This window comes from Carassius auratus, chromosome 33 (assembly GCF_003368295.1).
Source record: "Carassius auratus strain Wakin chromosome 33, ASM336829v1, whole genome shotgun sequence".
In the NCBI taxonomy this organism is placed as follows: Eukaryota; Metazoa; Chordata; class Actinopteri; order Cypriniformes; family Cyprinidae; genus Carassius; species Carassius auratus.
The window spans coordinates 2,386,323-2,674,680 of NC_039275.1; the positions used below are offsets into that span (position 1 = coordinate 2,386,323).

At 36.0% G+C, this 288,358-nt stretch overlaps 17 protein-coding genes and 1 long non-coding RNA gene across 26 annotated transcripts in view; 11 read left to right on the forward strand and 7 right to left on the reverse strand.

Moving 5' to 3' along the window:
* Window positions 1-1,255: 1,255 nt before the first annotated feature.
* Window positions 1,256-4,255, forward strand: LOC113052707 (transmembrane protein 230-like). Its single transcript, XM_026217117.1, has 4 exons — window positions 1,256-1,433; window positions 1,634-1,735; window positions 2,486-2,611; window positions 3,803-4,255. The coding sequence occupies exons 2-4, from the start codon at window positions 1,655-1,657 to the stop codon at window positions 3,941-3,943; spliced, it is 348 nt and encodes a 115-aa protein (XP_026072902.1). The 5' UTR covers window positions 1,256-1,433; window positions 1,634-1,654; the 3' UTR covers window positions 3,944-4,255.
* Window positions 4,256-5,275: 1,020 nt separating this feature from the next.
* On the forward strand, window positions 5,276-39,963 carry LOC113052708 (uncharacterized). 3 transcript variants are annotated; one of them, XM_026217119.1, is made up of 20 exons: window positions 5,276-5,573; window positions 5,667-5,735; window positions 15,520-15,614; window positions 17,761-17,967; window positions 29,840-29,986; window positions 31,299-31,450; window positions 31,831-31,948; window positions 32,632-32,773; window positions 32,918-33,063; window positions 33,212-33,354; window positions 33,439-33,579; window positions 33,742-33,858; window positions 34,041-34,191; window positions 34,301-34,412; window positions 34,551-34,726; window positions 35,244-35,482; window positions 35,585-35,669; window positions 35,875-36,045; window positions 36,445-36,481; window positions 36,634-39,963. In XM_026217119.1, exons 3-20 carry the CDS (start codon window positions 15,554-15,556, stop codon window positions 39,812-39,814), a joined length of 5,526 nt encoding a protein of 1,841 aa, XP_026072904.1. In that variant the 5' UTR covers window positions 5,276-5,573; window positions 5,667-5,735; window positions 15,520-15,553; the 3' UTR covers window positions 39,815-39,963. The 3 variants fall into 3 exon arrangements, with proteins under 3 accessions (XP_026072904.1, XP_026072903.1, XP_026072905.1); XM_026217118.1 differs by having other exon boundaries at window positions 5,276-5,735; XM_026217120.1 differs by having other exon boundaries at window positions 5,276-5,735; window positions 35,896-36,045.
* A 2,770-nt stretch (window positions 39,964-42,733) lies between these two features.
* On the reverse strand, window positions 42,734-45,845 carry LOC113052710 (glutamine amidotransferase-like class 1 domain-containing protein 3A, mitochondrial). The gene is made up of 7 exons (XM_026217122.1): window positions 45,726-45,845; window positions 45,523-45,575; window positions 44,723-44,836; window positions 44,343-44,474; window positions 43,730-43,822; window positions 43,079-43,244; window positions 42,734-42,983 (listed from the first exon to the last, which is right to left on the reverse strand). Exons 1-7 carry the CDS (start codon window positions 45,843-45,845, stop codon window positions 42,849-42,851), a joined length of 813 nt encoding a protein of 270 aa, XP_026072907.1. The 3' UTR covers window positions 42,734-42,848.
* Window positions 45,846-46,653: 808 nt separating this feature from the next.
* On the reverse strand, window positions 46,654-50,864 carry LOC113052711 (coiled-coil domain-containing protein 74A-like). Of its 2 annotated transcripts, none has more exons than XM_026217124.1 (9): window positions 50,660-50,864; window positions 50,165-50,451; window positions 49,707-49,751; window positions 48,957-49,038; window positions 48,698-48,860; window positions 48,528-48,628; window positions 47,752-47,808; window positions 47,473-47,663; window positions 46,654-47,363 (listed from the first exon to the last, which is right to left on the reverse strand). In XM_026217124.1, the coding sequence occupies exons 1-8, from the start codon at window positions 50,695-50,697 to the stop codon at window positions 47,525-47,527; spliced, it is 912 nt and encodes a 303-aa protein (XP_026072909.1). In that variant the 5' UTR covers window positions 50,698-50,864; the 3' UTR covers window positions 46,654-47,363; window positions 47,473-47,524. The 2 variants fall into 2 exon arrangements, with proteins under 2 accessions (XP_026072909.1, XP_026072908.1); XM_026217123.1 differs by having other exon boundaries at window positions 50,165-50,454; window positions 50,660-50,862.
* Window positions 50,865-51,026: 162 nt separating this feature from the next.
* On the reverse strand, window positions 51,027-55,617 carry LOC113052712 (transmembrane protein 127-like). 2 transcript variants are annotated; one of them, XM_026217126.1, is made up of 4 exons: window positions 55,336-55,617; window positions 54,207-54,466; window positions 53,690-53,854; window positions 51,027-52,399 (listed from the first exon to the last, which is right to left on the reverse strand). In XM_026217126.1, the coding sequence occupies exons 2-4, from the start codon at window positions 54,448-54,450 to the stop codon at window positions 52,089-52,091; spliced, it is 720 nt and encodes a 239-aa protein (XP_026072911.1). In that variant the 5' UTR covers window positions 54,451-54,466; window positions 55,336-55,617; the 3' UTR covers window positions 51,027-52,088. The 2 variants fall into 2 exon arrangements, with proteins under 2 accessions (XP_026072911.1, XP_026072910.1); XM_026217125.1 differs by having other exon boundaries at window positions 54,207-54,543; window positions 55,336-55,616.
* Window positions 55,618-56,173: 556 nt separating this feature from the next.
* LOC113052713 (probable cytosolic iron-sulfur protein assembly protein ciao1) lies at window positions 56,174-60,363 on the forward strand. The gene is made up of 7 exons (XM_026217127.1): window positions 56,174-56,540; window positions 57,207-57,355; window positions 57,445-57,556; window positions 57,702-57,790; window positions 57,895-58,090; window positions 58,176-58,251; window positions 58,654-60,363. Exons 1-7 carry the CDS (start codon window positions 56,402-56,404, stop codon window positions 58,886-58,888), a joined length of 996 nt encoding a protein of 331 aa, XP_026072912.1. The 5' UTR covers window positions 56,174-56,401; the 3' UTR covers window positions 58,889-60,363.
* Window positions 60,364-60,365: 2 nt separating this feature from the next.
* Window positions 60,366-63,770, reverse strand: ufd1l (ubiquitin recognition factor in ER associated degradation 1). The gene is made up of 12 exons (XM_026217128.1): window positions 63,607-63,770; window positions 63,028-63,160; window positions 62,865-62,897; window positions 62,660-62,781; window positions 62,444-62,574; window positions 62,253-62,325; window positions 62,104-62,172; window positions 61,394-61,462; window positions 61,238-61,285; window positions 61,021-61,109; window positions 60,853-60,934; window positions 60,366-60,737 (listed from the first exon to the last, which is right to left on the reverse strand). Exons 1-12 carry the CDS (start codon window positions 63,607-63,609, stop codon window positions 60,663-60,665), a joined length of 927 nt encoding a protein of 308 aa, XP_026072913.1. The 5' UTR covers window positions 63,610-63,770; the 3' UTR covers window positions 60,366-60,662.
* A 287-nt stretch (window positions 63,771-64,057) lies between these two features.
* On the forward strand, window positions 64,058-74,245 carry LOC113052715 (cell division control protein 45 homolog). Its single transcript, XM_026217129.1, has 18 exons — window positions 64,058-64,250; window positions 64,543-64,602; window positions 65,244-65,336; window positions 65,486-65,623; window positions 65,700-65,858; window positions 65,950-66,008; window positions 66,095-66,143; window positions 67,766-67,827; window positions 68,090-68,140; window positions 68,244-68,363; window positions 68,663-68,794; window positions 69,888-69,986; window positions 70,074-70,235; window positions 70,346-70,484; window positions 72,167-72,250; window positions 72,367-72,485; window positions 72,563-72,639; window positions 73,804-74,245. The coding sequence occupies exons 1-18, from the start codon at window positions 64,200-64,202 to the stop codon at window positions 73,866-73,868; spliced, it is 1,719 nt and encodes a 572-aa protein (XP_026072914.1). The 5' UTR covers window positions 64,058-64,199; the 3' UTR covers window positions 73,869-74,245.
* Window positions 74,246-81,378: 7,133 nt separating this feature from the next.
* On the reverse strand, window positions 81,379-83,550 carry LOC113052719 (claudin-4-like). The gene has a single exon (XM_026217135.1). The coding sequence runs from the start codon at window positions 83,238-83,240 to the stop codon at window positions 82,593-82,595; it is 648 nt and encodes a 215-aa protein (XP_026072920.1). The 5' UTR covers window positions 83,241-83,550; the 3' UTR covers window positions 81,379-82,592.
* Window positions 83,551-84,021: 471 nt separating this feature from the next.
* On the forward strand, window positions 84,022-114,884 carry LOC113052718 (septin-2-like). Of its 2 annotated transcripts, none has more exons than XM_026217132.1 (12): window positions 84,022-84,170; window positions 88,786-88,832; window positions 89,155-89,254; window positions 89,334-89,420; window positions 90,833-90,956; window positions 95,512-95,646; window positions 96,486-96,603; window positions 110,273-110,374; window positions 110,468-110,613; window positions 111,917-112,000; window positions 112,107-112,164; window positions 113,340-114,884. In XM_026217132.1, the coding sequence occupies exons 2-12, from the start codon at window positions 88,809-88,811 to the stop codon at window positions 113,406-113,408; spliced, it is 1,047 nt and encodes a 348-aa protein (XP_026072917.1). In that variant the 5' UTR covers window positions 84,022-84,170; window positions 88,786-88,808; the 3' UTR covers window positions 113,409-114,884. The 2 variants fall into 2 exon arrangements, with proteins under 2 accessions (XP_026072917.1, XP_026072919.1); XM_026217134.1 differs by having other exon boundaries at window positions 84,031-84,123.
* A 1,717-nt stretch (window positions 114,885-116,601) lies between these two features.
* LOC113052717 (septin-5-like) lies at window positions 116,602-133,412 on the forward strand. Of its 2 annotated transcripts, XM_026217131.1 has the most exons (12): window positions 116,602-116,788; window positions 116,929-116,939; window positions 127,218-127,308; window positions 127,394-127,480; window positions 128,091-128,214; window positions 128,627-128,761; window positions 129,834-129,951; window positions 130,126-130,227; window positions 130,425-130,521; window positions 131,353-131,488; window positions 131,581-131,683; window positions 132,728-133,412. In XM_026217131.1, exons 1-12 carry the CDS (start codon window positions 116,746-116,748, stop codon window positions 132,788-132,790), a joined length of 1,110 nt encoding a protein of 369 aa, XP_026072916.1. In that variant the 5' UTR covers window positions 116,602-116,745; the 3' UTR covers window positions 132,791-133,412. The 2 variants fall into 2 exon arrangements, with proteins under 2 accessions (XP_026072916.1, XP_026072915.1); XM_026217130.1 differs by lacking the exons at window positions 116,602-116,788; window positions 116,929-116,939 and adding an exon at window positions 125,689-125,944.
* Window positions 133,413-135,203: 1,791 nt separating this feature from the next.
* Window positions 135,204-139,863, forward strand: LOC113052720 (platelet glycoprotein Ib beta chain-like). The gene is made up of 3 exons (XM_026217136.1): window positions 135,204-135,360; window positions 136,578-136,933; window positions 139,538-139,863. The coding sequence occupies exons 2-3, from the start codon at window positions 136,593-136,595 to the stop codon at window positions 139,833-139,835; spliced, it is 639 nt and encodes a 212-aa protein (XP_026072921.1). The 5' UTR covers window positions 135,204-135,360; window positions 136,578-136,592; the 3' UTR covers window positions 139,836-139,863.
* A 1,938-nt stretch (window positions 139,864-141,801) lies between these two features.
* On the forward strand, window positions 141,802-143,471 carry LOC113052845 (uncharacterized). Its single transcript, XR_003277119.1, has 2 exons — window positions 141,802-142,467; window positions 143,410-143,471. It is a non-coding gene; the product is annotated as an uncharacterized LOC113052845 (long non-coding RNA).
* An 89-nt stretch (window positions 143,472-143,560) lies between these two features.
* On the forward strand, window positions 143,561-162,661 carry LOC113052815 (DEAH (Asp-Glu-Ala-His) box polypeptide 37). Its single transcript, XM_026217270.1, has 20 exons — window positions 143,561-143,686; window positions 143,756-143,857; window positions 144,822-144,940; window positions 145,053-145,147; window positions 145,313-145,371; window positions 145,899-146,043; window positions 151,632-151,708; window positions 152,842-153,074; window positions 153,168-153,279; window positions 153,352-153,458; window positions 156,721-156,909; window positions 157,011-157,135; window positions 157,340-157,456; window positions 157,535-157,707; window positions 157,795-157,909; window positions 158,279-158,416; window positions 158,545-158,639; window positions 160,417-160,490; window positions 160,572-160,669; window positions 162,342-162,661. Exons 1-20 carry the CDS (start codon window positions 143,561-143,563, stop codon window positions 162,416-162,418), a joined length of 2,376 nt encoding a protein of 791 aa, XP_026073055.1. The 3' UTR covers window positions 162,419-162,661.
* Window positions 162,662-165,007: 2,346 nt separating this feature from the next.
* On the forward strand, window positions 165,008-182,591 carry LOC113052721 (clustered mitochondria protein homolog). 2 transcript variants are annotated; one of them, XM_026217138.1, is made up of 26 exons: window positions 165,008-165,284; window positions 167,413-167,522; window positions 167,703-167,874; window positions 169,657-169,788; window positions 170,735-170,886; window positions 170,961-171,115; window positions 171,949-172,071; window positions 172,169-172,301; window positions 173,358-173,450; window positions 173,544-174,232; window positions 175,357-175,430; window positions 175,518-175,622; window positions 175,887-175,987; window positions 176,400-176,552; window positions 176,635-176,697; window positions 176,789-177,024; window positions 177,112-177,196; window positions 178,118-178,271; window positions 178,346-178,485; window positions 179,283-179,363; window positions 179,455-179,580; window positions 179,659-179,768; window positions 180,746-180,839; window positions 180,919-181,044; window positions 181,128-181,201; window positions 181,942-182,591. In XM_026217138.1, the coding sequence occupies exons 1-26, from the start codon at window positions 165,239-165,241 to the stop codon at window positions 182,348-182,350; spliced, it is 3,936 nt and encodes a 1,311-aa protein (XP_026072923.1). In that variant the 5' UTR covers window positions 165,008-165,238; the 3' UTR covers window positions 182,351-182,591. The 2 variants fall into 2 exon arrangements, with proteins under 2 accessions (XP_026072923.1, XP_026072922.1); XM_026217137.1 differs by having other exon boundaries at window positions 165,009-165,284; window positions 170,732-170,886.
* An 8,536-nt stretch (window positions 182,592-191,127) lies between these two features.
* Window positions 191,128-199,974, reverse strand: LOC113052722 (protein phosphatase PTC7 homolog). The gene is made up of 6 exons (XM_026217139.1): window positions 199,457-199,974; window positions 197,073-197,252; window positions 194,976-195,174; window positions 193,471-193,594; window positions 193,250-193,379; window positions 191,128-192,391 (listed from the first exon to the last, which is right to left on the reverse strand). The coding sequence occupies exons 1-6, from the start codon at window positions 199,656-199,658 to the stop codon at window positions 192,333-192,335; spliced, it is 894 nt and encodes a 297-aa protein (XP_026072924.1). The 5' UTR covers window positions 199,659-199,974; the 3' UTR covers window positions 191,128-192,332.
* Window positions 199,975-244,164: 44,190 nt separating this feature from the next.
* LOC113052724 (myosin regulatory light chain 2, ventricular/cardiac muscle isoform-like) lies at window positions 244,165-255,164 on the reverse strand. Of its 2 annotated transcripts, none has more exons than XM_026217142.1 (7): window positions 255,141-255,164; window positions 248,520-248,609; window positions 246,539-246,614; window positions 246,340-246,444; window positions 245,319-245,397; window positions 244,683-244,731; window positions 244,165-244,461 (listed from the first exon to the last, which is right to left on the reverse strand). In XM_026217142.1, exons 2-7 carry the CDS (start codon window positions 248,553-248,555, stop codon window positions 244,357-244,359), a joined length of 450 nt encoding a protein of 149 aa, XP_026072927.1. In that variant the 5' UTR covers window positions 248,556-248,609; window positions 255,141-255,164; the 3' UTR covers window positions 244,165-244,356. The 2 variants fall into 2 exon arrangements, with proteins under 2 accessions (XP_026072927.1, XP_026072926.1); XM_026217141.1 differs by lacking the exon at window positions 255,141-255,164 and adding an exon at window positions 250,540-250,612.
* Window positions 254,000-288,358, forward strand: part of LOC113052723 (homeobox protein cut-like 2) — a 144,743-nt gene continuing 110,384 nt past the window's right edge. Inside the window, 1 exon segment of the mRNA XM_026217140.1 lies at window positions 254,000-254,301. Within this exon segment, the coding sequence (XP_026072925.1) occupies window positions 254,239-254,301 (63 nt within the window). The 5' untranslated portion in view covers window positions 254,000-254,238.

Below are 288,358 nucleotides of genomic sequence, written 5' to 3' on the forward strand. Positions count from 1 at the left end.
TTTGTTTTTGTTTTTTTTTTTTTTTTTTGCTGATGAACAATCAAACAACACATACAAATAAAATTGAACAATTACAACAATGAAATGACAGTGGATGACAGTAAAAAAAAAAAAAAAAAAAAACGAAGGAAGACAATAAATATATTAAATATTGAAAACAATGAAAGGGGGGGGGGTATTACATCAAATTACATTTCACTCAACAAAACATCATACAGTTTCAAAAGTTTTACACTTTTTTTGTTTTTAATTATTTTCAGAGTCTTAATTAAGTAGTTGAAGTCACATAGAAAATTATTTAATTTGGGTTCTCTTAGAGCAAACTTACATTTATGAATAAAGTATTTTGCCAATAGAATAAATATGTTTCCAATATATTCTATTTTATGATTACAGTGAGAAAAATAACAAATTACATCTCTCATTTCAAAATCAATATCTAATTTTAGTTTTGAAACAAGGAATTTTGACAATTCCATCCAAAATTGATTAACAAGGGAACAATTAAAGAAAAGATGATCAATTGACTCAGTATTGCTTTTACAGAAATTACATTTCAAATTAACATTACCAAATTTAGATGTGATTTCATTAGTGGGATATATATTATGCAAAATTCTTAAGTGTAGTTCTTTCACCTTGTTGGGGATACAAAATTTGTAAGGCAAGAGCCATGCTTTTTTCCAATTAATATTTTCTATCAGAGAATTCCAAAAAATTTCCCCCTCGGGGTAATTCGTTTTCTTGACTGAAACACATTTCTTATAATTTTATTACTACATTTTGGGTCGTAAATACTCTTGTCTTCAATCAGAAATTTCTGTTCACTCTTTACAATCTCTTCAAATGATAAATGACATTTCATTAGATGAACAAGACCATTTGGTATAGCTTTTACCATTGTAAGAAATTCCTTATGAATGACAGGGAAATTATGTTTAGACATGAAATCATTATAAGAATAAAAATCCCCTTGTGGGTCTAACAAATCACAAAGATAATCAATTCCCTTTTCATGCCAATTATTAAAAAAAATTGACTTGTTCTTTGCAAGAATAGTTTCATTATTCCATAGCTTTACTTTATGTGGGGAAAAATTGTGGACGAAGCAAAGTTTCCATGCCAACAGTGCCTGTTCGTGGAATTTAGAAAGTTTTATAGGGAGCTTAGAAGGAAATGTTTTCAATGGTGCAGCTCCCTCGTGCGGTTTTCTGTCGTCACCGTGTTCATGCGCATGCGTGCTTTCACTCCCGGAAGCACCAGGTTTATAAACAGAATCTAATGTGCGACTGTCACAAGCTGACCCATAATGACGTTTTTAATAAATACCAGCTTAAAATTACTTAACTGCGTTAAAAACCTGTTCTTATTGTGACTTGTCCTTCAGGAAAATCGTCGTCAGACTATTCTGAGGCTGCAGTTTCAAGTTCAAGGTAAGCAATTTAAACAAGTTCATGATGTTTATATTGACAATTAAACATTTTAATATGTGTTCCACATGCAATACTGCATTGCTATTATTGAATGTTCGAACTGATATAGTAGTTCATTAAAAGATAACATCACCATGATTAAATATTGTTTCATTCGTGTGTTTATGATGAAGTGTTCAATGATTGTGCTTTTGAATCAGACTGAAGAACCTGAAGAGAAGATGCCAGCTAGAAACACTTTAAACAGTGAGGTCAGATACTCCAAACTAGCCAGGGATGATGATGGATATATTGATCTCCAGGTGAGAATTAAAAGGCTTTTAACGCTCTTAAAAGCATGAATCAGTGTTGCTCACTTTAACTTTGAAGTTATGGGTGAGAAGGGGTTTTAAAAAGATTTATTTTTCCTCCTTTACCTCAAAATGTGTGCCGTTTAATTGTATTTTTATCTGAACAAAAAAGAATAACTCATGATATATTTTTCCTACGACTTTCAGAAGACACTCACTAAAATGTCTTTTTGTGTAACAATAGTTAATGTAACAAAAAAATATTTTCAGGCATATTTACAACAAGAATCATTAGATGACATATTATATAGATGATTATATATATATATATATATATATATATATATATATATATATATATATATATATATAAAACGTAAGTACAGGTCAGAATAAATAAATATGTTGTTTCATTTTTGCATAAATGTATCAATGATGTTACATTATTTCTCAGATATCTTGACATTCTATTTTCACAAAAAATATTTGAAAGATAAAAGTACACCCTTTACTTGCATTTAACATGCTTTCTGTGTATAAAATCACTTTTGTAAATAGAATTTAATGTGCAAACCAAAATGCGATGTTGCGTCTTTGACCTGTTTATAAATATAAAATATCTCACAAATCATAATACAACACAGAAATAAACACAGAAATTCATCTTTCAGTGCATTTGCTAATGTTTTGCAGTAATCAAAACCCATTTAGTTCTTTAGACAGAAATTCTGCATGAATGCATGATGTTCTTTCTCTTCTCAGTTTAAGAAAAGTCCTCCCAAAGTCCCTTATAAAGCGATCGCCCTGGCAACAGTTCTCTTCCTCATCGGCTCCGTTCTGATCATCGTCGGATCCCTCCTGTTAGCAGGATACTTTGAAGTTAATGATGTGAGTGCAATTATTATATTACAGCTCCATGCTTTGCTTTCATGCACTGCCTTCCAGATTATTCCATTATTAGCTTCTCATTCAGATTTCTAGACACGTTCCTCATGCATTTGTATAGTGTGCATTAATTTGATTTCTTTGGTCAAAATGTGAGAAGGACAGTTCCTCTAGTCTGAATGCATTACCATCATATTCAGTCAGTCAGTTTAGCATCCTGCATTGAACGTGTGGAGGATGTGATGAGATTACTCTACATCTCTGCTGTGCAGCACCTGATGTGGAGGTTAATCCTCCACCAAGATGTTCAGATTTAGAAACGGAGCACTTATGAAACCCCTCCACCTGCGGCCTGCCCTGTTTCTTCACCTAGTCCAGCTCGTGACGCTTGATCAGTGCGCTAGATCACAGAAATCCAGAACAGAGCTTCCTCCTAAAAACAAAAACAGCCGAACGAACCAGGCAAACATTTTCATTCAGTCTTGCAGTATTTATTATTTTCCTACTACATTTACACAGCAGGAGAATTTGTTCTTATTGACACGCTGTTAGTGCTTAAATACAAATACATGAATATATATATATATATATATATATATATATATATATATATAATACACACACACACACACACACATTTTTTTTTTTTGTGACATTTTTTAAATGTCACTGATATCAGTGATTTTTTTTTTTTTTTCTTTTTTTTTTTTTACAGCCAGGTTGGAATTTGTGATTTTTGTTTTTCAACTTGACATATTTCATATTTGCGCACAATAAAGAATTTATTAAAATTACAAAGAATTAATGCAAAAATACTCAGAAATTTGTCATATTCAAAGGGCCACATGAACACAAATGTATTTATTTATTTAGCCTATTTATTTAGTTACGTTTTTGAACGGTTTGAATAGTCAGGTTGGAATTCATGTGATTTTTTTTTTCGTAATTGTGCACAAAAAAAAAAAACATTAAAATTAATCAATTGATGCATTAAGAAATGGTCTGAAATAGGTCACAGAAAATGTGTATTTGTGCAGAAAATGAAAATACAAAACGCTTTATAGATTGATCAGTAGACGACAGACTTTGAGGTCCTCAGAAAACAGATATTTCTGACGGTTATTAATGACCAGCGCACACGTTTGACCCGGCGAGCTCTTGCAGTCAACATCTCTGTGTTTCTGTCCCTCACAGCACCATGATCGCAGCATCCCAGTCCTGATTATTGGAATCCTAGTCTTTCTTCCGGGGTTTTACCACCTGCGCATCGCCTGTTACGCCTTCAAGGGTTACCGCGGTTATTCCTATGATGACATCCCTGATTTTGATGACTGAGCGGCGGGGATGGGATGATCTGACAGCACTTTGAACCTGGTTTAACAGAAATGCACCATCGCTGATGTCTGCCACGTCAAAATGACTTGAAAGACTCATTTTTTTACATTTCAAAGAAATTTGAATTCATGAACTAGTATGATTACTTAGGTTTCATGTAAGGAAAATACATTTATCATGAATTTAATGCCATTATTTGTAATGCAAACAGATCTCAGTTCAGTTATGTTAGTATGCTGTACTGACTTACAAGTTGTTGCAGCAAGCAAAGCCTGAGGCAAGAAACACTACTCAAAACATGCCACATGCTGTTTTTTATTTTACAGCTCATTTGATGGATTGCACTAGGGTTTAATTTAAATCTATCATGAATTATGTGATTTCTCTTATTTTTTTTTTTTTTGTGGAACACATAATATTAGTTTAAATCCGTTTTTGAAATTAAAAACCAAAGTGTGTCATTTTAAACTGAAATGCATTTGTGTATGATGTGAATGAAGCACCATTGCAAAGTTTTGATCTTTGATGTCATGCAACTGATTATTTTCATTGATGTGATTTTTTTGCCATTAGAGAGAATGCTTTATAAATAAAGAACTTGTTTTCAAAATGAAGACTGACGGTTATCATGATTGCACTCAGAAAGGCTCTAAGGTAGTTGTAATCTTAAGTAAATTAGGAAAGAAGGGGAACCCTGATCATAAAACTAGTTTTTGATGCTCAACTTGCGCCCCCGTGTGGAACGAACTTGCTCTCAAAATTAACAGCAATGCTCGCTCTCTCTCTCTCTCTCTCTCTCTCTCTCTCTCTCTCTCTCTATATATATATATTCACACACGCACATATATGTGAATATAAAATGAATCAAATACTATATATATATATATATATATATATATATATATATATATATATATATATATAATTGAAGTCTAATTATTATGTTATGTCCAAATCACTTATGTACAATAATTGAAATTGGTTCGTAAAAATCTGCTGTAATTCCAATATTACAATAAACAAAAACATTACACTGTTGCAAAAATAATCATTTTGATTACTTTTGAAGTACGTTGAATTTTGGTTTACACATCAAATTTCATTACAAAAGTGATTTATTATTATTATTTTTTACATAGCGTGTAATTATAATTATAATTATAATTATAATTATTGTTGTTGTTTTCCAAAAACAATATATTTTTTATTGTGTTCCAAAACCAATGGCAAAACTTTTTTCCTCTTACAATGAGGAGAGGGAGAGAGAGAGAGAGAGAGAGTGTGTGTGTGTGTGTGTGTGTGTGTGTTCGTCGTGTTTCACACTGTCGGTGTTTGTAACGCGAGGCAGTCGTGTGTGTAACCTCACAGTCTCCTCTGGACTGAGTCTGAGCGAGTGAAGAGACGCGGGAATCTGTACCTTCCCCTCAGTCTGGAGCAGGATCTGAATGGACGTCAAACAGACTTGTCTGAATGGCACAGTTTAACGCAGTCGACAGGTTTTCACGTGCGAACAAACCCACGGGACGCACGGTTTCCGCGCTGGGATCAAACCTGCCGTTCTGACCGTCAGAGCACGGGAAGTTTTAAAGAGACGCTGGACGCACAGTAGCATTGACTAATCGGGCTCCGGGTTTGTTATTAAACCTTTCAAGCGATTTCTAAAGTACTTTTAAGAATAGTTTAAGTGTTTTTGAGGGGGATATATCTTGTATCTTTTTTTAAGTGGATGAAATACCTTAAAGCCATCGATGAAGTGACACCTTCATGTTATCACGAGTCAAGCCTCTAACAGGTAAGAGACACATTCATATGTTCAAGTCTTCTCTTTGAATCATGATGTCTGTTGCGCGTTTTGCATGCAACATCTGAAGATGCTGTTCAGTTGCGTGTTTTGTTCTACATGGCTTTATTTCTGTTTAAAAGTGTGTTTTCTGGGGTGCACGTGAGGTCCAGTGCTTCTCATGAGAACAATGACCAGCACACAGTCTCTGACCAGAGCTGGACATGCTGGATATCAGCCCTGTTCACTACTGGGCACATTCAGAGTACTTTATATCTACTGCATTGGACAAATAATTTTTTTGTTATTTTATTGTATGCTATTAGTAGTAATACTACAACATTTAAAAGGGTACTTTGGCTTTTTAAGTGGCTTATACAGAATAAATATAGAATACTGTGTAAATATTTATAGAAGTAAAGATAAATTATTAGGGTGAAAGGTAGTTCTAATATCTAAAAACGTGTCTTATTTATTTATTTATTAGGCTCTTGGTTTCACTGGTTGTCAACATCTAAAACATCAAAACTATAATCTGTATTATATATATATATATTTAATATCAATGTATTATATATGTAATATCAACAATATTGTTTGTTTTTATTTAAGATATCTATTTATTGAACTCTTGGTTTTATGTGGTTGTCAACATCTAAAACAAATACAATATATTCAAAAATTGTATTTAATATAAATGTACATGTATTATATATATTTTATATCTAAAAATATGTGTCTAGTTATTTTTATTTATTCATTTATTAAGCAAACTTCTGGTTTCACCTGAAAAATACAAATCTCTGAATTAGTAAAATAAATATTTAGTATAAACATACAGAGATGCATACTAATATATATATATATATATATATATATATATATATATATATATATATATATATATATATATATATATGTTACACATATATATATGTTAGAGTGTGTATATATAATATGAATATGTATGTGTGCATATACTGTGTGTGTAAAAGTTAATGTTAAATGTTTTTAGTATTTGAATTAAAGTTACACTTTATTTCATGCTTTGTTTTTATTTTAACCCTATTATTATTTGAAGCATATTGTGATGTTGGCTGATATTTTGTTCAGCATTTAGCATTTATACACCATTACCTCATATAACCTATATACTGTATTATTTAACACCTGTATGTATTTGAGCTGTGTGGCCTTCTAGTCTAATATTGATGCATTGGACATGCTTTAATGACCTTGATTGCAATCTTATCATGTTTTGTCACGGTTTCTACACTTGATTGGCCATATGTGTGTCAAAAGATAAGAGAGCTGTATTTCAGAGAGAGAAACGAACCTGAGCTGTGTGAATATAAATATTGTTAAAGTTACTGTTTGCCAAATATACTAGCAGAAGCTAACTAAAGCTGTTTAACCAGTTGCGCTTGGATTAGTTTGTGGTATACTTTGGTCACTGGGTCTTGCCTAACAATGACCAAATGCACATCTTAACCTGAACTAGAGTGAGCGGTGAGGGTCACACGTCATGAGCTGAACCGACTCACCTTCTGCTCGTGATCTCATGCTTTACACTGTTTAAGCAGATATTATTTACCCACATTAGACATAGTGTTGTGATGATACACACAGCTGCTGGAAGAGCAAAGGTCACAGTGATAACAAATGTCATCATGGTTATCTTGATACCTTTAAGCATTTTATTGTTCTCTTTCTGTCTGACTTGCTCCCATTAATCAGTGCTAGTGCAGCAAACCACCTGCTTCTCGAGATAATAACAATTATCACTATGGAGTGCAACATTGTGCTGCTACTTTTTCATCATCTTTCTTATGGAAGTATTTTTCCTATAGGGAACACCCCCCCCCCCCCCAACCCCCAAAAAAGGGCATCCAAGATTTAGATGAGTTTGTTTCTTCATTAAAAAATATTTGGTGAAATGTAGCATTCCATCACTTGCTCATCAATGGATGCTCTGCAGTGAATGGGTGCCGTCAGAATGAGAGTCCAAACAGCTGATAAAAACATCATAGTAATACACAAAAGTAATCCACAGCACTCCAGTCCATCAGTTAATGTGTTTAGAAGTGAAAGGTTGCTTGGTTGTAAGAAACAAATCTAAGATTAAGACGTTTTTACTTCAAACCATCGTTTCCTGGTTTAAATCCAAATAATGCTTTATCCAGTAGAAAAAGTCACATGTGTTATATTTGTTATATATCTCAACCTATCTGTTTAGATCTGGGACTGTTACTGTTACATGTACTGTTTACCTGTAAACAGTGTTTTATCTGTGCATATTTCTGATCTCCTGATTCAGACAAGATGGATAAAAATATGGTAAAAAGCAACGTTATGAATAGAGGACTTAGCATATTAAAAAAGCCTTATTGAGGATTTTTGGGAGATTGCATAATTTCATTACCTCAGTTCAGTGTGTATTATGGATGTGGGTGGCACAAATTTCTTGTCCTATTCACTGATTGGTTGATATTTCTCAGCAGAATCATGGGTAATGTAGTTTTTCACCAGGAGTCCTGCTGTTAAACACAATTATTGAAAAGAATTACCGGTACTCAAAAAAGTGCGGGTTTATGGCTTCGACAAAAGCGAGTAGTAATCTCATATCTTATAGTGATTCTGTCCTTGATGGTTTATAACATTTAAAATCAATTCCCTTATGGAGAAAATGAATGGGATTTTTATTATAGATCTTCTATTGCTGTGGCTCATACTTAGGGACTTGGGCAACAACCTTGCAACCACAAAGTAACATTCAATCAATTTTAACAAGTGCATCGAAACCAAGATTAACGGCCAAACACTACTATATGATTGCATTACATAATGTATTCCTTTTAGATTTTCTAGCTCATAGTTTTCGAATTTTACAATGAATATGTCCTTTAAATTTAGTCTGCTTATCAATGTTTGTTACTTTCACTCTTTCTTTGTCTTTTCTTTCTGAATTAATTTTTTTCAGTGTTAATCTTGCAGTGTTAATTCTTTATAGAAGCCCATTTCTGCCATGGGATAAAAAGAAAAGTAAAATAAAAAAAAGTGTAACTGAGTTTTCTTTCTAACATTTGTGACTTTTTATCTCACAATCCTGACTTTTCTCAGAAATGTGAGATATAAACTTGCAATTGAGAGTAATAAAATCCAGTTCTGAAGAAAAAAAAAAAATCAGTTTTGACATTTTCTTACAATTGAAAGTTTATATCTCACAAATCTGAGAAAAAAATATGTAAACTCGCATTTGCAAGAAAAAACTGATTAAAAAGTCACAGTTACCTATTTGTCTTTTATTCAGTCTTGGAAACAAGCTTCCATATTTCTTTAATATTTTCATCAGCAGTATGTTTTCTAAACTTGCATGATGCATGGTCAATGGTCAATGGACTGCATTTATATAGCGCTTTCAACAGACCACATGGCCATCCAAAGCGCTTTACAATTTGCCTCACATTCACCCATTCACACACACATTCACACACCGACGGCGGTGTCTGCCATACAAGGCGCCATCCAGCTCGTCGGGAGCACCTGGGGTTAGGTGTCTTGCTCAAGGACACCTCGGCACTTGGTCAGGTGGAGCCGGGGATCGAACCACCAACCTTTCGGTTTGTAGACAACCTACATGAACCACTGAGCCACTGCCGCCCCATGCATGCTTTACATCAAGATGTCTTCATAATAATTGAACTTTAATTAGTTTACTTTTAGTTTGTACTTTATCAGACCATGCATTTGGAGCTAAAAGCTAAATCATGAATTTGAAGGAGATTATGTTTGTTAGTGCTTATGCAATCTATAAATGGAGTTATTGTATATGGGCTCAGGGTAATACAAATCATGTCTTGTTCATGCATGGCAAAGTCACAAGACCAAGTTTAAAGGTTTTACCTCACAGATCTAGCTGGGTGGTGGTAGTTTCAATGCATTTTAGCATCAGTGATCTGCACTGGAGAGAAATCAAAGCCACTTGAGCAGTATTTGGCAGCAGGGCTCCTATGGGTGTTTATAGACACATCGTGTCATCAAGTGATATTTCCTGACTTATTTTGAGCCAGGTTTTTGCTAAGATGCTACTTAAGATTTCCTGTGATCCCAGATGTTGTGCTTCACTGCCATCGGCTGGTCTGCACATGTGGACATCATCATTGCTGTTCGGTCTGGTTTCTGTGATAATAATAAGTGGTATATGAGTATCTCATTGGGAGTACAGTGCAGGATGAACCTTCCCTAAGGACTGCTAATGTGAGAAATGTTGTACAAATGGGAAAATGATCTAATGAGCCCTTATTAACTGATGAGAAAGTGGTGTTTATGAAAGCAGGAATCTCAATGGAGCCTGATATTGTGGCCTAAAGGAAGTCATATAATTCGAGAGAAACTCCAATGTATGCCATTTTGAAATTATCAGCGGTATTGCAAAGTCTACTTTTTAATACATTTTATAGTGATTTCTGAGTAAATGTTATGTTCTGAAGAAAATATATTTGGTTTACATATGTGTTATTGTCAGCTAAAACTAAAGCTATATAAATTCTTAATTGAAATAAAGCTGAAATTAAAAAAAATGTAAATAAAAAAAATTGAAAATGAACATTGTACTACTTATTCACTGAAATGAAGAAAATATATAGCTATTAGATGAAATTGAATGAAAATTTTAAGAAAATCGAAGTGTTGCAAAAGTTATAGAAACAAACTAAGCTGAAGTAATGCTCAAAAACTGCTCAAACTGAAATAAAAATAAATGAAAAGTAAACAGAACTAATAATACAACTAAATGAAACCAATAAAAAGTACAAAACCACATAACAAAATTACTAAAAAAATAGTAATATTCCAAATTGTAATAAATGAGCTGCTGCAATAGTATTAATAATAAATAGTAATAAAACAGCACTGTTACCCATTGAAAAGTTGCCTGCATGAGATTTGTTTGGGGCTTGCTAAAGTGTTGCTAGGGTATTTTGCATGGTTGTTAGGTGGTTACTTGCTCGCCTACATTAAAAGTATAGTCCCTCTTTCAATGTAAGCTAAGTCTGTATGGGATTTATTTTGGGTCTTATATTTGTTGATTTATGGTCGGCTTTTCATGTGTGTCTCCTTAGATTGGAGACATGCAGTATTGGCCATATTTCTCTCTTGCTTCATCTATTGAAAAATCACGTCAGTCTATCACTAGTTTCATTTATTGTTGATTTAAATGAAATGAAACGTGTTAAATCCCATGGCATGGGATATTTCCACCATCAACAGTCACCCACCCCTAGAGGTGCCATCATAATGCCACAGGATGACTGCTGGCTTACTGCTCTTCCTCTGACCTGGGTCATTCAGCTTGGCCTGTGCTGGAGCCCTGTGGATCATCCTGGATTAGCTTCAGCATAATACAGCTGCTAATCAGGCTGTGTCTGTGGCGCACTGTCCACGCTGTTCACTGCAGCAAAGAGCAGGTGTCCACTGATGTACCTTTCATCTGCCTGTACTCCAGAGCTCACGGGAGCTGCTTTCACATGGGTCTCAGTGACGTTTGCATGATTCCCACGCAGAAGCTTTCAGAAAGAACCTCTTTTTTTAATAAACAAAATTGAAAACAGTTTGTTTATGTGGCACTTGCGTATGAGAAAAAGGAGAAAAAGTAAATAACAATTAATAAACATCTGATTTTAAAATTATTAGAAAGACAGTTTAGAAAAAAAAAGTAAATAAATAAATGAAACAACACAATATTAAAGTGCAATTAAAGGATTACACTATATTCTGTTACTTCATCTCAGAATTTTTTTTTTTAATATGCACTGCTTTTAATCTGTTAGAATTATTTGCATAACATTAATATATTTTGATTATCATTTTCATTTGTAATAATCTGATTTGTTATGCTTTTGTCATTTTTTTCTAAATAGATTTGATTTATTTTTATTTCAATTTAAGCTTTATTTCTGTTACTACTTTTAGTGCTTCAAACTTCCACCTATTTCAGGTTGTTGTAAAGGAAACATTTTAATATTTCAACACTATAAGCTTTAGCTGGAGGTGCATGTGTGCTTCTTAATGCACCTGTGTACTGAACAGGTGTTATCCTCATCGGATGAGTAAACCACCTCATTTGACATTTGATTCCTGAGAAGTAGATTCAAACTTCTGCTTTCTGATGACATGTTGACCCTTTAATACTCTTAACCTGCATCACCTGCAGAAATATACACCCGCCACAAACACCTTCGTCAGAGTACCTTGTGGTGAGAATAACTTGAACACATTGCTCCTAATGCGATGGAAGTGGCAAGTTGCCCAGCAAACAGCTTGAACTGGAGTACTTACATCTCCTGTGTTACTGGTAATTAAACTGAAGACATGGCAGATTGATCACGTCAAAGAAGTAGATCATAGAGCTCTTACCAGCATGTGAAATGAAACATCAGTGGTATATTTATATTGCATGGAGATATATTAATGGCTTCTAACTGTATCACTTGCATATTACTTGATTCATTTATTCAATTGAGTCTGTGAACTATCAAAGCAGATCAGCCTGAAACGTGTGCCAACTAGATTGTCTGTTATCAGCTAAAGCCATCCCAGTGGACACACTTAGGTCAATAACAGATGGTGCATGTCTTAGCATGTCTCAACGAAACTTCAAGTGGCAATGTAGTTGTTTTGGCTTTGGATGGTGTGCTGAAGACATTTTTTTAAGCGTCTATGCCAGTCAAGACCAGGATCAAAGATCAGACGGTTTGCAGAGCATGTCCCATCATGCCTTGGGACAGTCTAGAGCATATCTTCACTATCTTAAACATCTGTTTTGGGGGCTTCACCTCTTGAAGATGTCATAAGGTTGAGTTCATGGGGTGTGTGCATGTCACTCAGATCAGAGTGTATCGGTTGGTTTATCATTTGGATTTATTTATTTTTAAAGATATTATTGCTTTTATTCAGTGAGGATGCAGTAAAGTGATCAAAAGTGACAGTATGACATCTATGTTACAAAAGATGGCTGATGGATATTCTAAAGTTTGGGGCGGTTTTAAAAGAACTTGCATTCATTTGATCAAAAAAACAGTAAAATCAGTCAAATGTTGTTAGAGTTTGAAATAACTGTTTTATATATGAACATATTTTTTAATAAAATGTATTTCTGCGATTAAAGCAGAATTTTCAGCATCATTACTCCAGTCTTCAGAGTCACATGATCCTTCAGAAATCATTGCTGCTCAAGAAACATTTCTGATTATTATTATTAATGTCGTGGTGGTCAACTATAATGGGTGTTTAAATTATTTATTGTTAAATAAATACCCCCAGTCTCACCACAGAGCACAGATTCTTGACTTTTGTTGCGTAGTTTAGTACTTTTGGCTGGAGTCAGACACACCTGGAGTCTCGTAGGGCAGAAAGCTTTGCTCTCCGTCTGTCTTTCACTGCTTGCACTCCTCTCTCTGAAAGACACTTTCACAAGGAGGCCTTGTTGAACAGCTTGACTGGTAAGAGACTCCACGCAGAGGCACACAATGCCCAGCCCTCATCTGGCACCTCTAAAGGCGTCTTCAAATAAAGCACTGACTCCAGAACAGAGGCATTATAACCTCAGCTGATATGACTCTACCCATGGGATTGTGACTTTTGGATCTCTTAAAAATGAAGGATTCAAAGAGGTTTTTTTGCATCTAATGTCATAGAAGAACCATTTTTGGTCCCCAGAAAAACTTTCAGTGAACTGTTCAGTGTGAAGAAGATTTAAGTGTGTTCATACAACTTTAGCAAAGCTGTGCCTTGTATAAACTAAACAATTTTTGCTAGTCATTTTCAAACCGTTTATTTACAGTATGACTTCACTTATGCAGTATTTCCTACACCAATTATGTTAATAAGTACTGTTGTTACCGTATGATAGGAAAGAATATTTTGGTAGTAACACAATATACACTTGCTTTTTTGAAAAGGATATTTTTTCTTGACACCAAAGGCATTTTCCAAGTGGAGGATGTTGATGTGGAAACAGCAGAAGTGTATGGTTTATTTCATACCTGCGGTTGTTCAGCCAATTTCTTTCCATTGTGTTGTGGAACTCTGTCTTGTGATTTGGGCTGGAAAGAATGAAAATGAGATTTATAGTCCCCTGGCGAAATTTGACTTGTTTGATGTGCCAGAGCGAATGTAACCACGATATCTGGTACCTTTACCATTATGTACTTCTGATTTTTGTTGCGTTCTCTTTCATAGATTTGTGCAGAAAGACAAACCAAGCAAAATGCGTTCGGATGCTTTGCGCATGGCTTCTAAAAATATCCTCCCCCTCCAACTCGGGCTTTAATTAACTTAAAGTAATAAGCTGGTATTAGTGGCTTTGAATGGTGGGAGATGGGTTGCTGGGGGGATTTTGCTGCTCTCAGGTGCTCAATCATACGAGTGGATGCTTGCCAGCGCTGTATTAAACAACTTCTGCTTTCATTTCCAGGCACTTTGTTGGGAAACTCCTCCACAATACTGGAGAGAAATATTAAACAGAGCGGAGAGTTATTGTAAACTGCGGGGTGTGTTCACTTTCTGGGTCACTGTCGGGTGATGTTTGAGATAACAGGGAGGTTTCCTGATGTTGAACCACTGTATTTTAGTAGGTAAAATGTTTTTAGCTTAAAAAAAAAAAAAAAAAACACAATTACTATTTCTCATGCACAAATTTTTTTTTTTTAAATAAAAAAATCATGATTTTCTTGTTTTCTTTGTATTTATTTATTTATTAATTTCTATTGCTCATGCACCATGAAGTATTGCATTAATGTGGATAATTGTTTTGCATGGACAAACAGCACTCACATTTTCAATAGAGAAGGAGCAGGTCAACCAATCATGGGAAGTTAAGATCAAGGTCATTATAGTTAACTAAAACTAAAATAAAAACATTTAAAAAAATGCATTTCTTTAAATAAAATAAACATGAATGAAAAAATGCATTTATACATGTGATTTATATATAATATAATAAAAAGTATATTTAAAATGCATTTTATCTTTAGCTGTTTGCAGCATTTCTCATTTTCATTTGTTTAACTTGACTAATAACTAAAACTTGACTTTATAACTAAAACTTAAACGGAAGTAAAAGTTTATATACACATTTTGAAACGCTAATAAAAATTACAGAAAATAAAAAAATATATTTTTATTTATTTATGTTTCATTACACTTACCAAAACAACAAAGGCAGTCAAATGTTTCTGCAGAGGAGAAATTAATTAAAATTAAATAATTAAAATTAGGCATAAAATAATATCATTCATGTGTATTTCAGCTGAAGTCAAGTTGGTAACCTGACTCAAAGGAAGACACGAAGCAGGCCTTTGTACAGTTTTTCTGTAATTAAGAGATCATACAAGACTTCTTTACCTTAAATATGTTTGTCAAAATCAAAAGTGTTACGAAATGCACCATATTTTGGGAGAATGCTTTTGGAGGCATTATTATTGCAATCAGCACCCCAAAATTTGCAACACGAATTGGATTTCATTCAGCAAACATGATGCAGGCCAGAGTTATCTGATTTGTGAATAAATCGTTCTTTTTCATGATTGTGGTGAAATATGACCTAGACATATTGTTTAAAGTCTCAATATTTTTCTAATAAGGAAATGTGCAAGTATTAAATGATAACGTGAGATGGGTGTAATGGATTACGTCTGTAAAGAACATAACACTCTGAGCCGGGAAATATTCCTCATGTTGTCTTATCTTAGACCGAGAGTCCTCAGAACTGACTTATGTGTGTGTCTCTGTGTTTCAGGTGGGGTGTGTGTGATGGTATATGAGTGTTTACCATGGTACAGAAGAAACTCTGGCTTCTGAATGTCACCGTCGCGGCCGCCCTCTCTTTACTGCGTAAGTATTTCTGTGGCTTATGCTACACAATCTATACAAGCGAGAGCATTTGTGATATTTAAGATGGTATTAAGGAGCAAAGACCCCAAACATTTGGGGGAAAAGGGATCAAATCCTTCCTGTAAAAAATGAAATCAGCAAATCCAGATTTAGATCGGTCTGGGATTTAGATTTCCCTTCTCTCGAGCCACGGGGTGTGAGTCTTGGGGGAGGCTGGCCATGTGTGCACCTCAGGGGGTCTCGGTACGGGGGGGTTGTGGTTCTGTCAGCGGGCATCACTTTTGAGAGATTACCCTTTAATCGCAGACTAGATGAGGTGCATGGGGCCGCTATGGCACAAGAGGTGCAAAACTGCCCCGATGGGTTTGAAACTTGTGAGTTTGAGAGTCTACAGACTGACTCCGCTTAGTCTGGAATCTCACAAACATTAAACTCATTCTCTTTTCTGTAAATTGAAAAATATATATAATAGTTGTATTTAAGTTTAATGAACAAGATCATTTATTACTGAATTAAGGTAATACAAATTAGATTTTGTCATTTATTTTCTTCTGAAAAATTATTTTAAAATATTATATATATAATATATTATACAATATATATATTTATTTATATTTTAAGGGTAAATTATTTTAAAATATTATTTATATAATATATTATACAATATAAAATTGTATATATATGAATAAAAATATATATTGTATAATATATTATATAAATAATATTTTAAAATAATTTAACCTTGAAATGTTTAATTTACCCATAAAAATGTTTATATATATATATATATATATATATATATATATATATATATATATATATAATTTTTTTTTTTGTGTGTGTGTAACAACATCCTTTTTTTTTTTTTGATTGACCCTGACGAGGCTCCTTTTGTCTGTCCTGTTGAGGACTGCTGAAAGAGAAAGTGTCACAGACTGAGGCCTCCATCATATTAACATGCTCTATGTTAATTTACATGCATGTCATCTCTTTGGCACCCTACCCCTCTTAATCAGGATTTGCATGCGCCCCCATTTAGTGTGTGTTTTTGTGACATCACCCTCCTATTTCTCTTTTGTGTCTTGTTTTTCTCAGTCACACTCTCATTTTCCATCTCACATTCTCCTCTGGCTCTCGTTCCTGTATGTATCCTATCATTCCTCTTTTACTTTCTCCAGGACATCAGAACTGCTGGTTGTATCATTAAGTACACAGTGTAAAGGAAGTACTTGCCTCCATTGACAAATATTGGTCTTTTACACCCTGTGAATTTGATCTACACACTGTGAGTGCGAACAGAACTCATGCAGGGTGTTTGTTATCTGTTCCTCGTGATGTATAGTTCTTCTGATGACTATTTTGAGAACTAAATGAATTAACCTTCTAAATTGCATTACTTTGTCAAAATAAGTGCCTTGTCACATGACTAGCACATCTCTCCATGCTGAAAAAAGTCTAGGTCAGCAATAACCAGCAGAAATCCATCTTATACAAAACTAAATCAAAAAAAATACATCTTGATCAACTCAACTAGACCAGCAATAACCAGCAGAAATCCATCTGGACCAATTCTAAACCAGGATAAATTTGCTTGGACATATCTAAACCATCACTGACAAGCGTAAAACAGCCTAGACCAGCACTAACCTGCATACATCCATCTGGACTAGCTCTAAACTACAGTAATATAATCTTTTGAAACAACCAGCATAAATCAGTCTAGACCAGAACTAACCAGAAATGTATCTGGACCAGGTCTAAACCAGAATAAATCAGTCTGGAAAAGCTAAAAACCACTGCAAACCAGCATTTATTAGTCTGAAGCAGCTCAAAACCACTACTTACATGCATAAAAAAGTCTAGACAAGTATATATCCATCTGAAGTCGCTCTAACCCGACATAGATTAGTCTGGAACAGCCCAACCAGGGCTATCATGCATAAATACATCTGAAACCAGAATAAATCGGTCTAGACCAGCACATGAATCAGCACACAACTACATAAATAAGCATAGACCTGCCTTAAACATTTCTTAATCTAGAGCATGGAAGCTTGGAAATGCATGCTGGTTTATGATGGTCTTTCCAGCAAGGAAGAGTCCAATCAGTTTTTCCAGATGACATGTGGATGCTTGTGTTCCTCAGGACTTTCTCTGAGCGCTGAGACGGTGGTCCGGGGAAGAGTCGGGGGTTTTGCTGAGCTGGGCTGCAGTCTGACACCTCCATCAGAAGGGGACACCACTCCCAATCTGTTTCCCTTGCATGTGGTGGAGTGGGTCCGGCTGGGGTACAACGTCCCCATCCTCATCAAATTCGGCAACTACACCCCACGAGTGCATCCAAACTACAGAGGTGAGCGTCACCGCAGACAGAAATCAGTTTCCCATTAGTCCTGCAGGAGACACAGAGGAACTGGTGTAGCTTTTAGACTTTTATGTGCTTTGAATTGTATGTGCTAATGTAATGTAATGTATCGTAGCGTTCCTGTAGCTCAATTGGTAGAGCATTGCACTGTCAAGCGCAAGGTTGTGGGTTCGATTCCCCGGGAACACATGATAGGTAAAAATGTATAGCCTGAATACATTGTAAGTCGCTTTGGATAAAAGCATCTGCTAAATGCATACATTTAATTTTTTTTTTTATGTTTATAATTACATTACACTAATGTCAAATAGCACTTTATCTCACAAATAAAATATATGAATTATAATGTTATAAAAAAAGCTTCAATATTGGAAAATTAATTTTTATTTTGTATGACTATGACAATATGAATATGTAATAGTAATAATGAATTTAATCAAATAGTAGTGCTACTACTACTACTATTATTAATAATAATAAAATAGTAATAATATGTCTTGGTTAGACTTCTTTAGACTTCATCAACTCAGTAATAATAATAATAATAATAGTAATTATTATTATCATACTAATTAATATTATTGAAAATAATCTTGCTGTTAATAGTACAATTTTATTTTTGACGTTTATTATTAAGACTATACATGTGTATACATATGTATACATATATATATATGTATATCTTTGGAGATTTAAGAATTACAAAAAAAAAACATTAGACTGAAAGATTGACGACAAAATTTCAGATTTACATGAATTGTATAGTTTTATATATGAGGCACTTGCTGAAAAATCTTCTCAGATGCAGCTGGATTTTTAACGCTTGGGTTGCTGAAAGCTGTCTAAAGGTTTATTGCTATTGTTAAGGGAGACCGTAGGGTGCTTTAAATGCAGTCCTGAGTTTTACAATCACTTGTTTAGACCCAAAGAGGCCATATACTTCATCCACTCAGTAGCCCCCGATAGTTCCTGTTGTTGTTTCTCCAAAAGATGCCGACACACGGCCTGCAAAAGGCTGATTTCCCGGGCAATTCACCAAGAGTTTCCTTAAAACAACTTTCAATGCTGTTTGAGTGCTTACTTGTTTCCAGAGAGGTGCTTGTGGTGTAAATACAGCCGTTTGCCCCGGTGCAGATGAGGGAGGGGCCGTGCTCTGGAATTTATTGAAGGGGGAGGGGCATTGTGTTGTTAAACGAATATCCCCAAATGACCCACCCAAACAAGAGCCCTGTAATCATGTAGCGTTTGTGTTTAGTGGAGATGCTGACGGGAGAAGAGAGAAGGGGCACAGGCAGTAATGAATGCAGATAGAGAGGGGGCGGATGGGGAGGAGGGGTGCGCAGACGTTATGGCCCATGGGGGTCGTGGGTATTGAGTGGGACCCTGGATTAAGAGCACTGGGGTTAAACTGCAGCGGGCCGCGTGTCTCTGCACGGATCCAGTGGGTTTGACCCAGTAAGAGAGAAAATAGTTTTTCAGCAGGACTGCATAAAGAACGAACAGAAGGTGTGGGAATAATAGATTTATAAAGGTCACTATCACATCATTGTGTCAGCATGCAAAATACATTAAGTGACTTCACTCCCAGTCTCTTGTAATAATTTAAAAAATCCATATTTGTCTCTTTTTTTTTTTTTTTTTTTGGACATACACAATTTTATCTTTTGATGTAGAGATGGACAGATAATGGGTTTGATCAATATTTTCCACACTTTTATATCTATTGTATTATTGATTATTCCTCTTACTTGTGTGTGCATGAATCTTATTCAAAATATGATTCTCATTATTATATTTTATATAATAACATAATAAAAATCTTATTATTTTTATTATGATTAATATTATTTTATATAATATAATGTAGAATTCTATTGTAGAATTCTATTATTTGTCCTTTAATTGTAATATTAGAATTTCTTATATATATATATATATATATATATACACACACACACACACACACACACACACATATATATATATATATATATATATATATATATATACTTTATAATTAATCATTTTCATAATTTTATATAGATTATTATAACTATATCTAAATATTTTGTCATTCTTTAAATAGTTTAAATATATAAAAACAATAAAATTTCTATTTTTAACTAAAACATTTTATTATTATCTTAAGTTTCTTAATGTTCTATATTTTCTTGATGTAGTATAATGATTAGTTATTATTGTTAGTTATTATCTGCTTATTGTTTATTGTTATTATGGGTCACAATAAACATTATCAAGTCTCTTCTTTAAAATACCATGTTCTCCAAGTGTTCGGATAAATATTGAGGCTTATTTATCTGATAGCATCTTTGTACCATGCTTTCACCAAAGTACAACTACGGTCTTTTTGTAAGAGCAGCCCTCAGGTCTCATTGACATCAGCTCTGGTGTGGTCCACGTTTGTTTCACTTGAACAGGTTTTGATTGGAGACCAAATGGAAATGTCCATGTTTTCCCAATGGGCTGTGGTGTGCATGTGTTTCTCAGATGAGCCCCTCTGTGTCTTGACCTGATACTGTGGTGTCTGTCAGCACCCTGGAGGAAACCAATGCAAAATCACTTAAGATTTGTTCTGTGGTGAGTCACGGGTTACAGAAAGATCTGGGCAAAAGAAGAAATTGTGGAAAAAAGCAGACTTCCTGATAAAACAAACATTGACAAATCATGAATAAGAAATAAGGTCAGTGAAAGGAAGAAATCGCCTCTTCATTTCTCTCTCTCTCTCTCTCTCTAAGCTGCATCTGTGTTTCATTTTACTCCTATGTCTGGCAACAGATGAAGCCTCTTACGGTTTTGAATCTGATGTACTTCCCCTCTCAAATTAAAGACTGAAGGAAGTAACGTTCCCAGACCGCACCGCTAAACCTCACACCACGACAGGAACGACAAGATAAAACCTGACCTGCTCACATTTTCAAATAGAGCTACAAAATGAATCAAATGGATCATGCTTTTATCAGAACTACACTGGAAAAAATATTGTAGAAACATTTTTTGCTCAGAAAGTTTCACAAACAATTAACATCATTTATTATCATTAACTTACATCATAATGCCACTTTAGGGTTTTTAAAATATTTAAAGTCCCTTAAAGGGATAATTCACCCAAAAATGAAAATATTCTGTCATTAATTACTAACCCTTATGTTGTTCCAAACCTGTAAGACCTCCGTTCATCTTCAGAACACAAATTAAGATATATTTGATGAAATCTGAGAGCTTTCTGACCATACATAATTGAATACTATTGTTGCACATAAGAAAACAAATTTTTTTTATTCAATATTCAATAATTTCTTCTCTATCGTGTCATGGGGCAGTCACACTGCACTTTTCTCTCCATTGACTTCCATTCATACGCATGCGAATGCATCAGACCGGAAACGCAAGCTTATGCGAAAAATTTCGCATTTCGCTGCATTCCAAAGTTCAAGTTTGGTGAACTCTGACCTGCGAATTCGCATCACGTGAAGATGTGGAACCAGTAGAAGATCGATACGTCACTGCATGACCTCTCTGTACAGAAATTCAAAAATGAAGGAAGCGCTATATAACTTTAGCTGTAGAGCAGCGTCCTATTTTATATAAAATATATATATATATATATATATAAAAGAAGCTGTATGTCAACAGGAAACAGGAACAGATGATACATTTTAATGAGGACGTTTTATAATTTTTTATTGCTTAGGGTATCTTGCTCCCAACCCATATTCGCAGCGGCGTCCGAAATATTTTCGCACGTTTAAAGTCTAGTGTGACCGCGCCTTCAGTCAGACATTTTATTTGTACTTTAGGCCCCGTCCACACAGAGACGGAGCTTACCCCAATCCGATCTTTTTTTTCCTCGTCTCAAGAAATATCCACGTCCACACGAAACCGCAAAATGATGTAGTATACATGCCAGACCAGTATGTGGCGTTGTAATTCTGCCACAGAGATACACTAAAAACAGAGAAGAAGACTTGGACTATGCTCATAAACCTTGCGCGTGGTACACAAACGAACATGGAACAATACATTTATTAATCAGTGTTAATGTTAGTTAATAAAAAGACAATCGTTCAGTGTTTGTTCGTGTTTTTGTTGCTGTTACGTGACGCAGAGGTGGGAGACGTGGGCTGATGACGTCATCGTTTCAGATCACGGATTAGCCGTCCAGACGAAAACGCAAAGACGGCGTTTTCAAATTTATCCACTCTGGGACCCGGTTTCAAAAAATAGCGGTTTCACCTTTCGAAAACGTCGGATCCGTGTGGACGAAACGCCTATCCGATAAAAAATTTGTGCGTATTCACAGAAACGCGTCTCCGTGTGGACGGGGCCTTAGTCAGTGTCTTTGTACATCGCATCCATTGCCGCTGACACCAAATCCAAGCCAAGAAGGGCCATGTTGAAGTTTCCAAACGGCGGATAAGATATACACTGAATTTCAGATTAGCGTGGGAGCTAATTGCATTCTTGGGTGGTTAGACCACTTTGATCAGGTCTGGGTTTGGCTCAGATGGGCTGGGAAGGCCACATGCTGACAGCTGTGGCACACTGCCCACAAAAGCCTCATGGAGTGAAGGAAGACCATCCTGGTTTTATTTTAGCTCTTTTCCCATCCCCGTCTGATTTAGTCGAGGCACGTGAGAAGAATCAGTCAATGTTTCCATGACAGGGAATTTAATCATGCAATAATGTTGTCATAATGTTTCAACAATGTTTTGATTTTGCATTAAATTATCCCTGACTCTAAATCTCATATAAATCTTCAAATCAAAAGCAGTTTCATTCCCCGTATCTAAACACGACATGCAGTCTCCTCATTCAGCACATCTCCTCCCCCAACTCATCAGCTATTCACCGATTAACTCTTTCATCACCAGATCTATTCAAAGGCAAAGTCGCGTTACCTTTGCTTGACCTTTGGTTTACACTGGTTTTGGTTTCGCATTTCTTACATTCCTCAACTTAAGTCTAGGTAACTTCAAGTGTTTAATCAGCAGCATGAAACAATGGTAAAAAAAATGTAGACTGAAGACTTTGAGTTTACCCTGAAACCTGTCTTTCTGCTCCGACTGAACAGGTGTAGTCTTCCTGCAAAAAAAAGAGCAAAGAAACTAGGGATATCATGTTCCCAGAGTCCAAGAAGAAGAAGAACTGCATCAAACAAAGACATGGGTTTAATCTGGGGCATCAAGAAACCAGATCAGACCAATTTTACGCCGCGGGTCTGTGGTATTGGGATCACCATGCTTGGCTTCTCCTCCACTGGGAGATTTTATACATGCTTTTAACTCCTGAAACTACAAACGGGTAACCGGAGGTGGACATCATGCATTAAAAATACAGAATAAAACTATTAACTAAAGCTAATCATAGAAAAATTTATTGGCTGGAGTCATAAATTGCTATGCATTGCTAGGCCAAAGCCTGTTTGTAATATCTTTTGATTCTTTTGAATTACATATTAAGTTTTTTTTTTTACTAATCATAATATCATATACAATGTACACTACTATTCAAAAGTTTGGGGTCAGTAATTTTGGCTGCTGGTGTCCAAATTCAGAAAGGATGTGTTGAATTGATCAAAAACGACATGAAAGACATTTATGATGTTACAAAAGATTTATATTTCAAATGCTTTCTGTTTATCAAAGAATCCTGAAACAAATACATCATGGTTTCCAGCGCCACTTTTTTCAGTCAGAAATGAAATGTGAGCAGTATATTTTCATGATTTCTGAAGTTCATGTGACACTGAAGACTGGAGGAATGATGCTGAAAACTCGGCTTTGACTCACTGGAATAATAACGATTTTAAAATAAATTACAGTAATGCTAATCAAATAAATGCAACCTTAGTGAGAAAAAGAGTCTTAAAAAATAATGAAAAAAAACATATGTTTGCACCTGAGACACTTTTGTTTGAACTTTTACATGGATTTTTCTCTAGCCAATCATTTACTAGCACATGCACATTAAGACATTCCAAAGCTCTGAATCTGCATTATATGTTACTAACTGACATCTAGAGCCATTTAAAGGGTTTCCCAATAATCCGTGCTGGTCGTTTAGCAATGGCTGGTTGAAACAGGTGGCAGTACAATGTTTGCTCTATCGATCTGTGCCTTCGGGGCACAAGCATTAGCCCCTGTGTCTGTACCTCAGTCGGATCTGTGGGATGAGGGCTAAAGCCTGCCAGACGGAGACCAACAAGGACAGCGTTAACTGTAATCTATCCCACGACAAAGAGCTATTCATAGAGGCTTCGAGAGATTATAGTGGCTGAAGGGGGGGCAGCAAAAGGGGGTTAGAAGCTGATAGGGCAGGGGATCCGTTCACCCCCTAAATCTAGACGTGTGATTGTATTCAAATCTAAACACATCCCATAATGCAGCAGGGCCCTGTCATCCACCAACTCACACAAAAAAAACAAGTTCAATGCCTTTCTCAACACAATCTGTGGTTCTCCATAGGAGCCATGTGTTTTTTTGTGACACATTCAGACTGAACGTGACGGCGAGGGTCGCAGGGCTTTCCGTTGGCCACAGACAATAGAGAGGTTATCCCTTCAATTTAGCAGAGAGGGATGGAAAAGATCAGCATGAACAAGACAAAACGGGACAGATAGAGTAGGCTAAACTAAACTGAACGCTCCGTGTTTGCTTTCCACAGCCGGACAGCGGAAGAGGCCACCCGCAGTGAGCACTTTTTTAGGGGATGGCCAGATGGGGACAGTGATAATCTCAGGATGCCACCAAAAGGTTCACAGTTTGGCTGGTGATAGATGTTATAAATACACTGTGAAAGCAAACAGCAATTTCCTCTATTTACAGACATTCAAAAGTAAACACGTTTTAGAAAATAATTCGCCAGTTATACATTTTATTTCATTATTTTATTTTATTATTATCTATTTAATTTTCTATTTATTTTTTATATATTTTATAGTTTTTATCTAATATTATGATATATAGATAATCTATATAATAATATGTTTTATTTAAATATGATGTAATATTTAAAATGTTAATTTGACACTATTTATATTTTATTTTAAATATTAAATTGTTCATTTAAATGTATTAATGTTATTTGTTTATCATTTAAAAATGTTGTTAATATTTCAAATGTTAATATTTATGTAATTTAATAATGACATCAGTAATTATTAATAATATAAAAAATCATAATAAATATTCATGATTAAACATTTTTTTTTAAATCAGAGTTATTATAGCTTATTATAGTTATTATATTATAACTAAAACTAAAACGGTAAAACATTTTTTGTTACTTAAAATAAAATCAACCTTAACTTGAAAAGAAAAATCTTATTTAAGCTAGTTGGTCATATTTTTCTGTTTCATTTAGTTTAGCTAATAACTAAAACTGAAATAAAAAAAATAATGAAAAATACCGGTATATGGACATTTACAAAAAAAAAAAAAAAAAATTACAAAAGTGCAACACAATTGCTAAAACTTAAATTAAAATTAAAAACAGAAAAAGATATTTAAAATATTAATAAAAACTATAGTTGCATCTTAGTGAAACTAAAGTTACACCAATTACATAATGATGATATATTTATTTGTTTTTATTTTTTTTTTTATTTTTTTTTATTATTATTATTGTTCGTTACTAGCAAAGGATTTGCAACCATGTTTGTTCTTGTAGTTTAAATCGGCCAACCAGTGTTATCTTTGTTATTTTCCTGCAAATATGGCTCACAATACATACCATTAAAAAATGTTTTAAAGTAAAATCATTGTTTTTCATTGATAGGGTTTGAGGGATCTCTACAATCTAAACAAACACATACTTGTCGCTCTTTGAAATTTTATAGTAAAGTGTTCTGATAGTATGTGTGGACACTGAATTATTATTCTAATTTAAACAAAAAATCGTGGTTGTTTTAGTTCAGTGGGGTGGCCCATGATTTTCCCTTGGAGCTGCTTTATGTTCATAGCAGCACATTCTCTCTTGTCGTTGAAAAATGACTCGTCCAACAGTTTTCAAAGGAGACGAAACATGTCCCACAGTACCCTGGGGTGAAGTGAGGAGGAGAGTTTCAGTGCTGTATGCCGAGGGAGTTCAGGGCCAGGGGCTTTTGAAAAGCCCATGTCAGAATCCCAGAACCACGTGGAGAAGATCTTTTGGCTGGCTCATGTACCACCCACAAGCAGAGAACCTGACTGCTGCTCATATGAGCTGCGTATTACCCTCCAGTGAACATCAGCTAGACTCAGTAACGTGTGATTACAGAGCAGTGGGAAAACATTTGAACAAAGCAGTACGCCAATCAAGGCCATGCATTATTATGATCTCTACAGCAGTGTAATAAAGCACACAGACACACAAAAGTGTGTGCATATTGGCTTATCCAATCAGATTATTGCGAAAAAAAAAAAAAAACTTTTGGAATCCGCAGACTCTGATTAGTCGCTGGGGTCCTTCTGGCCGACCATCATCTAAGTATTGACCCGTGTGCAATCGTGGACATGTCTGGAGGTAAATCTTTGGAGGTTTGAGGAGTTCAAGGGTCACCGACTGCTGTTGAGGGTTCATCATTGATCCAGAACGACCTTCTTTGGAATTCACGTTATGCACTTGTGACAGTAATTAAATTTTTGTTCATCAATAACTTGCCCTGTGGGAGCATTAAGAGCCCATTCCTGTAGAGATGTCTAATATTTGTCAAAATAATCAAGAGATTATATCATGACAGTGAGTTTAATTGCATTAGATGTTGTGCACTTACTGTTTCCGTCACGTGTTTTGTATTTTTAAGGCCTGCGGGTACAAAGCAAGGCAGCCTTGCACATTTCAACCCAAACAGACCCGCATCTGTCACTCAAAGTCATTGTCTCAGTTCAAATAAAAACACACTTTCTTCTCTCTCTCTCTCTCTCTCTCTAACTCTCTGTAATTCACTCTCACGCGTTTCTCGACCCTTTCATCCACTTAAATCAAAACACGCTTTTCTTTTTTCCCCACGTGTAATCTTTTAAAATCACCAGCACAAACGTTTCCCCGTGACCCGCCCCTCCCTCCCTCCCTCCCTCACTGTGTTTTTGCCCCATTGGGTTTCTACAGCAACTGAATTCAAATCCAAACTCCCACCCCAAGGTTCCATCGCTATGGAAACCTGAGAGAATTAAAAGGGTGGAGGGGGTGTTCCATTCTGTTCTCATTGATGGGCAAACATTCCGTGGCGGGAAAGAATTCAGTGTCCAATAACCATGAGTGTTGGTTGACAACCGCACAGTCACTGTGTGTGCTTTCCCGCATATGTGTGTGTGTGTGCATATAAATTTGTTTAATGTTTAATTGACTGTATGCAAGTCCATTTAGTGCTTTTCTATGCCCTAAAGCATCAGGCAAAGCAACTGGACATTGCAGGAATAGAAAGGAGAGAGACAGCAGCATAAATTTGTGGAATATCCACCACACCTGGCCTGTTTTAGCTTCTCTCCTGCATTAATAAGCACCCTCGCTCTCTGACTCGGATCAGAGGAACCTTTTAATGACAGTAAACACACACCGGCTGCCGCTCTATAAAAAAAAGAATGCTTCTGAAGGATGAGGTCAGACAATTACTATATATGCAAAATCACTTCCACAGCTTCAGCTCTGAGATTAGACCGGGCTTAGTTGTTACTCGTAGTTAGTCATTTTATATTGGATGGCGCGGGTTTGAAAAATAAGCCCTCAGGTTGTGACTTTTGCTCGATTGATTGTTATTCGGTTCCTGTTCAATGCAGCAGTCACCTGCTGGGGAAATGAGTCTATGTGTAGCAGTCAGGATTGCTATTTTGGTGTTGCTAAGAGGTTGCTATTTTTGGATTTATGGTTACAGTTACACTACTGTTCAAAATAAATATACACTTTTATTCAGCAAAGATGTATTATGTATCATTTATAGCACTACAAAAGATTTCGGTTTCAAATAAATTCTGTTCTTTTGAACGGTCTGTTGATCAAGAAACCGAAAAATTGGGAACAAACAAAATATAAAACAGCACAGCTGTTTTGACAACAGCATTAATAATAATCAGAAATATTAGAATGATTTCTGAATGATCGTTTGACACTGAAGACTGGAGGAATAATGCTGAAAATACAGCTGCGCATCACAGATCATATTTCACTGTTACTATTTTTATTGGATTTTTAATCAAATAAATGCAGCCTTAGTAAGAATGCGAAACTTATAAATAATAATAATAATAAAAAATAAAAGTTTACCCAGAATTATATAGCAGCACTGTTTTCAACTTTGTTTATAAGATTTTATTTATTTTTTACAGCAAATTACAATATTAAAATCAGCACATTAATTGCTGTTGTCTATTCATCTTTGCATCACAAAAATAAATTACATTTTAAAATATATTTAAATAGAAAACAGTAATATATTTCACTGCTTAATTTGTAGTATTGATTTAGTAAATGCAGCTTTGGTGAGCAGAAGAGACTTCTTTATCTCAGATGTTTCTCCTAAAATTAATTCTATTTGTGTGTTTTTATTTAATTTGTGTCTATTTGATTACTTGTTTTGTTTTAGGTACATAGTTATCCTTCAGTAACCGCTATAAAAGTGAACGTGGATAACAGCTCAGATCATTTGATAAGAATTGTTTGAGTTCAGAATGAGAAGATCTCTGACTTTTGATTGCAGACTTTGGCTGTTGAATCCCAGTATTGTCTGAAAACAACTGAGATATCAAAATAGATCTCATCTGTGGGGTTTCTCTCCTAAAGGCACTCTAGATGTGATGCCAAGCAAACATTTGATAAAAGATAAAGGATAGGATATGTCTGGATAGGCCATCAGTTCTTCAGTAAATTGTCCTGGTATGGTTTTCATACTCTACATGGGGAGCTTGGCTTCCTTTCAAACTTCAACCACTGTTTCCAGCAAAGAGGAAACACACTCACAGCCGCCTTCCACTGCGTTGTCAGTGTGTCATCGTTTACAACCCTGGAATTCAGAGAAAAAAAAAAAAAAAAAAGCTGAATAAAAGTAGAGGGAGAGATCGAGGTTGAAAAACCAGACTCCCGTAACCAGACAACACACATATCATGTTTCAAAGAGTTGCTAGTATTAGATGAAACTGCTTCTAGGGCTTTGAAACTGATTATTGTGTCTGTGTGCTCCATTCATATCATATTTCAATAACCATTGCAGGTTTGTGGGATTGTTTTTGCTTGGAGGAAAACAGCTGACCATGAGATGTTCAGATTTGTGCGGAGCTGATATTTTCTTTGTCTCTATGATCTACTGAATTGTGCATTGCATTAATTAATTATATTGCATGAATATATCTGGTAATTTATGTAAAATAGTAATCAAGCATACAAATTTTACTTGGTGGTCAAAAGAATTGGTGAATTTGTTTTTTTGGGGTTTTTTTTAGGCCATAACGATGTTCTGTTTTAAACACTGGGTTCTGAATAACTTTGAATTCCAGACACTCATCTGTATTAATTTCGGGGATAATACATGAAATACTTCATTGGCTTGTGAAGTAACAGGGCTGCAATAATCTCATTTGGAGTTGCATTGGTGGTTTCAGGTATGCATGTGGTTTTTGGAATACAAAGGGCAGCAGTTTTAAATTTATGTTTTATGCATTTGGCAGATGCTTTTATTCCCCCCAAAAAACATACATTGCATTTAAGGTACACATTTTTATTAAGTTCACATATTTCCTGGGAATCAAAACCCATGAGGTGCTAGCATTTGCTCTAATGTTTGAGCTGCCGTTTTGTGTGCTTTCTTTTTCTTTATCTCATTTCTGAAAATACTTCTGAATAACTCTTGTCTCTCTGATTTCCGGGGCAGGTCGTGTGTCCCTGAGCCGTGGCGCGTCTCTTCTGGTGGATGAGTTGACTCTGGAGGATGAGGGCTGGTTTGAGTGTCGGATTCTCCTGCTGGATAGAACCACAGATGAGTTTCAGAACGGCACCTGGAACTTCCTGTCCATCTCAGGTGGGATAAGACAATTATTTCTTTTTATCCAGTTGTTTAAGGGGTGTGTTTAATGGCTTTGCATGTCAAAACCTTAAAGTTTCATAACATTTTACTGCTTTCAGTCATTTTACATGCTTTTACACTAAATGTCAATTTGATTTTCAGTGTATGTGTATGTCCATCAAGTTCCAAATATAATTTTTACTCCAATATTTAACCATTTTTTGTTAAATTTCCTGCAACATTAATTGTACTGTTACACAGCATACAGGTCAATTATAGTTAGATAAAACTAGAACCATAAAACCATAAAAATGTTACTTGAAATGACTGAAATTAAACTGAAATTACATGTATAGAAAAACTTTAACTTATTTTATTTCCGCTAGTTTGCATGGCAATATTTCTCATTTTCATTTTGTTTAACTTGATGTACTAAAATAACTAAAACTGAAGTAAAAATGAATTAAACCTTAAGCAAAATACAATAAAAATGACAAAATACATAACACAAATACTTAAACTAACTAAAATTAACATTAAAGTAGAAAAAATGCTATTACAATCTAATTCAAAATCCTAAAATCTATAATTATAACACTGATGTCTGGATGTAAATGCTGATATCACTGATATAAATGCACCCAAAACCAACCATATGTTATATTCCAGTTGTGTTACTTAATCTTTAAAATGAATCTTGTGTCAATTAAGTTCCATAGAAATTGGGAGCATGCATTTTTTTAAGAGAATGTATATTTTATGATGGTGCTTTTATGTTTCATGTTCATGTTACTGGCATCCTAATGCATTGTGTTACTCCTACAAAAAGGATTAAACTTTTGACTAAAGCAGCATCTGGAGCTCATGTGAAAGCTTTGTTGCAGTGAATAAGTGAGAATTGCATAATCCTGTCTCGTTTTTCATGACACATATGTCAATGTCTGATGCAGATGATGTTTGTTCTGATATCAGCAGAACTCATGCAATAGGCTTTAAGAATCAGCCTCTCTCCAGACTGGCTTTTAGCATCTGATGGTGTTTCTGTAGAATGGACAGAAACTCACACTCGCAGAAATCTCTCCTTTCGCCCATTATATGCACAGTGTCAGCTTACAGTGGTTCTTTGTTTATGAGTGTGCATGTGTTGACAGTGTTATGGGGACATATGTTTTTTTTTGTTGTGTTTAGAGATTTTTCAGCACTTGCAAATTATCACTTATTTTAAGTGTTTATTTCTGTATATATTTATTTCTGTATTTTTTTTTTGTTTTATTTTAATATTTTGATGAACTTGGATGTTTTTTTATGGTTTTTATGTCTGTTGTAGCTCCTCCGATGTTCATAAAGACTCCTCCTGCCTTTCTGGAGGTCATGTTGGGTGAATCTCTCACCCTCCACTGTGTTGCTCATGGAAACCCCAAACCCACCATCATCTGGAGAAAAGATGATAGTGATGCTGAAAAACAAGAAGCAATTCAGGTACACAGAGCTTGTTAGTTGATAGGTCATTAATAAAGATCATTGAATGTCAGCATGAAGTCCAAAACGACCCTGTTTGCTTTCTTAATACATGTTTTAAGTCTTATTGTGAATGATGCATAAATCCCTCCCCCTGCAACTAGCTATGTGCATTTTGATATATAACAAGCTTTGCATTGTTCAGTTTTTTATAAAATCCAATCTAGATTCTTTTCCACATTGATTATCCTGTTTTACTCCGAAATACATTGTGTTACGGAAGCACAATCACTTGTTAATCTTGTTTCATGCTGACTTGTGTGTAGAGTTCACTTTGGGCTGTTCACATTTTCCTTATTCCTCATCTCGTTTACCACCTAAACATTAATTTCCCCCACCAGGTACTCAATGAAACCTTGTCTTTAAGCACGGTTACCAGGGAAACGACAGGACTATATAAGTGTCACGTATCCAACTCAGAAGGGAACCTAACCCACACCACCCAGCTGCAGGTCAAAGGTCAGTTAAACACCACGTCTTTCTCCACGTGGGTGAGGAAACTCAGCAGCATTAAATCAAAATAGGCTTGCAGGGTATTAACGTTTAAGCAGTGTTGGGTATGAGAACACTGGTATCTTAGGTGGACTTGGATTTGTGTGTAAATTGAATAACCTTAATCTTGAGTTCATATGGTTTGCAACTGGCTTGGTTCACATTGAGAACTGTTGCAGCTTCCAGATCAGACAGTTAGAACTTTTCAGCTGTGCAACTGTCACTTTAAATCAGAGCATTTCGCTGTAAATGTGTATATGATGTGCACTGAGAAAGATGTGCACTTTAAGAAAATAAAATGAAGAACAATGTTTGCTGCAAAGTGGATGCATTGCCATTTAGTTTTTTCATCTGTCATCTTCTGAACAGCAACAGAATGCGGTGTATGTTTGAAGTCTGCAAAAAATAAATATCTCGCATATGTCTTATACACAGCATAAGTAGAATAACTAACTATTCTGGCAAACTGTCAACAAGCAAACACTGCCCTCTTTTGGTGGTAGAGCTTTAGCACAATGCAAATTGACACTTAAGCCTAAATCTCATTCGTGAATAAAGAACCTCCTTGGATCTGAATGCCTGTCAAAGCTGGCTTGCATGCATGCTTTTACACTTCCATCTCACATGCATGGTCTCTTGCATTCAACCAGGTCCACCAATTATCATCATTCCCCCTGAGGACGCCACCATGAACATGTCCCAGGATGCAATTCTGCAATGCCAAGCAGAAGCGTATCCTTCTAACCTCACGTATGAGTGGTGGAAACAAGGACAAAATGTGTATCACATGGAGTAAGTGACCGGAATACTAACTTGAAATGTATAACAATATCATGTGGCTCACTTGAATACTTGATTCTGATTGGTCAACCGCAGTGTCTGGTATTTTTGCAATTTTTGTTTGCCCCTCAGTTGAATACATATTAATGTTCACAGAATTCTGAAATCACGGGTGAAAATACTTGTGGATGGGACCCTCCTCATTTCGGGTCTAATCCCTGAGGACTCTGGGAATTATACCTGCACACCCACCAATGGTCTAATGACTCCGCCCTCTGCGTCCGCCTACCTCAAAGTTAAACGTGAGTGCTTTGCAAATTGCTGGTTCTAGATTCTTTATATTTTTTTAATAATCAAATCATGTAAACTATGTAAAAAGGCTAGAGAAGTTTAAAGGTTCAAATTATACCAAATACCAAATGAAAGATTAAAAACCTGACTCTGCTAAAGATCCAGCACGAGTGGTACGAATGCCCCGTGAGACTTATCTGCCCTCGGGAAAGGGTGGAAAGATCACATGCCCAGTTCAAGCCGAGCCCCCTGTGCTGTATGTTAATTGGACCAAAGATGGAGCGTCCTTGGATCTGGAGCAGGTACATTATTGAATGTTTACAACATCAAACATCTCACTGTGACCCATATAAGAACATTTTATATACTTCTTCTTGATTGCTTAGTATCCAGGATGGATGGTCAACTCTGAAGGCTCAGTGTTCATAACCGCAGCCAATGATGATGCAGTGGGCATGTACACCTGTACAGCCTATAACAGTTACGGGACCATGGGCCAATCAGAACCTACCAAAGTTATCCTGAAGGTGAGCACCATATATCAAAAATGGAAAATACTTTGGCACATGTTTATATAGGTTGCCATTTACTCATAAATGTCACCACATATTGAAATGCATTATTAATGAATGACCTGACACTGAATGCTGACACCATTTCTCTTGTTTGCAATCTGGTGATGTGCACAGGACCCCCCTTCTTTCCGTGTCTTGCCTCGTGCCGAGTACCTACAAGAAGTAGGCAGGGAGCTGGTGATACCCTGTCAGTCTCAGGGAGATCCCACCCCTAACATCACATGGAATAAGGTAAGGTTAACAAAATATTTAAAAATCCAATAGCTTTCAGTGTGTTTCAGCTCGGTGATGTATGAAATGTGTGTATATCAGCTAAATAAGAAAAAAGCATATACTGTATGTATTTACAGGCATTGACTAAACGCCTCGGATGCTGGTTCAGTCTCTTTTTGATTCTTTATCATCTACTCTAGGTTGGTCCATCCCCTCGCTCTCCATTTACAGTCTTATCCAATGGCTCTTTGGCCCTGCGTCCGCTTAGTAAGGACCACCAGGGGACATGGGAGTGTCTTGCCTCCAACCATGTGGCCACTGTCAGTGCTTCAACAACAATTTTAGTGCTAGGTGAGAGGAACAGTGAATAGATGCCCGTCAATAAAAAAGAACCCTCATGTACCTATAGAAAATCAAATGAGACCGACATTAAATGTAGTATCTGCTTTGTCTTCTTCAGGCACAAGTCCCCATGCTGTTACCTCCTTGTCTGTGGATCCAGGGTTTACTCAGGCCAATGTGTCCTGGGAGCCGGGCTTTGATGGAGGATACACACAGAAATTTACTGTTTGGTTAGCCACTTAAAATTGAATGCATCTGCAGCATTAGATAAATTGTTTTGTACATTGTACTAAAGATGTCATGAGTAACAGTGCCCCTTCAGTGCATGGGACTGACTCAGTTCAATATTTGATCTCTCTCCATATCAGGGTAAAGCCCACTGTAAGAGGCAAGCATGCATGGGCTTCAGTTCCTGTGCCAACATCCAAAACCTCCTTGCTGGTGACGGGTCTGCAAGCTGCGACTAGTTACCAGTTCAGCGTTCTTGCTCAAAACAAGTTGGGCTCTGGCCCCTTCAGTGAGATTGTCACCATCAGGACACTGGGTCAGTATTTTTTGTACATTATTTACAAACTATGCACTTTATGAGGTCATCCACCTCATAGCACAAACCCAGATCAAACTTTTTATAGTAATTTTCAATTAGAGTTGGCACTAAAATCTGCATGACAATGACCCTCCTGGCCAGCATTTGAGGATCTCTCTTATACATGGGAAAGATTAGCCTATATGTCCCCCTTCCTCAAATCTTGCCCTGGAGGTCCAATGCACTGCAGAGTTTAGCTCCAGCCCTGCGATTTTCGAATGATCCCAAAGACATTGACTGGCATTGATTAGCATGCTCAGGTGTGCTTGATTAGGGTTAGAGCTAAACTCTGCAGGAAAGTGGATCTCGAGGTCCAGATTTGAGGATCTCTGCTATATGTAGTTCTTTTTCAGATCTTTATTCTTTTTTGATTAAAAACATTCCCTGGTTGGCTTTAACGTTATTCTAAACCTTTGGGCCAAGATGTATGATTTAGCATGCTGAGGTAAAACCTTGTGTTTTTTTTACAATGCAGCACCTCCAACAGAAGCTCCCACGGTGGTAACCACCATTACTGTGTTGTCCCCTCCTACCTTGCTATCAGCCAATCGTACATCACTGGGTGTGTTGTTGCAATGGTTGCCACCTCTAGAAGAGTCTCCTCCATTAACTTCATTTGTACTTCAAGCAAAGCGGGGAAAGGGAGAGTGGATCACTATAGACAGAGAGATTGCTGTCAATGTGACTGAACTGATTGTACATGGACTTGCGAAGGTAAAATGTGTGAAATATTGCAGCTTGATGTTGAATGAACCTATTCTTTGCCATTTGTATTCACTTGATGGGTGATTTACTTTTTTTTGTGTGTTTCCACAGTACTCAAACTATGAGCTGCGCCTTTTGTCTTGTAGAGACAAACAAGTCAGTGTGCCCAGTGACTCAGTTGTCATCTCTACTGAAGGTGAGGTGAACTCTTATTTTTATTTTGATATAATATTAACATTTTCTCAGGCCCCATGAAGCTGGTGAAAACTACAGATTTAATGAATAATGTGGACTTTTTAATATGTTTTAGTGATAAATTAAGAGTTCAAGAAATCAGTAGTATAATATGTTTATTGATTTAATATATTATTAATAGATAACATTTCATGTGTGACCTTAAGGTATGGATATGTATCCATCAGCGCCTAGTATCCTGGCCTTTGTTCCTGAGCCCCTGTTGGCTGGTGTGATTGGAGGCATGTGTTTCCTGTTTGTTGCCATCATCCTCTCTTTGGTGACAGCTTGTGTTATGAACAGTAGAAGGAGACAACGGAGAAGGAAAAAGAGAGATGGTAAAAGCAGTGATAAAATGTACAGGGTCATTGTTATGGTATTGAAAATGATTATTTTGTTCAACTGAAATTACAGCACTACAAACACATTTTGAAGCTTTTTGCATGCTCAAAGTTATTTTGAGCTGCAGCATTCAGATACATGGGTTATGTAATTAAACAAATGTTTATGTACAGTTAGCAATGATTTGACGCCATTTCATATCAATTGCTGTGACATTCAGTGCCTCAGAGACTGATACATGACATATTTTAATTAATGTATTTGTTCTCAGACGTCAGTGGTGTAGTTATCCATTGCATCTGTTTATGTTGAGGGTGTTTTTGTTTTTGTCACTTCATCTTATGACTCATTATTTGTGGCATGATATGAACTTTACACCCTCCCCACCATTTCAGATATCCCCTCTGCCATCCAGAAGAGTTCATCTCCACAGTAAGTGTCCATCTTTTCAACGCATGTATCAATCCTAAGCTTCTTCATCTTTGTCACTGTACAGCAATTGGCTTTTGAAATGGCAACCTGAAGGGATGAAGTCTTCCTGTCTTCCTTCCTTAAATGTTCTCTTGTATTTTTTTTCTCCTAAGAGTTCACTCGCCTTCTGACAGTCCCAACAGTGTGCTGAAGTTAAAGCTATGCCCTCCCTTAAACTTCTTCCCAAATTCATCCTCTTATGATCGTACAGACGGTTCCTCTTTTGATAAAGGCAGCCGCACTGAGTACCAGGATCAGAGAAAACAGCTTCTGTCCTCATCCTCTCCACCTCCACACTACACCCAGTTTGAGAGCCACTTTGGGGGATCTCCATCAACCACATCTGCTATTGAGTCCATTTCGAGAAGTCCTGATGGACGCTTTGTTATCCAACCAGTCCTAGAAATCCCCACACCAACCCACGTAAAAAAAAAACTCAAAAAGGAGAACAATGGATCGTTTAAAGAGTCCAACCAGTCAAAACCTGTTAGATCAGAGAGGGATAGACGGGGAAAGTTCCCTTCAGCATTGACAGTGGACTCTCCAGGTCCAGAAAGACCTCCTCACTCCCCAGGCAGAGTGAAGGCAATGGCCAGGAACTTCTCCCGTCATGGCTGTTTCTACTCTGATGATGAGCAGGGTTGCTCTGATGCATTGTTGGAAAGGGCCAGCTTTTATTCTGACTGTAGTGAAAAAAGGACAAGTGACTCACTAAAAAAATACCGGAGTGCCAGTCATAGGGAGGACATCCTTCCAAGCAGGAGAGATCAAGCTTTGGAGAGAGAGAGGCTGCTCCATCAGGAACATTACCACCCCATCAATGGAGACAGCCAGCTGACAGAGCCCAGCAATATGATTACTCAACTGGATGGTGAAAGAGAAAGGGACAACTTAGGCAAATGTTTAAAGTTAGTGAAGGAACGGGAGCAAATGGAGAGGCAGTTAGAACACTACACGTCCAGCAGAAGGGCACAGGCACATGAGCGAGAACAGAGGCGGGCAAACTCTGCAAGTCCTTTACGAAAATCGACAGGTGTTGAGTCTGAAGACCCTATTTGGAAGCCCCAAGACATCCATTTAAGGCAAAAAACTCGGCCCAGCAGCCTGGCCCAGCGTGTATCGGACTATAGAAGGGGCTGTTATTTCGGCAACACCAGCAGTCCCATGGACAGACTTCCCTCTTTATCTTCCACATACATCCAGTGGGACATAAGCCCGGTGACGTCCCCCACCAGCCAGGTGCCCGTGCAGAGCCTGTCTGAAGGGAACACACCTCGCTCACTCTACCCTAATACACTTCAACAAGGCAGTGCCAATGTAGAAGATTCAGTGGCAGCAGATGTTTCTCATTCACCAGCAACACAATATACCTCTCTCTCAATTTTCTCTCCTACCAGGGACATACCCTCTCACAGTAGAACAGACCTCAGTGGGCCACACTCTAGACACCTGGAGAGTCACCTGGAAGAGGAGCAGGAGCTGCCCAACAGTACTTTAGTTGAGGAAGGATGGTTGCAAGAAAGAAAATTTGAAAAAGAGGCTCCAGCATTTAGATCAGTATCCTCTGCTCACTTGAGTCCTCAACCATCTGAGCTGCACCAAGTGGTGGCAGGAGAAGATATAGAGACTGGTCCTGACCAACATTACTTTGATCCCAGTAGTCAAAGTGTTACAGACATGGAGGAAGTAAGGGCTGTTCAAAAAGACAGACTGAGTCGTAATCCATCAGGCTGTTCTACATTGCCCTATGATCATCAGAAAGTAGGAGCAAAGGGAAAAGTCATAGTAAATGATGATTTCAGTTCCATATTGCCTAACAGCGAACAAGAGAAAGAGATTATCAGGGCTCGATCCAGAAAGAGTGACAAATGTGTCTTCAGTGAAAGCCCTAGTCGGATATCACCCCTGACCTTGTTGGAAAATGAGGCAGAAAGTGATCAGTCAAATTTCTCAGAATCAATTAAATATAAGCTTGCTCCTCAACCAGCCCGGATGTCCCCACTGCAGACAAGCACTATCCTGGAATACCTAAGTCTTCCGGGTTTCATTGAAATGAGTGTAGATGATCCTGTAGAAGTAACTGAGTCTTTGGAATCTGCTGAACCAACTGTCGAGGCAGAAACTGGGATACTGTTAAGAGATAAGCCTGACGTTGTGCCCAAAAGTTGGGAAAAACATGGTCAGGACCACTCTGAGACCAATATTAGTCAGCACAATGGGGCTGTTCATGAGCCTTGCACCCTCAACATTCCTGTAGAACATGATAAACCTGGAAGTATTCCAGTTTCTGAACCATGTTCACAATTAGAGGCAAGAGATACCTGTGATAAATCAGGTACCTCAGACACAAGCAATAAAGGTTTCTCACCATCTAAACAACAGGAAAAGAGTTCTCATCCTTTGCTTTCTCAGAGTTCAGGGTCTCAAAAACAAGAATTTTATCAACGTGCCACAGCACAGACTTTATTTAACACAGCTAAAAGCATTGCAGCAATAGTTTCCAAATGTCCAGACTCTACATCTGAACAATATCAAAGGGCTCAGAATCAGGGTGACCAAACAAACATGATATCCTCAAGGATCTATCAGGCTCCTGTGCCTTTCATGAAGAAATCAGTCAGCATTGGTCCCTGTAGGACCCTTTCTGGAGTTGGGCAACCACATCCTTTCCTAAAAAAGTCCATTAGTTTAGGTTCTAGAGGGGAACATTTAGAGAATCCTAGAACTTATGTCTCTGAGACCTGCTACAAAGACGAATTTCCCCATCCAGACATAAGGCTCAAATCATACAGTCTGGGTCGTACTCCTGCACATTACTATCCCATGTCCGGTTCATCATGGCGAGGGACAGTGCACTTTCAGCCTCTTACCAACTACAGTCTAGAGAGACGTCAGCATTTTGATAGAGCTGACATGCAGCCCCTCTACCACATACCTGGTCCCTCAGCCCCAGATCCATCACAACACATGGAATCATCCCTTCCTTCCAGGAGGAAATCAGATCCACGTCGACAGGGAACGGTTTTTCCAGATTCCTCTAGTTGGCCTCTGTCTTGTCAGGAAACACTCAGGTCAGTTCAGCATAAGTATGTCCCACAAGACCCCTCAAGACATTTTGGCCCTACCAGGCCAGTGGCCAGGGTGGACTACCTGTATCCTGCAGAACCAAGAATGGGTCCCCCAAGGCCTTTCCTACCCAGAGGTTACAGCTGGCCCTCACCATATCTTACATCCTTCCCCCCGACGAGAGCAAGACTTTCCGAGACAGGTGGACAAAGGGATGGGTGCAACTAGGGGTTTCACAGAGACAGAAGGCCGAGATATAAGAGGTGATGGGGGCAGAGCCAGTTACGCTAGCCAGAGCAGTGGAAGGGGTAGTGTGGGACCGTATGGACACCTACGGCAGTCTCTCTCTATCACCCCAACCTTACTCAGCTCGCCAGAGACTACCGAGGAGAGTGAGATGCACAGGGCCGACAAAGATGTGAGAGAACAGAGGTCCAAAAGGTGAAGCTGACACACAAATGCATGAGGCTGTTACCCATTTCTTGTTTTGTTTTGTACAATTTAACATCACTGTCCTCTTGTACGTCTCACTGTGTATTGTTGCATATGTGTGTGTCTAGAAGAAATACCTCAGTAGATGAGAGTTACGAGTGGGATGCTGTCGAATGCTCTGTGGATCCCGACACACTGGAGGCCATGAAGATGGAGCGGCCCCATGCAGGTTTTGGTCGAGGCAGAGAGTTCAGGCAAGATCACCCCCGCTCCACTACTGGCCTCCAGGACTTCCAGAGTAAACGTAAGAACTTCATCCTTCACCTCTTTGAGCATGTTTGGTCATTCCCCACACCAAATGTAATGCCAAATGAAGTTTCCCTTGAACTGAACCAGTTTAACTTTACCCATCCTGCTCAATTTATCTTCCTTATCCTCCTCCTGCTCCTTTCCTCTACTCTCAGGCCTGTACTCCGTAAGCCCTCCCTTAGTATCCCACCCTCCTCGGCACCGGTACAGTCATTCCCTTAGTGAGGCCCGCTTCAATGCCCTGAGACAGGAGTTCCAGGAGTACCGCAGAGCCCAGCAATTCTGCTCCCAAGACTCCTGCATCCCCCCTGACCCAGACTCTGACTCCAGCTCCGCTCTTCTTTGAGAACCTTACCTTGGTCCGTTACCTCCCTTTAATTTCTTTGATCTATAATATCCATATTGATCTTTAACTTGTTTTAACTTAGGCTATCTGCATAATACTTCACTTTGTAGGCACTATAAAAACTTAATTTTTGATTTGTAATAGCATCGCTTAGAACTTCATTTGAACAACTTTAAAGGCAATTTTCTCAGTATTTAGATTTTTTTTGCACCCTCGGATTCCAGATATTCAAATAGTTGTATCTCGACCAAATATTGTCCTATCCTAACAAATCATACATCAATGGAAAGCTCATTTATTTATCTTTCAGATGATGTGTACATCTCAATTTTGAGAAATTGACCCTTATGACTGGTTTTGTGGTCCATAGTCACACACACACACACACACACACACACATGTTGGTATATGTGGTTTATGGGGACTCTCCATAGGTGTAATGGGTTTTATTCTGTACAAACTGTATTTTCTATTGCCCTACCCCAACCCTACACCTAAACCTAATCCTCACAGGAAACTTTGTGCATTTTTGGATTTTCAAAATAACTAATTCTGTATGATTTATAAGCGTTTTGAATTACGGGGACACTAAAAATGTCCTCATAAACCACCTCCTCATTGTAATACCTGTGTCATACCCATGTCATTATACAAATTTGTGTCCTCATTAACCACACACACACACACATACACACACACACACACACACACACACACACACACACACACATATATATAACATATAAGATTCTGAAAGGGATATATTCACATTGTGTTAGCAGACATGTATAAAATGGCTTGCTTATTCCCATGGTAAATTCAATGCAAACCCAATGTTTATTTGTTGTATCTCTTGTAGGTAACTAACTACAATCCCTGTGTTTATATTTCCAGCGCATCCCAAGAAAGAAGACAAATTGGTTGCAAACCAAACAAATCATGAGAAAGCAAAGGATTCAGACTTGAATATCCTTGAGTAGCTTTGACATATACATCCTGTAGTAAAATAAAAAGCATTGCCATTATGCTGTAAAGGTGCATTCAGTTTCTAATGGTTTTTCTAAATCTGTCTGGACTAAAAGATAAGGATACAGAAGTACAGTTTTCAAAACTAATTAGAAGAGTTTTGGTACAGATTTTCTATCTGAAATAAATATCCATTGTGGATAATGCACATGCTGGAAAAGAACTGTACTTCCAAAGGGTTTTATTACATTCTCCAATCAGCAGAACCAAAACAACAGTATAGCATGAAGTCTGCTTTGACAATCAGATACTGCAGCTAAGGAAACCTATTTTAAGCAACTGAAATATATAATGTTATATTTTACATATACATGAGTGCATGTATATCTGAATATAATGTTGCTGTTGCATATTTGTTTGCTCCATTGAGCTACAACCCTTTGTCATTTTCATTTTGGTCAAGTCCCAAATTCTGTTATAACTTAAATAGAAAATTCAGTGCCAATTTTGAGTAAAGAAGCTTAGACTCTTTTATACTCAGACTGTCCTCACAATTTATTTTTACTCTTTACTTTTTTTACTAACTTTCCAAAAAAGAAAAATATTTGCAGCCAGTTTTCTTCTATAATTCTTCTATAGCTGTTTCACTTGAATACAAAGAACTCTGAATGACATTGAAATGGATATTTAAAATGGCTGAATCAAAAAAATCCATATCTGACTCTTTGTCAGTCTGTGCTTAGAGTTGTAAATAGTTTAACTTTTCGTTTTTCATTTTGTACAACTGTTAATGGATGTTTCGACAACATGAACCTGTCTTATATTTAAGATACTGCTGTATATTTTCGTAATGCATTTAAAGGTTTCTTGACATTTTTGAAAATGATTTTAAAGTTTTGTTTAAAAAATAGTGTTTTATATATTCTCATGTATATATACATATATTTTAATAAATGTTTTCACTCATTTTTGTATGTTTGTGAAATAAAATGTCCCACTAAAATGTCGTTAGATTTTCAGTTATTTACTATCATCTATTCATGTAGAGTGGGAGAAAAGGTCTATGCTAAATTATACATAGTACAACACAGGAGTTGCATTATATGCTTTTATTTATTTGCTCTCTGTATGTCCACATAATAGCGGATTCGGGTCAACCTAAAGTTAAGTGTGAAAGCTTTCTGGTGTCTTTCTTGCACCTCACGGAGATCACTTGGCAGTCATGCGCATGACGTGCTTGACCATGTTCCCGATGCCATCAAAGATGTAATGGTAGTGATAGTCAGTCTCCCACATGAAGGTTGGAGTGCTGATCACCTTGTTCTTCTCATCCACATAGGCCTCGTGAAATGGGCGGTTAAGGGAAAAATCATGTTTTACACCTTAAAAAATGAATAATACGTAAAAAAAAATTGTAAAAAATGAAAGTGAAAGGATATGTAAGGTTCACGGGTGTTGTGACGGGCCCCCATGCTCTTGACCGCCTGCACCATGGTGGTGTTGGGCCAGCGGCCCCAGCGGCTGCTCTCGTCACGTTCGTAACCCATCGTTACTTCCAGATTGGGCAGCACTCGGCACGCCAAGAGAGGAGCCATGCTGGACAGACTGAGCCAAAGACACAGCAGGATTCAGGTCAGTTGAAAAACATTTAAACAATTGAACTGAATCCTACAAGTGAAAATGCTTCTATTTTCCATTTTCCTGATTTAAAGCAACTGTGTGTAGCTTGTAAATTTTTTTAACTTTGGAGCCCCCTACAATTAAGTGAGTGGAATTCAAGGTTGTAATTACAGAAGATGATAGGTAAAGCGATAGGTTTTTTTTGTATACCCGCAAACTTAGTCCAAGAAAAGACATGTGGTGCATTTGTCATTACTAGAATATATATATTATAGGATTTATAAAAATTTAGGTGAAGCAAGAACATTTGTCCCTCTATACCCAACAGTGATCAGTGTCACTAATTTGATTAGTGACCTAGAAATGGTGCAGAGTCTTACATAGTTGTCATCGCCCCAATTGTATGTAATATAAAACAGGATTAAATTCAGATCTTATATTCACAGTTTTAATATTTTAGAGTCATATACCCAATGGGCTTGCGAGCGCGGTGGAAGTCCTTCATGATTCTTTCCACATCATTATTCAGCTTGCAGTCTTTCCCATCTTTGCTGAAGGTGGACCTGTTCATGAAATAAAAAGTAAGCAAAAAATTTGTATAATTATTGTACATTTAAACATGACGTGAGAAAGAGAAATGAAGAATGAAAAATACATTTTTCTTCCCCCGAATCAACCCTACACTTCTTGAAACCTTGGTACTTTCTCACTTCAGATCTTCATCTTCTAAAGGTGCTGAAGTGTAATTAGGCTCTCTGAAACCGGATTGGGCTCAGACGCGGATTAGTCTCATCCTTTATTCCCACTTAGCCTTAACCAATTGTTTGCTAATAGTGAAACATGATAAGAGGATTTTCACTCCAGGAATAGAGATAGATCTGGGGTGACTGATAGTCAAAAGGCCAATCCGCACATAATCTGAGGGTCATCAAACTTTAAGTATGTTTAGATGGACTCCATAGTGACTCTTGATGGTCTATATTAATATCTCGCCTGTCAATGCACTTCTGTTGGCATGGATTTCTTTTCAATAACACTTATATTTGCATTAGCATTCATCAGCTAAAAGACTGTCTCTCTCACAGGTTCTTGACTATCCCGTGGCCTCCAGGGAAGATGACGGCGTCAAAGCTGCTGACGTCCAGTTTGGACAGATCGTTCATCTGCATCGTGCCCTGACCATGGCTGAATCTTGCAGACTCCATCATCATGTTCCTGTGGAGAGAGAACTGTTTGGTATCAGATGGTACTTTAAAATATACTTTAATAGGAACGATCACTACAATCATGTAATGCTCTTGCAAAAAATCCCATGCAGCACATGCAAAAAGCAATGACATGATGTTTCCTTGGTACTTTTATTTGTTATAGTTACACAAGATGAGTGAAGTGCGCAGAATGGGAATATGAAAGGTTGTGTAAATCGTATATTTAATGTTATATTTCATTTTAATGATGTCTACCTGTTGTCACTTGATGAGGGCTGCATCTTCATGTGGTCCATGACGTGCATTTGCTGCTGGTTTGGGGCAAAGATCTGAAAACGGGCTCCATTACGGCTCAAATGGTACATGGTGCTTCAAAGAGATAGGGCGTTATTTATTAATGATATTTTCAAGGATACTTGCTTCGGATTAGTCAATTAAAGCATTTAACAGTCAAAATATTGTAAACTCAGGCATTGAAATAAACCAGGTAACCAAGATAATTAATTTCAGGCAAAAAATATTTTTATAAGGTTATTTTATAACCTCATTTGCAAATTGTATTTTCTTGATTTAGTCAGAAATATGACAAAATGACTGATTCATTCTGTTTTTTTTTCTGTTTTTTTTTTTTTTTTTTTTTTTTTTTTTTTTTGGTTTAACACAAATATATTTCTCAAAGGGGAACCAAAACTAAATGTAATCTCAGTCTTATCTGACACAGCTGGCTTGGAAAGTAAATGTGGCAACACTACAATAAGGTTTCATTTGTAAACATTAGTTAACATGAACTAAGAATTAACCATACTTTTATTGCACTTATTATTCTTAGTTAATGTTAATCTCATCATTTACTACTGCATTATTACAGTAACTTAATGCACTGGACTAACATGAATATTTGTAACTAATATTATTAAATGTTGTAAAATTGATTGCTCATTGTTAGTTTATGTTAAGACCTTATTGTAAAGGGAGCTTGTTTTAAGGATTCTTCTATTTTATTGATAATTGCTAAAAATAATGATCTTTTGAAGTGCACACTGGTGAATACTTACTATGCAGCCTCATGGATGTCAGTCCCGTCCCACCAACCACAGCCCGAGAAAACCTTCAAAAGCAAATCCAGTTACAAATTCAGAACCAATCAGAGACTATATCTTTCAGCGAACAATTAAATCAAGCCTGAATGCTTCCATTTTTGAATGCATCTTTATTTTAATGCACCAGTTTATTTGTTTGGAGCATCTGATGTTCTTACCACAGCGACGTTGGTGTTGCCCCAGTTGCCCCAGTCTCCCCCATGATGCATCAGGCAGGCGGGTTGGCGCACCAGCATGGCTGCGGCCTGCTTGGCGAGGTGTGCCCGTGAAGCCAACATGATCACACTGCTGAGTTTACAACACAGAGATCAACCGCTAGAGAGCTGTGCAGACTGAACTCAGTGTGCCCAATCCTGCAGCAGATGAAGCTCAGCTCTTTTATACTAATGTTGAATGTGAGACGTCACTCTGTAAGCTATGCTTCTGAGAAGATAAGATACTTTGTCTGAACACCCTTTTCCTTTCTTCATTGCTTATCTAATAATACCTTCCTCAATTATCTTATTACCTTAAGTCATTTGGTCAACAGCCATCCGTTGATGCTTTGCTGGGGCAGCGGTCATTTTTACCTGCATTTACCTCTTTAAACAGTCTGTTTGTCTGACCCGTCTGACCTTTGACCCGTCTGACCTTTGGCCTCACTCGCAGTTCCACAGTTGTTTAGTTGCTTGATTTAATGTTGATAAATTGTGTAGTTGCCTAAACTCTTGAACAGTTATAATAATAATAAAAAATGCATTTATAAGTAATATATACAATATTATTATTTATTTATTTAAATGCATAAGATTTTAGGCAACTTCACAATTTATTATATATAATATAATATATATATAAATTATTATTTAGGGTCCACACTGACAAACTTTTTAAAGTTTTTATTAAAATAAGAACTGGTGCCTTGGCAATAAGTTACAATAAACATGTTTTATCTTGATTTTATTTCAATCTTTTATATATATATATATATATATATATATATATATATAGTTTTAGTTAACTAAAATAACCCTTTGTTGAATTGCCTAAAAACTGTCTTATGCAACACTGTAAAATAAAAAAATAATGACTGACATTATTCTGTACTGATTTATTTATCAAATAAACAATTCAAACTTTACAAGCAATGTGTTACTGAAATGTTTTCTTGTGTAAAGTGAATTAGAGAAACGTGTTGTTTGAGGCATCTTGAGCATCTGATTGAATTGAACTGAATGAGATAGTGCCCTGTAAAACCCATTACTTAATAAGGCTCTTAAACACAGTAATACTATGTGGTGTCTGCTGAAGGCCTGGGCATGGATCCAGTTGCTGGAACTCATCAGTTAGAGATCCTACAGGACACTATAAGACCTTCTCAATGGCCATATTACACTAGTGCACTACAGAGGAAACATACTCGGCCTTAGTGAAGAAATGAACACTTACAGGTCCCTGCATGAGTCCAGGACTCACAACAGAAACAAGAGCTCTACAGAAATAATAACACAAAATAAAATGTTGCTGTTGCATTTATTTAAAGAGAGTTAAATTAGAATTTAGACCGCATTGTCAAGCTCAAATCAGCTTTCTGAAACCTCAAGGGAAACGCACATTTTAGTGTATCTCATCAAAACCAGGTTTTATAAGATTTGATTGTATATATTGTGTCTGTCTCTAGAGATCTTCCTGTTGAAGGACGGCCAGCTTAGCTCTCGTCTCGTCTTTGACATTTGGCTGCTTCTCTGGAAAGAGTCTTATTTAGTTCATTAGGGAATCAAACGTGATCAACAGCCATTCACTCATTCCTCGCGTCTCTGTGGTGAAGAAAAAATACATATTTTTGGTCTTCCTTCAGCTCATAGACAGACCGAATGAAAAGTTTAAGGCTTTTTATAGGGTAAATAAAAGACAGAAGCGTAAGACCTTCTAATCAGTAAACAATAAGACCCAATGACAGAAGCACTGCAGAGGAGGGTTAAGAGTTCAGCGCTCTCCTGAGACGCAGTCTGTGCACGTCCTGCGCTCTCCTCTGCCGCTCGGACATGCTGCTGCTGAGACTGTGCTTGATGGCTGGGAGAAGCACAGGTTCTCCTTTACCCGACCGATCCAGAATCCTGGGGGGAAAAAATCAGAGCTAGGGACTGTCTGTGGTATTCTGTGATGATGATGATGATGATGATGATGATAGAAAAGCCAGCCTACTGTTTCTTTGGGAGTGGTTTGAGAGGTAGTTTTGGAAGATGCTCGAAAACCTCACCCCTAAAAAAGAATCATGTGTTTAAATGTGCAACTAATGTGCCAATCATTTTACAGATGAGGCAAATAGAATTATATTATGCTATAATTAAATAACAGGGAAAGTAGGTGAACCTCACAAAAAAAAAATACGTCCAGGTCACATTTCACCCAAAAATCTAAAGAAAAAAGAAATTATATTGTATCAACTCAATAAAGCCTGTTTTAAGAGCATTACATTTTGTTGTACTCTGTTCAAGTGTTGTTATTATAATTATTATTATTATAGTATGCAATGTAGTTCCATTTGTGCTTTACAATTTTAGTATAAAAAATTTTGTGTTTACATCTAATGTAAAATATAAGTTTATTTCTTTATTTTTTAAATGATAAAAATGATAATTGTAATATAATTGTAATTAATATTATTTAAAAACATAGTCTGCATTATGTATACTCCCATAAATACTTCTAAAAACTATAAAAAATATATTACAATTATATTAAAAATGATGCGCATATATAAATAATATAATTAAAGATAAATGTACATAAATATAATATAGTAATATAAAAGTATTTACTATATATATATATATATATATATATAAAATAATTTTATATTAATAAAAAATAAAGAGATTTATTTCTATTGGGATTTTAATTAGATTTAATAAGATATTTCTATAGATTGTGGTGTAAAATATGAGCGTTTTCGTGAGATTCACTCTGAATAACTGCACCTGCTGTTGTCACAGAGCGAGGCTCTTGCGAGAGAGAAAGCTTCAGCAGCTGATCTGTTCTTGGAGGTGATTTCTCTGAGGACCGTCTTGATCCGCAGCAGCTGAGTGAGGAACAAGAGTGTGAAGCATGGATATACGAATCACGACAGACGTGATGAAGCGCTGCTGACCTCCTGATTCTGCGCGGTGTTGGTGTGATGGAGCTGGCGGATGAGGAGCTCACACTCTTTCAGCGTCGGGGTGTGGGGCTGCTGGGACGGGCTGCAGGTGATCCTGAGAGGCAGCAGAGACGTGACTGCGCCTCCTCCTGCCGCCTCACATGCCTCCTCCGAGCTGGAGCGGGTCACAGGAGAAGGACCAGTGATTTAGATGACAAAGTGAGGTCAGTTAATCAGAGATGCTTACTCAAAGGTTAAAGAGATTCAGCACCTGATGAATCCACACTGGGAATTCTTCTCCACTGAACCATCACTGCTGGATTTGGAGGAATTACTGTTGGACCATATGCACTCTGTGTGGGGCACACATTAGAGTCTACTAGAACTACAGTCAGAACTATAAAGAACAATCTGTTAGCAGAAATAAAATAAACATTATCTGAAATAAATATATATATTTATATAAATATATTAAATTTACAGATTTCACAAAATAAAATGTATATGATTTTCTTTTATTATGTTTTAAATATATTTAATTTCAGCTAGTTGCCAAGTCAACATCAAACTGAAACAAAAAGAAATTAAAATTATATCAGTATGTTTCAAAACTAATAAAAATGGCAGAAACACACAACAAAATGATGAAGATTTTTTATTTTTATTTTTAAATATGAAAATGAAAAAACTAAAATATTAATAAAAACTGCTGAAAAGAATCATAAAATGGCAAAACGGCAAAATTACTAAAACATTTTAATTCAAATAAAAAAAAATCTAAAAATAAAACTAATTAAAAGTGTTAACAAGTACAAAAGTACTAAAATTACACTGAGTGTCAGTTTACAGTAAACAACAAAACTAGAAAAAACAAGAAGAAATAAGATCTTTCCTCTGAACAAGTTAAGTCTTTAAGGGTCTTTCTAAAGCAAACTTCATTGCTTCATTACTCATGCCTCATTGCATGAGTATATTATGAATATATTTCTGAAAGAAGAGGCTTGATTAAACCAAAGCTTACCTTTTGGAGAATTTTCATGTTCCATAATCAGCTTATACTGTAATTCTGTAAAAGAAAAAGTGAATATGCAAATGTGCACCTTAAAACACTTTTAAGTGTTCGCTTTAGAATGCCAGCCAATTTGCATCTTCATTAATTGATATATTTGTTTTTTAAAATATATTAAAAAAAAAAATAGATTTGGCATTTGAAATTGAAATAAAAATATCATGTCGATATTACATTTAATATAACTTTTTTGTTCCTCAATCAGGTTTCCGCTCTTCCTTACATCATGTTTGAGGAAGTGACATCATCAGCAGCCTTATGATCTCATGCATCAAACAGAAGTAAGTTTGTTTTACAGCCTTTATCAGTATTTCATTGCGTCTGGCCTCAATATTTCAAGCAGTTTAGCTAGCTTCTCTGTTAAAATGCCAGTGTTTCTTAAGAAGGACTGCAGTGCAGCAGCAGCACACCTTTATTAACACGCTTCAGATCTTCAATCTCTGCGTGCAGTCTCTCCAGCGTGTCTTTATGCTGTTGTTGGAGGAACAGAACATCCTTCTCCAGGGAGGTGATGCTCGTGCTGGGTGCATGTGTCCTGGGCTCAGCAGCTGACTTCTGGCTCGTGAAGCCCACAGCTGGAGATCTGACCATACAGTCACTGGACAGCAGTCTGGGGTATCTGACACGGTCCAGATCTCGAACCCTGGTCCAGCTGGGCAGATTTCGCAGGGGTGGCAGATTACTGGAGGACATGGTGCTACTGAGATGATGAATAGGCTATTATTAGATTAATACTTCATGGATCTTTCTGTTAATAAACGCAATGTGGACCTTACATGAGACAAAGATCAATCCATAAGCACATTTTAACGCTGAAAACTGTTCATTTTATCAAAACATATGCTATATATTTTCTAAAATGTAGCTGTATAATACGGCTCTGGCTTTATTTACATACAACCTACCTCATTTGCATAATCGATGCTCGAGCTGATTTCGTCATCCATTACTTCCCAGCCAATATTTACTGAACATTCGATCAAACGAAGCCTATTTATATGAATAATGAATCAATCTGAGGACATTTAAACGGACATTTCTTCAAAAGAATGTCATTTATCGTCTTTTTTCTTTCAGATGGAATGCCGGTGTCGCTTCCTGGGTGAATCAAACGTTGCTATGGCTACCGCGCGCATTGATTACGACGTGCACGCGCATTGAGGAAACACGCACGCACACAATATTTGGACTCCATTATTTTATTTATATATTTTTTTTCATTTATTTTCCATGTCAGTAAACGTATTTCAAATGAAACACAGAAAGGAAATGTAAAATAATCTATATATTTAAAAAAAACACCAGATTACTAGATAAACAACCAAAACTATATGTAAAAGTGAACAGCATGTGTAAAATCTCAACAATTACAGTCCATTTATGCAACACATGTCATGCAGTGATTTTATCAAAAATAAACAGACCAGAGCAAAAGCTAGACGAGCAAATCGTGGATACAATCATGACAAATATGTTAAGACTCGTTGATCGCTCACAACATTACTATCAAAACACAGCAAACACAATTTCAATAAAATAAAATAAATCTAATGAATATAGAAAACACTCACAATGTGAGGTCGGCAAACCTGAACGCCTCCAAATCACTGGTAATTACAATTTTTGCTTTCTAGTTTCTTTGAGAGTCTACTTCTTCCAGATAATAAATCATTTTTCCATCCATCTGAGTTAAAGTAACATTACAAAAACTGATTACAATTTTTTTTATGCAATGGGATACATCCAAAAGTGTGCATATACGGACTATTGATGAATTAAAATAAATTAAAGGATCCTTTGATACCTAGCATGATTTTAAAAAGTCAAAAGTGCAGCTCAACATTTAAAATGGAAAACGTGATAAACCTGTGATGAAGCAAAAAAAATTAAAAAAGACAAATCTTTAGAAAAAAATAAAATGAAATCCCCACAGTTTAGTGTGCCAAAGAGGCTCCTGGGAAATGCATCTTCAACAAGCATTATGCTGAGATGCTGTACATATTTCAAGTCTTTATTTAATAATAAAGCATGGCGAAAAAGCACAAATCTGTGGGGTTTTATCGCCAGATACATGCAAAAAACTGCAAGATGTATTCGAATGGAATCCTACAAGCAATGGCATAATTATTCTCTTTGTTTTATTCCATGCACGCAAGCTCTATCTGCCAAAGTAAGACGCTCATTTAAATGTGTGCATGGATTTGGGCATTGGGCATGATCTGGAATACTGAATATATAGTAGTTTTAATGGCACACCTAAAATCTGAAAATCATTTCTCTACATGAAGGCCAAAGGATGGCGTAGGGGATGCGTGGGTCGACAGTGGCTGGAAATCAGGGTGTATATGCCGGCGGAGGCTGGAATTGGTTGGCAATGTCATAGTCAGCTGGGTACGTTTCACTGCTCTCCTCCATCTCTGAGAGGAGCTCCAGGGCCTGCTCCTCCTCCTCGGTGGGGTAATGACGGAGCAGGTTGGCCGCCGTGGCTAAAATGGAGGCTCCGCCTGCACCGGCCACCAGGTAGAAGCTGATGGCAAAAGTGACGTAGATGAGTGAGCCGTGGTATTTCTTGTGCTGCTGCTGCAGGGACAGAATCAGTTCAGAAGCCCAGTAGCAGAAGCCGATGACTGTAGCACACTGGAGCACTGCAATACAGAGATTCATGACAACATAAAGGGACAGTTCTCCAGTTAAATGAAAAGGTAATTTAACCCTTGAAAATCCTTTACCTAATTTGGTGTTCCCATTAAAAATTGCTTGTGTGTCTCTCATTATGCTATGTTTTCATTAGATCTTGGTCTTCTTTCAATTAACCTCATGAACAGTTAAATGTTCCCCACTTAGGCAATAAAAACGTGCAATATCCTTATATTTATTTTATTAAAAATGTGCAATATCCTTATATTTATTTTATTAAAAATGTGTAATATCCTTATATTTATTTGTTATCCCTCCATCCTAGTACATCCCTGCATCTCACTCTATTCTATTCCATTATCATCTATAGCACAACTATTTATACAAATTATTTATAAGCCTTTTTTTTTTTTGTCTGTGTGTTATTTTTTCCGTGCACTGGAAGCTTATGACACTAAAACAAATTTCTTGTATGCGCAAGCATACTTGGCAATAAAGCTCTTTCTGATTCTGAATTAGAATTCTTTTTAAATCTCTTATGAGGACTGATTGGTTGTACAGTAGGTCTCACTGAACTGAGCATACAGCTCAGAATTTGAGTGAAAAAGCATTATTCATGCATAACTTTTGCAATGTTCACTCAAAAACTGAGGTCCATGTGCTCAGAACAATCAGGCCTATGATTAAACAGTTTCAAAAAGAAATATAAAACATATTAATCATTTAAAGTAATTCAAAGAAAACAAGCTGACAAAAAGAGATTTAGTTATAATATAGCATTATGAGAGATTTATATGCCATTTTTTGTAGGCTCTTCAATTTTGATGATCGGGAACACCACAAGTGTCACAAGATTGGGGGGAATCCTAATAAATTATAAAGTTGTTATACCCTGTGTGAGCAAAGTCAGCAAGTTTCAGTCCAATGAAATATTAACTAGGATTTTAGGGAAAAAGAAAATCCATCCTCCATGTGATGTGCTTTAGGTATGTGTGTCGATTATTAATTCCAAAATTGAATCCGTTTAACACATAAAGTAACTGTATCTCTCCACAAGACTTGTATTAAACCACTCAATACATTATGGATGCATTTATGATTCCTTTTTTGGTGTCAGGGACTTTCAATGGAGGAACAGAAACCCCTCAGGATTTATTAACAATAGTCTAACAGTTTTGGAACTACATTAAGGGTGAGTAAATGATGACAGCATTTTCATTTTTGAATAAACTATACATGTAATACTACAAAAAATAACTATATTCATACTAAGACCTAAATCCGTCATGAATTCGTACCTGTGAGGATGTGAGCGAAAGCGTATCTGCGTGTGATCTTGAGGGCTGGATGTTTGGGTCCAAAGACATCCAACAGAAACGCCGTGAGGCTGCACAAAATGCCCAAGAAACAGAAAGCAGCAATGACCCGCATGAGCAGGATGGACTGAGAGTTGATACAGTAATCTGAGAGAGAATGAACAAAACAGTTGATCATTAAAACTGCAAGTACAAGAACTCAATTTTTGCCTTCAAAAAAAATTGCTGTTTCCAGCATTATTGATAATGATAATAAGTTTCTTGAGCAGAAAATCTGAATTTCAGAATGATTTCTGAAGGATCATGTGACACTGAAGACTGTAGTAATGATCACAGCAAGAAACTACAGTTTAAAATAGATTTAAATCCATACAGTTGTTTACACTGTAATAACATTTCACAATTATTTTTGATCAAATAAATAACGCCTTGGTGAGCAGAAGAGACTTTTTCGAAAATGTAAGGTAGTGTAAGGAAGTAAGTTTTTTCTGATACCAACCCTTGATGAGTTTGTCATCTACATATCCCAGGACATCTGCGACACCGAGCTCTTGTCTGGGACAGTTTCCACCATGGACACGGAGCCAGGCTGGTTCTGCCAGGGCCGTACAGAGTGCAGTGATTGAAAGCGCTCCGGGTAGCGCCGAGGCTAAACTCCGCTCAGGATGTTTAGGTAGAGCTGTTCCAGCTCTCCTCCTCCGGTTTCCTGGCGCAGCTGTTCCCGGGGGTGCGTACATGCTCATAAACCCTTTGAAAAGCCTGGATTAAAAAAATAAAACTCAAATATACTGGAGTGAGTGTGGACAGATCTCGGGTTTCTTGACCTCTGCCGGGGACTACAGACAAAAAAGAAAATCAAAACAAAAATCATGTTACAGTAATCTGGAGCCAAACTTGAGACTAAGAGTGTTTTAAAACCTGTTAACTGTCACCCCGTCCTGAATACGGGATGCCTACGTTTACTTCACTATATTACAATTAAATCCTAATCTAATCATAACAAACTATATATCGTTGGAAAGGTCTAAGACTCCTAAATAGATATTTTACCAATCCTTTTTTGTTAAAAATTATGTAGGAAAAGTAATAGATTAATTTATGGCAAGAGTGCACCTCAAAAACCAACATCATAACAGGAGTTCTGACCTTTGTCAAAAAAAAAGTCTTCTTTGTTGCCTTTTTCTCTATCACACTTTAGAAATCATCAGAAATGATATATCACTTGAAAACATAAACTCTCAAAATTCAACCTTTGAAACCCATTTTAAAATCAAACATTGCATTACCATGAAAAAGGTGCATCAAAATCATGTTACTAAATGTTTTCAGTCATGAATTATAAACATTTAGGTTTGGATTATGCACTTTCAAGTCTATGTTCAAAAATGTGAGTGACAGTTAACAAGTTAATTCATGGAAATAACTAAAAACTGACTAGAACAGAAAGAAGACATTTGTAGTATGTATTAGTAGCAAGTATGATAACTTTTAATCATTATTATGTTGTAAACTAATTATAAATTATTAATTACTGGTCAGAATAAACAGAATAATACAAAAATTCAATCTTACAGTTGTATAACAAAAGATTAATAGTATAATATGTTTTATTTAAACGGTATATTTACCTGTTTGCTGTAACTGAAGCTCCTCAATCAGTTTTTAATCAAATTTGATCATTGGCCTTCACAACTCACACAAAACCCTTTAAAACCTTCTCAGATCCCACCGAGATATAAAACAACTTAGTAAAACAAACATATACTGTGCTCAGTGTCAGAATCCCTCTGGGCTCCGCTATATCGGTGTCATTTTCGGGTGTTTTATTGTTGGTTTCGGGTAAAAAACGTAAACAATAGTCCGTCCACTTCCTACATCAGACGGAGAGAGCCTCTCCTCGGACTTCCGTTTCCTCTTCGTCTTGCGTTTGAACCAATCAGACGTGTGCTTCAGCTGACGTCAGTTCTCGGGCACATGCATGACGTTTAATGTGAAGAAACGAAACTAGTAACTGATTACATTAATCTGTATTACGTAATCAAATTACAAAAATTAAGTACTTGCAATTAGATTAAATTACATTTTAAAATACTCGTAATCAGACTACAGTTACTTTTTTATTGATAACATATTATTCACATAATAGCAAACGATTACTCATAATTTATTGATTCTCCTCCATTCCTCTTTTTCATTTTTGAAATGGTCCTTTTTAAAATAGCCTACCGCTAATTAAGGATCACATTTGCATGTTCACAGGTCTGTGACGTCGGTTAATGGTCACGTGAAATGCAGCTAAACAAATAGAAATATTAATTTTCCTTTTTTATGTAAGTGTTTATTTTGATAGACAATATTTTAAAACGAGTTTATTATCATTAGCTTTTTCAGTTTCAATTTTAACACTTTCGCTGCATTCCTCCTGATGGTGGCGCTGTTGCCGCGCTTTTGTGTCAACAGGAAAACGCTGCCACAGAAAGCAGGAAGTGAAAAGCTGTTGATAATCACCATAGACAGGATAATCACACAAGTCTTTTACTGTCTACGGTCTCGAAGGGCTGACATTTGAAAGAGAACCGTGTAGCTGACGGTGGAGGATTGACATATCATATAATCACAAATATCATACAGGTGTCTGAAATAGGTTGCCAAACGCCAATAAACACCAAAGAAGAAGAAGAAAAGGTGTCTGAAATGAAGGGCGCGCTGGAGCTGCTGCAGAGGGTGAGCGCGCACCCAGACGCGCGTTGCTGGTGCGTTGCGTGGAGCCCGTCGGGTAGTCTGCTCGCGTCCTGCGGCGGGGACCGCGCGATCAGAATTTGGGGTAAAGAAGGTAAAGAATAGAACGTCTATCAATATTAAGTTTATATGTACAGTGATGGACAAAAAGCAAATAATACAGGCTACGCAACAACACCCTAGGCACTGCTTATACTATTTTACAATTTTTAGATTTTTTTTTTAATGTTTTTGATTGATGTCACACCAAAAGCGTATTTATATGATCTAAAGTCACACCAAAATATTCTTAAATATTATTACAGTATAAAATAATTGCTCTCTCTCTCTCTCTCTCTCTCTCTCTCTCTCTCTCTCTCTCTCTCTCTCTCTCTCTATATATATATATATATATATATATATATATATATATATATATATATATATATATATAAATATATATTAATTTTTTATTTAATTTATTAACATGACAGCAAACACTGAATTTTCCAGACATATGTAGACTGGAGAAATGATGCTGAAAATTCAACTTTGACATCACATGAACAAAATGTAATTTTAAAATATATTCATATAGAAAACAGTTATTTTAAATTATTACAATATTTTACAGTGTTCCTGTTTTTACTGTATTGAATAAATATAGTCTTGGTGAACATCTTTCTTTTTTCAAAACAAAAACTAAACGTTTTTTTAATTATTCCAAACTCTTATTTAATTTTTCTTGTATGTGTCTTACGTGTCTGATGTTTATTCTCAGGGGACAGTTGGGAGTGTAAGTGTGTCCTGGCCGATGGACACCAGCGTACGGTCAGAAAGGTGGCCTGGTCTCCCTGCGGGAAATATCTGGCATCAGCCAGCTTTGATGCCACAACATGCATCTGGAAGAAGACAAATGATGATTTTGAGGTAACATCATAGTTTCAGACCCTAGATCTAGGATGTGACATCATTAACATCTTGTCTGACTGACATGTCCGTCATGTGTGTGTTTACAGTCCCTGACAGTGTTAGAAGGTCATGAGAATGAGGTCAAGTGTGTGGCCTGGGCTCCGTCTGGAAGCTTACTAGCCACCTGCAGCAGAGACAAAAGTGTTTGGATCTGGGAAGGTGTGTCAGGAATGAATAGTCTCTCTATAGCAAAAATACAAACCTTTTTATCATTTAGAATGACAAAAGCTTCCTGTAGTGTCTTGACTTATAGTTATTATTAAGATTACAATAATTGGTGTTAAACTCTTTATTTTCCTTCTAGTGGACGAGGAGGATGATTATGAGTGTGTAAGTGTTGTGAATTCACACACGCAGGACGTGAAACATGTCGTTTGGCACCCAACACAGGAGGTATAAAATCCACAAACGTCTTATCCAGAACTCTCATTCTTAATATTTTCACACATATAAAGACCAGCCGTTTTTCTAAAGGTGAAACTGATGTTCTTTTGCAGCTTCTCGCTTCAGCCAGTTATGACAACAAAGTGTGTATTTATAAAGAGGAGGATGATGACTGGGAATGTAGAGCCACCTTAGAGGGTCACGAATCCACGGTTTGGAGTCTGGCCTTTGACCCTGAGGGACTGAGATTGGCGTCTTGTAGCGATGATCGTACCGTGAAGATCTGGAAGCAGTCGACGGCTGGAGATGGTAAGACAGAGTGTTAGGAGTTTACTCCATATTGCTATTTAAGTGTGTAATTCTTGGCTCAGCTGTGATGGGGATTTTGTCGCAGGTTCATCGGTTGAGTCCTGGAAGTGTCTCTGTACCTTGTCTGGATTCCATGGAAGAACAATATATGATGTTGCATGGTAAGATGCACTGTGTTAACTTTAAAGAAACACTCTACTATTTTTGAAAATAGGCTAATTTTCCAACTCTCCTAGAGTTAAAGTGTTGAGTTTTACCGTTTTTAAATCCATTCAGCCGATCTTCAGGTCTGGGAGTAGCATTTTTAGCTATTTAACCCTTTGGTCATTATTAAGCGAGATGCTTACTGTGGAAAATGAGCCTATGGCGTACGCTCTTCTGTATCAGCCACACCACAGGGATAGGTTTTTTACGTGCATTTACGCTTTGGTTTTGAAAGCATCGGCGCAGCACGGCTGACACAGAAGAGCGTCTGTCATCTGTGGAAAGCCAAAGTCACAGCTCAGATTTGCCAAAATGGCACTACACTCATTTTTCTTCATTTTGACGTTCTTTCATGTTAGGTGTCGTCTGACCGGTGCTTTGGCCACAGCATGTGGTGATGACGGAGTACGAGTATTCAAAGAAGACCCCACCGCTGACCCAGAGCAGCCCGTCTTCTTCATGTCAGCCCATGTGCCCAAAGCCCACAGTCAGGACGTCAACTGCGTGTCCTGGAACCCGAAGGAGGCGGGGCTTCTGGCCACCTGCAGTGACAACGGAGAGTTTGCCATCTGGAAGTACAGCTCTGATTCCTGAGCTGGAGAATGACACTCGATCAAACAAGAGCACTGAAGGAGTCTCCTGGCTCATAATGAGGAACAGTAGCTGTTCTTATTCTGAGTCTGTTGGTAGGAATGGATCGAAAGACAATACACTTTTTAACTCGTCTCATTCTCTGCTAGTGTTTTTGATGGGTCAGTTGTAACTTATCAGAATTTCTTTTAACAGTATGGATTTATTTTAGCATTATCTGTGGCTTAAATTACCTTCAGTGCTTTAATTAAATAAAGCTTCTTTATGCTCAAGATAAAACATCCAAATTTTTCTTTTTATCGTGTCCCAGAACCATCAGTTTAGATTGTATTAAATTCTTACATTCATCTTTAATAGTTGTGTTAAAGTGATGTTCCACTTTTAATAGATCTTAGTCAGGGTTAATGTTTATTTTATTTATTTTTAGGGAATGAAAGTGAGGCTGTGAGGGGTTAAACTGAAGTACAGTGTTTTCAGTGGATTGAACTGTTCTTTAACAACATGCTGATTTTGGAAAAAAATTATTTTCAGTAAACAAAAGCTCTAGGACCGTCATGTATTGTGTGACATTGTAAAGACTAAGTCTGTCTTTCACAGCCTCATTTTCAATGATTTTCAATGAAATATGGTGTCTAACCCGACTAAGATGTAAACAAGTTAAAACACACCATGATAAAATCATAATGGATGTTTATGGGGAATTTGTGAAGCTTCAAATGTAAATATGCCAGTTTTTAAGTGCTTTTCTTTCCAAAAATTAGTTTGAGCTGTAAAATATCCTTTTCGCAGTGTAATTTCTACTTCTGAGTTACTGACAAAATATTGTATATTTTAGCAATTGTATCACGAGCTGGCGTTTAAAAATGTCTTGTGGTTATGCTTTCACTTAAACGGTGTTGATTGCAAACGGATTAGTTCACCCAAAATGAATCGACTCATTCTTAGGCCATCCAAGATGTAAATGAGTTTGTTTCTTCACCAGATCAGATTTAGAGAAATGTAGCATGACTTGCTCACCAATGGATGCTCTGCAGTGAATGGGTGCCGTCAGAATGAGAGTCCAAACAGCTGATAAAAACATCACAATAATCCACTACTAATCTATATGACAATGTCTTTCCCATTTAAAATGCTTCTTTTCACAGTTATTTACTGATAGACTCGAGTGGTGAGGATTAGTGATGTTTCTCGTTCTGACGGCACCCATTCACTGCAGAGCATCCACTGGTGAGCAAGTGATGGAATACTACATTTCTCCAAATCTGTTCCCGTGAATGAAGAAACAAACTACATCTGGGATGGCTTGAGGTTGTAAATTGAGCAAATTTTCATTTTTGGGTGAACTATTCTATTAAGTCATATGAACTAATGATGTCACGTTTCATAAAACTCTTACAAAAATACATTGCTCTAAGTATGAAGCAGAAGGTGCATGATAAAAACTCATGCTGGAGTAAATAAAGAACAAATCTTATGAATTGCAGGGAGATCTATTTATTTAAATAATTCAAAGTATTATGCATTTAAATGTTACTGAACAAGTGTTTGGTCACTGTTTTGTGTTTTCTAATATATGAAAAAAGAGGGGATTCAGTACACCAAACAATTTGTAAAACATCATTTGTTATGTGCAGAGAAACATCAGTCAGGTCCTAATGGAAATCCAGATGTGTGTCATCAAATAACTGTCTATGTTGAGAGTATGGTATTTCAAAAAGAGCACAGATAATCAAATAGTAGTTGAGTTTCTGTGTCCAGGCCGATAGTATGTGTGTAATCAGGGTTTTCGGTCTTTCTTGCGAAGGGACTGTCCTTCCCCAGAAAAAGCAATGAAGTTACTGGCTGCATCATCCTGGAGACAAGAAAACATGATTAAAATCAAAGAGATTTGCAAAACCTCTACTCCTTGTATAGCAGTGACAATTTACTTAATTTGTGAATGTAGAAATATTATTTGCTCCACTTACTGGTTCAGTTTTTCGGGGCTGTTGTCTGGAGTTACGGATGAAGGTGATCCTCCCGATTTTAAAATCATAGTTAGGAATTCCTCTGTATAAAATATATATGAAAAGAAAAATAGCAATTAAATGAAAGTTCAGCTTAGATGATGAGAATGAGAGATGGCGGGTGGGTACCGTTTGATGTCACTGGGATCGAGGGGTGCTGGACTCGGCTCAATGCCTTTCTTCTTCCCATCTAGACGATTCCCAGAACCGGTAAAGGCCTGTGGAGGAAAACACCAAGATATTATTCGAAGTGAACAAGTCTTAATTCTATCAAGGTAACATTTTATTTCATAACATATATGAACATGCATGAGACTGGAGTAATTAAAATCATTGTTTGACTTACTCTGAAACCCATGTCCATCTCATAGTTACTTGGATCAGTATCCTCTTCCTAACGCAGAATGGTAAACGCGAGCATTAAAAATAACATGCATGTGAATTAGAATCATAATATTGTGCTGTAGTGTGATGTTAAGGATTTCTGTTTGTCAGAACATACTGTTGGTTCTTCAGGACGCTGCATGTATCTCTCTGGTTCTTTGTATCCAAGAGGAGCATCAAAGTCCACCTTTAAGACAAACATTGTGGAATTAGAGATACACTGATGTATTCAGTAAATGTAGAGCACCATTCAAAAGCTTGGGTCAGTAAGATTGTTTTGTTGGTTTGTTTTTTAAGTCATCTGCTCACCAGGGCTGCATTCATTTGATAAAAAACACAGTAAATTCAGTAAGCTGAAATATTATTAAATTTGGAAATAACTGTTTTCTAAATATATTTTAAAATGCAATTTATTTCTGTGAAGTCAAAGCAGAATTTTCAGCATCATTCCTCCAGTCTTCTGTGTCACGTGATCTTCAGAAATCATTCTAATATGTTGATTTGCTGCTCGAGAAACACTTTTTATTATCAAAAACAGTTGTGCTACTTCATATTTTTGTGGAACTGTGATCCATTTTCTTTAATGAATGAAAAGTTCAAAAGAACAGCTTTATTTGAGATAGAAATCTATGAAATAGAAATAAATGTCTTAACATATCACTTTTGGTTAATTTAATGCATCCTTGTTAAATAAAACTATTAATTTCTTTTTTTCAAGTCCTACTGACCCAAACATTTTGATCAGTAGTTTATATCAGGTGTATAGCATATCAGGTATTATTGTGTGCTCGTATATTATGTGAACCGTGTAAAAACAAGCATCCCTACATTCATGTCACACTCAATGATGGACACTGCCTTGTCTGGTTTGGTTTCCATGACACGTAACTCATAAATCTGGAAGACAGAAATTTCTGGTTTAGTGCAGTAGGGTTTTTACCACATATATCATTACACTGAGTAACAGATATAATCACCTTTTCATTATAATTGATAGCGATCACGTCTCCTGTGGTCAAACAGGCGAAATTCCTCAAAGCGTTCTCTAGTCTGAAAAAAAAGAAAGAACATTTTTAATAAACCAGAACATTCAGATTTAGATATTAGTTGTTACCAAGTTATATATATAAATATTTTTGTGTAAAAAGTGCACGATATGTTAACATACACAGCTTTAGGATTTGTGATATCCAGGAAATCTGGACTCTGCGGCTGGAATTTGGAGTATGTGGCCACCATGAGATTCACACTCTCCACCTGGACCAAACCACCCTCCTCCAACAACAAGTTCTGCATCATCTGAGGACAAAATCAAACCAGTAATGTGTCAAAAGCAAAGAGCCTGCGAGATCCAGTACGAGTCGATCGGCTGTATGTGTTCTACCCAGTGAGGAAGGTAACAGATGCCTTCATCTGCCACAAACTCCAGAACACCGCAGTGTGTCATTCTGTCTGAATTCTTGTTAGTGAGTTTGAACAGCATGGGGTATGTGATGTTAAGTCTGCCTGAAATGCAAACCACATAAGATAATCACCAGACATGATAGGAAATACAATTTTTCATTTTTAATTAAATGCATGTAACTTACTTAGCTGGTCCAAAGCAGACGGGGGCATAATTACTGAAAGTACAAAATGATATCGGCATTAGTTTGGTCAAATGTAACCCAGAATCGACTAAAAAAATTGTATTTCTAATAGTTTTGCTTGCGGTGTTGAAACAGCTTTACAGTATTATAGACCGTGACATACTCTTTCCTCCTTTCTCCACATCTGAACGGTCATTGGGTCCCGCCAGCATGGATACAGAATAACACCGGTACTGAGTGGAGAAACGGTTCTGGAAAACCCGGCCCACATGGGGCTCAAACATGTTGAAGGAAAACTGATGGTAGAGGGAGAGAGGGTTAAAATAGACTAAACATAAACTTTGAGTGTGTGTATATATATATATATATACACACACACACACACACACACACACACACTTGTATATATTATACATTTATAATTAGACCAAGAGTTTAAGATCAAATAATAACAAATGCAATAATGCTGCAACTTTTACTGCTAGACTTCTATGATATTCTCTCCTTATGCTAAAATGTTTATGTATCAAAAAAAAACTTCTGTTTCATGAATAAATGTAAATCTAATTTCAACAAATATCCATATATATATCATAATATATATCGTGATTTCTGCTACAGTGACAGTGCAGCTTTCTATTGCTTTTAGCTTAGCATTAGCTAGCGAATACTTATAGGCATCACGATAAAAGGCGTCAGGCTAAAAGGCAGATTTAAAGGTATCTTAAAATCGATTACACACCATTTTAGCGCTTGATCTGCCTGACAGCAGAATATCAGCAATGATGAGAGAATACTGAAGACAGCTCCACACAAACACAGCAGCTCTGCTTTCAGTGCGAAGTGCGAGCAGTAGGACGTGACGCAACAAAACAACAACGCGTCAAACCAAACTGTAGCAAATCACATCTCTCTTTCAAGCGTCGGTGCACGCCCTATACGTGAAAATGGTTAAATCAACATGTAATAAAATAATTATGATAACTTCTCAATACATTTGCAAAATGTTTTTCTTTTTTAAAGAGATTTTAGTTTTTTTATTACCTTATTTTGTTTATTTGACTAGTTCTGTGTATAGGTATCTGATTGGACAGAAGAGCCTCCTGCTCTCGCACGCCATTGGCTATTGTGTCCATCTGTCACTCTCAAGTCGTTATTCGATTGGTTATTTCTGCAAAGGCGGGACTAAATGTGCAAGAAGCAAATTTGGCGCCACAGACGAAACACGGAAACCCTGAGTGGAAAACAACAAGGAGTTTATTACAAACCGCGAACAAACTCAGAAGTTATAGTCTTGTTTTTATATTTTTACATTTTTTAAGCTTAATTTGAAACATGTTTGTGACCGATATTCGAAAGGAATTTTATGATGTTGTCGTTAATCAGGTGCGTGCTTGTGTTCGTTCAAGTCACAAAAACCGTTACTGTTAATATTTACTAAATAGCTAACGTTACTCGTTTTTTTAAAGTACTATTGATACTCCAATTAAATATTATAAAGTACGTATTAATTTGTAATATGTTAATACTGTATTTGATATGTTACTGCTTGTATGTAACACGTGAAGTTCATAGTACGAACTCTTTACTTGCAGTTAAAATGCATAGGCCTATTCAGACACTATTTTGACTTTCTCATGGGTGTGTTTTTTCATCTTTCTTGTTTTTATATCATTAGAGAGTGGCCCTGTTCGTGTCTCCTGATATTGATGCTTTGTGTGCCTGTAAAGTTCTGCAGGTTAGTGATGCCATAAACTCGTGTGCTACAGTAACATTAAGAATGAATGTTATAATGTTACAACCTACACATGTACAAAGATATCCAAAAGGATCATTATGATGTAATGGTGCATAGAAGGAAGTATGATAAAGTGGTGTATATATTCAGCTGGTTGTGAGAACATGTTCGAGATCACACATGGTTGGTTAGTCTGTTTAGAGCAGGGGTTTTCAATCTTTTAGATGTTTTGGATCGTCAATGTGTGGTAGACCCCATCTGAAAATTCGAAAGGATTCTATATATTTAAATATATAAAGACCTAAATAATACTGTGAAAATTATAAATAATATTCTAAAATATTTGTATTATTTTTCTACTTGTTTGATGTATTTAAAAAAAAATTAATACAATTTTAATCATTTAAAGCTGTTTTTTGTTTATTTGGTTATTATTTTAAGTCAAATTAGTTTATTTTAATCAAATCTCATTAAGTGTGTTTTAGGTTTAATTTGTATTTTATTTTATTTTTTTATGGACCCCCATTACTTTTGGGAGGTTGGAAAACCCCTGCTGTTTTGAATTGAACTATTTCACAAAATATTTACTCAAGTGTTCAGCATTTTTAGTCAAAGTATTTGTCTGTGTCTATTCCATCCAGTCTTTATTTCACTGTGATCAAGTCCAGTATACTCTGGTTCCTGTGGCAGGATGGCAGGATTTGGGGACTGCCTTTATGGAGCATAAAGAACAGGTACCACTCAATGCTCTGCCATAAATGCTGTCCAATTTTCTGTTTTTAAAACCGAGACTGTTTTAGACTGTTTCTTGGTTAGGAGTCCTCAGCTTTTGAGTCTAATCTAAAAGCAATTGTTGTTTGTATCCGTGTGTTTCTTCTTCAAGTACCAGTACTTTGTTTTGATAAACTGTGGAGCAAATGTGGACCTGCTGGAGACCCTTCAGCCTGAGGAAGACTCCGTTTTCTTCATCTGTGACACACACCGACCTGTTGATGTGGTTAATGTCTATAATGACACACAGGTACAACTGTTCAGCACCTGAGTTCTGATGTGTCTTGTTGCAAGTATGCTTGATTTCTTGACTTGATCTGCAATAGATTAAGCTCCTGATAAAGCAGGATGACGACCTTGGTGTACCGTCCTACGATGACATCTTCCGTGATGATGAGGAGGACGAAGAAGGAGATGGCAATGATTCTGGAAATGAAAGTGATGGAAGCGCAGAGCCTTCTGGGAAACGAAGGCGTTATGATGAGGCATGTTTGTACATTCATATTCAGCCACACATATGAGTATGTGGATTATTTTTATATTCAGATCTTCTGATGTATGTATTAATCACTTCAGGATGCATTGGAAAGGAGAATAGAACGTCAACGGGCCAGACGGGAATGGGAAGCTCGAAGGTCATTTATTATCACTCCAAATTACACTTGCCAGTCCTGAGACATTTGTGTGTTAACTGCATTCTGAAGTGTGTTTGTGTTTGCAGGAGAGAGATTCTGTTTGATTACGAGCAGTATGAGTTTCATGGGACATCAGTGAGTAACTGTGATCATTTGACTATATAAAATATAATTTTTGCACTTGTGTATTTTGCTTTGAAACATGGATAAATATAACAATACATAGTGATTAACAGTCTTATTCACATGCATATGTTTTTATTAAAACTTTAATCAAATAATGCTATTTAGGACTTATGAATAAAAAAAAAAACTGTTCAATTTTTGAAAACTTAAAACGTCTTCATTTTAATCAAATTTAGATAAAATCTTAATTATCATTTTAAGAGGTCTTAAATGTGGGTATGGAAAAATTAAAATCGTGATATCTAACTTTAAAGGGTATGATTTAATTAAATGTAAGCATTGTACAGGCTCTTGGTTTCTGAGAAGTTCGCAGTCAATGAATACCAAACATTTATGCCAAGCAGTTGCTTATGATTAGGGGTGCTCCGATCACGATCGGCCGATCGTTAATGCGCATCTTGTCAGTAAAGCCGGTTCTCTAATCAGCTGTTAATTCCATCAGTTGCGTGATTTCACATAGAGCAGCTGTTACTATACAGAGCCGTTGTTAACTGAGAAGATGCGCCAATAAACGCTGAAAATGAACTGGATTTGCGCATCTTCTCTATTAACAATGACTCTGTGTAGTAACAGCTGCTCTATGTGAAATCACGCACCTGATGGAATTAACCGCTGATTTGAGAACCGGCTTTACTGACGAGATGCGCATAACGATCGGCAGATCGTGATCGGAGCACCCCTACTTATGATCAAATGTTAATGAGTTATAACAGTGTTTGCTTTTTATGTTTACACTATAATATGTTGTAATAGTGCATTGTTTATCTTTTTAAACGAGAATCTGGTAGTTAAAGCATGTCTTGATTAGGGCTGTCACTTTTCTTTCAAAAATCGATTGCACAATCAATCGGACCAACCAAAAAAAGTTTCGAAAATGAAAATAGGGTATCGATTTTAACCAAATACGTACACTATTAATTTTAAACGAATTAAACAATTAAAAAATATAGATGTTACAAAACTCACAAACAAACATAAAAAGAAAATAAAGAATTCCGAAAGTGCAGTATGCCTTGCGAAAGCTAGACAGAAAATACCAGCAAATTACACGCCTATAAGACCCAGTGACGACGAAAGCTGCGTCTTGTGCTACGTTCACACCAAATGCAAATAGAGCATCTGGCGCAAATTATTTCAATGTTAAGTCAATGTAAAGACGGGTCTCTTGTTTTCCTGTTCAATAAATTTGTAATGGCCCTAGCCTTTTTGCGCATTTCATTATGCCTTCCTAATTCCTAGTGTTTGTTATTCTGCACGAAACTTCATGCCAATAAATAAGAAATACTGCTGATTTGTGCGTTTCCAGTGCTATCTTTACGTTCGTCCGTTATTTGACGTTGAAAAAGGAAACATCTTTTTTTTTTTTAGACATGGAAAATCGATTTTACAATCGATTCAATTACCACTTATGTCTTAAAAATCAAAAATGAGTTTATTGTATAATTTTGTATCGTCAAAAGAGTACTTCTAAATATTTATACATTTTTTGTTTTACATAAATAGTCAATGTATCGGTGTTGAACGAACTAAATGTGAAAGCAATATTTTTCTAAAATTTATTTTATTTTCAGGCAGCACTGGTGATGTTTGAGCTGGCCTGGGTCATGTCTAAAGACACCAAAGACATGCTGTGGTGAGCTTCTTACTTTTTATTACCTCTTAAGTCACAGTAGAAAAAAATGATACAATTTGATGTAGGATTCACGTAAAAAAAATAAAAATAAATCACAAACAAATGACAGTTAACACAATTAAATGCAAAATGCAATTACCTAGAAATATTAAAATAGTATTTCCTTATAAAGTGTGTTGCAATAATCTGTTTATAACTTTGAAACACTATTTCTACAGTGTTTATTTGTTCTCTGAACTGAAACTCACTCTTTGATTGGCAGGTGGAGTGTCATTGGAGTGACAGATCAGTGGGTTCATGATAAAATCCCACAGTAAGAATTTTGCTCTTATCTTGGTTCGCCAAGATTAACATCTTTGAAACATCTGACTTCTCAAGCAGATGTTTTAAGTAACCTATGCATCTTTCTTAAACAGCATGAAATATGTGACAGACATCGCCACCCTTCAGCGCCACGTGTCCCGACACAACCATAGAAACGAGGATGAGGAGAACTCGCTGTCCATCGACTGCATGAGGATCACCTTTGAATACGAGTATCCTTCTCCACATGATGTTTGATTTGTCGATTGAGTGTTTGAACAGAATGGTAGTGTACTGCTTGAAAACAGCTTGCTATATTGTTTCATGCAGTGCATGCTTAATTTCACTGATTGTCTTGTACTTTTGCACTTAATTTTGTGTAAAAATGCCTCCTCTTTTATACAATGATGTGCTCTGTGCTCTTACACATGAGGGTGTTCATGCATAGACTTAAGGTGAACAATATACATGCACATGCATGATGAAGAGCTCTGTGTAATGAGTGTGTTTGACCCTTGACCCCGTGTGTCAGTCTGAGGTTGGTGTTGTATCAGCACTGGTCTCTGTATGAGAGCATCTGTAACTCCTCCTACACATCCTGCAGCTTTAAACTCTGGTCCATCAACGGACAGAAAAAACTCCAAGAGTTCCTGGCAGACATGGGGTGAGTGGACTGATCTTATGACTTGATGCTCACAGAAATACTTGGGTTTAATGGTGTAAACAATTTCAGTGTTTCTGCTAAAGCAAAAATCCATGCATTACGGTAATTTTATCACATTTATGGTATATTGTTTCCTTGTTTATCATGATAAAATCTTGCATGGCCTCCAAAAACGTACTGTTTTTATGTAATAGCAGCATGAAATATGATTGAAATTTGATGTTTTTCAAAAGTTAATAAGTTTTGTAACTCAAGTTTTACTCACCCTAAATTCGTCCATGATGTAGATGAATTTGTTTCTTCATCAGAACAGATTTGGATAAATGTGCATTGCATCACTTGCTAACCATTGATGCTCTGCAGTGAATGGGTGCCGTCAGAATGAGAGCTGATGAAAACATCACAATAATCCTTAAGTAATCCACAACACATCAGTCCATCAATTAACATCTTGTGAATCAAAAAGCTGTATTTTTTTTAAAGAAACAAATAAATTTTGGGGGGCTAAAATAATTCATCCTAGCCATAATATTGCTTTCTCCAAAAAGTAATCTTATCTGAATCAGGAGAAAAATATGAACAGATCAAGTACTGTTTACAAGCAAAAACAGTCTAAACAAAATGTTGGTGGATTTTGAAGTGAGCGAGACAACGGGAGAGAACTTCTTCACTGGAGGAAGTGTTATTATGGATTATGAGGGACTCCCATTTTATCCAGAAGCTGTGATTTTTAATGTTAAAACGCCTTGATGAATTTGTTTCTCACAAGCACTCACAAGACCATAATTGATGAACTAGAGTGGTGTGGATTATTGTGATGTTTTTATCAGCCGTTTGTCCTCTCATTCCGACGGCACCCATTCACTGCAGAGCATCCATTGGTGAATAAGTGACGCTACATTTCTCCAAATCTGTTCTGATGAAGAAACAAACTCCTCTACATCCCTAGGGTAAGGATGTGTTCAGGAAGATGTCATTTTGGTTGAACTATTTCTTTAATGCTCAAAATTTGATTCTGGCTGTTTTACAGTTTGGTGCATCCAATCACATTTTAGGGTTAGAAATATAATTTTAATAATAATTTTTCCCCCAGTCTCCCACTCAAGCAGGTGCGGCAGAAGTTTAACTGTATGGATATGACGATTAAAGAGAACCTGCGTGAAGTAATCGAGGAATCGGCCAATAAATTCAGGTGAGAGAGAGAGTCAGAAGTAAGATTGCACTTGCAGTAGTCAGGATCTGTCATGTTTAAACTTTTACTTGGCTTCTTCCACCTCAGCATGAAAGACATCCGTGTGCAGACGTTCGCCGTAAACTTTGGCTTTAAGAACCGGTTCCTGGCCAGTGATGTAGTTCACGCTGCGGCTGCTCTGCTGGAGAACGTGGAGAAGGATGAAACGTCAGCGGACAACTTCATCAAAGCTCTGGACTGTCTGTCCAGGTATGAAGCAGGGTTTTATAGTTCTAGTTATTTTTATAGATGTTGTAAAGTGTCAGTATGGTTTCTTAATGGCAGTTTTTACTCTTCTTTTCTCATGGGTGACTCTGCAGGAGTAATCTAGAGAGGTTGCATTTGGGCATTGATCTGGCCAAGAAGAAACTGAAGGCCATTCAGCAGACCGTGGCGAGCTGCATCTGCACCAACCTCATCCTCTCACAGGGGCCTTTCCTCTATTGTCATTTGCTGGAGGTATGGATAAAATCAGATCTCTTCAAGTTGACATTCATGGAGTGGAGCAAATTAATTTTTTTGTTAACGAGTGATCCTCTGCTTCCTCTTTCCAGTTATAATAATCATGCCATTTCCATCTTAAAAGTTTTTGTTTTCCATCGGGAGACAATTTTTTTTGTTTTGCATCTTCATGATGGAAAAGTGAATCTTTAAAGTGAATTTCACTGCACGACTGTAGAGTTAAAAAATGATAAAGGCTTTAAAATAGTCTAAGTGTTTAGAAAATGTGCATCATAGATGACCTGCTCTCACAGGGTTAAGGGGGTCTCTTGTCACATTTTTCAAACATTATGAGTTTGCATCCATGTTCTCTGCAAGCACTGTGAGTTTGGGTCACTTGTAACATGCAAATGATAACATTATATGTTTTCTGTTGTTCTGTAAAATAAGATTTTTTTTCTTACTCTTCAAAACTCTTATTGTAATGCATTAGTATTATAACAATAGTTTTTTTATTATATAATAAAGCAAAAACTATTATTATCGTTAAACAGTCTTTTATAGTATAATCTTATTACTGTAGTAATGTTTATTTATTTAATTTTGTAATTTAGTAAAATATCAACAAAATAATTATTAATAATAATTAGGGCTGTGCAAAAAATCGAATGCAATTTTCATGCACATCTCATCAGTAAAGCACTCCTGTAATTAGAAGTATATCCCCAGCACGTGCGTTCGGATCAGGGTTGCCAGGTTTTTACAACAAATCCTGCCCAGTTGCTTCTCAAAACTAGCCCAATCGTGCTTCGAGGTGGTTCCCAGATAAAAATTGCTTCCCAGGGTTAAAATATACGTTTTTTAGCAGGGTTGTCTTGGTAAAATTAGCATTTTAGGGGCTAAATATCACGTTATTTGTACTGGGGTCGCTTTGACCCGCGGACATGAAAAACAACCTCAGACTTGGCAACACTGGTTGGCATTTACTACACATTCACTGACAATCTACACAACATCGATGTTAAAATCGCAGGCGATTCTTTGTCGATTTTGAAAATTATTTTGTGTTAGTTGTCGGTAGACTACGGCTCTGTGTAGTAAATGCCGCTCCACCTGAAACAGTGTTGCCAAGTCTGCGATTGTTTTTCATATACGCGGTTTGAAGCAACCCCAATACCAATAATGTGATATTTAGCCCCTAAAATGTAAATTTTACCAAGGCAACCCTTCCAAAAAAAACTTGTATTTTAACCCCGGGAAGCAATTTTTATCGGGGAGCCTCCTGGAAAAGCGATTGGGCTAGTTTTGGACTAGTTTTAAGAAGCAACTGGGAAGGATTTGTTGTGAAAACCTGGCAACCCTGATCTGAACGCACGTGCTTGACAGGAGCGTCTTTACTGATGAGAGGTGCATGAAAATCGCATTCGATTTTTTGCACAGCCCTATTAATAATAGATCTTAAAGATACATTACACACACACACACAAAATTAATTATACTAAAATATATGAATTAGTTAATTATTTATAATTATAGAAAATTATTACCATTTAATCTTTAACTCGGCCCACTTCTCGTGTTACACAAAACAAAATAAAATTGTGTAATGGTATGAGGGTGTATTAATAATGACCGTTGTCTGTAATTCCTTTTATTGCGTTATTGTGTATCCAATTGATTTATTTTTGTCCTGTTTGTAGGGAACACCAGATGTGAAGCTGTTTTCTAAACCTCTGGCTCTGACCCTTCTCTGCAAATATCTGCTCAAAGCATTCCTCTGCTCCGTAAGTACAACCCTGAATGAAAGCAGTCATTTGTTGTGATGTGTCTGTGGAGTTTGTCAGCAGTCACATTAAGAACGGTAAGCACATGGCAGTTCTCCTGTGTATGTTTTTGTTAGACGAGGAACAAGCGCTGTAAGATTCTTCCATTGATCATGGCGGCTCCTCTGGATGTGGAGAAGGGAACTGTGATTGTCCTGGGAATTCCACCAGAATCGGAAACCTCAGACAAGAAAAAGTGAGTTTGTTTCATGCAGAGATGTTAAGTTCGCCAGTTGGATCATGTTAAAACGACAATTTTTAATTTCCTTCAAGTTTCTTTGGCCGGGCTTTTGAAAAGGCAGCTGAGAGCACCAGCTCCAGAACTCTACACGATCATTTCGACACTTCAGGTACGTCACTGCAGCACAGCATCATGGGCTGTGATCGAGCACAGCACAAATCAACCACTAGAGGACAGAGCGGATCAGAGCTTCTGTAACATCTGTCTGCTCTGACCACTGCTGTGTGTGTGTGTGTGTGTGTGTCTAGAGTTTGGATATCAATTTGCAGTGAGTAGTAAATATTTCTGAAGAGATTAAGAAAAGGAATAAGTAGGAAGCAATTACAATTACATTAACTTCCGCTCAAACTAATGATTTCAACTTGACCCTCGGGTTATGGATAGCCATATAAAAGAACTATTAGTGCTGACAAAATAGTTTAGCAGCAGCACCAGCTCTTAAAGCAGCCAAAATAAACTAATAACAGCTGCTGTAATGTATTTTCATCAAAGAACAAAAGAAAAGAGCAAATGAGTAACTGTAGCTTTAAAGGATCCATCTATATTTAATTTAGAATTTAGTATATGATAACTTTATTAAATTTCTGTATATTTCCTACTTGCTGAAGGGCACAGGTAGCTAAGTATGACATTTATTATAATGGGTTTATGTGTAGATTGTTTTAAGTTCACTGAAATTGTAAGTTATTATACTGTAATGTTGAATGACAGATTCCTAGGAACAACATTAGTATTGTTATTAGTGATACACGCCTTCAGTCATAAAGTATTAAATATAAAAAATATACTGTTCTTTTGTTTCTACATTAATTTGCAGATTGAATGAGAAATTATTGCAATATAAAGGTATATTTTAAAACTTCATTGTTAGGTGTGATTAATCACAATTAATTTCAGGAATGTTTTTTTTGTTTTTAAATCAACTGGCAGCACTAAAAATATTTATAAAATTCACATTTGATAGTTGTATGGCTTTAATGCTCACCAGATGTGGTTTATTACAGCGTGTCACACTACTGGACACCAGTGCCACACTTAATTTCAAAGCCAAATTTAAGCAATTCTACTTGTTAAGCTGAGGTATTGTGACCGAACAGTTTGCAATAATTGTGAATACTACCACTTAAGTTATTTAACATGCACATTCACTCGTTCTGCCAGAGTCTCGTAGATTTTTCCATCGTCTCCAGATGCACTCATGTGCATTTATCAACATGCCGCAACAGGTGATGTGAAGATCTCTCTCTCTCTTTCTCTCTCACGCTCTCTGCAGTTATTGAGCTAAAGATGGAGGACAGAGGGAAGTTTCTGGATGCCCTCATCACCCTGTTGTCATAAAGGCCTACTGCATGCTGGGAATGACTATCAAACTACCCACAGAAACTCTGGACATGTATATGTGTGTGTTTTGAGTCTGCAAAGAGACTCCCTTCCACACGTCACTGTTGCTCCACAAGTGAAATTTCACAGCCCTCGAGTAAACATGAGGTTAACGGTGTTCTCAGTCAGTGTGGTTCACTGACCTTCACCTTGACCTTTCTATCGTCTGAAGACTTCAGCTTAACCTCAGCGATCAGCTGGTGTTTTGGTCATGTGCTTCCAAACATTGTACAGGCCTGATTTAACTGTGTTTTGTGTCGTGTCACTTAGTATGTACTTGTGTGTGTTATATGTGGATTTAAATAAATGATTTCTATCATCTTTTGAACATCTAGTATTCAGCTTGACTTGCAATTCAATTATGGTTTCTTATTAGTTTTTATTTGTACATTTTAACAACTGTAAGATGATCAGTTGTCACTTTTATTATTATTCAGAAAGTTTGCCACATTTTACTTCCATATGTGATGATTGTGTGTGAAACATTAAATTTGTACATAGTTAATTGAAGAATCATGTCTTGAAAATGTTTTAAAAATTAAAAGGCCCAGTGGTGTATAATGAATCAAAAAGAAACATTTGAGCTTATTAAATTGATTACTTTTTATTGGATTTGTTTCTTACAAACACAACTTTTCGCTTGAAGACTGCACTGACGGCACCCATTCACTTCTGAGCATCCATTGATGAGACACTGATGCAATGCTACACTTCTCCAAATCTGTTCCCATGAAGACACAAACTCCACATCGCTGAGAGAACATTTTAAGCTGATTTTCATTTTTGGTGAATTATTCCTTTAATGACTTTGACTAGTTACACAGTTTGTGCAACAAACAGGCCACAATTTATGCACAATTTGGATTTGCAAACTATTGCAGAAAGAAAATCAAAACTTAAATTCCCTTTGACCAATTAATATTGATTAAAACTAATGAAAAGTTACTTTTATGTCACTCTCTGAGCTTGAGAGTATAAATAAGTGTCCAGTGCTGCTGTTTTAAACACATTCTGCTAGAAATCAAATCCAAGTAATAAAGTAAGCTTTGGACAGACATGAGGGTGAGTAAATGATGACTGCCTGATTTTTGGCTGAACTATCACTTGAAGTTTTCCTTCCTGGCGCTAAGGACAGCAGTAGCCTCCATCAGTGAGCTGTGGAAAATCCTCTAATGAATGGGTGGATGTGTTTATGTCATGGGTTATTATCAAAGTATGATTCACCGTTTATCTTTGCCCCATTTTCTTTTTTCTCACTCACATTCCTGTAGTACTACATTTACTTGATTCTTTCTGTACATCTGCACAATTTTATATACATAGTTATGAGCAGTAAAAATAGTAATGCTGGCTTCAAAGTCACTGTTTTGTTTCGTTTAGTTTTTTTGTTTTTCTTACTAAACTGCTCTGTTGGAGTGTAATGCACTGGTTAGATGCACATGCTCTTTTCTTTTTTAAAGATGACATTTGCAAGAATTGATTTATGCTGAACATTTCTGTTATTATTAACAATAGTTTTTTTTGGCATGTAGCTGTGCAGTTGTTTTCTTCTCTCTCACTGTGTTCTTGAAAGGTTTGATCCCATGAGGATTAGCTGCTCTGGATAACCATGAACAATAGAAGTCGTGTGTGTGTGTGTGTGTGTGTGTGAGAGAGAGAGAGAGAGATTCTCCATCACTTTTGGGTGGGCTTCATCCGTTCAGACTTTCATATGTTTCTATTCAAAAGATGTTTGCTTTTATAAAAGAAATTAAATCCAAAGAGACAGTGAAGATGTTTATGATGTTACAAAAGATTTATATTTTAACTAAATGCTCTTAAATTGAACTATGTTCATTAAAGAAAAAAATGCATCACAGTTTCCACAAAAAATATGACAATGGAAGAACTGTTTTCAACAGTGAGTGATTTCTGAAGATCATGTGACACTGAAGACTGGAGGAATGATGCTGGAAATACAGCTTTGATCACAGGAATCAATTACATTTGACAATATAGTCACATAGAAAACAGTTATTTGAAATTGTAATAATATTTTAAAATATTACTGTTTCTGTAGCTGTTATTTTTTATTTTTGAACAAATAAATGCACCCTTGCAAATACACATTTTAAATACTAATCTTACAGCGCAGTGTCGTAGTTTATGGACTTCAAAGTTGTGTTCTTTAAGCATCAGTTTTGTCTATTGTTTCAGACAGACACAAATAAATGAATACTTGTCAAACGCATAGTATATACTGTAGAGCTATAAAATGAATGTGGAGAGCAGTTCAGTTCATTTGATGAGACATGTTTGAGTTCATGTTGAGATCTCTGACTTTGGATTTTGGATATGGTTTAATAAACAACCTTTAAAATCCATGGAACTTTTTATAATGTTAAGAAAAATAATTATTTTAAGATCTGTTCACTGAAAACCTTAAATCGTTCTTCTATGGCATGATAACCCCCCTTTGGAACCTTTTTATTTTTGAGAGTAAGATGCATGAGAAATCAGCTAAATCTTCCATATGCCCTCATTTTAATTTTACAGCTGTCTTCAAGATGTCTTTTTCTTGCAGGTGTGTATGATTGAACATGATCTTAAGAATATGAGAAAAGACTGTCGAACATCCATGAAGAATCCCACAGCAGCCAATTAAAATGATGCCCAACTGAGAAAACCATTTCCTCTGGGTGAGTCAGAGTGTGTGTGTGTGTGTGTGTGTGTGTGTGTGTCCATGCTCTCTTACATTAGGGGAATGTTGTTCCTTTTGTTGTAATGAAAAGCTGGAAATCAAAAATCTCTGTTAAAGAAGCGAATCAGACATCTAAAGCAGAATAAAGCCGTCTCTCATAACTGAGACTGTGTCCGTAAGCTGGTGTCGCAGCAGGAGATCAAACCCTTGTCCAGTCCAATTTACTTTAAACCTGTACACATTCCATATTTCATTAAGAACATTCCAGAATCATTCCCAGACATTCCAGAACCTGCAGGGTTCAGTCACCGATGCCCCTCAGTGTTCCCACAGGAGACTAAAAGCACAAATGAGATTAAATATCTCTGTTGTTGCTATTAATATTGCTATTAAAAGATATTTCTCCTTAGAAAAAGACTGCAACACTATCCCATCTGTGTCCTCTGGAGTTTCAGAGGAGATCCCAGCAGTGTCTCAAACTGTGCTGTTGAATTTGAAATTAAGTTTTAGTCATTTTGTTGTGGTTTTGTAATTTTTATTATAATTCTTTTATTATTATATATATAGATCTCTCTCTCCTTTTTTTTTTTTTTTTTTTTTTTTTTTTTTTTAGTATTTAAACTAATTTCTATAAGATTGTTTCCGCCATGGGATATTTTTTTTTTTTTTTTTTTTTTTTTAATGTTTAATTTGCGAACTACCACACAATTAAGTTTTTTTTTTCTCACAAATTTAATATAAATTTGCATCAAGTTTACATTTCACAATTCTGACATTTTTCACAGAACTGCAAATTTATATCTTGACTTTTTCCAGAATTATGAAGAAAAAATATGAGATAAAGTTAACTTAAAAGTTACTTACTTTTTAATGTTAAATTTGATACTAATATTTATAGTTTGTTTTATATCAGCTTTATTTAAATTACTGAAAACAATTAATAGTTTTAGTTAACAATAACACCACTGACATATTGAATCATCTGTGTTTATATATATATATATATTAAGAAATTGAAATGCCAAATTGTACTTTTCTGCACTTTATCAACATATAATGACATAAGCATAAACTGAGGTGCATGTTATTAATAATAGCAGAAGTAAACAGGATCTGAGACACCATTAATAATTACGTAAGCCAAAACTGAACAACCTTTGTGAAAATAAAAGATTCTTGCAGAGGACCTAATGACTTTGCTCATTTCCCTGCATCAATTTTTCTTGATTATAATGACACTGCTGTGTTTAACGCATAATTAAGCACTCAAACACACATCATCATGCTCCTCCTCATTAACTTCCTTCCTGTTTCCTGTCCAGCTGACCCTTGAACAGGAAGTCTGATGATTATGTTGGTCTGTAGCTTGGCATCATCATGGACCACACAAACACTCTTGAGCATGTTCTTGTGCAGTGTTTGGTACAATCACAAGCTTTAAAAGATGCACAATGTAGTTTTTTACCACATTAAAGATCAGTTTGTGCTCAGTGAGAAAGATATTAAGATAAGGGCACAATGCACATAATTACAGACAGTGATAACATAAAACAACATTTCACAAAATGACTCTTCTTACAATATTTTTGATCATATAGCAGCCTTGCTGAGAAAAAGAGACTGCTTTCAAAAACATTCAAAAATCTTTCCAACTCAGCATAGATGGTCAGCAGATCATTTGACTGACAGAAGGAGTGTGGACGGTGACTAATCTGTTTTAGAGAGTGTGAATCAGGGTGAGAGGTTGTTCACGACGGAGCGTTACTGTGGTGATGGTGAGGCTGATGTCATCACAACCGCTCAGTCATGGGAAGCTGTAAATGACACTTGACCTTTGAAGAGCAGAGGTCAGTGCAGGCGTCATGAGAACCTGTCGTGCCTCTGTGTGTGTTTGTGTGTGTGACAGAAAGAAACACGTGAAGATGAGTGTGTGTGTTTAAACCATCATGTGGCAGATGCATTAAAGGAATATTACAGGTAACACATATCTTAAAGGGATAGTTCACCCCAAAATGTTTATTCTGGCATCATAAACTTACTCTAATGTTGTTCCAAACCTGTATGTGATTCTATCTTCTGATATTTTGATAGAAACAGTTGCTAGACCCCAATGACTTCCATAGTATGGAAAAAATAAGATGGAAGTCAATTAAATATAAAATATGAAAATTAAAAAGAATATAAAATAATCTGCTTCTGACAAGGCAATGTTGGCTCAACCAATGTTGTTAATTTGGGGGCGGGACTTTCTATTGCCCAAACAATGGAAAATTAAACTTGTTTGAAAACATGGACCTCTGCAATTGACTGCGTTTAGTGAGACGTAGAAGTTAAATGATGAAATTAAGCTTTAAAAGCTTAGTGTTAAATTTCACATAAATGCTAATTTTCTAACACAACACCATCTTTTTTTGTAGCTTTTTTTTTTTTTTTTAGAAAACTATATGAGTCCATTATTTGACTTTGTACTATTAGGAAACTTCAGGTTATTGTTTATTTTATATTATTGTAATATATATAAAATATATATATATTTTTTTCATATTTTTTCATTACTTGAAATATAAATATATATATATATATATATATATATATATATATATATATGGCTGAGTGTGTGTGTGTGTGTGTGTGTGTGTGTGTGTGTGTGTGTGTGTGTGTGTGTGTGTGTGTGTGTGTGCGCGCGCGTGTGTGTGTGTGTGTATAAATAATGATTTTTACTAAAAATACAGAAATGCAAATGATAAAAAAAAAGAGAACTATTTGTAAATTTGAAATATGAATAAAAACTAAGTGTATTTCAGTCGTAAATAACACTGTGGTGTAAACTAATGTTCAAATCACTGTGTATTTGTTAAAGATAACATGATTTCTGTATGTGAGAGTTGTTTGTTTATTTCAGTTAGTGTTGAGATTGCTCTTTCTTCAGATTATTGTTACTAATCTCTCTCTCTCTCTCTCTCTCTCTCATCCGTGTCTTGGAATGTCTGCCGACGAATCTTCCATTGTCCTCATCCATATGGCCACATTATGGGGTCCTGTCTCCAGGCAACTGCAGGTTCTTTAGCGGTTGCCATGACGAAGATTCTACAATGACGTCGTCGCTGCCCCCATGTGCCTCTCTTCATTATGGATGGTAGGGCTTTTTAAAAAGTCTGGCACCTCCCCCGAGTACCCACCCAAAACACACACACAGTCACACACACACACACTTGTTACTCAGACTCGTAACCTTCTTAGCTTCCAAAGGGTGACTGGAACTAACAATCCCACAATGGCGGCTGAAAGAGCTGGTGTGGATATTCATACAGACTCTATTGTGTTGGAGACTGAGAGAGGAGGGTCGGGGGAAGCAGTGCTGTTAACAAACCCATAAACTACAGACACACAGGACCACAAGAGTTTGTGCTAGAAAAAGTTCAGTCAAATAACCTCAAAAAATTACTTAAGTTGGCAACAATTAGATTCAATTAATTAGATTTAAGTTTTTTCCATGTGAAATAAATTAAATAAAATTTCCTAGTCAGAATAGTAGAAAAAAATATAATTTTAATGTGCATATACTTTTTAAATAAATGCATTTATAATTTAGACTGATATGGTAGATTCCATCTATTGATCCTGTGTTTTTATGTAAACTTGAACATCTGCTTGGCGTGATTTGTTGAACATCACTGTTTTGCAAATTGTGAATGACTACTAACGTAAAGTTATAAATTTGGCTTAAATAGATCAAATGTTTTGTGTAAATGTGCAAGAAAATGTGCAAACTGATCAGTCATATTTTGCAATGTATGATATTGTTTTTCAGTAAAAGCCTAAGAACTAACTTTATAACATAGTTGTATCATGTAAATTTAACAATAACTGAAAACAAAAAATCTGGCCAAAACTGATTTATTATTATAGATGATATATATATATATATATATACATTTGCCATTGACTTTTTATTTATTTTGTAAAAAGAACTTTTTTATATTGATTCTTGTCAGTTTTTTATATATAATATAATTATAATTTTTTTTTCAAAGTAAAGACCTAATATAATATTAATAATAATTGTTTATTATACACATTTTTGTAAAGAAAACATGGATTTTTTTATATGCATTTATGTTATTTTATCTATTTTTGGGGAATTTAGAACATTATTGCGAACTAAAAAAATCTGATAAATTATTTATAAATGAATGATCTTTTTTTTTTTTTACTATTTATTGTGTGGTAGGAAACCTTGTGGATTTTATGTACAATTTTCTAAATATGCATCTGAATTTTTTTTGCATATAAAAGTCCACTGGCTTGTCTCTGCCAAGGGAAAAATAACTTATTGTTGAATCCAGAGTTGTATCTTGTATTTAGAATATAATAAGTAAAACTTGGTTTTACATTCCAGTGTGTGACCTGTTCACTTCTACTGGAGCTGACCAGTAAAATCAGGTCATGCTGTTCTCCAGTGTGACTGACATGTTTTTGCTGTGGCGAGTGGCCATATGACCGGCTAAGCCTTAAGAAACACGGGTTTGGAAACCCAGGCAACAACAGTTACACTTCATATCTGACTGTACTCGCTTTTCATTTAATAACCACCCAGAACCGGATACTTCCAGCTCACTTTAATGAATTAGTCAGAACCTTTGTGGTGACTTTCTAAATCTAAGCCATCATGACTTTGTTTAGCATCAAAACGTGTTAAAAAAGCTTGAAACCACAGTTTATATGAAAGACTATAACCGTAATTTATTCTTGAACGTACAGAGGTATTAAAAAACCCAAGCATTCGTATTTGTGTCAAAACTGTAAATGTTTATTCCAAACAACATTCATTCAAGAATTCAAAGACAATTTAAAAAAGTTACAAAAAATAAACATTTCAGATGAGCTGAATAAACTGGACGTAAAGGTCTTGAGTTCAAGAAACATGAAGATGTCCATCCGTAAAGCACTGACTGGCAGAATATTCCCAAAATTAGACCTCCTGTTCCTTTTTCAGCTCTGATGAGCTTCAGTGTGGACGGGTGAGTTATGAGAGACCGATCAGTCTGGAATGGCTTCAGTTCTCTTGGCTGACAATCCAAGTGTTTAAGAGTCTCTGCAAATGTGCCGAAGCAGATTCCTCTAGACGTACACACACACACACTCAAAAGTAAACATCACAACAGCTATAGCTACTAACGTAATAATTTTAGACTTTGACAAACTTTTACAAGCTTACAAACTTCTCCAGGTACCTAAAAGAGATCTGTTGTCAGATTAGAGCTTCTCTTTCACCCATGAATGTCCTTGACAGTTTTGGAAAAGCATTTTTAGCAAAAGAGGAAACACTTTATAGTAACTTTCATTATGAAAACAGACATCAAAGATGCTTAACAGATCAGTAGTTTGTGCACATTTCTACATGACGTTATATGGAGTATAAGCAATTTTCACTCAGAAACTGATAGTAAATATTGCAATTAATTACAAAGCAATTAACATTGATTTAAAAGTGAAGTGAAAAGTGAAGACAGACTGAAATAGTATTTTCTTTTTAATATTCAATAATGTTTTATTTACTTAGAAAAATCATTGTTACAGCATATCATCGACTTAAAGTTATTATTAAAGGATTTATTAAATACATTTCAGCCAATCAGTCCAAAGTGCTTTACAAAATAAAAAACAATCAGGTATTATAAAAAATGATCAGATCAGTAGTTAATGCACATTAAAATATGAATATAGTATGATTGAATGTCTTCTCAGTTCAAAGTGTTGAAACGATCTGTTAAGCATTGAATGTTTGTTAATATTGTTGAAAGTTATTATAAAACTTACACCTTTCAGAAACGCACATCCTCAAAAGTTTCGTGTTAAATTAAAAAAAGAAAGAAAGAAAAACTTCCAATCATTTGTCCAAGATGCTTAAAAGGGAAAATCAGCCAACTGAGAACAGAAACGTCTGCAGGTGCAACACACAAAACCAAAGAGCATGTAAGTGAAACCAGTCCAAACAGCGTCTAAACGTAATTCCTCTTGTCATACTCCCCGTTAGATGTTGGTCTGTTGGTGGGTGCGTATTTGACCGAGTAGCCTGTGCTTCCAGAGGACGGACACGAGCAGCAGAGCATGCTTCCCCCGAGAAGAAGCAGCGCGGTGGCCGCCCAGCCGATGTAGAGCGCCGAGCCGATCTCCCGCTTCTGGGACGCCAGAATCTGAGGGTTGTAGAAGTCGGAGATGATGTTGTTGGCCATCCAGCACAGGGGCACGAGCACGAATATGCCACTGATGATGTAGATGACGCCTCCGACGTTCACCACGCGCGCCTTCACGCTCTCCGTCTTGATGCAGTTGGTGCACTGCGCGCCGGCGATCACCACCATCAGCCCGATGACGCACAAGACGGACGAGATGACCATGAGAGCGCGCGCGGCTTGGAGGTCGTGGTTGAGCGCGAGCATGGAGTCGTGAATCTTGCACTGCATCTGGCCGGTGCTCTGCACGGCGCACGTCATCCACAGACCTTCCCAGATGTTCTGCGCCACCACGATGTTGGCTTCGATGAAGGCGGTCACCTTCCAGGTGGGCAGCCCGCAGGCGGTCATCTCCAAGAGTGTGCCGAAGACGCACAGCATCAGACCCAGGAGCTCCAGAGCCGCGGAAGCCATCTCTCTTCTTCCGTAGATAGATCCGTGCACCTGTTGAGGGATGTTTGGAAAGGCTGCGTTCCTCTCCACTGACTTCAGCCTTTGGTTTTCCTTTCGTCTAAACAAAGTTTTCGCCTCTTGTTTTTATATTAATATATATATATATATATATAGGCCTATATATACAAAGTTTTTTCTTTCCAATATCTTCTCTTCTAACTTTTTCTCAAATTGATGAAAAACACTGAAGCGCTATGATCAGGTGGAAAAGCATCTCTTCTCTACGAATCTTCTGTGCTTTGACTAACGGACTTTCCCTGGACTGGGAATAAGTGGAGTGGAATAATATGCGTTTCGCCAAGAGGAGGGGTTTGTGTGTGTGTGTTCAAGACTGAAGTGAAACTTTTATCCAATCGCAGGACGGAGCATCTGTTGCTCGCCAATGGGGATGCAGAAAAGCTGTGCGTTTGAGTTTGAGGAGGTCTATCAATAAATTCAAGTTTTACTTAAAATAATAAGAATAAAATCTGTAAAATATTATACAAATAAAATTCCCTTCTTTAGATGTATAGTACATTATGTCAGCCCTTAAATACAAATATGTAAATATAATAAGAAAATGCAAACAATAAGTTAAAAAATAAATAATAATAATAAAAAAAATTGTCACAAATTCCAACGCGTGTTTAGACATGTTAAGACAACTCCAAGAAACTGTGACCCGTCTCCGCCATCTCGGCTCTAAATCTCCATTCTATCGCCCGTCCTCCGCATTGGGAACGTGAGCCATAATGGCTTCAGTTGCACCATATTCTCGCAGGCATTATGGGATGAGGGCGGAATTGTAGCGGTTTCCGGATTCCCTGGATTGGGCTGCTGAGAAGAAAGAAAACTTGGGAGGAGGGTAAAAAAAACTCCTGGTTTTTGAGTTTTATCACGCATTTATAACAGGTAAGGGCTTCTGGCGGCTGAAAAGTTAGTCAAAGTTTCTTCGCGCTTGTATCCGGAAGTGATGAATCACTTTGTATCAAATCCCTGTGTGGCTCGAGTAACTGCTACATGTCAAAGTTGATACAAAGTTAATCTGGAAAGAAGTTGCATTAAATAACATCGTTGTATCACTCGATACTTGGTTTCCCTGTTTGAAACTGTAAGATAACTCGTGTTTTCTGTTAGTGTCAGTTTTTAGATGTGTTGTGTGCACTGAAATAAAAACATTTTATCAGTCCGGGTGTGGACGAGAAGGAGGTGTTTCCACTTAAAACGAGGTGCTATAAAAATGTACCCAAGGTTATCTGTTGTTTCATTTATAAATTACATTGGAATTTGGCATTATGTGAATTCAGACGTATTCCTCAGAAAGGGGGTTGCCAATCTCTGCCTGGAAGCAGCCTCCACACTTTAACATGCAGCCAGCAGCTCAGTGTATGATTCAGTCTTTTGTCATTCATGAGAAAATCATACCTGTTTATAAAGCACTGTCATATGTAAGATATCATGGACCTTTCTCTGTGTTTAAGTTAGAATGTGAAAGACAGTAGTTGGTGCTGAAAATATAATAGTGATATAGATGTGATTATTGCTTACATATGAATATTACTATTATATAATTAAATTTATTTTCCAAATGCTTTGTAGTAGTACTATACAATAACAGTCAAATAATTTAACGTGGTGATTAAATGAGCAAAATACAGCATAACAAAGGAATATTTACCATGCATTTAGAGCTAGGCCTATAGTGATGATGCCTTAAAAATAAATGCAAAATTAAATCTAGTCCAAAACACTTTCTGCTGGGTCTCAGGGGGTAAAATATGTTATAAGAATGTTTCGCCATTATGGTAAGGTTATTTCTGAATGCTCATTGAATGTTCGAAACAACCTTTGTTTAAAAAAAAAAAAAAAAAAGATTGGTTATGTCAAAGATAAAGAAAATAAGTAACATTCCATTTTTATCAGTTTGCAAACATCATGTGAATGTTACTTAGTTTTTTTTTCTATGTTAGCCAGAGTTCTCAGATTGTTTTACTGTTGGCTGGGTATTTATAATGCAATATTTATTAATTTTTATTTCAAGCTGAAAAAGTATTGTATTCATCAAAATTATATCTTTTGACTCGTGTTATGTTTTAATAACCCTGAACCTCAATAGAAGTGGTCAAGAAGAGTTAACCAAGGACTGTTAGCCGTTTATCGCAAATGTGCTTTGTAAATAAGAGTCTTTTGCTTCCTTTAGCAGTCCTGGAAAGGTTTGCTTTGTAGCATGACATTTTGGGGGTTTTATATCACATTTTAGAATTCAGAGCAGAGGAAGAATGAGGAAGAATGAAAATGTTATATTTTTTGTGATTATTTTGTGTTAATAGAAACTGTTTGAAGTTGAAACAAAACGGAAACTAAACTTAAATCTGATTAAATATGTGATATGTTCAAATATAACATGATATTTCATGATGTCTTCAGAGTAGCACAAAATTAAGTAAACACAAATGCTGCCATTCATAAGTTTGGTGCTAGTCATTTATTTTTTATTTTTAAAAATGTTTTTAAAATAAGTCTTTTATGTTCACCGAGGCTGCATTTATTTATTCAGAAAAACAATGAAAAAAGTAAAAGTATTACAATTTCAAATAACTATTTGGCTTTTGAAATATACTTTAAGATGTAATTTATTCCTGTGATCAAAGCTGAATTTTCTGCATCATTCCTCCAGTCTTCAGTGTCACATGATCTTCAGAAATCATGAAAATATACTGATCTGCTGCTCAAGAAACATTTCTGATTATTATCAATATTGAAAACAGTTGTGCTGCATCATATTTTTGTGGAAACGGCAATGCATTTTATTTGTCAGGATTCATTGATGAATAGAAAGTACAGCAATTATTCGTAATAGAAATCTTTGTAGCATTATAAATGTCTTTACTCTCACTTTTGTGCTTTTTGCTCAATAATTTACCCTTTGAAAGCTGAAAACGCAATGACTAGGCTGTGCCTGACAAATCTCCCTAGTTTAAACTTACGTGTCTAACTCGGATAGACACTGGAAACTGAAGATTGTCTCCGCCATCTTGGCTCTATCAAAAGTCTTTCTTTCTGTCTTTCCTCTTTATTCACACCTTTAACCTCTCACCTCTCTTCTTTCTCACGTCTCATCCCGCTCTTACATAACAAAGATGTGTTATTTCCGCCCTTTGTCTTGAGATTCGTTCATCAATATGCCACAGCTGAGCCGCTCTTCAAAGGTGAAGCGAATCTGGCCCGAGGTCATGAGGCACACGTTTCACTCATAAACTCTAGTGCTGCTTTGAACGGTAGTTCGGTTGTGAAAAATCAGCGCCGGCCATCAGTAAACCAAGCTTTCGGATCCGACTGACTGTATATGTGGCTTTCCAGTCACATGTCTCATGAGCTTACAATCCACTAAGCTCCATCAGGGATTCTGTTAAGAATCTCAAATCCATTTTTCCCCTTTATCATAAAACCAGTAAATCTCAAAAGTCAGGTTACAACCTACAAAAAGGTGATGAAAAGTTGAAAGCTGGTGTTTTTGTTCAAACTTCTCTTGGTTTTGAAGTTTAATGTGTGTTCATGCAAAAATGTGTGACTGCTGTGCCAATAATGAGGCCACTTGATTAATCTGCAGCTAGATTATCTTTGCAATAATTGCCAGCCAGCAATAACAAGACCTCCCAGAGTGTGTATGTGTGTGTGTATGATAAAATACGGATTGCATGATTGTCCTGTATTATAAAAGCAACACTGCGATGCCCACAATCTGACGTACATCATGAATTAGTTTCCGTGCTTTCATGATTTGATTTTTTTCTGTCTTGGGAGCAGAATCACTAATGCTCATAAAAATGAATAGCTCAAATTCAACCTTCTTTCTTGTTTTGTACTTATTTTGTTTAAGTAAAGTTAGAGTCAAATAGAAACGCAACCTAAATCGGATTAAACATTGTGTAAAATCTTCATATATTCACAAAATTTCAATGCATTATGACTTTTTAGCATAGAACAAAATTGCTGGATTAAACTGAACACATGCACTCTTCTGCTCACCAGGGCTGCATTTATTTGATTAAAAATACAGTTAAAACAGCAAAGTTGTGAAATATTATTATAATTTAAATGTAATTTATTTAAAAATTTAATTTATTCCTGTGATGCAAAGCACATTTTTCCTGCCTCTGGAATAGAAACATGTATGATCATAAAAATTAAGAACTCTGGGCAAATATTCACAGTTTTCACAGCATGATGACTTTTTGTAGAATTTGTACATGTACATTAATGAAGTCTCTTCTCTTCTGCCCCCCAAGGCTGCATTTATTAGTTTAAAAATAGTTAAATAAGTAATATTGTGAGATATTATAATTTAAAATAACTGGTCCATTGTTTAATATATTTTAAAATGTTATGCATTAACAAAATGGAAACAAAACCTAACAAACAGCATGCAAAATGTTCAAATAATCACTATATTGAATGATTATACATATAGAATATTCATTTTACATTTTAGAATAGCACGCATATAATACAGTTTAAATGTTAGGAGTCAAAAATTTTTTTTTTAGTGTCTTCTGCTCACCATTTATTTGTAAATATTACTATTTAAATATTACTGTAAAAACTGTAATATTATGCAATATTTGAGTGTTTTCTGCTGTAATATATCTTAAAATGTAATTGATTCTTATGATGGTGAAGCAGAATTTTCTTGTCTTGGGAGTAGAAACACTCGTGATCATAAAAATCTGTCAGTATTATATCTGACAACATGCTTTCACTGTGACGACTTCCAGCCCGCTGTCTCTGAATCAAACACACTTTCACTTTCAGAGTGTTTCTGGGTGGTTGTGTGTGTGTGTGTGAGATCTCTCATTTATTAGGAATGGTGAAAATGGAGGAAAGCATTTCCAGGAAAATGAAAGATAAACAGCATTGTTCCCTCCCTGTCGAGACCCTCGCTCTCCTCTTGATGTCAAACACACTCACACACAACAGTTTGTTCCTCATCAGTATTTTTAGTTTTAGTTTTTAGAATGAATTTATTTTGATTGTGTAAATGAAATATTCTGTCATTATGTGTTTAAACAACATACACTACTATTCAAAAGTTTGGGGTCATTAAGTCTTTCTTTAAATTCTTAATGACCCCAAAAATTAATACTTACATTCAGCAAGGATGCATTAAATAGAACAAAAGTGACATTATTAATATTACAAAATTTTTTCAAATAAATTCTGTTTTTGTGAATTCTCTATTGCTAGAAAACGTTGGCCTATTAAGGTTTACAGAAAAATATGAAGCAGCACTGAGCACAATATATTTTATACTTGTTAATAATCAGAAATGTTTCTTGTGCATTTAATCAGCATATTAGAATTATTTCTTAAGGATCATGTGACACTGAGGAGGAATGGCTATAAACTAAGTATTCAATAGATATTATTAAAATATATTAAAGTTAAACCTATTCTAAAAGTCTTAAATGTATTTATTAAATTATATCTATCTATCTATCTATCTATCTATCTATTTTTCTTCATTTAGTTGTATCATCAAGTGGGAGCATCATGTCACATGGAGAAAAAGGAAAGGTAAGATTCAGTTTAAAGGTGAAGTGTGTAATTGTTTTGGATATTAAGATGTTTAATGTTCATAGTCTTTGTAAATATGTCATTAATATGTATTTTAGCATGACATGGCATGTCAAAGTCTGATTAAACCAATGGAGTGAGTTTGTGGGTGGGACTATCAGTTTGCTCAACCAATAGAAGTTGAAGGAAGCGTTTGGGAGATAATGCTTTTATCTAGTTATTATGCTTTTGCATTTGGAGTAACGTACTTCACATTTAACTCTTAAACACGTACATATTAAACTTTATTTGTCTCAGTGTAATCGTTCTGATGTGTTTCTAGTTGCCTGATGCTGCAGGATATGTGGGATTTGCCAACCTGCCCAATCAGGTGCACAGGAAGTCTGTGAAGAAAGGCTTTGAGTTTACACTGATGGTAGTCGGTGAGGAACATATAAACACACACATGGATCCAGACAGACACACACTGTGCTTTTAATTGTCTGTTATTTGTCATTTCAGGAGAGTCTGGTCTTGGCAAATCAACCCTGATCAACAGCCTCTTCCTGACTGACCTCTACCCAGAGCGCTATATACCTGGAGCAGCAGGTAAAACACACAAACACACACACACACACACACACTCACACACACACACACACACACACACACTGCTCTACTGAGGTCTTCATTGTGTCCAAGACTGAAATGATCCCTTGCGGTTATGAGAAAAGCCTCTGTAGATTAACTTTTTATTGACCTGAAAAGTATGTGAACTCTCAAAACGCACGTAAATATATTTCTCAGATAATGAAATATCTTAGAATATTTAAATTGCAGTATTTCTGGGGGTCTTGAAAGTTGTAATTCACCTTTCCACAAATGAAAACCTTAAAGGGATACTCATTTGAAATTAAAATGTCGTCATTAATCGGTTACCCCCATGTCGTTCCAAACCCGTAAAAGCTCTGTTCATCTTTGTATAAAAATTTAAGGATGAAAACCTGGAGCTTGAGACTGTCCCATAGACTGTCATATAAATAAAAGTGTCGAGGTCCATAAAAGGTATGAGGAGTCATCATCAGAATACTCCATCTGGCGTCAGACGTGCAATCTGGGTTATATGAAGCGACAGAAACACTTTTTGTAAGCGAAGAAAACAAAGATAACGACTTTATTAAATAATTCCTTTGTCAATGGCTTCCTCTGTGTCACTCCATATCACCGTATGCTGCATATGCTCTTCTGTGTCATTCGTGCCACAAGGATGAAATAGGATTTTTTCTTTGCTTACAAAAAGTGTTCCTGTCCCCGCATTTATATATTTATTTTATATTTCATGTAAAATTGATTGAAAAGTAATAGGCGGTGTTTTCAAACTAAGTTTTCTAATTAAAATGTATTTTATGCTCCCTAGACAATAGACATTACATTTAGAGATCATATTGACGTATATGTTCCCTTCCATTTATACCTTAAATTTCCTTTACTTTAAGTCTTAAATTTACCATCATAAAATCTACAGATACCCTTTAATTGTAAAACATACAAGCATTTTTCAATAAAACATTTCACAAATAGAGGTGTTTTGTTTTAAATTATAATTTATACGACATTCTGTTCTATTCTATTTATTGCATATTTCGCCTAATGCAATGAATTAAGAACTTTTTTTTTATGTGTCCAAATGCTTTTTCGTGTAAAGTAATATTTTCTTCAGCAAGATGCTGCTCCCGGTGGAATGCAGAACATTTCTGATTTAAATGCTCAATGTCTATTCAATACCTTTTAAATCTATCTGTTGAGCATTTTGTCTATTAAAGCTCTCTAGAGTAAAAGGTGGGTATCAAGAAAGCAATCCCATCTTAAGCCCAGGGCTTCCTCCCAGAGGATCTCAGAACATGCTCATTAATCTGTTTCATGGTTCAGATTTTTTATTTGATTTGTCTTGATGTGCCTCCTCAAGTGTTTCTCTGAGCTTGAGTGTTTTGTTCTGATGGTTTTTTGTTTTGTATTTGCAGAGAAGATTGAGCGCACGGTCCAGATTGAAGCGTCCACGGTGGAAATCGAGGAGAGGGGAGTGAAGCTCCGCCTTACTGTGGTGGACACGCCTGGATACGGAGACGCCATAAACAGCCAGGACTGGTCAGTATGTGTTTACTTGTGGTGGTTTTGCACTGAATGGTACGGCTCGGATCGGGTCAGTTCGTGTTTGCACTGCAGTTTAGTACCGCGGGATCATAGACGTTGTTATAGTTGTGCCACCTATACTGCCTCGATCTCCCGAAAAACTTTTCATTCCGTGTCGTCCCATCAAGCTCTCACTGGATCCACACCTTGGCTATCAACGAGAGGAACATCTGTACTTCCTCTACAGACCACTAAAGCCGCTTTATTTTGTTGTTTAAAAAATGTGCGCTCGTTCGAATCTAGGGGTGCTCCGATCACGATCGGCCGATCGTTAATGCGCATTTCATCAGTAAAGCCAGTTCTCTAATCAGCGGTTAATTCCATCAGGTGCGTGATTTCACATAAAGCAGCTGTTACTACACAGAGCCGTTGTTAACTGAGAAGATGCGCCAATAAACGATGAAAATGAAGTGGATTTGCGCATCTACTCTATTAACAATGGCTCTGTGTAGTAACAGCTGCTCTATGTGAAATCAAGCACCTGATGGAATTAACCGCTGATTAGAAAACCGGCTTTACTGACGAGATACGCATAACGATCGGCCGATCGTGATCGGAGCACCCCTATTCGAAACTGTTGTGTTTTCAATGAAAAAAAGTCACGTTCGGTCCTCTAGAGAGTCTAGGGTCTCGTGTTACAAGTTCAATAACGCATGTAGTAGTGATTCTCTCCGTATGGTGAATCTCTGTAGTAGTGCCGTGCCGTACCATGCAGAGGAAAAGTGCCATTAGCTAAACTTGTCCTGAGGAGTGAGCTAAATCAGATCAAACCTCCCTTTGGAGACATCTGGAGACGTCTTCAATTAGAAGAATGATTCATACTTAAAATATATGTATTTTAATAACATATATACAGTTTTAATTGTTCTTGGAGATTTTAGCCAAGCAAATCTTTCCCGCGATCTCCCAAAATACAAATAGCACATCACAAATCACATCAGAGACAGTAATATATTGGATCAGTTACACCACAATCAAAGATGCATATCACTCTGTCCCACGGGGAGGCTCTCTGATCACTGTCTAGTTCATCTTATACAACCTACAGGCAGAAGCTGAAATCAGCTAAACCTGTAATAAAGACTGTTAAATGATGGACTAATGAAGCAGAGCCACAGATCAGGATGAGCTCACAGAGACTGTAACTTCATATATCAGCTAGTGAGGATATGTGCATCAACACCACGACATTCCTATCATTCAATAATGATAAAGCGTGGTTTACTGGGAAACTCAAAACAGCTTCGTCGTGCCAAGGAGGATCCTTACAGAAGTAGGGATAAAATATTGTATAACCAGGCCAGAATCAGACTAACAAAAGATATCAGAGTGGCTAAGAAAACTACTCTGAAAAGCTTAAAAACAGTTTTCATCTAACGACCCGGCATCAGTATGGACTGACCTGAGTAACATCAGGACACCATTCCTGTGGTCTGTGGAGATCAATAACTGACTGACAATCTCAGTAGAATATATAAGAGAAGTTATCAGAAAACAAATAAGAAATAAATAACAGCAATAAGCCATAACGATAAAAGCGGCTGTTTGTTTGCATGATTTGTTAAATATTTAAATCCAAAAGCATTTATGTTTTACTATAATAAGTGATACATTGATCATAATTAATTAATTTATCAGGATTGAAAATTAATCTCACAGAAATAAAGTGTTATGAACATAGCCTGCTTATTCAGTCGAGTCTGTTTCTGTTGATTTGTATTTACAGTAGCCTATATACATCACATTTAGAAAGAATTATAATTTCTTTATTTTTACAAAAGCTCCAGAACAAAAAACATCATTATGTTTTTCTGACATAGGGTACGAGGAGCTTAACTCTCGAGACAAGGTTTGTGACAGATAAAATATGCTACTAAATAAATAAACGATCATTATAGAAATTAAGAAGCTGACGTCTGATTTCGAAGTGGTTGCATTTAGCATATTTACTATGGTAACGTTAATGCCTAGCGTGCACAGTCTTTTGCATCGCTTATGAATATTTCTGCTTTCTATGGTGATAATAATCCACATCAGATCAAGTTATTTCAAACACCCACTGCTGACAGAATTGAGTTTTGAGCTCAACTTATTTGAAAAAGTTTTTAATGCTGTTGTTAAAGCTGTTATCTTTCTGAAATGATCCGCGGCGCAGACGCTCTTCAGATGCAGAGAAACTCCACCTTTGTTCATAATCACTCCACTAACCCCAGCTGGCCCACGTTGGCCCAAGGTTTTCATCAGGCCATTCTCCAAAAAAAAGTTCTCCAAAAAAAAAGGATAATAATTTGAATGTATGAATGCATCTTGATATGTTTGGATGTTTCTTTAAAGCTGAAACATTTAGAGATGTTAAGATTTCTACCATGCAAACTGTCTAACAGCAAAATCACAGCATGCAAATTAAAGATCTGTTGCTTAAAATAAAGCAGTAGATCTCGACCAGATGCCATCTTGGCCCATTCCAACTTTTCATTTCCCCTAAACATAATGTGTGTTTACTATTGAATGCACTTGCATCAGTGCTGATGTCGTGTCTCTGAGATAGATGAACTAGCCGTTTATTATCACAGATATCTACCATTAAATTAGACCTTGCATTTAATTATGACCTCTTGAATGGTAGACTGGACTGGTTATTAATTTAATACCCAATGTTTTGCGTTTGTGTATCTGCATAACAGAGATTATTTACACAATTGCACTTGACTGTAGACTGAAGGCAGCTGTTGTCTCTTGTTGGTCTATTGGTCATTGAGCCCTGCGGAGGAATGCTTAGAAAGTCCTGTTTGAAAGAGCAATATCCTCCCCATCTCTTACCCACACACTTCTCAAGCTGATGATGAAAATGTGCCATCCATGTTACCTACCTACTGTCATGTCATTTCCTCATGCCATGTCTTCTTCTCCTTCAGCCTCTTGATAAGGCTGCGGTCTCAGTGCCAATTCATGCATGAGGTCTATCAGAAGACGCAGAAGAGGCTTAGTTCTGGTTAGGGGTTTAGTTGCATTTGCAGTATTTTGTTTACAGTCTGGTGACTGTAGAGCAAAAGGGAAGCTGGTGGCGAGACTTTAAATAACTAAGAGTTGATGTATTCAACAGTTATAGTGAGGCTAATTATAGTTAAAAATAACTTAACGGTAAAATCTGATCTGACTCTTTCTGTCTACAGCAAGCACAACTGATCATCTGACCACATGACAAGTTGACAACAAGCAACAAAACTAACATCAGATGTCATCTCCTTTGGTGTTGATTCCAGCATTGTGTTTTTTAAGACCATGAGAAGCACACTTTTGACTAGTTCATTGAGTGTTTTGTATTGAGTGTGATCAGACAGTGTGTAAATTTTTCTTTGGGACGTTATCTGTTATCCCACAGGAAGCACGCACAGATCAACACGAGCACTGGAGTTTTTTCAGTGTTTCTGCTGCTTTGGGCACAATTATGTTAATGACTGCAAAAAGTGGATGTTTATTTTGCCTTTTTTTTAAATCATTCAACGCCTCTTTTTTAGTTTTGGTTTTAGTTTCATTATTGCTGTATTACTCATCCCTCCGTTTGTATAAAAGACTTTTAGAGGGTTTAAAAACACAAATGTGATGCTTGGAAGCAACATTTAGGTGCATAAATTATATACACACTAACATTCAAAAGTTTGGGATTTTTTTAAATGTTTTTGAAATACACCTGTTCTGATCACTGAGGCTGCATTTATTCAATCAAAGATACAGTACAACCAGTAATTTTCTGAAATATTAATACAATTTAAAATTCACGCATGAGTTCTATCAAAAGACACACGAGTCGCTTAGTTCTGTTTAGGGGTTTAGTTTAGTTTGCAATATGTTGTTTAGATTAGTCTGGAGACTGAAGAGCAAAAGGGAAGCTGGTGGCGAGGCTTTAAATAACTAAGAGTTGATGCAGTTATAGTAAGGCTAAATAGTCTTTTTTGTTGTTGGTGGTGAATTAAAATAAACGTCAGCTGAAACAAATTAAAATGGAAAAACATTTGTAAAAAATTATTCCAGGCAAGCCAGCATTTCTCATTTTAGTTTTAACTTGATGTTTTAAAAACTAAAAGTTAAAAAAATTAAATAATAATAAATAAATGTTTTGGTTATTTAACCTTGTGTACTAAAAAACTAAATAAAAACAGAAATAAAAATTATTAAAAACTGATTAAATATGTTAAAACTAAAAACAATTCTGAAAACAACTAAATTATTAACATTTACATTAAAAAAAATAAGTTAACACTGGTGCATGTGGTCAGTCTATGCTGGACAGGAGCCTGTAAACATGATGTTGTGGAGCGTTTATATAAGCTTTATTTGGACAGTGTTTTTTGTCATCATTTCTAAGTGTGTTCAGATATTTCATGATTAGATAGTTTTTTCTTCTTTTTTTCATATTCGCATCCTATGCTTGTTTAATACAATCACAAGCTTTTATGTCTTAGTATTTCCTTTCAGCTTGTTCTCTGATATTTTTTTTTCTGTTCAACAGCTTTAAGACGATCATCCACTATATTGATAATCAGTTTGAGCGATACCTGCATGATGAGAGCGGACTGAACCGCAGACACATCGTTGACAACAGAGTGCACTGCTGCTTTTACTTCATCTCTCCATTTGGACACGGGTAAAATGCACATTTTCTACCTTTCATCATCATCAGTCAATAAAACATTTTGTTCTTGCAAAAAGTGGCTTTAGCCTTCAATTAAGGCCAGTTTACAGTGAAGGTATGCATTAAAGCAACATCAATCACCAACAAAAACCACAGGCGAAAATTTCATAAAAAATTTGCACTTTAAAGTTCAAAAGTGACATGAAGAAGTTATGGAAAGTAAGAAGTGTTTTTTACCTGTATGTTTTGGGGAATGTGTGGCATTTATTTGATCATATTTTTTTACAATTTTTTTTAAATACTTCAAAAATACTTTAAAATTCAATAAAGATATGTTATACACAAAGTGACATTAATCTTCCATCAAAAATTACAGCCAATTTTTTTACAAGCCTCTGAGAAATGAAAAGCCGAAAAAATCACGTTAACTGTTCACACTGAGCGTGATGATTAAAATGTTCATTGGCCTTGAATTGGCAGCAAAAAAATGCAACCAAACAGTCACATGATTCCAGGGTCAAATTTGGTGGACATATACAATAGGGCTCGAAAGTTTGGGCACCCCTTGCAGAATCTGTGAAAATGCGAGTCATTTTCAAAAAATAAGAGAGATCATACTAAATGCATGTTATATTTTATTTAGTACTGTCCTGAGTACGATATTGTAAAGATATTAACATTAAGTCCACAAGACAAAAATGCTGAAATTATTAAAATAACCCCACTCAAAAGTTTGGGAACCCTTGGTTCTTAATACTGTGTTACAGTATACATCTTGTTTCATTCAGATTCATTCAGATCTTACTGACCCACTTTTTGATTTGTGCTTCCATTTGTGCTTGTTTTCCCAGCTTGAAGCCTCTGGATGTTGAATTTATGAAGGCAATCCACAGCAAAGTCAACATCGTCCCTGTGATCGCCAAAGCTGATACGCTCACGCTGAGAGAGAGAGACCGTCTCAAGAGAAGGGTGAGGATCTGACTCTCTCGGTCTACAACAAGCACAACTGATCATCTGACCGCATTACTAGTTGACAACAAGCCACAAAACTAACAACAGATGTTATATATTTGATCTTCTTTGGTGTTGATTCCAACATTGAGCTTTTTAAGACCATTAGAAACACACTTTTGACTAGTGCATTGAGTGTTTGGTGAACAGACAGTGTGTAACTGTAGCATGGGGTGTGTACATGCATTCACACACACTATGGACTGTGTCTGAAGCGGGGTCAGATGTGTGTCGACCTGCATGCTCTGCAGGGTAAGTTGGACACTGATTATGTGGCATTTTTCTGGCTCCACTTCTTTTGGACGTTATCTGTTATCCCACAGGAAGCACGCACAGATCAACACGAGCGCTGGAGTTTTTTCAGGGTTTCTGCTTCTGCTTTTAGCACAATTATGTTAATGACTGCTAATGGTGGATGGTTATTTTGCCATTTTGTTTAAAATGATACACCGCCTCTGTTTGAGTTTTGGTTTTGGTTTCATTATTGCTTTATTACTCATCCCTCCGATTGTAAAAAAAGACTTTTAGAGAGTTTAAAAACACAAATGTGTTGCATAGAAGCAACATTTAGGTGGATAAATTATATACACACAGTTTGGGATTGGTAAGATTTTTTTTTAATGTTTTTGAAAGACACCTGTTCTTCTTTCGAGGCTGCATTTATTCAATCAAACATACAGTAAAATCAGTAATTCTATGAAACATTAATACAATTTAAAATAACTGTTTTCTATGTGAATATATTGTAAAATGTATTTTATTCTTGAGATCAAAGCTGAATTTTCAGCATCATTCCTCCAGTCTTCAGTATAATACGATCCTTCAGAAATCATTTTAATATGCTGATTAGCTGCTCAAGAAACACTTCTTCTTATTATCAATGTTAAAAAAAGAAAAAAAAAAGATACATTTAAATTTTCAGGATTCTTATCTATAATTTGAATTTCAGTTCCGTTTGTAATTAGATACGAAACTGTAACATTATGAATGTCTTTACTATTACTTTTGAACTAAATCTGCCCTCGCTGATTAAAACTATTAGTTTATTTAAAAAAAGCACAACACAAAAAGTCTTACTGACCCCAAACTTTATACTTTAACTTATAAATAACATGGCTGTAATTTAAGTGAGCAACTTGGTCAACTATAGTAGTTGCCTTAACACTAGCTATTTTCATCTTTGGTTTGTGTCTTTTTACAGAAGAAAAATGTGCTTTCATTGTGTCATTGTGTTGTTTATATAATGTGAAGTCTTCTGTCTTTTCCTGTAGCTCAGCGTGTTGCAAGTCATTAGATTTTACATGACAAAAGAGCCTTAACGAGACAATAGTGTAGCAATTTGTCCTCCGTCCCCCACATTCACTAACCTAAACCCCTGCTAAACCCTGAGACACCTGCTGATCAGTGACTTACACCAGATAAAAGCCAAGTAGTTACCCAACTCTTCTCATTTATGTCTTGAGGTTAGGCCATTCTGATTAGACGTGCCAATTGACCTCTGTCAGCATCTTATACGTGTGTGTCCGTGCATGTAACCATCGCCTCATTACTGAAAACGGTCTGTTTTGGATAAGATTGATGGAATCTAGTCCACATCCTGCAATCATTGCATGAACGTGCATCTAATTCTCAAGGAAATACCAGTTAAACCGTCTCCACCGTCAGCCGTTTCGAGCTAAATGACCCTAACACATGACCTAAGTCAATGTGTGTGTGTGTGTGTGTGTTCTTTGCTGTACAAACGTGGGGTTTCTGTCACTCTTGATCCAATGCACTTCCTCGATGGCTCATAACACACAGAAAGTCACAGGGCTTCATTGCTTGGTCCATTTTTAAAACGGCTTTGGATACTGAATGCTTGTGTTTTTAGTAGTTCCCTTTATTCGCCTACTCCTTAGATGACAGTTTTCTATTCCTGCAGGTAATTTCAAAACACATTTTCATGCTGTTTATTGCTCATATGATGAAATTATACAGATGCTATTAAGCTCAAAAAAGGAACTGAAATACTATAAAATTAGTCCATACAGCTTATGCATCACAAGTCTTTTAAGGTCATACATACACTACCATTTTTTGAAAGAAATTAATAGTTTTACTCCGCAAATACACATTAAATTGATCAAAAGTAACAGTAAAGACATAATTATGGGTGCACCAATAACGATCATGCGCTCCTGTACTCATGTACTCATACTCGTGCTTGTGAAAAGTGCTGTGTCCAGACAAATTTTACTGTATTTTTTATTTAAAAAAAATACAGCCTTGATGAGCAAAAGAGACATCTTTTGAAAATATAACAAATCTTACTGACTCTTACAGAACTGTAAATTATCGTTCTTTGTGAAACAGCCCCAAATGTAGGTCGTTATTAATCATTGGCTGTCAAATCTCATTCTCACTAGTTAATAACAGAACATGCATGTATATGGCCGAACTTTTCCCTTAAGCTTTTTGTGAACAAACTACATGTTCCTATTGCTGAGAATCACACAACTACTTGAAACGTTGATTGTTTAGAACCTGAATGAAGGAAATTGCTCCATCAAACCTGAATGTCAGTGTGAATGAATTGGAGGAAGTTTAACGCTTGTTCTTTTCATTGGTACCTCCACAAATGCTTGAATCCTTTTTTGTTTTTGTTGTCAGAAAAAAGGAGGAACACACCCTTCAAATTTTTCTCTACCTTATCTTTTCCAAAGAAGACTGAGGTAAACTCTTGGACACAACTTCCAATCATCGACTCTGACTTATGTGGAAATGCAAGTCAGAGGTTTAGTATTTCCCACTCTGTTTCCCATAATCCTGCCATAAGAATGACAAATAACCCATTGTTTCCTCGCGGCCTGACTGATATTTATGTTTGATTTTCACCCTCACTTTCTCACCGTGATTGCTTTGCTCTCATTCTCTCACAGGAGAGATCTGCGCTCTTTCTCGCACCATCATGAAAGGGGAAGCAGCTTGTGTAGAACAATATGGCCTTCCTGTAATGTGTCAGACAGATTGGCAGGGAAAGCGGGTCAGCGGTGTGCAGGAGTGTTTTCTTATCTGAGACCAGAGTGAGGTCATAAAACCATGAAATATGTAAAATGTACTCGAGGGACGTTTAGGAGGCTCTCACTTCCTGATGAAGGAGTAATGTATACCGAAGAGCAGCAGATCTGGTCAATATGAGAAGGAAAGCCGAACTGACGCACATCTGGGGCGCGTATTCTCTAGTAGAGTTCAATGTGATTCCCACAAGCCAGATTGTAGGTGCATTGTTGTGTTTATGTGAATTTGAATGTTATTGTTGATGTTTGCTATGCTGCAATCCCCATCACGCTCATATCTCAGTCTCCAAACTATCAAAGCTTTCCTCTCTTTGTCCCTTCGGTTGGCTTAATGGGAGAAATGTACCAAAGCACCAGCTCGCGCTGTATGAGTGTGAGAAACCTTTCCTTTGCCAACCGTTACCAGCCTTGTTGTTTATAAAAACACAGTGGGGACGAAAAGTCTGAGAGCGCTTGTGAAAATGCATCTAATTTTTTATTTTTTTTTATTAACAGAGATGATTTTATTACAAATTATACCGTCAGCATAGCACTTTGTGTGAAAAAAGATGTATTTGAGAATCTGTTTGCACTTTTGCTTAAATTAATAACATCTTCAGCCCTGATATTTCTGATCATTCAATAGAAGCAAGAAAATATGATCAATGACATTCAGTTACTAATATAAATAAATATAATTTAAATAAAAAATTAGCTACTATATATGTGTTATATATATATATATATATATATATATATATATATATATATATATTAGAGGTGGGCATAGATTAATCTCACTGTGATCTTGAAATTAACCTAGATTAATCTAGATTAAAATGGCTCATTCGAATTCTGCAGAAGGCATTCAGAATATGTTACCCAAATAAAATTGACAAACAGTATGTCTTTGAGAAGGGGTTTATCAAGCTACATGGTGCATTAGAAAAGGGGCTCATCTCCTGTTTCCAAAATGCATCACAATGTGCTTGAAAAAGCTGTAAACCAATTCCACAGTGCACAAGGTGCAAACAACCGTACACCTGTTTCACACTTACTCCATCTGCAGTGCGTATGCATTGCATATTTTTTTCACGCACCCATGTTAATGGATTCCAGTTGCGTTCCAGGAGCGTTGCGTCTGCAGCAGTGCAGCGATTGTTTACGTACCGAGTAGTGAACTGCAAACGCGTCCTGTGTGAAAGCACATTGAGTCCGTGCTGCACCACATACGTAACGCACACGGACTGCATACGCACTGCAGACGGAGTATGTGTGAAACAGACGTGAGCCGTAGTTGGGGTCCTGGTGGAGGTTGTACCAGTGGGACCTGTTTGAAATTGTTTAATTTGTATGTTTGGTTATTTTTATTTTTTTGTGCTATTTACACAATGTTTAAGTTTTTTTTCAAGCTTGTAGGTGTCAAGGTACAGAAACCAAATAATTAAATGTAAAATAGCACTGGATAGTCTTTAATGTAAAAATGAAATATACAAGCAAACCTACATTTATTCAGACACCTTCAACATTTCTCACATTATTACAGTTTTGCTATATATATCAAAAAATATATCTGTGGTCTGAATAATTTTTGGTTTGACTGTTAAAACTACAAAGTAATTCAGTCAAGAGCAGTAAGTAATTTTCTTTCATTTTCTTGGATTAACATCACAGCAGCCAGTCGCTAAATTAGACGCGGTCACTTTAAGAGACCATGAACGCATCCAATATAATACACATCCCATTTTTTTCCTCAACTGTTTACTTTCACTTAAAGAATAATTGACAGTTTTTTTTTGCATAATTTCCAAGGTGGATATTTTGAAATATTTTGTATGTATTTGTCGGCACAAGAGCAAAAATAAGCAAATTCGATGTTCAAGTGTTTTGATACGCCTTTCTCTGCATGAGCCCTGAACACCAGAACACCGCAAGTACTGAATTGGGCTCTTTCACATTTTTTTGTTTGTTCAAACTGCGATTTGTATTTGTTCGTTCAGGTGCAGGAGGGACTTCGAGGAGAACTTCGCAGAAGAGAGCTCGGTTCAGTGTCGCTGTCCGTGATACTTGGCTCTCGATCTCTCTCTCCGCACCGAACACAGCGCGCGAGTAACCAGTTACTCTGTTCATCTTTTCTGCGTCTTGTGTTTGGATGCTTTAATGTTTAAATCGACAAGCGATAAGGCTTAAAAACATGTGAAAAAGATAAGCTTTCGTGACGATGCGCAGCAGTTACCCGTCAACTACCCTGGGCATCTTTTTAGGCGGTCCTCAGCGAGTCAGTTATATAAAATATCAAGGTGAAAGTCATCATAGCTTGCTTAGTATAGACCCAACTCCCAACCAACTTTGAGAAGAGATTAACGGCGATATTTTTTTTTTATCGCCCGATAAGAGTCTCACGTTAACGCAGCACATTAACGCCGATAACAGCCCACCACTAATATAATTTACATTATATAAATACATATCTGAATATTTTTTCATTATTATTTAAATAATTTTTTTTAGCTTTGCTTTACATTTTTTTACATTCTCACATTTTCTGTGTGTGTGACTATATATGATATAATTTATATTTATGGAATTACATATACAAATTAATTATAACTGAATATTTTGTAATTTTAGCTTTTTACTATTTAAGCTTTATATATATTTATGGAAACAAGTTTTCAATGTTGTCTCAGAGTTCCTGACCTCACGGTCTCCGTTTATGATTTTGTGGTCATACAGTCATTGTCTAAACACAGGGCTCTGGTGTTAAACATGCTGTTTACTGTACAGTGTATGAAACCCTTCTCCACAGAGCAGTGAGGTCACTTTGTTTTCAAGGCCAGCTCTTCATTTGACATTCATCTGATATTGTTATCATGTCACCCTCAACTGCAGAACTTAAAAGGGTGGATATCTCATGGTGTGGGTATGACTATGAGCACATTCCTCCCCTAAATGAGGGTGGGGTTATTTATTTGTGTTCTCAGGCAGAATGATTGCATCCTGGAGACTCACACTGTCCAGTACTGGTCACATAAGTGTTCAGTTACCATGGCTTGACCTTTGTTTAACACTCCAGTTGGTACAGTATGTTTTCTTTTTAAGAATAGAGTGGCCATAAAACAGGGACAAGCTTTTAGTACAACCTTCACTAAGAATGGCACAATCAAATCCAGTTCCTGTTGAATAAACCTGCTCTCATAGAAGCATATTTAAGGTTTTTAATTTAAAATTCACACAAAAATATTTTATTCCATGTTGTTCCTTATTTGTTTCAAAGTGAATTGCTTTTATAGAATACACAATGAATGTTGCACTTGTGAAGTATTTCAGGCCTCACAAAGGACAAAAAAGCACAGTGAAAGTGGTCTAGAGTCGAATAATGATTAAACAATGAATAACTGAATAATGTAATCCATTAATAAAATTGCTAATTTCCATCTGTTGCTCACACAAAGCTATCATACGACTTCAAAAATCATTTGAACGTACTGTTATGTGTCCTCCTAAATCTCAAAGCTTCAGTGACCAGTTTCTTTGGGTCTTCCACAAATTAAGGTCTTAAATAGGAGCAAAAAGTTTTAAATTCATAAAGTCATGGCATGAATATCTCCCACAGTAACTTTGCCTGGTTTACCAATACAAATGTCTAAATAACCTTAAATCAAGTTACATTTAATTGAAATGCAAAATGTCGAAGTCCTGTTTTCTGAGAAATTAAACAAAATTAGGTACGTTTATGCTTAAAATGTGAATCTTATGTAAATGGGAATGCTTCTTAATCAATCAATCAATCAATCACCTTTATTTATATAGTGCTTTAAACAAAATACATTGCGCCAAAGCACTGAACAACATTCATTTGGAAAACAGTGTCTCAATAATGCAAAATTATAGTTAAAGGCAGTTCATCATTGAATTCATTGATGTCATCTCTGTTCAGTTGAAATAGTGTCTGTTTTAATTTGCAATCAAGTCAACGATATCGCTGTAGATGAAGTGACCCCAACTAAGCAAGCCAGAGGCGACAGCGGCAAGGAACCGAAACTCCATCGGTGACAGAATGGAGAAAAAAACCTTGGGAGAAACCAGGCTCAGTTGGGGGGTCAGTTCTCCTCTGACCAGACGAAACCAGTAGTTCAATTCCAGGCTGCAGCAAAGTCAGATTGTGCAGAAGAATCATCTGTTTCCTGTGGTCTTGTCCTGGTGCTCCTCTGAGACAAGGTCTTTACAGGGGATCTGTATCTGGGGCTCTAGTTGTCCTGGTCTCCGCTGTCTTTCAGGGCAGTAGAGGTCCTTTCTAGGTGCTGATCCACCATCTGGTCTGGATACGTACTGGATCCGGGTGACTGCAGTGACCCTCTGATCTGGACACAGACTGGATCTGGTGGCCACGGTGACCTCGGAACAAGAGAGAAACAGACAAATATTAGCGTAGATGCCATTCTTCTAATGATGTAGAAAGTACGGTGTTATGTGAAGTGTTCCGGTTCCAGTTTACCTAATTAATGCAGCCTAAAAATCCTTTAACGGATTTGGATATTAAAAGCATATTAGTATGTTATGTGTAAGCCAGGTTAAAGAGATGGGTCTTTAATCTAGATTTAAACTGCAAGAGTGTGTCTGCCTCCCGAACAATGTTAGGTAGGTTATTCCAGAGTTTAGGCGCCAAATAGGAAAAGGATCTGCCGCCCGCAGTTGATTTTGATATTCTAGGTATTATCAAATTGCCTGAGTTTTGAGAACGTAGCGGACATAGAGGAGTATAATGTAAAAGGAGCTCATTCAAATACTGAGGTGCTAAACCATTCAGGGCTTTATAAGTAATGAGCAATATTTTAAAATCTATACGATGTTTGATAGGGAGCCAGTGCAGTGTGGACAGGACCGGGCTAATATGGTCATACTTCCTGGTTCTAGTAAGAACTCTTGCTGCTGCATTTTGGACTAGCTGTAGTTTGTTTACCAAGCGTGCAGAACAACCACCCAATAAAGCATTACAATAGTCTAACCTTGAAGTCATAAATGCATGGATTAACATTTCTGCATTTGACATTGAGAGCATAGGCCGTAATTTAGATATATTTTTGAGATGGAAAAATGCAGTTTTACAAATGCTAGAAACGTGGCTTTCTAAGGAAAGATTGCGATCAAGTAGCACACCTAGGTTCCTAACTGATGACGAAGAATTGACAGAGCAACCATCAAGTCTTAGACAGTGTTCTAGGTTATTACAAGTAGAGTTTTTAGGCCCTATGATTAACACCTCTGTTTTTTCTGAATTTAGCAGTAAGAAATTACTCGTCATCCAATTTTTTATATCGACTATGCATTCCATTAGTTTTTCAAATTGGTGTGTTTCACCGGGCTGCGAGGAAATATAGAGCTGCGTATCATCAGCATAACAGTGAAAGCTAACACCATGTTTCCTGATGATATCTCCCAAGGGTAACATATAAAGCGTGAAGAGTAGCGGCCCTAGAACTGAGCCTTGAGGTACTCCATACTGCACTTGTGATCGATATGATACATCTTCATTCACTGCTACGAACTGATGGCGGTCATATAAGTACGATTTAAACCATGCTAATGCACTTCCACTGATGCCAACAAAGTGTTCAAGTCTATGCAAAAGAATGTTGTGGTCAATTGTGTCAAACGCAGCACTAAGATCCAATAAAACTAATAGAGAGATACACCCACGATCAGATGATAAGAGCAGATCATTTGTAACTCTAAGGAGAGCAGTTTCAGTACTATGATACGGTCTAAATCCTGACTGGAAATCCTCACATATACCATTTTTCTCTAAGAAGGAATATAATTGTGAGGATACCACCTTTTCTAGTATCTTGGACAGAAAAGGGAGATTCGAGATTGGTCTATAATTAACTAGTTCTCTGGGGTCAAGTTGTGGCTTTTTTATGAGAGGCTTCATAACAGCCAGTTTGAAGGTTTTGGGGACATGTCCTAATAACAATGAGGAATTAATAATAATTAATGTGAATCTTTAAATTAAATTGATTTTTTTAGCCTTTTGAATGTGATCAGAACATACAGTAAAAAAATATTACAAATTTTGGTTAAGCATTTTGGATGTTGTTTAAAGAATCAGGTGAATTAATCCTTTAATTTTTTTTAAGTTATATTTCCGAACGGTTGCTTCTACAACTAATTTTCTGTTATTTTTAGACATTTACAGTTAACAGTTCAATTTACTTTCGATCTCTAAATTCCCTGTACTGGCTCTTAAAATGTCTTAAAAGGGTCATATGATGTTGCTAAAAAGAACATTATTTAGTGTATTTGGTGTTATGCAATGTGTTTAGGCAGTTTAAGGTTAAAACAACAAATTTTCCACATACTGTACATTATTGTTACTCCTCTATGCCCCGCCTTTCTGAAACGAGTCGATTTGAATGAGTCTTCACTTTTATAAAGAATATCTCTTTGAATTTGAGACTTTAATCTTTGCAACTTTACGTATCTTCTGTATGCAGAAATAGCTTTTAACACTAGCATGAAAACATGAAATCGCATCAGAAATTGAACTCTTTTTTTATTTCCTTCTTTATTGACATACAGCTTTGGGAAAGACATGAAGATAATTAAATAATGACCGTTCATAACATGCATGTAAATTTTTAGGTGAACTGTCTCTTTAAAGAACATTTCCTCGATGCTTTCAGCCAGAATATCAGCTACAATTAAATTCTGCCTGTTCTAATAGAATTGTTCATACTTATATTGTAGCATTGCTGAAGGCCTCAACACACACACACACACACACACACACACACACACACAAACACACTCATCCCTGACAGGAATTTGCTGAAATGAGTGACTCCTCACGTCCCGCTGTTTCAGAGATGCCGGATTAACATTAGCCCTGGTACCCACACACACACACACACACACACACACACACACACAGGTCCGAGTAATTGGTCAGTCCTGTTGAGTTTCTTTTAGAAATCTATAACACCCCTGTGTGTGTTTTTGTGCGAATGAAAGGGCTTCTCGAGCCGCAGGTAGCCAGTGGTTTTATCCAGAGACAAGGGATCACAGTTAAGAACTTCACTACTTTGTGGTTCGACACACTTTACTGCTGAATAGTAACTTTTACACTATTTAATAATTGTTCATGCTGCGCTGAGCTGTAATAATGTTAGTTCCATAAGCCTCAAACAACATCTTCACTAAAAACAAAATGTTATTGTGTTGAAATACTCGGTGTAAAGTCTGTAGGGAGTGGTTGGGTAAAAAGTTGCGTATTCATGCTGAAACCTGACCGTGTGAAACTACTGTTTTGCTCCCTGAAGTATAAGCTCATAATAATTGGTCTATAGATAGGAAAACTATATTTAATTTATTTTGATGTGTTATGTACTTAAATATAGTGCCTCTGTCAAGTTTGTGGCTCCTATTTTTATGCATGTGACCAAATGTTTACAAGCCTCTTTAGTCGTGCAGATGTTACAGTATTTAGTAATTTTAGAATTTTTACTTAAAGCTGTAATCGGGTTCATTTTGTTTCTGACCTAGTGCACTATTTTCCTTTATATTTAAAGCATAGTCTGGCTCTCCAAAGGATTCCCAGGGTGTTTAGGAACTGTGTTTATATGCAGTTGTGCTGCTTCATATTTTTATGGAAGTTCAAAAGAGTTCAACAGAACATTGTTTATTTGAAATAGAAACCTTTTGTAACATTATAAATGTATTTACTCTCACTTTTGATTGAATTAATGTTTCCTTGCTGAATAAAAGTATTAATTTTTCCGAAAAAATGTAGACAATAAATCTTTCTTTTTACATGCATTCCACCAGATTTGGTCAAGAGTGCAAGTGCAGCTTGATAGATAGAGGACTTGGATGAAAAGACTCAAACATCCAGCCCTACTCGTACCTCAAATAGTCTTGCTCTTCAAACACATGGTCACGACTCATAATGCATCCTATGACAAACAAATTACAAGCCTAATAGGTGAAACCCACTTCCCTTTTAAGTTCAGAGCCATAGAGAAACCCCTGTACCATTGTTTCAGACTCCAGGTGCCTCTGCTGACCACGTGAACACGCTGCCAATCCAAACACACTGAGCCTCAGAGAAAGACAGGCAGAGTAATGACTGTGTTGAGGCCTGCACTGATAAGTCACATCAAGATTCTCAGTGCTGGCAATAAAACTGTGGAAATTCCTTGTTTCTGTACACTATTATCAGCGTGCAACTGTGTGAAAGGTTCTTGATGCTGTGCTTTTGCATGCTAATATTAACGGTCAGCAGAGTTGAATCTATAAATTCATCAATTTTCATTGCTTTTGCAATGTTGGTCAATTTACACTATAATATATATATATATATATATATATATATATATATATATATATATATATATATATATATATATATATATTAGAATTATTTTTAGATTTTATATAATTTTAGTTTCATATTTAGTAATTTTATGTTCCCTTTGTAATCATTTTATTAATTTATTCTTTCTTGTTTTAATTTTTGTTTTTCAATTTAGTAATAACAGTATTTTTTATTTAATATTTATATTTACATTTTGAATGCTGTGTTTCAACAATTTACTGACTATTGCTTTTTGCATTATGATGATCGTTTTTATCTGTTTATCAATTTATTGAATTAGCTTTTACTTTTATATTTTCATTACCAATCTACTTATTTGATGTTTTTGATAGTTATATTTTATTTCAGTTTTATTTTAATTTTAGTACTTCAAATACTATAAATAATTTTTACAATTTAAACATATTTCAGTTGGCTGCCAAGGCATTTTTATTTAATATTAATTATTTCAGGTAATATTTATATTTAAGTTGTATTGCAGCTTTTTTTTTTTTTAAAGTTAACAGAAGTGTTTTTTGTAATAGTTTTAGTTTACGTTAACAACCCTGATGTTCGCATGCAATTCCGCTTTTGTGTTGCGTCTGTGTTGCGAATCCACATGTTGCATATTCCTAATCTGCTTTTCTTGTTTCGATTTTCATGTACAGTTATATCTTAACTCCCTTTCCCATTCCAAGTCTCTATTGTGCCATTTTTCTTGGTTTATTTTGAAGCAATGTGTTTATTTTCCCATTTGGACATCAAGTCATACATAATTTCAGAAATTTCTGCATCCATATCTGGCATGAATGGGAAAGATGGACCCTCATAAATCTTGCACTTTTATTCCCTTCTTCATTTCTTCAGTTAGGTTGGATCAGGTGATGCACGTTTACGATCATGCACCAACTGTACATGTTTATTTGTACTCAGAACACCCAACAATGACACCCACACAAACAATAACACACACACTGTCCTGTGCGGCCCAGTCTTGCTATGAAAACAGGGCTAGTCATAACAGGAGGGGGTTTCTGTAAAGCAACGCTTCCCCGCTGAGATTACATGAAAGCGCTGAGAATGTCAGGAAGAGGTTGCTGGTGGCGTTCTGGGCGTCACTATGTAATGGCATTGTGAAGGTGCTTCTTAAAAAAACAGCTTTGAAGTTAGAAAAATAAATCCTAATGTCTGATCCGCCACAGGTGCTTGGGAAATGTGTTTTTCTTATCTAGTTTGACAGAAACAATGCTACTTTTCATCCTCATATTCACTTAATCAGTTTGTTTTGACACACTGAACTGGAAATATCTCCCACACCGCTTTGCATCACGGTCTGCACAGGTTGAGGTTGAGTTCAGTGTTTGCTGGAAATCACGTGGGGTAAGTGGGGTGAGTTTTTCAGCTCTCTGCTCAAGATCTGTATCGGGCCTGATCGAATCTGTTATCTGCCGCTGACTGACACCAAACAAACCAAGTGTGGATCCAGTAGATGGTTTACATTGCGTGATTCATACGATTCCTGTTAGCATCAAAGAGTTTCCTCAGAGCTCTCTGAGAACGTTCCAAATGACAGCGTGCTGAGAGAGCTTCGGAGGTTCAAAACATAAACTGTTTGAACAGGAATGTTTTGGAAGAACATTTAGTGCAATTTCAAAACTGTGAAATGGTACTGGCATCATAAAATATTCTACAATTGCCTTGTTTTTTTTTTTTTTTTTTTATTAGAGCAGTGTGTGTGTGTGTGTGTGTGTGTGTGTGTGTGTAAACATACACCAAACACACACACACATATTGTTAGAATATTTGTTCAATTAATTTATTTGAATTAATAGTAATTTAAAGTTTTTAATGTTGTATTTCAATAATAATAAAAAAATTGTGTTGTATAATTAACTTCATTAACCTATTATATACTTTTTTTTTATTAATACACACATTTATATTAATAAGCCAAGCCATAAATGTATTCATCATGATTTAATATTAATAATATATATATATATATATATATATATATATATATATATATATATATATATATATATTCATAAATATTTTAATTTTTAAGTGTAAGTAATATAATGTTAATATTATGTATAATTATATGAATTTAAATTTTAGTTTAATTCAAATATTTGTGCATTCGTAATTCTAATTCTAATTCAGTCACACCAGGACCACACAACTCTATATGTTATGGTTTATGGTTTTTAAAAAAAGGTTTTTCTTTCGTTAGATTTTGGATGAGATCAGTGAACACGGGATCCGGATCTACCAGCTTCCAGACGCTGATTCGGACGAGGATGAAGAATTCAAGGAACAGACGCGTGTCCTAAAGGTCAGAGGTCAAAGTGTTTGTTCATTATCGGTCCTGTAGCACTGCCTGACCTCCTGAAGGCTTTGACTGAAGTTGGAGTGTGTTTGTGTGCAGGCCAGCATCCCGTTCGCCGTGATCGGCTCCAACCAGCTGATAGAGGTGAAGGGGAAGAAGATTCGTGGACGGCTGTACCCCTGGGGTGTAGTGGAGGTGGAAAACCCCGAGCACAACGACTTCCTCAAACTGCGCACTATGCTAGTGTGAGTACACACACACACACACACATGTTGAGGTGTCTTAACCTCCTGAATATGAGAGATGTGAGAGCAAAGGCAGAAAAAGTTAAACTCTTTAAATGACCTTTTCCCCTCTCTGACCCTTAGAGGTCAACACGATGATTTGGCTGCTGTACATTCAAGACTATTAGATAGAAATAACCTGATATGTGAAACGAGTAGCAAGGCTGACCTAACAATTGTCGGTTTGCAAAAACCGTTTGTAAATTGTACAAAAATATTCAGTTCCAAAATAATAATATGACCATAAAAACTTATGCATTTTTGATGCACATTTTCACCCCAAATTCTTATTAATTTAATGAAAATCTATGATTTATTTGGTGTTTCTCATAAGTCGAGAGTCTCTGTGGTGTATTTCAGTGAAAAGTGAAATACATTTAAATCAGCATAAAAATGTTAAATATTTTACAACAGACCACCATGGTGTGTAAATACTTTCATAATAATGTTTTAAATCATGTAATGTTTATTTGAAAGCCCAATGAATTAGTTTAGGTTTTTTTGCACGACATTGAGAAATGTAAGTAAATGTTCTTAATTATCATGAATGTGATGTCTCAAAGAAAAAACTCTATTGGTGGTAAAATAGCTTTTTAATTTATTTATTCAAAAATATAATTTCTTATTTAGCATGCATTTAAATAATGAATTATTGTAAGTTTTTTTGTTTTGCACAACATTGAGAAATTTGAGTAAAATGTGCTTGATTTATAATGAATATAATGTTTTATGTATAATGTAAAATAGGCTTTAATTTCTTTATTCAAAAATATGATTTCTTATTTTATATTTATTTATATATTTAAATAAATGTTTTTGTGCTACTTTAATGATATATTTAATAAAATGTACTTTTAACATTCATTTTACATTTTAATGAATATATTGTTTCAATTAAAATAAAACTCTATTGGTGGTAAATAGGCTTTAATCATTTATTTTATATAAATGTAAAATTTTTATATTTTAAATAATATGAATTAGTGTAGGGTTTTTTGGGACTACTTTACAGATCAATTAAAGGAAATGTGCTTAATTTATCATGAATATAATGTATCGAAGAAAAAACTGTAACTGTGGTAAAATATGCTTAGATTTCTTTATGCAAAAATCTTTGAAAAAATTATTTTGGTTTGAAATGACCTTGATGGTCATATATTAACTATATATCGATCTTAAGTGTTCGTTTGTTCCTTAGTGTCCTCTGCTGACGTGTGTGTGTGTGTGTGTGTGTGTGTGTGTGTGTGTGTGTGTGTGTGTGTAGAACTCACATGCAGGACCTGCAGGAAGTCACTCAAGATCTCCACTATGAGAACTTCCGTTCAGAGAGACTAAAGCGAACTGGAAGGTAAGACAAATCAACAAGCACAGCCTCAGATAATCAGCCTGTGCATGAACTGATCTGTGAGGGAATGTTCGCTGTATATCTGCGCTGAAACTCTGTGTTCCCACAGGGCGGCTGAAGAAGATGTGATGGACAAAGACCAGATCCTCCTGGAGAAGGAAGCTGAGGTTGGTCACTTACATATATGCAGTTGAATTTGTGTTTTTGACAGTCAGTCGACCAGAAGTTTCCTTCTGTTCTATCTATCTTTATGAATATATTGTGTTTAATTAGTGTGGTATTCTGGCCTATGGGAACGTATATCGCAGTCAGGTGTGGACACAATCAGAGCAGTTTGTAAACATCCATGTCTGCACAGGAAATGACACACAACATACAGGGTGTTAATATAAACAATGAACAATCTCTTAATATTTAAAAGTGCAAAAGGGGAGGGGTTTAGGTTTAAGGGTATTTTATGGGATATTCAATATCATAAGCTCTCTATAAAAATAATAGAAGTCAAAGGAAAGACCAAAAATCTGACCCTGGACCACAAAACCAGTCTTAAGTTTAAATTTTCTGACAATATTTGGCCGAGATACGACTGTTTGAAAATCTGGAATCTGAGGGTGCAAAAAAAAAACAAGATATTGAGAAAATCACCTTTGAATTTGTCCAAATGAATTCTTAGCAATGCATATTACTAATCAAAAATGAAGTTTTGTTATATTTATGGTAGGAAATTTACAAAATATCTTCATGGAACATGAACTTTACTTAATATCCTAATGATTTTTTACATAAAAGAAAAATCTATAATTTTGACCCATGCAATGTTTTTTGGCTATTGCCAAAATATACTGCAGTGACTTAAGACTGGTTTTGTGCTCCAGGGTCACAAATATACACTAACAAACATAAGTGAGTTTTAAGCAACATTGTCATCATCATCAGTGATGTATTCAGAGGAGAAATTGTATACAATATGTACTATAATTATCATCATTGTTGTAAAAATACAGAAAGAACAGTGATATTTGTGAAATATGGTTGCAATGTATTAATTTATTCCTTTGAAGCACAGCTGTATTTCCAGCATCATTCCTCCAGTCCTCAGTCTCACATGATCTTCAGAAAACAATCTAATGTGCAGATTTCCTGCTAAGTTATTATAAATGATTAATGGTGTTCAAACAATCAGTAATTGTTCTCAGTGTTGCTGCTTCATATATTTTTTTAGGATTCTTTCATGAATAGAGAGTTCAAAAGAACAGCATTTATCTGAAATAGAAATATTTTGTAACATTATAAATGTCTTGAAACATAGAGACACAGTCGATCTGTTTTTCCTCTCTCGCAGCTGAGACGCATGCAGCAGATGATCGCTCAGATGCAAGCTCAGATGAAGATGAAACCAGGAGACGACTAAGTGTGTGTGTGTGTGTGTGTGTGTGTGTGTTGTGGGAACAGGAAGTGCCATCTGACTGGAGGTTACTTTATCCTACCCATTTCTAAACACTATTTGCTTGTTGAATCCCTCATGTTTATCAGATTAACGGAACGTAATGTTAATGTCGTCTAATTGATGTAACCAATCACTCATGATCACAGCTCCGCCCATACGAACAACTGCAACACTGAAACAAACAGTCCATTATCATGACATTTAATCAATTGTGTTAAACACTGTTAATAATTTATATAACCTGTAGTCAGTCATGGTTTCATTGACAATGTTCAGCATATATTCATCTGTAGATTGATTAGGGTTTGTGGTCCACCGGAGACTAGATGTTTTTCTGTGCCAAACACTCTTTTTAAGCTGCTGGGATTGAACTAGTCATGCATCAGGCTGGCATATGTTTACCAGATCTCCTTGTCAGTACTTTATTAAGCATATACAGTATATATATATTCCTTTGACTGTAGATACATGGGTTAAAATAAGAGGACAATGCACTGGTAAATGAACCCGGTCAAGTTTACAGTTTTATCAAATGCACGGGTTCATAATCGTCATGCATTCACAGACGTGGATTAATATCAGTTTGATGGACTGGTTTATGAAAGTGTGTTTGAAAAAGCATTGTGTTTAGTCCATACAAATTTCATCACAAGAAGTACCACTAACAGAGAAACAGATGCTCTGATCATATTTCTTTGAAATGCCTTTGAAACTGTTGATTTGAGCTGCATTGGGCAGCACTTCCCTCTGGTGGACTACAGAAAAACAAGCTGAAGTACAATAGAAGGCACATAAAGTGACAATTTGCCTGCATCATGAAAAAACTAAGACCACAATTGGACAATCTAGTGACATCATGTTTGCATTTTGTCAATAATACAATATCTTTTTGAAAAAGGATTTGGTTAATAGAGCGACTCAGCAAATGTATGTAAGTTCATTTTTTTGATTCACAGAAATGCCTTAAAAATGCCTTTAAGAGACAATGCACACATTTTCTCCTTTTTATACTTATTATGTTTTTTTTTTTCTGTAATTTTTATTGCATTAATTTCACTTTATTTACTACTTAACAATTTACTTCTACCGCAGTGATCTTTATAATAGCTGGAGTCTTTATAACTGTATGTTTTAGAAGTTAATCTAAACGGTACAAGGTCTAAGAAATGGACTGAAACGCACCATCACTGCCTGCACATCAATGTCCGAGACCTTTTACAGCATTATAATGAGTTATTTGCTCATTTTTAATGTCTGCTGTAAACACACTGATTTTGTTTTGTTGTATTTGTGGTACAGCCCAGTTATTTTGTCTCGGTTATCTCCTGTTTAGGCCTTTTTTTAAGTCGTTGTGCGGTACAGTATTAATGCTTACTTCCCTGTTTCACATGGTCCTTTTTGTATTTGCTCATGTTGAGAAATAAATAACTTTCTGAATCACTTGTTTTGTACGCTTTAGTTTCCTGCAAGCATTAAGTCTCTGAAATAGTTTGTGGATTTGTGTAAATATCATCCATTTCTGTTTGTACACCATAAATAATATTTTGCTCAACGGTGAAATTTTATTATGCTTTTTTGATAAATCACTTTTGACTTGTTTAATTGATCCTGGAATCAAAGACTGTAAAACTGATTGACATCAAATGTAGCTTTTTTCCAGTTGTCTTTACTTAATGTAAACTTTTGTTAATAAGGCTGCATTTTTAGAACATTTTAAAATTAGGTGAATTTAAAATGTGTGTTTTATTAAAGACTCAAATTAATTGCCATTAAATAAATAAAAATTTTTTTTTTTTTACTACATTTTTTATTAAATAATGCGTAATGAACACCAAATAACAGCTTTTTTTTATTATTAGATGTGTTTTATTTTTTTATGTAATTTTAGATTTAGAAATTAAAAACATTTTAGATAAATATGATACTTCTTTAAATTCTTTAATAAAAGCCTTTAATATAATTCAAGTACTATAAGTACTATAACACAATAGATTTAATACAGTGTGTGTAGAAAAGAAAGGGACCATCCTTGGATCAGGATGTGGCTCCAAACTGGATGAAAGTGTGGAGGAAACTGGTCAGAGAGGCGACCGAGAGGCTGACAGCAACTCTAAAGCAGCTGCAGGAATGCATGACGAAGAGTGGTCATTGTGTGCATGTGATCATAATATCACAAGTATCAACAAATGTGGTTGCAAGAAAAAAGCCACTCCACTAGAAAGGCCACATGCAGTCAGACTGACTGCACTTTGAACAAATTCACAGTGTAGATTCTGAGACAGATGAATTATTTGGCCTCGACACCAAACATGTCTGGCATAAATCCACTACAGCTCAGCATCCAAATAACAGTGTTCCTGCAGTAAAGCATGGAGGTGGAGATGTCCTGTTATTATCTGCAGCAGCGAATGGAGCATTTGTCAGGATAGAAGGAAAAATGGATGGGGCAAAATATCATCAAATTCTTGAGGAAAATCTGCTGCCCTCTGCCAGAAAGCTGAACTTGAGCAGCTCTGCACAGAAGAGTAGATAATTATTGCAAAGTCTAGATGTACAAAGTTAGTGGAGACAAATCCCGACAGACTAAAGGCTGGAATTAAAGTAAAAGGGAGTTTAATGTAAATACAGACACAAGGGAGAGCCTTTTTCCAACTCACTGATTCTGTTTTGTTTTGTTTTTTTGTTTTTCAGATATATTGCTTTCATCTTTCACTTGGATGTTATAAGTTGCATTGAGTAAATACAGCTGGATATATATATATATATATATATATATAGAAAAAGAAGAAGAAAGAAAAGTGACGTGAGATTCATGTTATTTTTATTTGTTATTTCTTTCTTCTTCTTTTTCTATATATATATATATATATATATATATATATATATATATATATATATATGTATGTATGTATGTATGTATGTATGTATATATATATATATATATATGTGTGACCCATACTCAGAATTCATGCTCTGCATTTAACCCATCCAAAGTGCACACACACACAGACACACACACCCGGAGCAGTGGGCAGCCATTTATGCATATTTGTTTACATTACACTTATGTATATTTGTTTGTAATGATTATTGTATCTATTCGAATCTATTTTATCTATTCACAATTAACACGTTTTTATTTACTAAAATAACATTAAGCAGCAGTGTTGCGGTTTCAATGAATGACGTATCGTTGGGCGTGGTTTCGTCTGCGATGGCCCCGCCCCTCTACGCCTGGGGTTCCCAGCGGGGCTGAGCGTGAGACAGACGGAACCCGAGAAGAGCAGAGACGGCCTGAAACATGACAACCAACATCCGATATAAGAGCAGAACGATGAAATCCGGTAATGACACAAACGCTGTAACTGTTTAATCTGTTTGACTGGATGAAATGCTGATGATTTCTCTCTTCCTCCCGCATCCCGCACCTGCTTCCCGCATCCGACCCTCCGCTGCTGATGCTGCTGTCGATGCCCGCATTCAGAGGACAGTGAGGTGAGGAACGACAAACTTCTCCACATTTCGCAGTTAAACTTCAGTTATAGAGCTTCCTCGAATTCGGTTGACAAACCACCATTTCCACACAGATAAACCGCGCGACATAAAATTTCACGACCCTCTGTTTTAAGTCTGACAGGGCGTTTTAAGCATTTTGTGATTGCAAATCATTTTTGTGCGTTCGTGCTCGGTGTTTACGAGGTTTGAAATCGTTTCGGCAGATTGTTATTTCTCATCATCTCAGCCGTCATGGTTATAATGTGCGCTGTCACTCAGTCTAGCCTTGAGGAAATCTGATGTCGTTCTGAGCTCTGGCAGATGATGATAGTGCTGTTTCTCTCTGGAGGTGTTGTCATGGTTACAGGAGTGTGTGAGAGGCAAGAGACCAGCGCAGATGCCTGAAGTGTGAACCCTGAGCTGTGTGTGTGTGTGTGTGTGCAAATACATGTCTATAGTATCTGGTGAATATTTGAGTGTTAACTCTTCAAGCAATCAGATCTGTTGGTGGTTTGCACCTAAATGTTGTTTCACACATTCTAGTATCACTCGTAAAATAGTCTGACAATCATTTTTATTTATGTGTGTTTTGATGCATTTTTCTAGCTAGAAGACCTTAGTTTATTTTACAATCCAGTATATGTGGTATTGTCATATACACATTTTAACATCAATATTTTTTAATCATTTTATATTTCAAAAATGTAAAAGATTTTACTGCTTAGATTATTGCTTTAAATGTATAATTGTTATTATTATTATGCAAGAATGCATTAAATTAATTAAAAACAGACAGTGAACCCATTTATAATGTTGCAAAAGATTTATATTTCAAATAAATGCTGTTCAAAGAATCTGTTTCCACAAAAAAAAATATATGGCAGCTCAAATGTTTTTAACATTGATAATAATAAATGTTTCTTGAGCAGCAAATCAGCCTATTAGAATGATTTCTGAAGATCATGTGACACCGATGATGCTGAGAATACAGCTGTGCATCACAGAAATAAATTACAGTTTAAAATATATAAAAAATAGAAAACAATAATAAATAATATTTCACAATTTACTGTTTTTACTGTATTTTTTGATCAAATAAATGCAGCCTTAGTGAGCAGAAGACTTCTTTAAAAACATGCATTGAAAACTTACAGACCTCAAACTTTTGAACAACAATGTTTATCTGCTAAAGGTTTTTCATCATTCAGAAGTATAAATGCATGCATGCAAATATAAATTGCTAATTCAGTTTTACAAACAATTACAAAGAAATGGCAAGTAACACATTGAATTAAACAAAACTTTGAAACTTTGTAATAGAAAAACTGTATTTTGTTATAAAACATACTACAAAAATCTTTATTTACAACTTTTTAAAAAATCTTTTTTTAACACCATAAAAGCATCTGCTAAATGATACAGAAATGCTTTAATGCGACATGAACATACAGACTGAAGCTGTTCAGAAGGTTTTTACACATCGTCCAGCACTTGACCCACACACACACACACACAGACATGTAGTAACTAGAAAGCTCATCATCCTACGCAAAAGCAGAAATGCAACAGTTCACACCCACACACAGACACAAACACACTGGCAGTGTTACAAGCTCTTTCTCTCTCATACATACACACACACTCATTGTCGTGTTCCTTCCTTCTCCCTTTGTCATTTTCTGTTCTCTTTCTGTCTCTCTGCATTGAGGCTTAATAACTCAATGGTGTGGAATTCTGGCTGCCATTTCAGACATGTCTTATTTATCTCTGAAAAGGTCGATGCATTGAAATAAGACTGTGTGTGTGTTTGTGTGTGTGTGTTCATCTGTCTGCAGTGTGCTGTCAGCTTAGTGCGCAGCTGCATACAGCATGACTTTTGATCGTGAAGTCAAATAGCCTGTGCAGTTGCTCAAATGCCACAGCAATAAACATCCATCTCAGTATCTACAGTCTGAGAGAGTGTGCTGTAATTGCTCTAGACAGAAATGTTATATTTGGTCGAACTTTCCCTTTACATGTGAGCCTGTTTTGCTTGGGTCAGTATGATTGATTTTTTTCTTTTGGAAAGAAATTTTTATTTTTATTCGGCAAGCACACATAAAATTGATCAAAAGTGTCAGTAAAACATTTATACTACAACATATTTCTATTTCGAATAAATGCTGTTCTTTCTATTCATCGTGCATCACAGTTTCCACGAAAATATGAAGCGGCACAATGGTTTTCAACATAAAAATGTTTCAAATGAGATTGATTGCTGAAGGATCATGTGACACTGAAGACTGGAGTAACGATGCTGGACTTTCAGCTTTGCATCGCAGGAATAAATTACATCTTAAAATACATTCACAACAGCTATTTTAAATTGTAACAACATTTCACAATTGTATTTTTTAAAAGTATTTTTGGTCAAATAAACACAGCCTTGATGAGCAGAAGAGACTTGTAGCATATATACAATACAGTTTTCTTTAGATATTATTCCTGGATTGTGAAGTGCTGTGACAGGTTGTCAGTTTAAACCCCACCAGGGATGGTCCCTGAGCACTTAACCTCATGTAACTCCAGAGAAAACTGGCCCTGTAATAAGTGTATTGCAAGTTACTCTGTACTCAGTTCAAACACATGCCTGCACTGTTTGTACTGCCATAGAGGCCTGAGGATGTTTAGTGGGCACATTCATTCACTACTCATCGTCAGACGTCTATCCACCCGTCCATCATCATGACATCATCAGGGTGTCCCCACCCATGGTCACTCGCTCGGTGTAATGTGAGACACACATGGGGCATTAATGGATGACATCATTGGTCCCACCTCACTGAAAGAAGACCACTGTCTGAGATTATCTGACCAAGACTTGCTGGACGGAGAGATTGTTTTATTTCAGTGTACCTTTCTGGTTAAATAATGGATAGGTACATTTCTGAAAATACAAAGAAAAATGTTCTCGTACACAACAAGGTTGTTGCTATGCAGTGGCTAAGATATTCTGAATGACTTTCTTTGCTTTGCTATATGATTGCTTGGGTGTTCTGGGTGGTTGCCAGAGTGTTGTTTTGCAGTTGTAGAACTGTTTTGAGTTTGTGAGTTACATAAAAGCTGTTTCTTCTATTTCTTTTGACACGTTCAAAGATGCGTTTCTTTAATACACTGATCGTATTAGAGTTCCTCAAAACAGTCCTGATTAAACACAATTCAGAAATCGGTCAGTGTCTGGTGGGACTATTGTATCAATAAAGGACATCTGTTCTTCTCCATTCAGCAGACCCCCTCTGGACCACCCACCCCCCTACCCCCCACCAGCACATTCATCATCTAAATGCATGACCAGACCCCCATAATGGGTCGAATCATGCTTCATACTAAGATTTGTATTAGCGCTGTTTGCTCACTATTACTATTGCTCACGTTAGGGTTAGTGATCTAAATTAACCCCTGAAACTTTAACTCTAACCCTAACAGAATTGCATAGGCAGGCATTTCATTCAGAAAATGTGAAAATCTGGTTTGAAGATGTTCAGTCACATATATTCACAGAATCTTATCCGGCATGCTTTGAATGTCATCAGTATGAGCAGATGCATGCAGGGGCGGATCTAGAAAAATATTGATGGGGTGGCGAGAAGGGTGCAGGAATTATTGAGGGGTGGCAACATATGGCAGACATATATATACTGAATTTAGTCACAGTTATCACAGTTTGATGATAAATATATGTGCAAACTACAAAAGGACACAGGCTATCGTTTACAAACTTAATCTCATGCAATCAATGTCTTGCATTTGAAACAGTTCATATAAGGAATAAGTGACCATACTCCAAAAGCACCACCACACTCACTAATGCATACAGTATATTAATACTTCTTTGTATATTATTATTTGAAGTAACAAAACCATGTTTAATTTGCAGTTACCATGGCTACAAGAACGATTATTTGTGGTGTTATTGTTAAAACCATGGGTAATTGTCGTAAGGGAACCTGAAAAAAAAAAAAAAACTTTCACAGGAATGTGCCTGAAAGTGATAAACGGGCCTCGTTTTTACCTAAATGATTTATACTTTATTTTAATATATATTAAAAATGTATAAGGTGTGCATTGTAGCTGACACCTAAATGAACACATTACAACTGTTTTATGACTGCAAGTCTTTCTCAAATGCTCTTGAGCTTCAAATTTGCGTTTGAGCCCATGTAAAAGAGTTGTATAATTTACATATGATTTACAGGTTATTTGAATAAATATCAAACATTTAATTTAATTGTGCATTATAGCTGACATCTAGCTACATGAACAATTACAGTTGTTTTTATGACTATAAATCATTCTCCTCAAATGCTACTGACGTCAGAAAAGTGTATACCAATATCGCATGTAACTTTACATTTAAGGTCCCTAAATTTGAGACTTGTCCAACGTCCAACGTAAAGCCAACTTTATGCCTGTTTTTTTTTTTTTTTTTTACTTTTAATTTTCCTTTCTCTTCGCTGGTTTGCTGATGTACTCTACCCGGGCATAGAGGTTCATCCATCAATTCTGAAGATTTAGCCGCAAACATGAGGTGCGAGCGGTCGCGATCACGGATAGGAGAATGGAGGAAGTTTTTTTTTTTTTGGAGCAACTGGGATGGTGCCCATAGACAGTAGATGGTGTCCCCTCTGGGAGTTGGTGCTCTACGCAGACTGCGTACTCTGCGTTTAGGCAGCGACGGTACTGAACACCAGGGGCGGCGTTAGGGGTGGGCTAAGGGACAGGCCCCGAATGTTTTCAGTAAAGCCCCAAATGTTTTTATTACCACCATGCCATCAATGGGTTTTCATGCCCAATAAAGTAATTTATATTAGAATTTAAATAAATAAATATCTTTCGACTCTTACGTCAACAGTGTCTGTAAATTTACCCAAGTATAGGTCTGAGTCTAGTGCTTCTGACTGACATGTAAACTGGCTAACCTCAATGAGCGTCTGTAAGATCCAGCCAATGAAATGAGATCTTTTGGAGGCAGGCGGTTTGTTGGCATGTAGTATTTTACTAGATCATTTTATTTGAAAATTAAAATGGATATTTCAAAATTCTTCTTCTTCTTCTTAAAAAAAAAAAAAAAAAAAAAAAAGGAAGTAAATCCCCCTCCCAGCCAAAACACTTGAACGCCAAGATACAACAGCTTCAGGTATATGTAACTTTTATTCATAGTATTATATTTCTTTTTCGGTTTTAAATTGTGTCTGATTTAACGTTACATTTTGAACACCTAACAGTTAAGGGTTGCGCAGCAAAGTCTTTAGGACACACACAGACACAGACTGATTTGTTTAGTTTTTGAATATACTTGATACTGTTAAAAGGCACATCATTAAATAAAAAAAAATACGAGTTCACATTTCACACCTAAACAAGCGTGGAAAACGTATTTATAACTAGCTACTAAAATAGTTAAAAATGCCTATCCATATACAGCTATGATTTGGGAACCCCAAACTGATTCAAATGATTCGCGATCCTCAAATGATTCGCGATCCCGCTACGAACTCCCGAACTGACTCAAATGATTCGCGATCCCCAAATTGACTCAAATGATTCGCGATCCCGCTACGAACTCCCGAACTGACTCAAATGATTCGCGATCCCGCTACGAACTCCCGAACTGCTTCAAATGATTTGCGATCCCCAAATTGACTCAAATGATTTGCGATCCCGCTACGAACTCCCGAACTTATTCAAATGATTCACGATCCCCAAATTGACTCAAATGATCCGCGATCCCGCTACGAACTCCCGAACTGACTCAAATGATTCGCGATCCCGCTCCAACTCCCAAACTGTAGTCAGATGACTCAAATGATTCGCGATCCCGCTACGAACTCCCGAACTTATTCAAATGATTCACGATCCCCAAATTGACTCAAATGATCCGCGATCCCGCAACGAACTCCCGAACTGACTTAAATGATTCGCGAACCCGCTACGAACTCCCGAACTGACACAAAAAATTTGCGAATACAAATAATGCTATAAAAGTGTGCACATCGAGAGAAATAAACAGCAGATGTTCATGTTAACAACTTCTTTAGCTTGATCAAACGCTGCTAATACACATACATTTGTTAATAAAGTAAATAAAACAAAAAATGAATGTTTTAATGCTACTGAATAAAAATAAATGATCCACTCAAAAGTCTCTGCTCATCATGACAGGACCTGGATCAGTGAGCTGCTCTCGGGCCGATGACGTCACTTTCATGGAGGCATGTTGTACACGCCCCCGTCCATTGACTCCGCCCCCACGCCAAAACAGTGCCACAAAGAGAGATGTGCAGAAAATAAAGCGCAAAGGAAAAATGGTATCGCAAGCTCAAACTAGACTGACACGCAAAGTAAAAGCAGCCTTGCAAATAAATTAATAGATATGACCATGGAAAATATGTATTGCAAAATCATTGCTTCATTTGTTTCATTTGTTTTGCAATTCTTAATTTTTGTTTGCAAAAAGCAAATGTATTTTCCTCAATATTTTAAATAAAATGTTTTAAATTTGTTTTTGTTTTTATTGTTTTTGTATATTTTAAACAAGGTAAATCTTTCTGATTTATTAAAATAAAAAGTCACATACATGGATTTTTCTGGGCTAAGCCCCGGATCTCCACTCACCGTAGAACCACCCCTGCTGAACACCTTTAATATTGCAGACACTAGTCCATATCGAGATTTGATTAAATGCTCTTTTAAAAATGGGTATTTACGCTTTTTAAAAGTGGGTAACGTATCACGTAGTAGACTACACCACTGTAACGTTAGTTATTTATCATCTTAAAGTCTGTGCTTTCATTAAAGCTTCATTTATTGATAGATAATCGATTTTTACCCAACTTTTCCTCCTGAGTCTCAGGCCGTTGACACACTGGCTGCGTGTCGTGAGCGTGGCGGTTCTGCTGCTGTTTTTATACAGTCTATGGTCTTTACACACCAGAATCGTGCGCTGCTGCTGCTGTAGTAGGTGAAATAGAAGGAGGCCGCCGACAGACCAGGGTCTTGTCTTCATGACAACAAAATCTATACTTCATTTTGAGCATAAATATAAAGCCTACTGAAGGACATCGTCAACAGTATTGACAGCAAAATAGACTATGTTTGACAGGTGTAATACTTGAAAATCGAAAATTATTAATTTATTTTTTAAATTACATTTATATCTGAATATATGTCAGAGTTTGAATAATTTGAGTCAGTTAGGGAGTTCGGAGCGGGATCGCGAATCATTTGAGTCAGTTATGGGGATCGAGAATCATTTGAGTCAGTTCGGGAGTTCGTAGCGGGATCGCGAATCATTTGAGTAAGTTATGGGGATCGCGAATCATTTGAGTCATTTTGGGAGTTCGGAGCGGGATCGCGAATCATTAGAGTCAGTTCGGGAGTTCGGAGCGGGATCGCGAATCATTTGAGTAAGTTATGGGGATCGCGAATCATTTGAGTCATTTTGGGAGTTCGGAGCGGGATCGCGAATCATTAGAGTCAGTTCGGGAGTTCGGAGCGGGATCGCGAATCATTAGAGTCAGTTCGGGAGTTCGGAGCGGGATCGCGAATCATTTGAGTCAGTTTGGGGATCGCGAATCATTTGAGTCAGTTCGGGAGTTCGGAGCGGGATCACGAATCATGAAAGATTGGCGCTTGTAAATTTTCAAATTGGCCATAAACTTTAATTCGTTGCTGCCAACTGGGGTGGCAAGGCTTTCTTATAGGGTGGCATTTGTGCAATACAACAATTACACAATAGGCGGGAATTTTATGTAACATTAAGTAATTTAAGCTTTTAATGCATTTAAGCTTACATCCATTAATTTTTGTGGTTCGTTACAGTCTGATTATCTCTAAATATCAGTTGATTCCTTTTTTATGCTATATATAAGTGAGTCACTGAATTGTGTCATTAGTTGTAATATCAGGAGTCAGGATGAAACAATTACATTATGAATCTATGTGTATATGTGAATGATTTTACTGATGCTGTGCATGGAGAGAAAATCCTCGAGTGTTTGTCTTTCATTAAACTAGCGCCCCCTGGTGGAATGTTTCAATATATGTATGTTCAGAGTCTGAAATATTTTTTTCTTCTTTTTTTTTAAGCACATGATTCTTCAGATATCATTTTAATATGCTGATTTTCTGCTAAAATATATTTCTAAATAGTATCAATGTTGAAAACAGTTCTGCTACTTCACTTTTTCTTTCAGGATTTTTTGATTAATTGAAAGCTCAGTAGAAATATTTGTAACATTATAGATGTCTTACTGTTACTTTTGATAAATTTATTCAATCCATGCTAAATAAAATTATTCATTTCATTTAAAAAAATCTTACTGACCCCATGCATCATCACAGCATTTGCAGATAATGCTCTTGTAAAGGTCAGGCTGCTGTGCTGAAGTCTGTAGAAAAGCTGGGCCAGTCTGAGAAGGTCTGTTGGGAAGGGTGTGGCTGCCGTCTTACTGAATGTTGCTCCCTAAAAATACACACACACAGAAATCCCTGCACCTCAGAGCCATCTGTGGAAAAAACGTGGGGGAGGAATGAATGACTAAATGAATGAGTGTTTTTATTTCTGACAGTTTTTATTCCTGTTTTCAGTTGCCCCACCCCCTCCCTGTCTAAAATTGCTTCCATGCTTCTTTTTTTTTTTCTTTACGTCTTTACGTTTCTCTCTCTCTCTCTCTCTCTCTCTCTCTCTCTCAGCCATTACCTTCTTTTGTCAGTCTTTCATTCAGTCATGTGGGGATTCCTCTGTGCGCTGAGATGTGCTGTGGGCCAGAGACAGACAGAAAACAGGGAGAAGGAAACCAGAGAGAGTTTATAGAGACAGAGAGTGATAGACTGAGGGTAACGAAGGTATAAAGAGGGACGGCACACATTTCTGAGACGTCTCGTTTAGGATGGACACCATGATGCTACAGGAGAAACTGGTGGAGAAACTTCTGTGTCCCCGAACCAGAACCACACGACAGAAGGTTCGCTGTTTATGTCTTGTAATATATATATCTATAGCAACTGCTTAGCAACACCCTAGCAGCCTCATAGCAACATGATTAAATCATTCAGTATACATTAGCAACCACATGAAGCCTTTAAATAATATATATTATGAAAGTATTTTTAATGCATTATTGATGTCTTGCACTGCACCATTTAATGCATTGCATGATCTCATTGTAATTGTAACCATGATTATGTGTAATAATAATATTTTTGCACCTTTAGAATATTATGCATGGTGCGTGGAAGGCTGTTTCCACCACAGAATAAAAAATAAATAAATAAAGGTAATTTTTTATATCACAATTTTTTTTCTTACTATTTGGAGCATTTTTTTTTAAATTGCGAGATATAATCTCAAAATTGTGAGATATAAACACAGAATTGCAAAATGTAAACATAATTGTGTGATGTATACTCTAGATTTTAGAGGCAATTTCTTTTTTTATTTATTTTTTCTTCTGCATGATAAAGCAATTGAAACAAGGAATCTGAAAATATTCTAATGCATTTTTACTTACTAAAATAAACTTAATAAACTAAAATGCACTGTAATATTTTTTATATTTGATTAATAAAACCATATAATGCATTACAATGTGCATTATACTGTAAATACCTTTATAATGCATTGCTCATAAAGGTTACAAGTGTTACCGCTTTTTCTTCATAAAATGTAAAAATCCAGTTGAGCACACATGCATCTGTATTCCTCCTCTCTCACACAGACTGTACTTGTGGGTTGAGATAAGGCAGGGTTTCTCTTTTCTAGGATGATGGACAGGGGAAACACACATGACGGGTTGTGAGATGCTCTGGCAGTCAGATGAGTTGAGTTTGGCCCAAGTTTGAGTGTGATAAAAAGGCCTTTTCAGCTCATGTAAATATGGCTTCTGTTCTGTCTGTGTGTCTGTGGTCAGTCAGCTTGGCCTGCACACTGAGCTGGTTCTGCTGTCTGGTTTAATGGTGATGTTGCTTCCCGTCAGTAATTTCTGTGTTCTCTGTGTCAGTTTGAGCGGTTATGACTGCTGAGCGGTTTCCGGCACAGTTGGTAGATCTGCAGGAGGCTCAACACTACTGAGCTTTTTATTCTGTGCTATTTTTGCGCCAGTCTGACCATTCACAGAAGTTTGGTCTTAAAGGGACAGTGCCCCCAATAATCCTTCAAAACATATAACTTACTTTCTTTCATATAATGCAAAATAATAAATGATACAGAATGTAAATGGTTTGATTTGTGTCTTTCAGGACAAACAGTATGTTGGCTTCGCTACGCTTCCTAATCAGGTCCACAGGAAGTCAGTGAAGAAGGGCTTCGACTTCACTCTGATGGTGGCAGGTACGGATGAAATCCTAATCAATAACATGTGACGCTGACTTCATGTCCATCTTTGTCAAGAACGATTTCACTGTGTGTGTTTTAGGTGAATCTGGATTGGGAAAGTCTACTATAGTTAACAGCCTCTTCCTCACAGATCTCTATAAAGACAGAAAATTGCTAAATGCAGAAGGTAAGAATTGTCTTAAAGGAACAGTACACCAAAAATTTTATTTTTATTTTATATGAATATAGGATATACTGCTACTTGTTTTTTTTTTTCTTAAAGAAAATAATTCTTTTATTCAGCAAGAATTCATTAAATTGATCAAAGGTTAGAGTAAAACCATTTCTAACGTTACAAAATATTTCTATATCAAATAAATTCTATTCATCAAAGAATCATTAAAAAAACTAAAATGTATCATTGCGTCTACAAAAATCTGAAGTGGCACAACTGTATTCAACATTAATAATAATCATAAATGTATATTGAGCAGCAGATCATCATATTAGATGATTTGTTAAGATCATGTGACACTGAAGACCGGAGTAAAGATGCTGAAAATACAGTTTTGATCACAGAATAAATTACATTTTAAGATATATTCAAATAGAAAACAGTTATTATAAATTGTCATAATATTTCCCAATATTATGAGTTGATGACAAAACAACAACAACAAAACATTCAAATGTCTTACCAACCCAAAGGTCTCTACCAGTGTAGCATACACATTAGTTTACATCTCTTCAACAGGTTTGTTAGTTTGAATGCTATATTGTGCGTTTTTCTGTAACAGAGCGTATAAATCAGACGGTTGAGATCACCAAACACACGGTCGACATCGAGGAGAAAGGAGTCAAACTCAAACTCACCATTGTGGACACACCGGGGTTTGGAGACGCGGTCAATAACAATGAATGGTGAGAACTCAGCTGCTCCTAGCATCCCATGAGCATAATTACGAAACAGATGCTTACGGTCGTAGATGCTGAATGCTCAACACAGCATTTTATGAAAGCAGAAAGCCCTTTAGTCATATCTGTATTCATAATATAGTAGAGTGGTTTCCCAGACTGGGGTTTCATGAGTTGATGCAAATCGAATAAATAAATAAATCATAAAAAAAAAAAAAAAAAAAAAAAATTGCCTGAATGACATGTGACCATTATTAATCAATAAGACAGTTGTGCACGAGCAAATGTGTTAAGTTCTCAGGTTGACTATAAGTAATTATTTTTAAGACAAAGTAGATTAGCTGACAAAAAAAGCCTTAGTGTGTTATTATGCATGATTCTGTTACTCTGAAGAGTGTGTGTTTGTGTGTGTTTGCAGTTGGAAGCCCATCACAGACTACATTGACCAGCAGTTTGAGCAGTACTTCAGAGACGAGAGTGGACTGAACAGAAAGAACATATTAGACAACAGAGTGCACTGCTGTCTGTACTTCATTCCACCGTTTGGACACGGGTACGAAGGGTTAACGGGTCTGTCTTGCATGGGTCAGGTTCATATGCATCATCTTCATATTTGCATAATCGGCCTCAGGCCATCCAAATGTTGATGAGTTTGTTTCTTCATCAGATTTGGAGAAATTTAGCATTACATCACTTACTCAGTCACCAATGGATGCTCTGCGGTGAATGGGTGCCGTCAGAACAAAAGTCACAATAATCCACATGTAATCCACAGCACTCCAGTCCATCAATTAACATCTTGTGAAGAAAAGCTGCATGTTGGTAAGAATCAAATCCATGTTTTTAACTTCAAACTGTTGCTGCTAGTTGTTTCCGAATCCATGATCCATAATACTGGTCTATCCAGTTAAAAGTTGGTCTTGTCTGAATCAGGAGTGAAATCTGCACAGATCAAGCACAGTTTAGAAGCCAGAACTCATATGTAAGTGGATTTTGATGTGAGAGAACAGCAGGGGATTGACTTTTCCACTGGAGGAAGTGTTATTATTGATTATGGGTTCATGTCATAAATGGCAAGAAGCAAGGGTTTGAAGTAAAAAAAAAAAAGTCTTAATGACGGATTTGTTAATAAAAACACGCAGAATTTCACTTCTCCAGATGTTTACTGATGGACTGGAGTGCTGTGGATTATTGTGATGTTTTTATCAACTGTTTGGACTCTCATTCTGACGGCACCCATTCACTGCAGAGCATCCATTGGTGACTGAGCAAGGTGATGTAATGCTACATTTCTCCAAATCTGATGAAGAAACAAACTCATCTACATCTTGGATGACCTGAGGATGAGTACATTTTCAGCAGATTTATTCCTTTAGAAAACCAGACACTGACTCTCAGCTGTGAATTCATGACTTCATATAATTCTCGAGTGTTAAAAGTAAATATATTTGACTTTCTCATCCTGGACGAATACTTTGTCTTCCTAATTAAAATTATACAGTTTTCTTAAATACAAAAGAAGTCAATAGAAATGGAATGTAGAGATGGTTGGTGGTGAAAGGTCCATGATCTTCATATGAATATCATAAGCATCAGATGTTCAGACTGAAATTTCTTCTCTGCAGATTGCGGCCGGTAGATGTGGAGTTCATGAAAGCGCTGCATGAGAAAGTGAACATCATTCCTCTGATCTCTAAAGCAGACTGTCTCACTCCTAGTGAGGTCAAAAAGCTCAAGGGAAGGGTGAGTGGACACTATCTGATCGCATGTCAACAGTTAATCTGATTCTTTTATAAAAGTGGTGCTCTTTATTGTATACCAGGCCAAATGCATCCGATTCAAGCCGGTGGTTTGCTGCTCTTTTGCAGGCTGTGCAGCATGATTGTCTTGTTAAAGCTTGGGTCTGTTTTCCTGCAGGTGCGAGATGAAATCGAACACTTCGGGATTAAAGTCTATCAGTTCCCTGAGTGTGACTCTGATGAAGAGGAGGAGTTCAAACAGATGGACAAAGAGCTGAAGGTCCGGTAAACACATTTGAACTCTTCTAAATATCCCAATGAATTTGAATGAATATAACTTTTTGAGGAGCTGGATGAGTGAAGCTGATAAACTGTTGTTATGGTGCAGATGTGTTACTGTTCATAAATATGATGAGGAGGCGGTGTGTATATTGAATACTGAATGATTTATGTGTCTTATGTGTGTGTGTACTGTAGGAGTGCACTCCGTTCGCGGTCATTGGCAGTAATACAGTGGTGGAGGCCAGGGGTCAGAGGGTCAGAGGTCGTCTCTACCCCTGGGGCATCGTGGAAGGTCAGTATCCTCAAGCCAGAAGCGCTCTAAACAGACATTAACACTTGGCTAATGGATTGTGCATACTTATAGTATGTTGAAATTACTACAGAAGGTCAAAAGTGTCATGATGATAAGGCTGGGTGATAAACAATATCATGCATGGACATTTTCACTCTGATAGTTCATTTCACAAGCTTTTCACTGGTACACTGTTTCAGTCTTATGATGAAGTTTGTCCCTATACTAACACACTAGACATTATTAGCGTAAAGACCACTACAAACTCATTGATTATTGGAAATGAAAATAATTTTTAAGCCATGACTGACAGGAATTTGTCAACTAAATCTGCGAGCTGTAATTTGAAAACTAGTATATTTGCATACCATTCCTATTAAAATGTTAACACATGTTATCTGTACATTTTGTTTTTATACAATTTGTTATCTATGTATTTGCTATTTTTTTAAATGCTATACTATTTCCCTTTTTAGTAGACTTGAATAATCAGTATCTTAAACTGAAATATTAGTATTGGTATTAACTTAAAATGTTGATAGTGTACAAAAAAAATTCAAAAGTTGCTTATTTGCAAATCAATGCATATTAAATGTGTGCACTAATCTTTTATGTTAGTGCTGACTATGACTAGTCTGTCAAGTGCTGGCTAGAATAAATAATTAACATGGTTTAACGATCATATTTGTACTTTTAATTCTTAAGTACATACTTTTGTACTTTTACTCAAGATTTGTGTACTTCATCCACCGCAGTGTAAATGTAGAGGAAAAGCTGTTTGTGTGTTAGTGACAGTGAACTCTATTGCATTTCTGTGTGTGTGTTGTTCAGTGGAGAATCAGTCTCACTGTGACTTTGTGAAACTGAGGAACATGCTGATTCGCTCTCACATGCACGACCTGAAAGACGTGACGTGTGACGTGCACTACGAGAACTACAGAGCCAACTGCATCCAGGAGATGACCAGGTGTGGGACACGCACAGAGTGATTAACGCTTGTTTATTGAACTGTCCTGCATAGATGTGCATAAAATGCATGTTTGTGTTTGTGTGTTTCAGTAAACTTGCGCAGGATAACCGTACAGACAGTCCACTACCCATCCTGCCTCTGCCAACACCAGACGTGGAGACAGAGAAACTCATCAAGATGAAGGATGAAGAGGTACAGAACAATCATCACTGATATTAAACCAGCACTGAGAAATGTGCTGCAGTTATTACGACACTGGTGTTATTGAGATACTATTATAGCTTTTCTTCATAGTTTGAATTAGTGTTTATTTTGATATTTTCTGTTTTCTATTTAAATTTGTTCAACTTTTAGTGGTTGTTTGTTCTTGTAATTTATATATATATATATATATATATATATATATATATATATATATATATATATATATATATATAATTTTTGCTTCATATACACAAGCATTTTATTGGAAAGAAGACATGCTGCTACGTCAAATTTAGATGAAATTACTAAACTGTAAAAACATGTGTGGTTAGAAAAATATAAAAACAATACTGTGAACATTGTGAAATATTATTGCAATTTACTTTATTTTCTGTCCGTGTTAAAATGTAATTTATTCCTGTGATGCGCAGCTGTTTTTTCAGCATCATTCCTCCAGTCTTCAGTGTCACATGATCTTTCAGAAATTATTATAATATACTAATTTGCTGCTCAAGAAACATTTCTGGTTATTATCAATGTTGAAAACAGTTGTCCTGCTTTATACAGTATTTTTGTGGAAACTATGACACATTTTATTTTTCAGGATTCTTTGATGAATAGAAAGTTAAAAAAAAAATAGAAATTTTTTGTAATGGAATCTTTTGGAACATTTTAAATGGCTTTACTATCACATTTGATCAGTTTATAAAAATTCTTGCTGACTAAAACTATTCATTTCTTTAAAAAATAAAAAAGAATATATACAGTATACAGTATATATAATATTTGACCCCAAACTTTTGAACAGTAGTATATTTTATGTAAAATCTTGCTATAAAACTATAACGTACAGTAGAAGAGACAGACAACTTGAATAGAAAAATGATTTATTTTAGCAAGAGAAAATGAGATATTGGGATAATAAAAAAGCATGCTGATATTGTTATTGTTCATTTCAGTTTTTTCACCAATGTAAACTACAGTTAAGTTCCAATGACATGTTCCTGACTGTGTGTTGTTTTGTCTGTGCAGCTGAAGAAAATGCAGGAGATGCTGGAAAAGATGCAACAACAGATGCATGAGAAAGACCAGTGATGCTGACACACACACACACACACACACACACACACACTACAGCCCTCACAGCAGCCCTCAGATGTGAATGAATTTAAATGATACTGTACAAATGTCATATCTACAAGCATGACCCTCAGATCCACTCTGTCCATCTGCTCGGTCCTTCTGTCTGCTTGCATCAAATACAGTGTGTCATGTCATGAACGGACATAAACCAGTCTGACTTCAATTCACTTCTGAAGGTATCTCATTTATATTGACTTTTTGTGTGTGAGTTGTTTTCTGAAACATGCATGCATGCAGGGGTTCATGCATGCATGTGTGTGTGTGTGTGTGTGTGTGTGTGTTCGGAGAGACAGTGACGTCCCTTTGCTATGAATTTGTTGGGTTTGATTTTTTTATAGTGCTTGAACTCAGTGAATGTGAACATAGAGTACGACTCCAATAACTGTTACCAAAAAACAAACTTAATGCAGATGGCTGGATTTTGCTTGTTTTATAACAATAATAATCAGAATAAATCCTTGTGTTATTATGAATGTTAATGGCCTTCGATAATTTAATAATTTATATTATAATGTCAATTGTTTATGTAAATCTTGAAGTAAAGCTTGCTAATAAATTTGAATAGTTTACCATTTGCTGTTGTGTGTTTACTAGTTTCATATCCATATGACTAATGTCAGAATATATATAATTTATAAAAATATTTTAAATGTAACACCACCTTGCATCATATTTGCTGAATGAAATCGAACACTTGTTTCTTACTAGTTTTGAGGTGCTGATTCCAAAAATAGTGGCTGTTCTGCTCGAGTATGTCCCACTTTCTCATGAAATATGGTATTTTTGCTTTCATCAAACATTTTTAAGGTGAAGAAGTTTTATAGTATCCTTTAATCAGCTGAAAATCTGCCACTAAGATATGACTCGCATCTCCTTCTGATTAGCCATATGCAAATACATGTACAGATATTAAATATCCATATATGAAATATTGTCATATGAAGTAAAAACATACATAAAACCAATCTGAAATCAGAACAGTTTGATATATGTGCACATATATTTACATACCTAAATATGAACGTTTATGTATGTGTAATACATTTTTGGGAATATATATGTCCATCATGAAACCTGTCAGTACGTGTTGATATTAAGAAAATATAAAAGATAGACATATTTAAACTAGAAAACACATAAACTTGCATTTATATAAAATATTTATTGTTGACACACATGATCGCTACATATAATAACATCTAAAAAAATGATCATGTAGATATTTTATGTACATACACAGATTTTACTATGGGGATTTTATTTATGTTATGAACTTAAAATGTACATTTGTGAAAAATATATATTGCCTTACATATATCTTTAAGGAAGAATCACTCTTGATATTGAACAGTATGTCACTAAATAGTATGTCAGGGTTAAATACTATATCTGGTTACGAAATGTGAACACTATATATATGTATAATAATACATGTGCAATAATATACACTATATGTCAATGTGCAATACCATCTCTAGTCACTTAATCAACACAGCTACTCATGCCATTTAAATTGTACTTTTGTATAAACATATGGGAATATCAATGTGGAGCCTAACATGCATTACTATAAATGGTCACTTTACTCAGATTGCTCAGTGTGAATATCAGGACTTGTAAAAATTGTACTGTACAGTCTTATAGTCTCATTTATTGTCTGTGGTTATATGTTTGTTTCTCTAACACCAGTCAGGAGCATGCAGTGCTCCTAATTTCGTTGTATGCAGAAAATACCATGACAATGAAGGCGTTCAATTCAATTCAGTTCAATATGGGTGCAAGTGTTTGTTCAGTTCTCAGCTGATTTGCACATGTATGAATGATTCTAAAGCATTATTTTATGCCTAATCCTAATTGCCATTTTTTCCCCCACTCCTTTCCTGATTGTAAGTTAAATTATGCATTTTGAATATCCCGTTTTGACATTTGTAAGGTTTTGTCATTATCAAATTAGGTTATCGTCATTCTACGGAGATATAAACCCACGAAGAAGATAAATGCAAAGTCTTTAATAAATCCACACAAGGGTAAATCCAGGATAGAACAGGAAAGAGCACACATGAGGGATGTAGTAGACAGCACAAGGGAACACACGACTGAACACAAGGATAATTAACAAAAAACACCTGCCAAATGACAATCATACATAGATGGAAAACTGGGTCACACAGCGCACATGAGGAATGAAAACACAACAAACAGTCCTGGATGTGACAGTAATATTAGGCTTTTTTGACTGAATGTGAACTGTGTTGTAGCTGTCCAGTCTGTTTCAGATGCTGGATGATTCCTGCGCTCTTTATTCACTGGGCAACACTGGGAATTTAACTGAGCTCAAAGGAAAAGCGGTTATGGTGTCCCTGCAGCATCAGAGAGTGAAAGTGCGGCCCACTTCCTGTCACATATTCCTCTGAGGGGGCGGCTTTAAGGAGGTTTTATCAGTGTGACCCAGCTGGGTTTGATGGTGCAGTCTTCACACTTCTTCAGACTGATACTGACACACAGACACGCTGGTGACGCTGGTAAGAACTTCACTTTAAAATAATTTACTCAATATATGCATTATTTCTGTAGCTTAAATATGACTTATTCTTGATTTATTTAGCTGGAAATGTAATATTATTCAACAATATTGTTAATTTGTTCTGCTCACCACCCATTGTATTGGGAACCTTAATGAACTAAAGGGCTGGTAAACGCATACTTGTATTTAATGAATAATATGTTTTTGGTTAAAATTTGATATTTAAATAAAATAAGAACAGAAGACAAGGTCCATAAGCTGTTTTGTACCAAGTGTCAAATGTTGAGTAATTTATAACTTTTTTTATGTTTAATAAAATAACATAAAGTATATGAAAAATAGAGCTATATATAAAATAAAATAAATCTTTAATGCAAAGTCTGCTTACACACACAAGGAATTTTCCTTTGTAAATATAGCTACCAGTCTACATATTCAAATACAACAAGAAGAAGCATAATAATAAAATAAAAAAAAAAATACAATTGTATAAATTCACCATAGGTTAAGAGTCAATAAACTACTACTATAATAAATAAATAAAACAGAATGCTAATAATGCAGTGTGCCGATGAGATGTGATGTGTACTTTTGTGTGAATAAACAGCAAAATAAAATAATGAAATACAAGATTTATAAATAGAAATATAAGAAAATAAATAGAATGCTCTGACACTTTGACTGTGACATTATATTTATGGCATTTATATTTTTATGTACAATTGCATTTATATAATATATAATGTTTAAAAACACCATGACAACACCACTGTAGATGCCAAAAACATGATATTGCATTGGTTTTGCAATATCCAGTAACATTTTAGTACTTGTTTGTCAGCATTATTTAATTATATTTAATAATAAATTCATATTTTTATTGATTCAAATGTTGCTGTAATTTTGTAATTCAATTTCAAGCTAAAAATGTGCATTGGATTTGTCCTCTACATTGAGACCATGAAATGTTTGTATCATCCTGGTCCTTTATCTTTGTCTTCCCTGCTTCCTTTGCTTCCTCCTAAATTTCCAGATAAGCTTAAACATCGTTGTCTATTCAGTTTAGCACTCCATACATGGAAACCAACCAATATTTGAACACTAAAAATATCTGGATGTCACTGCAATTTTTTTGCACACACTGATGAATCGATCACACGGTAAGAGCAGGAACATGTATCAGGATTGTGACGGTGGTTCTGTGTCTCTGTGCAGTGTGTGTGTGCTGGCATGTGGTGTTTTGCGCTCGTGTTGAAGGTGGTGCTGTCATTGCTGGGCAGTGAGATGACCGTGGCTCAGCTCTCATGTCCTGAGGTGTGCTCCTGTGCGGCCGGTGTGGTGGACTGCAGTAAACGCGGCCTCACCACGGCCAGCCTGCCCTCCTCCTTCCCTCCATACACCACCGAACTCCACCTGAACGACAACCATCTGACAGCTCTGCCCAACGGCCTGCTGGACTCACTGCCCGCCCTGCGCCTGGTCGCCCTCCACGGGAACCCGTGGTCATGTGACTGCGGCATCCTTTATCTGAGAGGCTGGCTGCTCAAACAGAGAGACAACAACTCCATACGGTGAGTGTCTAGATGAAATACTAAACAGTGATTTTTCTTATTATTATTATTGTTATCAAAGTCCTTTCTGTTGTTATTCATTCATGCACTAGGCAGTTTTGAGATTATGGTTTATTTTGCTTCCATAACAGGTCTTTTTTCAGATTAGAGGAAAGAAATCAACAATTAAAAGTTATTTATTTCATTATACTTTATCTATTTGCATCTTTAGATTGTAAATAGAACACACATCCTATTTTAAAGGACATTTTCTCAAAATTAGATTACTTTTTTTTCCTGCATGACCCAGAAATCTCTTCTTGATATTCCAATCTTTATTCCCATCTATATTCTTAATTGTTTAATATTTATAAAATAATTCATTTTTCCCCCTGTTGGTTAAAATAAAACAAGACAACGTTTATAAGCTGGTTTCTACCAGTTGTCAAATGTTAAAATATATGTATAAATGTCTTTTATTTAAATAAAATAAAATAAAATAAAATAAATTGTATTTCTGACTTATGGAGTGATAAAAAATAGATATACAAAATCCCCATTGTTATTTAATTTAACATTTAACTCTCATTTGTCGGCCTGGGTTATTAATTAATTAAAACTAAAATTTAAACCATTAAAAAATGTTACTTTAAATAAAATAAACCTAAACTGGAATGACTAAAACTTAAACTAAAATGGAATCAGAAAAAAAATAAAAATAAAAAAATATTGAAATTAAATGAAAAATTGTGACCTTGCTTTCAATGTTCAGATTTCTGTTCTGGAAATATGCAAACGTGTGCAAATACATCATTTGCATCTTCAAACATAATATTTCAGAAAAATCGTAATAAAATTTTTTTTTGAATGTCTCAATGTACTTTGACTAATTAACTGGTGAAATGTGGTGATATCTGTTAGTTATTAATGATTTTTCACAGTTGTAAATTGGAGTATGTTCACAATATCGATATAATTGCTCAGTCATGACGTCAGAAGGTACAATATGTATTTGTTTCACCTGCCTTAATATCTCAATTTCTAGACAGCAATAAAATCAAAGTCTCCTGCTTCTCATATGCAGTGGCGGCTCCAGACAATTTTGATTGGGGGGGCAATGGGGGGTCCTGGTCTTTTCAAGGGGGGTCTCATGAAAACCAACAAAAAATATAGTGGACATGGCTAATAACTGCATATTTCTGCTACTAAACAACAAAAACACCTTTGCAATGTAAACAAATGACAGGCTACATTTGTTATTCATATCCTTCACACTGCACTTTCATGTCAGGTATATTATGCATTTTTATTGACATTGATATTTTTACATTTATTTCCAGATAGATATTATTGAGTTTACAGGTTAAAGTGGTCTTGCTGTTGTAAACACTGTTGCTATTGTAGAAAAAATATTTGCATCACATTTAAAATATAATTATATTTTAATTCATTTCTGAATTGTTTTTATTTTTATAATGATAATTCAGAGAATGAGAAAATCTGAATAAGCCTTACCAGTGTTGTGATAATTATTTTTATGTGTTAAAAATAAATAAGTAATGTAATATAATAAAAGTTTATTCAAATAACATAAAAAAGAACAGACCCCTCGATGCCTGTGAAACTTTTCTCCCTCAAACAACACGCTAGTGTTACTTCTACAATACAGGCTACACACAGCAATATAAACAACGTATCTGCATGTTCTCACATCACATCGTTCTTGTAAAATAATAATAAGTAAATAAACACCAAAATCACTTCGCTGAGAATGAAACACCACTTACCAGCTGCCACGATGTTTAAAATATCCTCTAGCAATTAAAAAATGCGCGTGCAGCATGAGGAATCTTCCTGGTTGGATGAGGTCGTAGTCAGGTGAACGGTCATCATGTTGGTCATTTTATTTACGGCTAAATTATTATTAATAAATTGTACTAATATTATGATTGGGCGTGGGCAGGCATTCACAAAAGTGTATGTTATTACAAAAAAAAAATTTGAGGAAATTTTGCTTTGACAAAAGGGCACTTAAGGGGCAAAGGAGCAGGTGCTCAAGTGAACCGGTTCTTTCGGACAATTCGATCAAATAAACCAGTTGAAAAAAAAAATGGTTCACCGGTTCTTTTGCGCTCGATGTAATGCCGTCATTGGCGATGATTGCCCTTCATTCAAGCCTTTGGTTTACCCGCGCTTATAACATTAGCACAGAATCAGTTCAGAATCAATCACCAAAAGAATCAGTTCGGTTCAGATGCGCTCTGTGTCAGTCTGCTTCACGCTGAATCACGCATGCGCAGTTATCATCAGCTCATCGGTTCTCGAATTGGACGCGTCCGACAGAAACGGTTCTCGGTTCAGTGTATGAATAAATGTCGAAATAATTATTATTTATTATTGTTCTGCGTAGTTTTAAGAGAAACATTTTTGGATCTTTATCCCGAGTATATATATTTTTTAATCAGGAAGAGGCTGGGGGGTCAAATGGGGGGTCAAGGCATTTTTTTGGCAGGGTCTTGAGACCCCCCAAGACCCCCCCTGGCGCCGCCGGTGCTCATATGTTTATTCTGAGCTCAGAGCTTCAGGAGAAACATCATAAACAGAATTGACACTTTTGTTTTTCAGGAACGTCAGCTGCAGTTCTCCTGCTCACCTGCGGGGGCGCGTGCTCGCCTATCTGTCCGAGCACGAGCTGCTAGAGTCCTGTCGTTACTGGCTGTGTAACCTGGCTCTGGCCTCTCAGATCAGCCTCTTCATCTTCATCGCGGTGCAGGTGCTCCTGCTGGCCTCTGTCATCCTCTTCCTCCGGAGGTTTGAGCTGCTCACGCAGGAGGCGCGACGCACGGCCGCGGAGAGCTTCACGGCGGAGGATGACGCGACGCGCAGCGATGAATACGCGATATTAAAAGACAGGAGATTGTAGGACGAGACGGTCTTAAACCAGACCAAAACGAACGGACTGTGTTCATTTCATTGTAATAATTTTGCACAGTTAATTTTTATTTGTCATATAAGAATTTCTTTGTATTGCTTTAAAAAAATATATTTTATTTGCATACAATCAGGCAAAAAAAAAAAAAAAACGCTGAATTTAGTTTATACAAACAAATAGCTATTTACTGTAATAAATAAATAAATAAATGAAAAAAAATTATATATATTAAAAAACGTGATCACGTCACTCTGTCCTTGGCAGTGTTGGGGAAAGTTAGGCTACTTTTAAAAGTAATGTATTACAATATTGCATTACTCCCTAAAAAGTAGTTACTTAATTACTTTTTATGTAAAGTAATGCGTTACGTTACTTTTGCGTTACTTTCTAAATATGAGCAGGGCTTGATATTTTTTATATAAAAATATAAAAATACAGATTTTTTTAATATAAGAAGCTCTATTGATAGCAAATGTAAGAGCCCTTTCACACCAAAACGTGTAATGAATAAACCTCAGGCTGAAGGAAAGTAAATTCACGTCTGTACAGTAAAAAAGCTGGAGAAGAACGTTTAACTCTTCAGCAAAAAAATTACAAAAATTGTTAGTTCATCTAAAATTATTTTTGCTTATTAGTTTGGTTGATCTGGATTACAAATGTCAGTAGCAAAGACATTAGTTTGCAAAATGGGATTAGATACATTTGTGTTATTTAACATATTTAATTGTTGCAGGTTTGCATCATATTCTGAGTTTTAATTCATTTTGATAAATACTAAAAACATTTTTTTTGTTTTTTGCAAGGGATGAATTCATGCACATTCACATTTAGTCTAGAACTACACCATATACATTTATTTCTCCTAATATATGGGCAGGAGACTTAGTCAATAAACAGGAAAACAAAAGTAACTGGCGTTATTTTTTTGAAAAAGTAACTCAGATATTCTCTTGTACATTAAAAAGTACTGTGTTGCACTGGTCCTTGGTCTCTCTACACTGGCTTCCTGTACAGTATATGACTGATTTTAAGATCATTTTTATAGTGTATAAATCTTTGCATGGCTTATTATCAGATCTGCTAATTGAGAAGCAGATTGGAAGAAAATTGAGATCAACAAATCAAAATTTACTTAAAATTCTAAAGAACCAAGTTGCACCAAAAACGTTGTAATAGCTTATTACATGACTCCATGTTTTTAAAATACAGATTAAGACACACTTGTTTGTCATTGTGTATTCTTCTTGTTGATTAATAAAAATCATAGGTGATGTTTTTTAAATTATTTCTTATTCTGGTTTTATACTGAGATTGTGTAAAGCAAATTGGTCAACGTGTTGTTTTATAAGTGCTATATAAATAAATTGACAGTGACATTTCTTTTGTACTTTCTTTTGTAAACTTGATCCATTGGTCACAATAAAATTAGGCAATTTCGGTGCATAAATATATTTACAGGTGTGTATATGCTGTGTACGTGTTATTCACTATTATATCCTTTTTTTTATACTGCAGCTTCAATAACCTTTTTTTTATTTTTTTTTAATTATTATTATTTTTTTAGGGTTGCAAAAACAAAGCACATATTCATCATCACCATCATCATTATTATGCCTATTATTAGTATGATTATGATTGTTTTTGTTATACTTTACAAATGTTTTTTTTAATAATATAATATAATATAATATAATATAATATAATATAATATAATATATAAAATGCATTTATTAATATTAATATTAATACATTTGAAATTTATAATTCGCGATATTGTGTTTGTGGTTTTTACCTGATCTCGGATCAGTTTGATACATTTTAGACATTTTTAAGAGACATTTATTCCGGTTTAGACAAGCTCTCCTTAAAACAAATAAGCCCTGCAAATGAATAATCACTGAAAACTATTATACAAACACTTCACATTTAATGGTATTTGATTATTTTAATTGCATTTACTGTATTATACTTTCAATAAAACATATGCGGTGGGATTGTAAAAGCCGGGTGGAAACATCAAGCCCGGAACCTTTTATCGCTGCTGAAGCGCATCGGTCTCATTTAGAGGTTGCATAACATCACCGCACAGGATCAACACGTGAGTCTTTTCGAATATCTTACTTTATGCGACGTTTAGATGAATCGGTTGCTATTTTTTTTGTAGTCAATGTTTGATGCATAGAAGCTTTCCAGCGTCAGTGATTTAGTGGTTGAATTATAAGATGATGTGTAGATCTCACATTATAACATTGAACATACTCCAATTTGCCAAAACGAGTGGTAAAAGATATGTTGGTCAGCACTAGCCGGGGAGAAAATCACCAAAATGTGTACAGCCATATATAAATGTCACATTTCAACCCAAAAGTAAAAACGGGTGAAATATTCGCATGAATAGAGCATATTTAATATTTTTGCACTGGGATTTTCTTGTCGTGCTCTTGACAATTCTCATCACGTTCTCAGCTGGGCTTCACATCTCTGAGGGTTTGTGTTTGGAGCTGTAAACTCCTGCCATGGGCAGATTGAGAAAAGAAACACAACTGGAAAGGCAGACAGGCAGAGCACATCTGAACGACAGCTGCTGCAGATAGAAAGACAGATGTGCAGGTGGAGATACAAGGTAAGATGCAAGATCATTATAACCTCTGCAATACAAGTCGTTGTCATTAGGGATGCATTAAGAAGCAGAAACCATTCATTTAGAAAGTAAATAAAAAGCATTGGGAAAAAATATTGTGCATGCACAATTTCTTAAATGCAACACAGTTAATTAAGGCAAATGTTGTATTTACTGTAAATTACCCTGAGGATCAGTACAATTATTTTGTACTTGTCCCTGTAAAATTACCCTGTTTTGTAAAGTCTTAGTCCACTGCTCACAATGAATGACATTAATTTATTTTGAGCATATATTCCCAGGTGAACGTGTATGTTTGTTTTTTGTTATTCATTTATATGGCAGTTTCTTTTTATTTCTTACGATTCGTTAAAAACATATATGTTTAATTAATTTCAAATGGCCACAAAACAAAGCATAATTCTATTATTGTTATTATTATTATTATATATTAACAGAAATATAGATGCAAGAACAAATGTGATATTTAAAAAAATACTATAATATTAATATATACACTTGTAGGCAAAAAAAAGGGCCAAGCCAAAAAAATGGCTAAATATTTAGCTTTTAATTGTGCATATTTTCTAAAACAGGAGTGCATTTGCTTAATTCTTAGTTATTTCCTTACCAATAATTTAATGGTTAAGACCATTAGAAGTTTAGAGTTTAGGCCTTTTTCTGCCCATGGGGGGAATGTAAACTAATTGCAAACTAATTTCAGTTGAATTCTAAGGCTTCGATTTTTCTATTAGATGCATCATTAATTATTCTAATGTCCACTGAATCATCTAGATGAAGGTTTTTTATGGTACGATACTTTAGAAGTATCACATAACCACTGGAGAGCTTGTTTTGTTTAAGGATGTCCGCACTCTTTCACACGTGTGTGTTGTTATCAGCAGTTTAAGTGTGTGTATTATTGTGTAATGTGATTGTGTGCAGATGGAGTCATGCTTAAAGGAGTAGACGACTGCAACGCTCTTGTTCTGTCCGCCACCAAAACGCCACCAAAACGAAGAAACAAAAAGTAGAGCATCCTGTAGCCTTTGAAATTGATGCATCCTCTTCTCTTAAACATCAATTGTCGTGATGCATGTTTCTGCAGGATTTCCTGCTGCAGAAATACAGTGTGGTCATCATAGATGAAGCTCATGAGCGCAGCGTCTACACAGATATCCTCATCGGCCTCCTGTCACGCATCGTCCCACTCCGTAACAAGGTAACACGCGTGAACATGAGGTTGAATCAGTGTAGTTGGCATGTCTATAATGCGCTCTGTGGTTCACAGAAAGGCTTACCCATGAAGCTGATCATCATGTCGGCAACGCTTCGTGTGGAGGACTTCACTGAAAACAAGAGACTCTTCCGAACTCCTCCACCGGTCATCAAGGTGTCCCATTCATCTATATTATTTATTTTATATGAATATATGGGGCTATAGGGGTTTTATTCCCTCCCAAAAAATTTTTTTTTAATTTCAGTGTTTCAGATTTTCTGTTTAGCAATCAAAAACATGCCTAGTTAGTTGAAATCATGAAACTTACACACAGTCAACAAATTATTCAATGTTTAACAACAACATATGAATAATTAGGGCCCAATGAAATCAGTTTTATTTTTTTCCCAAATTCTATTTTATTTTTCCAAATTCCATGTTATCCATATAATATCAATAAATGATGGATTCTGTTTTTTTTTTTTTTTTCTGGATTCAATTTTAATGGTTAAGTTTAATTTTAGTAATCAAATTTGTCAATTTATTTAAGTTTAACAAAAATAAACAAAAATAAAATTTTAACATCCTATGAAATCTGTTTTTGTTCTTGTTACCAAATTCTGTATTCCGTAAAAAAATTTTTTTGATACATTTTAATAGTTTAATTAAATTGAATTACATTTAATCAATAATAATGTATTAGCAATTAAATTCATAAAACCTAATAGTAAGTCATTTTTTAAATTTGTTATAAAAATAAGACCCTATGAAATGTATTATTTTTCAGATATTCTATCTTTTTGAATTTTTCTGTATTAATGATTTAATACAAATGTATAATTAAAACCTTATACTGTATAAAAACATGGACATAGTGTCTGTGATGTCAGAATGTTCTGTATATGTTATCATTAGGTTGTCACAAAACTCTATGAAGTGTTCTGGGAATGTTATTTCATGGTTGTAAAGAAGCACTTAAAAAACATTCCTTAAATGTTATTATTGAATTCCCAACAAATAACCAAATACGTTGAGGAACCCAACATGTGTTTAAGACACTTCTATATGCAAATGACTTCTGTTATGATCAAGAAAAAGACTGTTGTCTAATATATGACTGTTTTAACACTGTATACAGGTGGAGGCCCGCCAGTTTGCGGTCACAGTTCATTTTAATAAACGCACACCAGTGGATAACTACACTGGAGAAGCTTTCCGTAAGATCTGCAAGATTCACCGTATTCTGCCGCCAGGTCAGTTAAACACACAGACGGAAAACTCATACAGATAAATGATATGCACATATACATGCACATGCAGCACTGCATTATGAATGCATGGATCTAAACCCGTGTGTTTGATGTAGGAGTATTCTGGTGTTTCTGACGGGTCAAGCAGAGGTTCATTCTGTGTGTCGCAGACTGAGGAAGGCTTTCCCTTACAGACCCCAGCGAGGGCACACAGGTGCACAGACACTTCTCTCACTCACTGAATACCTATTATGCCAAAAGGAGCTTTTAAAAACTGAATACACTTTACAATGTCTTGTTTTTGTATGTAAATGTTTAATTGAAATCCCTTAGATAGTTAGATAGCCGTCCCAACAATACAAAACCAATGTTCTTTCAGATTCGATGGAAACAGAAGAAGATCTGAAGAAGTCGAAAAGAGCGAAGAAAAAGAATATGGTATGATGACATCTTTGTAAAAACAAAAAAATGCATGCATTTTCCAATATTACCTTTCATGCAGTGTGTAATGCAGCTGTCTGTGTATGTTGCAAAGCTGACGGTGCATGGTAAATAAAGTTAATGTCTCTAATAAATCTGCCAACTGACCAATCAGAGCAGAGCAGGTCCACGGAAACCTGCCACATAAAGAAGATAATTCTGCAAATGCAATTGCAAAACTTACAGACAACTGGATTTTGAATAGTATCTGTTAATATTCGATAATGCACTGTGAACTAACATAAAGAGTTAACAATGGCATTTATATCATGTGATATTAACAAAATTAATAAATGCCGTTATTTAGCTCATTTGTATTTAGAACCAAACTTGATGAATTTGAATGAAAATGTGATTTAGTCAACAATAGCATACTTCCAGTTGTTGTTGCATGCTATTTTTTATTAAGGCTGCTATGCAGCATCCAGTATATTTATTGCATGAAGTGTGCTGTATTCTGAACACAGTCACAATCTCTGTCTCAGTCCCTCCCGAGGATCAGTCTGGACAGTTACTCGACTCTGCCGGTGGATGAGGGTGATAAGGATCGTCAGGCAGGCATTGATGATGATGATAATGAGGGTTCAGACCTGGAGCTGGAGCTGGGAGATCATCCAGACAGCGATAACGGTGAGAGTCTTACTCTTACATAGGGCTGTGCGATATGGGGAAAATATGTAATTTCGGTTTTTTTTTTGTTTTTGTTTTTTTGGGACAGATATTGCGATTTGATTTGCGAATTTAAATTTGCAAAGTCAAGCTTCAGCTCAATACTGTCAATAATGTGCAGCACAGTATGAGTGTTATTGCCCTGCTTATTATTATTATTTTTTTTTTTTCAGCAGACAAGATTCTAATGGTGTAACTAATTTTATAGAATTAACTTACTGAATTTCACTGAAAATATATATTTTTTTTATATAAATGAAGAACTGTATTTCTTTAGTCAATTATTAAATTATTACATGTACACTGTATTTGGGAAGAGGGGCGAATATGAGAGACATTCAGAGACTGGATGTGTGTGTGGTCTTCTGTATTGGGAATAGCGAACATGCAATAAGAGATAATCTTGGTATGCATTGTGACGCAGCACTTGTAAATTATCTTTTTTTTCAATGTCTGTCTTCAAAGCTTAAGTTACATAACGTTTTTTCTCTAGTTTTAGTTTGCCTAACAGTTTGAGAGTTCGGAGCAGGATCGCGAATGATTTGAGTCAGTTTGGGTATCGTGAATCATTTGAATCAGTTAGGGAGTTCGTAGCCGGATTGCGAATCACTTGAGTCGGTTCGGGAGTTCGGAGCGAGATTGTGAATCATTTGAATCAGTTAGGGAGTTCGTAGCAGGATCGCGAATCATTTGAGTCAGTTCGGGAGTTCAAAGCAGGTTCGCGAATCATTTGAGTCAGTTTGGGGATCATCAGGTGGCGGTTCTACCAGGGTGGCGTGGGGTGGCAAATGTCACCCTAAAAGAAAGCCTTGCCACCCCTGCTGCCACCCCAGTTGGCACCAACAAGTTAAAAGTTATGGCCAATTAGAAGATTTACGAGCGTGAATCTCCAACGTCCGACTGCAGTGAATGCAGCAGCACGAGAGGACGACAGAGCGGCACGAGAGGGAATACAGTAGGAAAGAGGTAAAAATAGATTATCTATCTATCTATAAAGAAATGAAGCTGTAATGAAAGCACAGTGTTAACATAGTTGTAATGTTGACTTTGGGATGATAAATATCAAATTGAAGAATGTTATTTTGCTAACTAACGTTACAGTGGTGTAGTCTACTACTTTATTCCATACTACGTGATGCGTAACCCACTTTTAAAAAGCGTGAGGATACGTAACAACTTAGTTTTGTGTCTGAACTTTCACACTTTCATTCATAAATTCACTCGTCTGTGTTTGAAAAGCAACAAGGATAGGATATAATCGCGGAATTCAGTCACAAATAGAACTTGCTTCATAAAGCAGAACGTCACGGAATTCTGCCATTTTTAAATGAACAAATCAAAAGTAGGGCTGTACATTTAATCAGATCTCGATATGGACTAGTGTCTGTGAATATTAAAGGTGTTGTTATACACAGGGCCGTCGCAAGTGGGGTGAAAGGTGGTGACGATTATAGGGGGATGAGTGGGGGCCCCCGGCAATCTCAACCGTCTAGCTGAGGCTCTCCTTTGCGAAGTTCTCCTCGAACTTCCTCCTGCACCTGAACGAACAAATACAAATCGCAGTTTAAACAAACAGAAAAGGATGTGAAAAAGCCCAATTCAGCACCGCGGTGTTCTGGCGTTTAGGGCTCAAGCTGAGAAAGGCATCTCAAAACACTTGAACACAGAATTTGCCTCTTTTTGCTCTTGTGCCGACAAATACATGCAAAATATGTCAAAATACCTGTCTTTTTTGCTCGAAAAACAGTTGGTTATGTCTTAAGTGAAAGTAAACCGTTGAGAAAAAAATGGAATGTGTATTATATTGGATGCGTTAAAGTGTCTTAAAGTAACCGTGCCTAATTTAGCTACTGGCTGCTGTAATGTTTTAAATTAAATTAAGAAAATCACTCATTGCTCTTAACTGAATTACTCCATAGTTTTAACAAGAATTAGTGCACAGTCAAACAAAAAATTATTTAGACACCATATATATATATATATATATATTAGTGCTGTCAAAATTAGCGCGTTAACGCATTCGATTAATTTGAAATATTTAACGCGTTAAAAAAAAATAACGCAATTAACGCGGTTGCAGTTTTTTTTATTTTCAGTTGTGGCCTATGTTTGTTCAACGTGCAAAGAAATATGGATAAGACCAAGGAAGGACTTTTAGACGGAAAGTTTCAGTATAAAACTCTGCCGGATTACTCTTCAGTCTGCCACAAGAAACATTATTGTTCATTCAGTCTGCCACAAGAAACAGCAACATTAAAATCATGAACTCAAATGTCATTGTTTAAAAAACAAAAAAAACAATGACTGTAACAGTGCGTAAATCAGACCTTTCTGTAACGCTAACGTTAATAAGCTTAAACGAAAATAAACGAAATAATTGTGTAGCGGAGTATTTTTTGTACACAGTGCCGCGAACTGTCAATCACTCCTGTACGCGTGCATCACTGTCCTCCTCAGCTGCAGCAACTTGCGCTCTCTCTCTTCATCAAGCTTTAAAACAAAAAGGGGACAAAAAGATCATATTGTCTTTGTGCATAGGCTATGGATTAATTAGATAAATGAATATCTAAATTTGTGCCTTGCCGTCTATGGTATTTTTTTAGAACTTAGAAAAAAGATGCTGCAGCCAATGAACAGCCAGCGGGGGCTGCAGGACGACTCAACCTCCGCAGACAGTTTTTAATGTTTATCAGACAATAAATACTCAAGATTTTGCTTTAGTATAACTCACAACGAGTTTCACACACCTTCTCCGGCCACGTTGAGTTGTTGACACTTAACAGTGGGAAAAGCGACACATGCGCTATTCACTTGTATAACTTAAGGGTGAATGGGTAATGTAGTTTCTGCTCTGGGTGGGATGAATTAGGAAGCTTGCATTGTGAAGGGCGCTCTGAAAATCGGCAGTGCAGGTAAAATATTAAAACCTCTATTAAAACAGATGTCCAAATGAGCGTACCGGTACGCTACAAGCACGTTCTGGGCGCACGGAGAGGTGGCGGTACACTCAAGAGCTATAGTTGGAAGTGGCGGTACTGAGTACTGGTGCATACTGGCCCACTTAAAGCACTGGCAATGACTATACTTTGGAATTTTTTTGCAGTCCACTTAGAATTCAACATGGAAATCATTTTTGTCTATTATTGGCATTGATTGTTTTGAAATTCAAATGGTACTTACATGCCTGTGTTTTTATTTCTGTAATAAATATGGCTTTCAAGCCAACAGTTAATTTGGAGGATATTGATGGTTTATTGCAGGTATGTTGTTTACATGAGAAAATCTGTGTTACAAGTTAAACAAAAATTCCAATAAACAATCATATTTTGAATTTAAATAGTTTCTTTGTCTTGAGTTTACATTAATTATTTACATTTTACATTTACATATCCAAAAAGTTTCAGTCTTTTAATTGCGATTAATCGCGATTAATTTTAAAAAATTGTGCGATTAATTAGTTAATTTTTTTTAATCGATTGACAGCACTAATATATATATATATATATATATATATATATATATATATATATATATATATATATATATATATATATATATATATATATATATATAATGAATAGTAGGTGCAGGACACTATAATTAATTTAGGTAAGTGAGTAAAATAATACATAAATAGCAAAATAAAGCGAACTGTGACATGTTATACCCCCCAAAAAACTCTCCTGACCTGAACCCCATAGAGAATCTGTGGGATATTGTGAAGAGAAAGTTGAGAGACGCAAGACCCAACACTCTGGATGAGCTTAAGGCCTCTATCGACGCATCCTGGGCCTCCATAACACCTCAGCAGTGCCACAGGCTGATTGCCTCCATGCCACGCCGCATTGAAGCAGTCATTTCTGCAAAAGGATTCCCGACCAAGTATTGAGTGCATAACTGAACATAATTATTTGAAGGTTGACTTTTTTTGTATTAAAAACACTTTTCTTTTATTGGTCGGATGAAATATGCTAATTTTTTGAGATAGGAATTTTGGGTTTTCATGAGCTGTATGCCAAAATCATCAGTATTAAAACAATATTATCATATTAAAGTGACCGTTCGCAAATACCCGCCTCGTTTAGTTACTTTGTGACAAGCCAGGCCACTCCCACGAGTCACGCAGAGAAAAATACATAGTGGGGCAAAGACTATGTTACACTGAGTGATTACGCGCCGACATACAAGAGAGAGTTCAGAGCAGCCTACTGGGATGCCAACTGTTCCGTATAGAGCATCACAGTCCTTCCCACAGGCCGAGAGACCTTTGGTAAATTGTAAAAAATTCATACCTAAAGAGTTTTAGAGCATTTTCTGAAGATAACCAGCTGTGGCTGAACTCATAAGCATACAACATATAATTTTGAGTAAAAAAATGAAGAGAAAATCCAAAAAAAGTAAAAACTACAAGATTGTGTACATATTTTGATTTCGAGCGAAGGAACTACTCATCCCATAAACCACCGCGCCTCACTGAAGTTGACTGAAGCCACAACCGCGAACGAGCCTTTTGAGCAACTTCCAAATCTGACGACGACCATGCAAACTTTTGAAGTTACAGTAGCCTAGTTAAAGTGGACGATAATGCTAACTAACGTTACCAACATCCCTGCAAAACTCACCAAAACTTTGTAGGTCTTGTCTGGCCCTTACAAAACCCACAAGCTGACCCTCGGACACGCTACACTCAACTAATGTTACATGACCTGATCTAAAGTGGTTTTCACCCCTTTGAACACTTTTGTGTTCCTCCTTGAAAAAAGCCATCATGGCAGCCAAGGAGATCATGATTGCACTGATAAGTCTACTGTACAAAAACGCAACACAGGTTTTTATTTTATTTTATTTTTTTATTAATGATCTTCGGTCTTCATGGACCTCTGCGGGTTTTAACCAGATGGTTACACGAGTTCCACCAATCAGATGCATCACTGTGGGATTTTTCAGGATTGTGGGTAATGAAGTACTTATCCAAGACATCGCAAATGAAAGGCATTTATCTCAAAACAAGGTTTAGTGCCCCATGAACTTTTGCCGTTTATATGAGCATATACTGTCGCCTAGTACAGCCGTAGCTGGTTTTAAGTCTACCATGTGTGGTTACATTTTTATGGCTTATACCCCAACTGTTAATGCAGAAATTGTATTGAATTCTTACTTCCGGCACCGGCTGTGGGCGGGACTGTGATGCTCTATAGATCTGACCATGTAGACGCCATAATACCACTCTGTCTCTCTCTTCTGCTTTCCGTATTTTTTTCTTTTTTTTTATTTATTTATTTTTTTTTAATGGTGGGCGTTTGCACAGTTGGCTAGAGCAGTGCTGATTGGGGAGGACGCTCACTCTAGGTTAATAAGGTTAATAAGTCTGTCACTCAAGGCATGCATATGTCTGGAACATACTAATATCGCGTCCACATTATTATTATTAGCAAATCGCAACGTCTCAAATCGCGATTTCAATTAATCGCAAAGCCCTACTCTTACATATGCAGGTGAGTTTCCTCTGTGCTTGACTCTGTGTGTTAATGTGTTTTTGCTGTGTTCAGAGGAGAAGGCCGATCCGTCCATCCCGCTGTATGTGCTTCCTCTCTACTCTCTGTTGGCTCCTGAGCAGCAGGCAAAGGTATGTGCCTTACTTCAGTGTCCTGGAATAACACTGGAGTGACATTATTGTCCAATAAAATAGTGTTTTACCACATTTCACCAATGAACATAATTTTTTATTTATTTATACATTTATTGATTTAATATTATAGTATAAATAAATATAATTTCCTGTAATTAATAACATAATTTGTAATATTTTAAAGCTTTTAATGTCAGTGTTTCAAGAGAAAATGGAGTACATTGACTATTTAATAAATATATATTGATTTACTTTAACTTTAAGCAATATAAATTACATAATACTATAACATAAATTAATTTTTTGTAATAATATAAATAATTTTTGGAGCCACTTCTGGAGTACAATGACGAATTTTAACTTTTTTTTTTATTTTTTATACGATATTTTTAGGCCATAATAACAGAAAAGCTTATATAATATAATATAATATAATATAATATAATATAATATAATATAATATAATATAATTAGTGCTGTCAAAGAATTAATCGCATTCCAAAATAAAAGTTTTTGTTTGCATAATATGTGTGTGTTATGTGTATATTTATTATGTATACATAAATACACACACGCACAGTATATATTTAAGAACATATTTACATGTCTATAATTATATTTTTAGATAATTTATATTAGAACTAAATGCATAAATGTATATTCATATATTATATTTAATACATTTAATATAATATAAATGTATTTTATTTTAAAATTACTTTTTACATTTTATCCAAGGATTTAGTCTGATTATGTTTCTACAAATAATCAACAGGAACTTTTTGCAAAATTACAAATTCTGAACGTGTAAAATGTCATTTTGTAAACAAAAATTGTAAAGTATTTTTGATTATTTAGCTTTAAAATGAATGAAATAATTTCTTTATAAAGCACAGATATGCAACAGTGGCTGAATGCTGCACAGAACCAAGTTCAACATTTATAAAGATTAATAAAAATAATCAATATGGATGATGATGATATAAATGTCCATTGATGAATAATGGTAAAATGCTGCCTTAAGTGTACCATAACCCTCAAATGAAATAAAAATGAAAACATTAGTTACAGTTATTGTAGTATTCAGATGTGGTGTGTGTGTGTGTGTGTGTGTGTGTGTGTGTGTTCAGGTTTTCCGTCCTCCTCCGGCCGGAGCGCGTCTGTGTGTCGTCGCGACTAATGTAGCCGAGACGTCTCTGACGATCCCCGGCATCAAGTATGTCGTGGACTGCGGTCGAGTGAAGAAGAGGTTTTATGACAGAGTCACAGGCGTCTCCTCCTTTAAGGTCACCTGGATCTCACAGGCTTCAGCCAATCAGAGGGCAGGAAGGGCGGGCAGAACGGAGCCGGGCCACTGCTATAGGTCAGAATCTGACAGTGTTGTATTAAAGAGGCATCTGAAGGAGAGGAAGCGTGTGATATTAAAGTGACTTAATATTTGTGTATGTGTGTGTAGGCTCTACTCGTCCGCTGTGTTTGGAGATTTCACTTTGTTTTCGGAGGCTGAAATCACACGGCGTCCCGTCGATGACCTCGTCCTTCAGATGAAAGACCTCAACATTGAAAAGGTTTCCTTTCATTACCTGAAAACATGACTGGTTATGGGTTTGCTGTTATTGATATATGTTGCATGTTTTTAGGTTGTGAATTTCCCGTTCCCGACTCCTCCCTCTCCCGAGGCGCTGATCTCTGCCGAACAGCTCCTGATCTCTCTGGGAGCGCTGGAGGAACCGCCTCGACACGGACGGTACTGACCAGTTTCTCCTCTCTTTTACTCATCCTTCATTATTTCCTCTCACTGATCCATTTCATGTGCAGAAAGGAATATCAGCAAGCAGTTAGACTTAGATGTTTGCTTTTATTACAGATATACACTGGCGTATGAAAAACACCCAATTAAAATGTAATCAAATTGTATAGATTTGCATATGAGGGATAAACTCAGAAATTTCACAGCCTTTCTGTGTAACGGTATGAAGTGTAAAATATTAAGATTATGCCTTACTAAGTATTACAAAATAAGTAATATAATCTATTACTTTATCACTCTTATGGTTATTAATTTATTTAATGTATCAAATATTTATATATTTATTGTAATGTTCATGTAAGAAAATGGTTAATAAACACTTGAATATGAACTGCAGGTCCTATAAAAAAATGTTGTAGTTAGTTAGAATTTGAGTATACCGTTATAGTTTTTATTAAAACAAAATTTTTATTTTTACATTTTTAGTTTTAAATTTAGGTATTAGTTATTTAGCTCCGATTTTTAGTAATTTAATTGTGTGTGTTTGGCTATTTTTATTTGTTTCTTTTAAATTTGTCTTTGTAGTTCATATAAATTGTCAATTTTAGTTATTTTAATTAAACTATACGAAAATGATAAATGTTGCTTTGGCAGCTAGATGAAAAATAAGTTTAATGTTTACTTAAGTTGACTTCTAATTTCAGTTAATATTTATTTTAAGTATCTTTTTTTTTTTTTGTGGTTAAGTTTTATTTGTATTTTTAGCTACTATTTAGACACAATAAAAGTCCTGAAATTAAATTTTTTTGTATATAAGTGTAGCTGTAAATACAAGATATAAAATGTAAAATATGTATGATAAATATTGCACATATTTTCATATTACATATTAGGGATGTCAACGATTAATCGATGATCGATTAATTGTCGATAAGAGATGCAATCGATTAAGGCTATCGATGGTCGGTTAACCGATTCAGTGTTGGGCTGCGTGCGGCTCATGCGCACTCAACACGTGCGAGCGGCTGTGAGTGCAGTGACGATATATAAAAGCATCATCATTCATTCACAATGTACAAATTAAGCTTTTAATGTGATTTAAACTTTAAAGTACATTAAAATAGAAACAAAATAAAAGTTCTTCAACATTAAATGCAATAGAAATGTAGTTACTAATCATTTCATCAGATAACTGTTTTATATCGTGCGCTTTGCAGGGCTGCGGGAAACAGTTATTAAAATCGAAAGATAATAAAATAAACCTGGGAAATTAGAGGGTTAGACGATGAAGATTTATGAAAAGAAACAATGCCTAAATATACTGAATTTGTGGAAATTCGTGACCAACCGGCAAACCAGAACAAAGCCGCGTAAATGAAGACTATGGGGTCCAAAAGCATAGTCGCGATTTAACATTTTCCAGTTAACCTATTATTCCTCTAATAAACAAAGCTTTTATACCACACTTGTCATAATCAGATCTTATCATTTCTAAATAAATAACTGCTGGATTCAAAACAGCGATTAATAGGCGCAGTGACCGACACATTCCTGGAGCATTCACTGCTGTCACTAAACGGTGACGCCGAGCATCGTTCACAAGTTTCTGCATGGACCTGACTAGGGCACAGGTTCTAAGCCCTGGGACAAAATGGGATGCTTTAAGGAAAGTTTATAGCCTACTAAGTAATAGGCCCAACATAAAAATAACAATTTGTTTTCATGTTTTTTTTTTTTTTTTTTTTTTAAATAGGCTATGCGAAATATATCCGACTTAAATAGGCTAATTAAGATTAACGGATTTAAAACAGAAGTGTGGGCGCTCCATAAGTTCACAAAAAAAAAAAAGGATGACAACGCATTCTGTTTGTTTGCTTTATTTTACAAGAGCACAAATCTTCTGTTTTTATTGTGAGTGTGCACAAATGAAAGTAAACACTTTTGCGGAAAATATATATATTTTTTAATGTCTCAGCTGTTTCGATCGCCCCGGAGCCTGCTGCACACGTATATTCTAGCGATTCAAACTTACATCGCAGTCTGTTCATTATCAAAATAAAATGTCAACTAAACATTAAAAGGTTACACTGGTCAGTTTAAATAGACCGTAGTATACCGGTCCACTCTGCTGTTATGCCAAGGACGTTTTTGCTCAAATGAAGAGGATCATCTTTTCCGTCTATATGCGAATGCGTGTTAAGTACAAGCCTAGTTTACATTATAAATAATAGTTTAACATTCAAATACATTGCGAATATGGAAACATTTCGATTTGTGCCGAATGAGACATGAGCAATAACCTCCAAATAAATCTAGCCAAAGCCGCGCTCGCTCATCCTCGTCTGCACGCATGCACTGTCACGATCTAATGCGCTGTATGCCGGATTTTTAAAAATCTGACATTTTCTAGGACAGAATCCAGCAGGATCAAATTAATGTGAGCAACTGTGTTTTGGTGCAGCAGCGCCGATGTAGTTCACTTAATGTGCAGCGCAGTCACACGCGCTCCACATTTCGGATAATTTTATACAATAATGTCAGTTGAAAACATTGCAATTGTGCTTTAAAATACAACAACGAGCACCACAAAACCATTTAAAGAGGCGCGTTCAGCGTTCTCCGTGCGGGATTGGAAACTGTCAACAAAGTAAAATGACCTCAAAAGTATGGCGCGCTCTCTTCATTTTTTCAAATGATCATAATCGCATCTATTCATTTTATAATCCTGCTACTAGCATTTTATTCAGACTAAAACCTCTTTAATTCAAGTGAGAAAGCGTTTTGTGTGTGTGTGTGGCTTTTGCACATCCTGTCATACCGCTGACTGCGTGCCTACAATAGACGCATTTTGCAGTATTATGGTTAACGATTAATCGATTAATTGATCGTTAATTTAAACGACGATCGATCATGGAAATAATCGAAATTTGACATCCCTATTACATATTATTAATATCATGTCTATTTAACTAAATACTGTATGATTAAAACAGATACTGTATTTATTGTAATGTGTTCAAAATACTTCATAACCACATGCATGTAAATGAAAGGTTCGATAAAATGATTTTCCACAAAACCCTGACAGTCACCTGTAATATTGATTAAATTTAAAGCTTTGTACGTATTAAAAATTGTGATAGTTGTAAATTATTTCACGAAGTTGTTAAATCCTCCAGACCATCAGTTGTGCCCTTTAGACTTTTCTCTTTCATTTCTTCGTTCATTCTTAACCCGTTCCTCTCTCTCTCTGACGTAGTTTGAGTGAGATGGAGAGAGCGCGTCTGTCGTGTCCCATAACCCCTCTGGGTCGAGCGATGGCAGCGTTTCCCGTAGCACCGCGGTACGCTAAGATGCTAGCGCTGGGCCGTCAGCAGGGCTGTATGCCGTATATCATCACTATAGTGGCAGCCATGACCGTCAGAGAGATCTTTGAGGACTACGACAGGTGCTTCTCATCACACATACACCTTCACTTCTGTTGATATAGTTCAGAAGCAACATTAGGAAACGCCAGAGCTCAGACCTGTCTCTCTCTGGGTTTCTCAGGCCTGCGGCCAGCGAGGAGGAGAGCACTCAGATGGCAGGGAAGAAAGCCAGATGTGTCCAGATGAGGAGGTTATGGGCTGGGCAAGGACCGTCGGTTCAGCTCGGAGATCTGATGGTTCTGCTGGGTATGAGTTCGATTTGGATTTGGAGGTTGAATGTTCAAAAATTTCAAGTCATTTGAACATAGACAGATGATAAATGGGAGAAGGCAAAATAAAAGTGCTTCTGACTGTTAATAGCCAAATAGAAACAAACTGCTATATATATATATATATGCATGCATGTGTCTGTCATTAATTCTAGCGGGTGTGATGTTGATGGTTATTTAGGGGCGGTTGGTGCTTGTGAATTTGCGGGCTGTACTCGTCAGTTCTGTGAGGAAAACGGCCTTCGGTACAAAGCCATGCTAGAAATCCGAAGACTACGAGGACAGCTGACCAATGCTGGTACACACACGCACACACACACACACACACGTGTGATTATTATTTGTGTCTGTGCATTGATCCGTGTCTCTGTCTCAGTGAACGCCGTGTGCTCTGACGCTGGTGTATTCGTGGATAATAAGATGGCTCCTCCGACAGAGTCTCAGGTGCTGTGTTTACGACAGATCGTACTGGCAGGTTTAGGAGATCACATCGCCAGACGAGTGCAGGCCGAGGAGCTGCTCGACCCCAAATGGAGGAACGGCTACAAGGTGCCTGAAAGATTGCTTCTGATTTTGCTGTTGAATTTCACAGTTGTGAAATGAATAAGAAAATGTATATGTGTTTGTGTGTTTCAGACTCCTCTGTTGGATGATCCAGTGTTCATTCACCCATCATCTGCCCTTTATAAGACGCTTCCAGAGTTTGTTGTTTATCAGGAAATCATGGAGACCACCAAAATGTACATGAGAGGTGTGTGTGTGTGTGTGTGTGTTTATAGACTATGTCTAATGCATTGCCCTTTCAATGCATTTCTTTATATTTTTTATAAATAATGTTTTGTGTCTCTGACTCAGTTCAAGTTTATTTGTATAGCACTTTTTATGATACAAATCATTGCAAAGCAACTTTAACGAACATTTAGTTTTTTACAATCTTAAGTAGTAGCTTATCAGTGGTGACTCTGTTTATGTGCATATGACAGACATTTTCAGAAAATTTTTACAAGACGTAGTCAACCAGATGATGAACATTTAACAGCAATTATTATATGCAATCACACTTGTAGGAATATTTAATATAATATTTTATTATATAAAATATCCGTTTTGTTTCTTGCAGGTGTTTGTGCCATTCAGGCCGAATGGATTCCGAAGCTCCTCCCACAATACTGTCACTTCAGTGCTCCGGAGGAAAGCCCCGCCCCCTGGCTCTGCCCACTGAGCGGCCGAGTGAAGTGTCATCAGCAGAGCACCTTCTGTAAGAGCTGCTGTCTGTGCCCCTGTCCTCAGCCAGAGTTCAGTGTGTGTGTGTGTGTGTGTGTGTGTGTGTGTGTGTGTCACATGATGTGGGTGTTTGTATGAACATGGGTGTGTCTCTCTCCACAGACAGAGTCAGTTGGAAGCTTCCTGCCATTGAGATGGATTACCCAGAGGGCCTTGAACATTACAAACTGTTTGCAAAGTTTTTCCTGGAGGGCCAGGTGAAATTTATGAGTGTGTGTGTGTCTGTAAATGTGGGTGTCAAACCAAAATAACATGGAATTGACAGTTAATCATTCTGCAATAAAGTACAGGTAAATAGTAAACCTGTTTAAAACCGCGGCATGTTGGTAATTAAAGGGGGGGTGAAATGCTCGTTTTCACTCAGTATCCTGTTAATCTTGAGTACCTATCGAGTAGTACTGCATCCTTCATAACTCCAAAGAGTCTTTAGTTTTATTATATTCATAAGAGAAAGATAGTCTGTACCGATTTTTACCGGAAAAACACGATCGGCTGGAGGCGTGACGTGTGGGCGGAGCTAAAGAATCACGAGCGTCAGTAGGCTTTTGCGTTGAACGCGTTTGGAAACTGTGGCATTACCGTGAGGGAAAAAACATCATCCAAAACAAACCATGGCTTACAGTCAGATTCAGCCGTTTATTTATGATCCAGAATCAGATCCAGAAGCTGAAACTGAACGAAAGCAGCAGCAGCAACGACTCACTCCGAGCGGGGCTCGAACCCGGGTCTCCGATGGGAGGCGGACGCACTAACAAGGAGGCAGAGATATTTGAAGCAGTTTTACTCACCGCCTGCGATTCCAACACACGATTGTGACCCTTTTTCGTTGGGATTGCATCATCCTTAAGAAATAAACGATACGCAAATCCGTCGTCAAACTGGGCCTTGTGAACAAGCATCTTCGAAATGCAGGGAACAAACAAAAACTCCGTTGATGCTCTGTAAAAATAAACTCCATCCACTGGTCTCTTAATGCTGTTTTTTTTGGTAATCTGTGCAGGGTTGTCTTGCCCTGGCAACCAAAAACACACTCCTTTTGTGACATTTCGTGACGCTCTCGCTCTGATCAGTGAAGTCTATGGTGCTCTCAGTGCTCTGCTATACGGGAGTGCGCTCTTCCGGCAGAAGTGCCTTAGCACCCATATAAGGAAATTCCGCTCCATCTAACGTCACACAGAGCCATTCTCGAAAAAAACTTTCTGAAACTTGTGACAAACCGGAAGAGGTATTTTTGGAACAGAAATACTCCTTCAAACGTACAACTTCATTTTTGAAACTTTGTCCATGTTTAGCATGGGAATCCAACTCTTTAACAGTGTAAAAAACTCAGTATGCATCAAATAGCATTTCACCCACCCTTTAAGATATTAAATATTAAATACATTGTTGTTCGATAAGTCTCTTCTGCTCACCAAGGTTGCAGTTATTTGATCAAAAATATGGTAAAAACAAAAATATTATAAAATATTATTGTAATTTTAAATAACCATTTTCTATGTTAATATATTATACAATGTAATTTATTTCTGTAATGCGCAGCTGTATTTTCAGCGTCATTCCTCCAGTCTTCAGTGTCACATGATCTTCAGAAATCATTCTAATATGCTGATTTGCTGCTCAAATTTTTTTTTTTTTATTATTAACAATTGTGCTGCCTCGTATTTTTGTGGAAACTGATTTTTTTTTTTTTTTTTTAATATAAAGTTCAAAAGAAACATTTATTTGAAATAGAGATCTTTTGTAACATTATAAATATCTTTACTGTCACATTTGATCAATATAATGCATCCTTGCTGAATAAAAGTATTCATTTTTAAAAATAAAATACAAATCTTACTGACCAAAACTTTAAACAGCATTGTAAATACATAAATTGAAATCTAGCATATTGGTGATTCATGGTAGCATATTCATAAACCACGGTGTTTCTGTAGAAAGTGATGTGTGAACTTACTCCTGCCTGGATTTCTGCAGGTTTGTCCCAAGATTGAGCAGTTCAGCAGGTGTTTACTGTCGTCACCCTCCACCATGCTGAAGACATGGGCCAAGTAAGATCTGATGCACACTTAAAGGTTTGTATGAAGTGTAAATAGAGTTGTTGTGGAATAATCTCCTGCTGTTGATCTCAGGCTGCAGCCGCGGACTGAAGCTCTTCTGACGGCGCTGGTGTCCGAGAACGTCAACAACAGAACGTCTTTAGAAGCTGCGTGGAAGAAAGATGAAAGATGTAAGTTGCTATGCATATGAAAATGTCTTGCTTTCTTGTGGTCATTTAGTGGACATTGATTTTACTGGATTCCAGACCATGCAGTGCATACATATCATGATAAACTACTAGGGATGGGTACTGAGACCCAGTTTTAAACTGGCAGCGAGACTAAATTATGAAAGACCGTAGTATCAGTAAGATCTGACGGTATCTTTTCGGTACTGGAGGTACTGTACTGTATCTTTGCTTAATGTTATCGTGCACATTTTATCTCCCCAAATATTTCTAATTTGCGATCATATTGAGACGTTTGTCTGAGAGATCTGCGAGATCTCTCATGCGCGCCGTGGATGCTGTCAGTCACACACACACACACACACACACACACAAGAACGAGCGCGGTACATGCATAACAGTACGAAAACTCCCGCTTAATACAAAGAGTGACGATGGCGGAGAGAGCAAAACGTTCCAAAGTGTGGTTATACTTCACTAGAGTTGATGCAGACAATGCTCGTTGTCATAAGTGCAACAACATTTTTGCATGTAAGGGCGGAAACACAAGCAATATGTCAAAGCATCTTTCAAAAGTGCATTATGTGCAGACAGAGAAATGCAAAGTTTTCGACTGCCTAGCTAGATCGTCTCTGGTTGTTGCCCCATCTATGTCAGGTACGTTATGTATGCTAAAATCATGTTGAATCAACATTGTTCACGCCATTTAAAATAAATGTAAAAACTCCCTAGTTTGCTAACCTAACGTAGAAGTTCTGTTTATAAAAATATAGTTTATTACATATGTTTTACATTCATTGGTTTTTTTGTATAATAGCTATTTGTTCAAACATGGCTGTTTCTTGCGTTACAAATAATTGTTTTATTAATTTTACATAAAAAAAAGAAATGTTAATTCTGTTCTCAACTTGTTCTTAAAAAAAACACACACACCCACAACACAAAGTACCGATAAGAATACCGTTAAAGTACCGGACCATTAAGCAGTATCGGTAAGAGTAGTAATACCGTTAAAACCTTAACGATACCCATCCCTATAAACTACTATTCAAAAGTTTAGAATCAGTATCACATTGTATTGATCAAAAATTTACATTTATAATATAACACAAGATTTTTGTTTCCTGTTTAAAAAAAAAAAAAAAAAAAGGTAATTGTTTTTCGCAATTCTGCCTTTTTTTCAGAATTGCAAGAATTGCAAAATGTAAACTAACAATTGCAAGATACAAATACTTTGTTTTTTTTCTCAGAATTTTTACATTTTGTGTCTGAATCTTTTTTTTTCTGACTTCAAAGAATTCTATTAGTTTTGTTCACACCACTGAAAAAAAAAAGAAAGGTCATTTGAATCTAAATCTCACAATTCTGACTTCTGTTCTCAGAATTGCAGGAAACGAAGTCTGAATTTTGAGACATAAACCCAGAATTGCAAGAAAAGATGTAGAAATTGTGAGATAAAAAGTCACAATTACATAGGAAATCATTTTTATTATTATATTTCACAATATTATTGTTTTTGCTGTGTTTTTCATCAAATAAATGCAGCCATTTGAGTTTCTTAAAAAATAAAATACCAACCCCTAACTTTTGAAAGCCAGTGTATGTATTGAATGTAATTTAATATAATCTATAATGAGTTGAAAGAGACAAAAATGTCTTTATTTTCCCACTATAGATCTGCTGTCAGCGTTTTGTCAGTGGCTCCCTGAGTCTCTTCATGCAGAGGTCAGTAAAAGCTGGCCACCGATCTGACTCACGGACCAGCACTGGGCTTTTTAATCAAACGCAGTACAAGCGTGCCGTAAGACATTTATAACGAACAGGATCTTCCTGCTTGTGCCTCATTCTCTGACATCACACGGATGGATTCCTCTGAAAGCCTGTGGACAGATGAAGACTTCAAGTGTAAAATGATGTCAAGATCTCACGCAGACTGCTTTTTGTAAAAATCTTCAGATCAGAGCACAAAAACAAATAAATTCCTCTGTCTCCATACTGTCTGTTCTGGTCTTTAACACACTACAGAACGTTTGCTAACAGCATTGAGCATCACTATTGTTATTCTGAATAGTGTTAGTGATGTAATCAAACCGCAGTGATTTGCTCCAGATATTAATGATTCTTTGTCTTGTTGAGGTGTGCTGGTACTTTACTAAGTAATCAGATGTACTATTTTTACCTTCTTGACCATAACACAGTAGTTGGACAAGAGTATGGAAAAAATATTATGGAAGTCAATGGCTACCGTCAACTGGTTACCAACATTCTTCAAAATATCTTCTTTTGTGTTCAAACTCATACCGGTTTGCAAGGTGATTAAATGAGAACATAATATTTATTTTTGGTTAAACTATTACTTAAAAGGAAAAAGCAGAGCCATAGACAATTTATCCTACCCGTCAGATTTTCCTACTCTGGTTTTATTAATATCGTGTCCTTAATAATTAAATTAATAAATTTGATAATATCTGCAATCATATTGATAATTGGCCTTTAAAATATTTAAATATTTAAAAACATTTTCTTTCATTAAATGACAAAAAAAATGACAAATTATACATATAATTGTCATAAAATATATAAGTAATTCTAAAATAGGCTTTATGTAAAGGGAAAAATCCTTATCACCAAAATGATAGAAGCAAATTATTTCTATGTTTGATTAAAGCATCTGTCAAATGCATGAATGTAAATGTAGATTTATGAATGGCAATCGGCTTTTCTGGCATAAAATAAATTATGATGGTCATCAAAACTTTATTTAATTCTGATTTACTATCTGCAGACATTTCCACAAATCTTCAGGAAACGCACGTAGTTTGTCTGCATTTGTGGTTTAAATGTGTTACTTAAGAGATCAATTTAAGGAGTAAGACGAGATCTCTTAAATATTTCCCGACTTGTCAAGTGAGTTTGTAACATGGGCTCCTCCCGCAAACAGATTTCCACACATAAAGAGAGGATTGTTTCAGTCACTTCACAGCTTTGTTATGTGAGGCCTTGTTAAAGCTGTCCACTCAGCTTTGATCTTCCAAGCTGTGACTTCTTTCACAACACTGTTCAAGCTGCTGGAGGATCAAGAAACCAGTGAAACGGCAGCAGCTGCTGGGATGTGTTATATAACTGAGGTGTGCATCAAACCAGCCAGCGCTGAATCACTGCTGGGCTTACTCTGATTCTGTCACATTTGAGCGCAGAAAAGTCCAGCAATGAGCGTTACTGCAGGACTGAATACTGAAAGACCCTGAAATCAAGTAAAAGAGCTGGATAGGGGTGTAAAGGATTGAGAAATCAGTACTTCAGTTTCTCTCTCTCTCTCTCTCTCTCTCTCACACACACACACACACCCACACAAGTACATGCACTTCTCTTTAAGTACTTAATTGATTTTTTTACTACCTGGTAATTTTGAGAAGAAGTGAATCATTATTGCACAAACCCCTCCAAATTATGTTTTTGCTTTCCTTTTTTTATATGGAATCCAATTTTTGGATCATTAAGAAGCATTATATATATATATATATATATATATATATATATATATATATATATATATATATATATATATATATATATATATATATATATATATAAAATGGTTCTTAATGAATCTATAATTGGATTCCACATAAAAAAAAGAATATGTGTGTGTGTGTGTATTTTAGGTTTATATTTGGTCCATTTTGTTTATAATTTAGTTCCAGTAAAATGTTTCTAAATTTTAATTCTATTTAATTTTCATTTTTACAAGTTTTCATTTTTTTGAAAGTCATTTTTATGCCTATTTCTAGGTCCATTATAGTTTTTTTTTCAGGTAATTTGAGTGGTTTAACCATTTTATTATTTATTTATTTATTTATTTTTAGGCTTATTTTTAGGTCCATTTTATTTTTTATTTCCAATTAATTATTTTAGTGCTTTAACATTAAACTTAGCTTCATGCAAAAATGTAATTGTTTTTATTTATTTACTTTTCATGTATTATTTATATTTTATTATATTTCAGCTTTATTTCAGGATTCAAAAATGTTTAAAATAATTTGTGGTCCATGAATAACCCTGATGTATATCCTTTGAATGAAAATTTGGAGGTAAAATGCACTAAATTGCAATGAAAATAACTTTACACCACAAAAACTCATTCTGGCTTATTTTTTCTTTGTATTTTGTATACGATGTTATTTTAATGCATGTATATGTTCATTGAGTGCTGTGTGCTTTTGATATAGTTGTTGAGTTTCACTCGTGTGTGTGTGTGTGTGTGTGTGTGTGTGTGTGCCGGATCCCTCCCTGCCCTGAAGGAAGTCAGAGGGGGAGGGTAACGCTCCCTGATCTCTCACAAAATGGAGTGAAGTGTCACGCCCAAACAAACATGCCTTCTGTGGGCTGAGCGAGAGAGAAAGAGAGAGCAAGTGGGAGGAGAGGAAGCCCTGCCAGCGCTGGAGGGAGTGGCCGGACGAGGGAATCACAAACTAAAAAGGCGTGCTGGGTCAGTCACACCTGACACACTGCACAAAACGAGAAGAGTGTCCCGAAATCCAGCAGCTACAGAGAGAGAAAACCAGAGGAGAAATGAAGGACACAGCCAAGAAAGGAAATGGAGAGAAGAGAACTATGGGTAAGAGTTGTACTGCTCTGATTCATTCCAGTCTGCTCCCTCTCTCAGCTTCTTCCTAATGCTTTCTCATTGCTTTGGATCAAGCTCTCTTTTGGTGTTTGTGTGAAAAGTTTCATGCCTACAGTGAGAAGCTGAACTCGTTACGTGCATTAAAACACGCTCGGCTTCTGAAGCTGATTCACTTCAGAACGGAACTTTCGCTCTCTCTCTGCAAAACAAATACCAAACTTCACCTTTGACCTCCTGAGATATTTGTCCTCCCACTCCTGCCTGTCTGCTGATTCACTTCTGTGTTCTTTCAGGCACCATCAGATTTTTTTAAATCTAACTTTATTTTGCAAGTTCCCTGGAAATCTGCAGATCTTTCATAAGCTCGATCAAGATGCTGTTCCAAGAGTATTATCCAACATCTGACTAGTTACTAGAAGCCAGTTATCTTGAAATCGAGTGACAGGTCCACACAGACTTTGTGTTCACAGAAAGATCAGATTTTTACAGAATCGAGATGCCCGTGATTTATAAAATTCTGCACATGCCCCAACAATACCATTTTTTTTTTTTTTTGATAAATGCATATGGGTCTGTTAATACTATAATCAAATTTGACCGCGGATGAAATGTTGGTTTTCAAAAGGTTCAGCTTTATATTTACTGTGACCTATATAAAGTACGTCTGACTCATAGCTAGAACAATAGACTGAAGTACGATGATGCATCTCATCCTGAAAGCCGCCGCGTCACAATCAAGAGCTGTTTGAGATTGTTTGAGATCTTGAGTTGTTGTTTTTTCCTCCTGAAGTCCGTACAGGTCTCAGAAACAGAAAGAGTGAGGGAGTGTGGTGTATTAGTGCTTGTGACAGCCTCTCATCCAGCGCCTGTTATCCGCTCTCATTAGCCCGGGGGAAGTTTGGAAGTTGTCTGGACAAGCTCATGCCGTATCAAGCCGAGTCTTGCTGTTATTAGAGATCTAAGACTTGCCTACAAATCCAACGAGAGAGACTCAAAGCTTTTGGATGAAAATGTGTGTGAAGTTTTATATAATTTCACTCCCATTCATCTGACTCACTATATCAGATGGTAATACTGTGGTACTTTGATAAACCCTTTACCAGTCAAACGTTTGGACACGTGAATGTCTTCGGTTCTCATGATCCCATCAAATCTAATGCCAAATGCTTAAAATGAATTTTATAGAGTAATATAAATTGTGATTCTGTATGAATATCTTTACAAAACTTTTTATTTTATTTTATTTTTTAACTTACTGGCATTTCCACCCAAAATTGTTTACGATACTTAAATCAAAAAGAAAAGATAAAAACACAAGATAAAAAGATCTCTGGCTTCTTTTTCTATAATCATTTTTTTATTTTATTTAGTTTTAATTAACAATTTTGTTTCCCAAGTAATTGTGTCTTGTTTTATGGATGTTAAGATATTTATACAGGAAGATTAAACAAATTCTTCAAAATGTGTTTTTTATTTCCCACTGTCACAAAAGCTAGTTTAGTTTAGTTTAAAACTAAAGTTTTACATTTTTCTTACCTTACTGGAATTCTTTTACAGTACTTAAACCAAAAAGAAAAGATAAAAAAAAAACAAGATAAACAAACAAACAAATCTCTGACCTCTTTTTGTAATAATCAAACATTATTTTGTTGTAATTAACAATTTTGTTTCCCAAGCAATTGTCTTGTTTTAAAGAAGTTAAGATATTTATAATGTAAGATAAAACAAATTCTTCAGAAGTTTTTATTTTTATTTTTTCTCTCACTGTGACGAAAGTTATTTTATACAAATAATAACTAAAAAAAAAAAAAAAAAAAAAAAAAAAAAGAGTATTTATACCTAGAATTGACTGACACTGATTACAATGGTAGTACATGATCACCATAATCATGTCATTTTAAGGTACATTGTAATGCTTTGGCAGCATGCCTAAAAAAATGGTAATACCATGGTGCTGTTGTGTAGTAGTTCTTATATGCAAAATCCTCTTTTTCAATTGCTTTCGTGACACTTTGACCGATTTCTCAACTCTCTTATGTAACTCCTGGTTTGGCTTGAAGCACATATTTGAGCTCAAACTGAAGAATCCACTCATATTTTACTCCCCTTCACTCTGCAGATGTCTCATGTTCAGCGAATGGGAAAGAAACGTCTGGAAGCAAAAAAGATGATGATGGGTCATTTCCAGTGAAGATTCAGGGTGCTGGTGTCGAACCCTTTGAGCTGCTGGTGAGCTTCCTTCACAGTCTTGGCATGGTCTAACCTCACTTATACTAGTCCGGTTTGTCTTGATCAGCAATGCAAATGTTTTCAAATATATCTGTCAACAGAACATCAAAACATGCAAAGCACGTGTCATCCTTTAATTTTAACACTCAGTCGTCTTTGCTGATAATGTATTCTCTGCAGGTTCATGGATTCTGGCTGGTCCAGGATGCCATCATGACTGTTTTGGGCCGAGAGGAGGTGGCACCACGCACGTCTATCGCTCTGGCCCTTTCAGGGGTGACCCTTGACCCCATGATGGAGCTCCAGGACATCAAGGGCTTCAAAGCTGGAGTCACTCTCCGTCTAGTGGAAGGTACACTGCAGACAACTGCATTTCTAAAAGACTGCATCATATTAAACCTGTTTTATACATGAGTATGAGGATATTTGGTGGGAAGTCCAGATAAAACTATATGTGTTTGGACTGTGGCTGTTGGTTTTTAGCTGGTTTTCCAACCTGGCTGAGCTGGAAAACTATCATGGACCATCTACCATGTTCTAGAATCCAGCTTGACCAATTAGAGACAGTTTTATGGTTTGGACAGCCACAGTAAAAACTGGAAATGGCAGGGAAAATGTGTGTTGTTTTTTTTTTATTAGTCTGAAGAAGTCATTAAAATGAATAAAATAGTTTGAATCATCAAAGTTTCTATGGTGAATATATATTCTAAAACAATTTATTGGCTAGATACTGCGCAGACTTACAGGTCAACTTGTTCACAAGTCATATATTCTATAAAATGTCTGTTTTGTGTTTGAATCTATTTGAGATTTAATGAATCAGTTGAACTGGGTCACAGACTCATTCTTGAATCTGTCTGCATTTTTATGTATCCACTAACAGTGGTATTTTATACCACAATGTTATTTATTCAAAAAAAAAAAAAAAATACTATAATTATACTATAATATACTATATACATAGTATTTAAGTCATATTTTAAATTAGCTTTTTTTAACTTTCATATATTTTAAATTTTCCCCCCTTTAATCTTTAGGATGTTTTTAAGATTTTAAAATGTTTTAGTGTGTACTTTTGTCATTTTATTTTATTTAAATTTTTTTTCGCTTTATTTATTTTTTTATTTTTTGTCAGTTTTCGTTACTTATTTAGTAATGTGTTTCCGTTAACTGCCTAAGTCAACGTGTCTAACTTTTGTTTAAGGATTTAAGTTGAAGTTCTTTTTATTTTATGAAATTAAATGAAAATGTTGTTTTTTTAATAGCTTTACTTTTAAATAACCATGGAGCTGATCTTCACTATGCGCAAGACGTGCAATTTCTACATAAAAATCTGTCAAATCATGTAATGTTAATGTTCTTGCACGAGACAAAAAAATGATATGAAAGCATACAGAGCTGTGAAAGAGATACTGTTTCTCATGCACTTTCTGTGAGCGCGATTCGAGACGGAGCGAAATATGGACAAATGCGTTTCATTAATTCGTTCATAATCACTTATACCCCCATATGCCCCGTTTTGTGTAGAGCCTCCAGAAGTCTAGGGTCGACACTGAATAACCATAACAACTCTGATCCAATACTTCAGTACCTTCATTCAATGATCATAAACCACTGGAAAATTCATGGAAATTCACTTGCTTAGAAAGTGTGGGAACCTTGTGGTTTTTGCTGGTCCAGGCTGATCATCCTGACCATTTGGCTGACAGTCCATCTTCACCAGTTCCTCTGATCCAAAACCAGTCTGACCACCTTAAGCGAGAATGACCCGCTGGTATCTGGTTTGTTGCGAGCCCTAGGTGGTTTACCAACCTAGCCAGGTTGGGCAGGTCAACCAATTCGCATCAGCTAGAAACCAACCATCATGCTCCGAAATGCAGCAACATTAGTGATCATTTCCACAGGGATCAGTGGGGGGTTTTTGCTCTACTGGTTTTGCAACTTTTTGATTTCATTGCAAGCCAGTGGATGAATCTTGTCTCTCTGTTAAGTGAGTCACATGGCACTCATTATAAGCAGTGTGGGAAAATAAATGATAGAATAGAAGATGTTATTGCTCACTAGATAAATCATAGTTTTACAAGATGAGACGCCTTAAAGTTCAGCAGATCAAGTGTTCGTGTGTGTGTTCTAGAGCCGTACTCGCCTCGATTGGCACAGGCTCATCTGGCACGTGTGCAGGAGATGCTGAAAGCTGTCGGGCCCCAAGATGCCTTGCTGGAGGGCCGTTCCCCCGCTGTACTGAACACACTCACACAAACATCAGGTAAGAAATACACTCCAGTACATTTAGTTGATAGTTCTGTTGATATAATTCTGTTGATCATTATGTCAACTTAATATTGTGTACCTCAAATTTCTATATTTATTATAATTTTTTTTTTTATAGTAGTAACTTAATGAAATTGTCTTGATAACTTTGAAACCTGACCAGTCCATTTCTAGTTCCCAGCATGCTTTGCATAGGAATATTATAAATATTTATTAATTATTATTCTTTTTTTTTTTTTTTTTTTTTTTTTTTTACATATTTTTAATTTTTTTACATTTTCAGTTTTCATTTTTATTTTAGTTTGTTTTAATAATCCTATTGTGACTTGCTTTTGTCATTTGTCATATTTCTATTTTAACTTTCAATTTTAGTAATTTTAGTACTAAACTTAATTTAGAGGCCAATGCAACATTTCTATGTAAGTTTTTCTTTTAATATTTTCAAATATTTATTTTTAATTTTAATTACAGAAAAAATAGTAGTTTTACTCTGTTAACAGTAAAAACTCTGAATATTTTAACAACATTATTTTTTATATTTTCAGTTTTCATTTTAATTTTATTTAGTTTTAATAACTTTATGTGCTTTTGTCATCTGGCATATTTCTATTTAACTTTAATGTAAGTGTTAGTTTTAGTAATTGTAGTTTTGTCACTTAGCAAAGGCAACACTTCTCATTTTCATTTAGGCTTTTTAAGTTTTTCATCTAATATTGTAAATTATTTCAGCTTTATTTAAATTACAGAAAAATATTTATAATAGTTTAGGTTACGTTAGTTAATGGTAACATCACTGTTCCAGTATCTTGATAATTTTCTGTCTTTGTGTGCAAATGTTGTCGTTAAATACATAAAAGTGCTTTTACTCAGTATTGCATTAATTCTTTGTTTAAGCTCATGGCAATGAAACTCTCTAATTCTGTTTATGTGTGTACTAGAAGCCCCTCCCATTCTGCAAACATCAAAAAACAAACGAGCCAATAGTAAGACAGAGCAGTCTGGTGAAGCCCCGCCCCCTCCTGCCTACATTCTGCCTGGAGCTTCTGAACTTCCTCCGTTGACGACCCTGCTGCCCACCATCACACACAGTGAAGTATGTCAAATACACACAAATGAACCATCCGACAGTTACCTTTGTTTTTCATTCTTAAACTGCTTCTCCTGTAGGCTCCCAGTTACCTGCTCGACCTGTCACTCAGCTGTTGGAACCCTCCCCCTGGTTTCCGGAAGCTGCAAGGTGACTTCATGTACATCAGTCTCCACACTCTGGAGGGCAAGCATTATGACATCACTTCCTGCCCACGTGGATTTTACCTGAACAGGTAAGACTCTCTGTATTACTGAATTCAGAAGCACTTACTCCCTATTTAACTTGACTCACTATTTAATTGCACCAAAACTAACAATGTACACAACACTGGAATAAAAAAGTAAATAACTATTCATTTTTAAGATCAATTAAGGTCATGCGACAAAAATGTAGCTAACTAATTTCTAAAATGTTGAAAATTTCATTTTGCATACAGTTTCACATATTATTTCTTAAATATACTAGGCATTACACAATATATACTAGATTTTTGCATAAAGAAAATTAAATCTAATTTAAACACACACACACATGTATATTATTTATTTATATATATATATCTGTGTGTGTGTGTGTGTGTTTGTATATATATGTGTATATATATGTATATGTATATATATAAATAATATACATGTGTGTGTGTGTTTAAATTAGATTTAATTTTCTTTATGCAAAAATCTAATAATATATTCAAATGATGTATTTCGTTTGTGGTGATTAATTAAAAAATATATTTAAATATATTTCAAAAACTGTATTGCAGTTTTTTTGTTAGTTTGTTTTTTAATGTACTGTATTGCAGTTGTGAGAATGAAAAAAGTAAATAAAAAAAGAAAAACATCTGGATACATTAAAGTAATGATTTTTTTTTTGTTCCATATTATTTGTGCAAAATAATTGTATTTGTAATTTTTCTTTTCATTTTTTTCACATATTGGGTTGTTGTCATGAGATTCACCCGATAATTTGTATATTTTTTTTTTTTTTTTTTTTTTTTTTTTTGACTAACGGACTGTTTTTGCAGTGTTAGATTCACAGAATGATAGATGTATTTTTGTGTTTCAGGTCGACTCTCGAAATGTTTGACCCTCGTCCTGCTCAGTCGACTCCAGTGTGCCACTGTCTGACCGACTTGCTGTCTCACATCAGCCCACAGTTCAAACACAACCTGAGCACACTGCGGCACAGGTGACCCTCACACACACACACACACACACACACACACACACACACTCTCACATCTCTCTCTCAGGATAGTTGATTGAGTGTGTCTCCGTCCACTCAGGCCATCTCTGCCGGCTGAGGAGACACTGTCCACTCCGTACCGCACAGTCAGCTGGCTGGGCATCTCCTCACTTCACTCACACAAGCCCAGCTTCAGCAGCCGCCTGGGTCTGGACCAGGACCTCAATGTGCAGGTACACACACCTGTCCCACACACACCTGTTTCAGTGCTCTAACTCAAAGATCTTTATTGACATGACTGGGTGACATATATTATTGCAATGAAGCATATAAATGCATTAATATCAGCAGTATAAAAAAACTGTAGTAATAAAAATAATCTAAAATAAATGATTGACTGTTTAATGTAAGTATTCATTAAAAAAAAATATATCAATAATATATATTTTTAAATAAGTTAAATAATTAAGTATATTATAAAAATAATTAAAAATGTAAATTTTTTGTAAATTATATTACATTCAGCCATAACCAAATGTCATAACTAAAGAAACAAAAACTTAATTGTGCTAAAATAGGTTTCAAATTGTATTAACAAATTTGATTATTGGTGTGTTTTTATGAGATTCACTCATATCTATATATTTATATCAATGTTAATATTTAAAAAAAATACATAAAATAAGTAAATTATATTAACATCAACAATTTTCTGTATTACAGTCAAAATCACTATTAAGAAAAAAGCCCTCAAGAGTAAAACCTATGAATGCACTACGGTAATGAGGATTTTTGTGGGAAAATGTGCATAATGTCACAATGCAAAGAAAACAAATCTTAAGGTTTGAGGAGGAGAGAAGTATTGGATTGTTTTCATGAGATGTAATTAATGAAAATGATAGTAACTTACTGTAAAATAACATAGTAACTGATAAATAACTTAATATTAAATATTATAAATTAATATTAACATTTACAAAAATTTGATAAGTTATATTAACACCAGCAAGATATTTGATATACTAATAATCACATAACTTGAAATGCAACAATTTGTAATTGTTCTATTTTTGATAGAGAAGTATTTGATAACGGTGAAATGGTTTTCTAAAAAAAATAATAATATTTTTTGTCTTGGTATTTGTAGCGGTGAAGATGTTTCTCAGTTTCTCTCAGATTGTGTCTTTGGACCTGTCTGTTCTCCTCTGCATGTGCTTTTGTCCACCTGTGTGTGTGTGTGTGTGTGTGTGTGTCTGTGTGTCATCTACATGTTCTGTTTTGTGTTTTAGGCTCCTGACTGGAATAAGGAGCTTCAAACAGCCAGAGATCTTCCTCAGAGGAGTCTGGAGGAGAGACTTCAGCGGGACCGAGCGTTACTCCAGGTCTGAGGCTGAGATATCCACACACTTCTGCTGTTTCCATATGAAGCTCATTATTACAACTACAGACTAAACTAAACCCTTACCCTTCTGTAGGTGAACAGTGCTTTTGTGTGGGCTGCTGCTCAGGCAGCAGAGAAGGTGATGGATGGCTTTGTCGACTCGATCAGCGGTTCTAACGGGGACCCGGTGTTCTTGTGTGGCGGTGTGTTCATGAGTAAGGCGGCACACGGAGACCAGTTGCTGGGAGGAGAACGGAGTTACAGAGCTGCTCAACGCCTCGAGCTGCAATGTGTTCAGGTTTACAGCGATCTGGATGGAGACCTCCAAAACCTGCACACCATCCCCACAGCGCTGGCCGACTACCGCGGCGTTCGGCTGTCCGCGCAGGGCCTGGCCCCAGGTATCCAGGGCTCCGAACAGGCCGAGGTTCCCAGTGGTCTTTTATACGGCTACAGCGCAGGGCCATCGGAAAATCCATCGAGACGGAAACTCCTACAGCTGCTGGCTCTTTCCGCAAAGGCTCTTTCTCTGCAAAGACATGCGGTTGTGGGGCCGACTGGGCATCAGTTGCCCCTCTTCACCTCTATAGATGCCCAGGGTATTCTGGGGGCTGATGGTCGGTATTACCTGCTGGATGTGTATCGTACTATGCCTGCTGATACTAACTTCCTGGTAGAGGATGGAGAAGAAGGAGCGGAAACGGAAGGAAGTTTTCCCAGACGGTACCCTCACGCTTTGTGTCGATTACGGCCGGAGCTAGTGAAGGCGTTTATTCAACACAAGTGAGTATTGACAGGTTTCCCAAGTGCTTTCATTGGTTGTTCAAACAGATAGCCCCGCCCCCTTATTTACATAATTGGTTGAGACGGTGTTTGTTTGTAGGAATGCTACAAGAAAATCAACAAAAAGTGAACTAAAACTGAAATAAAAAGAAACTAAACCTGAATAATAATATTTAAAATAGACAAAATTTAATACAAAAAAAAACTAACTGAAAAAAAATTTGTGCTGTCAAACGATTAATTGCACCCAAAATAAAAGATTTTGTTTACATAATTTGTGTTTATACTGTGTATATTTATTATGTATATTTAAATATAAATACATGCATGTTTATATTTCAGAAAAAAAGTTCACATATTAAATATATTTATATATAATATCATATCTATAATATAAATATATAAATGTAACTGCAAATATTTTCTAATTATATACTGTATGTGTGTATTTATGTATACATCATAAATGTACACAGAACACACACACATATATTATAAACAATAATATAAAAAAATTATATATAATATAAACAAGAACTTTAATTTTGGATGTGATTAATCGCGATTAATTATTTGACAGCACTAATAAAAATAAAAGCTATACTTATATATAAATAATACTAAAATAACACTGCTTTCTGTTTTGACAATGAATCAGTTTTCATGTTGCTAAAAATCAATATTTAGGAAAATTATTTGTATATTATTTGCTTGCACATTCAGCACAGGTGAGTTTTGACAGGTTTCCCAAATCTTTCCATTGGTCGATTAAACTTATAGCCCCGCCCCAAAATCACACCATTGGTAGAGCCACTGTTGCCTTGTTTAGGTGTTCAAACTAAATATTATAGCAAAATAGTATTACAAAAAAAAGTATTTGTATGTAAATTGCAGCAGTGCAAAATGCATTGAGTTGCATGTCATGAGCAAGCAACAATTATTAATGCATGAATCAAGCACACAGAAAGTCTTTTCTTTTTTCCCCACACAGTCTCATTATGTATATGTATAATTCTGCATATTAAACTGGGATACAAGAAGGTACTTCATTTACTTAGACACTTTAATTTTAGATGTTATGTTTGCTTACCTGTACATGAACATGATGTGTCTTGATGTTTCAGACATGCCGAGTTCTCACAGCGAGTGAAGGCTCACATGGAGGAGAACGGAGGGCTGGAAGAGTGCATGAACTCCGGTGAGAAGTGTTCATTTTCTGTCGTGGGATGCTGAGATGAATTTGTTTAACAGGAATAATCATATGTGTTTATTTGTGTGTTGTCAGCTGATTCTCGGAACATAGACGCAGTAAGAAAAGCTTGCAAAGATGTCGGATCCCTCAGTGACATCATCTTTGAGATGCGTTTCAACCCTAATGTCTTCTCCCCAGGTCAGGAAAATACCTGTACCTATCTGTCATAATGCATACTGGGATTGACTTTTCTGTGTAGCATATATTGATTTAAGCCAAAGTTTTATTCCTGGTTGATGCATCACAAGCCATCACTAGATTTTGAAGCAGAGCTAATATCATCACATCCATCTTGAACAGAACACATTACGTTTGGCTTCTTTACAGCTATACATGAGAGTTTTTCCATGATTAGAGATTTTGTTCGAGACCTTAAGTATTGTTTTGTGTGTCTTGGGGCAGGTGTGGAGTTTCCCAGCTCAGAAAGTGACGCCGTGGAGTTGCAGAAGAAATTATTGAAGGAAGCTGCATCTTTTATCATAAACGACCGGATGCCAGAATTTGTGAGTGTATTTTGTGTTTTTATCCACTACTGCTCAAAAGTTTGGTCTACTGGAGAACATAAACTTTTCATAAACTTGAAAGGATGCATTAAATTGATCAAAAGTGACTGTTAAATTAAGAATATATCTATTCATCAAATAATCCTTAAAAAATGTATCACGGTTTCCATAAAAATATGAATCACCACATCTGTTTTCAACATTGATAATAATAATAAGAAATGTTTCTTGAGCAGCAAATCAGCATATCAGAATGATATCTGAAGATCATGTGACACTGAAGAAAATTCAGCTTTGATCACAGCAATAAATTACATTTTAAAACATCAAAATAGGAAACAGTTATTTGAAATGATATTTCACATTATTAATGTTTTTACTGTATTTTGATCAAACAAATGTGTGCTTTCAGATGAACGACTGCATTCATGGTGCTGACATACCAATGGACTGTGCTTCTTTACGACAAGCCCTCCATCAGAAAGGCATAAACCTGCGTTATCTAGGTCACCTGATCTCGTCCATCAACCAATCAGATCGCAAACACCAACTGCGACACATCACGGTGGGAACATGATTTTAAAATGCATTAAATCAGAGGAGATTTTAGGTTTGAGAAGCATTCGAATAGTATCTCACTGTTTCAGAGGTTGGCGTTTGCGGAGATTGTAGTGCGCTGTGCACAGCGGTTCTTCAGTGGCTACATTCAGGTATTTCTTTTCATGTAGTTAATCTGTTAAAATGTTATTTATGAAGGAATTATTCTTTCAAAAAAATGAAATTGTCTTCTGTGTCGTTTAGGGAGTGGAAACATCTAACCTGTCAGCAGCAGCGAGTCATTTCCTCTGCTGCTTACTAGTTCCTAACTTCAGTTCTGCATCAAATGGGGAGGAGTCTAAGAAGCGCTCCAGGAGGCGTGGCCGTGGAGGGGGCGGGGCTCCCGACAGCACCGCATGGACCGCACTCAGCGGGAATGAACTGTGGAGTCTGATCTGTCAGGATGCTGAAGAAACATACAGACTTAAAGAAGGACTAGGGTGAGCCAAGATCATCCGTTTCAAATACTTTAACCCTTACTCGTGTCCAGTACACCCTGTGGCTTCATAAAGGGATATGTTTTACAGGTCAAACGTGGATCATTTAGTAGAGCAGTACGGACTCCAGAAGATATCCCTGTTGAGAGAGATGTGCTTGAAGACTGGCATTCAGGTATTGTGTTGAACCGAACAATGGCTAAACTTTAAAGACCATACTAGAATATTACTATTTCTGCAATCTGGTTTGTCTTGAAGGAACTTTATATAAGGTAGGCTATTTTAGCAGGTTAATCTCTTAGGTTTATATGTAAAAAAGCTTTTGACTAACGACTGTTTTGTTTTGGTATTTACATTTATTTATTTTTTTATTACCAAGGCATCATGAAAAAAAAATATTTATCAACAAAGAACAAATGTACAGGCTTATTTTAGTAGGCCTACATATAACTAGGAATAAAAGGCACCAATTAAAACAAAAAAAGATGAAATAAGTAATAACGATAATTTAAATAAAATATGACATCTGCTAAATATATTGAATTCTTTCACAAAATATATTGAAAAGGCATGTTTGATCAGAGTCAGTCAGATTTATTTTTAATAAATGAATACTTTTATTTAACAAAGATTCATTAAATTGATCAAAAGTGACAGTTGAGACAGTAATAAATAATTTAGAATTTTCTGTTTTTCTAAGAATCCTAAAAAATTAAATGCATCATAGTTTCCAAAAAAAAAAGCACTGTTTTCAGCTCTGAAAATAATCAGAAATGTTTCTTGATTGGAAAATCAGTATATTATTGTGATTTCTGAAGATAATGTGACACTGAAGACTGGAGTAAGGATGCTGAAAATTCAGCTTTGATGATAGAAATAAACCAATTTTAAAATGTTTTCAAATGGAATAGTTATTTTAAATACCAATAATATTTAGCAATATTTACTCTATTTTTGATTAAATAAATTCAGCCTTGGTGAGCAAGAAGGGTAGTCTTTCCTTGACAGCGTTTGTGAGGATCTTGTAGGGTGAGGGTGCTGTGTAATAGTCGTAAAGAAACTCTTTCTCATCAGTGTGTTTGTGAATGTCCCACAGCTCCGCCTCAGGGAATACATTCTTGACAACCGTAGCAAAGCGGCTATCAATCCTGACGACGTGCTCAACATCCTCCCCATCATCAAGCACATAAGCATGACAACCAGCGACGCCACACGGATGTTCAGCGCAGCTCAGAACAGTCTTCAGAAAGGTATTCACGACGAGCCAGTGTGCAGTAACTGAGTCACGTGTTGACAACCTCGCCTGACCGTGTTTTCACCGTAGGGTTACTGGAGCAGGCGTACGAGCAGCTGAAGGAAGCGGCGTACATCTTCGGCCGCGTGTGTGATGATCTTCACCCTGAAGCCTGCCGTTGTCTCAGTCTGCTGGCCAGAGTGGCCTATGTACAGGGGCATCCTGCTGAGGTGTGTTTGTGTGTGAATTAATATAAAGCTTTTTGTATAATAGGACCTTTTAGGTCATTGTCAACATTTTTGATGTCATTAAAGATCAAAATGACTTTGAACAAATGTGTTCTTTGAACGAAATTGAGATTTATACAGCATCTGAAAGCTGAGTAAATAAGCTTTCCATTGATGTATGGTTTATTAGAATCTGACAATATTTACCAAGATGCAACTGTATGAGAAAAAATCTAAATACTGAGAAAATCACCTTTAAAGTTTGAATTCTTAGCAATGCATATTCCTAATCGGATATTAAGTTTTTAGGTAACACTTTAGAATAATGGTCCATTAGTTAATGTTAGTTAAATCATTAATTAACATGAACAAACATTGAACAATGCATGTATTACTGTATTTATTCATCTTTGTTAATGTTAGTTAATGAAAATAAAGTTATTAATTGTTAGTTCATGCTAATTCACAGTGCATTAACTAATGTTAACAAGCACAACTTTTGATTTGAATAATGCATAAGTAAATGTTGAAATTAACATCAACTAAGATTAATAAATGCTGTGAAAGGATTGTTCTTAGATCATGTTAACTAACATGAACTAATGGACCATTATTCTAAAGTGTTACCAGTTTTAATATATTTTCAGTTGGAAATTTACAAAATATCTTTATAGGAACATGATCTTTACTTAATATCATAATGATTTTTGGCATAAAAGAAAAATCTATAATTTTATAAAGTTCTAAGACTGTTCCCTGTTAGTTTGTCATGTGCTCAGTGTCTCTCTCGTGTGCTGTAGGCTCGTAGCGTGCAGCTGAGGGTCGTGATCATCAGTGAAAGGGTTCTAGGTTTCGATCACCCCAACACCATTCAGCAATACGTGAGTCACGCCCTCACAAAACCAAACAGACCTACTTTTTAAAATGCACAGCGATCTCCATTATCTGATGCAATTACTTCTTTTGTTCCAGGTGTTGTTGGCAGTGTATCTGTTGGCTGGAGGCGAAACCGCTCTGGCTCAGCGCTGCCTGTATCGTGCCAAAGTTCTCCTGCTGACGGTTCACGGAGCAGATCATCCTTACACTGCAGTCATTGATGTAAACATCATCAAACATGATCAAGTTATCACTGATAACAAATAGAAATATCAGTTTGAATCTCTTTTTCTCCCTCAGGCTTCTCTGGGCTTGGTTCTTCAGGGAGAGCAGTCATTACAGTATCTACAGAGCGCACTGAAACTCAACAGCTCCTTCAGAGGAGACTCAGACCTGACCACAGCTCTGATGTAAGCCAAGATGCTTTCATCATAGAAAGAAAATAGAGGGAGCTGTATAGTAATCATATAATAACCTGCTCAGATGCCACGAGCGCTAAGGCTCTGCTCCAAACCCTAGTAGGCTGCTTATATAGACGACTTTTAATCGTCAAAGAAGCACACTCAACATCCACTTCCAAAATGATACAACCTTATAAGATAGCATATTTTGCAAAAAAAAAAATACAAATACAGGATCACATATATACTTCATGCATAAGAAAATCTCATAATGCACTGCAATGAGCACCGTAAAAAAATAATACTCATCTTAAACGATGAAGAAAACAACTTTGAAATTGAAAATTAGAATAGAAATGGCCTTTTTTACAGCAATATTCATGCACTGTGTAGTCTTTTTTTTGTGTGTGTGTGTGTGTGTGTATTGTGTATTTTTTTTCATGACATAATATTATTACACTAACCCATTGCACACAATAAAACCGTAAAATAAAATACTACTATTAACAATGGAAAATTAATAAAAAGTTTGGTGACATTATAAAAATTTACCACCCAAATTTTTTTTACCGGTCATGAAACTCTTTTTGCAAAAACATGCTGTTATTACTACTTCTACAATAACTTAACATATTTAAAAAATTTTATAATCTTCCCGTTGGTGCTTTAAACCTCAGTTTAACCTATTAATTATAGTCTTTCAACATTACAGTATAACTGCATAAACTATACATTATATTCTCTAATTTTAAGATAAAAACATTTTATCAATTACTAGACCAGTCCAAGTCGCCATTCATGAAGAACGTATAAGTTTAGTCACTTCTAAGGTTCAGTTTTGGTGACTTTAAAGGTGACTGAGTATTTTGACACTGAGGCAGCTCATTAAGGTTTGGATCAGAGCCAAAGTATTCAAACTCATTTAAACGTATAATTATGTTAGCTGTCTGTTAACGTTGCTAGAGGTCATTTTGGTGGTTTGACAGGCATCATCTGCTGGCTCAGAGACTGTGTGTGGCTGGAGACTTCAGAGGAGGCATGAATCATGAAAAGGAAGCTCACAGCATCTTCCAGAGCAAGGTCAGATTTAGTGTTCTTCTGTTGAAGTTGTGCCTTGAATAAATGATCGTGTTCTGAGGGTGTTTATGTGGTGCAACAGTACGGAGAAGATCATCCTCAAACCAAATGCAGCTCTGATTTCCTGAGGAACATTACCCAGCAGGCCGTGCGTGTGGAACGATCCATTCGTCAGGGAGGCACGGAGCTTTGTGAGGCACTGCCTGAGGTAAGCACAGCTTGAAACCACTGTTTAATAGAGCCCAGATGAGAAGACTTGAAGGTTTGTGTTGAACATGAGCTGTGTTTTAGGGTTTGGTTCCCTCTCAGGACACCACGCTGGAGCAGCTCGCTCTGCTCAATGGCATACTGAAGACTTCATACAGGTAAGAGACTTTCAGGATTGTACTCCTTTGAAATTCTGAAAAAAAAATCAATAAAGAGAGAAACATCACACAAACATCATCACAAAATAATAATAAAAAATATTCTGAATAAAAGTATTTTACCTATATATATACAGTATATATATATATATATATATATATATATATATATATATATACAGTATATATATATATATATATATATATATATATATATATATATATATATATATGAAACAATGTATTGTTTGTTTATTATTTATATATATATAAATAAACAAACTCAAGTATTTATAAAAATATCATAATGTTTGAAAAATGCAATTGCAATATATATAACACACACACACACACATTTATCATTTCATTTTTATTTTTTATATATACACATATTTTTACATAATAAATATATAAAAAAATATTATTTCTGCATTATGGTAATCACAATTTGGAATGTAATTATTATTTTTTATATAACATTTTCAATCATTTATTCAAATAAAATTGTTGTCTGTTAGTGGGTGTTATTACTATTATTATTTATTATTACATTTTGAAAGCGTTCATAAGGCTAAATAAAAATAAACAAAAATAAACAACAACAAAAAAAACATCTGGGGAGCCGTGAATTTTGTGAATGATTTGCATTCAATTTTTGCAAAATTGTAGGTTCTGATTCTGTATATTGTGCATTTTCAATTTATGGAAACAGATGAATAAATCACTTGTTTTTGCTTAAGCACAAGAATGATGGAGTTCAAAGAGAAGCTGAAAGAGAGGAAAGCTGCAGAAGAGGCTGAAAAGGCTAAACTGGGGAACTCTGAATCCACCAGTCAGGTTACTGAGGAGGACACAGACACAAATGCAGAAAGTCAGTCATTGAAAACCAATGCTTGTGAGAAATCAGACCACTCAAACATGAATGGTCAGATCGAGTCCCATCTGCATAACGGAAACTGTGCCACAAAAAACGAAAGTGAGGAGGAGGAGCAACCACCAAACAGCACTAATGGTGTCTCCACTGAGAGCCAATCAAAATCAAGTAATGTTCTGATGTCAGTAAACGAAGCAGAGTCAGAATCAGCAGTGGTGAATGGAAAAGAGTGTGTTGTGAAGGATGAATCTGAGAAACAGGTTGAGACGGAGTGAGATAGATCCAGTGTTTGACACATGACTGTACGACCGTATCAAATCAGTGCCTTCACTAACAGCACGAGAGAGAAGATGAAGCCAAATGACAATCTCTTGAAGACATAGTTTTGAAGTCATTCAAATGTTTGAATAAAATAGTGTTATTTCTGTGAGTGAACCTTGGTTATGCAACCCTCATACTTTTGTACCTTTTTTATTTGGCAGTTTTCCATTAAAATAAAATCTATATATAAAATCATGAGATATAAACTGACTTTTTTTTTTTTTTTACCCAATTCTGAGTTTAAGTTTTTCTTCGAATTCTGAGTTTACGTCTAAATTTTTGTTTTATTTTTTGCTTTCTGCCACATAATTAAAAATAAAAATGGTAATTGCGCCTTTTTAATGTCACAATTCTGTTTTTTCCCCCTTGCCATTGCTAGTTATAACTATTAATGCATAAATTGAGGATTATGTATAATATGTTTTTTAATTCTTTATAAACAAACATGAATTTATAAAGGTGTAATGTAAGATTAAACTCAAGGATACATTTGAAAGGAAGCTGTAGTCTCTATCAAACTCTCTCTGAAGCATCCTAGGAAAACAATTAAACTCATGACGATCAAAATTGGTTAAATGTTCACACAGAAGTAGTAATACCGTTGAAATAACATCTATATGGCTTTTAATTATTTCAGTTAAATTTTTTTATTAACTAGCTGAAATAAAAGTGTAATTGTTTTTACATGTTTATTTTTTTAATCAATAATGTGTTTTATAACACCAGACTCCCACTGCTGTTGAATGCCATGAAAACTGTTGCCAATTATAATCATTTTTGGCAACGTCTGAAGCGTCCAGTTTCTCCACTGCAGGTTGTTATACAGAGCATCCCACATTGCATCAGTTAAAACAGGGTGGGTTGACAAACCACTCGTTTTCCCTCCTGTGAGGAACATAAAACTTGAAAACTTGACAGAAAAACGTGTCTTTTTATGTCGGTAGATGAGCGATGTGTGCACCTCATTTTCAGCCAACGCAGTGAAGCGGAGCTCCTTGAGGATGTCACACTCTGACACAGAAAACATAGGATCATACACACAACAACCGCCCACTGCAATCTGAGGAAAAGAAGAATATCTCTGTTTAATGGACAAATCATAGAAATCACACAAATGAAATGCATATACCTGGAGTGTCTCTAGAAGCAGTAACAACAGTGCAAGCTGGTTTCGGCAGATATACAAGAAGTAAAGTGACCTTGGAGTCTGAGAGCAGCCAGTGCTCCACACAAAGATCTGATCTCACCATCATTCAGCCCATCTGTGATTACATGAAGAAACTGAGACAGACAAAATCCAAAACACCTGAAGAATCTTACCTGCAAAACTACCTGAAAAACTGTGCGCAGGTTCACCAATCACAAAAGCTTTTAAACACAAAGGGTGGTGATTTGATTTAGTTAATAGAGGTTATCTATCAGTTATCTTCTATTCATGGCATTATGTTTGAAAGCATCCTCACTTTACTGCATTTGCCTAAAAATATTCACAGGTTTCTTCAAGTGTTTTGGAGACGTTGCCACTTTTTCTGGATTTAGTCTGTTTGTTCATGTAATCACAGACAGGCTGCGTAAATGGCTTAAAACATTTTTTTTGTTGGTGGAAAATACTATTGGCCTGAGACTTTTGCACAGTGCTGTATATGCATATATATCTTATTTATCAGTGATATCTAATGCTCTCTTCCTCTGTAGTTGGCTGTAAGGACTGTGAGCTTATGCATGTTTCAGCTTCACTCCTCTGTTCTTCCAGCAGTATATGTTCCTGATCCAGACATTTAGAAAGGCTGTGAAGCGGTAAAATGCAAACTAAACATGAAGGTATAAAGGTACTAAACATTTATAACCACACAGTTTTGAAGGATTGGACACTATAAATGTTCCTCAGTGTTTTGCTTTCCAACACACATATTTGAACATTCTTAACCCTCAGGTGTTGTTTGGTGATTTTAGACCAGAAAAAAAATTATTTTTTGAAATTTTAAAAATCGCCACTTAATTGGAATGGTACAAAATGAATGCTAAAACTGAGATTTCAAATCAACATTGCAAAAAAAAAAAATATATATATATATATATATATATATATATATATATATATATATATATATAAAAATGTGTTTTACAAGCCTTTTGTATAGAACTCTAATTTAGTCGCTAAATCATGGAATTGCAGATGTTTTTTTTTTTTTTTTACTCCCACCAGATTGCACTAATATGCATTAAAAAAATGCATTTTAAATGCATCTTCTCTATTTTATTATGAAATACTGCATAATTGAAAAGTTATATAAAATATTAGGGATTTTTTTAATTATAATTTTCAAAGATAATGTTTTTCTTCATAATTATTGCATAAATATTAATTAGTGTCGTGAAATTCTCTCAAAAAAATAAATATATATTACATTTTACTAACGTAAAGCGTTTTTTGTTTCTTGGTGACATTGTGGTGCATTTCCCGGTTTCACAAGATGAGGTCACCCATTTCCTCTTTTAAAGTAACCTTTAAGATCTGTCTGTCTGTCTGTCTGTCTGTGTCTATCTATCTATCTATCTATCTATCTATCTATCTATCTATCTATCTATCTATCTATCTATCTATCTATCTATCTATCTATCTATATATCTTTTTCATTAAATAATGCATATTGCTATTATGCTAATTTATTATTTTTAAAATAGTAGTAATAATAATAATAATAATAATGTTTGTTTTTTTTTTTTTTTTTTTTTTTTTTACTTTCTACATGTGACCTACATTTTCAGACTTGCTGTATACCAGAGCTCCTGTATACTGAACATTATGGTCTTGAACTAATGAATTAGATCTTGTTTGTTTGTTATCGGACTTCATCAAAGACATGAACACCGAGCTGATGCTGCACTCAGATGAGTTTGACTATTTTCAGGTTGGAGAGAATTCAGCCGTGACCTTCTGCCTCAAAGAACTGAGAGTGAGTGTCCAGCACCGCATGCTTTAAATACACAGCATAAGTGGGGAAGTTGTTTGTGTCCCCATGCAAGTATGCTTTATTTGATGTGTGCCATATCCATTTTTATTTCCGTCTTGGGATGTTCACTAGGCGTGCCTATCATATTCACCCAAGTGAGTCCAGAGAAAGTGTGTTATGCATGTGAACTGAACAGACTGCAATGTTTATTTTAATTCACACCCATGTGTGGTATTTTATTCATTTGGTTGTATTCTGCATAAATCAGCAATATTGCATTAATTAAAAAAAAATGCATTAGTTGAACAATTGGATTATGCAAAACATGAAAAAAAAACTTAGATTTTTAAACTGTAATGCATCCAAGATAAACCGTAAACATAAGTTTATTTTGCATTAATCAGCAATATTGCATTAATAAAAAATCATCAGTTGAAACAATTGGATTATGCAAAACATGCAAAAAAAAAAAAAAAACTTAGATTTTTAAACTGTAATGCATCCAAGATAAACCATAAACATAAACACAAATTAATTTTTGTATCCTCTTGCTCAACCTTTGACCCTGATTTCCAGGGTGATCTTGTGGCACTGGATTATCACACCGATATTACCGACCCCAGGCTTTGGTTGTGTGTCAGTGTCGTAACTTCTTGGCAGGCCAAAGTGTATTCGTGTCAGTCATTGATGCAGTGGGACAGATGCTTGGGTTTGAACCAGACGGCCTGTCAGAATGAGTTACAGCACTGGACAGCACACTGTGGTCTGGTCACACATGACTGACCTTCTTCTGCAGTCTTAAACGGGGTCAAATACATCTGTACGGATCAGTGTGTCCCCTGTGTATAAAACACGGTATAAATCTGTTTTGACAGGTCTTAATTCTTCATTATAGTGCAGGGCTATCTTCATGATCTTTTAAATCCATCCGCTTTGCTCATTAACCTAATGATATAAAATAAACAAATGTGTATATTTTCACAATAGACAGACATTTTTAAAGGAACAGTTGACCCATAAATGAAAATTTTGTTATAATATACTAATGTTTTGTGTTGTTGGACACATGCCTTCCTTTCATCTGTGAAACAGTTTGTTAATTTGTTTTTAATAAAAGCCTAGCTGCTTTTTTCCATAAAAACATGTATGTATTATATTTAGAAGTTATGTGATAGCTTTATGTGATAGCTGTTGTATTTCACAGAAGAAAGATGAATGAGGTTAATTTCCGTTTTTTGGGGGGAAATGTTTTTGAAAAGTGGAAGCTTATCCCTTTTAATGTTTGAGCAATATACAATATTCCATCCTGTTACATTGTTTCATATAGTCTCTTAACTATAATGTCAAATTATAGGTGCAATGCAAAACCACTGTGATATAAAGCCACTTTCATAGGCCTCAAGAGGGCGTTGAGTTTTTCAGTCTTTCATGGGTAACACAGAACTATGACATGCTAGCCAGTCCAGGCAGTGATGTCACTGAAGTTAGCCCCCCTCCTCTTGCTGTTTGCCCTTGTATCAGTGTTTCTGTGTGTTATTCTACAGCAGAAACAAACATTTGGGTCACCTGTTGCGTGCAACTTACGTCACCGCTGACTGTTTAAACAGCCTACATGCAATAATTCATGCTAGCGCAAGCTAAGATAAATAACAGGTCTTGATTTTGTTTTCATCTATCTTTTTAAAAGGGCAAAGGGTTTATTTGCATAGATGTCAGCACACCAGTTTAGTGAAAAGACAAAGTCTATCATCCAGCAACAAGGCCTCTTATGTTGATTGCTGTTTGGCTGAAAATGATGATTAATTAATTGATTTTTTTTCTTTTTTAAATAATAATTATATAATATTTTTTATTTTAAATGATAAATACATAAAATGTGTAAAATATTGTAGATTGTTATTATAATTATTATAATGAGTAAAATTGTAAAGTTATAATTATAAAAACAATACAATTTATATATAGATAGATAGATAGATAGATAGATAGATAGATAGATAGATAGATAGATAGATAGATAGATAGATAGATTAACATAAAAAGAGGAACCAATGACCTAAAAAATAGCATAAATATTTGAACGGATGCAGACAAAGAGAACGACATTCATGCAATTTTGGAACAACATGAGGGTGAGTAAATGAAGACAGAATGTTCATTTTGAGTAAATGAGATCGAGAGTAGATAAACAGACCCTGGGTAAGTCGAAACAGTTGTTTTTGTTCTTTGCTGTTGCGTGCAGAGGAGCATTTGTCCCATGGGTTTGTTAGAAGGCCAAATCTGAACATAGTATAGCCCCGTCCTCCTGGGGTGCAATTCACATATTCAGACGCATGCATTCATCTTCCCTTCACACACCCTCCCCCACTGTCGCCATGTGATTTCTGTTGCCTTTACTGTCCCTCACACGCCTGCATGCATTTCCTTACCCATAGCAATGAACTCTCTGCTTACAGGCACACATACTGTAAAGTAAAAAGGTTTTAGACCTATTAAAAATAAACAGCATATTTTAGATGTTGTACACTCACATAATATGAAGACTTCAGTCATATCCGTGTTTTAGTATACAAATAATGTTTTAAAGGTAATAAAAAACAAACTTTAGTTGAATTTACCTAAAACCCCAGTTAAACTCATGCTTAAAGAGGATTTACATTAACTAATTATTTCTCAAAAAAAGAAAATAAAAAAAATATATATATAGCCTACATTTTAATTATATAATTCAAAATATGAAAACTTTATCAAATGTCTACATAATCACAAGGAACTATGTCATTATTTCTTATCATTGAAATCAATGAAGAAGAATGCCTTGAATGTATGTAATTTTAACTTGCAGAAAAACCTTTTTTATTCCACTCAGCAAAGTTTATTTCCTATTCCTTATTTTCTTTGTCTTGTTTTATGGTGTTTGTCTGTTGTTTGGCTAAGAAATATTTTCAATGTTAAACAGTACCAGCCCAATTATGTTTGTTAACATTCTATATTTCAATAAGTCCTTGCATAATAATAATAATAATAATAAATAAAAAAAGATCCCAAAACTATGAATTCTCTGGGCATTATTAAATTATTCAATCATAGCTTCAACAATTAACAGTCTGTGTTTTTTAGGGATGACTGCCATGTCAACATCCCCAAGACCTCCACTGCAGAAAGCTCCACGTGTGAAGGGCCAATGGTGTGTGTCGCTGATGGGGAACAGGTGGCTTCCAATCATAGCAGTGAGGTTTTTAATCCAGCCCTTCATATGAGGAAGATGATTCAGCTTCATGCACCTGGAGAGAACCTGCCTGAAACATCAAACTTGACTACACCGGTAACTCCAGACACTTTTAAGGTTAGTGTCTTCCATCAGACAAACCGTAAACTGCATATCAGGTCAGTAGCCCAAATTCTAATGCAGAAGAAAATTATGGCAAAATCTTCAAAACTGTGAAGTTACATAAACGGAAGTATAAAAGTAATGACCAAAAAAAGTTCCTTCACAAGCCACTCCAACTCAACTGACCTTTAACCCTGAAAGCCTGACATGAAACAATAAGTCTGGGAAAAAAAAGAATATATATAATCTTGAAATATTATTAAAAGTATAAAAGTAATTCTTATGTTTACTATCAGTCAGAAATGTGGTAGATTGTGAACAACAGGTTTGTCAGCAAATTTTTAATCATGTTGATGATTTAGTTTTTTTTTTTTTTTTGGACTAAATAGTAATTCTGGAGAGATAAAAGGAAAACTCGAGGACAATAGTAAAGTGGCGCACAATCACGTTTTGTTGCAGAGCTGAGGAATTTCAACCTAAACACACAGTTCAGATGAGTTCGGTCACTGTGGAGAAGATAAATCAAAACTTCAAAACAGATATTCTTGAGGATTGAAGGACTCGGTTTTCTGTGTGTCCACCGAGGAAGCTTTGAATCACTGCCTGAGAAACGACTGCTACCTTGCTGCATTTCCCAGAGAAAGCCTTGTGTTGCATGACTGTTGGATTGAAAACATATGTAGTTAGAAGCTTGACGATTCAGATTGTGTCAGAGTTGAGCTGGACAGCTGTGCAAAACAGAATAACTTAATTTCACTCCCCTTTTAGTGGCCTTTTTATCATTTGAGCTCTTAATGTCTTCAAAAAATCTTCAGTCAGTTGCTATTGTATTAGTTGATGCTCACGATATTGAGGTCACATGATATACTGGTTTTGTTGACTGCTCACTGCTGACAGACAAATTTAGTCTCCAGCCACTTACACTTGATGGTAATGTGCTCAGTATTTCAGACTCTCGTGGCCTTTGTAACAACTTACACCTTAGTTGAGTATAAAAATGTAGGAAAACCACAAACTGTTGCAGTTACACTATAAAATGTATACAGACATGATGTATATAAAAATCCAAAGAAATGGATGCCTTAAATCTCAAGTGTGTCATTTTGTCACTTATTTCTCTTCAGGAGATCAGTCTACCAATGGTTCTTATAAAGATGACTAAGACACGTCTGCTTTAATAGTTTCATAGAGGAATAGTTCATCCAAAAATGATTTGCTGAAAATGTTCTCACCCTCAGGCCATCCAAGATGTAGATGAGTTTGTTTCTTTATCAGAACAGATTTGGAGACTTTAGCATTACATCACCTGCTCACCAATGTATCCTCTGCAGTGAATGGGTGCCGTCAGAATGAGAGTCCAAACATCTGATAAAAACATCATAATAATCCACAGCACTCCAGTCCCTCTTTAAAAAAAGTCTTGTGACGCAAATGGCTGCATGTTTATAAGAAACAAATCCATCTTTAAGGCATTTTAACTTTAAACTGTTACTTGTTTCCATTCATAATGCATCCTTGAGTGAAAAACACAAACATTTCCATTTGTTTTCTCACATTAAAATCCACAGACATGTAAACGCTGCTTGATCGGTGCGGATTTCTCTCGAGTTATACTAGAAGACTTTTTCATTGGAAAAAGCAATATTATGGATAGAGGACTTGCATTTTAGCAGGACGTGACAGTTTGAAGTTAAATACATCTAAATGATGGATTTTTTTCCTTATTATTTCATGATGCTTTTCACATCACAAGACATTAACTGATGGACTGGAGTTCTGTGGATTACTGTGATGTTTTTATCGGCTGTTTGGCACCCATTCACTGCAGAGGATCCATTGATGAACAAGTGATGCAATCCCATGTTCCCATGAAGAAACTCATCTACATCTTGGATGGCCTGGATTCACTATAGTACTAGAGCAATGGCTGCTTTTGCAGGTGGCCATGAAGATTCATCCGATGCTGTAATCCAGTTAATTAATCGGGATCCACATGGATTGTGTGATTAGAATAGCTAGGTAGCTGAAACAAGCAAAGGTGTTTGTGTTGGAAGACATCAGTCGTCTCCTGTAGTGTGACATGCTATACTTCATCTAGGACTATTCTTTGTGTAATTATTATGCATGCCCCTTTTTTATGATTCATATTAGTCGAGAGATTACATGTAGATTTGCGCTTTTAAAAAGTAGTTTGTTAAACAGCAGAACCTTTAAGTAAACTGCAAAAGCTATTTTTAAAGGACAAAAAAGTTTGTAAAATTGGAGAGAAACCACAATATTTAATATAGGGACTATTAGTAGGTTTAAGATGATTAAATATTGCTTAATATTTCACTTTAATACAAATATTGACAGCATCTGTTACATTATCAGAGCATAATTTAGACACTTTAATATTTACTCTAAAACAGAGACACTAATTTACAGAGAAAAACAGTGAGCTACAGAAGTTATAAAAATATAACTTTATTAGATCATGTGATCCATGACATACCCACTGAAAGCATTCACAGATGCTAACATTAGCTTTGTGCATAAACACCTCGAGGGATATTTTAAAATTAAGTTTTACATAAAAAAAAAGAAAAATACTTCAACAGTATCCACACAATTATCAAATATACTCTCATATACATCTGATGTGTAATAGCCTACACTTTCCAAATGCATACATGTCATCGATAAATATACAGCCAGTTTTCCAAATATCTACACATCGTAAACGTTCTTATCTCACATACACACACACACACACCACATGCATGTGCACTTCTTAAAAGTGGTTTGAGTGGGACTGCTTGTCCTCTCAACACATCCCACAATCTCTTGCAGTCTGTTGTACTGCTGTAATTACGTCAAAAAAATCCAGAGTAATACAGTTTGAAATTAATAAATATGAAAGGAAAAGGTTACGGTCTCCCCAAGCAAACTCATTTGTCCTGTACTTTGAATCGCTTGAAACAAAACACCCGTCTGACTCTGATTTCACTTGTTCTGCAAAAGCATCTTCATGAATTAATATCTCAAAGGAAAGGCATTTCTATGGTTGATCATTAACTTTGACAGTTTTTTGACGTTGTTATGCTTCATAATCGGTCTAGTACTGTAAAGTTACACCTCAGCTTACTTCCCAAAATACAAACTCTTCATCAGCTAGTGGAGAGTCTGTTGTAGTCACTCGTGCCTGATAACATGCATGGCATTCCCACTGGATGACGCTTCCATCTCCATGTTTTTCTTGATATGGAAACTTTCTTTTTTGGGACCTAATCAGATTGTTATTCCTCACTCGCTCATTCTTTCTCCATTTTTGGCCTCAAAGCCACATCACTACTAACTACTCATTCATCACTGGACGGCAGGAACACTGGCGATTCTTACAGACGTACTGGAGAAGTGTTCAACACCTGTTGTAGCCCTTGTCAAACACAACTCGACGTTAGCAGTCCGTTTCAAGGTGATCTTTGTCTTGAGCCTGCATATGACATCATGTGAAATACGGAGTAGTAAGGCCGAAGAACCCAAGGAACAGATGTCCCTGCCAGAAACAGAAAGCTGAAACAGCCCTCAATCCTGCCAGCAGGAAACAGCCGCCAGTCCAGTCGCTGAGAGGAAGACAACAAGAGAAGCATTCTGCTGCCCTTGCGAGCGTTAGTCTGTGTACTCTGCTACAATTGACAGCAGAACAGTGATGTCATCTGGTTTTCCTCCTTTGGGGAGAAAAAAAAGAGGGAATGTTGTCAAGACTACAGATATGCTCAACATCTACAATCCCATGCCATTGAATACATGACAGTTAGGAGTGTAAAAATGCATCAGTCTGATAATGAATTGAATGCACCGATTATGGATTATTTGACTATTGCTACACAATTAACTATGCATCCATTTGGACATGCATCCATCCTCATGCAAAATATAATCTGTGACCTATTTCCAGTGGAAAAACCAAAGACACTTACAGTGCATTTAAAGTATGCATTATTTTTTTTTATTTTTTTTGCATTTTCTAGAAATTGAACCTAAGACATTTGTCTTAATTATAATTTTGAAAATAATTATGAATCACACCAAAAAAAATTAACTGAACCAGTGTCGTTTCAGTATCATAGAGACACTGTTATAGTTTTTCTTAATATATTTTGAATTAGTTTATTTATTTTTGAAAATGAGAGCTGTTGCTTTGGCAACTAGCAAAATGATGATTTAAATGTTTTTATTTATTTATTTATTTGATCTCAGTTAATGGTTATTTTATTTAAATTAACAAAATATTTTAATGGTTTTAGTTTCATAGTTAACCCTGATTTAAAACCGAAACAGAATTTTGATCAAATTTTCAAGTGCATTGATTAAAACAAAATTGCATACTTTCAATGCAATATAAATGCATGTCAAATGTAAATGCATTGCATGATTTAGCAAAGAATTGTAATCATTCTGCTGTCAATGCAAATGCGTACACTCTTCGTGCCAAAGATGACTATAAGCAAGACCATTATCTCCCAGAAAACTGTAAAGAAAAAGTAAAGCAGTAGTTGATGTTTGTTCAAAAGGTTATCTCTCACCTCTGACATTCAAGCCATTATCGCAGGCAAACTGTGCAAATGGAGACATGTAATTGGGGTCGTATGCTAGAACATGGGCCTGTTCTGCAATACTCTTGGCTGTTTGCTGGATGCTTTCATAGTTGGTATTCTGAAAGCAGAGGACACAATTCGTATCAGTGCCGCTGGAGGACACAAAAGTAGACAGAAGGAAGCCTGGTTACAAACAGATGTCCTGCTACCTTGAGCTTTTTGAGTTCTTGTAAAATCATGTAGTCTGGCATGTTGTCAAAGAGCCCGTCTGTAGCTGTGAGTATGATGTCACCCAACTGGACATCGAAGGAAGAGCTATCGGCAGCCTCAGGGCTGTGGGAAACGAGAGAACAAAGTTGTTACCTAAATGCAAGTCAACTTTCGATAGTTTAGTTATGTAATGTGATATTTCGGTTTTACGTTTAACGTATCTGAAAACAAAACATCTGACTCTCTCGATCTCAGGTACACAACGATCCATCGAACCAGCTACATAACTGCACATTTTCAAGTTGAAATGTGTTTAGAGCTCTTAAAAGCTATCAAGTAGTATTGTTTGATGACCATATTTAGGAGCACAAGTTTGGAGCAATAAAAGCAGTTTCAGTCTAAGAAGCTTATGGCTTGATCCTCATTACAGTATAAAGCACGCGGAAACGTACAGATCAGCTGTGAAGTGTCATGTTCCTGTTCCAGGAAGTCTGTGGCAGACGCTATGTACACGGACTCTACGAATACACTGGCTGACTTTCCCTCCGTCTGTGCCAGACCGGCCGGCTAGTCCCAGGTCACGCGGTTTAAACTTGATACTTACTTTGAATACAAACTCGGAGAAATTAAGAAGTGGAAACAGTTCTAAATTGGAACGGTTTAAGATTGACCCACAAACTGAAGAATACCAGGCCTCAGAGTACTTCTTCCAACTAGCTCATGTGTCTGTCAAAGAGAAATCAGCTAACGTCAGGATTTACAGAGGTCTCGCTAAGGTTGTCTCCATTAGCTCCATTGGCAAGATTAAACATGACCGGATGTAGCTCAGAGCAGAAAGAGCCTAACAAGTCCACTTAAGTGTGATAAAGTCACTGTAGTTTCCTTATTTAGGGTTCTGTTTACCAGACACTGATCAGACGGGATCCTTGGATTACAAATTACAAATTACAGGATCAGTTGATGTTAAGATGCAGAAAATGTGTTAACCACAGGCTGGATTTAGTCACAAAATCTTTGCAATCGTGGAAATTGCAATCAGTCAACAATTGCAATCAAATCAAAAGCGTGATTCAACCCCTAAATTGTGATTTTAAAATACTATTAATGATCAATTAAATAAAAGAACACTAGAAAATTAACGTTTTAAATAATATTGAGGTAGTTATTGGCTAAATGTGATTAAGCCAATTAGTTGCAACTTAAGATTCTATCAATTTTTCGGGTGGATTAATTTAGTGCAGAATTATAATTTTTTTCTTCTGACAGTTTAAGCCATTCTGATCTGAAATAAGAGCAGAGAGATCATTACATATCCTGATCGTAACACACGAGAGACTAATGGACTGATAATCCAGTCGAGTTAACAACCAGAGTGAGAAACTAATCATGCTCTCGTACTGACAGCCAGCGGATTACGTCTCGCTCGCGTCTAGCTTGGGGACACGATGCTGTCACATAATGAGAAAGTGAGGGGAGATAGTCATATAAAAGCAAACAGTCTCACCTGTCACTGAGGATGGAGCCCTCTGCCTCAGGAGGGGCGATAGAGAGCTGGAAAGGGGTGTTGAAGTAGTGCTGCTGTTCATCGGACCTGTGGACCACCTCTCCACCTCGAACCACCAGAAAGCCAGAGTCGCCCAGGTTTGCCGTGTGTAGCTGGTGACTCTGCCGGTCTAATACCACGATACACGCTGTACTGCTTCCTGAAGACAAGAAAGACTGTCACATCATGGGTACTATAACATAATTCTCATTTCTTTCTAAAATACCCCGTAGAGCCACAGTGTTCACTTTTTTAAAGGGAAATCAACACACTGAATGCTTGCTTTCAGTTGTCTTTGCAAGTATTTTATTGTGCTGTGCTGAAAATCATTTTCCTAATTTGGTTAGAACAGGCTTTGTGGAACTTGTACGTCATAGTCCTCACTGATCTGTACAGAGCAGAAAAAAATTAATTGTGTGCACGATTTACTAATTCATTCCCTCAGTGTTCGAAAATGTGCACATGATTACTATTGCGTTTCCTCGGTTTACTAATGCGTTCCCCCGATTTGCTAAATCGTGCGCACGATTTAGCCTACTATTTTTTTCCTGCATGTCATGTGCGGGGCTCCGTAGATCTGAGCTTATGCAACTCTTTTTTTTAACTGCAAAAAAAGCGTTATTTGTAGATAACTCTGGCAGATAACTGTGGCAGTGCAATTAGTTTGATCAGTGTGGATTATGACAAATAGTTCCAAAAAGAAATACCTAATCTGTGCAAACTGGAAGAAAACAAGCTCACAAAAAGATTCAATCCAAGATTTGGTGATAATATAGCATAATGAGAGATTTACAAGCACTTTTTGAAAAGCTCTCCATTTTTTAGCAAGAACAGCAGAAGTGTAAAAAGTTGGAAAAAATAAATATAAATTCACTAAGATGTTATACACAGTATGAACAAAATTATGAAACTGTAGTTCAATGTGATAACATTAACTAACATTTTCAGGAAAAAGAATGTCTTCTCTAAACGACTGTAACATAACGTAAGGCTTAAACACAGACAAATACTACATTTCAGCTTGGTTCCAGATGGGGTTTTCACAGCAATGCCATTTTGGTTTCCCCAAAGAACCTTTTAGTAAACCATTTTTCTTTTAATAATCTAAAAAAACTTTTTCCACTATAAATGGAATGTAAAGGTTCTATGGATGTTTAAGGTTCTGCATTGAACCTCTGATGCCAATCAAGAACCTTTAGTTTTAGATCCAGAGTGTTGTATGAAACCTGGAATATCACTTTAAACAGACCATACCACAAAAACTGCCTTTTAGCTTTGAATGTGTGCAGATTTCCCAAAATCCAATCTTGTGACCAGTACACTCTGTCTGTGACTCATGCAGCCCACAGCGTGTTCCTGAGAGCAGCACACTGTACAATGACTCATTTCTGTCCATTATATTTTACTTACGACTTTGATCTCATCCTGAAAAAAAAAAATGAGCCAAGGCCCTTCCCTCAAAACATTTCCCTCCTATGACAGGAAAAATAAAACTTTACTCCTGACTTTCCCAAAACATAACACCCATTCCTCAGTTTTATGGTGTATCCATGTGTACGGTCACAGAGATTGCACGCGGACTACTTAAGTGGGAATGTTTGATGTCAGATGCTAAAGTTGTTGTATCACAGTCTGTGAATACTTGGACTGGACGTGCTGCAAATGTAATGATTAAAGAGAGAGGGATTTTAAGCATGCAGAATTGGTTGAACTTGTATTGATAAACAATAGAACTTTGTTTCGTAGTGAAAGCATGACGCATACCCTCCTGTTTACGCAAGCATTTTAATAGAAGTTTAAGGAACACCAAATTGCGCGACCGCACCTTAATTGAAGCCAGAGGATAATGCTGCAATCCCAGCAGCCTCAAACACATTACGATCTAATCTCCCAACCGTTTTCATTAGAAAACAGAAAATACATTTGAGAGAGAAATCTAAAACGCTAATACTTTTTTTCTGTGCTGCATTTAAATTTGAAAATAAACACACACTGCAGACTTACATATTCTAGGTTTGAAATGAATTCACTACATAATCCATAATCGAATGTGCTCACCTAAGAGTGGTACTTTGTTCTGAAGTAGCTCATAATAGCTGGTGGTGAGGATTCCCACTGGGCTGCTTGGCACAAATCGTCCTTCTTTGACCAGCCGTTCACACGTCCTCATGAGCGTCCCAGAGAACTGAGAGGGATCGACCCCGTAGTCACGCCAGCCACCTACCCCATCAGCAACTCCTACAGGTGACCGAAAAACACGATTAGAAAGCTAAGAGTTTAGTCTAAGTCTGTTCATAGAAAGAGAAATTAATGTATTCAGGAAAGATTCATTAAAGTAATCAAATGTCATTTACGGAGTACATTTTGAGTTGCAATGTTCTTAAAGCTTAATTTAATTCCGGTGTAATTGAAATAGCAATTTTGTGCTCATTTGCCATCATGCGATTGTGTTTTTACAGGCATAATACACGCATTCAGCTATTGAAAGATTCACAATAATCAACCACTAAAGTACTGATTGTTTGACGATGGTCTGTAATATTGAGAAAGCAAACATTTACAGCCTACACCCCCCACAGACGTCATGTGCATATCCAAATCGTTCTACCAAACTGGGAATTTTCCCTACAAAGCGCTCCCAGCTTCCCTTCTGACAGACAATGAGCAGGAACCCGCGTTTGTGACCATACAAGGCAAGTCCCCTCACATCGCCCTGCATCCTCTCGTCATCTCACCTCTAAAAACAATACTGGGATTTCCACAGCTAGATTACAGCTCTGTTCTTGTTTCTTACTGTCATCTTAAAGACAAGAAACCATGACAGACCCTTGCTCGTGTGTTTGAGATGTAGAAGAGGGTTTATATCCTGGGTTAATTTGTCTTTTTTTACGTATGACTTTACAAAATTGTTCCCTTTTCCTGGAACAATTGCCAGGACACATTACCCGTCTATTTTCCAGAATCACAGTGTGAAAAGGGCTTTGTGCCTTGGCAGACCTGTTAAGAGACCTGCTAACATGTTTCCATTTGAATTTGTAGGCATACTTGTTATGAGTGGGTTAAATGACAAAATAGGTACAAGGACTATTCAACTTTGAAGACTACTAAAAAAAAGATTTCTAAAAATATAACTAACCATTCTCAAATGAAGCATGAACTAAATGATCTGCTTTCTTTGAAGATCTGCATTGTAAGGCACTGTAATTACTCAAGACAAAAGAAGACTCAAACCCTGGTCTGTGGTCTTCAGTGTACATCTTTTGTTTTTGCACCCACAAATCTTTCAGATGGACTTCTTTGCAACTAAATAGTGGGTTTTATGTTACATAAAAACTCATGTGCACTCTCCATAACCCAAAAAAAGTTCGAAATTCTCCGGTTATTATTTTTTTTAAAAATGTTAACAGGTCTATAAGTTTGGACAATTTTTTTTCTTCTAAATTTGGATCTTGAGTCTGTAATAAAAGTTTGATTGATATAAGGTATGGAATAGTATTAATGTATCACTGTAAATTCTTGCAGCATTGTCAAAGGAACTGCTTCCACTGTTATCCATGTTTACATTTGAATTTAAAATACAAGCCACTTTAAGCTGTCAAAATGAGTTTGTGAAGCCTAACACATGATAATTTTAAAATATCTCATCTCACTTTGTGCTCATAACACAGACAGTTCGGAAAGCACTGTGCTCTTTTTAATTTGTAACTAAAACAGTTCATACCCTCCAGTCACGTGGAGTACTAAACATTAGACAGACTCCCACTCATCTTATACTCTGTTAGTGTTTGTTGACAGCAGTAGCGATTCTGGAATCATTTGTGTTGCATTTGCAGGAGTATATGTACAATCACTTTCAAGACAACAAGCAATAAATATTACAAAAAATAAAAAAGAGGTCATTTTAATACGCGCGATTCTTTTTCTTTCCTTCAGTAGGCTTATGGGACGCATCGTTCTACTGGAACGCTACTGACGTCACAATACGAAATGTTACTTTGTTGCGAGCAACGTCGGTTTAAAATTCCACACAGAACGTTCATAACGGCCCGTTTGATGTCAGTGTAACAAAATGTTACAACAGTGATTTTTATATTCATGTGCTTCATTATTTATAGAATATGATAAATATATAGCAGTTATAAAACCGAAGCTTTTGTTATTATGTAATGTTTTATGTAAATGTATGTATTTTTGGTGTTTTAATTAAATGCATTCTAAATTAACGTCCAGGTAAGATTAAACAGGGTTTTGCCAATTACCAATATATACAGAATGATGGCTGTAAAGGCTTTTGTTGGCTCACAGACCACCGATGTGCTCCAATTTGTGACGTCAGAAGCGATTCAACCACGAAGATAGGTTACTTGACTAAACCAGCTCTCCCAAACAAATGTCTTTGCATGTAAAACAAAGGCCATTTAATCGTTTGAATGATTACATACCTAACACATCAGCAGACCTGTGTCGGGCTATAAAGCACGCGTCGTCTCCATAACACATCCCTTTCTTCAAGATACCCTTCCGAAAATCCTTCCCGAAGCCGAAGCTGGCAGACACCAGGCTGTAATCGCGGCTGTCGGTTTGAGAGAGTCCGCCGATGACCGCTCGGGCCACCAGTCTACCGTACGAGAGAACGGACAGCATCACCCCCGGACTCTGCAGGGGTGGGTGGGTTAGTTAGAGGACTAGCAGCAGATCCACGGCTCGAGATGAAGTCTGGAGATGTCACAGGCACCGCATCCACGAGGTCAAACAACGACGTTACACCAGCACCAACCTACAAATTCTCGCTGTTGTTAAGGATCGGTCACACTCAGATCTCCATAGCGATCGACCCGATGGGATTCAGAACAGCCAAGTCGATCCGGGTTTTGCAGAACTCTTTCTTCTCGCGCTGAGTCCCATCGCTGCGCGCGCTCGTGTCTGTCCGTGAACTGCTGCCGAAGGCCGCGACGCGACTGAAGTCTTGTGACTGCTTTGACGTCACACGTCGTTACGCAACCCGTGTACCTTTAATGGAGAAGGACACAACCCTGTGAAACGATAGGAACTTTTTGTCCAGTCCCTCTCTCAGGAATAGAAAAAACTGGCAACTCTTTCAGAAAGATATAATTACTGTATCTCTTGTAATATCTTATTGGATTCATTCTTTTAAATATATTCCCTCATAGAAAAGTGTGGTCCTTACCTAAGAAATATCTAAACATTTATATGATTAACGAGATATCTTCCAAGTTGCTAACAACGATTTTACCCTGTCAATCTTATTAAAAAAAAAAAAAAACTTTCTTGAGATGGATCTCCTTTAAAGAGCTAGCCTTCTAGCTTTAAATTATTATTATTTAAAAAAAATGTTTTACATAAATGCAAATGTTTGTCTGTTAAACTCTATTTATTATTTTGGTAATTACTTGAAATGTTATTTGGATATCTCTTCTTCCAGCAATTCGTAAAATCCTATATGTTGTGCAAGTATATTTTTTATGAAGTATATTATACTTTATTTCTTCTTGAACTTAATTTATTTAAAATATATATATATTACCCCTGGCTTAATGTTTTTTTTGGGGGGGGGGGGGGGGGCTTATTTTAATCTGTTTTGTGCTGTGAACGTGTGTATTTACCTTTATGTATGTTAAATTAACAAATACTAATGTTAATAAAAAAACGTTAATGGAGTATATGCACACACACAAAAAAAGGGGTTCATGGAGACCAATGAAAGAGACTTGTTGACAGACACAGGCCGTTGAGTTAATTTATAAAATAAGATGTACATATCGAACCTGGTAACACTTTAATAAATTAAAAGAGAAAACTTTTGCATAAAATTTCGATTTACTAATTAAAATGAAAGGATTTAACCACTGAGTAAAAATACTCACCTATCCTTGGACCTGCACATGTCAGTGTACATAAGTTAAAGATATGATATGAAATATTATGTCTCTTGAATATTAATAAGTGGGTGTATTTTTGATAAAAATAGTTTGGCCCACGTCTAGTTCTGTTTGTTGAGGTGCTTGTCTTGACATCGCAGCTCCTTCCTTGGTAAAATACAAAGATATTCAATTTGAAATATTCAGATTCTGGTTATAAACCATCATATATATATATATATATATATATATATATATATATATATATATATATATATATATATATATATATATATATTTTTTTTTTTTTTTTTTTTTGTGTGTGATTCAGGATTGGATATTTGAAGAGTTATGGTCAGTTTGGAGGTGTAATGCATGTGGCCAGAGCTTTACACTGAAACTGTTTGTGGTTTCAGTCACATCGGGACACAGGCCAAGAACATGGACTTACAAACCTCTGGTTAAAGGCCAGTGTTTGAAGTTCTCAGCATGTGTTAGTTGAACTTGGCTGAACCACAGACTGTATAAATGCATAAACTAGATCAGTACTGGCTTTGATGTGTTGATTTTTTAATTATTCACTTGCATTTAATTCTTGAAGGAATTAAAGCTGTACTGAGTGATAATCTGGTTATCTGTTGGAAATGTTGTAGAAAACCTGAACTCTATTAAGTTTGGTAGTTTGTAATACTCTATCAATTTCAAATGCAGTTATTGTGTTATGAAACCCGTTATGAATTGTGTAAGACTTTGTCGCCATCTAATGGTCATTCTTGCGAAGTACAGTTTAGACAAACAGGTTTCATTAGCTTCATTCGAATATTATTAACTTATCTTGAATAGCAACCTGGTATTCTCTTTATAATTTTATTTTACATTTTTATCACAATCATAAAAACTATTTGTAGCGCAAATAGTTTTACTGTTTATTGTACTTTATTCTTCTAGTTATTTAATAGCGACTAATGACTCGGAAGCCTCGCAGTTTAGCTCGCGTTTCTATAACTGATCAGTTAAAAATGTTACCTGAATGTGTTTTTGCATTGATCTTAAATGTCTTGTATAGTGTTCACCAAAAATAGTAAATCAAAATATAAATTTATAGTGACTGAATATATCAGCTATTTGCCAAAACCTTCACATTATCTTGCACTTGCAAGCACTGGTATTTTCACTGGTCATGAAAATTTAGTTGCTTCCTAATGCAAAAGCAGTCTAATATTATTTCGTATGACTCAGTAATGTCAAGCTTGTTTCTGTGCCAGTGTTTTGATATACATTCAGGAAAGAAACACCAGAAATCAAGGTCATTCTACTGTGTACTTGCTGTATAGAAACTTGTTGACCTATAACCTAGCAAACCTATCAAAGGGCCGTGAACTGTTGTGGATTAATAAGTGGATTTATTATAAAAACCTGTCTGTTTACTTAAGTACTATAGTTGTCATGCCATAACATATTTTTAATACAACTTATTTTATATTAAATGTGAATTTAACATTGAAAGTCAATGTGATATAAAAACTACTAATCTTTCATTGTTCAGAAAGAGAGCAAATAACATTTACATTATAAAAGATCATTTTCACTGACAGTCTATCAATCACTCTCAGAAACTCCCATTAAAATCACTGAACCTGTTAACACTGTGAAATCAATATCTTAATTATAGATTCGTACAGACTCATCTGCACTTTGTTGTTTCTGAAGAGAGAATTCGCCAGAAAGAGGTATTCCGTCAGTGAGCATTTCAGCGATGACTCATCGGAACACCTCTGATTGGCCAATGCTTTAATAAGCTCAACAGAATCTTGTGTGATTGGTTATAATGCGCACTGCTCTAAAAACGCGTCTGTCTCTGGCTCACCGCCAGCGAGCGAACGCAGATTTGAATTTAGCTAATGATATGACTTGCTGAGTTCTCACGCCAATGTGATTGTATCAAATATAGAAAATATTAATCGGCTATTTTTTGTCTTTTGGAAGCTGCATTCAACTTGGTTCCCCTCTGTTAAGTTACACGTACAACAAACTAATGTCATAGTGGTATCGTGTACTGTAATCGAATGTAGCCCAAGTTATACCTGTTGAACCGTAGACAGCGCACTTGGAGTTCATCCAATACAGCAAGCAAATAATAGCCTTTGCAGATTTGCTTTCAATTCAGTGCAGATCCAGCCATGTCTTCAACGCTCTTTCTGTTCTTAAACGTTACAACTCTGAGTTTCAAACGCTCAGCGCACGCGGCAGAATACTGAACGAATCATTCAAACTGATTCATGAACCAATTCACTGGTTAGCCAAATGGTTTGAACAATTCTTTGAACAGAATTGACTCAAAAGAATGAATCATTCGCGAATGGGCATCACTCATTTCTCAGAGAAAAGTAGACGGCGCGTTTGGATCAAACTGAAGCATTTATAACATTTATTGCATTAAGATAAAGTAACGAGAGAGCGTGGCCCACAGTAATGAAGTAAAAGTACGGATTTTCCCCCAAAAAAGTACTCAAGTAAGAGTAAAAGTATCCATCTACTCCAAAAAGTATAAGTTACCAAAGAATTTACTCAAGTAAATGTAACAAAGTAAATGTAACTCATTACTACCCACCTCTGGCTATTATTAATTCATTCATATCTTGAATTTTGTGATCATTCACATGCATTCATAAATGCATTTAAATACACTGAATAATGCAGTGAAAGAAGCAATCAAAATAGTATAGTACTAGTATGCACTTCATCATTTAACTTTACATGCACTTATTAGGCACGATTTGTTTAGTTTTTGAATATACTTGATACTGTTAAAAGGCAAATCATTTAAAAACAACAAAAAATACGAGTTCACATATAACACCTAAACACGCGTGGAACACGTAATTAGAACTAGCTACAAAATCAGTTAAAAATGCCTATCCATATACAGTTATGATTAGCAAAACCCCAAACTGATTCAAATGATTCGCCAACCCGCTACGAAATCCCGAACTGATTCAAATGATTCGTGATCCTCAAACTGACTCAAATGATTCGCGAACCTGCTTTGAACTCCCGAACTGACTCAAATGATTCGCGAACCCGCTCCAAACTGCCGAAATGATTCGCTATCCCGTTCCGAACTCCCAAACTGACTCAAATGATTCGCGCTGAACTGATTCTCAAAAATACTGAACAAAGTGCGCTCAGTATTAGTTCAATATGGAACAAGACTTTTATGTGTGAAATACAGGACGATTCCGTATTATAGAGCATCACAGTCCTGCCCACAGCCGGTGCCGGAAGTAAAAATTCAATACAATTTCTGCATTGAAAGTTGGGGTATAAGCCATAAAAACTTAACCATACATGATAGACTTAAAACCAGCTATGGCTGTACTAGGCGACAGTATATGCTCATATAAACGCCAAAGGTTCATGGGGCACTGACCTTGTTTTGAGATAAATGCCTTTAATTTGCGATGTCTTGGATAAGTACTTCATTACCCATAATCCTGAACAATCCCACAATCCCACAGTGATGCATCTGATTAGTGGAACTTGTGTAACCGTCTGGTTAAATCCGCAAAGGTCCGTGAAGACCGAAGATCATTAACAAAACATTTTTATAAAATTAAAACCTGTGTTGTTTTTGCAAGGTAGACGTATCAGTGCAATCATGATCTCCTTGGCTGCCATGATGGCTTTTTTCAAGGAGGAAAACAAAAGTGTTCAAAGGGGTGAAAACCACTTCAGATCAGGTCATATAGCATTAGTTGAGTGTAGCGTGTCCGAGGGTCAGCTTGTGGGTTTTTTTAAGGGCCAGCATGAGGGACGATATTTAGTCTAGTCATAGCTTTTTGTGCATTTACTGAACATTTGTGTAATGGAAACGACTGACGACTGAGCGGTGATTGCAGTCGAGTAGAAAGCACTGCACCATGTTGCTGACGTTATCGTTAACCGCTTCACACATGCACACAATATATAAAATACACAATGATAAATATAAAAATCAATACACAATAAATATAAAACTCAAAATAAAACACTATTTATTTACACGATAAATACTGAAAGAAATGCGATTACTGCACATTCACTATATAAAATAAAATTCACTGGATGAAAATGTTTGCATGGTCATCGTCAGATTAGGAAGTAGCTCAAAAGGCTGGTTTACGGTTGTGGCTTCAGTCGACTTCAGTGAGGCGCGGTGGTTTATGGGATGAGTAGTTCCTTCGCTCATGTACACAGTCTTATACCTTTGACTTTTTTTGGATTTTCTCTTAATTTTTTCACCTAAAATGATATGTTATATGCTCATGAGTTAAGCCGTTGCTGGTTATCCTTAGACATGCTCTAAAACTCTTTAGATACAGATTTTTCCGAAAGTCAATGGGAGAAATGAATGGGAAATTTACTTCTGGCACCAAAGCTCTCTCGGCCTGTGGGAAGGACTGTGATGCTCTATACGGAACGGTTGGCATCCCAGTAGGCTGCTCTGAACTCTCTCTTGTATGTCGGCGCGTAATCACTCAGTGTAACGTAGTCTTTGCCCCACAATGTATTTTTCACTGCGTGAGAACATGATTTGCGTGACTCGTGAGAGTGGCCTGGCTTTGCATAAAGTAACTAAACGAGGCGGGTATTTGCGAACGGTCACTTTAATATTAATGATAATGATTACATGATAATGCATGGAATATGCGGCAACGCGCCAGTAAATAACAGGGCTAATTTGTGGGGGGCGTGGTAAGGTTTTGGCAATCAGATGGCTAGTGGTCAATCCGCGTTAATGTGGCCGTGACTATTGGCTTAGTTCTCTAATTTCATAACATTTACTGATTTTAAGGTACGAAAAGTATGTTGTTAACAAATAAAATATGAATATTTCCATTCCGAACTGCTTTCCACGTTGAAACATCCACGAAGATAAACAGGTGAGCAGATCACTCTCTCACAATTTGATTGCTCTAGTCTTTATCCACTCATCATCATCATCCACCAATCAGAACACAGGAGAACTCTTTGACCACAGCTGCTGTGCTTCAAAAGCTCTTGCAGCAGCTCAACACTGGTTTTCTCTGAGGTGGTCGGATCACATCACATTGTGGTTAATCTTGTAGATCATGACTTATATTTACTCTTCCTCTCCCTGCAGTTTGGTAATATAAATATTCCTCATTTGAACTCCCACCTCTTCTGTGGGTTTTATTGATCTGGGTCTGAATTTGGGCTCCTGGGATCTCAAAAAATAAATATTTTCAATCTCAAAGGTGAACGTTATGACAATAACTATTTCAATAGTATACAATTGAAAAAATACACGATCCAGAATCAGGGATCATTAAATACAGTGATTCCTTGATGATTTACAGTTTGTGTGTACATATATATATCAGTGCATGAACTACACAATGCATGAACATCATTTAATTAAGATTTTAAATGCAATTTTATTGACATTTTTATTAAAACTTTGCCTCTTTTACTTCAAAGCTTTTCACACAAATCAAAGAATTGCATACACAAAATGCAAAATGCCTCACATCCCTGGCAAAATGAAGGACCACATTCAAAATATAACAAACACGTCTCAAAAGAAAACATTTGAAAATAGCTTTGCCATAATGTTAATTACTGTTACATTTGTGTACTTTGCATTGACAATTGTGTTGTGTTTTGCAAAACTGAGTCGAAGGCTGATAAATAAGTCCATGGTTTTGCAGATTTGGTGTGTAATTCTGTTTGAGTGACAGCTTTCAGAATCTGTAAGTAAAGATTTAATGTGTAAGCATTTGATAAAAACTGTAACATCCCTGAATCACTTCACATGTATTATTACAAATTGTAGCTGTATTTTAAATCTTAAATGTAAATCAATATAATCCTACAGGAACAAATCTAGTCTACAGTCATATTATCTCTGCTGGTTTTATTAAAATTGAGTCCACAAGCGAAGGGCAGCGTTTATGAATGAAAAATAACCAAATCTTTTAAAGGTGGGAAGTCAAAATGGTCAAAGATTTCTTAAAAGAGATTCAGCCATAATTTAAACTTGGAAATAAACTGAAGTTGGATGAAACTAAACGCTGTTGTTTAAAACGAGTGAGAAAAGTAATTAAAACATCTACTTTGATATTACAGTAGAGTTCTGTTTCTCTACAGACATTTAAACACTGACACATATGCGGGTTCACGAATCATTTGAGTCAGTTCGGGAGTTCGGAGTGGGATCGCGAATCATTTGAATCAATTTGGGAGTTCGTAGCGAGTTCGAGAATCATTAGAGTCAAATCGGGAGTTCAAAGCGGGGTTCGCGAATCATTTGAGTCAGTTTGGGGATCGCGAATCATTTTAATCAGTTCGGGAGTTCGGAGCGGGATCGCGAATCATTTGAATCAATTTGGGAGTTCGTAACGAGTTCGCGAATCATTAGAGTCAAATCGGGAGTTCAAAGCGGGTTCGCGAATCATTTGAGTCAGTTTGGGGATCGCGAATCATTTGAATCAGTTCGGGAGTTCGTAGAGAGTTCGCGAATCATTTGAGTCATTTCGGGAGTTCAAAGCGAGTCGGCGAATCATTTGAGTCAGTTTGGGAATCGCGAAGCATTTGAATCATTTCGGAAGTTCGGAGCGGGATCGCGAATCATTTTAATAAATTTGGGAGTTCGTAGAGGGTCCGGGAAACATTTGAGTCAGTTTGGGGTTCACGAATCATAGCTGTATATGGATAGGCATTTTTAACTAATTTAGTAGCTTGCTCTAATTACGTTTTCCAAGCGTGTTTAGGTGTGATATGTGAACTCGTATTTTTGGTTTTAATGATGTGCCTTTTAACAGTATCAAGTATATTCAAAAACTAAACAAATCGTGCCTAAAAAGTGCACACATCTAGGCTAATGTGAAGTTACATGATGAAGTCATACTAGTGCGCGTGCGCATTTTGAGTGCGTTCTTTCACTGCATTATTCGGTGTATTCAAATGTATTTATGAATGCATGTGAATGATCACAAAATTCAAGATATGGGGGTAAGAAAATGTATATATTTATATCATTTTATGTAGTTAATCAATATCACACGAAGAGTGCTATTTCAGTTTTTCTCCAAAAATCTGGGTTCTTTCTTGTCATTATAGACCCTTTTTGGAAAAAATGGTTCTTTGGAGTTGAGTAAAGAACCCTATGATTCTATATAGAACCCCAATGAACCCTTTTTTCTAAGAGTGTACTATTGAAAAAATACAAGATCCAGAATCAGGGATCATTAAAAATACAGTGAATCCTTGATGATTTACAGTTTGTGTGTACACATATATATCGTACATATATATATGTTTTTAAAGTCACGGTTCGGTTCATTTTCGGTACAGTACGGGAAAGAAATGCAAACATTAAACTGCAGGTTGTTTAAACTTTCTTTAACAATTTGTTTACACTTTTTTAAAATACTTTTTAATAAAATATACATAAAATAAAGAAAGAATAAGAAATAAAATACTGCGGCAAAGTTCTCCACTAAATAATATACTCTCAGTCTCAAACCAATATCATATAATAAAATATAATGAAAAATATAAATAAATAACGATTACATTGCAGCATTACCAATCCCAGCTTGTAGGCGTGCTAATATTTTAAAAATATATGTAACTTTTCCAAAGTGTAAAGCGCAGCATGAACAGTTTCAGTTTTTAGACCTGCTCAGAATTCGTTATTGCGTTGGACCGATCGAAATTAAGAGCAAAGGTCTGTTTAAATGCAGACGGGAGCTGCGTTTGAATTACAATCGCTATTTTCCTAGTTGTAGTGATGTTCACACTCGCGTGATACCTTTTGAAAACCTTAGGCCGGTGACACACTGGCATATTGCACCTATCAAACACCTGTCTATTTTGCCGTCAATACTGTTGACGGTGTCCTTTATTAGTACGCGGTTTATGCTCAACATTAAGTATAGATATTGTTGTCGAGAAGACAAGATCCTGGTCTGTCGGCGGCCTCCCTCTATGTCACCTACAGTAGCAGCAGCACACCAGGGCCGCGTCAGGCACGATTCTGGTGTGTAAAGACACAGAAAACGCGAAGCAGGTGTCACTCAACTGACACGCAGCAGAAACGCCATGCTCACGCCATGCAGCTAGTGTGTCACCATCCTTAGAATCAGCTGCACGGCGGGATTTGCGCTGAACGTGGAGACTTCACACACATGCACCGTACCGAAAGCCCTTTACCGAAACGGTCAAGTACTAATACACGTACTGTTACACCCCTTATATATACACACACAATGCATGAACATCATTTAATTCAGATTTTAAATGCAATTTTATTGACATTTTTATTAAAACTTTGCCTCTTTTACTTCAAAACTTTTCACACAAATCCAAGAATTGCATACACAAAATGCAAAATGCCTCACATCCCTGGCAAAATGAAGCACCACATTCAAAATATAACAAACAAGTCTCAAAAGAAAACATTTGAAAATAGCTTTGCCATAATGTTAATTACTGTTACATTTGTGTGCATTGCATTGACAATTGTGTAGTGTTTTGCAAAAAAAAAAGTGTTTTATGAAATTATGAAAACTGAGTCGAAGGCTGATAAATAAGTCCATGGTTTGGCAGATTTGGTGTGTAATTCTGTTTGAGTGACAGCTTTCAGAATCTGTAATCTGTAAGTAAAGATTTAATGTGTAAGCATTTGATAAAAACTGTAACATCCCTGAATCACTTCACATGTATTATTACAAATTGTAGCTGTATTTTAAATCTTAAATGTAAATCTATATAATCCTACAGGAACAAATCTAGTCTACAGTCATATTATCTCTGCTGGTTTTATTAAAATTGAGTCCACAAGCGAAGGCCAGCGTTTATGAATGAAAAATAACCAAATCTTTTAAAGGTGGGAAGTCAAAATGAAGCAATAGCAGTCTGGTCAAAGATTTCTTAAAAGAGATTCAGCCATAATTTAAACTTGGAAATAAACTGAAGTTGGATGAAACTAAACGCTGTTGTTTAAAACGAGTGAGAAAAGTAATTAAAACATCTACTTTGATATTACAGTAGAGTTCTGTTTCTCTTCAGACATTTAAACACTGGCACATATGCGGGTTCGCGAATCATTTGAGTCAGTTCGGGAGTTCGGAGTGGGATCGCAAATCATTTGAATCAATTTGGGAGTTCGTAGCGAGTTCGCGAATCATTTGAGTCAAATAGGGAGTTCAAAGCGGGTTCGCGAATCATTTGAGTCAGTTCGGGAGTTCAAAGCGAGTCGGCGAATCATTTGAGTCAGTTTGGGAATCGCGAAGCATTTGAATCATTTCAGGAGTTCGGAGCGGGATCGCGAATCATTTTAATCAATTTGGGAGTTCGTAGAGGGTCCGGGAAACATTTGAGTCAGTTTGGGGTTCACGAATAGCTGTATATGGATAGGCATTTTTAACTAATTTAGTAGCTTGCTCTAATTACGTTTTCCAAGCGTGTTTAGGTGTGATATGTGAACTCGTATTTTTGGTTTTAATGATGTGCCTTTTAACAGTATCAAGTATATTCAAAAACTAAACAAATCGTGCCTAAAAAGTGCACACATCTAGGCTAATGTGAAGCTACATGATGAAGTCATACTAGTGCGCGTGTGCATTTTGAGTGCGTTCTTTCACTGCATTATAAGGTGTATGCAAATGTATTTATGAATGCATGTGAATGATCACAAAATTCAAGATATGGGGGTAAGAAAATGTATATATTTATATCATTTTATGTAGTTAATCAATATCACACGAAGAGTGCTATTTCAGTTTTTCTCCAAAAATCTGGGTTCTTTCTTGTCATTATAGAACCTTTTTAGCAAAAAAGGTTCTTTGGAGTTGAGTAAAGATCCCTATGGTTCTATATAGAACCCCAATGAACCCTTTTTTCTAAGAGTGTACTATTGAAAAAATACAAGATCCAGAATCAGGGATCATTAAAAATACAGTGATTCCTTGATGATTTACAGTTTGTGTGTACATATATATATATATACGTACACAAAAATCATGGTTAGGTACGTACCTCGGTTTTAAAGTCACGGTTCGGTTCATTTTCGGTACAGTACGGGAAAGAAATGCAAACATTAAACTGCAGGTTGTTTAAACTTTCTTTAACAATTTGTTTACACTTTTTTAAAATACTTTTTAATAAAATATACATAAAATAAAGAAAGAATAAGAAATAAAATACTGCGGCAAAGTTCTCCACTAAATAATATACTCTCAGTCTCAAACCAATATCATATAATAAAATATAATGAAAAATATAAATAAATAACGATTACATTGCAGCATTACCAATCCCAGCTTGTAGGCGTGCTAATATTTAAAAAATATATGTAACTTTTCCAAAGTGTAAAGCGCAGCATGAACAGTTTCAGTTTTTGGACCTGCTCAGAATTCGTTATTGCGTTGGACCGATCGAAATTAAGAGCAAAGGTCTGTTTAAATGCAGACGGGAGCTGCGTTTGAATTACAATCGCTATTTTCCTAGTTGTAGTGATGTTCACACTCGCGTGATACCTTTTGAAAACCTTAGGCCGGTGACACACTGGCATATTGCACCTGTCAAACACCTGTCTATTTTGCCGTCAATACTGTTGACGGTGTCCTTTATTAGTACGCGGTTTATGCTCAACATTAAGTATAGATATTGTTGTCGAGAAGACAAGATCCTGGTCTGTCGGCGGCCTCCCTCTATGTCACCTACAGTAGCAGCAGCGCCGCGTCAGGCACGATTCTGGTGTGTAAAGACACAGAAAACGCGAAGCAGGTGTCACTCAACTGACACGCAGCAGAAACGCCATGCTCACGCCACGCAGCTAGTGTGTCACCGTCCTTAGAATCAGCTGCACGGCGGGATTTGCGCTGAACGCGGAGACTTCACACACATGCACCGTACCGAAAGCCCTTTACCGAAACGGTCAAGTACTAATACACGTACTGTTACACCCCTAATATATACACACACAATGCATGAACATCATTTAATTCAGATTTTAAATGCAATTTTATTTACATTTTTATTAAAACTTTGCCTTTTTTTTTTCAAAACTTTTCACACAAATCCAAGAATTGCACACACAAAAAGCAAAATGCCTCACATCCCTGGCAAAATGAAGCACCACATTCAAAATATAACAAACACGTCTCAAAAGAAAACATTTGAAAATAGCTTTGCCATAATGTTAATTACTGTTACATTTGTGTGCATTGCATTGACAATTGTGTTGTGTTTTGCAAAAAAAAAAGTGTTTTATGAAATTATGAAAACTGAGTCGAAGGCTGATAAATAGGTCCATGGTTTTGCAGATTTGGTGTGTAATTCTGTTTGAGTGACAGCTTTCAGAATCTGTAAGTAAAGATTTAATGTGTAAGCATTTGATAAAAACTGTAACATCCCTGAATCACTTCACATGTATTATTACAAATTGTAGCTGTATTTTAAATCTTAAATGTAAATCTATATAATCCTACAGGAACAAATCTAGTCTACAGTCATATTATCTCTGCTGGTTTTATTAAAATTGAGTCCACAAGCGAAGGCCAGCATTTATGAATGAAAAATTTTCAAATCTTTTAAAGGTGGGAAGTCAAAATCAAGCAATAGCAGTCTGGTCAAAGATTTCTTAAAAGAGATTCAGCCATAATTTAAACTTGGAAATAAACTGAAGTTGGATGAAACTAAACGCTGTTGTTTAAAACGAGTGAGAAAAGTATTTAAAACATCTACTTTGATATTACAGTAGAGTTTTGTTTCTCTACAGACATTTAAACACTGGCACATATGCGGGTTCGCCAATCATTTGAGTCAGTTCGGGAGTTCGGAGTGGGATCGCAAATCATTTGAATCAATTTGGGAGTTCGTAGCGAGTTCGCGAATCATTTGAGTCAAATAGGGAGTTCAAAGCGGGTTCGCGAATCATTTGAGTCAGTTCGGGAGTTCAAAGCGAGTCGGCGAATCATTTGAGTCAGTTTGGGAATCGCGAAGCATTTGAATCATTTCAGGAGTTCGGAGCGGGATCGCGAATCATTTTAATCAATTTGGGAGTTCGTAGAGGGTCCGGGAAACATTTGAGTCAGTTTGGGGTTCACGAATAGCTGTATATGGATAGGCATTTTTAACTAATTTAGTAGCTTGCTCTAATTACGTTTTCCAAGCGTGTTTAGGTGTGATATGTGAACTCGTATTTTTGGTTTTAATGATGTGCCTTTTAACAGTATCAAGTATATTCAAAAACTAAACAAATCGTGCCTAAAAAGTGCACACATCTAGGCTAATGTGAAGCTACATGATGAAGTCATACTAGTGCGCGTGTGCATTTTGAGTGCGTTCTTTCACTGCATTATTCGGTGTATGCAAATGTATTTATGAATGCATGTGAATGATCACAAAATTCAAGATATGGGGGTAAGAAAATGTATATATTTATATCATTTTATGTAGTTAATCAATATCACACGAAGAGTGCTATTTCAGTTTTTCTCCAAAAATCTGGGTTCTTTCTTGTCATTATAGAACCTTTTTAGCAAAAAAGGTTCTTTGGAGTTGAGTAAAGATCCCTATGGTTCTATATAGAACCCCAATGAACCCTTTTTTCTAAGAGTGTACTATTGAAAAAATACAAGATCCAGAATCAGGGATCATTAAAAATACAGTGATTCCTTGATGATTTACAGTTTGTGTGTACATATATATATATATACGTACACAAAAATCATGGTTAGGTACGTACCTCGGTTTTAAAGTCACGGTTCGGTTCATTTTCGGTACAGTACGGGAAAGAAATGCAAACATTAAACTGCAGGTTGTTTAAACTTTCTTTAACAATTTGTTTACACTTTTTTAAAATACTTTTTAATAAAATATACATAAAATAAAGAAAGAATAAGAAATAAAATACTGCGGCAAAGTTCTCCACTAAATAATATACTCTCAGTCTCAAACCAATATCATATAATAAAATATAATGAAAAATATAAATAAATAACGATTACATTGCAGCATTACCAATCCCAGCTTGTAGGCGTGCTAATATTTTAAAAATATATGTAACTTTTCCAAAGTGTAAAGCGCAGCATGAACAGTTTTCAGTTTTTAGACCTGCTCAGAATTCGTTATTGCGTTGGACCGATCGAAATTAAGAGCAAAGGTCTGTTTAAATGCAGACGGGAGCTGCGTTTGAATTACAATCGCTATTTTCCTAGTTGTAGTGATGTTCACACTCGCGTGATACCTTTTGAAAACCTTAGGCCGGTGACACACTGGCATATTGCACCTGTCAAACACCTGTCTATTTTGCCATCAATACTGTTGACGGTGTCCTTTATTAGTACACGGTTTATGCTCAACATTAAGTATAGATATTGTTGTCGAGAAGACAAGATCCTGGTCTGTCGGCGGCCTCCCTCTATGTCACCTACAGTAGCAGCAGCACAACAGGGCCGCGTCAGGCACGATTCTGGTGTGTAAAGACACAGAAAACGCGAAGCAGGTGTCACTCAACTGACACGCAGCAGAAACGCCATGCTCACGCCATTCAGCTAGTGTGTCACCGTCCTTAGAATCAGCTGCACGGCGGGATTTGCGCTGAACGCGTAGACTTCACACACATGCACCGTACCGAAAGCCCTTTACCGAAACGGTCAAGTACTAATACACGTACTGTTACACCCCTAATATATACACACACAATGCATGAACATCATTTAATTCAGATTTTAAATGCAATTTTATTGACATTTTTATTAAAACTTTGCCTTTTTTTTTCAAAACTTTTCACACAAATCCAAGAATTGCACACACAAAAAGCAAAATGCCTCACATCCCTGGCAAAATGAAGCACCACATTCAAAATATAACAAACACGTCTCAAAAGAAAACATTTGAAAATAGCTTTGCCATAATGTTAATTACTGTTACATTTGTGTGCATTGCATTGACAATTGTGTTGTGTTTTGCAAAAAAAAGTGTTTTATGAAATTATGAAAACTGAGTCGAAGGCTGATAAATAGGTCCATGGTTTTGCAGATTTGGTGTGTAATTCTGTTTGAGTGACAGCTTTCAGAATCTGTAAGTAAAGATTTAATGTGTAAGCATTTGATAAAAACTGTAACATCCCTGAATCACTTCACATGTATTATTACAAATTGTAGCTGTATTTTAAATCTTAAATGTAAATCTATATAATCCTACAGGAACAAATCTAGTCTACAGTCATATTATCTCTGCTGGTTTTATTAAAATTGAGTCCACAAGCGAAGGCCAGCATTTATGAATGAAAAATTTTCAAATCTTTTAAAGGTGGGAAGTCAAAATCAAGCAAGTTTGGGGATCGCGAATCATTTGAATCAGTTCGGGAGTTCGTAGAGAGTTCGCGAATCATTTGAGTCATTTCGGGAGTTCAAAGTGAGTCCGCGAATCATTTGAGTCAGTTTGGGATTTGCGAAGCATTTGAATCATTTCGGGAGTTCGGAGCGGGATCGCGAATCATTTGAATCAATTTGGGAGTTCGTAGAGGGTCCGGGAAACCTTTGAGTCAGTCTGTTTAAATGCAGACGGGAGCTGCGTTTGAATTACAATCGCTATTTTCCTAGTTGTAGTGATGTTCACACTTGCGTGATACCTTTTGAAAACCTTAGGCCGGTGACACACTGGCATATTGCACCTGTCAAACACCTGTCTATTTTGCCGTCAATACTGTTGACGGTGTCCTTTATTAGTATGCGGTTTATGCTCAACATTAAGTATAGATATTGTTGTCAAGAAGACAAGATCCTGGTCTGTCGGCGGCCTCCCTCTATGTCACCTACAGTAGCAGTAGCGCATCAGCGCCGCGTCAGGCACGATTCTGGTGTGTAAAGACACAGAAAACGCGAAGCAGGTGTCACTCAACTGACACGCAGCAGAAACGCCATGCTCACGCCACGCAGCTAGTGTGTCACCGTCCTTAGAATCAGCTGCACGGTGGGATTTGCGCTGAACGCGGAGACTTCACACACATGCACCGTACCGAAAGCCCTTTACCGAAATGGTCAAGTACTAATACACGTACTGTTACACCCCTAATATATACACACACAATGCATGAACATCATTTAATTCAGATTTTAAATGCAATTTTATTGACATTTTTATTAAAACTTTTCACACAAATCCAAGAATTGCATACACAAAATGCAAAATGCCTCACATCCCTGGCAAAATGAAGCACCACATTCAAAATATAACAAACACGTCTCAAAAGAAAGCATTTGAAAAAAGCTTTGCCATAATGTTAATTACTGTTACATTTGTGTGCATTGCATTGACAATTGTGTAGTGTTTTGCAAAAAAAAAAAGTGTTTTATGAAATTATGAAAACTGAGTCGAAGGCTGATAAATAAGTCCATGGTTTGGCAGATTTGGTGTGTAATTCTGTTTGAGTGACAGCTTTCAGAATCTGTAATCTGTAAGTAAAGATTTAATGTGTAAGCATTTGATAAAAACTGTAACATCCCTGAATCAATTCACATGTATTATTACAAATTGTAGCTGTATTTTAAATCTTAAATGTAAATCTATATAATCCTACAGGAACAAATCTAGCCTACAGTCATATTATCTGTGCTGGTTTTATTAAAATTGAGTCCACAAGCGAAGGCCAGCGTTTATGAATGAAAAATAACCAAATCTTTTAAAGGTGGGAAGTCAAAATGAAGCAATAGCAGTCTGGTCAAAGATTTCTTAAAAGAGATTCAGCCATAATTTAAACTTGGAAATAAACTGAAGTTGGATGAAACTAAACGCTGTTGTTTAAAACGAGTGAGAAAAGTAACTAAAACATCTACTTTGATATTACAGTAGAGTTCTGTTTCTCTTCAGACATTTAAACATTTGAGTCAGTTCGGGAGTTCGGAGTGGGATCGCAAATCATTTGAATCAATTTGGGAGTTCGTAGCGAGTTCGCGAATCATTTGAGTCAAATCGGGAGTTCAAAGCGGGTTCGCGAATCATTTGAGTCAGTTTGGGGATCGCGAATCATTTTAATCAGTTCGGGAGTTCGGAGCGGGATCGCGAATCATTTGAATCAATTTGGGAGTTCGTATAGAGTTCGCGAATCATTTGAGTCATTTCGGGAGTTCAAAGTGGGTTCGCGAATAATTTGAGTCAGTTTGGGGATCGCGAATCATTTGAATCAGTTCGGGAGTTCGTAGAGAGTTCGCGAATCATTTGAGTCATTTCGGGAGTTCAAAGCGAGTCCGCGAATCATTTGAGTCAGTTTGGGAATCGCGAAGCATTTGAATCATTTCGGGAGTTCGGAGCGGGATCGCGAATCATTTGAATCAATTTGGGAGTTCGTAGCAAGTATCCCAGAGTGCAGTCTGGACGATGGGGCGGGGCGACACGTTGGGGCGGAGCGACACGTGTCGCCCCGCCCACCTCAGCGGTTATTGGTTTATGATTAAGATGAGTGACGATTTTACAGTTTATTGGTATAGAGAATTATGACGCTATTAGCAGGATTGGAATGCGGAAGTAGACACATGAACTTTTAATATAAATTAAAAAGTGAATATAAATGTTGTGTTTTTGCATTTATTGTTGCATTTCCACAACATCCCGTATAAATACAAAGAGTTTTGGATTACGACGAACAGAATAGAAATAAATGGTCTACTCCCTCAACGGCTGTAGACGCTACCTCGGCATTACTCGCTGGTTTGAAAATGACACAGCAATATTATGCGAAGTATGGTTATGTAGATAGTCATGGAGTACCTTGATTTATATATTCAAATTATATATACATATATATATATATATATATATATGTATGTATGTATGTGTGTGTGTGTGTGTGTGTGTGTGTGTGTGTGTGTGTAACAAATTGTCACCAGTCTCTGAACGTCACCAATAATATTCTGAACATTCCCTTGGCCCCTACGAAAATTTACCATGGTTCTGCTACAGTAACTATAGTAAAACTATGGTGTTTTTATAATTACAGCTCACAGTAATTAATATGCCCAAAAATATTTTTACTACAATATATCCATGGTTACTTTTTGCAAGGAAGGAACTATACAGGTTCTAAAGAACTTGCCCAAAAACACTTGTTACTTTCTGTTATTTGTTTTCTGAACTGCACTACTGAAAACCTCATTAATCCTCACAATCCTGTCACAACTAAATTAAGAATCCATTATGAGCAATGCATAGCAAATGATGTTATCATCAAATATGAGAAACCTTAAAGAATGATAGACTGATGTAAATGACTGAAACCTGTTGTCATGCACGTGTTTTCCATAGCTTTTTTATTAAAACATTATACACTGCAAAGTTTAACTTTAAATGAAATCAATTAATACATCAAAACCAGTTGATCTCAGTCCATTCTCTATTTCCCTTCAATGAACTTAACACACAAATGTGTTTCATGCCGCAAAAAAAAAAAACAAAAAAAAAACAGTCCTTGGAACAAAATCCTGTGTAAACAAAAGCCCAGAAGATCACCACGCCGGTCTCTTCCCTGTACCCTGGGGGGTTAAACTTGAAAAGGGCTCTGCACTGCAAGCATTCCCTGATGCTGTACATCCATCTGAACTCGTTCCTGTCAGGAGACAGGAGGACAATTCTTCCAGTTGGCCACAACTTATAGTGTAAAGACAAAATACATGAAAGATAATAATAATAATACAAAAAAAGTTTAACAGCCTTCTACTACAAAATTCAATTGGTATAATTGAAATTGAAATTGAAAAGGTATAATTACTGTATTCTGCTGTGCAAATTTTGTTTGTGATGAAAATAACAGTACATTTTTATTTTATCTACAGATCAATGCATTTCTTACAGATTTCTGCTCATTCAAAGTCAGATACAGATGAAGTAACACTGTAAGATTACATTTGTTTGAATGCATTATTGGGAAAGCGATTGCATGTGAATGTGCTGTAACTGTTTAAATCATGCTTCGACCCGAAAATATTCAGTAAAAGGAACAGACAATCTCCTTGAGAACTAACCTATAACTTCCCGCTTGGCTATTGTGGTCATTGTAACCTTCTGATTTGAGAGATCCATCTGTATCAGAAGATCACCACGCCGGTCTCTTCCCTGTACCCTGGTGGGTTAAACTTGAAAAGGGCTCTGCACTGCAAGCATTCCCTGATGCTGTACATCCGTCTGAACTCGTTCCTGTCAGGAGACAGGAGGACAATTCTTCCAGTTGGCCACAACTTATAGTGTAAAGACAAAATACATGAAAGATAATAATAATAATACAAAAAAAGTTTAACAGCCTTCTACTACAAAATTCAATTGGAGAATGAGCATTAAACGGGGAAATCTTACTGTCTAGCCAGGCAAACTGTGCCACTTTCCGAAAAACTTCGGAGCACATCCCTAAACCACCTGCAAACCAGAGAAAGTGTCAAATATGCAGAGTCACTCGCCGACAAAATAACTTCCCTGAGGATTTCCAGGGGAAGCTGTTGAATCAAAAACATACATAGGTTTATTTATACATGTATATAAAAGTTATTAAACATTATATAAACACTGACTACAGACAACCGTGCTTTAAAACTCTCATTAAAAACTATAGATTGTTGTCACAACTGCATACTCATTCTTTTATAATAACACTAATAAAATGTTAATATATACAGTACTGTGCAGAAGTATTAGGCATGTTAGTATTTTCACATTGAAAAAAAAAAAACAGTTTTAAGCCAATTATTTATATCTTTTGCTGTTGTGTGTCAGTAGGATATATTGGTTTACATTTCCACACATTCATTTTGCCATTAATTGTAATAATCCAGTGATATATTTGTATATATTTGTATGCATGATCCACATGAAGATCTTTTACATTGAATATGAATATTTCTGTCTTATATGGTGAACAAAATCCACATTAGATCGCAAACAGAAGTTATTTAAAACACTCGCTGCTGTCTGAAAATGAATTAAGCTGAAATGTTTTTAAATGTCTTTGATGCTGATGTTAACTGATAGCTATATATTAAATAATCCACAGTGCTGACCAATATAGTACTTGTACATAATACCAATTTCACATCTGAACAACTATGTAGCTGTAATAACTAAAATACCTCTGCATGTACACACATGTAATTATTAGTTCTTAATGAATGTATGTGCACAATAACCTGCTTTGCTGGACTCTGCCTGAAGACATGGTGAATGGTGAAGTTCTCCTCAGTGGTTGAGCTCTAAAAGAACAAATGTCAAGAGGTAGGTATATTGCTAGATATAGTACAGAGTAATGTTTCATGTAGCAACATTCAAACACCTACATACATTTGCGGAGTGAAACTGTCCAGGAGAACAGAACACCACCACCTCCTGATCATGTCATCCTGAATAATAATAATAATAATAATAATAATAATATACACACAAAAATCATGCATGTCTGTTCAAATAACTTGACAAATGTGATGCCATACTTCTGTAAAATCGAACCTATGAACTAAAGCCATGTACAGAGTGTACTGTTACAATCCACAAAGAACAATAAAATTAGCAATTTATAACAATTATTAACAATAATTATTCAAATTGAACGTACCATGGATAAATAAATGATCGAACATCGCATTTCATATTATAAGATATTTACACAACAACTTTTACTCACCTCAAGCAATCAACGGAATAGCGTTATTACTCTGCTGCTGTAGTTGTCACCGTTCTGTTTGTTTCAAAGCAAACTGCCCCCTGCTGGCTCGGAGGAAAATGTCAAAGGCGGGGAAAACAAATATGGGCGGGGCGACACGTGTCGCTCCGCCTCGAAGTGTCGCCCCGCCCCATCGTCCAGACTGCACTCTGGGGTTACTCGTTCGTAGAGGGTCCGGGAAACCTTGAGTCAGTCTGTTTAAATGCAGACGGGAGCTGCGTTTGAATTACAATCGCTATTTTCCTAGTTGTAGTGATGTTCACACTCGCGTGATACCTTTTGAAAACCTTAGGCCGGTGACACACTGGCATATTGCACCTGTCAAACACCTGTCTATTTTGCCGTCAATAATGTTGACGGTGTCCTTTATTAGTACGCGGTTTATGCTCAACATTAAGTATAGATATTGTTGTTGAGAAGACAAGATTCTTGTCTGTCGGCGGCCTCCCTCTATGTCACCTACAGTAGCAGCAGCACAACAGGGCCGCGTCAGGCACGATTCTGGTGTGTAAAGACACAGAAAACGCGAAGCAGGTGTCACTCAACTGACACGCAGCAGAAACGCCATGCTCACGCCACACAGCTAGTGTGTCACCGTCCTTAGAATCAGCTGCACGGCGGGATTTGCGCTGAACGCGGAGACTTCACACACATGCACCGTACCGAAAGCCCTTTACCGAAAAGTACTAATACACGTACTGTTACACCCCTAATATATACACACACAATGCATGAACATCATTTAATTCAGATTTTAAATGCAATTTTATTGACATTTTTATTAAAACTTTGCCTCTTTTACTTCAAAACTTTTCACACAAATCCAAGAATTGCATACACAAAATGCAAAATGCCTCACATCCCTGGCAAAATGAAGCACCACATTCAAAATATAACAAACACGTCTCAAAAGAAAGCATTTGAAAATAGCTTTGCCATAATGTTAATTACTGTTACATTTGTGTGCATTGCATTGACAATTGTGTAGTGTTTTGCAAAAAAAAAGTGTTTTATGAAATTATGAAAACTGAGTCGAAGGCTGATAAATAAGTCCATGGTTTTGCAGATTTGGTGTGTAATTCTGTTTGAGTGACAGCTTTCAGAATCTGTAATCTGTAAGTAAAGATTTAATGTGTAAGCATTTGATAAAAACTGTAACATCCCTGAATCACTTCACATGTATTATTACAAATTGTAGCTGTATTTTAAATCTTAAATGTAAATCTATATAATCCTACAGGAACAAATCTAGTCTACAGTCATATTATCTCTGCTGGTTTTATTAAAATTGAGTCCACAAGCGAAGGCCAGCGTTTATGAATGAAAAATTATCAAATCTTTTAAAGGTGGGAAGTCAAAATTAAGCAATAGCAGTCTGGTCAAAGATTTCTTAAAAGAGATTCAGCCATAATTTAAACTTGGAAATAAACTGAAGTTGGATGAAACTAAACGCTGTTGTTTAAAACGAGTGAGAAAAGTAACTAAAACATCTACTTTGATATAACAGTAGAGTTCTGTTTCTCTACAGACATTTAAACACTGACACATATGCGGGTTCGCGAATCATTTGAGTCAGTTCGGGAGTTCGGAGTGGGATCGCAAATCATTTGAATCAATTTGGGAGTTCGTAGCAAGTTCGCGAATCATTTGAGTCAAATCGGGAGTTCAAAGCGGGTTCGCGAATCATTTGAGTCAGTTTGGGGATCGCGAATCATTTTAATCAGTTCGGGGAGTTCGGAGCGGGATCGCGAATCATTTGAATCAATTTGGGAGTTCGTAGCGAGTTCGCGAATCATTTGAGTCAAATCGGGAGTTCAAAGCGGGTTCGCGAATCATTTGAGTCAGTTTGGGGATCGCGAATCATTTGAATCAGTTCGGGAGTTCGTAGAGAGTTCGCGAATCATTTGAGTCATTTCGGGAGTTCAAAGCGAGTCCGCGAATCATTTGAGTCAGTTTGGGAATCGCGAAGCATTTGAATCATTTCGGGAGTTCGGAGCGGGATCGCGAATCATTTGAATCAATTTGGGAGTTCGTAGAGGGTCCGGGAAACCTTTGAGTCAGTCTGTTTAAATGCAGACGGGAGCTGCGTTTGAATTACAATCGCTATTTTTCTAGTTGTAGTGATGTTCACACTTGCGTGATACCTTTTGAAAACCTTAGGCCGGTGACACACTGGCATATTGCACCTGTCAAACACCTGTCTATTTTGCCGTCAATACTGTTGACGGTGTCCTTTATTAGTATGCGGTTTATGCTCAACATTAAGTATAGATATTGTTGTCGAGAAGACAAGATCCTGGTCTGTCGGCGGCCTCCCTCTATGTCACCTACAGTAGCAGCAGCGCACCAGGGCCGCGTCAGGCACGATTCTGGTGTGTAAAGACACAGAAAACGCGAAGCAGGTGTCACTCAACTGACACGCAGCAGAAACGCCATGCTCACGCCACGCAGCTAGTGTCACCATCCTTAGAATCAGCTGCACGGCGGGATTTGCGCTGAACGTGGATACTTCACACGCACCGTACCGAAAGCCCTTTACCGAAACGGTCAAGTACTAATACAGGTACTGTTACACCTAGGGATGCACCGAAATTTCGGCCACCGAAAATCTTCGGCCGAAAATGGCCTTTTTGGTTTTCGGGCGATAGACTTTTATCACCGAAACAACACGGCCGAAATGTTGTGATGACGCAAACAGAAACCGCGACCTGCACGTGCTGCATAGCGCAGACCACGAGCTCCCCGCGACATTCACTTAACACCAGTGAGAACATTCTCTCTCTTCTTACTCCTTTATTCGCAGCACTAAAGCGTCTCCTAACAAAGAGATTAAGACGGACCACGAAGTAAAAACAAAGAAAAGTACAGTCTTATAGAGTCTGTTAGCACACGTCTCACTGAGATCTTTTCGGATCCTCTGCACTTCATCGCGAATGTGCTTGATCCGCGTTATAAAGACCATTAACGTTACTTGGATGCGGAAATAAGACAGCGCGCACAAGAAATGATCCAGGCCGCGCTGGATGCGGAGAACCCGCGTGGAGACGGAGAAGCGCCAAGCGCAGGAGACAGATCAGGGCGCAGAAAAGACTCGTCTCTGCACCAGATGAGTGGCATGCACCATCGTTGTCTGATATGTTCAGTGGAATTCTGCAAGAAAGTGCCTCAAATAATAATAATACGTTGGCTATTTTGTTCTTAGGCTACTATATATATATATATATATATATATATATATATATATATATATATATATATATATATATATACACACACACACACACACATACATAATATCAGATTGTAGCCGTATTTATGCTAGATTTCTGCTTTAATTTGATAAAAATGTTTATTTATGCCCTGGCCCTATTTAAATACACTCTCTCAAATATTTCTCAAATGTCAGGCAGATGACAAGCTCAACTGCTCAACAGCTAGATGGTTATCTGTCTGAAGTCCCCATCCGCAGAAGTGATAACAGTCTTGCCAACTGGAGAAGTAATGCACTTTCTAGTCCTACATAGAAAAATTTCAAATGCACTTCACCTAAATGCACTTTGTTTTTATGAGAGAACTGTTCATTTTAAAACCTTTCTGCAGGCCAGTAGGCCTGTACATTATTATTAAATATACACATGAATGGGATACATTTTTAGTTTGAATTTTATTTTATACTGTGCATTGTTGCAATATGCTTAATAAATATTTGCATCATTTGTAATTATGTATTTTTATGCTTTTTTTTAAATACGTTATGTAATTGTAATTATCTTTGAAACTTTAATATTAATTTATGCAATTGCAATGTCTTAATTTTAGTAAAGTTAGTACACGGTCATAGCAATAAATGCAATGGTACTAATAATTGGCATAATTTCTTTCGGTGTTTCGGTTTCGGTTTTCGGCCTTGGTTTTCTCTTTTTCGGTTTTCGGTTTCGGCCAAGAATTTTCATTTCGGTGCATCCCTACACCCCTTATATATACACACACAATGCATGAACATCATTTAATTCAATTCAATTCAAGATATGGGGGTAAGAAAATGTATATATTTATATCATTTTATGTAGTTAATCAATATCACACGAAGAGTGCTATTTCAGTTTTTCTCCAAAAATCTGGGTTCTAAAAATACAGTGATTCCTTGATGATTTACAGTTTGTGTGTACACACACACATATATATATATATATATATATATATATATATATATATATATATATATATATATATATATATATATACAGTATTGTTCAAAATAATAGCAGTACAATGTGACTAACCAGAATAATCAAGGTTTTTCGTATATTTTTTTATTGCTACGTGGCAAACAAGTTACCAGTAGGTTCAGTAGATTCTCAGAAAACAAATGAGACCCAGCATTCATGATATGCACGCTCTTAAGGCTGTGCAATTGGGCAATTAGTTGAATTAGTTGAAAGGGGTGTGTTCAAAAAAATAGCAGTGTGGCATTCAATCACTGAGGTCATCAATTTTGTGAAGAAACAGGTGTGAATCAGGTGGCCCCTATTTAAGGATGAAGCCAACACTTGTTGAACATGCATTTGAAAGCTGAGGAAAATGGGTCGTTCAAGACATTGTTCAGAAGAACAGCGTACTTTGATTAAAAAGTTGATTAGAGAGGGGAAAACCTATAAAGAGGTGCAAAAAATGATAGGCTGTTCAGCTAAAATGATCTCCAATGCCTTAAAATGGAGAGCAAAACCAGAGAGACGTGGAAGAAAACGGAAGACAACCATCAAAATGGATAGAAGAATAACCAGAATGGCAAAGGCTCAGCCAATGATCACCTCCAGGATGATCAAAGACAGTCTGGAGTTACCTGTAAGTACTGTGACAGTTAGAAGACGTCTGTGTGAAGCTAATCTATTTTCAAGAATCCCCCGCAAAGTCCCTCTGTTAAAAAAAAGGCATGTGCAGAAGAGGTTACAATTTGCCAAAGAACACATCAACTGGCCTAAAGAGAAATGGAGGAACATTTTGTGGACTGATGAGAGTAAAATTGTTCTTTTTGGGTCCAAGGGCCACAGGCAGTTTGTGAGATGACCCCCAAACTCTGAATTCAAGCCACAGTACACAGTGAAGACAGTGAAGCATGGAGGTGCAAGCATCATGATATGGGCATGTTTCTCCTACTATGGTGTTGGGCCTATTTATCGCATACCAGGGATCATGGATCAGTTTGCATATGTTAAAATACTTGAAGAGGTCATGTTGCCCTATGCTGAAGAGGACATGCCCTTGAAATGGTTGTTTCAACAAGACAATGACCCAAAACACACTAGTAAACGGGCAAAGTCTTGGTTCCAAACCAACAAAATTAATGTTATGGAGTGGCCAGCCCAATCTCCAGACCTTAATCCAATTGAGAACTTGTGGGGTGATATCAAAAATGCTGTTTCTGAAGCAAAACCAAGAAATGTGAATGAATTGTGGAATGTTGTTAAAGAATCATGGAGTGGAATAACAGCTGAGAGGTGCCACAAGTTGGTTGACTCCATGCCACACAGATGTCAAGCAGTTTTAAAAAACTGTGGTCATACAACTAAATATTAGTTTAGTGATTCACAGGATTGCTAAATCCCAGAAAAAAAAATGTTTGTACAAAATAGTTTTGAGTTTGTACAGTCAAAGGTAGACACTGCTATTTTTTTGAACACACCCCTTTCAACTAATTGCCCAATTGCACAGCCTTAAGAGCGTGCATATCATGAATGCTGGGTCTTGTTTGTTTTCTGACAATCTACTGAACCTACTGGTAACTTGTTTGCCACGTAGCAATAAAAAATATACTAAAAACCTTGATTATTCTGGTTAGTCACATTGTACTGCTATTATTTTGAACAATACTGTATATATATATATATATATATATATATATATATATACATATTAGGGGTGTAACAGTACACAAAAATCACGGTTAGGTACGTACCTCGGTTTTAAAGTCACGGTTCGGTTCATTTTCGGTACAGTACGGGAAAGAAATGCAAACATTAAACTGCAGGTTGTTTAAACTTCTTTAACAATTTGTTTACACTTTTTTTAAAATACTTTTTAATAAAATATACATAAAATAAAGAAAGAATAAGAAATAAAATACTGCGGCAAAGTTCTCCACTAAATAATATACTCTCAGTCTCAAACCAATATCATATAATAAAATATAATGAAAAATATAAATAAATAACGATTACATTGCAGCATTACCAATCCCAGCTTGTAGGCCTGCTAATATTTTAAAAATGTATGTAACTTTTCTAAAGTGTAAAGCGCAGCATGAACAGTTTCAGTTTTTAGACCTGCTCAGAATTCGTTATTGCGTTGGACCGATCGAAATTAAGAGCAAAGGTCTGTTTAAATGCAGACGGGAGCTGCGTTTGAATTACAATCGCTATTTTCCTAGTTGTAGTGATGTTCACACTCGCGTGATACCTTTTGAAAACCTTAGGCCGGTGACACACTGGCATATTGCACCTGTCAAACACCTGTCTATTTTGCCGTCAATACTGTTGACGGTGTCCTTTATTAGTACGCGGTTTATGCTCAACATTAAGTATAGATATTGTTGTCGAGAAGACAAGGTCCTGGTCTGTCGGCGGCCTCCCTCTATGTCACCTACAGTAGCAGCAGCGCACCAGGGCCGCGTCAGGCACGATTCTGGTGTGTAAAGACACAGAAAACGCGAAGCAGGTGTCACTCAACTGACACGCAGCAGAAACGCCATGCTCACGCCACGCAGCTAGTGTGTCACCGTCCTTAGAATCAGCTGCACGGCGGGATTTGCTCTGAACGCGGAGACTTCACACACATGCACCGTGTACCGAAAGCCCTTTACTGAAACGGTCAAATACTAATACACGTACTGTTACACCCCTAATATATACACACGCAATGCATGAACATCATTTAATTCAGATTTTAAATGCAATTTTATTGATATTTTTATTAAAACTTTGCCTCTTTTACTTCAAAACTTTTCACACAAATCCAAGAATTGCATACACAAAATGCAAAATGCCTCACATCCCTGGCAAAATGAAGCACCACATTCAAAATATAACAAACACGTCTCAAAAGAAAACATTTGAAAATAGCTTTGCCATAATGTTAATTACTGTTACATTTGTGTGCATTGCATTGACAATTGTGTAGTGTTTTGCAAAAAAAAGTGTTTTATGAAATTATGAAAACTGAGCCGAAGGCTGATAAATAGGTCCATGGTTTTGCAGATTTGGTGTGTAATTCTGTTTGAGTGACAGCTTTCAGAATCTGTAATCTGTAAGTAAAGATTTAATGTGTAAGCATTTGATAAAAACTGTAACATCCCTGAATCACTTCACATGTATTATTTGGGAGTTCGTAGCGAGTTCGCGAATCATTAGAGTCAAATCGGGAGTTCAAAGTGGGTTCGCAAATCATTTGAGTCAGTTTGGGGATCGCGAATCATTTGAATCAGTTCGGGAGTTCGTAGAGAGTTCGCGAATCATTTGAGTCATTTCGGGAGTTCAAAGCGAGTCGGCGAATCATTTGAGTCAGTTTGGGAATCGCGAATCATTTTAATCAGTTCGGGAGTTCGGAGCGGGATCGCGAATCATTTGAATCAATTTGGGAGTTCGTAGCGAGTTCGCGAATCATTAGAGTCAAATCGGGAGTTCAAAGTGGGTTCGCGAATCATTTGAGTCAGTTTTGGGATCGCGAATCATTTGAATCAGTTCGGGAGTTCGTAGAGAGTTCGCGAATCATTTGAGTCATTTCGGGAGTTCAAAGCGAGTCGGCGAATCATTTGAGTCAGTTTGGGAATCGCGAAGCATTTGAATCATTTCGGGAGTTCGGAGCGGGATCGCGAATCATTTTAATCAATTTGGGAGTTCGTAGAGGGTCCGGGAAACATTTGAGTCAGTTTGGGGTTCACGAATCATAGCTGTATATGGATAGGCATTTTTAACTAATTTAGGAGCTTGCTCTTATTACGTTTTCCAAGCGTGTTTAGGTGTGATATGTGTACTCGTATTTTTGGTTTTAATGATGTGCCTTTTAACAGTATCAAGTATATTCAAAAACTAAACAAATCGTGCCTAAAACGTGCACACATCTAGGCTAATGTGAAGTTACATGATGAAGTCATACTAGTGCGCGTGTGAAGCACCTTCAAAATATAACAAACACGTCTCAAAAGAAAACATTTGAAAATAGCTTTGCCATAATGTTAATTACTGTTACATTTGTGTGCATTGCATTGACAATTGTGTAGTGTTTTGCAAAAAAAAGTGTTTTATGAAATTATGAAAACTGAGTCGAAGGCTGATAAATAGGTCCATGGTTTTACAGATTTGGTGTGTAATTCTGTTTGAGTGACAGCTTTCAGAATCTGTAATCTGTAAGTAAAGATTTAATGTGTAAGCATTTGATAAAAACTGTAACATCCCTGAATCACTTCACATGTATTATTACAAATTGTGGCTGTATTTTAAATCTTAAATGTAAATCTATATAATCCTACAGGAACAAATCTAGTCTACAGTCATATTATCTCTGCTGGTTTTATTAAAATTGAGTCCACAAGCGAAGGCCAGCGTTTATGAATGAAAAATATCCAAATCTTTTAAAGGTGGGAAGTCAAAATGAAGCAATAGCAGTCTGGTCAAAGATTTCTTAAAAGAGATTCAGCCATAATTTAAACTTGGAAATAAACTGAAGTTGGATGAAACTAAACGCTGTTGTTTAAAACGAGTGAGAAAAGTAATTAAAACATCTACTTTGATATTACAGTAGAGTTCTGTTTCTCTACAGACATTTAAACACTGGCACATATGCGGGTTCGCGAATCATTTGAGTCAGTTCGGGAGTTCGGAGTGGGATCGCGAATCATTTGAATCAATTTGGGAGTTCGTAGCGAGTTCGCGAATCATTAGAGTCAAATCGGGAGTTCAAAGCGGGTTCGCGAATCATTTGAGTCAGTTTGGGGATCGCGAATCATTTGAATCAGTTCGGAGCGGGATCGCGAATCATTTGAATCAATTTGGGAGTTCGGAGTGGGATCGCAAATCATTCGAATCAATTTGGGAGTTCGTAGCGAGTTCGCGAATCAATTGAGTCAAATCGGGAGTTCAAAGCGGGTTCGCGAATCATTTGAATCAGTTTGGGGATCGCGAATCATTTTAATCAGTTCGGGAGTTCGGAGCTGGATCGCGAATCATTTGAATCAATTTGGGAGTTCGTAGCGAGTTCGCGAATCATTAGAGTCAAATTGGGGTTCACGGATCATAGCTGTATATGTATAGGCATTTTTAACTAATTTAGTAGCTTGCTCTAATTACGTTTTCCAAGCGTGTTTAGGTGTGATATGTGAACTCGTATTTTTGGTTTTAATGAAGTGCCTTTTAACAGTATCAAGAATATTCAAAAACTAAACAAATCGTGCCTAAAAAGTGCACACATCTAGGCTAATGTAAAGTTACATGATGAAGTCATACTAGTGCGCGTGTGCATTTTGAGTCCGTTCTTTCACTGCATTATTCAGTGTATTCAAATGTATTTATGAATGCATGTGAATGATCACAAAATTCAAGATATGGGGGTTAGAAAATGTATATATATATATATCATTTTATGTAGTTAATCAATATCACACGAAGAGTGCTATTTCCCTTTTTCTCCAAAAATCTGGGTTCTTTCTTGTCATTATAGAACCTTTTTGGCAAAAAAGGTTCTTTGGAGTTGAATAAAGAACCCTATGGTTCTATATAGAACCCCAATGAACCCTTTTTTCTAAGAGTGTAGTATTGAAAAAATACAAGATCCAGAATCAGGGATCATTAAATATACAGTGATTCCTTGATGATTTACAGTTTGTGTGTACGTATATATATATATATATATATATATATATATATATATATATATATATATATATATATATATATATATATATGTATATATGTATATATGGGGTGTAATAGTACGCAAAAATCACGGTTAGGTACGTACCTCGGTTTTAAAGTCACGGTTCGGTTCATTTTCGGTACAGTACAGGAAAGAAATGCAAACATTAAACTGCAGGTTGTTTAAACTTTTTTTAAATAATTTGTTTGCCCTCTCTAGGCGCGCTGCTCTCCTTATTTCCAAAGCACTCTGTAATCTGCGCTTGCGCTCCAGTGGCGTCTGCTGTTGCTGGGCAACCATGACCCGCTCTCCATGAAGATGCATAAGTTTCAGCAAAGAATAAATGGATTTCCAGCAATAAACATCACTTTCAGTAGCTCTGCTAATAGATTCATTTAAAAAATTGCTATCCTTGTACAGCTGTGATCATCTGTTTCTCCATCATCTTAGCTTTCAGTATTGTTCCGGGAAAGGATGTGCATGACCAGCGGTGCACATGCGACCTGAAAATTTAGATGTTTCTAATTTAATTTTCTACCTGTTAAATTGTGTTTTATTTACGTCTACACCTAGATAGCCTCAAACGTCCCCTTTACAATAATGAAATACTAATTCATGTTGTACAGTATAGGGATTGCAAGACTACTGATTTCTACTAGTCGATTCTTTTTATAAAAAATGCTTGAGTTACTCGACTACTCGTGATTCATGCTATTGTAAATAAAAACACTAAATCTTTTTTTTTTTTATCAATAAAACGCTTATTAATGTATAGCCTTATGCAACAATTACATATATTACATTTTAAAAACTTTATAATTATGACATTACATATTTAAATTTTCATGTAACAGCCAGTATTTGTATCTGTAATCACGCAATTTTTCCTATCAGCATTCGGATACATCGTAGTTACTTGATAAGACCGTTATGACTTTTTATATTATTTTTCGTAGTTATCACTGAACAAGTATGTCATGTTAAACTAAAATAACTATTAATTTCTAAAATAATATTTATCATGCAAGCAGAGAGATGTCATGACAAACGTTTAGTGATCATTTGAACACGACTGAATCCATTCTGCGCACAGTTTCATTATGCAGAACACTTTATGCGAGTCTTAATTAATGTTAATGAACTTCACTAAACAGATGTGTGTGTGCCATGCAAACCAGCAAAAGGTAAAGATGCAAACATGTAGCCTGACTACGTCAGACTTCATACTTCCGCTCAATTTCATTTAGCTTCTGTACTCAGTCTGATACAGCGTCAGAGCTTTCTGTTTGCCACCGGTCTGAAAACAGCCGGGCCAATCAACGAGCAGAGGGCGGGCTGAGAGCCGTGACGTGGATGCTAAGCACCGAGTTTTAAATTGTAGGTTGGAGAAATCGAAAACCGAAAAGACCGCGGCCATGGGAAACGAGACACGGGATGCAATTCGCTCTGTTATGGAGAACATTCAACTCTTTTTCAAACTGAAGCCAGAACAAGAAGAGTGTTTAACAACAGGTTTACAGTGGAAATTCAATCATAGATTTGAGTTCGTTACATGATGTCTGTGCTTCGATGCGGCTGTACAGGCGCATAACATACGTCATAACTAAACATATCTGATTGGCTTCGGGTAACCAATGATTTTAAACTTCAGACAAGCGCCCCTAGCGAGAGAGAAAACACTTCTCTATTATGCCATTCCAGACTCTGTCTACGAAGCAAAGGGAAGTAGCAGAGTCTGGTATTACCAGGCGGCAAGGAAGTCGACCGGAAGTTGAAGTCGGCCGCGCGGTGCCATCTTTTAGCAGAACTTCAGTTGCGTTAGCATTCCCATCGACTCCCATTCATTTTGGCGTCACTTTGACAGCGAATAACTTTACATCTGAGGCGTTTAATGACTCCATTTGTCCATTATTTATTTTTAAAGATACATGACAATGTATAAAGGGCTCCATTACCTTCTATGTTACATTATGGCCCCGTAGAAACAGTTTTTGTAAAAATAGGCTAACGATTGCGTTATAACCACTCTGCATTACCGTACAGACAGGAGGAGAAGCTCGCAGGTAATTAACTTAATATGGCGTACTGGCGTTACATTTTAAAATACTATACAAAATAATTAATCAGAATACTTACTCCTGCTCACTCGCGACAAAGAACTCCCCGCTCAAGCTCGCCGTCTCTGCAACATTAACGATGGCAGTTTGCACGCACAGCTACTAGAAGATTTACATCTGTCAGACAGGTTGCTGACGTCGTCAAGCTTCGATTGAGTCTGCGCGTCAGAAACGGAAGTGCTAAAAAATGCTAAAAATGGGCTTCACTTGTCTCAATTGAGTTCCAATGGGGTCGCTGTGTCCATTTCTTTCACTGTCTATGGGTATTACCAGGCTAGCAAACATGTAGGACAAGTAGACAATGTATCCGTATCTAAGCTGATTATTAGCCTGCTCTCTCGAGAGAGAACTGAATGTTTTTTGAGAGACTGAGACGCGTATCGCTGCTGTTTGATTGGTGACCACGCTGTGCTTATTCCATTCATTTGTTTCATTCGTATCATATCGTAGCCTAAGCTTTAAATAATTGCCTTTTAAATATATAAAAATACAATAACGTGTATGATGTATTATTATAGGTAAAATTACTCTTGCAACGCTCTGATTTCTGAGAGATGTACAGTTCGGAGCGGGATCGCGAATCATTTGAATCAGTTTGGGGATCGCAAATCATTTGAATTAGTTCGGGAGTTCGTAGAGGGTCCGCGAAACATTTGAGTCAGTTTGGGGTTTGGAATGTAAATTTTCCAAAGTGTAAAGCGCAGCATGAACAGTTTCTGTTTTTAGACCTGCGCAGAATTCGTTAATGCGTTATACGCGGAGACTTCACACACATGCACCGTACCGAAAGCCCTTTACCGAAACGGTCAAGTACTAATACACGTACCATTACACCCCTAATATATATATACACACAATGCATGAACATCATTTAATTCAGATTTTAAATGCAATTTTATTGACATTTTTATTAAAACTTTGCCTCTTTTTTTTTCAAAACTTTTCAAATCCAAGAATTGCACACACAAAATGCTAAATGCCTCACATCCCAGGCAAAATGAAGCACCACATTCAAAATATAACAAACACATCTCAAAAGAATACATTTGAAAATACCTTTGCCATAATGTTAATTACTGTTACATTTGTGTGGAAGAAAATTTTGAAAAATAACCCCTGAAATGATGACTTCTGGTGAATATTGTGGAAACTAATTTATACATTTAGATAAACATATTTAATACATTATAGCATATTATAATACAATTTATTAGGCCTATATATTTATAGAATAGCAAAGTAGCCCTAATTAATATACAAGACTGAACCACATCGATGTGAAATATAAAGGCTATTATGATCATTTTGCCAGCAATGAACCATGGATTTGTTTAGTTTATAATATGTTTTAATTTTAACTTAAACAAATACATAATATAACATTTCAAAACTCATTGGCTTAGACTGCATTTGAAGAAAAATAAACACATCAGTTTTCTGTAGCGTTGTGCAAACTTATTCAATAGAATTAGACTTCTAGAATGTTCTTTCCAGTGCAAAAAATAATATTTGTAATTTAATTAGACAACATTTTAAGGAAGTGTAGTGCAAATATCTTTATATAAGTATACTTCCATTATGATTAACTTTCCAGTGCAAAACAATAATACATAAAAAACTATTATTAATTAAATAATAATTATTTCCCTCCTCCGCAAACCCATCAGGAATGATTGACAAATTATACATACAGACGGTTGGTCTGGGACGGTTCCTGTGTCGTTTTCTGTACCTCCAATAAACTAACAAATTATGAATTGAAGTTCTATGTCCTTTCTAATAAAAATACAGAACCGGAAAAGATGACAAAATGGCTAAAAGCAATAAGTTGTGAGGATGATCAAGGGAAGTTATGGAATCCCAAGACTAAGCTTGTGTATGTGTGCAGTCGGCATTACATCATAGGCATGCTACGTTAACATTGTGTACATTATTAATGTTATCAAAACTGTGTAAGGTTGTTTCAGAAAGTGGCATGCATATATAATAAACCTTATCATTTTATCTTAAGCAGCCTAGTGTCGAACCTAAACTCTCATGAAAACGCGTCTAAGAGGTGTAGTCCACGTGATACGCCGTATTCCCACTAGAAAAGGCCAAGGATTTCCGTATACCCACTTAAAAAGTGTGAGGATACATAACAACTTAGTTTTGTGTCTGAACTTTTACACTTTCATTCATAAATTCACACCCGTCAGTGTTTGCGAAGCGACACGGATAGAATCTCGGAATCCAGTCACAAAGGGAACTTGCTGTATAAAGCAAAACGTCACAGAATTTGGCTATTTTTGAATGAATACATCTACAATAGAGTTATAGAATAAATCAAATATCGATTTGGACTAGTGTATGTGAATATTAAATTTAAAAGAGACTACAATTGGTCTACGCGTCTCTGTGAATGAGCAATATGTGCATTTTTGTCATTCAAATACACACTATGTTCGCTGTGTTTTCCCCCACGCCGACTCCGTCCCCAACTATGACTAGATGCCGACTGTATGTCAAGGAGCAGGAGACAGGAACACAACAAGGGGGAGCACTGGGGAGATGTATACGGAATGTTAGGCTAAACCTTTACTATCTCTTTTAATATAATCACTTTCTTATCAACTATATTTGAGATTTAAAAATCCACATGATTACATAACCTACAATATCAGCCTCTGGAGTCATCTGACTTGACATCGCTCCCCTTGTGATTATCGCCTGATGCGTACTGCCTGCTTAATATCACATTCTCCACCGTGACAAACAGAAGTACCGCGACGACATATGGTACAACTGGCCTTGTTTTCATTGTCTCTCACGAATTCCAGCCACTGGAAGTTATTTTCCCATTCAATTAAAATCTTTTTCTTTTTCGCCGGCTGCTTGGAGGTAGTCATTTAAAAATTTCCCGCTGTTGTCACTTGTCGTAATTGTTGCTAAGATACTTGACTCACAATGACTGAAACAACCAATTAAAATGATGTTCTTAGATGTTAAAACTCTACGCTGATCATAGACAAACATGGGGATAAATTAGTAGGCCTATCTACTGCACCGTCGTTTTTTTTTTTTTTTTTTGTCTTATCATATCATTCATAGTCTGACATGTATATTAGAAGCTATGTGTGTGTGTGTCATGGATTTGCACTGAATTGATTCTCAAATAATGAACAAAGTGCGTTCCATATTAGTTCAATACGGAACAAGACTTTTATGTGACAAATACGGGACGATTCCGTATTATAGAGCATCACAGTCCCACCCACAGCCAGAGCCGGAAGTAAAAATTCAATAGAATTTCTGCTTTGACAGCTGAGGTATAAGCCATAAAAACATAACCATGGTAGACTTAAAACCAGCTACGGCTGTACTAAGCGATAGTATATGCTCATATAAATGGCAAAGGTTCATGGGGCACTAACCCTGTTTTGAGATAAATGCCTTTTATTCGCTATGTCTTGGATAAGTACTTCATTACCCACAATCCTGAACGATCCCACAATCCCACAGTGATGCATCTGATTGGTGGAACTCGTGTAACCGTCTGGTTAAACCCAGCGAAAGTCCGTGAAGACCGAATATCATTAATAATAAAATAAAATAAAATAAAAACCTGTGTTGCGTTTTTGCATGGTAGACTTATCAGTGCCATCATGATCTCCTTGGCTGCCATGATGGCTTTTTTCAAGGAGGAGAACAAAAGTGTCCAAAGGGGTGAAAACCACTTCAGTTCGGGTCATGTAACGTTAGTTGAGTGAAGCGTGTCCAAGCTTGTAGGTTTTGTAAGGGCCAGCATAAGGGACAAGACTTGTACAAAGTTTTGGTGAGTTTTGCAGGGAGGTTTGTAACGTTAGTTAGCATTATCGTCCACTTTAGCTAAGCTACTGTAGCCTTCATATGGTCTAAGTCATATCAAGCATTTTATAATGTCACTTTCAAAACGATATTTAGCCTAGGCATACCTTTTTGTGCATTTACTGAACATTTGTGTAATGGCAACCACATATGTTGACGACATGGTACAAAGCACTGCACCATGTTGCTGACGTTATCGTTAACTGCTTTAACAAACGGTCAATTTAATATTAATAATAATGATTCCATGATAATGCATGGAATATATGGCAAAGCGACAGTAAATAACTGGGCTAATTTGTGGGGGGCATGGTAAGGCTTTAGCAATCAGATGGCTAGTGGTCAATCCACAGCCAATCACGGGCCCCCTCCTTGCTTGGCCCCGGGATTAAACACCTAGCGCTAGTGTTAATGCGGCCGTTACTATTGTCTTAGTTCTGTAATTTCATAACATTTATTGATTTTAAGATACGAAAAGTATGTTGTTAACAAATAAAATATCAATATTTTCATTCCGAAATGCTTTCCACGTTGAAACATCCAGGAACATAACCAGGTGAGCAGATCACTCTCTCACTATTTGATTGCTCTAGTCTTTATCCACTCATCATCATCATCATCCACCAATCAGAACACACGAGAACGCTTTGACCACAGCTGCTGTGCTTCAAAAGCTCTTGCAGCAGCTCAACGCTGGTTTTCTCTGAGGTGGTCGGATCACATCAGATTGTGGTTAATCTTGCATATCGATTTATATCTACTCTTTCTCTCCCTGCAGTTTGGTAATATAAAGATTCCTCATTTAAACTCCCACCTCTTCTGTGGGTTTTATTGTTCTGGGTCTGAATTTGGGCTCCTGTGGACACCGAATAATGCAGTGAAAGAACGCACTCAAAATGCACACGCGCTACGCGCACTTCATCATGTAACTTTACATTAGCCTAGATGCGTGCACTCTGTAGGCACGATTTGTTTAGTTTTTTTATATACTTGATAATGTTAAAAGGCACATCGTTACAACAAAAAATACGAGTTCACATATCGCACCTAAACTATGGAAGCATATGGGTAGCATTATTCAATTTGGAATGTAATATGCAAAATGATAATGCAATATGTAAAATGGCAATGCATTTCTGTATTTACATTTACATTTTCCAATATATTTGTGCAACGTTTGGTGCAAAATGAAAATGAAAATTAAATTACATAAGTTGAATTTGCCATTTCATACACCAGTTTTCATATGTAAAATTTATACTAATTTTAACGCTTTATAAGTTGCAAAATTAAAATTAAAATGTATTACAGATATGATTAGATATGTCTAACACGTTCAAGCAAAAACTGTGGCAAAATGATAATTTAAATGCTATTTTTCTTAAATGCATTAACACTCACAGTCAAGACACTTACGATTGAATTTTCATTCAATGTCCCGCAATGAATGTAGCAAAATTCAATGTGCACATTGAAAATGCATTCCGAGCCGATCACATCTCCGCCCCCTCACGACATGTCAATCACTGCGTGAACAAGGCGGGGCTTACAGAAGGTTAAGAGACTCAAGTGAGAGAACATGGACAAGACAGTGGCCCATGTACGTTTTGATCATTTCGGTTTATGGCTTCAATATTTCATTCGCACTTGTGGGCGGAGCTGAAACGCTGCTTTCATCTGATTGGTCGAATCGCTCCGCTTTCAGCTATGTCTTTTTATTCTTTATGGCAGAATAAGAGTCAGTGCGAGTGAAGCACTTTAATGTCTGAAACCACCGCTCACTGTTAATTAGCATGATATTTGAATCAGATATAGTAGCTGGGCACATAATTTGTGCTGCTGAGACCTGCAAGAGAACCCGTTAAATTATTGTGTGAATATTGTCCCACTGATAAATACAGTGCAAATAGTTCTGTCTCCTTGGATAACAGTGAAGTGGAAATAAATATAGTTAAATTTATGAAATAAAATGAAATAGGATTTTTTGGGAAGGTAAGTCTGGCCAGTTATATAAGCAACACTAGTCGGACGAGTCTGAAGATCTGAGCTGAATTGGGTGAAACATTTAAGTTGTGTCATTTAGCCTACTCTCATAATAAATAATAATAATAATGTTAACTGCATTTTTCGGTATAAGTTGCATCAGTCCAAAAATACGTCATGACGAGGAAAAAAACATATATAAGTCGCACTGGACTATAAGTCGCATTTATTTAGGACCAAGAGAAAACATTACCGACTACAGCCGCGAGAGGGCGCTCTGTGGTAGGCTACAGGAGCACTGAGCAGCATGAGCACTGAGCAGCATAGAGCTAATTTTACTATTTTTATTTAGAAATGTAACTATATTAATTTTTACAATTATTTATTGATGCCACACACACACATAGTGCCTTATGTCTTAAAAGATGAGAGTGGTAAATGTTACAGACATGGAACTGTTCAGTCTATTATTGATTTTTATTTCCACTTAACTTTTATCCAAAGAGATAGAAATATTTGCACTGTGTTTATCAGTGGGACAATATTCATACAACACTACAACCTAGAAATAATTTGCAGGTCTCGACAGCACGAATTATGTGCCCAGCTACTATATCTGATTCAAATATTATGCTAATTAACAGTGTGCGGTGGTTTCAGACATTACAGTGCTTCACTTGCACTGACTCTTATTCTGAAGAATAAAAAGACCGAGCTGAAAGCGGAGCGATTCGACCAATCAGATGAAAGCAGCGTTTCAGCTCCGCCCACAAGTGCGAATGAAATATTGAAGCCATAAACCGAAATGATCAAAACGTACACGGACCACTGTCTTGTCCATGTTCTCTCACTTGAGTCTCTGACCTTCTGTAAGCCCCGCCTTGTTCACGCAGTGATTGACATGTCGTGAGGGGGCGGAGACGTGATCGGCTCGGAATGCATTTTCAATGTGCACATTGAATTTTGCTACATTCATTGCGGGACATTGAATGAAAATGCAATCGCAAGTGTCTTGACTCTGAGTGTTAATGCATTTAAGAAAAATAGCATTTAAATGATCATTTTGCCACAGTTTTTGCTTGAACATGTTAGACATATCTAATCATTTCTGTAATACATTTTCATTTTCATTTTGCAACTTATAAAGCGTTAAAATTAATATTCATTTTACATATTAAAACTGGTGTAGGAAATGGCAAATGAAAATTATGTAATTTCATTTTCATTTTCATTTTGCAACAAACGTTGCACAAATGTATTGGAAAATGTAAATGTAAATACAGAAATGCATTGCCATTTTACATATTGCATTTTCATTTTGCATATTACATTCCAAATTGAATAATGCTACCCATATGCTTCCATACTAAACATGCGTGGAAAAGGTAATTAGAACTAGCTACTAAATTAGTTAAAAATGCCTGTCCATATACAGCTATGATCAGCCGTTCCTTCATATTGGCTGAGCTTTCAACGTTGTCACGGGAAAGGATGAAGCTGATTGGTTGGTTCTTGTCTCATGACCCGAGGTGCGCTTGCGGCATTTTGATAAAGTTGATGTTTTTAGCTCGATGCGGTGAGGACGCAAACGACGCATCTGGAAAAACGAGCGCGTTATTCCGCGAACTCATTATTTTTATTCATTCTACTAAGTAAACAATTTGTTTGCATTTGCGCGAGCATGTTCACGCAGCGTTGTCTCGCGAGTGCAGTGCACGTTTTTGAATTCCAACAGTCGAGAAGAGAAGAGATTGATCCCCATCTGCTGATTTAAATTTATGTTCTGACGGAAATATTGTTGTGGTAAGTCAGATAAATATATATATATTTGTTTTATATATATAATTTTTTAAAACCCATTAGTAATTAAGTTGTCAATGTTTCTACAGCGGATTTACACTAAAACACAAAAGAGCCTGAACCGCGACAGTGTCACAAGTTGCCTCACATCGGTAAGTTTTGTTGTGCTTGTTGCAAACTGTTAAATTTTGTGTTTTCTGATCCTAAGCTTAGTTTTTAACTGCAGGTAGTGCTCTTAGCTAGTTTTTGACCGCACCCTTAATTGGTAATGAAGAACAGCCCTACAGGCTGAAAAAAGTTGATTTAATTACAAAATCAAAATGAGAGGTCATGGACATTGTACAAAATTCCCTGCTTTACGCATGCGCGAGTCCAGACTTGTCCAGACTTGTCTGGTGCATGCGCAAAAGTTTTCAGTTAGACGCTACTGTCCAGCATAATAGTTTGATACGGAGTTTCCCTGGCTTTATTCCTTTAAAGTCTGTTTTTCCTTTGTGTGGTATTGCTGTGCGTTTATAACTCCGTAAGTAATAATATTTATTATCATAGTAGATGTGTTTCAGAGTGTGTCATAGCGTAATTCAGTTTATTTTACCTCAGGAAAATAATTGCATCAATATAAGTACCATAGATGTAATCCTCACGTATATGACGAATTTATTTGTTTATTTGCAATCAAAGATGCTTATTTATTTGTTTAAGAGCATCGCTTGTCATATGTGTCAACGTAAATATTTATTTAGTCTCTGACCAGCATTTTAATAATTATTACAATGAGCACAGCGGAGCGCTAGAACAGCGCGCGCACACACAGTGTAATTTGACACCACTTGTAAGCAGCAGCAGTCCCGGTCTGCTAATAAAGCTGCATAAGTGTTCAAATGTGAAAATAAGCTCTTGTTTATTTTGTTTACTATTTCATCAGACAATTAGTTCTATGTAGAGTTCCTATATCATACAGTATATTGTTTTATCTTTGCATCTGTCATTTCTCATTTCATATTATAACATGTATATTTATCATCTTTATTTGTTTTCTGACAGAAACCACATTTTGTGCATATTCACACAAATAAACATTCAGACTTGACATGTTCACTCTGGAGTAGCTGCAGTTCTTTCTAACCGGAGAAATAGGCCAGCTGAGTTCCAACCACCCAACTGCGCACAGAATATCCCACAGACATGTTCCCATTTCTTCGGGTTCCACAACTTGTGAGTATTTGTTTTTAGTGTTTTTTCCTTTGAGTTCAGTATTTCCACTGCATTAAAAAAAATATTTGTACGGATAAAAACAGTCAAAATAGTTTTAATGGATTTTTCTTTCTATTTTCTTTATTTCTTTTTTTCGTAGCTGCTGCATGAAGTGAAGATGCGATTTGGGAAGGACCTTCATCTTAATCTAGAGACTGCTCTTCAAGTTCTGAACAGTTTACTTCAGCAAATTGACACAAACACAAAAAGTATGTTCCTTTTTTCCTTAACACTACCATTAGTTGCTTGCTTTGTTGAATGGTTAATGTAATCTATTTATACCATGGTTTGTCTGAAAATCTGATTCTGATTGGCTAAAAGGTGTGCATTAAAATAATTTGATTACAGGTAGTTTCAGTCAATTTAATTACAATTAAAGCTTAATGTGCTGCTGCAATGACATACATGCAAACAAAACACTTGCACACGGAGATCGGAGATTAAAGTAATGTGAACTGAGACCATTTGCATTTAATTTTTTACAGTTTTTTACAACCTCAGTTGCATTGCTTCACTGCCATTCATAAATCCTATCCTGTGTTCTCAAGGAGTAGTAAAGTGTCCATTGTAAGCATACTTCAGAATCTCAGCAGAAGTACTTTGATTTTGGATGCTGCTCTGCTCACATACTAATTAATGATTAAAGTTTGAAAGTGAAGTGTAAAATAAATTAAATAAATATTTTTTTTGACTAAGTAATTACAGTATTTCAGATAATTATCTGAACTTGAGTTCCAACCTATATGACGTTCATTGTGATGAGCAGATATTTGAGATGCCATCATTTTAGAGAATTGACAGCGCAATCACTTGATTACATGTAGCTCTGTGAGTGTGATAACAAAATTAAATAAAAATGTCTTGCTCTTGTAGAATAATGTTCTAATAAAGAATGTTTTACTCTTATTGACCGTTGTTTTGTAAAATCAGTAGAAATACAAAGATGCTAAAATTGAGAGAGGACTGCTCAGTTTCTCACAAAAACATTTGCACAATTTAAATGAAAGACGTTGAGGCAAAAACACTGATGCATTTTTTTTTTAGCAACCAGCCTATAGATCTAGCACTCTGCATGCTTTAAATCAGATACAGAAATGATGTTGCTTGAACGAATAGCATTTTTATTTAAATTAACAACAGAGAGAAAGTGAGAAAATGCATGTGTGAATAATGTTTGTGTACTGTCTCATCAATAATCAAGCTGCAAGTTTAGTTAAATCAAAAACAGATACATTATTGCTTTTTAGTTTTTCAGCATGCTATCCAAGCTATTTTATTAATAAATATTGCATTGATCATGAAATTTCTGTGGTCATGATTGTTTGTGAGTTGCGTGTGCAACCTAGCCAGTGAAGTGACCCTTTCCACTGTGGTCAAAATGGTCAGCCACAAACCCCCTCCATGCAAAAAGAGCCAGCATCAATATGGAGGGTGTCAACATTGTGAGCGCAGAAATGGATGTGATGGAGGCAGTGGAGTGCCTCTTTGCTACTTATTTCATATTCAGTGTGGAATACCCCAAGCACATCACTCACATGATGAATTTTGTTGAGCAATACCCGTTTAAACTCCCCAGAAACCAAAAAAAAAACTATGATCAATTATCATAATACTTTGATATTTCATGAATAGTGCTAATGTAAATTTGTAAATATGAGGCGATTGATGTTATTCTGAAATGCTGATCTGACTTTGTATCTATGTTTTCACATTCTTTATGAGTGATATTAATATGAATTTGTAGATTTTAGGTACTTGATGTTGTTCTAACCCTGATAGGAATTTAGATGAATCTGTATATTTGCATTATTTATTAGTGATAGATAAATGTAATTTTATAATGGACTTATTTTGTAATATGTAGATGTAGGTGAAACTATTTTCATTTATGATATTTTTTTTAAGTGGTTGGCGTTTTAATGTTGAATATTTGAAATTACAGTAGCATTCTTTCAGCAATAGTAATTATTTTTGTTAATATAAATAAATGACTAGTAAAGTATCTTAACATAAAGATATTTGGTACATGTTATTTAAGGTGTCAAGCATTAGTATATGAATTTACAATCATTCAGTTTTGTTGAGTGTGGTCATAGAATGAGTAAATATGTTATATATTAAATATGTGAGATAACAGTGCATTGAAGTATTCGTATATACCTCATGTATACCTCAAATGGGAGTTACTTCCGTTATTACCGTGTTTATCTATTAACAGAGAAGCTGTGGCTTTAATTGCATCAAAAACAATGATGTTAACTCCTTTCTGAAAAAGATAATGCAGCTCTTCAGCTGTGAAGCTATTTTACTGATAAAAGTTAGTTAAAATGAGTTGATTCAAATTATGAGTGTCATTCATTAGATGAAGTGTTTGTATTCTGCTCAAAATCTGGAGCAATTTTTATCTGGTCTTATTTTCAACACTATAGACCTAATTATTATGTTTAATGTCAAATCTAACAAATGCATTTTTGTGAAATTTATTATACATAATTTTTACAGGTGTGCTTGTATTGTTTTTCTTTATGATAAATCACACTTGCTTTTGATATCTATTTTTATCTAATACAATGACATTCATACTTAATTGTGCAAATAGTGTTTGTGGCTGGTGTAAATTCAAATTAATGCAAACGTATAGGCTTATGAATAATTTTACTGCACAAATTTTATTAGGCACCGTATATCAGTATACCCTCTAAAAATCACAAAACCAACTCTAATATGAAATGCATTTCATTCTCATCTGATTTAATTCAGTTCAGTGCTGGAAATGAGAGACTATGTATCATATTTGTTGTACCATAGATGCAGAACTAGTCATGATGGTAAAATAAGATATTTCACTCTTGGTCCTTCTCCTCCCCGTGTGTAATGATGTAGACCAGATTCTTATAGTCCACATTGCCTGCAGCGTCTGGAGGAAAAGCACTAAACATCTGCTCCGTCTGAGGAAAGATGCATGAAAAATAGCAGTATAGAATAGTTAGAATAAAATTCACTAGTCACGTTCAAAATCTATAGATAAACACAATATAATGTCATCACCTCTCCGCTTTTCTATGAACATGGAATATAAATGTAATTGTGACGTATACGGCACAGTGCTGTGAAGGACACCGAGAACTGAAGTGTTAGACACAAAACAAATAATCTCAAGATGTCAAACCTCTTCTGGAGAAAATCGGTCTGCTTGCGTTGTCAACATCCGTGCCAAACTGTGAGGACACACAAACTTCAGTTTGATTTTTTGATATGATCGTATTACGTCTGGCAAACAATGAACACACTCCAAAATCTTTAGGCATGAATTTAATAATTTATATTTATTTTATTTGATTTTGAAATCTATTTGATTTTATTTAAATAATCAGGTTTTTAAGCATTTATTCAAACTTCTCCGAATTGAGAAAACCTATTTTTTCAGTTAAAAGGGTTCAAATATGGCTAGCTGTGGAACAAGCAAAAATTAATTCATGCTTGTGCTTTCAAAATATATCCAGGGGATTAATACTATTACATAAATCTGACCTGTTTCTTTCATGTCTGGCTGACAAATATGCATCGCATTTTATGTTAAAACTGTAATACAAATTGATTAAAATTCAAAATACTTTATTTTTTTATTTTATTTAGGCCAACGTATATATTTTTTAAGTGTACATGCATGCATGATTTAAACAGTCTATATGTACTGCATCTGTTACTTCAGTAGCTCGTAATGTCACAAGCTGCCAAACAAAGCAGAATCTCTGGAGAAATGGATTTGCAGAGAAGCAGACTTTGTTGTTTCAATGCTACTCACAAATCCTTCCTCAAGGTCCCCTTTCCCTCTGGGTCGAACACTTTAAAGGCATTCAGAATGGTCTCCTCTGCATCGGCACCTGTTTTTTTTTTAGAAAGAGCACAAAAGAAAACTTTGTACAGGATTCCTAGCGGAATTTCTATCACAGTTTGGGGCCGATCTTATGGGAATCATCTTACAGGCTCATACAAGAGCTTCCACAACATATAACTCCCTATAGGCCTATTATGATTCCCAGTAGGATCAAATGCTTCAGTTGGAGTTCAGAAGGAAAGGAAATCCCTGTGTGATTTCTTATCCACTCATAAGACTTCATTCCAAAACATGGAGTTATGTTTAAATGAAATACAATACAAGTTTTTAAGAATTAAAATCAGTTTTTATGTTTTGAATGAATCTTTCACTCGCCAACACTGCATTTAAAAAAAATACAGTTCAAATTTTATTTTGAAATAATATAAAAAAAATAATAATAATCCTGTGATCAATTTCCAGCATCATTCCTCCAGTCTTCAGTGTCACATGATCTTCAGAAATCATTCTAATATGCTGATTTACTGCTCAAGAAACATTTCTGATTATCAACAGTTGTGCTGCTTCATATTTTTGTGGAAACTGTGATGCATTTAATTTTTCAGGATTCTTTGATGAATAGAAAGCTCAAAAGAACAGCATTTATTTGAAACAGAAATGATTTGTTATGGCTTTACTCCCGCTCTTGAGCAATTCAGTGCACCGTTGCTGAATAAAAGTGTTAATTTTTCCGAACATTTTACTGACCCAAACTAGTCCCTTAAATTGGTAGTGTATGAATTTTTTTTTTCTTTTAAATAGAATAGTTAAAAATAAACTCTTTTTGAGTTTAGCTTGAATGCTCAAGAAATTACAATCAGAAATGTTGCTCTTAAGGTAGTGGTTTGTCAAGGCAACATAAAGATGCTTGCTTTTATAATCCTGCTGGATAAAATACAGTTCCTACAGGGTTTTTGTATTCTTTGTGCCACTTTACCCCACCATTTACCTTTAAGCTTCTCCCCAAACATGGTGAGGAAGACGGTGAAGTTAATGGGTCCTGGAGCCTCCTTCAGCATCTCCTCGAGCTCCTCTTGTTTGACGTTCAGGCGGCCTGCGGATGCAGAGGTCAGAACTGCTGTCAGAGAGACGCTTCATCCACCAATGCAGAACGACAGTGACGTATAGCAGAGATTATTACAGTCCACCTAAAGCTGCGAACGTATCCCTCAGGTCATTCTTGTCGATAAAGCCGTCTCTGTTCTGGTCCATGATTGTGAAAGCCTGAGGCAGATGAAAGAGAGAGAATATAGAGTGTGTGTGAGAGGGATGCAGAATGTAGTCCGTTATTTCTGCACCCCTACTTGCACAGAATGGAATTAGTCCAACATAATTCCTCATTGTTGAATAGTTGACGCATTGTGTTGCTACAGTATATCCTTTTATGACGTTGACTTTTAGTAAACCTCTTGAAAAGTGGCATGAATGCCTTCTGCATCTATTTGCCTTAAGGTGAAATATGCACTTTGACCAACTTCTAATTTAACTTTTGTGGTGACAGATGTTTGAAAACATGTTGAGATGTTCATCATGTATTGCAATTAAAACCATTTTGTATGCACTCTAAAATGCGCTTGTTTTCACTACTTTTACTGTAAAGCCACCTAAAAATGTATTATTTGTCAGTATTTACTCACCATCATCCTGTTTGCACTGTGTGGGTTTTCTATAGAATGCAAAAGGAGAGTTTTTCAAATTGGTGCATTATATTTGTGAGTCAGTGTTATTTAAGTATAATACCATGCTTGTTTTTATGACTATATTGTGATTTTTTTTTTATTTATTTATAAGTTTTAGTTTTTATTTTATTTTAATTATATATAGTTTTTATTTGTTTGTATTTCTTTTATTTTCTTTTTTTATTATTTAATTATTTTAGTACATCAAGTTAAACCCAAATTAAAATGTTTCTTTAGGAATAGCCAAAAAAAACACTATATGGGTCAAAATGATAGATTTTTTAAGATATTAAGTAAAGATCATGTTCCATGTAGATATTTTGTAAATATTGTACCGTAAATGTATCAAAACTTAATTTGAGTTGTAATAACATTGCTAACAATTTATTTGGACAAATTCAAAGGTGATTTTCTCAGTATTTAGATTTTTTTTGTACCCTTAGATTCCAGATTTTCAAAAATTTTTTATCTCTGCCAAATACTGTGCTCCTAACAAACCATACATCAATGGAAATCTTATTTGTTCAGTTTTTAGATGGTATATAAATTAAAATTTTGAAAACATGACACTTAAGAATGGTTTTGTGGTTCAGGGTCTTAAACACTTTCAAAAATATAAAATATAAATATTAAAAATATTAATATTTTACTGTAGATTTATTTTAAACCAATAATTTTTTTGTTTTGTTTTAGTAACCTATAATAACCCTGCTTTGACTCAAACCAAGTCATTTTGAATCTGAATGTGTTTGAGTTTTGGTAGAAGTCTTGGAATATAATTCTCAAGTCATATAGTCTACTGTTATGATATTCTAAGGATAATGTGTTTTTTGGAATTTGTGTTCCACAGAAAAATAACATTAAAAATCAAATAAATAATGACATGAGGGTGAGAAAATAATCACAAATAAATTTTTAGGTGAAGTCATTCTTTAACTAAAGGACAGACCTCCCTGTTGTGCTGCTTGTTTTGCCAAACTCTCTCATTTGTATATTTCTAGTTCCTGTAATTCTGCTTTACTTTGTGTCTTTGAGTTAGTTTGTGATATGTGTGAGAGAGAGAGAGAGAGAGAGAGAGACAGTTGTCTGCACGTTCTCATCACTGCCATCTCGGATCAGTGTCATGCTTATCCTGTTTGTCCTGATCTTTTCACAGCCGCTTTGAGACCAGAGAGAACGTCTGTCCTGCTGTATTTTCCACGCAGATTTCAGGGCCTTGAGAGTAGGTTGGTGTGTGTGTATGAATGAGTGTGTGTTCAGGGTGTAAATCACTTTGCTGTGCTAATCATTACTGACACATTCTGAATTATTCACTAGCGATGATGAACACTGACATATTGAAGTCGCATACAGGAATCTCGCAGTAGTTGCTCGATATCACACTGAAAGAGTCACGATAAACACAATTGTCAAAGCAATTAGAGTCAAACGAGTCAAATTTGGTTTCTACCTCTTTGAACTCCTGGATCTGTGTTTGTTCAAACATGGAGAAGACATTAGAATTGGCTCCTTCTGCCCGCTTCTTTGCCTTTTTGGGTGCCTGCAAACACAAGTTACACAGAATAGCTAAACAGAAATACACTTCGGTATGCCATTACATTTTGTGCACTTTATGCTGATTTTTGTTTTTGTCTTTTGCAATCTCTCTTTAAAAAGAGAAATAACATATTCAAAAACCCTCAAACACATTTTACATCTTATTTTAAATAAGAGTGTAGTGGAAAATACACAACTGTTCCAAGGTTTTTGGGAAGAAATTGATATACTTTTTCAGCATTAAATTGATCAAAACATTGATTTATGCGAATGCTGTTCTTTTCAACTTTCTATTAATCAAATCCTAAAAATAAAATTGTAGTTTCTATAAAAATATGAAGCAGCACAACGGTTTTCAACACTGATAATAATCAGAAATGTTTCAGTATATTTTCATGATTTCTGAAGGATCATGTGACACTGAAGACTGGAGTAATGATGCTGAAAATACAGCTTTGCATCACTGGAATAAATTACATTTAAAAATATATTCAAATAGAAAAGGGTTATTTTAAACAAATAATATTTCACAAACAAATACTTCCTTGCTAAACAGAAGAGAACCTCTCAACAGCTTTTACAGACTCCAAACTTTTTTATGACCGAACATTTTAATATCACAATTGTAAACGGCAATCTGTTTAAATTGAGACTTTTACTGAAGTCTCTTGCTAAAAAGCCCCATAAATCTCACACATCTCCTCCTAATATTGTCTCAAAGTGTGCTACTAACTCAAATATTTCTCATCAGATCCTTTCTGTCAATGGTTGTCTCATTTGTGTCTTTGCATTTCTCTTAAGAAGTTTTAGGTGAATCATCAGAGTTAAAATTCCTCCCGAGCAATGAATGGGCAGTAATGTGATGAGGGTATGAGTGTGGAAATGTTTCGTGTCCTGTAGGATGTATAATTAGGATCAGATGTGGGATTACAGACTGCTGACAGCCTCGTCTCGGAGCCTGTTGAGAGGTAATCCCACCAAGACAAGGATTAAACACTACTATTTACATTCCTGCCACACCATTTGGAAAACATTGCGAGATGCGTTTCTGCTGGATGAGATCGCAGCTCGACAGCTGCTCATCGGCCTTCTGTCTGGATATCATCTCAACAGTTGTGCTGTAGACGAGGCCAGAGCTGAAGCACTGAGTATGCCGAGTATTTTCAAGGGATTTTCTTTTTTATAAACCTCATAGAGAGAAACCCACAGGAAAATGTTAGTGCTCAAAGGTTCATAACTCAAGAGAGTTCTTATTTATGAATCATCTTCAACTAAGTCTGAAAAATTCCTGAAGCGGAATAAAAAATGGTCGGCATGCAGTAATAGAACTAAAATGAATAAAATTAGCTCAGCTCATTTGAATTAGATTCTAGTCAAAAACTATTATAAGTGTGAATATTATTAGCAATTTTTAAAGTGAAAATTGTTTCTATGCACATTTCTCACACACACACACACATATTAGAAAAACCTGAAAACAGTTGTAATCTATTTTTTTCTGAGACTTAATCTAGTCTTTTCCATATATAACCCCCCCCCCCCCCCAACAGTTAAAAGTCTCCATGTGCTCTCGAAATGTAAACATTAATAAAACTATAACGAGTCACATATCGCCTTTTTCTATTTTTGAGTGCTGGAAATGTTTGCATCTATCTTTGAGAACAGAAACATTTGAAACATTTGTATTTATTTGTTGAAAGTGGAATTATTAAAGCATCAGAGGCTCTGGATGAGTCAGACAGATGTATGTGGCCCTGATGAATCAGACTTCAACATAAGTCTCAAACCCAGACAGACAGAAATCAACTCAGACTAGCTCATTTTTTAGATCTTTGTTTGGATGCATCAAGAGAATATCAAGTTAAAAATGTCTGCTGATATTCAAAGACAGAATGAATGAATGAATGAATAAAGGCATGTCAAAGCAAACTCACCATGACCGTAAAACCCTTGAATTCAGGAGCAAAGCACGAGTGATTTCAGACAAGTGTGCAAATGCTGATTTTATATATATATCACCCCATTCCCCACCTCTCATTGTCTATTAATACATCCTTATGCGCTTCACCAGGTAGCCAGTTGTCGACTTCATAAGTTATTATAAGAATCCTGATTAAAGGGGTTTAGTACAGGAGCCAGAGGGCTTCAACTCAGAACAGATGACAGTTGTTTCAATATAGCTAGAACTTTCCTAACCTATGATTGACAGCGCCATTTATTTCTATTCATGTTGTTTCTCAGTCTTTGTAGATTCATTTCATGCTATTTTGTGGAATCAAATGGTCTAGAAGCTCAAGATTTCAATATTAAGTGTCAAAGATATTAAGATATAAAGTATTAAGCTTAACTTTTATTCATCCTCTTTGATTCATCATCTGTGATTTTTGGTGGATAAATGAAGTCACTTTTCTGCAAGTACAGCAGAGGAGCCCACAGTGTTATTTCTCATTGAGATATTATTATAGTTTTTATATTTTAAGTTATATATATATCCGGACAAAAGTTCAGAATCAGAGCGTTTTTTCTAATGTTTTTTTTTTTCAGGATTCTTTGATGAATAAAAAGTTAAAAAGAAGAGCATTTATTTAAAAAAAATATTTATTTTCTAACAATATACACTACTTTTCAGAAATTTGGGGTCAGACAATTTTTATTTATTTATTTTTTTTTTTTAAGAAATTAAAACTTTTACTCAGCAGGGATGTTACATTTTTTAAAGGGATAGCAAAGATTTATATTGTTAGAAAAGATTTAAATTTTAAATAAATGCTGTTCTTTTGAACATTTTATTCATCAAAGAATCCTGAAAAAAATATTGCAGTTTCCAAAAGAATATTTGGCAGCAATATTCTAATAATTCTAATAATAAATCTGCATATAAGAATATTTATGTCTATTGCGTTTTATTTCATTCTTAGTTTTAGTTATTTTAGAATATTGTTCAACTAAATGAAAAATAAATAAATATAATAATTAATGCATGAAAAAAATAGAACATTTTATTTTGGTTAACATTTATTTTATTTAAAAAATGTTTTTATGGTTTTAGTTTTGTTAACTACAATAGCCCTGGTGTTTTGTTATTTTCATTTGGGTTTATGTATTTATGCAATGCGTGTATGTATTTATTTATTTAAAAATATGTCTAGTTTTTTTTTTCTGTTTTAGTTATTTTAGTACAGCAAGTTAGAGTTTAAACCAAGTAAAACTAGTTTTTATGGTTTTAGAAACTAAACATCATCAGCATAGTTTAGTCCGTTCGATGTTATCAGAAGGTTGAAACACAACCTTTGCTTGACCTCTCAAACTCAAACCCTGCATGCATTAAAATTAGATTAGATTACAACACTTTTAGTGCCAATTTGTCATGATATAAAAGCTAAGTTACCATCAAGAAAGACAGTTTTCCTTTCCAAAGATGATCATGTGGTCAGTTACAACTCAGACAGCATTGCTTTAGTGAAAGCAACATAGAAGAATGACTTCTAGAAAGGTTTTCTAGGTTTCTGACAGAGATGCTGTTCCAGGACCAACACGTACTTGGCTCAATAACGTTCACCTGTTTCAGTCATGGGATGCACACACATGCTAAACCTTTCCAGCCACCTGATGGCAGTCTCAACAAGTTTCCGTTTCAAGGCCTTTTGCACTCCAGAGTCGATCAATATATCAGAGTTCAGCAGCTCTCGTCAATATTCCTGGAATTATAATGCCAAGCGTAGTCAAACATTCATGTGTATCAATCCAAACACACTCATCTGATCCCATCCTTTTGTGTTTAGTTTTCATTTTTATTCCACAGTATTAGTATTGATGTTTTTAAGTCCCAGATATTAGAGGATTTTTTTTTCTTTTTTACAAAACCCTTAGAAACAGTCTCAGAGTTTGGCCCACAGAGATTCGTAAAAAAAAAATCTCCCATGCTTTCTGAACCCCATTTTTAGATTTGAACAAAAGTAATGTGTTTCCGCATCAGCCTTGTATATCAGAACTGATTTAAATTTCAAATTTAACAGTGAGCCATATCAAAACAAGGTATATTATTCCTTTCTTATAAGACTGATGCTGCCTTTCTGCCCTGAAGCAATAAATAAAAAGCAATAAAACATAAACTTTTAATAAGCACCTTTTTATATTCCCCGTAGGTGGCTTACAAAGTGCAAATACATTTCTCCTTAAAAATAGACTTGCGTTTGGTTTTAATAGCGAAGGGGAGAATGACAGATGTGCTCTCTTAGTAATTGCTGGCAGTCCACAAGCCAGCGGAGCAGTTAACCTCTTAAACGCTTTCATTTCCAGACGTTATTATACTGATATCAGTAATCCGCTGTATTTTGGAGACATAAGTCGAACTACTTATCCTAAAGATGAACATAAGGTAATCACTTGAATAAAGGTTGCCTCTGTTAAAATTGCCATTTTCTATGCTTTTCTAAAAAGAACTGCAGCTAGTCATTATACACAATGTGTGAAAATAAAACTTGCTCACAGGGAAAGGTCACAATGTGGTGTGATGTGTTATTTTAAGGGGAATCTCGGGTCTGTTTGGTCATCTTTGTGGTACACCAATATTATCCTGATAAAATTGTAATCTGGACAATATGTGCTATATTTGAAGTGAATATAGTCTTCATTCTCAGGGCTACTCAGCTCAGTCCAGTAGAAACGTGCTGTTCCACAAGAGGGAGCACGTGTCAACGTTTGAACACAACTGTCCAGTCAGAATAACAAGTCATGCATTGATCGCACAATCCCTCAATAACATTTATGCTTTTTTAATGCAATGAGTTTATTATTCATCCGTCTTCAGACATAGAGAAAAATAGCAGGTTCAATATATATGTAAAAGAAATAAAAAAACATATTTTGCATTTGCTCGCGTTAACAACCTCTTGTTCTAGATAAATAACTGAAATATTCCTGGTGTTTATTGTAATTCCACACATCTCTTTATCTCATGTAACTAAGCTCATAGACTCAACTTTACACTTTCCGTGCATTTCTTCACTAATATTTAGCACGTTTAACTTTTGTTTGGTTTATGATGTTACCGTTCACATCTAAGTATTATAAAAAGCCCAAAAACTGTTTTAATAGGCGTAAGTATTATTCAATTACGCGTATCTTCGTGCACTTCATTATTCGAAGAAACTATCAAATCACATTCACTCGTTTCACTTTAAAAAGCAAAGCTTTCAACCATTGAGTGTTTATGGCATGCATTACGCATTATTGACCTAAAGTTGCAAATCTCATTATGTGGGGCTCATTAATGATATGGAAGGATTTCGCTGTTTTACGCATCAAACATCTGGCGATGCGCATTGGTTGCTCGTCGTTCTCCTTCCACTTCCCAGACGTTATTGATCAAGCCGTTACGTCAGTATTGATAACTTTACCGAACCCAAAATCAAGTGCAATCCCGGGAGCAGCACTAATGCATCTATATGCATCTATATTCTGTTCATATCGCATCCACCGGCTCTCGCGCGCTGCGCGTCCCGTCTAGTTTTCCACAACTGTTATTTTCCTAAAAAATTTTTTTCCATGTGGAGTGTAATCGTCAACGCTGTTTAACGGGGGGAATCCAGCCCATATATTTATTGTAGCCGCTCTTGAATATTGTGCTCAAGATGGCCGCCGATGTGGGATCGATGTTTCAATATTGGAAGAAATTTGATCTCCGGCGGCTTCAGGTTGGTCTTATTTCTCACCTTTTTTACACGACGCGATTCTATAGGTGATAATGCACCGCGCATTTCATGCATTTTCTGTTTTGGGGACTTCAGAGGGACTGGATGGTGGTGTTGCATTGATAGTTATTAGTAATTGATCCTCTTCTGCCTTTTGTTCGGTTCAATCATTGATCAGGAGCGCGCAGGAGCAGCGGCAGCAGCCTCGCGCACACTAACCCGCTTTAACAGCACGTTCAGGGCTATTTAAACGCTTCTTTCGCGAGCTTGATTGGAAACGGAAACTTTTAATGCGTTTCCGAGTTGAGGACTTTAACTTTTTATCAGCCTGATGTGTTTTATTCTAACAGAAAGACGGAACGGTGACGCGCGGGTGCGCGGTTCGTTCTGTAAAGAGCCGGTTTGTGATTCACCTCAGACTTGATCAGATATACAGCTCGTGTGTTTTAGACCTTTAATGTTGATTGTGTTTATCCATCTCTCGCGTTTTGCCTTTTATTAGTGTGCTTCACTAATTATGACGCGGAGCGTAATGACCGTCGCTCAGTCAGAGTTTAGGAAAGTTTGTGTATTTAATATTGACGTCTTTATTTATTATGACTACTTAATGGTTCTTAACTTAACAGTGAGTATAATCGCGTTACAAAATGTCAGGTTAATGCATGCATATCTACTTGAATATGCTCATATGTTAACGGTATGCCTTGCACGCAGTATTTGTAATATGTGCATATTGTAATTCATTAACAATAGAAACATCACTTTTATTTAAAAATGCGATGGATTGAAATCGACTAAAGATGTAAACTTAGGATCGACTCTGTTTAAGATAAAGATCGTACCTTGCTCACGATGTTGGGGTGGCTTTTATAATGCTTTGAACCATGTACATTGACTCAGGTTCAATGTCAAACATGAACGTCCAAGATGCTTAAATACAAGAAAGCTTTGAAAAATCTAGTTTCAGACATATGGGTTACGTATTTAAAAATGCAATCTTTGCAGCTTTGCTGTTTTCATACGTTTTTTTTTTGTTAAATACAGTATAAAAAAATTAAATGTAAAATGTAAAAATGTAAAAAAAAAAATTCTGTATTCTATTTTTCTATAGCGGTTTATATACATGTACACATATGTATGTTTATATATATATATATATATATATATATATATATATATATATATATATATATATATATATATATATATATATATATATATATAATATGTATGTATATGTTTTAAATATTGATATAGAATACAGAATAAAAAAAAAAGATTTAAAAAGAAATAATTGACCCCTTGTTATTGTTATTATTTCCATGTGCATGATTGCTGCACACAATAGCTACTATGTATCATCCGGACATATTTAAACGCATACTCCGGATTCATTCCAGTCCCAGTGTGTACGCTCCATTCACACCGCTTGCGACGCATCGAACCCAGAACGCTCGCTGACTGTTCGCGCTTCTCGGACTGTGTAATTGCATTCCCTGCTAATGTTTGTAAATCAGCCTCGGCCAGCGCAAGGGCACAGACTCAGCCCTATGATTGATGTTCTGTAACATAAGAAATGACAAGAGCATGCCAAGCCAAGCCGGAGAGGAATCAGATCCGTCTGTGTGTGTGTGTGTGTGTTTGGCTGATTGTTATTCAAGCCTTTCCAAAGAAGGGCTGCTCGTGTAGGCTGTTGTTGGAGTGTCTCTCATGTTTTTGGTTTATTCTGAATATTGACAGACGACACGTTCATACTGAGGGTATCCAAACCTTGAACCTGTTCATGGACAGGGAGCGCAAACATGTTTTCATGGAGGGCTCATCTGGACAAATATCAGATGGTTATTGTCTGGACTGTGCTCTGAATATTTCTGCTAGACTGATAAATCATAAGAGTTAAAACGTTAAAGTGTAAGAATTAGACATTGACAAACTCATGGATCGGTTGCTAATCTGAATATTGAATGTTTGTATGGGGAGGAGTCATATCCCTTACATTGCCTACAGTGGCCTTAAGAGGACAAAGAGGTTTTGTGAATTAGTAGATCTTTTTGTTTTAAATACTGAGCTTTTAAGTTGTTAAATGACAGCTCTTTTAAATCAGCTTAGAGTTAAACAGTCAAAATCCATCTGTCATCATGAAAAGTGGCACCAGCGGTGAGCGCACAGTGCTGTTTTATTTCCCATGCATCCACTGGGCTCGATATATGAATCACACACATTTGCACATCAGAGTTTTTCTTTGTTTCTGGAGTAAGTCTAGGTCACACCTGGTTCAGGTTATTGATGCGCTCACCTGCAGCTTGTGACAGCTCAAGTCACATGTGAATGCAGCCACGGAATGCTTCCACAGCATCTTTCATCTCGCATGTGAATAGAAGCTAAAGAATACCGGGTTATTGAACCTTCTGTGGCCAATTCCACATCCAGTATGTGATTTTTAGTTTGTAGAACTAGTTATTGAGACCCGATGCATGTGACAGTAAGCAAAAATGTTTAAGTGCATATTTTGTTTAGTTTTATGTGTAAATAAAAATGTGCCATATAACAGTTGCATTAGTCATTTGTCCCATTCCATATGGATGCACAAAACGCCATGTGCCTGTAAGTTATTTCGCCTCATTTCACAACAGAAGCAAAGCTATAAATATGAAATTCAGAGCAAATAATCTTAGCTTGCATTTAAGGCATAGTAGTTGTAAGTTTGTTGCTAGGTACGGATGCATGCTTCATGCTTCATTTAACAGTTGCATTGGTCATTTTATCCCATTCCATATAGTTATTTTGCATTTTTCAGATTGTGATGATTTTTATTAAATATGCATTGATTAATGTATTGCAAGTCATAAAATGCACATAGATGTTATTTATGAAGCTGTTTATTCTTCCTCTTCTTACGACACAAGAAAAGCTATAAATATGAAATTCAGAGGAAGCCCAGTCTGCTCACATTTAGTCTGTAGTCTTGAGAGTTTGCTGTTATCTGGTGTGCATGCATATATTGGACATATTAACGTTTTATATGTTTGAGACTTCAATTTTATGTTTATATGTGTTGTTTAACAGGTGCATAAGCCATTTCTCCATTCCATATGGATCCGTTTTCCACTGATTGTGTTCAAAACTTTTAAAAATGCATTGATTAATGAGTTGCAAGACCACTGTTTAGGCATGAAATGTGCATAGATGTTACTTACCAAGCTGTTACTCAGAAAACATCCACCTGAAAGGTATTTTCCCTCATGTTACAATAAAGTATGAACAGAAGCAAAGCTATAAATATGAAATTCAGGTATGAAGTCTTTAGAGTTATGCGTGTTGTTATCTGGTGCGAATGCATATTTGAGACATGTTAACGTTTTAAATATTCACGAGACATTGTTGTTAACTCATTTATGAATCCAGTCAGACGCTGTTTATTGCATGCTCTGATGGTCTTTCTTATTCTCCCGTGTGGCCCCTGTGACACGACGTCCCCCGAGGGCCCCTCACCCACTCTTGAACTTGAACTCCAGCGAGATGCATATATCGAGACGGGCGAAAGCGAAATAATGGAAAATATTCAGCACATCTGCAGCACCTTTAATGCGTCTAAAACTAAGCTTCAAGTTCAAAGGCGTCTTCCTGAAAGAGAATGTTTTTTCCTCTAACTCCAGACCCTCCTGAACGGAGCGCCACTGCTTGTTTTGACCAGCAGATGAATAAGTTCAGAAGAGGGGGGATCTGCGGCTGACAGATGATTTATGACCCTCTTTGTCTGTGTTGGTCGGTGGAGGAGCATCTGGCCGTGTCAGATGATGTTTTCGCTGGGGTCTGTGGCTTATGGCTGTCGCTTTGGTTGCTCTCAAATTACATCATTTCATACAGCAGTTCCTGTACTGCCATTAATCCTCAGAGGTGTTTCAGTGATATTCCCTCATGAACGAGCCTGGCGTTCCGGTCGCATTGGGAATTCTTCATAAGAGGGAATATTTGACATCCTCCTGTCTTGTTAGAAGGCATAGCGATGAGGGTTTTTTAGTGGTTTGTGGTGATTTTTCTCTCAGTAAAATGTTTAAATGCACAAACAGCATGCATGTGGTAAAATGAGAAATTGTAGTAACACTTTCCAGTAAATCCATTTGTTAAGTATATTTAATGCATTAACTAACATTAACAATGAGCAATATTTAACAGTATTTATTCATCTTTGTTAACATCAGTTAATAAAAACACAACTCTTTATTGTTCATACTGTACATGTTAGCTCAGGTCCATTAAATAACATTAATAGATACAACTTTTGATTTTAATAATGTTAGTTTATATTAAATACTGTAGTTAACAAATGGAACCTTATTGGAAAGTGTTTCCAAAAGTTTTTTGCAACTAGGGTTGTTATTTTAAATAATTTTATTGTAATTCTATTATAAAAAAAAAATCAATAGTAGTAATAATGTAATAATAATAGTAGTAATAATAAAATAATAATGTTAGGTGTGTGCATGGGTGTGAGTGTAAAAAAATCTAAAACTTAATAAATGCAAACATTATATATATATATATATATATATATATATATATATATATATATATATACACACACATACATACAGTATTTAATTAAATACTGTATGTGTGTATATATATATATATATATATATATAAATATATATATATATAATGTTTACATTTAAGTTTTAGATTTTTTACACTCACACCCATGCACACACCTAACATTATTATTTTTTCATATATAATTTATATTGAGTAGTTATTTTTTTTTGCACGTTCCGTTTACATTAACTTCATAGAAAATAATTTGTTGCTGCTAGTGTCTTCTGTAAATTTCAGTGACCTTTTTTTCAAACTTTTTATACTGTGAACTGAAGATGAGAACGACACTGAATGATGTTCCTCATTTAATCTGTTTCCTAAGTGACAGGACACGTCCTCGTAAGAACGGACGCCAGGTTCTTCTAACCTCATAAAGGAGATGACACAGAAATAGACGGCTACAGGTTTTGGTGACCTTGGTTTCCACTGGTCTCAGGTCACATGGCCGTTGCTGTGGTAATAATTCACACCAGCCAGATGGCATTTCCGTGGGCGCTTGTGGAAAGGACAGGCCAAAAGGTCCCCGCTAGTCTCTTTTAGGACAGATCTGACCAATAGGGAGCAGGCCGACAAGATCCCCGTCCAAACAGACTGTCCTCTTTTGTCCCAGAGTGTGCAGAGCATTGGTGACCAATTTGAAAGCTGATGAAATATGCAGTTGGTACTTACTTTTTATATTACAACACATAAATCAAACTACTACAAACAAGACTGTTAATTTTTGAATATACTTGTGTTCTGTCTTGTCTTTTGCTAATGCATTTCAGGTGTGCAGTCCTGCAGTTTATAACTGATAGTTTAGTAGAGTGTGTAAATGACCACTTTAAATGTTTTTGATGGAACTTTCTTTTAACGTACATTGACTGAAAATTTGTTTTCTTCAAATATTTTTCAGGTAGCTAAGTAGAAATCAGCGTTTCATATACCATTGTAGTTTTTGTTAATATTTTGAATTAGTAAAAAAAAGTTTGTATAATAGTTTGTTATTTTATTACTTAAACTAAACGAAAAATTAGAAAAAAAAACTTTATGCCGTAATTTTAATGCATACTTTACTGATCCTTATGCAACAAAGCATGAAATCAAGCAACTAGAGTTTGTTGTCGTAAACATACATTGATTATGTTTCCTCTTGAGAAAGACATTTGTAGGTTTGACTTTTATCTCTTTGTTTATGCAAAACAGATTATTCGATGGAAACCATGAGATGTTTCAGCAGTTTTTAACCTAGCAAAGTTTTTATGTGTTATATTAGCCTGGCATTAAATGACAGAAAACGACTTCACCACTGTAGAAGTTTCCTCAACTATAACAAGCCCGGGGATGTGTAAAGGGTTCATTGTAGTGCAAAGATGACATGCTTCACTTTTGAGTCTTAGGCTGTAGAGTGCTGTCAGTCTTTTAGTTGTCTTTGCAGTTTCTCAGGGACCACATTTTGCATGACTCAGGTGTTTCCATGTCATCTTTACACCATAAAACTGTTATAACATCAAACAGTGCCATCTCTCCTCTCTGTGTGTGTGTGTGTGTGTGTGGCCTCTTTGTGCTGTAGTTTGCTCAGAGCTTTTCCCCAACCAGCTCCAATTGGCCGTGAAAAAGACTCATTTCAACTCCGTATTCATTCACGGTGCAGGGGGATCTGTGTTTATTGCTGTTATTGTTGCTGTCAGTTACGCTGGATCTGGAAACGGTTTAGAGATATTCTGCAAGGCGCTTGGATTTGCAGGGATAAAACACTGTTGTCGAGAGGAAACCTCAGCAACGTTTACTAACCGGTAGCACAACAGAACTACAGACAGTTTATGCTGCACTTATACCATGGTTTAATAGATACTATACGTATGAATAAAAAATAATAATAATTGGTTGCCTGTTTATTCCCATGCAGATCTGCAGTAAGATGCATCAAACTCTTTAAAGTTACTGTTTGCCATTGTTAGAAGATCTGCTAGTGTATGTAGATGTACTATTGTATACAAGTTCAGGACTATTTTGTGAATTTCGTTTTATTGATAGATTTTTTTTTAATGGAAACCAGTTTATTTGTGCTTCTCAATAACGAACAGATTTCGCTTAAACAATTTGGAGTCCTGATGCATACAAATCCACATCTAGGTGCATCAGACTCTTTAAAGCTAAATGTTTTGTGACATTTTGCCGTTAGTTTAAAGTCACAATGCATATTCATCCACAGTAAGATGCTTCGACCTCTTTAAAGATACTCTTTGCCATTGTTAGCAGATCTGCTAGTGTTTACAGAAGTAATATTGAGTAAGTTGTACATTCAGGACTGATTTGTGAATGTTTGATTAATTCTTTAAATGAAAACTAGCTCAATTGCGCTTCTTGATGATGCAGGTTTTTTGTGAACATTTGCCCACAGCTTGGAGTCCCAGCGCATATTTATCCACGTTTAAGATGCATCAAACTCTTTAAAGTTACTCTTCGCCATTGTTAGAAGATCTGCTAGTGTTTACAGACATTTGCATACATTGCAGGTTCAGGACTGATTTGTGAATGATTGCTTGGTCCTTTAGATGAGAACCTGTTCATTTGTGCTTTATAACGATGCAAGAAACGTGACGCAGATTTCAAATTGTTTAGAAGAAAGTTGTGATATTTTGCTCACGGTATGGAGTATCGACGCATATTAATCTGCAGTAAGATGCATGATTCTTTGAAGTTGTTAGAATTTCTGCTAGTAATTGCAGACTTTTGCATACATTGTAAGTTAATTTCTGAAATGTGTTTGATTGGTTCTTCATATGGGAACCAGCTTCATAACGATGCAAGAATCGTTGTAACATATTTGAAATATTTTGTTCACCGTTTGGTCTCTCGACGGAAATTAATTATGAGAAACAGTGCTTCTGCATGTATGAGGCCATTAGGCATGTGATTCAGGGAGTAATGAAATTGACTCGTATGTGCGCGTGTTTGCACTGACCATCATTAGATTGCTTTGAAAAGCTAATCTGTGTCGAATTAGGCAATTATAAACTCATGTTCACCACGAGAGCTTCCGTCTGTGCTGAGAAACAAACATTTCCATAAGTGTGCACCCTAATGTCTCAGCGTTCGCTAAAAAGAGCGGCCTAGAACAATCTCTTATCCACACGGCTGGCAGAAAGGAATTTCCATCTCTCTCTGCGAAGCTTCGGCGGAGGAAACAAAGAGGAGAGAAAAGCGTCGAGAAAAGGCTTTTACGGTGTCTGCAAATTGAGTTGTGAAGATCCCAGAGTCACGTTCCCCTCCCGCTCTGCCGGCAACATTAGAGGAGAAGTGAAACTGACTCAAGATTTAAGCAGTTTAACCTTCCTCTGTAGAATTAACGCTCGAGACTTCAAAGCGGATACTTCAGCATGCGGAGAGGAATGATAAACCGGTTTTTACTCTGCGACGGGCGCCTATTCACCGAGCGAGAGAGCTGGTGTGTCATAAAACAGCCTCTTAATCGCTGTGACCCTCCTAGGGCTCGATTTTCATACCTGTCCACACTTATTTTCCCCCATTCACCTCCACCGCTCCTGGATTAACCCTCCGTGCATGTGCTTTGATAGCACGGTGCACTTTTTTTGCTACGTTGGTGGCTTATTTCTTTAACTACATAAAGCCAGTGACTCGCTAACACTGTATGTGTTACACTGAAGTTATTAGCATTAGCCAGTCTTTCACTTGGAATAGTAAGACCCATAATACCTTGCCTTCGCAAAAACCCATAACAGCCTGAAATCATGGCTGTGAGATATGGGTGAGGGCTCACTTTTGATTCAAACTGATTCATTTGTTTTAGTGACCATGTCTTTTGAGGTTAAACCGCCGAGTTTAAAAACCTAATATTGTTCTTTTACCATGTTGTTGCTGTTAACAGTATTTTCAAAACTTTTAACCCGATGCATAAAACTTCAGCATGTTTTGCAAATTTGTTCAGCTGAATCATTAAAAAGAATCAGTTGAGTCTATTCAAAGAACCAAAACACTGATTCTTTTGAGAACTGAAGATTATGAATCCTTCACATTACCGCGTGACGGTTTTAGATTTCGTTTTTTGTAGTAAAATAGAGAATTATTCCTATTTAATTGTTTTGTTGTTGTGATCTAGGCTATGTTTTGTTTTGAAACATTACAACAATTACTAAAATAATATTCTCAATAATGTTGTAGTTATATTAATATAAGTAATATTTTCAAAACCTCAACCCTATATTAAACTTCAGCATCTTTTGAAAATTGGTTCAGCAAAATCATTAAAATGAATCGGTTGAACCTGTTCAAAGAATCAGTTGGAACTGATTCACCAATTCTTTTGAGAATTCAGATCTAAAGAATCACTCATTCCTGCGTGCCATTTAAAATTTTGTAGTAATATTTCTGAGTATTCTTGTTTATTTGAGGTATTTGGTTTTATTTAATTTATAGGTTATGTCATATTTTGTTTTTTTATTGTTCCAAACATTCCAATATACAATAATCCAATCTTTATATTGTTAAATATCTTTCCAAAACCCCTACAGAATCATTAAAAAGAATCACTTCAGAAAAATGATTCATTTGCGGATTGGCTAGAATCACTGGAAGCAGCATGAATTAGTAATAAGCGCCACAAGTAAGGAGATTTGCATTGACAGATCACACTGCTGACCCTCATGCATGTGTTTGAGATGCAACACACACACACACACACACACACAGCTAAACCATTGACAGACACTTCCTGTTTAAGCCGGTTCCTCCTCTAAATCCTTAACGATGTCCCAAAAGCACAGATCCTCAATTTTTTCCCCATCGATCTGTGGAGTCTGTTCGTCATGGCAATGAATCTCAGCATTTTCATATTAATACCCGGCGTGGTCATACTCTCGGGGACGGCAGTGGTCTCGGTACTTCAGTAAATAATGAGGTTTTAACAAAACTTCTGGGAGACATTAGTCTACCACACCGGCGAGGTAAAGTCCTGGCTCTCGACGTCTGCTTAAACCCAACAGAGGCACCATAAACCAGAACCTGAGAGAGAGAGAGAGAGAGAAAGAGAGAGAGAGCTAATGGCTCATCTGTTGGAGTATATAGCTGTGTCTTCTCCCCGCTGGCAGCTGAAGCCCAGCGAGTGAGGCCATATTGAGCTGTGTACCTGTACGGCAGCCCTCTTTATTTGTTTTGACTGTCTGATGGCAGATGTATTGAGCACCGGCCTTTCTTGTTCATTTTACAGAGGCCTTATTGAATCCCATCCATTCTTCTTCTCCTGCTCTCTCTGTGCCTCTTTTATATCAGCCAGTTCTTCAGTCACCATAATTCAGCTTTCTATTGTCCATTCTGCCCTTCAGGGATAAAGGAGACCCCATGATTGTGTGTGTGTGTGTGTGTGTTATCGGCTGCACGTGTTATGTGTTTTTCTTTTTTTCCACCCAGTGAAGTAGAACTAAAAATCACTGTATCATGCAAAAACAATGTAGTTCTCCAGAATGTCAATCAACTATTAAAAGGATTTCATGAACTGTTGCACAGAAAAAAAAAACAGGATGCATGAAATTGATCTAATTTGACAGTAAAGACATTTATAATGTTACACAAGATTTCAATTTCAAATAATTGCTATTCCTTAGAAATTTCTATTCATAAAGAATCCACAAAAATCTGCAGCAACACAACTGTTTCCAACATGGAAACCAATAGGAAATGTTTCTTGAGCAATAAATCAGCATATTTTCATGATTTCTGAAGATCACGTGACACTGAAGACTGGAGAAATTATTTTACTGTATTTTTGATCAAATAAATGCAGCTTTGGTGAGCAGAAATGACTTAAAATCCCAAACCCCAAGCTTTTGAACAGTAATATTAATGTTCAGTATCTTAGTATATATCAAATCACAGTGGCTTGGTTTTTGTGAAAGGCTTCTATTATTTGGACAAAATTTCTTGTTTGTGTGGTGGCATGTAGCATGCATTAAGCATTGCTAAACAAATCTAAATGCAGTTTATCTGTAGACCTTTTTGAATTGTCATTTCTAATGAGAGAAACAGTGAAAATCAGCTCTGACTGGAACCAGTGGGACGCCACAATCTACCAAAGGGCAGTTTAGATGCACCCACACAGGGCCACACGCATACAAACTGCAGACGAAACGCTCTTTCATTTCCACAACCTTTTTTACTGATTTAATTAGTTAAACCACTGTCAAATCATGTGTATTTTTTTTTGGTGTCGTTCTACACAGCTTCAGCATTGCTAGCATGTTTCGTGAAGCATATTGCAATAAGCAGGAAGTTGATATGGATTACAAATGTGATCTTTGATGATAGTGACGTTATTATGCGCGCTTTTCCGATGTAATTTGGATTTGGGAAGTTATCCAGAGTCGCCCAGGAGCTCTTTGACGGATGATGGAGTCGTTTTTTCATTCTGGGATGATTTTGATCAGTGCGCCGGTGAATAGATTGTGCTCGATGACACCGTGATCATCTCCGCCGGTTTATTAAGGAGCTCCAGGCGGTTGTTCTTCATTTTTTTTAGTTTTTTTTTTTACTAGTCTGGAAGTGCTTGCTGAACTCTTTTATATGAATAAACGGCAGGGTCATGCGTTTTGTTTGACAACAGAAGTCTCAGGGTCTTCAAGAAAAGAGTTTTTGGGGCATTTTGACTGTAGTAATTAAAAAAAAAAAAAGACGGGAAGAACAAAGCGTCGAATTGAATCGTTCCCGTTCAATTCCTCTTGTTAGAAGCTTACTACATTCCCCCCTTTCTCTCTCTCTCTCTCTCTCTCTCTCTCTCTCTCGCTCTTTCCAGATGAATTTTATGTTTTTTCTTCTCGCTTTCTCTCCGAGGTTTTCCCCAGACAGGTTCCACAGTGTTTTAGAGGGGATGGATTTAATTGCTCTGTGGGGATTGGTTGGCGGTGCTGGGCCCGGCTGTTTAATTAGTGTACCCTGCCGGGATTGGTTTAATGCTTCGTGATCTTGAAATTGTCTGATTGTTCAGCTCTCTGGGGACCCCCTCTCTTTCTCTTCTTCCCCTCCCTCTATCTCAGTGCCCCTATCGAGAGCAGCAGGTTTTGCTAAACGCCGCTGCAGGCCTTGCTTTCCCTCAGGCCACGCAGACAGGGTGTAAATGTGAGATGAGGGTCATCGTGATGGGGTCTTGCTCTAATCTGTCCGGCCTCTCGTCCTGAAACACATGGACATGCTACTTGCACTGTAGATATTCCTACTTGACTGCAGCAGTCAAACAAAGTGGTGATGTAGTGGCTTTTGAAGTTAAACCTTGGTAATTAATCACATGATCTTCCCCGTGTGCGCTCCCATTGGTTGTTGCGGCATTTTCTCATTGCATATTTGCATTAAAATGAAACTTAATCCCATTGCCAGTGGTGTCTCATTGAAAATAAATGACTTCAGTTTGCTTCGTTTCTTTTTAGTGTGAACGTCCCATACGGATTGTGCATGTTCATGCTTTGTACAATGCTATTGTTAACTAAAACTATACAAATCTTTTTTGGTGACTGAAATAAATCTGTAATAAAATTACATTTAGGTATAAAATGGAAAAACTGAATTGAAGATGCAAAACTCAATGACCTGAGTTTGAGTTGAAGTACTAAAATTAGAAAATAGATTTAAACAAAATATTAATAAAAATGACAAATGGTAACTGTAACAGTGAAACTGAAAAAAAGACAAAAAAAAGATGTAAAATAATATAAAAAATAGATATTAGATGAAAGAAAAATATAGAAAAAGTATGTGAAATAATATAAAATATAGATATTAGATGGAATTTTATATATATATATTAGTGCTGTCAATCGATTAAAAAAAATTAACTAATTAATCGCACAATTTTTAAAAATTAATCGCGATTAATCGCGATTAATCGCAATTAAAAGACTGAAACTTTTTGGACATGTAAATGTAAAATGTTAATAATTAATGTAAACTCAAGACAAAGAAACTATTTAAATTCAAAATATGATTGTTTATTGGAATTTTGTTTAACTTGTAACACAGATTTTCTCATGTAAACAACATACCTGCAATAAACCATCAATATCCTCCAAATTAACTGTTGGCTTGAAAGCCATATTTATTACAGAAATAAAAACACAGAAATGTATGTACCATTTGAATTTCAAAACAATCAATGCCAATAAAAAACAAAAATGATTTCCATGTTGAATTCTAAGTGGACTGCAAAAAAATTCCAAAGTATAGTCATTGCCAGTGCTTTAAGTGGGCTGGTAGGCACCGGTACCGCCACTTCCAAATATAGCTCTTGAGCGTACCGCCACCTCTCCGTGCGCACAGAACGTGCTTTTAGCGCTCATTTGGACATCTGTTTTAATAGAGGTTTTAATCTTTTACCTGCACTGCCGATTTTCAGAGCGCCCTTCACAATGCAAGCTTCCTAATTCATCCCACCCAGAGCAGAAACTACATTACCCATTCACCCTTAAGTTACACAAGTGAATAGCGCATGTGTCGCTTTTCCCACTGTTAAGTGTCAACAACTCAACGTGCCCGGAGAAGGTGTGTGAAACTCGTTGTGAGTTACACTAAAGCAAAATCTTGAGTATTTATTGTCTGATAAACATTAAAAAATGTCCGCGGAGGTTGAGTCGTCCTGCAGCCCCCGCTGGCTGTTCATTGGCTGCAGCATCTTTTTTCTAAGTTCTAAAAAAATACCGTAGACGGCAAGGCACAAATTTAGATATTCATTTATCTAATTAATCTATAGCCTATGAACAACGATAATATGATCTTTTTGTCCCCTTTTTGTTTTATAGCTTGATGAAGAGAGAGAGCGCAAGTTGCTGCAGCTGAGGAGGACAGTGATGCACGCGTACAGGAGTGATTGACAGTTCGCGGCACTGTGTACAAAAATACTCCGCTACACAATTATTTCGTTATTTTAATGTTGCTGTTTCTTGTGGCAGACTAAATGAAAATGTTTCTTGTGGCAGACTGAAGAGTAATCCGGCAGAGTTTTATACTGAAACTTTCCGTCTAAAAGTCCTTCCTTGGTCTTATCCATATTTCTTTGCACGTTGAACACACATAGGCCACAACTGGAAATAAAAAAAAAACTGCAACCGCGTTAATTGCGTTATTTTTTTTTAACGCGTTAAATATTTCAAATTAATCGAATGCGTTAACGCGCTAATTTTGACAGCACTAATATATATATATATATATATATATATATATAATGCCTTGCTAAGTGTCTAATTGAGGTGCATTATAAGTCGAAGTACAAAAACTACAAAAACAAAGCAAACAAAAAAAATACAAGTAGAAAAATTAAAAATGTTGCCTTAGGGACATCTAAAATATAACATAGATGGAAAACCGTAAATGAAAATTAGTCAACAAATTGAAATAAAATGAGTTTGTGTTGAAGTGCTAAAATGACTAAAACTAACATTAAAGCTACAAATAAAAAACCTTGACACTAAAATAAAAAAAGCTAAATAGAAATATCCAAAATAAAATAATAAAAATAACAAATGCACTCAACAAAATTACCAAAAATGTAAATGAAAACTTATAGTATACAAATAAAGCATAAACTAAAAAATAAATACAAAATCATATTTGAATAAACCTAAAATAACACTGGTTTTGTAAGAGATTGTGTACGGTTTGATGCGGTTCCCCACAATGCAACGCACCCAAGTCCAGTAGGATGAATGAAGCAGAAAAAATATTTGTTGTGATTTTAACAGAGTCTTGGCAAAAGGCACAAAATTGGATTAAAATTGCAAAAGTATTACTGAGGTAACTGCACATCACTCGCTGAATCAGTCGTGACATTCTGAGACCACGTGTCAACAGTGTATTTACTCTTTACCATTGCTGTTGCTCTTTTGTCAGATTTCGTTGAATGTGATGCAGGGCTTTTAGTTGCAGACTCAATATCAAAGCGCGACGTGATTAATTCTTGTAGTGTGCACTTGACTTAAGAATGGAAGTGTAGATTCGTTGATGGACAGTTGTGCACCATTATCTGTCTGGTTTCAGTGCGGTTCCTGCACAGGTTTGGTTATTGCGCCGAGATGACTGATGTTACTAAAACAGAGGACTGTACCACACAAAATGCCTTTGTAAAATAAGAAAATCAATGAGGAGAAAATCAATTTGGTGAAAATACAATTTGCCTTCCAAAAGCATGACTGGATGAATGTGTTGGCAAAGCTGAAGCCTGCTGCTAACTCAATCATCTTACACGGAGCTCAGACATTTTAATGGTTTGTTTTGAACTTTTTCTAGATCTTTCTCTCAAAAGGGAGCACTTTTTGTGCTGGAGTCTCCGGCATTTCACTGTTCATGTATCGACAGGTTATTTTCCATTAAATATAAGCTATTATTTTGGTTTGACGACAGCTTCTATGTGTGGGAAATCTGTGGTGCTGTAAATCAATGTCATTTCATTTGAACTGTTCACAGTTCTTGCAGCAAAAGCTCACAGTCTGTAAATACAGGAGCTGTCTGTATGGGTTCCACAAGCACTGAGCCGGAAACGATCAAAGCACCATATGAAGCATCTTTAGTTGGGAAAGACTTCTGACCTGTGCATTAATCCCAGAATGCTCTTCTTGGGAGCCACTTCACTGCGGTTCCACCTCCAGCAGCTCAAGCACTAACATCCCTTTGAAAAGCTGTCTGTATATATTTTAATTAAGTTTCAACTATTTACATTTAATAAGTTGCCAAAGTAACAAACTTTTAATAACCTACAATTTTTGTACTGGGACATGTTTGTGACAAGAAATAAAATAAAATGAAATGATAATAATGTGAACACTTGTGCTGGAGTTTGTGTGTGTGTGTGTGTGTGTGTGTGTGTGTGCTGCTTGTTGTTGTTGGTATACATTTTAATTTTATTTACATATACGTTTTATTTATTGCTATACATTTTGTTATATATTTTTTAATAATTTTGAATACTTCATCAAAGCCAGCTTATATCATCAAATTTAATAATAATACATTTTAGTTAGTTTTATTGATTTATTTATCAAAAATAAAATGTTCTTGTTAATACCAATGCCAATTTTATTTCTAGAGCACATTTTAAAACAACTTAAGAGTTGACCAAAGTGATTTACATTTATACACTTAAAACAAGATTCAAAGAAAACAAAGCAAAAAAATAAAAAATATTCTAGAGTGGACAGGAAGCCAATGAAGAGACATGACAATTGGGGTAATATGTTCACACCTTTGTACACCCGGCAGAAGCTTGGCGCAGAGTTTTGCATCACTTGAAGTTGAGAAATATATAATTAGTTTATTCCTTAATAGAGACTCAGTGAATCATTTGAGTCAGTTCGGGAGTTCGGAGCGGGTTCGTGAATCATTTGAGTCAGTTTGGGAGTTCGGAGCGGCTTCGCGGATTATTTGAATCAGTTCGGTAGTTCGTGGCGGGACCACGAATCTTTTGAGTCAGTTCGGGAGTTCATAGCGGGTTCGCGAGTCATTTGAATCAGTTCGGTAGTTCGTAGCGGGATCGCGAATCATTTGAGTCCGTTCGGGAGTTCAAAGCGGGTTCGCGAATCATTTGAGTCAGTTTGGGGGTCGCAAATCATTTGAGTCAGTTTGGGGATCGCGAATCATAGCTGTATATGGATAGGCATTTTTAACTAATTTAGTAGTTCTAATTACGTTTTCCAAGCGTGTTTAGGTGTGATATGTGAACTCGTAGTTTTGGTTTTAATGATGTGCCTTTTAACAGTATCAAGTATATTCAAAAACTAAACAAATCGTGCCTAAAAAGTGCACACATCTAGGCTAATGTAAAGTTACACGATGAAGTCATGACAATGAGTCAAATATGTTCTAAAAAGATGGAAAGGGCTTCTAAATAATGCACCTTGCTTCTTTGAATATTGTGTAGCACCATTGTTAGTCATTGTTCTGTTCACTAGTATGCGCAGGTAAGGCTGATTGGGGGGAAATTTACCGCGGTGAATTGAGTTAATGGCTAAAATAAGTAGTTGTAGCTGTTGTGAGATTAGTGTGTGAATATGAGAGCGGTTCCTCCTCAGTGGTCCTTTCATATGAACGACACCAGCTCAAATTAAACTTTTGCTTGCTCAGCTGCACCTGGACATGGTTAAAGCAATCAAAGTTAACGAAAAAAATCTGATGTTATGTAATGTTGTGAGTTTTTTTCTGTGTGCTGCTGTTACATGGCCGCTGGGATTGCCCTCTGTGCTGCTGTGTGAGTTATGTGCACACTCACCTTGATGGAGGGAGACTGTAGCGTTTGTAAAGGGCCACTCCAGATGGGACGACTGCCCTTGAGTTTAGCTCGGTCACAGTCAGAACTGTTGACCTCCGCCTCTATGATACCAGACACCAGACATCAAATGCACATTAACCCTTTTGTCTCTCGGAGCGTGCACACAGAGTCGGACGGATGTTGTGGGTTTCAGTTTGTGCGTGCTTGTTTTTGGCATTCAGCTGAAAGATTCTGCATTCAGTGGTTCAGTATGCATATTTTTTCTAGTTCAGTAAAAAAATTTTTGTTTTAATAATTGCTGGAGTGTGTTGTAGAGAAACAGTTAACACAGTTAAAGCAATAAGCATCACATTAAAATAGCTATATGTTAAAACCGAGAAAATCTCCTCATATATTTGATAAAAAAAACTATTTCTATGATGCTTCCTAATAAATCTCATCCATGTTTATGAATGTTGATTATGTTTTTATTGTTACTAGCTACTGTTGTCAAAATCATCATTCTCAACATTTTATCTGTTGATGTTGAGTAGCTCCGCCGACACTGAATTCTTATTGGTCCAAAATCATGTTATCAGTTTTAAATAACTGTACATCAAACCTTTTGGCTTTAATTGCAGTGTATTATAGTATTTATTAATATATATATATATATATATATATATATATATATATATATATATATATATATATATATATATATATTTATTTTATATATTCCATTTGATTTTTTTTAGTTGAATAGTTTAATAAATCGGCCTTTTTGATTGTATTTATTATTATTATTTTAGTTTGAGTAATTTTATTACTTTAACATTAAATTTTATTTATTAATGCAATGTTTATGTTATATATCAATAATAATAATAATAATAATAATAATAATGAGAGCATGTTTTGGGAAGTGTGTGTGATTTATTTATATCTATTTTATTTTATATAATAAAAATGTATATAATATTTTATTTTAACAAAAAAAAACAATGATGATAATATACAAATTATAATGCTAATAATATGATAATAATAATAATAATAATAATAATAATAATAATAATAATAATAATAATATGTCTGTATATTGTTTATTTAAATTATCTAATCAAAATCTAATAATCTAAAGCCAGCATTGAATGATTATTATTTATTACTTTATTTAGTATACTTTGCATGAAAATGTTCTAAAAAAAAAAAAAAGGAAATGGCTCATAAATGAAGACTCTTACGTGCCTTGTTTAAAGGCAACATTTTTTATTATATTTTCTTATATTTATTAATATCAATTAAATTTTATTTCAGGTTTTTCAATTAACAAAAAAGTTTTTTAATAGCCTTAGTTTTAGTTTAGAATAACAACACTATTCAGCTCATGGTTGAAAAATCAGTGAATTTGAGAAGGGGAATAAACGAGTTACAAATAGAGTTGTGCTGATTTAAGTTAGTATAGGTGCTTAGGTTAGTACAGATGTTGAGAAGTTCATTCTCAAGGCTAATGTTTGACTACATAAACACAACACAGTGCATCATAAAAGATCATGAATGGCAGATGACTTGTGTTTATTGCCATTTCATACAGTACTTTTTCATCATGTTTGGCCTTTGAAATGTTATTCATAACTCATTTATCTCTCATAATGATTTCAGTGGGCAGCGGTGTAGGGAGGGGCCTGATTGTATCTGTGGTGAAACATGTTAGTCTGTGATATTATTGTTTAATTGAAAACTGATAGGAAAGCCTTATGCAATGCTTATACTACTAGCTGTAATTGCACACTCCAGGTTTGGTTAAAAGGGTCAGCAAGGAGATGGTCTCATGATGATAAAACTGTTGCCAACCGCAAGCACCCCTCCCTCCCTCAGTCTTTTTCCTGGAAGAATGATTACTAAACAGGTTGTGCTGGTGCTGATGGTGCAGTAATTGTGTGTGTGATGATAGCAGGTCGAGTATTGAGTGGCGTACCACGAGGCTCTAATCACAGGATGTTGTGTGGGACAGGCTTTTTCACTCTTTGGGGGTTTAAGGTTTATGAATTCAGAGCTGATACCGTGAACCTGTAGTATGTGGAGACCCAGAAACTGTGGTAGACCAATGAGGTTCAACAGGAGAAAGATTGATGCTGGTTTCAATGTAGAATTTGATGCTGTTTGTTCAGTGGGCATTGAGATTTCTCCAAAATGGGAAATTCGAGGAGCTAGTCTCTAACTAGTTGAACCTTTTCAAATGACACGTGTCACCAGTATTCACATGAGCTGAAGTCTAATTAATTTATAGCTTAATCCTAAAAAATGTGCCAAAAATAAAAATAAATGTGTGTGTGTGTGTGTGTGTGTATATATATATATATATATATATATATATATATATATATATATATATATATATACACACACACACACACACAAATAATATTAAATGAATTAAAAAATAAATGAAATTTAATAATTATGAAAAATACAGAGAAATGTACATTCCTTACATTTAAACACATTTATATATTGAATCATATTGAATATGCATATATTTATATATAACGTAAGGGTTTATGAGCTCCCAGCATGAATTGTTCAAAAATGTGGGGTTATTAAGATTTTTTTAAGAAATATTTAATAATTAAATTGATCAAAAGTAACAGTAAGACATTTATATCACAAACAATTTATATTAATAAATGCTGTTCTTTTATACTTTCTTTTCAAAGAATCCTGATGAAGATATATCATGGTTTGCATAAAAATATGAAGCAGCACAACATCATTAATAATAATCAGAAATTATTTTTTAAAGATCATGTGACACTGAAGACTGGAGTAATGATGCTGAAAATTCACAGAAATAAATTACATTTTGCAATACATTAATATGGAAAACTGTAATTAAAAATGGCAATAATATTTCTCAATTTTTACTGTATTTTTTATTAAATAATTACCGAGCAATTGGTGTGCAGAAGAGATTTCTTTAAAAAATGGCAAAAACTAAAAATCGACTAAACTTAAACTTTTGAACGGTAGAACAAATAAAATCCTAATGGCTAAATAAAGCAATAAAAATCAGTACGATTCTCAAAAACATGTTCCTTTTGACAGTAAATCTGTATAATTTACGTTTTTCAAGGTTTATTTGAGAGATCAGTTGCACCTGGCAAACAGAGGTTTAGCATTCAGATTGATCTGTAATTTTACTCGCCATGGATGGAAATGTACATTTTTGGCATTTATTAATATTGGATGCAGTTTTTTTGCCCTCAAGACATTATAATATTGTACACTGTTTCTCTCAATATGAGCAATGTGCTGCTGCTGTCGAGTGTTTATATTCTGGCATCTGCATCACTAGCATCACGTCTGGCTGTTTGTTTTGAGATGAAATGTGATGAACAGGAGCCTCACGTTTAGCGGTTAAAGCTAGCACTAGTCAGTGTAGCATGGGAAGCGCTCTTATTCCCAGCTCTCCCATCTCACCCGCAGCTGGCTCTCAGACAAAGGCCAAGAGCGGCGGCCGTCTAGACGCGTGGCATCATAAACCTGCGCTGACCCCGCCAGCAGCCCACCGGTCACACGGTCCTGACGGCTCAAACGTCCCCCGTCCCTCCGGTGACCGTTCTTCAGGGGCCTGGATGGTCCTTTGAGAGCAGCGGCCTGCATAAATTGAGATGAGGTGGCCACAGAGCCTACTGAATAATTCATGATGTCTGGCCACATGTGTGTGTGTTTGCATGGCAGATCAAGGGTTAATAACAGGTCTGCAACCCTCATGTCAGCAGCTGTGCCCTCCTCATATAAAAGAATCCAGTTCTGTTGATTAGATTTTTCCAAAGGGATCAATTTTTAATCAGCAGAGCATCTGACTGGGCTCAATAATGGCGGGGAAGACAGTTGCCGGACAGCCGTCTTTATTTACAGGACTGTTTGTCTTTTTACTGTATGCAGCGCTCACAGATACGCAGGACTGTTGGAGTTTGTCTGCAGTCGCTTTGGAAAAATCTGCTGTGAGAAGAAATGACAGGAAAGTCTAGAGACGTGCAACACTTCTGGCAGTTTTCCTGAAATGTTTTGTTCAAGCCATCTCTGTTTTCCATCTCTATACTGACGTTACAGTTTCCTGTAGTGCAATAAAAATGTAATGTATGAAATAATGAGCGAGTCGTAAACGTTGTTTCCCAAATCCTCCGGGAGTTTGGGGATTGTGACTGCAGATGAAGTCATGGAGAAATGGACTCGTCCGATAATATAATGTCTTATAAGAGATGAATGTGTAGAAACAGACTGTTTCTGTCACTTAGAATTAGATTCGGGAGTCAGGAATTAGGATTTCTATATTTATGGATTTAAGACATAAATATTATTATTGTAATTTTGCTGTTGTTCTGCATAGGAAAAATAAAAACAATTTACAATGCATTTATTAATAATATTTTTTTTTTTACAATTTAATATGTAATTATTATTATTAGTAGTAGTAGTATTAAATATTTTTTTGTAATTTTACAGTACATTTATTGCAATAGTAATTTATTTGTTAATTTTTTTACAATGTTAATCATATTTATTATGTTGATTATTATTATTATTGCAACTTTATTTACAATGCATTAATTTATAATAATTTATTGATGTTTAATTTAATATTTAAATCATAATAAATATTTGTAATTATTAGTAATAGTAGCATTAAATAATTGTATTTTTTATGTTGCAGTATATTTATTGCATTAGTAATATTTATTACATTTTATAGTTTTAATCATACTTTTTATTGTCATTATATATATATATATATATATATATATATATATATATATATATATATATATATATATATATATATATACACAAATGTGTATATATATGTGTGTGTGTGTGTGTGTGTATATATATATATATATTACTATCACAATAATACATTTACTGTTTTATTACATGTATTAATTATTATTTATTAATCTAAATTTATTATTAGTAATAATTATAATATTTTAGTATTTTACAGTAAATTTATTATTGCAATAATAATATATACATTTATTGATTTAAATTTTACAATTAAAATATTAATAAATTAAAATAAAATAATAAAATTGTTTGTTAATACTACTACTACTACTACTACTACTACTACTACTACTACTACTAATAATAATAATAATAATTATTATTATTATTATTATTATTATTATTATTTTCATTATTATTAAGGTATTATAGCAGGTTTTCCTTCTTTCTTTCTTTTCTTTTGTCTTTCGCTGATCATATGCCCGGAAGTGTTTATGTTTTGCATATCCACAGATCAGATTTGAGAGCTTTTAAGCAAATAGAGGCTTGAGATATTGTACATGATTTCTGTGCAATCACTGGATCAATAGATAGATGTTCTGCTACTGTAGTCATTTGTTTATGCATGCTGTTGCCTTTAATAGCAAGGAAGATGTTCTTCTATAGCTGTGTTTTACATTTGGGTGTATTGTGATGTGTAAATGTCAAGCATCTTGTTCTTGTACCCAGTTCTTTTGGGCTTTGTGTTAATATCACCTCGGCTGACTTCAGGTCTCCTGAAGCTCGCTCTTACTCGGACCACACATAAAAACATGTTCACACCCGTGTCTGAACAAAGAGACAATAGCTGGCCTTGCTTTCAAGATACTTTTATAGTGTCACATGGGAAAATGTGTGTGTGTGTGTTTTACGTGTGTGTGGTGTGTAGCCGGTAAACCGCCCGTCTCATTCTCTTATTATAGAGCTCTTGAGGCCAGGCTAGCTTTTGAATTCCTCACTGATTGCATGCCTATAGCAAATAAGCTCTCGCACTTCTTCTTTAGAACTTCCCCCTCTTGTGAAAGTGTCCTACTTTTAACATCGCAGCGCAATAAATCAGACTACTATCCTCCCCATGCACAGAGCAATAATAAATACATCCCCTCAACTGTGATTTTTACAGTGTTTTGAAATTGGGAGCAACTGCGAATTTCTCACCGCTAATAGGAAGTGCAGTTTTTCTCATTGAAAGACGTGATGTAACGTGACAGCGGTGTGATGAACAAGAGTGGTGTTGAGTAAGTGCTGGGACACCAGGATGGAGTTTGATGGAGCTGAGGCTGATTCTTTGTAAGTTTTGACGTGGTTTGATGGTGACTTTAAACAGCCAATCAGAATGAAGACAGACATGCTCACCTGTTTCACAAACATGGATTTAATAGTTAGCTCAAACTAGTTGATTTCTCTTATGTGTTTATTTAAAAAGAAATACAATTATGGGAATTAAATAAACACAGATAAATTAATTAATTAGTATAAAATAAAGTATAATAAAATAAAGCAGATGTATCACTACAATAAATGCATTCATACTTGGTGTTATTTTTATTCATATGTTTTATGTAGTTTTTAATTAACATTATTTTTTAGTAATATATTTGGTTATGTTTAAAATTTATTTTATTTTTTTATAATTTATTTATATATTAATTATTTTATTGTAATTGTCGGTTTGTGTAGTTATGTATAAATAAAAATATTTATTTTTAGATTAATATATTGTGTTATTTGTATGAATACATTTGATTTTTATTTATACATACATTTAACAAATAACTTGTTTATTTATAAATGCATTATTTTAATAATAAAATGCAATAATTAATAAAAATGTATTAAATTGCTATGTAAGTAAAGATGCATTTTTACATGATTAAATGCATTTTAATTTATTTAATTTTTCAAATGATGAATGTGAAATATTCTCTGTTTTTTGTGAGATATTTTGGAGTGTGAGTTTTGGTGATGGTATTATGTACTCATTCATTTATGTATTTATTGTTTAAGATGAAAACATCAATCCTTTAAACCATGGTGTTGTAAAATTGTAATAATAATAGGCCTAATTAAAAAAAGAAAGATTAAAAGCACTTGTTCTACAGACATTTCAGTTCAGGTTTGACTCTAATTCCCTTTAATCCCTAATCATTTTCAGTCTCCACTCAAATTGGAACAAGATGCAAGATGCAAGCATCATCTGGTCCTGTAGTATCCTGCACAAACACTCGAACACTGCTCTGTTTGGTTTGGTTCTGTTTGATATGCACCACAGTCTTTCAGGGAGTCATTCCAGACCAGTGCAAACGAATCGCCAGTGTTTATTATGTCACTGAGAGAAGTGGTAGTGTCTATCAGGAGCCGAAGGGCCCCTGGGGTGAGGTTTCCTGGGGCCCTTGGCCTCTGGCAGTCACACACTTTAGGCCTGAAGCGGCTCGTTCCTGATTGACTCCTCGTTCCGTGATGTTGCATCATGTTAAAAAGATAAAGCCAAGCCAACAAAAAGTTGAAAAGTTTTTATTTGATAGCCATATTAAATGCATTTTTGAGTCATAACCGCCAGCTTAAGTTCTTGAAATATTTGTTCCGTGGCTGATGGGTGAGATCACATCTCAGATGAAGGACTTGCATGAATTCTGTGCGAGTGTGACGCATGCTTTTAAAAGAGATCGGGAAGAATTCATACCTAACATACTCTGGGCAATCGCACCACTGAAGCAAAAGTTCATCCAAAATAAATTTCTGTTGTCTTCTGTTACTTCATCCTTCAACCCATTAGTTTGTTGATGCCACTCATTGAAAGAAGTGTGAATTGTGACTACAGAAGCGACAAAAAATGCCCGTACTATATTCAAAGTCATTATCAAGTCATGCAGAGCTACGCTGAAATAAAAAATATGCATTGAATAAAACATGACATTTTGAAGTAGAAAGACTAAAATAGTGTTTACTTGAATGCAAAACTTTTACATAAAACTTACTCTAGCCATCTGTTTTTTCACAAGTTTGAAAAACCTTTTTCAAAACCGTCCGATTAAGATTTTTTTTTAAATATTTTGTCATTTTTTTTTCTTAAAAATTAAAAGTGGTTTTATATTATTATTATTATTATTATTAATAAAAAATATTTGATTTTTTTTTTACTCTATTTTTAATAGTTTCACAATAACAATTAATTCTGCTTCCTGTTATTCTAATTCAAAATACAACTCGATATCCTGTGTCTTACCTTTATTAAAAACCAGTAATTGAAGCGGGATTTAAAAGATTTCTAAATGGTAGATTGTAATAAAAAAAAATTTAAGTTGTAAATGAAAATATTGGAGTTCTTTTTACACTTTTAAAATACTATTTCAGTTTTTCTACTTAATTTCTGCTGTTTTTTGTTTGTGAAATTTACCAGCAATTTCTAAATGAAATTAGCTTCTACACCAAATATTGTCCAGTGCACATGTAGCATGTGATGGTCTGCCTGATTTATGCGGACAGTTTTAGCCTCGTTCCAGCAGCGGTGATGTCTGACTGTCCACATATAGAGCTGAGTTTCACAGGAAGCCGTGCTCAGGCTTGGCGTCAGGCCACTGACAAGCTTTTATTTACTGTCCAGATGGATGACTCATTTTATGCACCTAATCGTAAAGCATCAGGATTTATGGCAGGTAATGGGACGGGGGACCCCAGGAGACACACTAATTGAAGCCCACTCTTTCTTCTGCAGTAGGAAGCAGGTTTGGCTCTCGTAGGGACGGACCTCTCTCTTTAGAGGGTGAAAAGAGCGGGGCGGCTGAAGCAAAAGTTAATATTTCTGCCTCAGTCAGACAGCTGATTGCTGGAGTAATAACAGCGAAAGGCTTGTAACCGGTGCTTGTGATAATTGACGAATGTGTTGGGGAAAAACAGGGTAACCAGGTAACGTCAAAGGGTTAGTATAACATTTATAGCTTTAGAGAGGAAAATTGAGCCAAAAGACTTCAGCATTAATAAAACTTGAAAAGCAGCTAAGCTGATCATATCTGAATATATGCAAATTTATTTCAGAACTACAGTCAAAGGGAAGATTTTCAGCAAATAAAGATTTAAATTTCAGTCTGTTCCTCATGTCAAGCTATTAAACATCTAGTGTTATGATGCTGTTGATGGCATCTTTGTTTTCTGTTCTCACTAGAAATTAAGGACTTGATTGGTTTCCGTTTAATTCCTAACTGTGCTGATCTTAATTTGATCTGTTGCTGACTCAAAAGAGGCAACAATTTAATATCTGTCAAGATAGACTTCTCTTGCTTTCCTTAAATCAGCATTATTTTATTATCATTGAAAGTTTTTATTCATATTTCATGAGTTAAAAATTTTCTGTTTTCTATTTTTATTTTAATTTATAATGTTGTAGTATTGTTGTTGTATTTTTATCATTTGAAAAAAATTATATATAGATTTTATTATTTATTATTTGTTTATTATATTATTATAATTAAGATAAAAAAATATTTTCTTATTTTTTTGATGTGGTTTTGTCATTATTATTATTATTATTATTATTATTAAAAATATCTATAAACGTTTAAAATACATTTTCTTTCAGTTCTTGTTAATATTCTATTAGTCTATATTAATTAATATTTTCCATTCCACTTACATTTTCATTTAAATATTAAAGTTGTATTTTGTTGTTGTTGTTTCGTCATTTTTTATTTGTTTGAGCTATTTTAGTATAATTTATACTATTTTATTTGTTATTTTTATTTAAAATTAGTATTCTTTTTTTATTTTAATTTAAGTTGTATTTACTTTTGTTGTTGTTTTTGTTATTTTTATTTGTGAAATATGTTTACAGTTATATATTTTTAGCTGAAACAAATTAAGTTTATTTCTGTTAACATTTATTTTATTTAATGCAATTTAACATTTTTTATTTTATCTTATGTGTTTATTTTAGATCAAAACTCCATGCTGAAACATCCATTTAATCACAGTGATATTGTCTGGTTGTTACTTGTTAATCTGATATCTTCTTTTAAATGAGAATAAGAGTGATGTTGATGCTTGGTTTAGATGCAATCACTTCTGCTCTCTGAGTACCACAAACACTTGATTTTGAAGTAAACGCTCAACTTTTGTAAGGGTGTCCCACATGGTGACGTCCTCAGATATAGCTTAATTGTCTTTCCTCTGAAATATAGACTTTCTAATCTGTTCATGTTGTTGTTCTCATTAGGCCTAATGATAAGCTTATAAACACAGTGCTGAAATAACTTCTTTTCTCCACTGACCTCCATTGATTTTTTTCCAAGCAAATCTGCATAGAAAGAAACTAGCTTCGATAGTAGGTTGATTAAGGTTAAGGGATGGTTTAGGGACAGGTTTAGGTAAGGTTTAGGTTTAGGTTGGTGCACGATCTGGGTTAAGTTAGGAACAAAAGGCCAAATTCTCAACAGACACATTTAACTCATCAAAACTGGCGTTTTTTGCTCTAAACCTTTATGGATCCTTGCAATCCTTGACGGTTGCAATTGAACAGTGTTCTCTGAGGGCAACTATTGCTAATGCTATAATATTTACTTAATGCTTTTTGTTTTTGAGAAAAGAATTACAGTAAGCGCTTGGCCAGGAACGTCACAGGAAAGATCGTCAGTCTGTAGTATCAGTTTAAAAAGTTGTCACTTTGAAAAAGAGGAAAAAAAAATAATAACCTCTTTGTTCTGACAAGTGTACTCCCAGAGCCGGCTTTGTGTGTACATCTTGTAAAGGGAAAATGAAAATTTTATTGTAGTGTGAGCGTGCGTGCCGTTTAATCCAATAATGATCTGAAGTAACAAACTGCGCTAATATCTCTCAGCATATTTAATCAGAGCAGACTTAGCCCTGTCGCTTTTTATTAACCTCTGTTGAAATGGGAGAAGGGCTTCACTAATCTGCGATTGTTGGCTCTGGCAGTCTGAGGCCGGCGCAAAACAGTCTTGGCAGTCGGCAGGAATGTAACGGCTGTATAATGACGCGAGGGGCCGGGCTGCTATTTGAGCTTATTAAATCTAATAACGTGGTGCGAGCGTTGAGTGGGATGCTGTTTGAATGGGGGTGGATATCTGCTCTGATGGCTTTCTGGGTTTCTAAAAGAGCTCAATTCACGATGGTTTAACTTCCCCCTCCACCCTGTCTGGCCTTCCCAAACGTGCCGCTTCCTCTCCTCACTGGGAATTAACTGTGCAATTAAAACCTAATGACCTTTAAATGAAGGCTTGTCCTGCTCACCGGCCATGTGTCCACGTCCACGCGTGTTGGGATGCATCAGGATCCCCGGAGAATGTTGAAAGTCAGGTCAAGACCGCCTTCATCAGGGTTGCTGGGTCAAATCAATGACTTTATTTTTCATTGATCTTGATCAATGATCAGAAAGCGTTAAGTCTGAATTGTATTGGGCTGGTCTGAGTATTTCAAAAACTGCTGATCTACTGGGATTTTCACGCACAACCGTCTCTTAAGATTTACAGAGAATGGTCCGAAAAAGAGAAAATATCCAGTAGATCAGCAGTTGTGTGGACGAAAATGTCTTGTTGATGTCAGAGGTCAGAGGAGAATAGGCAGACTGGTTAGAGACGACAGAAAGGCAACAAATAACCAATCGTTACAACCAAGGTATGCAGGATATCATCTCTGAACGCACAACATGTTGAACCCTGAAGCAGATGCACTACAGCAGCAGAAGACCACACCAGGTGCTGCTCCTGTCAGATAAGAACAGGAAACAGAAGGCTACAATTCACACAAGCTCACCAAAATTGGACAATAGAAGATTGGAAAAATGTTGCCTGATCTGATGGGTCTCAATTTCTGCAGCGACATTCAGATGGTAGAGTCAGAATTTGGCGTAAAGAACATGAAAGCATGGATCTATCCTTCGTTGTCTCAACAGTTCAGCCTGCTGCTGGTGGTTTAATGTTGTGGGGGATATTTTCTTGGCACACTTTGGGCCCCTTAGTACCAATTGAGCATTGTTTAAACGCCACAGCCTGCCTGAGTATTGTTGCTGACCATGTCCATCCCTTTATGACCACCATGTACCCATCTTCTGATGGCTACTTCCAGCAGGATAATGCACCATGTCACAAAGCTCAGATCATCTCAGACTGGTTTCTTAAACATGACAATGAGCTCACTTTACTCAAATGGCCCCCACAGTCACCAGATCTCAACCCAATAGAGCATCTTTTGGATGTAATATAGTGGTATCGGTACATATTTCAGTTTGGTACTGATGCCATTGAAAATCCACAGTTTTCGGTACCAATTTCGGTACTAAAGCAAAACACAAAAGTATGCTTATTAAAAAAAAAACACAAACTTTTTATCACTAAAAATAAAACTAATGACATTTATACTTATTTACAATTGTATTTAAAATTTGTAATATAATTATGAAAAACAGTAAACAAGTTTCACCCAAATTGAATTTGTCTTTTAATTAATGAAATTTAAACACATTTTATTTTTTGGTAAGAAAATGGTATTTGCTATTAAAATTAAAACATGGAAGAAATATTGTGTAATTTATTTCTTCTTTCTTTCTAAGTTGTATTAATGTTTTCAATAGTAGTAGCAGTATTACATACATTCTAGTAAATAATAGTAATATTTCTAACACAATGCCTTTATGTAAAAATGAACTTTTATTTTGACGGGTTGCCGTGAATACATTTAAATTGACACTGGTTTCTAAGTACCGGGTCTTTTGACAACACTATATATAAATAAATAGAATGTTAAAATATATTTATTATATATAAAATATTGTGTGTGTGTGTCTATAATGCATATTTAATTTTTTTATCTATAAATATAATATTACTGCATATATGCAATTAATTTATACCCCCCTCTCTCTCTATATATATATATTTTACATTTATATATAAATCTTATTATTTCTAAAACCATATTATATATTATTATATTTATTTATATATAGAATTATCATTAACATTTAATTTATATGAATATTTCTTTAATTATAGACAATATGTGACCAGAAATACATTCCATAAATATTTATCAATTTATATATATAAATAATAAACACACAAACAGACCCATTATTTTTATTTATTTTTAATTGTTTTACTTTGCATATGTATACAGTAGTTTTACCATGGTTTTTCCCAGTGGTATATTTGTATGATAATGCCATAGTGTTTTTATACGAGAGAGCAGCATGTGATCGGCTCACTCCAAGGCTTCTGTTCATTCATAATCACTCATAAAGATGTGATTCAAGCAGTAAGATTATGTGGCATCTAGTTTTCATCTGTTCTGTCAGCTCGACTTCTTCTTCATGTATATTTCAGACTCTCTACTGGAGGGGACGGGAGTGTTTTTGCCTGTTTCCCGGCAGATTGAAATTGTGTTGATTGAATTAGACTAAGTCGGGGGATAATTAAGGACTCCAAGTCTCTGCAAAACTGTCGGCTTTCCAACTGGGAGAAACAGGCTGTGCCACGTTAATGTGGGCACCGCTGGCACAGGCGGGTTATAACTGTTGACATTTTGCATTCAAGCTCAGGCCACGCTTCTAAAATGAGTTTCTCAACTCGGCAGGTCAGCATACTGTTTTGGGACTTCAGTAATAGAGCATTACATGGCCTGTGCATATACATGCTTCAGTAGCTGATGCTGCGATGGCCGACATGATGCCTGTATGGGTTTCTTCCCTTTTGAAAATACTTTTTGAAAGTTAAAGGTCTAGAATCAATTTAGATTTCCAGCTCTTGATTCAATTCAGATGTTTTTGTTTTTTTTGATTACTATTTAAGCAATGTATTTATGTATTTTACTTGTATTAATCTTTATAAAGTTTTTTGTGTTGCATGTATGATTCTTATTTGCATTGTTCTTGAAATAGATAGCATGATTTAGCATTAAAACATATTTATTTATTCAACGTGTTATCATTACTTGCAGTAATTAAATAATTAAATACTTAAGATGATGAATGGTATACATATTTGTCCACCTTATAATATATTTAAATTGCTATCCATTCTGTAATAATTTCAAAATTTTCATTATTGTGAGAAATGGTAACTTGTTGATTTGTTAATTGCTAATTACTGCTAATGACTTTACCACTATATTTTTTTTCATTCGTTTTTTGCACAATTTACTTGGATAATATTTAGTCTATTTTAACTAAACATTTCACTTCACAGTACTGAAATTAAAAATTTTCTGTATTTGCTTCATTTATCTTATCACAGGCTGCAGTTTGTGCAAAAGCCAACGCATGATTAGTCATGACAGACAGAAGTGAAATACCAGTGACCCGCATTATATTTTTTAGCCGTCTCTCACAGTATTTGTTTCAGAACAGGCAAAGGTCACCCAGGAGGTCAACCTCTGACCCCATTCGTCTGCTCCAGCCGTCTGCCTCCAAAATATTGATCCTTCTGTTGCGTCTCCCTCTTTTATTTTTGGTTTCCAAGAGTCTGGCATGATGTTTGGGAAGCTTTGAGCCCCATATTCATCTGCACTGATGCCTGTTTTTCCAAAACTGCTTTATTAAACCCGCATTATCTGTTCCTCACCAAGGAAAGTCCCAAGCAATTTAGTTCCTTCCCAATACCCCAGAGTTCCCTCTATCAATAAGCCAAAAGGTGAGGCATAATGAACAACTGCAAACCTGGCTGCAAAGCAAATACTTTCCTGTGTTTAATATAGAGCGCAAAAGGCCGCTCAATGAAATGTCAATCTTGTTTTCCAGGGCTGAAGTGCAATCCGGTGCACAGGGTGTGGGACGAGGGTGATTGTATTTACATTTGCTGAGGATAATGGGATATCGGGAGTGGTGATCAGCCATCTTGTGCATGCTCTAGTTGCTCAGATAAGCTGCGCCGGTGAGAACTTGAGGTGTGTGCGTTTGGGTCCGCTGATTATCCAGGTTGGGGGTGGGGACGAAGCCATCCGGGTCACGGCACCATTTTTTGCACACACGCAGGCTCTTGGGGGCTGGGATGTTTCTGAAAGTGCGTTTTGGGGGTGGGGTGTCAAAGGCTAATTTCCAGAGCCGCTCTCGGGTGCCATCTCTCATCACAGAGCACTGCGCACGGCAAGCGGCTTGCATGTTGTCATGGATACTGAAGCATGGTGCCCAGGAGAAAGCAAGCAGGGGACGAATGGCCGCCCTGCGTATAGGATTCCTGTCAAGCTCCCTCTGATAGATGGCGTTGATGGACCATTTGTCATACTGTAATTGTTCCAGCAAACACAGAATACCCACTAGTATAAACAGTGGTCCGCCGCGCCGCTAATAAAGCGGGGAAATGGGGAAGAAAGCTGTGATACAGTGCTGCTCTCAGTTAAAGAGACAATCCCTCTTTTGTTTCGGCCCACCGTGCTGATTAAAGCAGAGCGGGCGGTAGGAGGAAGAATAGACAGGGTGAAGACTAAGGTGAGTGAGGGAGAGAAAATAAAAAAGGCAATCATATAGCAAACGGCCATCATTCTTCAGTATTGACGTGGCCAGGCGGGAGAGACGCGTTGATAGGCTGTGGAACAACAGCAGCAGATTTGAGAGTGATTTGTTGTTTTTCCTCTTCATTTTGCTGGTGAAGTGGTCACACACACACACAGAGAGAGAGCGAGAGAGAGAGACGGTCCGGGAAGAGTCTTCCTGCGTAGAGTACAAATGACACGGGTACAAAGGTATCATTTGTTTGTGTTTGTGTTAGCATTACTCTCATGTTCGCTAGAGCTGCTGGGAGTCATTTAGAAAGCTTGCTCTCTGTCACACACATTCATTTTAGATTAAGTGAAGTTATAATGGAATTAAGCGGACAAAATATCGTAATCCCTCAAAAAATTTTGTCCCTCACTAAAAAAAGTACTTCAGTGAAGGTATCGAGATGGTATTGCTGTTTTTCTACAATATTTTGTTTTTCCAGCCTTACCGTTTTTGTGAATTGTATAATGTTTTAAATTACATTTATTTTTTATGTATTTGTTTATTAAAATTATTTTACCTTACACTATTTACATTATTATTGTTATTAACATGTTGTAAATTGTAGATTTTATTTTAATTTTTCACAGTAAAATATAGATTTTTTTAATTGAAGTTTTTATTAAAAAACAAAACAAATTAAACAAATTAAATGTCAATTTTTTTTAGACATATGCCAAATTGTTTAATTTATTTTTAATAATTTTTTTGTTAATTTGTTCTTTTTTTTATTGTCTTCAATGAATATGAATATGTATCACGTTCTATGAACGTCCAGTGTGCAACTCAGTCTTTTGACAGATTAATTAAAATAAATGGCTCATGGTTCTTAGGTTTTGTTGTAATCCTGTCTGCAACAAATTATTATTATTATTTTTTAGAATGTACTGTAACTTTTGATTGACCATGAATGGAGAAAGATGCTTTTTTTTGAGTCAGTTGGTGCAGTAATGGCATCTACCAGCAGGGGCTAACTGTGCCATGCTCACCAGCTAAACCTTGACCCTTTGTGTTGGCATTTCCTGTCAAAACAGAAAGCTGGTGAGGAACATATTGAGAAGCTTGTCCATTCCTTTTTTTTTAAAAGCCAGAAAACTTTAGTTTGTCACTGTTTGGCAGAACAATGACTTGCTGCTTGGCATTGCTAGTCAAAAGCAGCTGGCATTAGCAGAACAAACATTACTATGCTAAAGAGCATTCAGTGGCCAAAGTTATGAAGAAGACATTCAGAATTTTTGATCAAGTTAAAAAAAAATCTATTGTTTTAGTATTTAGTCAGTATATAGCAGTATATTTTTTATGTTGACAGTTCTGTTTTCAGATTAGATTTAACTTAATGCTGTTCTGAAATGTTTGCATTAAAGTCTCGTGCTCTCTCTACACTCTTTTCTCTTCTAGTTTTCTCTTTTTGACTTCTGACAGAACAGAGAGGGAGAGAGAGTCTAGGAGTGTGTGTGTGTGTGTGTGTGTGTGTGTGTGTGATGGGCCGGTTGTCGTGGTGTTGTGCGACCTCTAGCTTTTGTCCTGACACCGTGTGACCCTGGAGCACTTTAGCGTGCCCCCTCCCTTTCACCTCGTCCGTGATGGACGGATTAAAGCATTATTAAGTGTAATTACCATTTCACATTCTCAGAAATTATGCTTAATTGCTCCAAAATGCACGCTTTGTCTGTATTTATACACATTTTCCACTGGTTAACTTTAGTGCTGTAGAGTCTGGGTTTTGATCATATAAAGACTTTTCTGTACATGTGTCTCTCAAAAATGACAAGATTTTTTTTTGCAGTACTCAGTCACATTACGTTATCAATATTTGATGGAAAGAAATTTAATATAGGTTTTAAAATGAACTGTAATTTATTAAAAGATTTGTGGCGCAAAATATATTACAAATAAATAATTCCCTTCAAAATTATTATCCTTATTGACAG

What these genes read in the sequence shown, in the direction of transcription:
- LOC113052707 (XM_026217117.1), top strand. Translation starts at nt 1,655, where the DNA reads ATGCCAGCTAGAAACACTTTAAACAGTGAGGTCAGATACTCCAAACTA. An exon ending in ATGGATATATTGATCTCCAG is followed by an intron (nt 1,736 to 2,485) that starts GTGAGAATTAAA and finishes TTCTCTTCTCAG; the next exon opens with TTTAAGAAAAGTCCTCCCAA. An exon ending in GATACTTTGAAGTTAATGAT is followed by an intron (nt 2,612 to 3,802) that starts GTGAGTGCAATT and finishes TGTCCCTCACAG; the next exon opens with CACCATGATCGCAGCATCCC.
- LOC113052708 (XM_026217118.1), top strand. Translation starts at nt 15,554, where the DNA reads ATGGTACAGAAGAAACTCTGGCTTCTGAATGTCACCGTCGCGGCCGCC. An exon ending in AACAACAATTTTAGTGCTAG is followed by an intron (nt 34,192 to 34,300) that starts GTGAGAGGAACA and finishes TGTCTTCTTCAG; the next exon opens with GCACAAGTCCCCATGCTGTT. An exon ending in GAGAAGGAAAAAGAGAGATG is followed by an intron (nt 36,046 to 36,444) that starts GTAAAAGCAGTG and finishes CCACCATTTCAG; the next exon opens with ATATCCCCTCTGCCATCCAG.
- LOC113052710 (XM_026217122.1), bottom strand. Translation starts at nt 45,845, where the DNA reads ATGTTGGCTTCACGGGCACACCTCGCCAAGCAGGCCGCAGCCATGCTG. An exon ending in CACGGGATAGTCAAGAACCT is followed by an intron (nt 43,823 to 44,342) that starts GTGAGAGAGACA and finishes TTTCATGAACAG; the next exon opens with GTCCACCTTCAGCAAAGATG. An exon ending in ACAACACCCGTGAACCTTAC is followed by an intron (nt 42,984 to 43,078) that starts ATATCCTTTCAC and finishes CGCCCATTTCAC; the next exon opens with GAGGCCTATGTGGATGAGAA.
- LOC113052711 (XM_026217123.1), bottom strand. Translation starts at nt 50,697, where the DNA reads ATGACGAAATCAGCTCGAGCATCGATTATGCAAATGAG. An exon ending in TCTGAAGCGTGTTAATAAAG is followed by an intron (nt 49,752 to 50,164) that starts GTGTGCTGCTGC and finishes TTTCTTTTACAG; the next exon opens with AATTACAGTATAAGCTGATT. An exon ending in TCCCAGTGTGGATTCATCAG is followed by an intron (nt 48,861 to 48,956) that starts GTGCTGAATCTC and finishes GACCCGCTCCAG; the next exon opens with CTCGGAGGAGGCATGTGAGG.
- LOC113052712 (XM_026217126.1), bottom strand. Translation starts at nt 54,450, where the DNA reads ATGAGCATGTACGCACCCCCGGGAACAGCTGCGCCAGGAAACCGGAGG. An exon ending in AGATGACAAACTCATCAAGG is followed by an intron (nt 53,855 to 54,206) that starts GTTGGTATCAGA and finishes ATTCTCTCTCAG; the next exon opens with ATTACTGTATCAACTCTCAG. An exon ending in TTTCGCTCACATCCTCACAG is followed by an intron (nt 52,400 to 53,689) that starts GTACGAATTCAT and finishes TCTGTATTGCAG; the next exon opens with TGCTCCAGTGTGCTACAGTC.
- LOC113052713 (XM_026217127.1), top strand. Translation starts at nt 56,402, where the DNA reads ATGAAGGGCGCGCTGGAGCTGCTGCAGAGGGTGAGCGCGCACCCAGAC. An exon ending in AGACAAATGATGATTTTGAG is followed by an intron (nt 57,356 to 57,444) that starts GTAACATCATAG and finishes GTGTGTTTACAG; the next exon opens with TCCCTGACAGTGTTAGAAGG. An exon ending in GCAGTCGACGGCTGGAGATG is followed by an intron (nt 58,091 to 58,175) that starts GTAAGACAGAGT and finishes ATTTTGTCGCAG; the next exon opens with GTTCATCGGTTGAGTCCTGG.
- ufd1l (XM_026217128.1), bottom strand. An exon ending in TGTGGAGAAAGGAGGAAAGA is followed by an intron (nt 62,898 to 63,027) that starts GTATGTCACGGT and finishes TTGTACTTTCAG; the next exon opens with TAATTATGCCCCCGTCTGCT. An exon ending in AGCGTCCTGAAGAACCAACA is followed by an intron (nt 61,286 to 61,393) that starts GTATGTTCTGAC and finishes ATTCTGCGTTAG; the next exon opens with GAAGAGGATACTGATCCAAG.
- LOC113052715 (XM_026217129.1), top strand. Translation starts at nt 64,200, where the DNA reads ATGTTTGTGACCGATATTCGAAAGGAATTTTATGATGTTGTCGTTAAT. An exon ending in ATGTCTATAATGACACACAG is followed by an intron (nt 65,624 to 65,699) that starts GTACAACTGTTC and finishes GATCTGCAATAG; the next exon opens with ATTAAGCTCCTGATAAAGCA. An exon ending in TCAAAGCATTCCTCTGCTCC is followed by an intron (nt 72,251 to 72,366) that starts GTAAGTACAACC and finishes TGTTTTTGTTAG; the next exon opens with ACGAGGAACAAGCGCTGTAA.
- LOC113052719 (XM_026217135.1), bottom strand. Translation starts at nt 83,240, where the DNA reads ATGGCTTCCGCGGCTCTGGAGCTCCTGGGTCTGATGCTGTGCGTCTTC.
- LOC113052718 (XM_026217132.1), top strand. Translation starts at nt 88,809, where the DNA reads ATGTCACATGGAGAAAAAGGAAAG. An exon ending in CACATGGAGAAAAAGGAAAG is followed by an intron (nt 88,833 to 89,154) that starts GTAAGATTCAGT and finishes ATGTGTTTCTAG; the next exon opens with TTGCCTGATGCTGCAGGATA. An exon ending in AACAGACGCGTGTCCTAAAG is followed by an intron (nt 110,375 to 110,467) that starts GTCAGAGGTCAA and finishes GTTTGTGTGCAG; the next exon opens with GCCAGCATCCCGTTCGCCGT.
- LOC113052717 (XM_026217130.1), top strand. Translation starts at nt 125,870, where the DNA reads ATGGACACCATGATGCTACAGGAGAAACTGGTGGAGAAACTTCTGTGT. An exon ending in TGCATCCAGGAGATGACCAG is followed by an intron (nt 131,489 to 131,580) that starts GTGTGGGACACG and finishes TGTGTGTTTCAG; the next exon opens with TAAACTTGCGCAGGATAACC. An exon ending in TCAAGATGAAGGATGAAGAG is followed by an intron (nt 131,684 to 132,727) that starts GTACAGAACAAT and finishes TTGTCTGTGCAG; the next exon opens with CTGAAGAAAATGCAGGAGAT.
- LOC113052720 (XM_026217136.1), top strand. Translation starts at nt 136,593, where the DNA reads ATGTGGTGTTTTGCGCTCGTGTTGAAGGTGGTGCTGTCATTGCTGGGC. An exon ending in AGAGACAACAACTCCATACG is followed by an intron (nt 136,934 to 139,537) that starts GTGAGTGTCTAG and finishes TTTGTTTTTCAG; the next exon opens with GAACGTCAGCTGCAGTTCTC.
- LOC113052815 (XM_026217270.1), top strand. Translation starts at nt 143,561, where the DNA reads ATGTTTCTGCAGGATTTCCTGCTGCAGAAATACAGTGTGGTCATCATA. An exon ending in TCGTCCCACTCCGTAACAAG is followed by an intron (nt 143,687 to 143,755) that starts GTAACACGCGTG and finishes TGTGGTTCACAG; the next exon opens with AAAGGCTTACCCATGAAGCT. An exon ending in CTCCTCCACCGGTCATCAAG is followed by an intron (nt 143,858 to 144,821) that starts GTGTCCCATTCA and finishes CACTGTATACAG; the next exon opens with GTGGAGGCCCGCCAGTTTGC.
- LOC113052721 (XM_026217137.1), top strand. Translation starts at nt 165,239, where the DNA reads ATGAAGGACACAGCCAAGAAAGGAAATGGAGAGAAGAGAACTATGG. An exon ending in TCGAACCCTTTGAGCTGCTG is followed by an intron (nt 167,523 to 167,702) that starts GTGAGCTTCCTT and finishes TATTCTCTGCAG; the next exon opens with GTTCATGGATTCTGGCTGGT. An exon ending in ACCAGGACCTCAATGTGCAG is followed by an intron (nt 172,302 to 173,357) that starts GTACACACACCT and finishes TTTGTGTTTTAG; the next exon opens with GCTCCTGACTGGAATAAGGA.
- LOC113052722 (XM_026217139.1), bottom strand. Translation starts at nt 199,658, where the DNA reads ATGCTGTCCGTTCTCTCGTACGGTAGACTGGTGGCCCGAGCGGTCATC. An exon ending in CAGGTCTGCTGATGTGTTAG is followed by an intron (nt 197,253 to 199,456) that starts GTATGTAATCAT and finishes GGTCACCTGTAG; the next exon opens with GAGTTGCTGATGGGGTAGGT. An exon ending in GGCTCCATCCTCAGTGACAG is followed by an intron (nt 193,595 to 194,975) that starts GTGAGACTGTTT and finishes CGTTTCCCACAG; the next exon opens with CCCTGAGGCTGCCGATAGCT.
- LOC113052724 (XM_026217141.1), bottom strand. An exon ending in GGATACGTTCGCAGCTTTAG is followed by an intron (nt 246,445 to 246,538) that starts GTGGACTGTAAT and finishes CTGCATCCGCAG; the next exon opens with GCCGCCTGAACGTCAAACAA. An exon ending in GGGACCTTGAGGAAGGATTT is followed by an intron (nt 244,732 to 245,318) that starts GTGAGTAGCATT and finishes GTGTCCTCACAG; the next exon opens with TTTGGCACGGATGTTGACAA.